This window comes from Saccoglossus kowalevskii, chromosome 6, assembly GCF_978046115.1.
Source record: "Saccoglossus kowalevskii chromosome 6, keSacKowa6.1, whole genome shotgun sequence".
Lineage (NCBI taxonomy): Eukaryota > Metazoa > Hemichordata > Enteropneusta > Harrimaniidae > Saccoglossus > Saccoglossus kowalevskii.
This window is the reverse complement of record NC_140646.1, coordinates 27,664,671-27,953,028: the sequence shown is the minus strand read 5'-3', so window position 1 is coordinate 27,953,028 and position 288,358 is coordinate 27,664,671. Positions and strand designations below refer to the sequence as shown.

At 34.9% G+C, this 288,358-nt stretch overlaps 10 protein-coding genes and 1 long non-coding RNA gene across 18 annotated transcripts in view; 5 read left to right on the top strand and 6 right to left on the bottom strand.

Annotated features, from left to right (window-relative positions):
- The window catches only part of LOC100375220 (palmitoyltransferase ZDHHC3-like), a 61,739-nt gene extending 17,243 nt beyond the window's left edge, over positions 1 to 44,496 (bottom strand). For 2 of the 3 annotated variants that reach the window (XM_085500301.1, XM_006817345.3), the window contains exons 1-3: positions 44,344 to 44,496; positions 34,340 to 34,502; positions 5,671 to 5,856 (exon numbers count right to left, since the gene is read on the bottom strand). In XM_085500301.1, coding sequence (XP_085356427.1) covers positions 5,671 to 5,856; positions 34,340 to 34,502; positions 44,344 to 44,456 — 462 coding nt within the window. In that variant the 5' untranslated portion in view covers positions 44,457 to 44,496. Of the gene's footprint in view, positions 1 to 5,670; positions 5,857 to 30,323; positions 30,936 to 34,339; positions 34,503 to 44,343 lie in introns of those variants that run through there. The other variant, XM_085500302.1, reaches the window with a different exon arrangement.
- Positions 44,497 to 44,744: 248 nt separating this feature from the next.
- On the top strand, positions 44,745 to 59,390 carry LOC102805387 (exosome complex exonuclease RRP42-like). The gene is made up of 5 exons (XM_085500300.1): positions 44,745 to 44,839; positions 53,546 to 53,979; positions 55,443 to 55,566; positions 55,890 to 56,045; positions 58,767 to 59,390. Exons 1-5 carry the CDS (start codon positions 44,783 to 44,785, stop codon positions 58,866 to 58,868), a joined length of 873 nt encoding a protein of 290 aa, XP_085356426.1. The 5' UTR covers positions 44,745 to 44,782; the 3' UTR covers positions 58,869 to 59,390.
- Positions 59,374 to 72,829, bottom strand: LOC144363107 (uncharacterized). Its single transcript, XM_085500299.1, has 7 exons — positions 72,720 to 72,829; positions 68,397 to 69,754; positions 62,952 to 63,095; positions 62,108 to 62,351; positions 61,510 to 61,694; positions 60,976 to 61,075; positions 59,374 to 60,479 (listed from the first exon to the last, which is right to left on the bottom strand). The coding sequence occupies exons 2-7, from the start codon at positions 69,708 to 69,710 to the stop codon at positions 60,205 to 60,207; spliced, it is 2,262 nt and encodes a 753-aa protein (XP_085356425.1). The 5' UTR covers positions 69,711 to 69,754; positions 72,720 to 72,829; the 3' UTR covers positions 59,374 to 60,204.
- Positions 72,830 to 73,152: 323 nt separating this feature from the next.
- On the top strand, positions 73,153 to 122,824 carry LOC100375372 (membrane-bound transcription factor site-1 protease). Its single transcript, XM_085500298.1, has 23 exons — positions 73,153 to 73,342; positions 74,640 to 75,051; positions 82,208 to 82,359; positions 82,522 to 82,624; positions 83,423 to 83,532; positions 84,056 to 84,173; positions 84,553 to 84,773; positions 85,471 to 85,587; positions 86,852 to 86,919; positions 87,195 to 87,297; positions 87,638 to 87,789; positions 88,053 to 88,217; positions 88,454 to 88,550; positions 89,420 to 89,512; positions 89,606 to 89,743; positions 90,404 to 90,576; positions 93,555 to 93,670; positions 98,550 to 98,706; positions 109,574 to 109,698; positions 110,170 to 110,385; positions 117,762 to 117,884; positions 118,411 to 118,540; positions 119,251 to 122,824. Exons 2-23 carry the CDS (start codon positions 74,874 to 74,876, stop codon positions 119,561 to 119,563), a joined length of 3,168 nt encoding a protein of 1,055 aa, XP_085356424.1. The 5' UTR covers positions 73,153 to 73,342; positions 74,640 to 74,873; the 3' UTR covers positions 119,564 to 122,824.
- Positions 77,368 to 79,228, top strand: LOC146742208 (uncharacterized). Its single transcript, XR_014929700.1, has 2 exons — positions 77,368 to 78,584; positions 79,055 to 79,228. It is a non-coding gene; the product is annotated as an uncharacterized LOC146742208 (long non-coding RNA).
- A 20,946-nt stretch (positions 122,825 to 143,770) lies between the features above and the next one.
- LOC102804517 (C-Maf-inducing protein-like) lies at positions 143,771 to 216,477 on the top strand. 3 transcript variants are annotated; one of them, XM_085500297.1, is made up of 17 exons: positions 143,771 to 144,382; positions 168,193 to 168,321; positions 176,572 to 176,694; positions 180,430 to 180,519; positions 181,591 to 181,779; positions 190,847 to 190,950; positions 193,382 to 193,483; positions 194,590 to 194,724; positions 197,545 to 197,610; positions 200,790 to 200,816; positions 202,177 to 202,225; positions 206,009 to 206,116; positions 208,177 to 208,293; positions 210,712 to 210,852; positions 211,047 to 211,241; positions 213,131 to 213,307; positions 213,896 to 216,477. In XM_085500297.1, exons 1-17 carry the CDS (start codon positions 144,098 to 144,100, stop codon positions 213,947 to 213,949), a joined length of 2,091 nt encoding a protein of 696 aa, XP_085356423.1. In that variant the 5' UTR covers positions 143,771 to 144,097; the 3' UTR covers positions 213,950 to 216,477. The 3 variants fall into 3 exon arrangements, with proteins under 3 accessions (XP_085356423.1, XP_085356422.1, XP_085356421.1); XM_085500296.1 differs by having other exon boundaries at positions 143,771 to 144,412; positions 211,050 to 211,241; XM_085500295.1 differs by having other exon boundaries at positions 143,771 to 144,412.
- Positions 216,478 to 219,197: 2,720 nt separating this feature from the next.
- LOC100374681 (centrosomal protein of 76 kDa) lies at positions 219,198 to 245,708 on the bottom strand. The gene is made up of 13 exons (XM_002735411.3): positions 245,352 to 245,708; positions 244,067 to 244,313; positions 243,210 to 243,434; positions 242,184 to 242,369; positions 239,490 to 239,587; positions 239,202 to 239,330; positions 238,205 to 238,399; positions 235,872 to 236,035; positions 231,291 to 231,411; positions 229,762 to 229,866; positions 221,622 to 221,729; positions 220,300 to 220,517; positions 219,198 to 219,896 (listed from the first exon to the last, which is right to left on the bottom strand). Exons 1-13 carry the CDS (start codon positions 245,412 to 245,414, stop codon positions 219,758 to 219,760), a joined length of 1,998 nt encoding a protein of 665 aa, XP_002735457.2. The 5' UTR covers positions 245,415 to 245,708; the 3' UTR covers positions 219,198 to 219,757.
- LOC100375526 (solute carrier family 35 member H1-like) lies at positions 245,607 to 255,064 on the top strand. Its single transcript, XM_002735417.4, has 8 exons — positions 245,607 to 246,207; positions 246,587 to 246,737; positions 249,066 to 249,202; positions 249,417 to 249,585; positions 250,110 to 250,193; positions 252,556 to 252,731; positions 253,049 to 253,178; positions 253,870 to 255,064. Exons 1-8 carry the CDS (start codon positions 246,025 to 246,027, stop codon positions 254,049 to 254,051), a joined length of 1,212 nt encoding a protein of 403 aa, XP_002735463.2. The 5' UTR covers positions 245,607 to 246,024; the 3' UTR covers positions 254,052 to 255,064.
- A 2,732-nt stretch (positions 255,065 to 257,796) lies between these two features.
- LOC100374925 (IST1 homolog) lies at positions 257,797 to 268,459 on the bottom strand. Of its 4 annotated transcripts, XM_085500288.1 has the most exons (11): positions 268,341 to 268,459; positions 267,928 to 268,030; positions 267,466 to 267,542; positions 266,755 to 266,946; positions 265,276 to 265,359; positions 263,762 to 263,875; positions 263,132 to 263,503; positions 260,951 to 261,097; positions 260,796 to 260,831; positions 259,611 to 259,647; positions 257,797 to 259,293 (listed from the first exon to the last, which is right to left on the bottom strand). In XM_085500288.1, the coding sequence occupies exons 2-11, from the start codon at positions 268,016 to 268,018 to the stop codon at positions 259,034 to 259,036; spliced, it is 1,410 nt and encodes a 469-aa protein (XP_085356414.1). In that variant the 5' UTR covers positions 268,019 to 268,030; positions 268,341 to 268,459; the 3' UTR covers positions 257,797 to 259,033. The 4 variants fall into 4 exon arrangements, with proteins under 4 accessions (XP_085356414.1, XP_085356415.1, XP_085356416.1 ...); XM_085500289.1 differs by lacking the exon at positions 260,796 to 260,831; XM_085500290.1 differs by lacking the exon at positions 260,951 to 261,097.
- A 1,872-nt stretch (positions 268,460 to 270,331) lies between these two features.
- LOC102805731 (NXPE family member 4-like) lies at positions 270,332 to 276,187 on the bottom strand. The gene is made up of 5 exons (XM_085500647.1): positions 276,140 to 276,187; positions 273,035 to 273,318; positions 272,044 to 272,604; positions 271,362 to 271,465; positions 270,332 to 271,107 (listed from the first exon to the last, which is right to left on the bottom strand). Exons 1-5 carry the CDS (start codon positions 276,185 to 276,187, stop codon positions 270,332 to 270,334), a joined length of 1,773 nt encoding a protein of 590 aa, XP_085356773.1.
- Positions 276,188 to 278,122: 1,935 nt separating this feature from the next.
- LOC100375675 (phosphatidylinositol transfer protein 3-like) lies at positions 278,123 to 282,944 on the bottom strand. Its single transcript, XM_006817349.3, has 5 exons — positions 282,904 to 282,944; positions 281,364 to 281,569; positions 279,778 to 279,922; positions 279,126 to 279,303; positions 278,123 to 278,834 (listed from the first exon to the last, which is right to left on the bottom strand). Exons 2-5 carry the CDS (start codon positions 281,471 to 281,473, stop codon positions 278,266 to 278,268), a joined length of 1,002 nt encoding a protein of 333 aa, XP_006817412.1. The 5' UTR covers positions 281,474 to 281,569; positions 282,904 to 282,944; the 3' UTR covers positions 278,123 to 278,265.
- Positions 282,945 to 288,358: the final 5,414 nt, after the last annotated feature.

Below are 288,358 nucleotides of genomic sequence, written 5' to 3'. Positions count from 1 at the left end.
TTTTGGAAAGTTCTCTTTGTGCTCGTCATATTAAAGCGGAGGGGTTGTCGCGAGCGTGTCCTTGAAACTTGAGTTCCAAGTGGAGTATACAACAGACTGTTTATTTACATCAAAACACGAGTTCATTGTAGTAGTAATATGGCCAAAAATAAAAACAGCCATTATTCGGTCATCTTTGATCTGATTATGAAACACACTGATATGTATGATGTATGTGTACATAAGTTGTGGAAATATAGCAGTAAGGCCAAAAAGTCAGATGGCTGTCAATCGGCCATCCTTGACCAGATTTTGAAACAAATTGTCATGGACATGTATCCTAACATGTATAATCTATGTACCAAGTTTGAATGACAACTGACAAAGCATGTCCAAAATACAACATTTTCAAAAAACAAGATGGCTGCCAGTCGCCATTTTGAATCGAATCTTTAAACCACTGCATGTGCATATGTCCCACATAAGGTACTAGGCACATGCAAAGAATGAACGGAATCGGTCCACAGGATTCTGAAATATGACTCTGAACAGACTGACGCACGGACGGATGATGGACAGACAGACTCAGGAACTCATGGATGGTCGGGGACATGTATCCTAACATGTATGATCTATGTACTAAATTTGAATGAAAACTGACAAACCATGTTTAAAATACAACATTTAAAAAAAACAAGATGGCTGCAAGTCAACAATCTTTGATCCAATTGTGAAATAAATCGTCATGGACATGTATCCTAACATGTATAATCTATGTACCAAGTTTGAATGAAAACTGACAAAGCATGTCCAAAATACAACATTTTCAAAAAACAAGATGGCTGCCAGTCGGCCATTTTGAATCGAATCGCTAAACCACTGCATGTGCATATGTCCCACATAAAGTACTAGGCACATGCAAAGAATGAACGGAATCGGTCCAAGGGATTCTGAGATATGACTCCGGACGGACGGACAGACGCACGAACGCACAGACGCACTGACGCACTGACGCAGACCGAATTATAAATAAACAAAAAATAATGAATGGATGCGTGAAGTGATTGTCACAAGCATTGCGTTAATCACGCAATGGGATAGTCAAAACAAGTTTTCTCATCATTCCTTAGATACTTAAGAACAGGAGAACCAGCAACAATTTATTGGTCCAATTGCTTGTTACTTGTTACTTCACCAAAACAAAACGTACGGTAAACACTGAAACAACATGGATGTCACGGTATCTGATTTGACCTTTGTCCTCAGTACCCACAATGCAATCAACATAATGATTAATTTATTTACAGTCATCTGATTCGATTTTTTCTTTTTCTTTTAAATGGTAATTTTGTTATGTGAAAATATTTTTCTTCTTATTACTTGGGGTTTTCAACTATTACAATATCTCAGTGCATTTATAAAACCTATAAAAATGGAAATATTTGAAAGAAATTTAAAAGAAATAAACGAAAGGCTAGAATTTCACAACTTGTTCCATTACACTTTTACAAAGAATAAAATTGATATTCTTCAAGTGGTTTAACTTATTCATCAAAATAATTCAAGAACATTAATATAGTACTTGTACACAGTATTTAATTGATGTAAATATAAAAGTGCTAAGAATTTCCTTTGAAATGTTTTATTAGTATGCTAATTATATGCAAATTAAATATGCTAATTATATGCAAATTAGCACCCCTCTTTAAATTTTATTTGTGGAGAACACTGATGATGTAAAACAAGCAGCCTGTCGGCTAAGATAGCTCCGCTGTTAGCAATGCACATTTCATTTAAAGAACTGAAGATATCATCATCAAATGAACAAATCTGAGAGAGGTCCACATGTAGTACCTATATGTATAATATATAAAAGCAATTGCACTTGCGGTTTTTAACAAGAAGTCGAAAATATCACTTTTTACCAAAAATTACAAAAATATTCATCACAATTAGAGAATTAAAGATATCATTACAAAATGAACAAATCTGAGAGAGGTCCACATGTAGTACCTACCGGTATATATGTAATATTAAAGCAATTGGACTTGCGGTTTTTAAAAAGAAGTCGAAAATATCACTTTTTACCAAAAATGACAAAAATATTCACCAAAATTAGAGAATTGAAGATATCATCATGAAATGAACAAATCTGAGAGAGGTCTACCCAAGGTACATATACACCAAGTATTAAAGCATTCAGGCTTGTAGTTTTCAAGAAGAAGTCGAAAAAGTAAAACATTGACACGGACGACGACGACGGACAATCACTCATATGATAAGCTCCGCTCGACAAAGTCGACAGCGGAGCTAAAAAAGGTTAATGCTGTTGTTAGATCAGCTTCCAATCTCCATTTCTCCATTTTCCACAGTGCACTTCCCTTTGTACTACATGTGTATGTTCACAAAGAAACCCAATTACTGAGTTACTGCAGGACACAGTAATTCAGATCAAGGGTGAATTTTAAATCCTCCCATGTGTCACATAATTGTCCCAAAACTCCAATAATTTCAGAGTAACGCAATTGAAGCTGACATACAACTCTTCTGACTGTACCATAACTAATTGCCCACAGAATGTACTGCACGTAGGGATGTAGTACAACCTGTATGGTGTGACAGCTGAGCTGACAAATATGTTTCGGAATGTTCAAACCTCAATGTGAAAACTAGAAAAACCCAAGCAAATGCTTCTACTGTTTTCGTTGTGATCGATTCGAAACAATGTGCAAGTCTGTACAAATTGAACGAAAATCGGATAATAAATTACTCAAATTATAGCAACATCGAGAAAACACTGATGACAGATTTTGTTGACATAATCTAATTTCAGCATGCATGTAAAAGCACACCAGATTTTTGCAACTCTCACAACTGATGAAAAAGTAAATATTTGTGTTTTAGCGGGCCTCCCTTTTACACACATGTGTTGCTAAGATGACTTTGAATAATATTACCGGTACATCAAGTCGGTACAAAAAACGTGGTTTATATGGGCTGTTGAGTAGTCAAACCTGGCACATTGCTAATTGGTAAAGTGAATTACATTGGCTCTATCCTAATAGGAAATAACATTACGAGGAAAACACATTAGCTGAGGAGCATGTACCAAACTCTGACTACGCTGTGATTAATGCACAATTCTAGCATATGCTGACAAATACAGGCCAATCACCTTAATAAATTTAGAAAGTTCTCCTTTGTGAAGTTAACTCAATGTTCTTTGATGTTTACTGTCGAACAACAAACATACAACTATTTCTGCCTCAGCATTGCTCATTCTGCTTCATAGAACAATTCAAAACTTGGTGATTCAATTCATTTGACCAAACTATTGTTTATCAGATACTCCTACACATAAACAGCAATATTTTACAATGTTTTAATGCATTTGGCCAAACATACCCAAAGTACATACTGAAAAATTATGCAAATCAACTAATTGAAATGCAGATTGATGCCCAACAATAATCATGCGGTTTTCAACAAGAAGTCAAACATATCACTTTTTACCACAAATGACAGAAATATTCATCAAAATTAGAGAATTAAAGATATCATCGCAGAATGAACAAATCTAAGAGATGTCAACCCAAGGTACATATACATCCAGTATCAAAGAAATAAGGCTTGTACTTTTCGAGAGGAAGTAGAAAAAGTAAAAAGTTGACATGGACAATCACTCATATGATAAGCTCGGTCAACTAAGTCAACAGTGGAGCTAAAAAGGCAGCATTAACTAAAAAGTTACATTTGTCAATTACTAAAGGTACATATACAGATCTTCTCATGTTAACCATTTCAATATAATATGAACCATAAATATTAAACAAGTATAATTTAATACTATTAAAAATATGGCTACATTAATATTTCATTTCTCAAGAGACCAAGATGCATCATATTACAAATTATATATATATTTCTGTCTGGAATATTAGATAATCGTTTTTGGTTTAATGCAGGGATTTAAAAACAAGTCAACTATTAACCCAGAGGCTGCCAGTTGTCGTGTCCTGATCATATGACATTTATACAAGAGTACATAGAAAGAGGCTTAACAAAGGCAGGTATATCCAAACTTACATGCATAATCTAGATTAATTAAACTGTCATTTCTTGGGAAAATCCAGATAACTGTCATTTTTATTTTACATTGGTGGAATCTTGCACAGATGTATTAAAGAATGAGTCTGTTTGTTTGGGTGATATTTACTCAGCAGCAAGTGAGTGGGAGATGTGATAGTTTCCAATTAGCCCCATTAGCATATTAATACATGTCCCTATCTCAGAAATGGCCTTGTGTGTAGATACAAACACAGAGGATGGATGAACAAAGTGACCCAAATCAATATTATAGTTCTCAATTTTTGGACAATCCAAGGCAGTGTTAAAAGACAAGTGAGGTACTTGTGAATGGTATTAATTTATAAGTACAGTGTACAGCCATATTTAAGCACCACAATGCAGAGCAAATTTTAATTTTACATAAAGTGTGTTTAACAGACATGGTATACAAAGACCATATTGAACAGATGCCACATGTTCCCTAATTATCAAAAAATAATACATACTTTATTGGTAACCATATTTGTAACTTAAAGCACTATAATAGTTGCAACATATGTTCTGTATAGGTCCCAAAATGACACATAAGTATTATATATATATATAATTAATGTATGTAAAATCAAAGAAAGTTTAGAAAAAACTTTTATGTGCTCAAAGTATTGGAGACATTGAAAATTAATTAGCCTTCCAAACAAGAAGCTTGGCAACTAATATTTGTCTGCTATTTGAGATGTGATCCACATTATTGAAGTTTATAACACTTTAAAAAACAGAAAATACATTTTATTTTACATCTATTATTTTCAGTCTAATTTATGCCAGAGCACCTCTACCACAAGTGCAATTTAAAACTTATTTTTTGAGATACAAAAAAATGGCTAATAATAATTAGATAATCAATATGCAAGTTTTTCATTATTAAATTAATCACATTTGTGAATTCGCCAAGACCATCTATGAACCGAATTTCAATGCAATGTGATGCTTATGTAATTAGTATGCTCACATTCCAATCCCAAACTAATGCATTGTTCAAACACTTATATACCATGTTTAAGAGATCTAATAAAACCATTATGGTGAAACAAAATGGCCAATGTTTGGAGAAACATTTCACTGCATTAAAGTACATGCATTGTTTGCGACAGAAAGCTTATCATCCATTATATCAGAATCGTCAACAACAGAGTATACAGATAAGATGTTATGTTAAACTGTCTCAAAGATAAACATTATGCACATATCCTTGATGAAAATGAAAATTTCCCTTGTCGCCAACTTAATTTATAAATTATGAAAATAGTAAGGGTAGACTCAATGTAGGTCCTGCATTCACAAGTAGGTGTAAAGTTAAATTGAAGTCGTCACAACGTTGGAACCACACACACACACACACACACACACACACACACACACACACACACACACACGTACACATACATACAGACATACACATACTTACAAAATATATTATTTAGTGTCAAATAAAATATACTATACTATACTATACTATACTACTAAGTGCAAAGACTCCCATTGTGAGCTTCCCATAGGAATAAAAAACAAACTATGAACATGTACTTTGTTCTAACTGATGCACTTTAACAGAAATGTACTTACCGGATCAGTAATCATGCACTTGATATGAGAGGCATATCCTAGAAATACCAGTGTATTAAATATCATCATATTTGTACAGGAATACAGAGTAGATACCATAGGTGTAAGAACCACATAGTTAATGACAAATATCCCATAGGCAAGCAGTAAATAAGTGACAACAGCGCAAATAATTCCACAGGGATCCTGAAACGGAGAAAAAGAAAAAAATTATGATGCTAAACATAACAAGAAACTGTTCTACACACGCATCATAATTTAGCAAATTTGAGGATCAAAATGGCTGCCAACCATATTTAATCAAATGGTAATGAAAATGTATGTGCATATGTAAATTATCATACATGGTCTTTGTATTAGGTTTTGAAGTGAAAGCATGGCTCTGCACGCTGCATCAAAATAATGATAAAGATAAATTACAATTCTTATTTACAGATGTGTGCAATGACTGGTTTTCATTATACAGGAAAAATGCTAAATATTAACTTGTATCCTAATAAAATTATAGGTAATAAATCTTTATCATTGGAACAAGTCATTTTTATAGATTGTATAAGAAATGCATGATTTGTACAAACACTAGATTGTATCCATTGTGATCACATGTGAAAATTTAAGACGACTTGCTCCATATTTCTCTACCTTAATGAAACATTAATGGAGTATTGGTATGAACGTAGTGTGAAATAACTACTGCAACATGTTAAGCCATCCATTAAGTTCAAATTCATGTACCAGTGCGTGATTTGTAATTTTATTTGTTTTGTAATATTGAAATTGGCATGTTTTGTTTATATTGAGAAGTCTGCTTATTTGATATCAACAAATGATTACCTAAACTGGCTCTATTCGGAATGATTAGTTTTTGTTTTTAGCAATAAATAAATAAATGGAAATGTGAGTATCTTGAAATTTGTGAAATTGCAATCAATTCATGTTATTTATTGTCCTATAGATCACCACAACTGAAGACAGTCTAATGATAAATGTTTAGAACACAACCATTGGTTTATTATCAGTTATTTGGCAAATGGTTTGGTCACCATACATAAAAATGCGAGTTACTGAATTGACAGGGAATGGAATCATAGTGCACCACTACAAACACAAGCATATATGTACCGGTACATACATGTACAGTGCATACGACTCCAAATGAAAATGTTCCCTGGTTTAATTGTCTTTACTCCATCGCATGAGCGATGTGTTATATTAAGTTCATTCAAACACAATAAACTTAATCACTGATCACTGCATGTATATCAGCTCTATATATTCTTCAGTTTACAGAAGCACAAAAAACCTACACTAGACCTGACCAACGTGCTCTATTAGAAGTACATTTTCAATAAATGCACATACACGTATAACCCCAAAATCACATTTGTTGTACACTATTATTTTGACCATAGAAACACCAAAAGCGCATACACCACACTAATAGAACAAATACAGTACACATGTAGTAACAATATACTGGTACTAATTTCAAAGGATATTGCACATCAATATTTATGCATGTCAGTTCGTCTGATTGATAACAAAATGGGGTTAAATAATGATGAAGGATGAGAAGAAGAAAATATTTTACGACTGCATATAACATGCAAACATCAAGTTTTGCTGGTCTCTTGAGAAAAACGTAATCTTGCATTTTCACAGGAAACAGACGAGATCACATCCCTGAAGAGTTTCATAACTGGATCTTGGTAAATAAGAATCCTTTTCAAATTACTGAGCACAATCCTGACTTGCATATTATCTTGAGTATATTACATAATGTTCCTCTCAACTGATAGGGTGGTAATGCTGATGTAAATTGTTAATAAAATTGAAAATTAATAAGTTTGGGATTACTATCTACAATATGGATGTAGGTAATAAATATTTAATTATCACTAATAAAGCACGGATACAAACTCCTGTACATCACTTTAATTTGTCCGAAATCACCCTGAGACTATTTTTCAATGTTATTATCAGACAAAGATTACAATGTGCAATAAGGCTTCATGATATGAGGTTATACAGCTTTAATACATACATTGTGCATGTACAATGATATGTGATTAAAGGCCCAATTCACTTGCCCTGGCAAGTGTGAATTGGAGGTGTGGCTATGCTAATGCGTGGTGTTAATCACTTGCATAGCCTGTTTCAGCGGTCCAACATCATGTGACTTTGATTGACAGTAGTAATTATTCAAGATTAGTCGCGCGTACCTTTATCCGGTTCATGTTTTTTTACTTTTATCCGTCAAAATCTCAGCTCGTAGACTATTTATTGTCATAAATACTACACACAGTCACTGCTGTGATATTCATAGTCACATGTGTCCACTTTAGCATGACATAATAGACCTGTAAGTTCGAGAAAACGCGTTTTTACCGGAGCTTGGCTGGAGCTGTTTACTACAGCGTGTCAAGCAAGAAAATAATTGTTTAGGAGTGTATTTATAATATACCTGGGCCTTTAAGAAGTAATAAAGTTTCATGCACGTACCAATCAAATGCATTTTAACAAATCAAACAACGCAGTGGACACTTGGAAAAATTTAGGTTAGAGTTAGGTTGTTACTGCATTCAAAAAGATAAACTGCACACACATTACCAATAAGCAAGGACATGAGAGAAAAACAGTCAAAGATGAACAATATTGCATACTTTCACAAACGTACTCGTTTAGAGTTTTTTTTAGAAAAGTATGTTTTGGCTATTTTGTGACCATCTCCCAAAAGTCACATCATTTGTATCAAGATTTACAAATCACATAACTTGTAAAATGAATCTTCGTGTGTATGTAATATATTGACAAACAGTAGTTACATTATATAACATTATTATACATCTGTCACCGTAACGCCACAAGTTACAGCGTGCCGTAATTTTGCGGTATTTTCATCCTACCATACAAGGAAATGACAGTACACCGTCGCATCGACCTCCGCTGCACGTCGGTGTCTTCTTGCATATTTTGAGGTATCCTTGTAATAACCACATAGTACTATATTTTGCCAAACATAACACAAGTCCCAAGCTGGCTATGCATTTTCATAAAAACTTGTTCATGAGATATATTAAGTCAGATGACTCATTTTACTGTACAATATAGTGATGTCAGTAAAAAGCTACTTAAATGTTAAGTTGTGCTTGGCACTGCCACTATGTATACTGTTTGTCAAATATTTGACTTTTCCTTTCAACATGATAATAGCCTATTCAACAATTAGGCAATAATGCACTTTTTGTTATGCCATTAGTAACAGATTACCAATATCCTTTAATATCAAACATTTAAATGAGCCTATATTTGTATTATGGTAGGAGAAATGAAGTTTACAGCTCTCTACAATGTACATCAGTCACCAAGGAGAAATGTCTATTCTCAACATCCCAAGAATTATTATTGAATCAAAATGAACCAAAGGACACAGGATATTAACTCAAAATGTGTTCACTGCAAAGCGCATTAGATTTCACTATAGTCAAGGACACATTTGTATAGTTTGTAAATTAGTCTTTGTATACAGTACAAAAGCTAGCTAATCAGAGGTGATTATATAAAGTGACTTCCAACTCACTAACGTGTGAAGATACAACACAGGAATCTAATGCAATGTTCATTTATTTTTATGAGATATGTCTATAAACACACATATTAAAAATAGTGATCACTGTGTTTATCGATGGACATCAATCTATCTCAAAACATCTGAAAACAGCTGCAAGGGAATCTATCATACGATAAAACAAAGTTATATTTGTGTCGCTAGAAATATTTACAATTTGATGATAAAAGGTCATTGAATACAGATTTCAAAAATTTTACATAAAGTCGATCAGAGTATATTCTTGTCTTGAAAACAAAACAAATGCGAGTTTTCAGGACGAACAACAATTTGTCTTTGTGAAAAATTAAAATTTATATACAATAAGATGTATATTATAAATCTAATCTTGTACATTAGCTTGTCGTAATAACTCTTTTATCATACATGGTTTCATTAAAGTAAATATGCTGCAGGATAAATAAAAATGATTTGTTGGAATATTTCACGTCAATAACTTTATAGTTTCAGTTTATTTCACATGAAAATTAGAAAAGGTTATGATATGAGCATTTTGCAATGCACAGTCAACATTGTGTACTTAATTTTGTTGTTTTTTTCTTAAGTTAATAAATAATAAGAGTAGTTTTGGTGTGAAACGTAGAATAAACAGTGAAAACCTGTATTTCATGGTATTTTTCACTATGGAGATACAGGTGTTATGATGAGACAATGATTGATATCACAGATACATGTATAGCAAGAAAAAAACAAATTCTATTCATAATCATTGTGACTCACAAAATGACCAAAGCAAGCACACACTTTATTTTTGCTTAATCTCAAAGCAATATTTAAAATTAATTTAGCTCTAAACATTTTCACATTGATATTTTATAACTTCATGAATTGCACATACCGGGTATGTAAAAAGTTTATGATATTGCAGTACTTGCGTGACCTGATAGATGGATCGAGTCAGCCATCTTGAATAGGAAAACCAAAGTGATATGCATCAATCCCCCAGTAATGGTAACTCCTTCCACCAAGTTCTAAGAAATTTAAACTCACATGCCTAAGATCTGGTTCTGGACATATCACCTGATTGTAGTGTGTGTTTTTGTATCATATAACTAAACTATTGTATGTAAGTATGCAATGATGTAAAATCTAAGAATATATGATTTGCTCAAAGCATGTTGAGATGTATACTGTAAAATACTTGTAAAACTTATTTTTGCTATTTTTAGAAAATAAAATCCAGCGAATATACTTTTTTTCCTATATTTCACATTTAACTGATCAAGAATCAGTGAAAATAAATTCCATACAAAACACCCTAAAAGCCTTTTCAGCAAAAATTAATTCAGTTAAAATAATGTATTTTACAGTATCTGAAATAGACTTTGTCAAAAACAAAATGGCCACCAGTCAGCCATCTTGAGTCAAATTTACAAATCAAAGTTATGTGGATCAACAACCCTTAATGGTCAATCCATCCACCTAGTTTGAAATAACCAACACATGCCCGGGATCTGGTTTCAGACATATCAAAATACATGTACCTGATTTTAGTGTATTGTTATAAAATCAAATGTATTGGATGTATGCATGAGACTAAAAATATGCTCTCACAACGTACAGTGTACTTTGCATATACATGTATGTGTATGGTACCAACCATGGGTCAATGAATTGGCTGAATTCAGGCAATTGACATAGCTTTGAAGCATTTGATTTAAGGACACGACAGATTCCCTTTTTAGTTAAATAGTAAAACAAAACTGAGATAAGCCATTTTAATTCAGAAAATGAAAAAATTTACATGATGTATCATGTCGTTGTACATTTTTGACCAGTCAATGAACTGTAAGACATGTTTAAAATAGCTACACGCCATTTTAGTGAATACGTCTCCATTCATGAACTAACTGAATCTTAATTTAACTAAAGTGCCAACAAAGTCATCTCATTGTGGGAATATACTTTATTTTAAATTAGTGACATCTTGAATAAGCGAAATTACAGATTACCTAAATTAGCTAAAATAACATGCTAGCTAAAAAGACATGTTTTACTGTATGTCAGGGATATGGCTCTAGAATAGCAATTGCATTAAGCAATTTTGAATGTAATCTGAAAAAAACATTATGGTCCCATGTTCATTGTTTGTACCAAGATGGACAATAGCTGGCCATGTATAACCAAGATCTGTATTTGAAATGGCAGAAGTGCTTTATTTTGTTGAATTTTTAACATTAAAATGGCCGCCATTTGGCAATAGTGAATTAGATTGTCAAATGAATAGATGTGCATGTGTGTGACATGATGTACCTATCAGGTTTGAACAAGATTGGTCAAGGCATGTTCTGGATATGGCACTGAACACCATTTGTTTAAAAATGGCTTAAATTTAAAAATGTGGTCATTTAGAATCCGATTTGATAAAAATTATGAAGTGTATTAAGGTTTCATTATTTTTATAATGTACATGCCAAGTTCAACCAAAATTCATCCAGGCATGACCAAGATCTGGAATGGCAAAAATGCTTAATTTTGAATAATTTTAGGCATAAACGGCCGACATTCGATCTTGAATCAGATCGTAAACCAAATGAACACGCATTCGTATGCCAAGATATATGAAGTATGGGTGAAGTTTGAATATGATCATTACAGGAATGTCTGAGATAGATGGGTATGCATGCATGCATGGAGGTCAATCCATAAGTCACTGTTTTGGAACTGCAAGTGTTTGGACAGGAACATTTTATTGGGACAGGAACATTTTATTGAGACAAAAATAAGTATCGGTAGTATATACATGAAACCTTTATATCTTGCCGAAGTACCAAATTGAAACAAGTTATTCAAAAAAATGGAAAAACAATTGAAAAATTAAACTGAATAGGGAATTAAAAAAAAAATATTAGTTGATTTTTTTATATTGCAATAAAAATTAAAATAAGTATGGATATATTAAGTAATAATAGCCTTCTTGATATGTACATGTATACCGGTACTGTCTGATTCAACAAGCACACACACTAAGTATATATGTTCATGGAAGGACATTTTTACATTTATGGACATGAAGGTCGTTTTTACCATTTTATAAAGTACATACCCTATTCATGGAAGTCATCACACACGTCCAAGCAATTGCAATTAAAATAATTTATTAATGGATGTTTTTTGTGGGTCTTTAAGTTTATTTACAAACACATTAAATTTTACATCTTCTGCATATGTGCCTGAGTGGCACACACATTTTATTTTGGTCTTTAAAAGACAACATACAAGATGAGATAATGTTCCTTATAAGGTATATCCATTACCATTTTGTCGTACTGAACTGCTGCTTTACTGTACTGCTAATTTTTCACACCTCTGCGATTCAATTTTCATCTGCATCAAAATTTTAATCAACACTATACAGAGAGTGACAATAATCCTGGAGATTATTTTTAATGCACAGTTATTTTAATTCGATGATCGAAATGAATTTTTCTTAGAGTGAACACTACAGTAAACTGTTTTCAAATTTATGATTACATGTTGGCTCATTCTATCATGCACATGCCAAAAACATTGCTTCAACGAGCAAAATCAAAGTCATTTTATAATAACACTAATGTTGGAGATTTTGAAAAAATATTAGTAAGTAAGTACCTTCCCTCATCAATTGTCTACCTCACAATCAGTTTTAGAGAATATAAGAGGTAGAGATGACATAAATATTTTATTGATATATAGATACATTTTATTATTACTTATTTTTAATGATAGAAGCAAACACACTGTGTACTACTACACATGGGACCATCCTGATTGATTGTACATACAGATACCTAGTGGCATTTACAGCGATCCCATCGCTGCCACCAATGGCAACTCTTCTCATCTGAATACAAGATTGAGAAAAACAAATCCTAAGGGAGCATCAGCATGAACTCTGAGATTTATTTTGCTATTTTTTGACTATACAAGATCTATTCGGTGTTGATTTTTATCACTTTCAGACTGCCGCTGGAAACGGTATCTGTCGAGCTTACCACAGAACAAAGCACATCAAATGTAAACAGACCGCCAGACATTTTATCATTCTCTTTCAGGACTAAACAAGTAATTAAAATGATACAAGTACAATTTAAGAAAGCACGTCAAGAGCCCTGGTGAGTTGAAAAAATATACTAGACAAGGATTGAAGAGCAGCACCAAGATATTAAAAGAAATAAATCAAGAATCAACATTACATTAAGTGTTGTTTTGCCCCATGAGGTTTAATCATGTTTGGCCAATAGTCCAGGAGAAACCAAATCAACCTTAAATTGATGTAACGTATATAGGCTCATTAAGTGAGATGAATATCTATTTTGTGAATAAACTCAATAAAATAAACTCAGTATTATAGCACATCACTTACCAAAAGAGTCAAGACAAGTTTTACAACAGAAATGGCTGTATATACAAGTAGCTCAGAAAATAAATTGAAAAACGAAATTGGTTAATAAAATTATGCAAATTACATAATTACCTCACAGTTGGGTCAACAGATCAGGCAAGTGAATTTCAATGAAATCTGACAGTATTTGTGATATCAGTGAAACTGACAGAAACACACAGGGGGGGGGGGACATTCAAGAAGTTCCTTTGTCTGCTCTGCACGCAACAGCCAAAAATACACAAACAGAATAATTTGCATAATACTTTTTGCACAAGTATGTATCAATTGCTTTTTAATAACTAACAGTTATTACATACTTGTTCAGTACAGTAGCAATAAAAGTATAACAAAGTATAATAATAATGAAATAATAAAGAAAGAGAAAATAGTATTATAATGTTAAGTATAAAAGTAAAAGTATTTGTAGTTCAACTACATGTATATTGAACCAAAACAACATGTAATAATGATCTATTTTGATGCAGTAGAATACCACGAGATTTCAGCTCAAATCCATACAATAAATGCACACAGGAAAGATAATGTACAAATGTATGTTTTCAAACATAGATATTATTGTCGGATCCAAGTTTGAAGACTGATTATGACTTAATTTGTTAATAATGCCTTGGTCTTACCACCGGGAGCCCCGGAACTATGATCAACTGTATGAAGTCTCTATAGGGGGAAGGGGGGTATCGGCTGATTACGAACCACACGGAGGTTACGACTGTTAGCCTCGCTCAACTGGCTTGTAACCAGTCTTGTGATTGGTTCTTGACAAATTCTTCACAGGACATGCCTCCAACTGTGCTGTGTGTTCAGGCCAATTTGTGTAGTTTTCTTAATTTATTCTGCAGATATCGGTAAAATATAGGTAAGGTTTTGGCGAAATTTGAAAGAGCAACTAATATTCTTCAACCTGATATTTTTAATAGATTTTATTTTTCATTCTGTTCGTCTATTTTTTCCAGTTTAAAAAATATGAGCTCGCTGGAGCCTTTATCCCTTGACTATTTCTTACACTAGATACCAGCCGATACCCCCCTCATAGAGACTGTATACAGTTGATCATAGTTCCTGGGCTCTCTGTGGTCATACATACATGCATTACATGCAAAAAGAAATCATCAATCAGAAATAAAAGATGGAAGACAAACCATGTTACTGATCAAAATTATTTTATTTTTCTTATAAGAAAGTATGGCCATATAAGCTACAGGAAAAATATATAGTTGATGAGTTAAAGCACTCATGAAAAAACAGACCGAGTCTCATAGTGTTAAAGGCAATTGTTTATATTGAATATCTTTCTGTTGGTTTGTAATAAATGTTACTGACACATAAATGTTAATTTAAAGAACACCCTAGTATTCTTCTCATTTTATACGATCGTGAAATTTGTTTTTCAAGGCGATATCACGGCAAAGATCAATAGCTTAATGGAGATAGATTTTTAGATAGCAACTCTAAATGTTTCAAAAGCAATAAAAAACAACTCGCCTGCATACGTTAAATTCTATTTTGGTTTTACGGATTAAGATCATCGAGCCAATTCCGGGTCTTAGCCCATACCGTAGATATATTTCAATAAATACAAGAATGTACACTGATAAACAATGTGTCATGTTATCTAAAATGGAATCTCATTCTCAGTTTCTCAATAATAGGTACTGAATATATGCAAGGTTAAAACTTGTATTCTGTTTCATACCATGTACACAAGGATGTGGAATACTAATGAAGACTACATGCATAACGGCAAACTCGTAAAAAAAAAATGTGGAAATTTTAAAAGCACTACAATTTTTTTTTAATTTAGCAGAGTGAAAAATTCCATCAAATATTAAAATTTTGAAAAGCAAATAGAAATCAGGGGTACCCAAACTTGTTGCTTGCAATTCCTACATTGCGTACATGTAAGACACTACATTCACAGCCATTTTGGACAATTTTGGCTGCCATAGGAATTTGATCATCAACCCATACATAGGTATTTGTTAGTCAACTTGTGTTGCTTATCACTGGCAGTGATATATCACAGCAAAGGAGCAAGTACCTGATGGCAAAATCCAATATTGCTACTCGGGAGAATGTAGTCAATACACAAACGTTTCATGAAAGCAGATACTGAAAGAAGATAATGATTTCCCTATCTTAGGAACACAAGCAGAAAGGTTTTGTATCATTGACAACCTATGCATGTCTGTAAAAGTATAAAGCCTGAGAAATGTTATTTACATCTCCCAAGTATTGTAGACTGAATCATTGAAAATTACAACTTCTTTTGACCATAGACACTTACCAGTCATTACATAAGCACATGTGCCACAGAACTTACAAGTGATCACTCACACTCACAGAAAAGCTAATTATAACTCTTCAAATCCATACTTTTTTAAAGAGATTTTAATAGCATAGCTCTCCTGATCACTTATCTTATTCAGGAGACCCATTTTTAGTTCCTTTATTGTTTTCAAAATAAATACTTTACTTAAATACGCAATATTAGAAGCAACAGTTTTGAATATTTAATTAGACCCACAAAACTAGGATAATCTGCAATTAAACATTTGAATGAATGAGTATGGGTGTTACGCCTACACAAAATAATATTCATTATTTAATAATCCTAATAATATCTTTACAGACAGATTCCAAGTCCATCCATTAAAACAGAATGGCCTAAAGAAACAGTATAGTGTAGATCGTACGAGGTTCTAATGCAAGGGAAAAAAATGACATGCAACATATTCAAAAAATTTGATTAAGTCACAAAATATAACAAAACCTAAAATATACAAGTACCGGGGTATAGTACTTACAGGCAAACTTACAACAATATCTGCTGATATATTAGTGAGGAATAGTCACATGTCTAAGATATAGGTCCAGATGCACACACGAACAGACACACAGAGGTCAAACCATAAGTTCCCATTTTTGGGTACTAAAATGCACAATTAGTCCAAACAGGGAATAATTATTACCAAAGTCACATGGTTTGAATGCCAAAAAAAATTTGTAAAAACCAAAATTTTTAGGCTCTTGAGTCCTTATTGAACTTGCATGAAATTTGGTGTGATAAAAAAAAATGCCTACAATTCATTTGCCTTGTAGCATTTGTATACCAAGTACATTAAAATTGCACAAAATAATTACAATTGGTCACATGGTTTTGTCAATATACTGGAATAATGGGAAAATGACAAAATGTTAAAAACTATTTCTTTACAAACTGCACAACCAATTGATACAACAGTTTGTAGAGGAGATGGGGCCATATATGTGACAAAGTCATCATGATTGGTCTCATGGAGACGTTTTTATTGAAATACAAACAATCTACTTTAAATGCACCAACTTTCCATTGCTTCACAGACCTGAAATATGTGTAAAAGTATAAATTTATTGTGATAAGGAATCCATCGTCCATAGCAACCAACACCATACACTCATCAGATCCAATTAAATGATACATGCTGCATGCAGTATGGCCTTTGCTTGGACTCCTGTGATGCTGCTTGCAGCTTTAATTATCATTCAGAAAGTATAAAAAGTAAATGAGCAGTGGTAACCATTTGTTGACCAATGTGGGATACATTTTCATTATGTGCCCACTAGAAGCAACTGCTCTAATCTCCCTTCCAGGTTTTTAGTTAGTTTCAAGAAATGTATTAAATTACGAAAAATTGCTGAACTTTGCATTTTAGAAATCACATGCATAGGAGTAGGAGAGTGCCTGGAACCAGGATCTATAATCTCAAAGAGGGCAGTATATTCCAACAAGGTCATAAAAAGTAGATATTAAATGGAAAAAAACAAACGAACATTGATTTGTTCAGCCTGTCTAATACAAGACTGCCTTGATCAAACAATGCCTGAAGCAATACCGTTTCTTCAGGCAAAACCTACACTAATAAGTATTTTGCGCTTTCAGTTCCGCCACAGACGCGACACCAAGATAAATGTAGACATGAACAGAAATACTAAACAGTAACACACTGCAAAAGCTATGCATTGTATGAACATGTATGTACTTCATAAACAATCATAATATTATATCAAGGTAAAAACTTCACATTAAATAATGATAGAAATATTACAATATGTCAAAAGTTTTTCTTTTTTAATTTGTATTAGTGACAGTAAAAGTTTACTCAATACACAATAAACTGAATCTACTGATATAGCTTCGTCATTTTGTCAAGGAAACTTTTAATACAAGAATTGTTTTTTCTCAGCATTTCTGTAAGTACCTGAAATTGAATTGAATATTCTAGGTTGTCATGGTATTTCTGTTTGCCATTATATACACACAATTGGCTTGGCTATCAGTGATCTATAATCCCAGTAAAGACCGTCTTTAATAACTATTTTTTTACGGCCATACTTGGGAATTTATTGAGGGGAAAAAGAACTGCTTCATTTTGTGAGAGATAACATTTTTTTTAGAATTTTGAGTCGGGAAAAATTTTACTAAAGTTTTTGAGACAGGTAGTCGCAGTGACATTTAATCTTTTTGAAGACAAATTAATAAATTACTAATACATGTATTTGTGACAGATTATTTAACTGTTTTATAGTAGTCTGTGAAGTACATGTGAATGTATGTGCAAGCTTTTTCAGGTGATTTGATTATTTAGAGTAAGTTAATCCATCCATAGACTTGTTTGCAGTCTGTTGCGATTCCGATGAAAAATAATATAAATTGCATAAACGCGCAAGTCATGTGACCGCGAAATCCCAACAGACTTGCAATCAGTTTAAGCGCCCTCACATTACCAGCCAGATTCGGGCTTGTAAAATAAATATATATTGCGTAAACGTAAAAGTCCTGGAATTGCGAAATCCCAACAGACTTGCAATCAGTGTAAGCGTCCTTACATTACCGGCCAGATTCGGCTTGTAAATTTGCATATACGTCGTACGAGCAGCCTAGCCATAACAATAAGTCTAATCCATCCACAGCATTAGCAATTACTTGTATAGACTGGTATAAATACATAGTGCAAAATATTGTTATAATACTTTTCATAATCAGGATTTTCAGACAACATGATCAACAAAGTAGGCAGCTAAATTGTATTCATCCACACACACTATTTAGAAGAGTAACAAATGTAGGTAGCTTATGACTCATTATGAACAAGAGTACAAGGCTAATTAACCTAAATTTGAGAGAGAAAAAAAGAGTGGTGGATATCCTGCAGCATGCCTGTGAAATTCCATGTAACCAATGTACTATATTTCACACAAGTTGTATGCATTGCATGAGATATGCATGGGACATGCATGTAAGTCGCATGACACCATACAACCCTCTAATTAATTAACACCCCAAGATCTGCATTCTCACAGATTAAATTATCAGAACTTAATTGTAGTACAATAGTATTGCCTTAGCTGTGTGATATTAGAACATTGTAAAATCAAGATTAGAAGCTACAGCTTCTATAAAAATGATACAATACAACAGCGGGAATGCAGCTTCTATTAGAGCATCTACACATACATACATGCATGAGAAATGGTGAATATTTGGTTTTCAATTGTTCAAAAAGTACGAGTACGGGTGCAGGTTCTATTAGGGATGTAGCTTCTAATACAGATTATACGTACTTACTGCTGAGGTCACACATGACCACAGCATGCTATAAATGACAGACATGAATTGGCAATCAAATTACACAAAAATCATCAGCAATCAAAATTGTCAGTATATGTATACACAAAGTAATGGAAAAAGTACTTCAAGTATTAAGTCTATTATGGCAAAACTATCTGTCATTCACGATAAATGCAGGGCAAATTAAATCGATTCACTTGTCAACTCTGTAATATTCATTTCATTATTATTAAAAGTTCAACTTGCCAGCACACTGTTGATTCAAATTAAATAAATCATTCAACACACGGACATCCATGTGTAGTATTCGTGATGTTTGCTCCCACGCTAAGAAAAGAAATAGTGAGTCAGCCAATACTACACGATGCATATCACATGGTTAGAAATACACCTTATACATACAGAATAATCCTCTGTCTTTAAATTCATATTAAACGAAGATCTCAGCTACTCACAAGGAGACGTTCAGATATTTTAATGACACTATTGAATCTCAATAAGCTTTGAATATGAGTAAGAGATTTCCAAATAAACAGCACACGTATATTTTTATGACTTTCAAAATCTTTGAGTCTAATGCAACATTTTACAATGTTCAGTTGGTGATACTGGATTTAAAAAATACACACTTAGCAAGTCATTGTTAATGATGCAGTTTTATTCCACATTTATCGATTCCAGGGCAGGAACTTTGAAGTTATTCAGTTTTAAAGTTGTACACAAACACTTTTTATGAGACACCTACTTGAATAAAATTAAATACTAAATGACTATTTAGTCATTGCAATGTAGTTGAAGCCAGTTACACAAAAAACATTGACGATACAACTCAGCAAATGTGATTTTGCTCACCAGACTTGCAAGTTCGGTTGGATCAAGAACGAAATATGAAACATTGACATTTAGGCATATACCGGTACAAAAAGCATACAATTAGGATGTAGGGCCCTATACACTGACAGTCTAACTCGAGGTAATTCAGATATATTTGGAATTTAGAATCCACTAAAAGTCAAACACTCACGTGTACGCCCGATTTAATTGAATGTATTTAACAATAATTATCCATTGGGAGGGGGTGGGGGTAATCCCAGTGTATCTGGCTATACTTTAACTAATTTTCACAAGGTTTAAATTTCACTAATTTAGCATTTCAGGCATATTCAGTGGGTTTTAAATTCACGGTTTTATCATTTAGATAATGTGTTCTATGCTCAATTTGACATATTCACTGGGTTTTAAATTAGCGCATTTTCCATAAAACCCAGTGAACAATTAACCTTTTTACAGTAGTAAATGAACTACTTAATATGCATAAATCTGTACACAACTGTTACATGTACTTGTTCTATTGGGTGATTGGCTGCTATTTGAGCCAGCAGGAATCAGTACAAAAGTAAACCAATATTATAATACTACATGTACCATTGGTACTTAATACTTTCCCATGTTAGTGTACCAAATCTAAATTGGTTATTGGGACTGGAGTCTCTGGAGAATTGATAACAAACACAAGGTACACAGACATGGCATATTAGTTCATGGCACATGCACCTGGGAGTTGAAACTAATTTGATTCCCATTCATTTCACAAATTATTTTGTTCAGTTTAGCTGCAATACAAGAAAGGTTCTGCAACTTTTCGCGAGAATTGGGAAAAAAAGAAATTAATTCCACATCTGCTTCCTGACAGCACGTTTTTTTTTAACTAACTGACTGACTGAATCAATTTTATTTAACCATTCAGTAGTCACAGTACATTTGAAATGATAGCAATTGGTTTACCATGCAAGTCAAATGATTGAAACACACCATCACACTGACAGCAGATCTCAGAAATTATAGACAATGGATAAAACAATTATATTTTAAAATTTGTCCTCAGCTAGTTTAATTCTTCTTCAAATTTTTGATATTTAAACAAGCAGCCTATCGGCTGTTAGCAATGCACATTTCAATTAAAGAACTGAAGACATCATTAGAAAATGAACAATATGTATAGTATCAAAGCAATCAGACTTGCAGTTTTTAACAAGAAGTCGAAAATATCACCTTTTACCAAAAATGACAAAAATATTCACCAAAATTAGAGAATTGAAGATATCAACATGAAATGAACAAACCTAAGAGAGGTCTACCCAAGGTACATATACACCAAGTATCAAAGCATTCAGGCTTGTAGTTTTCAAGAAGAAGTCGAAAAAGTAAAACATTGACACGGACGACGACGGACAATCACTCATATGATAAGCTCCGCTCGACAAAGGCGACAGCGGAGCTAAAAATGTTTGAAGACGCATGTTAATCACATATGCAAATTAGCTTGTAGAAGTTGTATATTTGTAGGTTTATTTGACATATCTGATTGTATGCATTTTTTTCTTAAACAAAACATTATCCATGTTCACAATGAAGGCAAAAAATTTACTGTTTACCAGTATAGAACAAATTTAATAAAATAGTGGCTTGGCAAGACTTGGCAAGTACTGCTTCACATACAATTTTTGGGATTGGTTATTAAATAGGGCGATTCATTGGAAATAAACAGAATATAATTATTTATTTTCAATACATGTATATCGATTATGAGTAATACAAAACCTCCCAGTGTGCATTACTAGTGCACAGTTAACAGTACGTATGGAAGTCACATGCACTGTATTTGACAGTTCAATTTCATTGGCATTTATATATAGATATTCGTTGAATAAAACTACCTATGTGCATTTGTGTGTCTTCTAGGATCAGCAGATTAATCTCATTTGTGTTACACCCAAGTCCTACAAAAATAATTCTTATTTGACAAACATCTGTACCATGTCACCATAAAACAGAGAAAACACACAATTGCACTGATTAACCAGATTGAATTTTGTGTGTGGCTAAAGTTGTGAACTTGCCTTTGGGGTAGGGGTGGGGAAGGTAGAAATGACGCTCTTGGCATGTATTAAATCAACTTGTATTAATGTTTACTGAATATGCGCTGCTCACACATTAAGTAGACAAGTATGATTATGTTGAACAAGTTGACTGATGAGCGAGCTGTCAAAGGGATAAGTAATGTTGGACTAATAGTCATATCTTGAAATCACTATAGATGAGGGCAAGTAAAAACATTGTGGATATGTGTAACAGTGAAAATCATTAAAGCTGAGAAAAAATTATGATATTGTGTAAATGATGTCCCTGGGAGCTCATACTTTGCTATATTAAATGTCAGATATTGCAAGTTATGTTATTAGTAGAGCAATAAATTGAATGAAATATATAATGCTTTAAACTGGCTGCTATAGGCATGGTCATGCCTGGCTGCTGGAGACACAGCCACCTTTGGGCATGGTTACTGTTGCCCCTCCAACACTCATCATCAATGTTGAAAATAGTGAGGTTGTGTCTCATTTACTACCTTAAGATGACACTGAAGCTATAAAGTCCAGAAAAAATCCGGTTGCCAATAGAGTGTGGTCATGGCTGCTAGAGACACCTTCCTTGCCCCTATCTTGTCAATATTCATTGGCTGTATAACAGTCTATGATAGCTTGGAATTACACTTATAAATATTAATGAGGTCACATGAAACTAAACCCCATGCAAGTTAAAACAACTGAGGAAAACAATGTATTTCTCAATTTGCAAAAAATAAACTATGACCTCACAAAATCTGTGATTCAAAGTGGCTGCTATCCATGAAACTAACACGGCTAACTTAAAGGCTCAATATCTGAAGAACCAGAAACAATACCAACAAGTTGTAAAACGTATTCTAATATCTCTGAGTTGTTACATGAAGGACAAGACAAAGGGAAAGTGATCGCGCATCACACGGGTGAGCTGATCGCGCATCACACGGGTGAGCTGATCGCGCATCACACGGGTGAGCTGATCGCGCATCACACGGGTGAGCTGATCGCGCATCACACGGGTGAGCTGATCGCGCATCACACGGGTGAGCTGATCGCGCATCACACGGGTGAGCTGATCGCGCATCACACGGGTGAGCTGATCGCGCATCACACGGGTGAGCTGATCGCGCATCACACGGGTGAGCTGATCGCGCATCACACGGGTGAGCTGATCGCGCATCACACGGGTGAGCTGATCGCGTATCACACGGGTGAGCTGATCGCGCATCACACAAGTGAGCTGATCGCGCATCACACAGGTGAGCTGATCACGCATCACACAGGTGAGCTGATCACGCATCACACAGGTGAGCTGATCACAAATCACACAGGTGAGCTGATCACAAATCACACAGGTGAGCTGATCACAAATCACACAGGTGAGCTGATCACAAATCACACAGGTGAGCTGATCACAAATCACACAGGTGAGCTGATCACGCATCACACAGGTGAGCTGATCACGCATCACACAGGTGAGCTGATCACAAATCACACAGGTGAGCTGATCACAAACCACAGGTGAGCTGATCCCAAATCACACAGGTGAGCTGATCCCAAATCACACAGGTGAGCTGATCACAAATCACACAGGTGAGCTGATCACAAACCACACAGGTGAGCTGATCACAAATCACACAGGTGAGCTGATCACAAATCACACAGGTGAGCTGATCACAAATCACACAGGTGAGCTGATCACAAATCACACAGGTGAGCTGATCACAAATCACACGGGTGAGCTGATCACGCATCACACGGGTGAGCTGATCGCGCATCACACAAGTGAGCTGATCGCGCATCACACAGGTGAGCTGATCACGCATCACACAGGTGAGCTGATCACGCATCACACAGGTGAGCTGATCACAAATCACACAGGTGAGCTGATCACAAATCACACAGGTGAGCTGATCACAAATCACACAGGTGAGCTGATCACAAATCACACAGGTGAGCTGATCACAAATCACACAGGTGAGCTGATCACAAATCACACAGGTGAGCTGATCACAAATCACACAGGTGAGCTGATCACGCATCACACAGGTGAGCTGATCACAAATCACACAGGTGAGCTGATCACAAACCACACAGGTGAGCTGATCCCAAATCACACAGGTGAGCTGATCCCAAATCACACAGGTGAGCTGATCCCAAATCACACAGGTGAGCTGATCCCAAATCACACAGGTGAGCTGATCACAAATCACACAGGTGAGCTGATCACAAATCACACAGGTGAGCTGATCACAAATCACACAGGTGAGCTGATCACAAATCACACAGGTGAGCTGATCACAAACCACACAGGTGAGCTGATCACAAATCACACAGGTGAGCTGATCACAAATCACACAGGTGAGCTGATCACAAATCACACAGGTGAGCTGATCACAAATCACACAGGTGAGCTGATCACAAATCACACAGGTGAGCTGATCACGCATCACACAGGTGAGCTGATCACAAATCACACAGGTGAGCTGATCACAAACCACACAGGTGAGCTGATCCCAAACCACACAGGTGAGCTGATCCCAAATCACACAGGTGAGCTGATCACAAATCACACAGGTGAGCTGATCACAAATCACACAGGTGAGCTGATCACAAATCACACAGGTGAGCTGATCACAAACCACACAGGTGAGCTGATCACAAATCACACAGGTGAGCTAATCACAAATCACACAGGTGAGCCTATCACAAATCAAACAGGTGAGCCAAAGAGTGTAACAGTTGAATATTGAAATGCTGAAAATTGAATTTGCAGCAATGCCTCAATAAGAGACTAGGTGTCACCTTCTATTAACCTACACTGAGTGTACAAGCCTAAAAACTTAGCCACCAGTCTCCTATGAATACGTCAGTAGGAGACGCAAGTGAGAGTACAACAGTTGTCATGGTAACAGATTATGTTGCATGACGCTATTCTATCATTATTTCCCAATTGTAAAGAAATTGTGAGAGAAAATTTAAATTTAAATCATGAGATTGGTTCCTTGTGTAGGTTTGATATTATAAAGATTATTAACCACTGTCTATTCAATAATGTGACTTCTACTGTATTTTGAAAGAAACAATTTTGCAAGTAAGAGGAAGTGAAATGTATCAATGACATTTTTAATGCAGCTTTTTCAGGCAATGAGACACAATGCTGCCCCTGCAGATCCTTTCATATAAACAAATAAAATTATTCACTGAGTAAAAATTCAAAAATATTTGTAAGCTACCATACATATGTACTGAAGTTTTGGATGCAGGGGTAATTGGTACCAAATTTCATATTTCTTCTCGCAAGACCAGTGGAGGTGCAATTCAAGTGACAATTTTCTAGATACAAGGACACTTTATGACCAATTCAGAAATTGGAATGAAACAAAAACCCATTGAAGGTACATGTATACTGTACAGAAGGAACATTAAAAATCAGTAGGTTTCCTTATTCTAGAGAAACACTAGAAAGATAACTGTCTTCTGGCTCTGTTTGAAAGTCTCTGTGCATTTAATTTGTTTGGTTTAGATGGAACTCCTAAAACAACAAGATTTTCCACTGCCAAAACACTTTCCCTTTGTCTTGTCCTTCTGTTTGACTGATGAATAGGTGTCAGTCTTTTAAAAAAGTATGCTTTTTTTTGTTATTCATGAACGTACTGAACTACGAAATATATACCCGTTTTCACCACAAAATTCAGATCACACATTCATACCCCTCAACCTGCTAAGACAAAAAACAATTTAAAATCACTAGACACTGATGGCATCCTCAAAGCAGTGAATAAGGCAATTATTTGATAACAATTTTTGTGAGCAATGATTGCCCACAGACTGGAGATTACAGAATTAGGTTTTCAGGTTTCTGCTACAGTGAAGATAAAATCTGAATTAGCTTGTTAACATGCATGGAATTCACTTTCACTTTATTTTATGAAGTATTTATTGCAACATCTACAATCTATATGTACATGTGTAACCATATTTAATTTCTGTCATTTGTTTTGAAGAGACATGTAGAACATTTAGCAATTAACTATAATAGGAATACTAATAGGATCAACTGAAACCACACAGCTATTTGGTACATTTCTATCCATTATTAGATGCAAATTAGGCTAATTAACATGCACAAATGTATCATAAAATTGAGGAAGATCTTCCAAGCGTTTTTGCATTGAAATTTTGTGATTGTACATTTTGAGATATCATTAGAAAAAGATTCTTGCAGTTTGACACGCGCGTACTGAAAGCCTCCAAGAATGACCAATTCGAATGGTATATAACGATGTCAGCAGACAATGTATTAATTCAAGGCTTTATTCGCAAACCCAATTAATTTAAAAAAAAAAAATTGTAGAATTAAACTGCTTGAATTTCACTACAAACTCATCAGATCGATGAAACTTTCAGTTGGTTGCATAACTTTGAATTTCTCATTGCATCTAGATTAATCTAACAATAAACTTGCAATATATATTTTTGAGAAAACAAAAACATTTTGTTTTGGCGTAATTTTGTGTCCATCCAAATGACACCATCATAATGTGTGCGAAATTCTTGTTAAAACATTCCTATTAAAGCTAGATCATATCGTGGCAAATCTATTTATTTGTATCCCCCCCCCCCCAATTAATCAGTATTTATTCAAGCGACCAAAAATTATTCTTAGACTATTAACTCATGTACAAGGAAAAAATAATTTCTATTTGTATCCCACTATTTTGCGCTCTTAAAAAAACAATTATTCTTTCTACCAATGAATTAATAGAATATTAACAGTAACAGGCAGAACCTATATTATGTTTCATGTAGTAATGTGGTGAATATTAAATACATAGATAACCGATCAACCATTCATGATTCGACTATAGAATGATTCCACAATTAAACATACTCTGTTGATACGGCATTCAGAATTCTAATGTACAAATATACATACGTGTTGAGAGGATGACTCACGTGATGCCATATAGGTGACAATGCATTCCAATCTGATCAGAGGCATTTGCAGCAAATATGGAAACTACTACACATGACAAGAATAATAAGAAATAGAAAATGGCTAACCTGATTACAGAAATAAAAACATGTATGGCAGTGAGAATGACTACAATAACATGAAAGTTTGTTGTACATCATTACATATAGGGTTACACATTTCAGATTTATCAACTTTGATATTTCCACTTCTTTGGCATTTGTAAAAATAAAATATAACTGAAAAATGTAGTCTACAACAAAATAAATTTGTATAATGTACACAGTCCCACAATAACTTTTAGAAAAGAATATTTAGGTACATACTGAGAAAATGAATGAATAATTTACATTTGTATTAAATTATGAAGATTGTTCTTCATTGCTACCTTAAAGCAGTTACCACACTATAATGTGGACTATTTTAATAGTCCTCCACATCTACACATAAAGGAACTTTAATTGAGTAATTAGACTGAAAAGCAATATTACAAAGGTAGGAAACACCAGTACTTTAATATGTGATGGTGACAATTAATGAACAATACCACACAGGAGTACATGTATCTAGGGAAAGTGTCATGATATAGAAGACAAATGGTGGAAACATTTAATGTCCCAATGGAATATGTACATGTATAGTGCTAGCTCATGTTATGTTTGACTAGTATTTGATTGGTTGTCATGGCAGCTTGTTTCAACTTCACACTTGGTTAACACTATAGCTAAGATCACATATCAAATCTCTGCAGGTGTTTTAATCCTTCAGGTTTGCAGAGGGATTACAACAGTTGCTTTGATGTTTGTCAGAACCCACTTGGGACGCATTCGGCTCGTGCCAAAATCTATCCCTCATTTTTTGATTTGATATTTGAAAATATGTCAGATGATATGCATATGATGCTATTTGATGTTATGGTATTTATTATTATAAGTCATCGTTCACAAGAACAGTATAAGGAAGATTTGGAGAACAGTTATTTTTTCATGTCAGTGTAGCTTTGCAAGAAGAAACTGGTTGCAGCAGCACAAAAATACGCGCATTCGACATTGATTCATTACTTCAGCATCTGACCATATCTTTCTTGACGGGCTAACTGAACTCTCCGTCTATCACCATGTCATGATACATGTATGATATGAATCTTTATATACGTGTTCTCCTCAATTTACCGTCAAGGACATAATTTTGGTTCAGCAAATCTCAGCATGTGCAAAGTTTTGACCTCAAATATTAAGACAAAGATTATTATTTTTTGGCATGTGCACTTACATCTAATAGCGCAGAATGAAGTGGCTGTAGCATTTTAATAATTGGATATACTATCATGCATAGCACACATGATTATTACTCAGTAATAATCAGTCACTTTAAATCTATCAATTATTTCAATTTTGGGGGCTGGTGCACTGTGCTTTGTGAAACCTGCGATATGATATATGAACATGGCTAATGAAAACCACTATTTAAGTTGAATTATATACAGAAACACATGGCTTACTACATGCATCACCAAATGGTCAGAGGCAAAAAATTTCAAATTTGTGTTCCCGATGTTTGTTTGGCTTCTAGCTTCATGATGGTGCTTTAATTACAAATCAGCATTTTTAATGCTGAGCTGATAAGTCAGCAAAAAAACACTTCTGGTAAATGTCACTGTCCAGACATTTCACTGTATGCTGAAATTCAGTCACATTTATGGATACAAATGTACATGTATGTGGAAAGTTGTTTGGGTGTTGAGATGATATCTTGAATACAACAAAACATGCAAATCAGAGTCAAGATGAGGTGACATACAAGATTGCGCCTGATTGGCTACCAAACTCTTAACACATAACTGTTGGACCAATCAGAGAGCAGCATGTACGTTGACAGGTGTTTTGAAACATAACAAATTCTGGCTTGTATATATGCTTTGATTCAACTGACAAATAAAGCAATGAAAAAGCCAGAACTTAAACAAATTGTAATTTTATCCATACATGTTGGAATATATATCCAAAAAATAAACTGCTTTCAGATACCCAAATTCAACAACAATAAGACCATAACTATGAATAAGGGAAATGCACCGTATATATGCACAATTCCTAGAACCATTACCATAAACATAAGCTATACAGGCAGTACATATAGCAGTAGAATAACTTGTGCTATGTTTGGATTTATAAATTCCTTCCATAGTAAATATTGTTTTTGCAGTAAAGTTATTGATGAACGTCATAAATGTCAATACAACATGATCACCCATTCTTGTCACATTGCAGAGTCAATCAATTACATTTATTGATTGGTACTGATGAAAAATTCTGCACCCTTCAAAGCTATAGCTCAAGGCAATCTCATAGATTGAAAAATAGAGAGAGCACATGTACTTGAAATTGTAAGAGCTGTTGATGGCCCTCAAAGTCAATGCTATGCGTAGTTGACCCAATAATTGCTGCTCTTCAAGCTTTAACCTTTACACACTTAAGGTTTCTAAGACTAAAGTTAAATATAATCCTGTTCATTGCATTTTATTAACATCTTTGGAAGATAAATGCCTCGCAGGGGAATAACAATCTAATTGGCAAATAACGTGCTCTGTGAATGAAACAGATCAATTATGGGTGCTGATATATCATACTATAGATCAAAGAAGCTTTGAAAAGAACTTGTGAGTGCAAAGAATATCAGAATCATGGAGTTCATGCACAAATAAAGAATATTTAAAATTGATTACAAATTTATTGATACATGTCGCTATAAAACCAGATGCATGTTGGGTACTATAGCTCTACTCTGCTCAGCTCTGCTTTTGAGATGCACCATTTGAAAGCCATCTTACTTACAGTATTAAAGTTTATAATACTAAAGGAATTAATTTGAATTATGTATCTGTGGTTTGCAGTCTGTGGCAACTATGTTTGAATCTTATATACTGGGGATAAATGGTATTTAAGATATCAGAATTGCCTAAATTGTTCAAATTACATAATTGATATGCATGGATTTCAGCCCTCAAATTATCAGGTACAATGTACATGTATGTACATAATTTAAAAGCACTTATCTACTAACAATTTTCATTTAAGTTTGATGAATGATACTGGAAACGCATAAATAGGCTAATTTACATGTATACAAATTAAGTAGTATGCACAAACCTGAAGAGCACCTATGCACCAAGTTTCATTTAAAACTGAGAAAACCTGTGAAATATATAAACAGACACACAGACAGGCACACAGACAGGCAGACAGACAGACAGACAGACACACAGACACACAGACACAGACAGACACAGACAGACACAGACAGGATTTAAAAAGCACTGGAAAGATTTGATTAATTTTTGGTAGTTTGTTTTGAATCAACAGTTGCACACATATCATGGTTTAATAGTTCATGAAATCACAGGTTAATTTAAATAACAACATTTATGTATGTATAACATCAATATTTATATTCTGGGATTGTCAATATTTCCAATAATTATTTTCACAGAATTAAAGCAATGTGTTTACTGATACAACCAGTAGTAGTATATAATAAAGTAACAGAAGGACAGTAGGAATTAATCAAGACATATCTGTCATAGACAATCAGGTCATATTGCTCATTAAGTCCTTGTTGTTACATCTATCACCAAGGGAACTGATCAGTAATTGACTATAAAACAGTAATCGTACCAGCTAGCTTACATGTACAGCAATCTATTACCAGCTAGGGATTTCAACAAAATCATACTTAGCGTAAAATTTTGCTAAAATTCCTATTAGATAATGGACATGGAGATGTAGATAACAAGTCTTTTGGGATCTTAAATATATAAGCTCTATTGTGAACACACTTTTTTACCACAGGGCTGTATGCTGTGCACAATGGGTATTAGTGTATAGAGTAAAATTAGCTTTACACAGAATGTTGCGTTGACTGGGTAAAGTACATTTCCAGTTTGATAACAATGAACCAGATATTGAAATATTGAATAAAAGTAACGGTTTGGGAGGGTGGACAAGGCTGAAAATTTTAAGGACCCCACAAAATGTTGAATGGAAATGCTTTCATAGAAAATCATGAAAAAAAAAATCATAAAAACAGGGCCTGTTTATTCACTCATCACACATATAGCATACATTCCCAATATAAGCCCCAGTCTAGGTCAAATGTGTCTAAAATGAAGTCGCATTGATTTCATTATTCAGGTACGAGACAATTTGGCGAGATTTTTTTCAATCAGGGCAGCATTCAGCATTTTGGAGGATTCCCTCCCATATTACTTTCTCCAATGTTCTCCGTATATTCAGAAACACGAAGCAAATCAATGACAATTTGTGTGTTATTCACTCAGTTTAATCTGATCAGACTTAAGCGATTGCAAACATATGGTTGCAGTATGTCAGTTCAGGTGAGTACCGGGTAAATTGTAGTCTGTGCACACACACTGCAATGCCTACTAACAGTCAATGCATGATCCAAACAATTCAGCAATCATTCAATCCAGGGAACTAAAAACTAAAAGTACCTGCATATTTATTAGAAGAAAACTATTAATATTCACTAGAACCAAATGAACAGCGTTATTACCCAACAAATATGCATTCAGAATTTTATCAATTTTACGCTGTCTGTTTTAAAGATGTTGTAAAAAATGGTCTTCATGATATTCTTAAAAAGTAGCATCAAAGTACTGGTATATGTTACCTGTACAAGGAGAGCACATGCATTCCTGCAATCATCTTTCTTATTCCAGAGTAATTGAATATTCTCTACATGCTTTAGACCGTTTATTCTTTTAAATTTAATCATAATTATTCAATTTACTCTTCATTATGAGACAAGCAGCAGTACGTAGCACATCTTTAGTATTATTCACAAAATGAAATACTCCAACAATACTTAAAACTATTCACTGGTACAATTGTGTTACCTCTAATTATACATGTAAGACATGCAGACAAAACAAATCCACGTAATCAGATTTAATGGGGAATTGAAAAAACCTTTTAACACACGTCTGTCTATTCCTTCAATCTTGTCAGTATTCAGCTCCATTCAGCCTCGCACACACGCATCAAACTCATCAGAAACTCACAAAAAACTGACTGGAGTTCAAGCTCCCAGACTAATAGATGTTTTGAGTTTTATATTAGCTACATTTCTGGGTACAGCATCAGTGTTGATTACTTTCATTACTCCAGATTTTCTTGGCTGTTGCCAATCACGTATTTGCTTGAACAAACAGATGCTTGACTACAAAGAAAACCCGAATTATGCTATTTGCCATGCTCCATTGGTGTGCATGAATAATAGATGACTTTTTTTCATAATTTAAAAATGTATTTTCTTTATCCTATATATCACAGCAGCTGTGTCTGATGAAGCAGCATGATTTTCTGAAACTCCTTGAAGATCAGTCTTGTTTTGTTATGAATGGACACTGGTTTTTTAATGTCTGTAGAGAATTGCAAAATATCAGATGATGACGCACATGGCTCTAGCATGGTTTATTCTGTATAACAATTACTGATATGAGTGGAACTTTCACCAGCAATCAGACTAAAGAGGAAACATGCAGTTACACCCCGCTAACTTAATTCTCAGTCATCGTAATAGATAAACATACACTGTAGTGTTATTTGCATTCATGGTAAGTGGTTATAAAATTGAGGTGTCACAGTACACCATCAAATTATTGTTTTCTCTTACCTGCATGTATATACTATCAATTTTATCACACTGAAAACTGGCAAATGTGATGTACATTTCCAAACCCACAATTACTGCTGCTTATGTGTATAATATAATAATTCAAAGACTCCAAAGTTATGAACAATATTTTCTTTCATTTTCATTCATATTTCAGAAAACATGAACATGTAAATCATTTTTAGAGCACTGACCCTCTCAGTGTATATTATATACATGTACTTGTTTGTGTGCATATATTGAGCGAACAAATCAGAAGATATTATCCTGTGTTTCTGCATTAGGTATGTCAAAATAGCATAGTGAGCAAAACATTTTGAATTTGAACTTGAAATGAATACATACTGTACATGTAGCCATTGATTGTAACCACAACCACTAAAAGCATACTGATTGATCTACTTTGCCATTAAACAATTAGCAAATTAATGAATCACATAAAATCCAGGTTTGAAATCAATTAAAAGCTGAAAACTAGTTTATAAAAATGAAAATGTCCCAAGGCAAAGACAGGCAGATAGTGCAATTAAACGATGGAACTACCGGAGGTAACCCTACGTGCATGCTCAAAAGATTAGACAATTGGAGAATAATTTGGCAAATATTTAATGTAACGTTAGTTGCTCTGAAGAGCGTGAAACTTCCAGAAAGACTACATCAAGGAAATAATGCAATTGGGGGTTTGGCTAATGTTCATATTATAGAAGGTATCACTTTCAACTGGTATAGTGTAATGGAAAATTCAAGGTAATCAACAGTGAAAGTGTCAGCAGTGATTCTGATGGGTAATTTGGTCACTTAGTCCGAGAAATTAATGTGCACTCACTGTGAAAATAACACAAGAGTAGACACTGAATCTTCCAATCATCAAAACTTGTTCAAGTGTGTTGAACATTTATTTCAACAGTGAAAATGATGACTGCAAGTTTTTTTCATTCCGGATACGCCATTACAAGGTAGAGGAGCTGAGACATTACATTTTGAGTATCGTCTTTAAAAGTAGCCATTAAAGCAAGGGAGTCATCACCTGTGTATGCAACAGGTGTCCAAGGCTTGTCGTTGTTTACAAACAAGTGCATTTTTGACATATGTTATCATCGCTCAGGACTCGCAAGTGCACAGGAGACGGCCCCTCTACTTTGAGGTTACAGATACGACATTCTACAATTCTGAAACTGTTTTAAAAAACAACGCATGGTGAAAGTTTCTAAAGGTAGAGTACATGTGCATGTAACAGACATGACATGTATATAACGACATCAGTAGGCAATGCGTTAATCATAATTGCACATGTTCCTCAAAATTTTATTTTCAATCTTATTCAGTTAAAAATCGAGTTGAATAGGGAATTATTTTTACTTGAGAAGTTCTTCAAGTAATGTTCTGAAAAAAATTAATTCACATCAAAGACATCCTTGTCTTCTACCCCACAAACATGCAGAGATAGTGGTGCTCATCAGAAATCACTTGCCTGTATAAACCATGATCTATGACATCCCAGCATTTGTGTAACACCACAGCATCTACAACATAAATTCTGCCGTGTGTAAAAGTCTTGTGGACGTTGTGTTTTAGCAAAAACTACTTTCTTCTCCACGTCAGGATGAAGAGGCACAAGCTGCATAGATGTAGGTCTATGATGGGAAATAAACAAAAGGATAAATATCAAACTTTTTGATGATAATGTATTCATATTTAAACACAAATTTACTAAGACGTATTGATGTATTTGGTTCCCACTGTATACCACTTCAATTTTTACGAGACTATTTTCAGGAATAAAAAATGAACTGCCATCTTTCAGTCTTGACAAAAGTTTGGAATGTTGCTTGAAAATATGATTCCCCTACTCATCGACAATAATTCAAATTTATAATTTAATAATAAAAAAAAATAATTTAGCCATGCACAGAATTGTTTCAAGCCATTTGAATTATTGTAACAGCAGTTAGTATTACAGTCTGTAAATGCAGTCGTGCATTTCAAATGGGAAAGAAGAAATTACAAATAAATATTCGACACGGCTACGAGAAGAAAAACGTGTGTTACTTTATAATGTAAATTTGGTATGTACAAGGCAAAAAAGAATGAGAGATAGAAGAACTTTTGTGTTGACTCCCTACAGAGGAGATACCGCTGGGATCACACTGCCCTGACATGAAGGTTTTATGTAACTGAATATCTGTCATGCAGCAAAGACATTTATTGTTATTCCTAATCATCAATTCCACAATTTTTATTATTTTAATCTACATCCCTTGAATTTCAATAAAGGTGAAGATTTACAACATGTAATTGCTAAGCTCTATGTCCAAATGTCGCTGCTGTAGTCAGAGACGAATATTGAATTTTCGTTCTAGTGATGGTCTCATGTGACCCCAAAGGAGATTTACTGGTGGGCCACAACAGGAATCTTCCAATTAAATCACTGCCCTTTTCACCCGAGCATGAAATGAATCAATGTCAGTTTTTGTCATTTATTCTCATGGGGATATTACAAATGCTGTACATGTATATATATACAATGTAGGAAACATTTTTATCACACATTTTAGCATGTTTTCTCTATGGAAGGTCAAGTGTTGGATCATTGACATTTGAACCTTATTAAAATTGAATTGGTTCACAGAGCCACAATATCTCTTTTATAGTAGACTGAACCAATGCAAAATCCAGTGTTCAACTGAAAATCTGTTCTGGTTTACCAGAGGAGAGGATTAAGGTGGATTTAATAACAAATTATGTGCTAAAAATAAATTATTTTTAAATATCAGAATGCATTCAATGAAACTGTTACTTGTCCCGAGTCACATACCCAACTTACTTATAAAATTAACCTAGATTTGAATATTTTTGTATATTCACAGCTCTTCCATTCTTCTGAATATCACTTTTAATGTTACAAAACATCGAGACAAACATGAAAAAGATTTGACAATAAATCCTTATTGGGACCATAAGAAAACAACATCACCTTCAAAACATGGCGACTACAATATATGTATAGACGTTGTGTTCAGGAATATCAAGACAATAACCAGAGAATTATGTGTAATATGTACAGGAATATGAATACAATAACTCTAGAATTATGGGCAGTGTGATAAGGAATATCAATACCCATGCTTAAAAATAGACCTATTATGGTGGGAATTTGTTTTTATGAAAACAACCAATTATAACATGAATAAATATTGACACATTGAACCAATGGAAAACATACAGTTTGTGTTAACAGTGTATAAAAATATGAATAATCCAAAATGTTTAATCCTAAAGAGTATTCAACTGAAACCAATCCAGAGTGTGACAACTGCAACACACAAGCTACAGGGAAGTTTGAGACAAACAAAAGTGAAAAATCGCAACCTTGGTTCCTGGGAAAGTGGGATTTTTCTTTCTCATATGTTGAACAAAATAAATTAAAACACAGAAAACATGCTTAAAGTTTAGATGCAAGAACGATTACATTAGTGGATGTATTATTCCACATCACTACGGTAATCCTAGTCCCTATAATCCATTGAATGTACAAGTACCAAGCAGATAGAAATGATACAAAGTATTTTTGAACATGGCTGCATACAAGAACTACACGACAAATACATATTTACAACGTTTCAACAAAATCCATTCATACACCAGATCTGACTTCTGAATGGCGGAAATGCTCGACTTTAATGAATTTTCAACATATGAAAATGGCAGCCATTCGGCCATCTCAAATCAGATCATGTACGAAAGGACATACATATTTATCGTGCATACATGCATGTATGTAGTGTGTGAGAAGTTTGAATGTGATTGGCCGGGGCATGTCTAAGATAACGACGCAGACAGATGGACGATTGAAGATCAATATCTTCCTCAGGCATGAAATCACTAAAAAACAAAACTGTTAATAAATTTTGATTCTGTATTCTATTCTATTTGCTTATCTACAAATAGCTTGTTATTGGAGACATTCAGCAGCAATACAGCATACAGCTATTTACCATTTCTAAAGCAATGTTGTTATTAAAGTTGAACATGGTGCCCTACCAATTTCATCTACTCAATTTGTAGTTCAGGCTCATGTGTCACACATTGCACAATTGATTAGTAGTTTGCAAATAACTCCCAATCTACTATTATCATCAAACCAGGACATTTTACACTGTATCACGTACATGAATGCATATATAGTGTTGGATCGTTTTGTTTTCACACTCCCAGTGGCCAAGAATGTGAAAACACATTTTTCTTGATCAATGTTGATTTATAGATGAAAGCTTGTTACAATTAATAAACAAGTTTGAACATCTCCAGGGATACACAACTCAGACTTCATTCACCTACACACTCACTGTGTCTGTATTAAAATGTCTTCTAACTAAATGACAGAAGAATAGATCTCAATTCATTACGAAATCACCTTAAGAGATGGCAACTGAAATGAATAGGTGGCCACGTTTGTTTTCCAGAAGAATAACGAATGTGAATGAGATACATGTACTAGTATGTCCACTGACACAAGCTTTGCAGTGCATCGTTCATTCGTAAGGTATCAGATACAAGTCCAGATGATGTCATGAACTTAGATATTTGCTTTCAGGTACATTGTATGAATGGCCAATTTTATGCGACTCATTTTATATAGATGTCCTGAAGCATCAACACAAGCACCACTTAAACAAGGGAACAATATCAGATAAACAAATTATTATTTTGAATGTTGCCAAGGCGACATAAATCAGGTAATTTATTGAACAGTAAATAAATGAAAAAAACAAGAAACTTGGACCATATTGACAGAAAAAAACATCACCCACCATCATTAGATTTATTTAATGATCATGTTACCATGGTAATTTACATGTAGATTATTCTCCATCAGTCTGTTAAATTATGTAGAAAATTTTGCCGATAGCTCATTGGATATTATTAGTTGAACCATGCCAAATTGATTGATTCATGCATGGTGTACATAGTTCATTGAATTACTGTAATAATAACAGGGATGGTTAAGTTTTTTTATTTGGGACACAAGTACATTTATGGTTCGAAAGTAACTTTACTTAAAAATTGTACTGTCCAAAATTTTGTTTGAAGTATTATGTGTACTGTAGTAAATACAGCAGCTTTAGTATTCACATTGACCTATCCAATAGCTGAACATCACAGAGTAGTTCTGTAGCTTTGATTGTGATTAAAGCTTCCAACATCTTAGTACAATGTATGCCATCAAGTCACCATATCACAAAATAAATTTTGGATGTGAAGCTTTTTCAATTACGATTACTCTGAGATGTACAAAAATGTACACCAGACTCTTGGGCATTTCCCTGGATAGTCATAATGCCCCTCACTTACAATTTTACATGACATTTTACTCTTGTTACTACTGTGTCGAAGTGAATTGCATAGTTCTAGGTTAGTTGTATTTATGCACCCAAAACATAATACATACAATGTACAGCAATGCAGGACTAGATTTATTGTAGTGAAGACAATAAATAACATTGCTATAACGTCAGCTTTCAATCAAAATAACTTTTAGATTTATGTTTTTGTGAAGTCACTCACAATTGCAAAGGCTTTAAACTATGTTTTGTCGGCATTACAACTTTAACATTTACAATATAGCTAGCTTCATGCTGGCTTAAAGTTACGTTAGCTTGCTTTTAAAACTGCCACAAAGCTACAAATGTAGATTGAGTAATCTGTCTCATTAATAACATTGGTAAATGATATAAATTGGTGAAATTTATAAATTGGTATGAATAAGTTTAAATTATTGATGACAATGATACTCACTTTTAAAAATTATAGTTTTTAATGAAAAGACAAAGCCAGCTGAAAGCCAGCTTGGAAGTTAAGTTCTGCCTGGACTGTATTGGAGTGTACTGCATGTGTGCCACTATAGCTGTCTGTACACTGTACTGTGATGTACACTAATGGGGGATTAACAGTCTAATTATAGCACATACATGAAAACACATCTACTGGTGAAAATATTTTGTCATCAAATCAATGACATGCAAGAGAAAGAGATACCAATCAATAATTTTTAAAAGCTAGGAAGTCCACAAATTAGCTGTGGCATTTAGCAGACATGAGTTTAGTTTTTGATGTAATCCATCACTTCACCTTCTGTGTAATTGTGAGTAACCTGCTGAGTTACAGTAAAAGTTGACTGATGTGAAGCACCCTTTTAGCTGAAGTCTCTCAGTCTCAGATGATTAGAAAGCACATTGAAATCAAGACTGTCAATAAGGAGCACAGCATCTTCCATGACTGACTGCCCTAAAATACACGTAAAATCTGGAACATGCAATTGATGTAAGTTATAAAGTAACTATTAATGTCACCGATTATAAACAAGCCATGCATGGCACAGTCCCCGTTAGTTATCAAATTTGAGATATATAGTTATGTTTATAGTAATATAGCTGGAATATAACCATGTCAGGAATATGATTTTTTAACATTAAAATGATTGACATTTGTATCTGATCGTCAAACAAGTACTTGTCCATATTGAGAGATATTGCTCAGCATTCAAAATCAGCCATTTTAAACACATGTATATATATATATATATAACATGATGTATAACGAATATATAAAATTTGAATATAATCAGTCAAAGTATTTAAAGAGATATGGTTCTAGAAGCCCAATCATTAAAACAAAACTGCCGCCAGTCAGCTATTTTGAATCCAATCTGAAAATAAAATGACATGCATCAGGAACCTGTAATGTCTAACGTGTGTTATAAGTTTGAACAAAATCCATCCATAAATGCAAGAAATATTTGATATTAGAGGATTTTTTTAGCACAAAAATAGCACACTTTGAAAAAGATCATCAAACCAATATATCCGTATATCTGTGACATGATGTATAATGAATATTAAAAATTTGAACATAATCAGACAAAACAAGTCAGACATATGGGTCTGGAAACCCATTCATTAAAACAAAATGGCCGCCAGACAGCCATTTTGAATCTGATCTGAAAAATAAAATGACGTGCATCAGGAACCCATAATGTCTAATGTATGTACCAAGTTTGAACGAAATCCATCCATAAATGCCAGAAATGCTTGATATTTGATGATTTTTTTAGTACAAAAATGACAACCATTCGGCCATTTTGAATAGGATCATCAAACTAATATATCTATGACATGATGTATAATGAATATTTAAAATTTGAACATAATCAGTCAAAACAATATATTGGAGATATGGCACGAGAACCACATTGATCAATACAAAATGGCCACCAGTCGGCCATTTTGAATGTTATCTGAAAAACAAAATTATTTGCATCAAGGTTCCATAATGTCTAATGTATATACCAAGTTTGAGCAAAATCAATCTGTAAACAGCCGAGAAATGGTTGCTTTTTATGATTTTTTAGCACAAAAATGGCCGCCATTCGGCCATCTTGAATCAGATCGTAAAACAAAATAATGTGCATCAAGGTCCTATAATGTCCAACGTATATACAAGGTTTGAACAAAATCCATCTGTAAACAACCGGGAAATGCTCGATTTTGATGATTTTTAGCACAAAAATGGCCGCCATTCAGCCATCTTGAATCAGATCATGAAACAAATTGACGCGCATATGTATGATATCATATATGTTTAAAGTTTGATTGAGATTGGTCCAGGCATTTCTAAGATACAGGTTCAAACGCACGCACAGACGCACACACACACGCATGGAGGTCAAAACATAAGTCCCCGTTTTCGGACTGCGTCAGAACGGGGACTAATTAAATATAGTCCCATACTGTGGAATACTTTATTTTCGCTGAAAAGACTTTTTGGGCGTTTTGCTTGGAATTTATTTTCACTGATTTTTGATGAGATTAATGTAAAATATAGGAAAAAATGTATATTCGCTGGATTTTATTTTCACGGAATCATCCCTTCAGCGAAAATAGCGAAAATAAATTCCAAGCGAAAATAAAGTATTCTACAGTATGTGAAAAAATTTGTTGGTTGAATTTATTATTTGGATTCTTTATAATTATTTCCCGAAATGAAACAAAGAGGTTACTATTTCTATCTGAGAATAATCCTTCAGAATAGGTACACGTATAATCCTCTGGAACTGAAATAATCCTGTGGAATGGAAATGGCATTGATGTATAGTTTGACAATGATTGAGAACTGGTTCATAATGTGATTTACATGTCAGTGTAATTGAAAGATTATATGCTTTGCATACAAATAATTAAATTACCTAGTTTTGTACTACGACTGAATTGCTGCATAAAGATCGAAAACATTCACAGGCAAAATATGATACATGTATACATGTGCGATATGTACTGTAAAATACTTTATTTTCGTTTGTAATAAATTTTCGCTATAGTTCGCTGAAGGAATGATTCAGTGAAAATAAAATCAAGCAAATATTCTTTTTTTTTCTATATTTTACATTAAACTAGTCAAAAATCAGTGAAAATAAAATCCATACAAAACACCCGAAAAGTCTTTTCAGCGAAAATTAATTCCAGCTAAAATAAAGTTTCACAGTAATCTAGCTTCAAAAGTAAAGCACAAATGTTCATTCATATTTTAGAACTTTGAACGTGCACAAGACTGCATAAAAAAATAAAATACTAAATATAGCAACAAAAACCAAAATGACCAAAGACCAAAATTGAGTACAAAGACATTAATGTTTTATGCATTTTTGTAGATCTAGTTCTCAGAGGGAATTTTACATAAGCATTTGGCTCTGCATGAAGAGAGTGTTTTTATACATATAATGATCTGAATTGTTTGTTATCTTTGGGGTGAAGCTCTGAAGAAGTTTGAATTTACATTTAGTGATTATTACATGTATTAGTGCATGCAAGCTAACAGAAATGACAAAGGTGTGTCTATGGTCATAATAGTCAAGCAATAAACACCTGTATTCTATGTCAACATGTTACTAGCATGAGCCACAAACTGAATGGCCCTGATGAACTGTACTCTGTCATCAGCCTAACTGATCAATTTGAATCAGAAAAATTGATGAGGATTTAATTATTCAATAACTGATAAGTCAAATTTGTCTGCAGTTTGGAACTTGTAATGAAACCAAGTTTGGTCATTTTATCAGGGAATACAGTTGTTAATTTCATAGCTTATTATATTTTATTATTATGGATTTAATGAGGGGTTCGAGTTGGTGGATAGGATAGTAACTCGTAGAAATGAATTCACCGTGACCTATTATATGCAAAATATTTTAATCATACATGTAACCAAAGACACTAGTGTCTTTGATGTAACCAAGGTATAAATTCAAATTTAAATATTTGATTTGATTTTGGTAAATAGAGCGAGGTTAATAAAAACAAAACACAAACAGTGTACTAGTATGCCACTGGTTATACTGACAGGAGAGAGAGAGTATTGCAAACCAAAGCCACTGTGACTGGGCAGTGTTCAGGACTATGATGTTAAATAGCAGCCGAGTCTATCCAGATAGATTATTCAATTGTATCAATGTTGTGTTTTCTATATACAGTACATATTACATGTCTATGCAAAGGCATGTATTTAAGGTAGTTTAAACCTGTCTATGCAAAGGCATGTATTTAAGGTAGTTTAAACCTGTCTATGCAAAGGCATGTATTTAAGGTAGTTTAAACCTGTCTATGCAAAGGCATGTATTTAAGGTAGTTTAAACCTGTCTATGCAAAGGCATGTATTTAAGGTAGTTTAAACCTGTCTATGCAAAGGCATGTATTTAAGGTAGTTTAAACCGAATTGAAATTGTCATCTGCTGATCAGTTTATTGCACATATATGTGCAATGCATTATGGGATAGAACCGCATTGTATATAATGGGAAACTATTACCCACCTGGAAACTCATTTAATAATTACTTTGCCAGTTTTGTTAAATGTATTCACAATATATAATTTATATCAATAATAATATACAAAATTTTGAGACCAGTGTAAAAATGATAATTTTTATCATTTCTCATAAAATCATCCAGTGACCAACATTTTTTTTTTTTTTTGGTATTCTGATCATCTGAACCCATAGAAATCAAATAATTAAAGTATGACAATGATGAATTTTATACTCTTCAATTCCTTGCTATCACATTCAGAGGGAGGGGTTTTGGTCGAATAAATGGTCTTTGGCTGGCAAAGATGGTAGTTGTTTTGCTGTTTTTAAAATCATGACAGTCCCATCCATTCGCATATTAAATACAACAAGTCATTGCCATTGACGGTCTGTGTCGTGTTTTCAGTGACTGTATCTATTATAAATAATGAAAGATGTAGACAGAGTACATGTATAATTAAATGTTGGGGTGGTACCGTATATTCGGTCAGCATGTTAACTACAAACAATGGCATTTCAAATGGCACTATATCCAGGTTTTGTTCAGTCAAAGTGGCATCTCCTACCAGCAAGATTATTTTAACATCTTGCACAGAGTTGCACATCCACGCATAAACTACATTCATTTGGACATTTTGAATCAAATCACCATGTGGGTTGTTTGAATAATAAAGATTCAGAGAATATGCATACCATTATGCCTTGTCTTTGTATCAAATTAAAACAAAATCAGTGAAAGTGCACCTGATAACAGGCAAGAAAATACGTCATACACTTGATCATGACAGGTACAAATGTTGATTTTTGATGTTTTTCAGGCCACCAGTTAGTCAACGAAATGAAAAATAAATCAACATGCAAATGTACCTCATTTTGATTTGTCTTTGGATCAAGTGTGAACAAAACCAGTCTAGGTACTTCTGTTCTAGAAATTATGTCAGACAAACACACAGACAGACAGGTGCACACTTAGACTCTTTGGGACTTAGATGGATCACAGTCCCTCTAAAATAGAGGGACTCTAATGGACAGAATCTAAAACACAAGTGATAGTCTGTTTCAGACTACGTCTGACAGGACTTATATTTACAATTTCACTGCTTCTTTTCATGTTAATTTTAACCTAATCAAGCTAAAACTAAAAACATACAGCTAAAAGGTCAGAGCATTTGACACAATGTCAAATCTTAAATTAACTTTGGTCGAAGCCTTCTGACCCATGTCTATATAAATAGACTACGAGTGAAAGTAAAATAATGATGGCAGCCAATGTAACAAAGCAATACAAAATATCATGGTATGTATACAGATTGTAGTAATAATTTCCGCGTTAAGAGCCGGTAGGTTGAAGGTCAGATCGAGCATAACGCTAGGAATGTACAGTAGTGGTCAATGGTAAACAGATATTTATCATATTCACAGAAGTACCAGCATCATCATCTAACGACAACTAGCACTACTGTAAACTGCCAATTTACATATACGTGAAACTAAACGTGCTCTTAGAACTGTAACATGTTGTCATATAGTGCCAATTTCGTAAGAAACATTAAACTGCCCAAACTAAACCTCATATACAAACAGAAGTACAGCAACCAACTTGGCGAGTTGTTCACTTACTCGTTGTGTTTCTGAGCCCTCATACTTTCAATGGTGAGACTTCCCATTGAAGGCATGTGGGTTCCCTCCCGGTCACCAGTTGCTCGGTGCATTTTTTCCACAGTTGTAGTCATATAGGACACTCCGTAACTCCACTACTCGGGTTTGTTGCTGGTTGATGAATAGCCTGTTTTATTGGCTTTTAGGACCCCCTAATTTTATGTCTAATAATGACATATCGTATATCTTTACAACAATGTGTACGTCGTCTAGTTATTACAGTCATTATTTTACACATGGTGCAAGTAATTTCTGACATTACATAAAGAATAAACATATATTTCAGCAGAGTGTATGTTTTAGAAACTAACAACCACATCAACGTTTGTAACAAAGATAGAGGGCTTTGTTTAGTCCAGGATACGACGTCATCGATTTATGTGCACACACGATATCAAGCATGGCTTCCGTGTTGTTGAGTGAAGCTGAAAGAACCTTTATTTTACACGGTGTACAGGTTTGTTAAGTATTTATTCATGTTTCTGATCACCTTACAGTTCAAAACTGTCCGTACTACCTAAGATACCGATCTATATTATTGAACTGTCTCTTGGGATAGACACGGTCGGGAGAGGGCGCCTCACAAAGTGCATCTTGCTTGGTATAACCTCAGACTAGTAATACAATTGTATTACTAGTCTGAGGTATAACGTAAAAATAAAATCACGTTGGATAAATTAAACTTAATGAATTAAATAAAATTGGCAGTCTAGTAAATGAGGGTTAAAAACCCCAAATAATTAGAAAAGTTCCATTTATTTATTACATATTTTTTTCTTTTACTTTTCACTACTACCTGTGCAACTACTACCAGTACTTATTTATATACCCTCCCTATATATAAAATATAAAAAGGAATCAAAGAAAGCTTAGAAAGAACTCCCATGTGCTGAGAGTATTGGAGACACATTAAATATAATTCGAAATTACTTAGCTGAAAACTAATTATGCAAATCAGAAAATTAATATGACCAGATTTGAGTGTAAAACTGATGAGGTCTGCGCAATGTAACAGAAAATCTATGTCTCCAAGTTTAATTGAAATGTGATTAGAACCAAAAAATTATGAATTATTATGCTTATTAGGGAATTAATATGAACAGATTTTTACCCCAAACTAATTAGGTTTGTACATTGTCCTAGAGCATCTTTATACTAAGTTTCATTGAAATGGAATAATTAGTACCGTGAAAACTCCAAAATTTCGACCCCTCTAAAAATTCGGTCGCCTATTTATTTACCGGGTTTCGGTGTTTTATTTACCTCCAAATTTTCGATTCCACTAAAAATTGCCGACTCATTCTTATTCGAAAATTGCGACCAGTTTTAGTTTTCCCACAAACGAAAAAAAAACGATGTGAGCGTTCAAACGGGACCTTCCTCGAAGGCATGAATCCGGGTTTCTGATTGACTGAGAGATTTTTATTTTATTGGTAACGAAAATATATTCTAAATAAACGAAGTTTGAAATAAAAACGAACACAAAAATCTCGGCATGCTGCGTTTCTGAATTGTTGATTATTACTGTACTCAGTAGTGATTATAATAATGTACACAAAATAAATTTGTTGAATGGTTATGAAATACAAATAAAAGTCAACTTAGTTTCATCGTAAGCGAATGATTCCGGTCTCGTATAAACGTTTGATGCTGTAGGATATCCGCCATGTTCTCTTAGGTCAAATAGGTCAAATCGCTAATTAACCAATCAAAAAGCTGGATGATGCCAACGTGTTCAAATTACCATAGCTTATTTAAATATGTTAATGTTATTGAACGCAATGCGGAAGAGATTGGTGTTGTAGTACGATGTTTTGGCTTGGATTTTGATGCGAAAACGGCATGATTTTTTTTAAATAAAAAAATTAGTTGTTTTTAAAAAATAAACTGGTCATCTGAAGAATAATTTAACATTGTTCACAGTGATAACAGCTCATTCTCGAAAGGAAGCTTACCCGCTCACGCTAGTCACGATAAAAATCATACACATGTACTCTTGAATAGACAAACGTCAATGACTACGGTAAAACTTAGACTCTATTTTAGCCGGCAGGATTGATTGAAATGTCCGAAAAATGACGCCAAAATACACCTTAAAAGTCCCATTTTATTTTCTTAAATCCCATTTTATTTTTTAATCCAAGGGCAAATTTACGGCAGAATTTGGTCCCTCAAATAAGGGACACGTGAGCTTTGATTCTAACCGGATACATTGCACTGGGTCGGGGAGATAGTTTGCTAAACTTCCATGCATCTTTTGTCCAATGGGTACCTGTACTTCGAACATTCGCAAGTTTTTCTAGGTAGTGCGAGACAGCTTTGTCTTTTGACCTATTAGTTTTGTGCTGACCTCTTCTCCGCGTCTTGATGTTTTGTTTTGCTTGTCATAATACTCACTGATTGATGACTTTGTTTAGATTTTGAGTTACAACTCGGCCACGACCTTTGCTTTTACCGTGAAACATGAGGAAGTTTACGTCAATTGACGGACATTGCATTTTTTAAAAACTAATGAAGCACACTGTCTATCATCCCCATTTTTTTCATTTGCTGATTTCTATTCTGAAAAATTCGACCGTCCGAAAATGCACCTTAATTTTGACTCTAAAAACACGTCACATATCTAACACCAATTATTTAAAACCGGTCGAAATTTTGGAGTTTTTACGGTACTTTAGATATCAGTGTGAAAGCTTAAAATTGGTTAATTATGCAAATTGGGTAATTAATATGTACAGATTTTAACCCACAATTATTCAGGTCTGTCTATTGTCCTACAGCATCCATGTACATTCATTGATATGTGATGTATAGTACCTGAGATATCAGTGTGAAAGTTGGTTAATTATGCAAATTAGGTGATTAATATGCACAAATATTTACCGGAAACTAATTGGGTCTGCATAATTCTAGATTCATTGAAATGTGATGATTAGTACTTTAGATATCAGTAGAAAAGCTGAAAATTAATTATGCAAATTAGGTAATTAATATGCACAATTATTTACCCTAAAACTAATCAGGTCTCTGCATAGTCCTAAAGGATCTATGTACCAAGTTTCATTGAAATGCGATGATTAGTACTTGAGATACCCGTGGAAAAGCTGAAAATTAACTAATTATGCAAATTAGGTGATTAATATGCACAAATATTTATCGAAAACAATCAATCTCTGCATAGTCCTTGAGTATGTAAGTACCAAGTTTCATTGAAATGTAATGCTAACTACTTATATCAAATGCTGAAAATTAATTAATTATGCAAATTAGGTAATTAATATGTACTGATATTACCATAAAAACTATCAGGTCTGTGCAGTGTCGTATGACATCTATGTACCAAGTTTCATTGAAATGTGATGATTAGTACTTGAGATATCAGTGGAAAAACCGAAAATTGACTAATCATTATGCAAATTAGGTAATTAGTATCCACGGATTATTACCAAAAACTAATCAAAACCTAGCATTAGTTCAGAGCATCTATGTACCAAGTTTCATCAAAATCCAATGAGTGGTTGTTTAGATATCAGTGGAACAGTCATGGAACCACTAAAAAATAGCTAATTATCATGCAAATTAGGTAATTAATATGCACGGATTTTTACCAAAAATTAATCAAATCTGCGCATATGTTCAGAGCATCTATGTACCAAGTTTCATCAAAATCCAATGAGTGGTTCTTTAGATATCAGTGGAACAGTCATAGAACAGCTAAAAATTAGCTAATTATCATGCAAATTAGGTAATTAACGAGCATGGATTTTTACCAAAACCTAATCAAATCTGCGCATTGGCCCAGAGCATCTATGCACCAAGTTTCATCAAAAACCGATGTATGGTTCTTGAGATAGCAGTGGAACAGTCGGACACACATACACACACACACACATACACACATACACACATACACACATACACACATACAGACACACTAACTGCAAAGACTCCCATTTTGTGCTTCGCACATGGGAGTCAATAAAAAAATTAAAAAAAATCCTGCAGCTGCCAGTATTGCAAAATTGAGTTGAGAACTTCTTATTGATTAGGATTCCTGCATGAAGTTACCGTGATAGAAAAAATGCATAATTATGGCAAGGGAAGGCAATGTTTTTTTCTGTTTAGGTTATGTAATAAATTCTCTTATTAATTGCTAAGCCAGTTAGTTGTAAACGGTCTAGAGAGTTGTGAACAAATATTTTTGTGAATATCACTGACCACGAAAGACGCCCATCACAAAGTGTCTCTTTCTTGATATTAACATATTAGTCAGTAAAGAAATGGTTAGTCTTTGTCTAGTTTCTATTGCCATATTTGTGTTCTTTGTACTAATGATTTTGCTCTTTTTTATTGAGCTGTCTCGCATGATTACTTTTGTTTTGTAATCAACCCTGTTTCTGATTTCTGACATGGGCATGTAGCATGGGTTGGAAAGTTTTGATGTATGTATTGCAAGGATATGATGTTACCACTAGATGGCGTCATATTCTAAAGCAACTACAGTAAATACAACAATCACCACTAGGGGGCGCTATAGCTAAAATAACCACCATTGATAGCATTTAACCAAATTCATTCACTGTTGATCAAATTAAAACAAAACCTAGAAACATTAATTTGTTTTGCTGTTGCTATGAGCAAATGATTTTCTGTTTCCATTAAAATTTATTATTTATGCAAATCTTGCAAATTAAGAAGCTCAAAAATATTGTTTTTGTGTAATGGGTTTATGGCTCTCTCCCACGTAAATGAAGAGATTACATTTATCATTTTAATGTTTTAATTATCCATACCCCCATATAATAACAAATCTTCTAGAATGCTCTGTTTCTAACTATTTTTTACACTCTTCTGTCATCAAAGGTGACAGAGTAGAGTTCAACTTCTTCTTGAAAACTACCATTTATTTGGGATGTAGCAATCTGATTAAAATCAGATGTAGTGTACGTACGGACTTTAATTATTTTGGCTATCAACTTATTTTAATTTTATTTGTATTACTTTTGTTATTAATGCCTTTTTATTTTATTGTTTTACTTTGATTTTGAAATTTTTCTTTTAATTCCGTCCTACTTTTGCAATTACCGAAATTTCAAAAAAATAAATACTAGATCAAAATAAAATAAATATACAAAAAAAAAGCCAAAACTAAAATCTTATTTTAATCAGATTGGGGATGTAGATACCTTGGGTGAACCTCTGTCAGATTTGTTCATTCCATGGCAATTGTTCAAATCTCTATTTTTAGCCCCCGCCGGATCTGCGATCCGGGCGGGGGGTATTAATTTGGGTTGTGTCTGTGCAATGTGTGTGCACATTTTCATGTTACCAGCTTTTTCTCACACATGTGTGATCCAATTCAGTTCAAAGTTGGTACAGAGACAGAAATTGATGGTGCTATTGTGCACATCAAGTTATTTTTTCGATTCTTCAAAGTTTTACTGTGTTTTTCCTTGATTTTTAACATTTTTCCTTCAAAATCCGACTTTTCCCGAAATTACCCGAGTTTAATCCGAGTTTTGATGACGCTTATGCAGTTCTCGTCTCGGTGGAAATCAGTCAATTTTGTGAGGATATTGTATCCCGGAATTGTATCTTTAATTGCGCAACGCTTCTATGGACAAAATTGTGTCTCGTCAATTTCAAAGGTAAGAAACTGTGCTTGTTATGGTATTTATACACTTTGTATTATCGTTTGTGTCTCGGGTTTGGTGATCGTGAGAAACTATTGCTAACCTGGCGAGAGTTTCGCCAGAAAAACTGCCTTTTTATTATGGTTGTAGGAACTGATTATGTATTGTGTAAATTGAAAGTTTACCTCGTGACTTAAGAGGTTTGCAGTGCTCTCACCGGGATTCAAACGTTGTGGTGGTGTCGGCGCAATGCTGCTCTGAGACGCTTGCCAGACTCTGTCTCGCTCAAAATCATTATCGCCATGCTTGATTTCCGCAATATTTACATTTGTTTATGATTTCCACAGCTGTTCATAAACAGCCATAAACAAGTTTAGTTGGGTCGGCATGTACTCATTGAAAGTGTTGGTTTATTTACGTAATCCACTGATCACGCAATAGGCGAAGTTAAAAATATGTCGCTACTCAGGAGAGCTTGCCCACAACGCTAAATGTCCCAATATAAACGTACCGGTACGTTTATTTTTTCCACAGAAAAATTCCACCCGGTACATTTTTATTTGGGACGGTACGTTTATTTATTTTTCTAAATCCGATTAAAAAAATCATGCCTTTTTCCCCATGAGAAACGAAGTCAAAAGATCGCACTAAAACATCGGTAAATCTGGTCTTTCGTGTTGCTTTCACCATGAGGTCGCTGAACTGTCATATTTAAATGCTTTATGGTAATTTGAGCACATGGGCACCATCCAGCATTTTGATTGGTTGATTAGTGACTTGACCTATCTGGTCAATAAACACGCGTCGTGGGCATGGATAATATGGCGGATATTGTCTCATCGAGCGTTAACATGTAACCGAAAACATTTGCTTACGATAAAACTAAGTTGAATTTTACTTGCATTTCATAACATTTCAACGAATTTATTTTTTGTACGTTAATATAATCACTACTGAGTACTAATCAACAATTACAACACTTCGAAAACAAGTAAGCTACCGTACCGTGATCATTTGCTACCAACAAAAAAATAATGCATAATAAATCTATAGTGAATATTTGTTGTTGTCATGTGAACAGTTTTTTTGATTGACTGTAATTTTCCAACATTTCATGACGTCTATTGTAGCACCAAATTATGGCCTTTCACTCCTCCTTGACGCCTATTTAAACGATTACCGATATACGGCATCTTGTGGCCAACCACGAATGTCACACTAGACGAACTTGATCGATACTGCCGACCATTCCATGCATTTTTTATCGACGCACGACGACACGCAAATCGAGAAAAGTATTGTCCTTGCAACAATTTCGCGCAATACATCACCACTATACAGTGACTGATTTAATTTTTATTCAACATTAAAACAAACTACAGTGAGTTGTTCTATGGTCGTATAAAAATAAAATAAACTACATTAAGATACAGTAAAGTTAACCAACTAAACAGAATGCTAAATAAAGCTAAATAATATTACAAACACATATAGAATCACAATAAACTTGTACGATACAGTACAATACAATACTCTAACTACTATTGCTAAGGAGTGGAAAATCATATTCACATTAGAGTCATAACTATGGAAAGAATATTTTTATATTTGGTGGAGCTGCTCATATATCATGAGCATACATTTTTGTATGTACTGTGCAGTTTCCCAGCCAGTCAGTCTCGAGTAGTGATTGGTTTGCTACTTCATTACATCTTGCAGCCTTTCAAACAGTATATTGCTAGACATGCATCAATTGTTGTCCATGTATATTCCTAATTGCTCAGTGAAAACTTGCAATTTCTTTCTGGCTGGTATAAATATATTAAGTAATATGTTTTCATACTGAAAAGACAGTACACAAATATCTTTTTTAATTAAATTTAACAGCTAATGGGAGCATATATGCTACAACCTCTGCTTACTTTTGACTAAATGTTTTTTTCAGGTGCAGAGCCAGAATTTTTTTCTCGGAAAGCAAAGCCACTGAAACTGCATTAAATTACAAAAGCATACTATTCGCTGCATGTCTGACAATTATATAAAGTTTTGCAGGTCGTCTTTTTTTTTTTGAGAAGTGCTGTCAACCAAAGCATAAATATGTGTTTCTCTGTACATAAAAGTTCAATTTCACATGATTTGTTAATATTAATGTATGATAATAAAAACTTGATAATATTTTTCTGGATTCTTGCACTTTATTTGTATCATTGTCATATGAGAAGTACTCTTGTCCTTATTTAGAGATAATGAAACTAATTCAGGGCCATAAACTACATGTAGATCTGTACATGAAGTACATGGGAAGTAAAGTTGTTGACACAGGTAATGTACACAAAGGATCATTGCAGTTACTCAGTTCTTCATCTGGTGCTAGTACTTGTATGACAAACAGTATCTTTGCCCTGTTACTGTTTGAAATATCAGAAGTTTTTCGCTGGAACAGTTCTGTGATTGACAGTGTTCTTGTATTAGGAATACAGTTGTACAAGGAAGTTTATCCAAACAGACACAACACTGACTCTTCAACATACCGGTATTTGCAGATCTGATTTGCATACTTGCATGTCATTTTACCTGTTGTACTTGTTTGTTGCTCTCTGGTGTTCTTGCTGAGAATGCCATAGAAATCATGTTTGCCAATTTACATCCATGCCAAAAACTGGACAAATTATATGTTGCAACTTTCAGTGTCATTCATGACCTGTTTGATTGGATAAAGTTTTACGACTTGGAGGCCATTTTTTCCCTCAAAAATCTAAAAAAAACAAGCTTTTTCTAGCTGTTAACAGCTTTTTCTCAGATATGTGTCATCCAGTTTTGTTCAAAGTTGGTACAGGGACAGGTAATAATTGTTTACAAGTGCACATCGCATTATATGTTTAACAAGTTATAAATTGTCTCGGAAAAGCCAAATGAATAAATTTTTACCCCACCCCCTAAAATTATAACACATCAATTCTGAACATTTAATAACAGAATTTTAATACAGCTCATAATGAATTAATTCACTCTGACACAAACCAAGTTCAATATAAGTTTTTAAATTTTTTTCTGAGCGGGGGCTATGACATGACATGTCATGTCATGTCTTGTTGACACATATTTTTGTAATTTTTGGTAAAAAATGTTATTTTTGATGTTTCCTTAAAAACTACGCTATGCTGTCATCAAAGGTGACAGAGTGGAGCTGTTCATTTAAATGATTGTTTGTTGTCGTTCGTCAACAATTCTGTTTTCAAATTCTTCTTCTTGAAAACTACCAGCTCAGTTGCTTTGATATTTGGGATGTAGTTACTTTGGATGGACCTCTGTCAGATTTTTCATTTCATATCAATTTCATAATCATGAAATCTCTATTTTTAGCAAATATTTTTGTCATTTTTGATTTCCTATTGAAAATCGCTACTACAGTTGCCTCGATACTTGATATATGTGTGCCTTGCATGGCCTCTATTAGATTAGTTCCTTTCGTGATAATAGAGGAACACTCAAGACTCTGCTGAAATTTGTTCTGTAATTTCAATCTTCAGGATGGTCTGCGAACTGATGGACGTACTTGTGAGGAGTATCGAATTATGGAGTTACAGTGTGACGTGGTGTCTAATACAAGCGGTTCAGCAAGGTTGAAAATGTCACACACAGATATCCTAGTTGGGATCAAAGCTGAAATGGGAACACCAAAGCCAGAAAGACCTGATGAAGGTTATTTAGAATTTTTTGTAGATTGCTCTGCCAATGCAGATCCTGAGTTTGAAGGTCGTGGGGGTGGAATTCTTGCAACGGAAATTTCTAATACAATACAGAGAATTTTTGATAGCAAGGACATAGTGGACTTGGAAAAGTTGTGCATAATGCCAAAAGAGACTTGTTGGGTTCTGTATGTTGATGTGGTGGTTTTGGAATGCGGAGGTAATTTGTTTGATGCAACATCAGTTGCGGTGAAAGCAGCTCTTCATAATGCAAGGTAGAGAATTTCTTATATTTGTTCTGTTCAGTAAGATCTGCTTGTACTGCTATGTTTAATTCTAGAGTAACAAGGCTGGTGCAGAATCTAACATGTCACTAAATACAAGCAAATTGCAATATTTTACTATGAATCATTAAAATATGAATTATTTGGACCATAGCCTGTATCTCTGTCATTGATGTTAGCACATACGCTAAAAATAAAAGTAAATGTATAATTGGCATCCCTGAAAACTGATTTGGAGGCTTTTATGAACATATTAATAGCTCAGTGAACTATTAAATGTTTTCCTTATCCACAACACTCTCACAGTGCCTTAGGGATGGACACTGCAATATAGCAAAAATGCATTAACAAATTCTTGATATTTTGCTATTAAGTGAAAGGTTTCATCAAATACCCGTAAAATGAAAAATAAAAATAAAAATTGTGGGGTCCTGAAATAGGTGATTTTCCGTACAATTGCGAGATCTCGCGAGATGCATGAAAGACGCGCATTGAACGTCTGCCGCAAAAATCAAACGATTTGATTTTGAACTAGAATTTCTTTATTTCGCAGCTTACATTGACCGGCCGATCTTCGACAGAGAATTAATGCTTCCGAATACTCTTACTTAATCGAAATTGCCTATCATCAAATGTGGACAGAACATTATTAAGCATGGAAATGTCCCCGAAATACTTTCGCGTTTGTCGAATCCCACGCGATGTTTGACACGACTACGCCGCTATGACCTTTGTTTGTCCTGTTTTTACGTTTGATTTCACGCATAACGCGTGATTCTCGCAGTGAACGGAAAATGGTCTATTGTTTCCTTGTAAGTGTCAAACCCTAATTGGATGGTCAATTTGGATTGGAAAATACCAAAATGCCTACAATTGAAGTTTATGATTCAAAAACTAGTTCAGGTACCATTCGTCTTTTTTCAATTTATAAGCACCAATTACAAAGACTAATTTAATATAGTTTGAGAAAATTTATGTGCCGCAATCATTTTGCACACACATGCACATTAAACTTCTAAAACTGTTAATGATTTGATGAATATATCTTGGGGACAAAATTCACTTTGACAGGGTCTTAAAATAAATACCCATGGTAAGTGAAATGGTCACTGTTACTAAATTTCTTGATTTTCAGTATAATGAAAAATTAAAAATTCTAATAATAAATAATGGGCTAAATGAAATTACTCAGCAAATTATTATATTAACATGTATGATATATTTTTAGCAGTTATAGTAGTAGTGTCACATGTCACATGAGAAACAAAATTACATGCATCGGGCATCTGTGAAGACAATATATGATTATATTGATGTTCTGTGTATTATTTATTTTCGAATCACGTCATGTTTGTATAAATTTATGCATACTGATAGTGTTTATATAGAGTTCTATAAATTTGGCATTTACTGTCAGAACCAGTGACACCATACTATGTTTATTTTCACCACAGGATACCAAATGTCACAATTAATGTTGATGATGAAGGACAGAGAGAAATAGAGTTGTCAGATGACCCACATGATTGTAGTAGAATAAACACTGAAAATATACCTTGTCTTGTTACAGTTAGTAAGGTGAGAGACACTCGGAATGGTATTTATAATATAACATTTCGCGATATACCGGTTGTGTCAGTGTTAACTACTCTAACTATTAAAAGTTTGAATGTTTATAGAGGGCGCTATACTATACACATCAATGAATGTCACAGGAAAGCTTGTTTTTTAAAAAAACGTGAAAACAAGATTAAAATCATTCCATTTTTTGTACTGTAATATTCATTTACCTTTGTGGCATCAATGGTATTTGCGAGGAAAATACTTTTCCGAAGTCACAATAACGTTAGTGAAAGTTCTCGAATTCATAGTAGTATTCACATTACATTGTATATTCATAGATTGGAAATCAACATATCGTGGATGCAACGATGGAGGAAGAAGCCTGTTGTTTAGCATGTCTGATGGTTGGTGTTACGGCAAAGGGTACAATCTGTGGTGTCAGAAAAGAAGGTTCGGGTAGTTTAGCCCCAGAAAGCGTCTTTGAGATGATGGAGGTAAGGCTGAACGGTAATTTCTTTTTTTCCCCATTCATTTCGACTATTCGTGGAGGCTTTTAGCTGACTAGGTGTCAACTAACGTTTTAAATGTTTGACAATGACTTGTACAAGTAGATGTATCTAATGGATTATAACTGATACTGGTGTCACAATACATAGAAAACCATAGAATTTGCTGTTTTGTAAAAACCTGTATCATCCCACATTCCAAAATGTATCATCACTCATTTGAACATTTAAATTTGTTCTTATATGGGGTAAACTACGTTCCCAACATTGACGTTTTCACATTCGAAAACTTTCATTGTTTACATTGGATGCAGAAGCACTACAGGGCATGATAGAAATAGAATCGAACGTTTGCACAGCGCTTTTCATTGTCATAAGCACTCAATAAATTATTACTATAAGCAGGAAAAAGATGTATAATAAGGTTATCACAAGAATACCGCGAAGTATGTACTCAGGCACAATGGATCGCATCGGCCTCCGCTACGCATTGGTTGATACATCACTGTACTGCATTTGTGTAATAATAATAATACTGTAAAGTTCTTTATTTTAGCTGAAGACTTTTTGGATGATTTGTATGGAATTTATTTCTAGTGATTCTTGATGAATTGAATGTAAAATATAGAAAAAAATGCATATTGGCTGGATTTTATTTTCACTGAATCATCCCTTCAGCAAAAATAAATTCCAAGCAAAAATTTTACAGTACTTGGCGGTATTTTCTTGTTAACTTCACATAACCAGTAAATTGTCCAAATAAATAAATATACATGTATAAACATGAATGTGTTTCACACAAAATTTATTTTAAGATAATAATTAAGATAATGTACATGGAAAGATCACATTTGTTGAAATACATTTTTTCAGAACTTTTGGATCATCAGCATTCCTGGTTATTTTAAACTGATGACATTGACATCTCCAGGATTCCTGTTTTCCTACGCATCTTTCTACAACAGAACATACACATTCTATATACCATATTTGCTATTATTTTATTACACGGTCTGATGCCATTTGTCAAAGCTCTCAGTAAGTGATGTATTAAAGCTAAAAATAGTCTGATAATGCTAGGTTTTGTGGAGAGCATTTATTCAAGTCCATGCAATTTCTAATAGAGCAAATACGGTATTATGTGCATTGAAAGGTTTAACAAAGACAAGGCAGTATCTTTTGCGTTTTGGTAAAAAATTACAAATTTATGATAGCCGTCCCAAAAACATAGTTGAACTATGGTGACCTTGCCCTTTGTTATATAATTCCCTTTATCATAGTTTGTTTCAATATAAATATGCATTGTCATTTTGAATACAAACAAGTTTTGGGGTTGAACCAACAGTGGGGAATCAGTCTACCGAATGTTCTTTAAAGATGTAAATATCTTACAAAAACATTGGTGCCTTATTTGTTTAATTATTTTAGTATAAAAACAAATGCCTCATCGCAAAAAAAAAAGTGCTGCATTCAGACGTGAATAGATTCATAAAACATGCAAGATAACAGAAAATCTTAGCTGGCTTTTGTCCAAGTATTTTGTACAGGTGTCTGTAAAAAATTAATGATTCACTGAGACAAATATGAACTGCCTCATTGTGTGACTACTGTATTATATGAAAAGTAAAAAAAAAACACCCTTTATGAATAGCTATCTTGTTGCAAGCTCTGCTTTGTATGCAAATCAACTTAAATAGTTAGTTGGTGTCCAGTGAAGGGAGAAGTCAACAGTACTGTTGCCTCCTGAGAATCTACATCTTCAAACACTGCAATCTTTGAAGTGCGTTTTTAAACTAGTATTATAAAAACCCTATCATTCTGTTCTAATAGCTGAAACATATTCCTGTGAGTTTTCATTTGTCGAATGAACTGTTTGTCAAATACAGAATACATATATTTTAAAACAATTTTCTTTTTAAAATGTGGATGAAATGTTTTGCTTTTTATGTATTGTTTTTGATTTGGTAACTTTGAACTAAACAGATTTTCTATTAGCTTCAGATCTTGATCAAAGTTTGGCACCCAGTTCATAGGAGTGCTTATATTGATTTTCTGACATCTTGTTTTCTGTACAGATTTTATTGATAGGTTTGCAAATGTGTATCAGACTGTGCATTCTCTCCATGAGTTAGTTTTGAAACCCAGTATGGGATTCTGAGATACATTACCAAGGATATTATTACAAGATAAATCATTAGCTTCATTGAACACATACAACAATGCATATTTCCACTGAGATCAGTGACCTTTGATGTGTATCACCAGTGATCAGTCAAGTAGAAACAGTCAAAATATTTTATCAAATTTTCTCAATTTTTGCATAATATTTTCTAACAGGACATCTGTTGTTCAAACTCAGGGAAGACTTTATACTGATGAATAAGGTGACCAAGTTTGGTGAAGTTTGGAATAGAATTAGTAAAGTTATTATGCACACAATACAAATTATTAACGACGACGACAACAACGAAAACGCCGGACAAAATTTTCCCCTTAATATATCTTTCCCTTCCATCTTTGATGGTACGGGCATTTTTATTGCTCAATGTGTGTGCATAAATAACACCCTCCCCCTTTCCTGGTGATAATAATTGAACGCACATGGCTCAAACTTCTTATGTTTGTATGTATTCATGTAGCCAACTTGAAAAAGTGATATATCGAAGTGTTGGTAGTTTTGTAACTTGTTTTTTTTTTTTTTTTTTGCAGACTGCCAAAAAAGTTGGAATTGAAGTGAACAAAAGCTTGTCAAGATTATTAAAGACAATAGAAAACGAGCCAAACAAGTCATACACATGTTTCTTAGACTGACCTGACTTGGCATCATTCATAACAATCCTAGTTGAATTGTGTCACTGCATCCACATACTCCCTTTGCAACATCACCAATGTGTCAGACTATGATTTGTTTTATTTTGCCCACATGAAAACAAACTTATCATATAACCATTCGCATCCTAATATCAGTCATCCTTGTTGTATTTATTTGGAATCCTTGCATCTGTAATTAAAGCTACAAGTTTCTGGTGGGAAATTAATTAGTGACCCATGCAAAAACAAAATGACTTTCATTTGGTTGCAAGTTTATCTTTATGTGTTCGAAAAATAGGTCTTCCACAGGCACCCTCTTTCAGGGCAAAAGCTGCTGGAGAAGAGTGGAGAACACACCTTTGAAGGGCAGTCAGAGCTATGGTAAAAGCTACATTTCCCATTTTACTTCCATATTTTGTACCTGTAATGCTGCACACAAAATTGACGAACTCAAATTATCTCAAATTTACTGTGGTCTGAAAAAAAAAACTGGACGATCAATAAATAACTTTTTCAACTTCATTTCACTTTGTTATTATTTACTTGTTACATGGGTCAACTGAATACCTGCATTCAAACAAAAGACGCCCCAACCCCTTCAGTCACTTTAATTTACTAATTCGTAAAAAAATTCTTATCAAGATGCTAGCAAAACAACTTCCCAGTTCAGCTTCACAAACAATGCGTAACAATGCATTGCATAAACTCCCTAACATGACAACTGAAACGCATTGACCAACTATTGTGAGAAAAATCCTACACAAAGATAACAGCACCATTAAAAAACGTATTCTTTTGTTTAAAATAAAATCTGCAATTTAAACATAAAACAATTGTGCTTTAAATGTCAATATAAATAATTTTTATACTATAAACACTGATTTTTACACTCTGAGATAAATAATTCACATCATATCATCACTCCTATTAGTTTTAGACTTCAGATGAAACAACTGACAAGTTTCTGAACTTCTAGACTTGACATCAAATGTATATACCAATCTACAAAGATACCTGAGCTATTGAAGTTAATACTCGACATTTAGATATAAATGCATGTTCCCCAGGACTAACGGCAATTAATTGATACTCTGTTGGGGGATGCACTACTTTACACTTGTGTTCAATGAGAAAGCAATAATTTCCTGGTATCAAGGGAGACTCAAATAATATACCGATACGAGGAATAGCATTTTCTAACTTTTTTGAAGATTCGTTCAAGTTCATCAGCGCAGATGGAAAGAATCTGTCACCACAACGTCGCACATGCTGCATCTTGTGTCATCACAAAAACAGTTGAATCAATTTTGATGAAAAACACTTCAAACTTCAAGAATTAGATCCTTCTATAGCTTAGGAGTTTGACAACGGGACGAGCGACAACACACATATTTCTCATTTCTTGCATTCTTTCAATGATTGGTAACTCTGGTGCCTGCTGCAGTTCTTCATAGACATCTGACTTAGATTTCTGTACAAACAGCGTAATTCCAGATTTATAAGCTGCTGGTATTTTTATGTGCGTTGTCATCAGTCGATAGGACTGCTGACCAAACACTGGGTAATCCATGGACTGAGGAGATCGCTCTCGTATCATGTTTACAACTTGACCTGGAGATGAAAACACATATAAGAATGATAGTGTTTGCATTCATTTGAAAGTGAACCATTTTTGACCAAAAATTGTTTTTTTAAATCTTAATTTGTGGTGACAAATTTAGGCCATCACGTCATTTGTTTTTTATTTTTACCAACCAGCATGCGAATGTCTGTTAACAAGTGTCACTCACTGATCAACAATAGCTTGTGATCTGCTTTGACAACATTTCCTGTAAGATGTTTTATTAACATGCATACATACATGTATATTTAATAACCATAACAACAAATATCGCCGTTATTTTATCTTTTGGTACGAACGACTTATTCTTGCCAACGAGTTACTGCATGTACATGCACAAAACACAAATAAACGCAACGGCCCATAGGATTGCCATTTTGTGCTTCGTTGGCAAATCTCAATATAATCTGTGAATAATCCCCTGATTTAAAGAATGAAACTGGGGATGGAACTACTATGCTTTGCATTTTTTACAAGTTTCCTCACCTAATACATTCATTTCTGACCATCGTTTATCAGCATGTGTCATTAGTGGTGTCAGGTCTGTTTCTTCATTCCATCTTCCCAATACATCATATTTCCTTATCTGAAATCATAGAATATGCAATATATACTTGTTTAATTAATTAGAATTATAATCTCCTTACTATTATGGGTATCAGGTATTGTATGGAAAGCAGGAGAACCACTAATATGAATAACGATATTTTGGATGTTATTTTTGAATTTTGGAATCCCGATACCAGGTTTTAATAAAGTAATGAGAAACATTTTTAGCGACCAAAGTCAGGAATTAAAACTGATACACAATGGGGACAGGATAATCAGGCACAATATTATTATTTTAATCAGATAACATGCTCTGCAGTCATGTTCAGTCAAATATTCATTTATAAATTCAATTATTCGAAGATGGTCTAGTCATCAAATCCCAATACTTATTGTGAAAACGACACTAGTATCTGATCATATAGAGCAGAGAATTCATCTACTTAAATTTATGATAAATTCAAGCCTTACCAATAATTCTGAGTCGCTTGAGAGCTGTTGACTAATCCTCTGTACACTCTCTGTAACTAAGGGATTAGTCATATATATGCCATCTGATCCTAATCCATGGATCATCTGATGATGCCAAGCATCGGGGATCTTCCATCCTGGTTCTTGACCCCTCTGTAAATTGAGAGTAGCTAGTGGAACAGCACCTAGAAGTACGAGGAAAAACATGATGAATACCAAGCTGTTCTCATCACAAAAATAAACGAATTTGCTATTTTGAAATAGAAATTACATTGAATTGTTTCTCTGTGCATCAGAAACTTCTTCAGAATATAACATTGTATGATGGCCATTGGAAAAATAATAGCGCCATCTACAGTTGATAATTGTACATTTAACAGATTTGTTTTTTTGTTCACATTACTAAGATGTGACATTTTGTTCAAAAACTAGCTAGCTCTTATGGAAATAAAAAAATTTTTCTTCAAAGAATCTTTTCAAATGGTCAACCCCCTTGCAGTTTTCTGAATAACATAATTAATGAAATAATTTAATTGACAAAAATGCTCAAGAAAACTTCAGTGTGAAAATTCGGGCAGTTAATGTAGCAATAACTTACCCTTTTTCATCCAGTATGCGAGCCACTCTTTCAAATCAACATCACGCTTTGGATAGAATGAGAAAAATCGGCCATATATTCTGCCCTCTGTTAATCCTTCCATACCAGTGATTAGGTCTTCATGTGTTGTGCCAGCTACGCTCCTTGAGAACAGATATTCAGGCAATGGTGCATGGTTAAGACGAAGACGTGTAGGTATGGCATTGATCACTGTCTTCACATCATACGTCATATAAAGGCAATTCTAAAATTAACAAAATAATTCATGTAATTAAACAGCTGCAGTTTCAGAACAGTGGAATACTGCAAACAAAGATCTCGGCTACAGTAGCTATAATGAAAATACATCTGAGACTGTGAGCAAAGCAGTTTGTTTGGTTGAATATCATTTGCATTATACATCTAACACGGTTATTTGTTATGTTTTTTTTGCTTTGACTTTAACTGGGTATTACATGTACAAATATGGATAATTCTAAATAAATTGTTAAAGGAAATATGCACATTTTTAACTACCGGTACTGTAAAATAATTTAGTTTAGCTGGAATTAATTTTTGCTGAACAGAGTTTTGGGTGTTTTGTATGGAATTTATTTTCACTGATTTTTGGCGAGTTGAACGTTAAATATAGGAAAAAAGGTATATTTGCTGGATTTTATTTTCACTGAATCATTCCTTCAGTGAAAATTAATTCCAAGCAAATATAAAGTATTTTATGGTATCAAAGTACTACAAATCAATTATAGATTCTGCATTAAAATATATAAAAAATATAGACAATCTTCATATACTGGTTCACTTAAATCATGGCTATGTGTATTTCTAAGAATAAATTTTTACATACTAAGACATTGATGACTGCAGTTGCTCCACACGCAGATGCTCCAACCTGCCGAACTTGTCTGGCTACAGCTTCTTCAAATGTCCATAGAAACACTGTTGCATCATCGGCTTTCATTGGTGTTATTGCTACAACTTCTGATTCATCCTAGAATGGAATAAAAATAATCCAGTTGAAGACAAGACAGGAATACAAAATGTGCAATCAACTGTTGATAATGTGTACTGACTAAATGTAAAAAGAAAGTAAAATGTAACCTGTAAAAATATACATAAATCTAATTTATATAATATAATAATTTATTCATAATACTGTAGGCCTCCGGCCTCAAGGTATACTCATTGTAATTACATAACATGTTACAGAGGACAATGTCATTTTACAGTGACTGAAAAAGAACAAGAAAATATGAAAAGAACATGAACTGTCAGACCAAAATAATTGTATTGCGTTTTTTTGTGGAGAGAAAAATAAATTTAGAAATGTTACGCAAGATTACTGCATTTTGCAATTGTAATAGTGATATAAATTTTTCGGGTGAGGGAAGTGTATAATAATAACTTGAGATGTATTTAGATCTCAACTCTTGGTAAAACGGACAGATAATGCAAAAATGGTACTCGTCCTCTACACAATTGGTATTACATAAAATACAAACTCTTTCTGTGCGTGTATTATGGAATTTTCTATCAGTTTCAATACGTAGACAATGAGCAGAAATTCTTAGGCGACACAACGCTTCCCTGTAACAGTATTTTTGGTCTGTTTTAAAATAATTCTCTTGACCAAATATATATTTAAATTTTCTATAAAAGCACAGCTTCGGAAATAGCTCGAGTCCACTTTGCCCATTTTGAATATCAATGTCCAAGCATCGCTGTTTGAAAAGCTTAACAAAGTATTCAGAGTTCCCCACCCCTTGGTTGTACCATGCCTCACCCAGACCATAAGAAAGAAGTAACATTTTTAAATTCAGGGCCCAACACTTTTTACCTCTTTCTGCTTCATGGTACTGAAACGTGTAACATAAATATACTAGTCTGTGTCGGGGTAATGATAAAATGCGAAGCCAGTACTTAATAATCCTAATAAGTCTAAACGTTTTAATAGTAAACCTACCTAACTCCCCCCTTATAGCCAAATTTGGTGCATTATGATAGACTTTCAATATAAATCGACAGAATTTGTTTTGTATAATTTCAACTTGATTGCCATTATGAAAGCCCTAGACTTCGCTAGCGTACATTCAAATTGGTAGGATTTTACCATCAAAGATTTTAAATGCAATATTTACATCAATACCGTCAAATTGCGAAATACTTTTCTTTAATAATCGCAAACAATGATCCTGACGCTTTTTTGGCCAAACTAGACTGGGCATAGTTCCAAAGCCCAGAACTCGACAATACTATACCCAAATAATTATAATAAGAAACAACTTCTAATTTATGTCCTGCAAGCCACCATTGCTCAGTTGATTTCAATCTGCCCTCACGCCTAAATACCATTACTTTAGATTTATCAATATTAACTTTTAGTCTCCATTTATTTGCATATAGATCCAAATTATTCAGAAGACGTTGTAAACCCATAACGAAAGAGCTAAAAACTGCCAAATCGTCTGCAAATAACAAATAAAATAATTTTATAGGCGTTACATAAACTCCGGCGTGGCTGTGTTGTATTGATTCGCCAAGACAATTTACAAAGAGAGAGAAAAGGAGTGGTGATAAAACACTGCCTTGTTGGACTCCTACTTCACATTTGAACAATTCAAACAACAGTTCAGAAATACCTACTGGGGAGCGAACACATGCCCTGATATCTTGGTACATGGACTTCAATACTTTAAATAGTTTGCCACCCATTCCCGATTTTGTTAGTTTATAAAAGAGTAAGGTGTGGTTGATCCTATCAAATGCCTTTTCAAAATCTATAAATGCGCAGTATAATTTACTTCCTAATGACAAATAACGATCAATAATGGTTGATAAAATGAATAGATTGTCAACTGATGAATAATTTTTACGGAAACCAGCCTGTTCTTCCACAATAGGATAGTGCAAGTTCACCCAATTAAGCAGACGATGATATACAAGTCATTGTCAATGACACGTCCCCGTTCCGTTCATATTTGAGTGACATATACATTCAAAGCAGATCATGACCAAAATGCACCTGCATATGTACAACACATTGTGCTAAATCTGAACAAAATCCATCCATGCATGACTGAGATCCGGTTCTGGAATTGTGAAAATACGTGATTTTGATGCATTTTCGGCCTTAAAATGGCCATCATTTCGCTATTGTTAAGCAGATCATGAAACAAAGGCACATATCTATTTGTGACATGATGTACCATGTGTGTGTGAAGTTTGAACTTGATCAATCCAGACATGTCTTGGATACGGATCCAGAACTGAATTCTTTAACAAAATGGCCGCCAGTCGGCCATTTCGAACTTGATCCGAAAAAAAAAAAAAGACGTGCATCAAGGTCCTATTATGTTTAATGTATGTACCAAATTTGAACAAAATCCATCCATGCATAACTGAGATACGGGTCCGGAATGGTGAAAATGTGCGATTTCAATGCATTTTCGGCCTTAAAGCGGCCGCCATTTGGCTATCGTTAATGAGATCATGATACAAATGCACATACATATTTGTGACATGATGTACCTTGTGTGTGTGAAGTTTGAACTCGATCAATCCAAGCATGTCTCGGATACGGATCCAGAACTGAATTCTTTAAAACAAAATGGCCGCCAGTCGGCTATTTCGAACTTGATCGAAAAAAAAATGATGTGCATCAAGGTCCTATTATGTTTAATGTATGTACCAAGTTTGAATGAAATCCGTCCATGCATAACTGAGATCCGGGTCCGGAATGGTGAAAATGTGCGATTTCAATGCAGTTTCGGCCTTAAAGCGGCCGCCATTTGGCTATCGTTAATGAGATCATGAAACAAATACACATACATATTTGTGACATGATGTACCTTGTGTGTGTGAAGTTTGAACTTGATCAATCCAGACATGTCTCGGATACGGATCCAGAACTGAATTCTTTAAAACAAAATGGCCGCCAGTCGGCTATTTCGAACTTGATCCGAAAAAAAAAATGACGTGCATCAAGGTCCTATTATGTTTAATGTATGTACCAAATTTGAATGAAATCCGTCCATGCATAACTGAGATCCGGGTCCGAAATGGTGAAAATGTGCGATTTCAATGCATTTTCGGCCTTAAAGCGGCCGCCATTTGGCTATCGTTAATGAGATCATGAAACAAATGCACATACATATTTGTGACATGATGTACCTTGTGTGTGTGAAGTTTGAACTCGATCAATCCAAGCATGTCTCAGATACGGATCCAGAACTGAATTCTTTAAAACAAAATGGCCGCCAGTCGGCCATTTCGAACCCGATCCAAAAAAAAAAATGACGTGCATCAAGGTCCTATTATGTTTAATGTATGTACCAAATTTGAACAAAATCCGTCCATGCATAACTGAGATTCGGGTCCGGAATGGTGAAAATGTGCGATTTTGATGCATTTTCGGCCTTAAAATGGCCGCTATTCGGCTATCGTTAATCGGATCATGAAAAAAATGCATGTGCATATGTCCCATATAATGTGTGATGTATGAGTGAAGTTTGAACTCAATCGGTCCATGCATGTTCGAGATACAGGTGATCACGGACGCACGGACGCACGGAAGCACGGACGCACGGACGGACGGACGCACACAGGGCAAAACATAAGTCCCCGTTTTCGGACTGCGTCCGAACGGGGACTAATAATATCACTGAAAACTTTTGTAATCAAAGGCAATAATGTAATACCTCAATAGTTATTAACTGAATCTCTTTCACCCTTCTTATAGACAGGAATAATTAAACCATGCACCCATTGTGGAGGGAATATACCAGTATTAATTATTGTATTGAAAAGTTTAACAAGTAATTGTTTAAAAATCATAGGAATATGCTTAAATATTTCCGGCGATAAACCATCAATACCAGCTGTCTTATTTGCATTTAACCGACTAAGGGCATGTTCCAATTCCACAATTGTAATGGCTTGATCTAAAATCTGCTGATAGTCAATAACTGCATTTGACTCTGACAAAATTAATAAATTATCAAGATAGTCTTGAACTTCTTCTAAAAACATGTTACTTTCATTCCCATAATTCAAATCTGTACTCGTAAAGAGTTGAGAAAAATAAACATGCCATGCGCTTGGTTGGATTTTTGTAGATGGGCCACTTTTCTTACTATTTAATAAATTCCAAAATTCCTTTGTATTTGGATTGATTGCAGAGATGTAAAGTTCACGTTTTTTGAGATTGTTAAATAGTTTCTTTTTGTCCCTTAGCAATATACGATAATTATTTCTGTGAGTAATATAGTTTTCAAGATTAACAACAGATCTACAATTTCGAAACTGATTTAGGGCTTTCCTGGTCTGTTGCTTCATATATTTGCAGTCATCGTCGAACCAATTACTTTTCTTATCAAACTTTCTTATAGTCTATGGCAATTTACATTTACGTTTCATGGCATCAGCCGCGTTAAATAACAAATCAGATAAAATATTAGCAGCTTCAATAGTATTTCCCATATTTGCTGAAGTGTGAAATCTTACTACCAAGAGCTTTGCAGTTTCACCTTTCCAAAATGAATGGAATTGATCCTTTTTTGATACATTCCAATTATATCTAGTAAAAATACTGCCCTCGATTGAGGATTCGTTCTCATTTTGGGTTAGAGTTTTCAGTGTAAATGTTATTGGTAAGTGGTCAGAATCTGGTCTATTAACTATGGAACAATCACTACACAGTTCAAATCTATTTTATAATATAAATGCACATCTATCATGACTCGTAAGAAAGTTGCGGTTTTGGAGAAGAAATTTACATTTATAAATTTTCAGTTGAGTGCAGGCGACTCAGGCATTTAAGTTCTGTTTAAACACTCTAAATCATTCCTTCAACGAAAATAGCGAAAATTAATTCCAAGCAAAAATAAAGTATTTGCCCAAAAATGACCTCAAAATACTATACAAGATTGTCAACGGTATTTATCCCAGGAATCTTCAACAAAATCAATATTCAAATTTACACATTTTTGCCCATTTTGTATTATATGGCCAAAATTTAGACAGATTACTGTACTAAAAGCCCACTCTGACAAACATCTGGTCAAAAGTAAAATGAGGTCCGAGGTCAATACACTTGCACTACATGGGATACACCAAACATATTTATCTCATTGGAATGCTAGCATGGAAAATGAAATGGAAAAATCCTGATTACTTTCTACATGTATTTATTTAATAATTTAGTTATTTATTTATTTGTTTAATAATTTTTCAATTGTCATTTGGATTCATAGAATTTAGAGGAAAGCATGCACACATGGGAGGAGATACTCACCTCATCACCACCTTCTGAATCAGAATCAAAGTTGAATGGGTCATCATATCGCGATATCATAGATAAATAATCAAAATTATTATGATCATCAGGTCTTTTATAATTCCGCCTCATTGCGGCATTGTTTGATTCATCTTGGCATCCAAACTCATCATCAACATCGTTGTTGCAGTCTTCTTCATCATCAATTTCCGATGAAGAATTTACTGCTTCACATTCTCCTATATCAGGCTTCTCCTTCTCTTCCACTTCTTCCTCCTCTTTCTCCTTCTCATCATCACCGTCATCAGTACTGTTTCCATTAGTAGTTCTCTCCCTGGCTCTCAATTCTCTTGCACGGTACCTCTGTTGATAAAGTTGTATATCCTCAATAAGTCTATTAAAATCTATCATATGTGCAAATCGTGAGCGTGCAACTTTCTTGAGCATGTCTTTGACTCTATGATCAGGTCCCCGAAAAAACATAAGCCCAAAATTTATGATCTCTGCAGCAAGTTTGTCCTCCTCTGATGGCTCTTCATGCTCCCTCTCATCATCAGCATCAACATCTCCATTACTGTTTTTATGGATACTGTCATCACCATGGTGATGATAACCAACAGCACCTTCTAAAACTTCTTCATTATCAGAATCTCTTTCCATACAGTTTGTTCCTTCTAAAGGATCATATTGCAGTCCACAATAACACCTTATAACTTCTTGATCAAAAACTTCATGACTGTTACTCAGGCAGTTACACCTACGTTCATTACTAATGTTGTTCTGTCCATCTTTATCTTCACGATGATTTAAATGATCTAGATCATCTTCATCATGCCTAGATGACCCAAGAAATATATTTTGTCCATTGATGGTAGCATTACCATTCACAACAATATCTGAACTAGGAGATTGTATATTATCATTTCCATCAAAGCTAGTATTGAAGTCACTGTTCATTTCTGTAATATCAAAATCAATATCGATAAAGTCATTCATAACATTTGAATTTTCCGCTGAAGCCAAGATGCCTTGCATTACTGATTCATCTTCATCTGATTGATCAATCCCATTAGTTAACAATGGGGCATTATTACCAGTATATCCATTACTTGTAGATGGGGCACAATTCAGATGACCATTCCTTGATTGGCAAAGTCTGTACTCATTTTGTTCCTCGGTGTCTTGTACGCCTCGTCGCATGCAAGCAGTGCATTGCGCTTGGGTTTCTGTGTCCTCTGTTTCTGATGAGTTCAAATCAATTCCACCATCCACCTGCTCGCTATCACTCACATTTTCCTGCGCTGAATCAGTGTGATTCAAACTTGTAGCCATTGTCACTGTTTCACCGCTAACCTGTACTTTGTGTGAAGTAGTGCCTGTAAAAAAATATATCCGGTTTTATAAATGAATTACACTTAAATGGTTCAAACATACACAAGTAAAATAGATACGTATTGCTAATGAGACCACCGAGTCAAAGTAGTCATTATGTTACTACCTATAAACCACCTTCCCAATATCTTGGGCTGTACTTTCATATGATGGATGGATGTCGGCAAATCCGAGAAATTGCACAAACAAATATTTCCTTTACGAAAATAGATTGTTGATGGATACAACTTAAAAAATGCAGGCCTAAACTAATCATTCATTTTTTTCATTGTGTCTTATTTCTGCATAAATTATGGGTCACTGTACAATTTGGTTTTTCGAGACAATAATATTTATAAAGGAATGGTTTTACAGACTGTGTTTGAACAGGAAATGCAAGATGTCTTAATATCATATGTCTGTGATCAAGCAAAAAGCAAAAAATGTGTAATTGAATATGAGTGACATACAATGAAGAGGAAAAATAAAACCCAAGTTGTATGTATTGGATTAACGTTTAATAAATCAATAGGTTAAATATCAGTGTTAAGGCTACACAGATTTAATTTTATGGATGACATCCGCGCACGCATTAGTTTTCGCCTGTTCTCAACAACAACAACAAAAAAATCTCCTACGACGAGTCTCTACAGATCGGTTTTCTGTCCGGAACTTGCCGACTCATATTGTCGCAAAGCGCCGACTTGTCGTAAAAGTCGTTTTGGACTACCTCAAAACTTCGCTGGTTCCCGGCGTCCTTTGCGAATGGTAGGTAGGACGCAGGTAACTAGTAATCGCCATATTGTTCCATTTGGGCCGGTTTTCCGGCCGGAAGGCACGTGACTGAGTGACGTAATTTGAAAACATTCCAAGTTCCGTTCTGCGTAAACATGTCTATAACACTACAATAAAGCCATGCTCAAACATACTGCCTGCTTAGATTTACACATTTGAGATGTTTCTGACATTCCTCGCTGTTTCTGTGAAAATTTATAACAAAAGAAACAGTTTTTTATTCACCCAACTTTCGAAAGTAAAAGGAAACCCCTGAACGGCCACGAGCGTAAGCACCGCCGTCAGGTAACCAAGGGAAATAGAACAAGCAACGAGAAAGTGACGGACCAATCAGAATGCCGGATTCATTACTAGTTACCGGCCTCTTGTGGCTTGGTACGCCATGACACTTGAGGCGGGAACCAGCTAACCTCAAAACCAAACTCCGCACAGTTAGATGCGCGTTACGTAAAGCGCAAAGACCTATGGGAAAGAGATTGCCTCAAAACATGCAAATTTTGCCATAAATGATCCAACATGGCGACCACACCACCAAAATACGTGAGCATAAAAGTTCAGAGGTGAAACGGAGGGATTGTTGTAGACTGGTACGCAATTGACATTGGCCAGGGAGACGTTTTTACAGCTATACGAGAGGTCAGTAGCGGCAAGCGAGTTTCGCCCAGACAACTTTGAGAACATATTGTCCAGAGTGGCTGTCCCGCGTTTCTTCTGCAATGATGAGAGAAATGGGAGAGGAGTGGAGGTGTATGGTGGCCTAAAAGTCGGTCAGGCGACAAATCAGTTCGGTTGCATTGTCCGCATTGAAGTCGACAAAACTGCAACGAAAGCAGCAGAAGCTCCTTGGCCGAAGTCCCCTTACGGGGTGAAGAAAATTTTCTTCTTATTTTTTTTTCATTTTCTGATTCGGATAATTTGCTTGCACACACATTCAGTAATATTTTGATCATATGACGCATTTTCATCAAGATACATGTACATAATTTTCTGCATCCAAATTTTTGTTGACTCTCTGTTGGTGTTTTTTTTTCAACATCGAGCCTCTTATAATTTGTTACAGAGTTGAAGTAGTTCTTGAGCATTTGTGTCTACACTTAGTCTATCTGAAGTGTCACTTTAAAAGCTGTAGTTTGAATGTCAAAGAAGTTAATTTCCAGGTTGCTGTTGACAAACTTATTGTTCATTTTTAATTATTTTTTTTTCAATACAACACAGTAAGTTTTTCTTTATTATTGAGTTGATGTATATGCCTTTGGCAAAGCTAACATCTGCCTTACCCTATTGCCTTTTCAAAATCAAAGATGATGATACCTGTGACAGTAATACAGTACGAAATGTGTACATCAGCATGTGCCTCCTACAAATAAAGACTTGTTGTTTTTTTGATACACTGTGGTTAAATTCGTAATAATAGCTCCATAGTCCTGTGGTTTTAGCAGCATTTTTTTTTCGCCCGAATTTTTTTTTTCACCCTTTCGCATTAGTTTTGGGGTCTTCAGAGGATGTCATCCATAAAATTAAATCAGTGTGGCCTAATGTTAACATAATAATGAATATACCCGGTATTATATTATAAATTAGAAGATGTTATATAATCAGCTACAGCTTAACCCTACATACGTGCACTGTGTGTTAGGCGATCCCCAAACCATGTGCGTAGTTCGCCCTGGTGAACACAGCTCTATACATAACTAGCTAACTGCAGCTATGCAATCCTACATTTCTGACATTCTGGAAGTTGACACACGCATTATTTATTGAACTGAATTATTCGTAATATTGTTGAGAAAAGGTCATGGTCATCAGAAGCTCACTTTTATTGAAATTCTGATATTTGATATAATTGTCTCGAGGCCAAGTAAAGGTACACTGCGTGTAAAGTACGCCAATAAAACAATCACACATCGACTCAGCTAGTCAAAGAGAGAGAGGTGCACTGTATTCTAGATATTTGGGATTCGCAGAAGTGCAATGTGAACAACACTGCGGGATACAGAACGATGTAACAATTTGTAATTAAAGTAACAAGCAAAAGAACAGAGGAATGCCTCAAGACTTAATAACTGATGGTCATTGCAAAAAAGTACGAATCATAATAATTGTAATGTCTGGCACATTCTTCAATAATATGAATTCTTATTCAATTCCAATCAGTGGGACGTCAAGCATACTTACATCACTGAATAACTACGTGTTTGAAGAAACGAAGCTCGCCGACGAACAAGGTCAATTATGATATATACAGCCCTATGCAGTTGAGCCTTATTTTCGAGTTCCTGTACAGCACAAAAAAAATACGGAAGTGGGAATATCTAACATGACCTCCTAACTTGTTACAATATTTGCTTATATTATTTATACATTTCATATATGGCACCAGTTTCGAACGATTATATATGCACTTTGCTATATTGACATATTTGTTGTTGTAGATTACGACAAATGTTGATATACGCTCAAGTTCAAGCTGCTTACTTTGACGTCCATTATTAAAACATTTCACAACGTTCTGCAGATTAGTCAAGCTAGAGGTCCTTATGTTCAAAATGGCGCTGGGGTATCGGCCAATCAGAGTTTAGTGTCTACTACCTTTTGTGGAACTGTTTTTTTTGTTGTTGTAATCTGTGATTGTTTGAAAGTGAACGTGAAATATCGTTCAGGAAAGGTTGTTTTAATTTTGAATGTGCGTGACTGTCTTTATTGCGAACAAAACGACGACAAAAACAATGTAATTGTGATTTTAAATGTCGATATTTCATTCGGAATTGTTCCGAACATCGACACATTTTGAAGAGTGGGTAAGTGCATTTTTATAGTCCACTCACGCAGTACTCGATGACCGGCACAATCGTAGTAGAAACGTTATAATACTGGATTTCTCGGTGTTGTCTGATGCATATCGTTGTGTTTAAACTGCCATCATATTTTTACCACGACAAAACACAATAATACGACGTAAACACGATAGTTTCGTTTGGGGTTAAATTTTACCAATATTCATTGTTTACCAATACCATCGAGAACGACAAGATCATGCTTGGTGATTTTGTGTGGGAGCCGAAAATGTCAGTCGCCTGTATACTAGTACTAGAAACACATGTTGCTGTCTGTGAGGTTACTATTCTTTCTGATCAACTAGATTGCATGAAAATATTTTTGTTTATTTTGAGTGTACATGTGTGTATACCTTTGTTTTCTTATATGCACATGGACTGTTGGAAAATACCTTTGACACACGGTTTCTGTACAGTTCATTTCCTGCAAGTAGAAATAGCAATAAATATTATTTTAACAAGGCATCCAGTAACGTAAATAAAGGTTTTGATTGCGATGTGGGCATTTTCACAATAAAAGCATCATTTTAAATCACCCAAGACAAGATTAATATTAGGATTAACTAGCCTGGTAGAATTTAGGGTTAGGGATTTTAAAGATATATTACTCTTAGTATTCTCGGCAGTTGATTGGATATAATATTCTTTTCGCAGAGACTGGGTTGTATAAAAGACTATCCTGCAAGCAAATTACAGGCTCTTGTTTTAATTTGAAATCTATCTCATTACTATTGACAGAACAAATCCATTTACTTTTTATAAATATTTATATAATTCAATGGTAGTTTATAGTTCAACCAGCCAATCAACAAGTACCGTGCACAATAGCATAATTTGAAAATATTTAAATGCTATTCCATCGGCCAATAGAAACCTTGTTTAAATTTGAATTATAAAATTTATAAATATGAAAGGAATAATTTTTGTTGCACTGAGTATACAAATTTATTGTAAACAATTTTTATGGGAAATTAGAAATGACAGTACAGTACAGTACAAACCATTGTTTATATTTCTGAGATGTACATTTACAAAACAATTCAATGTTTTCATTTCACATCATGATCTGTTCCTTCAAAACTAAAGATTTGGCCAACCACTCACACCTCCATGATCATATTGTACAAGTTTCATGTTTACAAATAAATTAAAACCTCCATGCCATAGTGCTATTTACTGGACTACGAAAATGACATAATTCATATGTCATGGTAGAAGTTCAGCTGTATGTCATTGACCATTTTTTTTTTTCTATTCTCAGAAAATTGTTTTGAACATTGTGATGTTCAATACATGTTGTGCTGGTCTATCATCTATGTGCATGAAAGATGCAGTAGTGAGTCCAGTTGAAGTACTGTAAAAATGATAGCTGTGGTAGACCATTTGAAACGGTACATAAATACAGTCATAATGGATATCTTGAAGAGGTAGCAGAGACTACCATTGATGACTGTCTCAACAAGGAATTTTCCTTGCATAGGGAGAGACAACCAACATGAGACTTTTTCATCTGAGAACATTCGTATATTTGATATTAAGTGTACAGTCTTTAGTGATTAGAACATCTAGTGCAAATCATGCAACTGTCTCAACAAGGAATTGCATTGGTTCTGCTGAAAATGCTACCAATGAGTTGTGGAAGGTAGAATTTTCATCAGATGTTGTGGAGAATGGTGAGTATTATTCGAGTCCCCATTTTGACAATGTTTTTTGTACCATACAGTATTGTCCTCTTAGCCATTATGATATACTATAGAGTCTCACTTGCACATCATTTACATAAACAGAAAGTCATACATTGGCATTAGTGATCTTGAATAACTATGTTACTATAGTTCTGAATTTGTAATTTAGTAAGACAAAATTAACATTTCATGGATTATGTAACTGTTAAAAATGAAAAAAAATCAGAGGCCACTCCATTTTTGACTCCCATGTGCGAAGCACAAAATGGGAGTCTTTGCAGTTTAGTGTGTCTGTATGTGTGTATGTGTGTATGACTGTTCCACTGCTATCTCAAGAACCATACATCGGTTTTTGATGAAACTTGGTGCATAGATGCTCTGGGCCAATGCGCAGATTTGATTAGGTTTTGGTAAAAATCCATGCTCGTTAATTACCTAATTTGCATGATAATTAGCTAATTTTTAGCTGTTCTATGACTGTTCCACTGATATCTAAAGAACCACTCATTGGATTTTGATGAAACTTGGTACATAGATGCTCTGAACATAAGCGCAGATTTAATTAGTTTTTGGTAAAAATCTGTGCATATTAATTACCTAATTTGCATGATAATTAGCTATTTTTTAGTGGTTCCATGACTGTTCCACTGATATCTAAACAACCACTCATTGGATTTTGATGAAACTTGGTACATAGATGCTCTGAACTAATGCTAGGTTTTGATTAGTTTTTGGTAATAATCTGTGGATACTAATTACCTAATTTGCATAATGATTTAGTCAATTTTCGGTTTTTCCACTGATATCTCAAGTACTAATCATCACATTTCAATGAAACTACTTGGTACATAGATGTCATATGACACTGCACAGACCTGATAGTTTTTATGGTAATATCAGTACATATAATTACCTAATTTGCATAATTAATTAATTTTCAGCTTTTGATATAAATAGTGAGCATTACATTTCAATGAAACTTGGTACTTACATACTCAAGGACTATGCAGAGATTGATTGTTTCGGAAAAATATTTGTGCATATTAATCACCTAGTTTGCATAATTAGTTAATTTTCAGCTTTTCCACGGGTATCTCAAGTACTAATCATCACATTTCAATGAAACTTGGTACATAGATCCTTTAGGACTATGCAGAGACCTGATTAGTTTCAGGGTAAATAATTGTGCATATTAATTACCTAATTTGCATAATTAATTTTCAGCTTTTCTACTGATATCTAAAGTACTAATCATCACATTTCAATGAATCTAGAATTATGCAGAGACCCAATTAGTTTTTGGTAAATATCTGTGCATATTAATCACCTAATTTGCATAATTAACCAATTTCCAACTTTCACACTGATATCTCAGGTACTAATCATCACATATCAATGAATGTTTATACATGGATGCTGTAGGACAATAGACAGACCTGGATAATTGTGGGTTAAAATCTGTACATATTAATGAAACTTAGTACAAAGATGCTCTAGGACAATGTACAAACCTAATTAGTTTGGGGTAAAACTCTGTTCATATTATTTCCCTAATTAGCATAATAATTCATAATTTTTTGGTTCTAATCACATTTCAATTAAACTTGGTACATAGAGTTTTTGTTACATTGCGCAGACCTCATTAGTTTTGCAATCAAATCTGTTCATGTTAATTTTCTGATTTGCATAATTAGTTTTCAGCTAAGTAATTTCAAATTATATTTAATGTGTCTCCAATACTCTCAGCACATGGGAGTTCTTTCTAAGCTTTCTTTGATTGTTTATGCCTCAAGTCTTTCCTCTTTCAAAATTTTTTTGAGGATTTTTTTTTTCTCCCTTGCTGTCAACAAATGTTGGTACTGTGCAATAATATATCTTCACACATATATGAGAAATAAAATGCCAGATGGGGCAATTTTATTTGCGTTGAAAATAGTCTCACAATTCCTTTTGTTCTCTTGGTGCATAGGTTTCATTGCTTTTCACATTGTGGCTGATAATAGAAAATATTTTTTTTTCTGCAAAACTGAATTAAACTATTTGTGATTGATCTAAATCTGTTGACTGCAAAAAGGGGTCATTCTATTTTCAAAAATCAAAATAAAGGTTTTTAAATATTTAACCTTATTGAAAATTTGTATCAATTTGCATCGTATTTTTTCATTTTTTATGGATTTTCTCATTTTTTTTGCAATGGTGATTTTGATATATTTTACCCTTAATTTCTTGCTGGAAAATCAAAATGGTTGGCATTGCAAGTGTGATGACAAAGTGTTAAATTCAAAATTATTATTATAGACCTTAGGTCTATGATATTATATAGAAACACATACTAACTAATACTGTTGGATATATTCATATATTTTACTAAAACCATAAGACTGTTTCATATGGATTTGAATCATCAATATTGACTATTTAAAGTCGTGTCAGGCTGACCGTGAATGGCTTTTAAAAATATGTAGATATATCCGATTAAAATCTGCAATGTTGGGTTGTCTATGTGCGTTTTAAAAGCCCAATTCACTTGCCCCGAGCTAGTGTGAATTGGAGGTGTGGCTATGCTAATGAGTGTTGTTAATCACTTGCATAGTCTATTTTTACAGAAACCTGAGGCTGTAGTTTATTTACAAGCTGATAACACTAATCTCTAAACATCAATGCATGTAACCGTCCAGTCAGGCTTGCCTCAATAGAGCATGGACCTGAGCGACATGGACATCCCGTAACGACAAAACTAATAATGCAGTTAATAAGGGACATGTTATGAGGTGATCTGGCATAGATTCATGCTTATATCAACAATAGCCTTCGTCTCAACTGCGGATTTACCGTATCATGTCATTTGCCATCCTCGATTTGTTGAAATACGATGCCACAGTGATGACCACGATGTATGTATGCTTAGAGTCATGTCACGCTGCCGTCAACGATAAAAAAATGTATTTGCTGCATGTCGCTCACACTTTCACTCTCATATATGCTGCTACTGATACGTTGTAATTGCAAAGATAATAAATTTGAGATGAGGTATCATTCAGTGAAATTCTATTGTAAAACATAGCGACACTTTGAAAAGTCAAGTTGAGTTCATCGTCTGCTATGTGAATTCACGTCTGCGATTGAACAATCACTGGAGGCCTTGGTGGGGTCCCAAGCCAAGTTGATACGCAATCTGATTAAAATCTGATGTAGTGTACGGGCTTTAATTATTTTGGCTATGAACTTATTTTAACTTTATTTTTTATTACTTTTGTTATTAATGCCCTTTTATTTTATTATTTTACTTTGATTTTGATTTTGTGATTTTTTTTTTAAATTCCACCCTACCTACATCTGACCCGATGCCTATGTAACGAGATTTCAACGAGACCCACTATCGACGATTTTAGTCAACGAATCACAGACCTCCTTCTATAGCGCACATGATGACTTCACCGGGCGGAGTCGGGTGGAAAACACACTCAAATAAAATGGCGGATTACACCAACGTTAGCGACCGCGAATAACACGGCTTTTCGGTAAGTTTATCATTGTCAAATGCAACGAAAGTCATTTTTATGTTAATATTGTGGCTCGAATGGTTCGACTTTAGATCGTTATTTTGCATAGTTATTCTGGGAGTGACGATTTTGTTTCCACCGTTTCGACCGAACACCAGTGTCTTTTTCCAGTCGCCTGCCCTGGAGACGGGTGATGTTTTGTTGACGATCGGGCCGTAGCTGTAAATATTCATCAAATTGTATCAACATTTTGTATATTATACAATAACTCTTTATTAAAGTAATTGAGCTGATTTGGACTGGAATAAAATATTTTTTATTGGAACACATCGCAATTGATCAGGAAATATGTTTTTGCTCCAATTTTCTACGTCGATGCCGTGGGCCGGTGACCGTTATACAATTTAAAATCAGTTTGCATTGTTTACTATAGCTGTTTACAGTGTTCTAATCATTACGATTTACTTATTTTTTTGCTTCCATTCTAGATAATTATGCTCAGTGATGTAAAATTGAAGCGATGACTGAATGAACGAACCTTGGCTGGCGAAGATGTATCTGGAAGTGTACACATTTGTTGGAAGTGAAAAAAATATTCAATGTAATGACAAAAATTGTAAAATGCTGTGGAATTTCTTTTGCAAATAAAAATATACGAGCAATTTTCTATTAATGGTTTATTCAAGTGGGCAAAATATAATGTACAGAAAGATTGCCCATAGAGTACCGCTACACTGAAAAGTAAGCAACCGACAGCCTGTATAAAAGGGGGGCTGTGATTGGCTGTTACTTACGCGAGATTTGAACGGGACTTACATAGGCGTCGGATCAGATGTAGGTAGGGCGGAATTTTAAAAAAATCACAAAATCAAAGTAAAATAATAAAATAAAAGGGCATTAATAACAAAAGTAATAAAAAATAAAATTAAAATAAGTTTATAGCCAAAATAATCATTAAAGCCTGTACACTACATAAGATTTTAATCAGATTGGTTGATACGTTGCATAGTTTTTTTTCCATGGATTATTTTTCACATATGTCATTTCCGATAAGATACATGTAGTTGTTTTAAAGATAATTTAAAGCTTGTTTCTCTGTCGCTAAAAGCACTGCATAAAAAGCCTGTTGACCAACTACAGAAACAGAACAGCTATATATTTTTAGCATGACTGTGAAGGCTAGCTTTTGTAGTCACGTTGAAAAAATTATTTTAGAGAAGATAAAGTGATAATAGTCAAGAGTGGACTGCCGTCTACAACCCTAGAGATCATTTGATTCAAGTCTCATTTACGATCCATTTACCGTCAGGATCTGCATTATTTTTGGAACATGCTGTATCACCACATACACACCCTCGGACAATAACAGTAAACAATACTAAATTCATCTCATTAAAACAACTATAGGTATTTCTGGCTTGTATTCTCTGTGGCGACTTTTTAAATTTGGAAATACGATCGTCTTTGTTGAATCCGCTATGTGATAATGAGAAACGCATTAGGAACTGTGTAAATGTTTGTGGAGATTAGATGACGCATCTTGTTTTAGCGGTCCAACGTCACGTGACTTTGATTGACAGCATTTATTCAAGTTTAGTAGCGCATCCCTTTCCCCGGTTCATGTTTTTGACTTTTATCCACCAAAATCTCAACTCGTACATTATTTATTGTCATAAATACTACACACAGTCACTGTTGTGATATTCATAGTCACATACATCCACTTTGGCACGACATAATTGACCTGTAAATTTTATCGGAGCTTGGCTGGAGCTGTTTACTACAGCGTGACATGCAAGGAAATAATCCTGGGCCTTTAAAAATATGTGGGTACAATGTATATCCGATTTCAATCCAGCTGTATTTAAATCCTCAATATTTACGATTAACTCCACGTCAAAATGTTAGTGTAAGTATTAAAAAACACATGATTATATCAAATTCAAGTTAATTTGTATTTAGATCGTCAATATTGTCAATTCAAATCCACGTCGGTTGTATATAGATGTTTTAAAAGATACATAGATATATCCGATTAAAATATTTCTGAATATTGATGATTTAAATTCATATTTGACTGACCAAGAAAGTTTTAAAAATACATGAATATATCCAATTTTTAAATCCAGTTTTTATTACCGTACTCATTTTATAACAAAGAACAGAATTTTATATATGCTTACTAGAGTATTGTCTTTACCATTAAATACACAACAGGGATTGTGCATTACAAAAAACTTGTTTACCATGAAATTACTATATACTAATATCTCTTTGTCTTCAGTTCGAATTTTAAATTGTCAATATTGCCGATATAAATGAGATATATATTTGGAAAAAAAATTCCTGGAAAGCCCAATGTGGATGTAAATCATCAATATTAATGATCTTTTAGAATTAACACTTTCAGCACCATAGTAACCAATTTATACTAACTGGATACTTTTACAGAAAAGTTGTGAATTGCATTTACCGAAGTAGTATTATGTGGTTAGCCCAGACTTGCCCTATAAGTTAATCGTAGTTTTAATTTGTCATGCATTGTACATGTCAATCTAATTAGTTCAGTGTTTTTCCCAATATAACTTGTACAACATCCAGTGTGTAGGTTGTCATACTTCATATCCTGCAGGCACAAAGCTTTTTACAAATGTAATGAATACGCAGACATGTATGTACATGTACAAAATTCTAAAGTGGACATAAATTAACCTGACACTAATGCACTGCTCTATCCATTCTGATGAATAGTGCGACAGAAATCCATATAACTGCTCACTTTCGTTGAGTAATTATTTGAAAATTATGACGTCTGTTGTCAACCACTGGCCAATCTCATACACGTATTTTTCTAGTTTGTCTACTTTGAAAATATATGATAAGATTTGTGTAAATTTTAATTTCAGATGATCCATCATTTATCTATCTTTGTCAGCACAGCTGGCTGTAATAATTTTACCGTTTACTTGTGTATTTGCCTTATTATGATAATTTTAATCCAAATCTGTGCACTGTGGAATATTAAAAAAAATAGTTGTTTTGCAACATACAGGTACAAGCATAGACCTTAGAAAATAGGGATGACATATAACTGTGGGTACTGGTTTTGCTTTTTACCTGCTATATTTAGTTATAATCCTCAATCTAATGAGTTTTAGATACAAGTTTTTTGCTTGTAACGCACAAGTTATAATAAATAACTGCTATAAAATAAATAAATACACTGTGCTTGTAACATTGTGGCAAAAAAACAACTACCTTTTGAAAAAAATGATGTATTGTACAACATGATGTGGTTCAAAGCATTCTACTGATAATATTTATGTACTAAAATGAAAACACAAAGTTGTATAACTTCCTCAATATCATAAATTATTTCAGATTTTATTGTTAAAAAACAAGAAAATAATAATATTTCATCAAGATCATGTCACATGTCATATTATATACCAATACTCCTAAGATCGTTAGAAAATATAAGTTCATATATCAGATTCAGTTTTCTGGAAACATTTCTATCATATATTATACAAATGTTTGATTCTGTACATGTTTACATACTTTATTTGCTCTACTAGTATTATTAGTGCATGCGCTTTAGATTACAGATTTATGTTCTTTTGATTTGTTTTTCATTTCAGAGTACATTGTGGCGTTTAATGATTACTACTCTTCTAAAGCACGGAATAGCTTTGTTGCATCAGCCTTAAAGAGCTCTGAAGTAGTTTCATGGAATATTTTACCAAGAAATAACCCTGCTAGTGATTATCCCAGTGATTTTGAAGTTATCCAGGTGGGTCTGATATATAATCTTTCCAATCTATTGTATCATTTCAATAATTACTGCGCAATGTTTTTCCTAGGTAAGCATGAGTTGAGTTACTATTGGAGATATGCTCCCATTTCATGGAACATTGCTATTCAGTTTAACAATAACATGAGAACTCTTTTACAGATTCTAGAAAAAACGCAGGCTAGTTTAGAGGCCCTACTTCAACACCCATTTGTCAAGAGGGTGACACCGCAGAGAAGAGTCATAAGAACACTAAAATCATCAGGTAAGTAATGCGCATTAACATTCATTACATGTTTATTAATTACAGGTGCACTTCAGTTAACTTTGTGATCCAACCCAAGATGACCAACTGGTGGTCAATTTTATTACTAAATCTGTATTAAAACTAAGCATTTTTGCCTTTTTAGAACTGGATTACGACATACATTGATAGATTTTGTTCTAACCTGTTGCATGTATACAACCTCATAGGACTTTATTTCTCATAATCCATAATCTAATCTGCAGTACCAACAAATTTGTCAGAAAGACTTGTGCCATTATATTTAAATCTTAATCTTCTTCTACCAAAAACTCGTCTACCTCAATAGAAGTTTTAGTTTTCTACTTCATACGCATTTATCTAGCAAAATATATTAGTGGAAGTAGGAGAAAAAACTGCACATTTATAGCATAGTTGTCAAAATACCCGGTAATGACATTCATATTTCTTATTTTATCTCCTGTCTTCACCCATTGCTAGATGTGCAAAGAGAATTGCAGCACGCTGTCAGTAATTCAGGAATCAAAAATCAGTTTATCAATGCTTACATTGCTCAATAAAACTCCTTGTAAAGAAGGTAAAATTTTAAATCGCTGCAATCAAGGTTCAAAAGGTTTGCAGTTATTATTAACAAGAACTATCAGTGTCTTGGTTACTAGTACGGTACTGTTGATACAATGTACATGTACCTGTAATGCCATGGTGTGATAATATTTCATGCAGGACACCTGTCTTTGTCTGTGTGTATGGTATAATAAAGCTAGGTTTTAATAATTTTCCTTTACTGTTGATGATTAGAAGATGTAGAAGATTCCCCAGTAGAGTACAAACCGTGCAATAAAAGTGAACCTTGCTGGCAACAAAAATGGCAGTCATCAAGACCACTGAGGAGATCCAGTCTAGCATTGGTGAGTTGTCTTTCCATATACTTTATATTTGTCATTGATTCAATCACGACAACTTGTTGCTGGTCACATATTACGAGAGGCTGATATTAAGCAACCTAAGAGCATATCAGAAGCATTTACTCTAAAATATAAAAAAAGAACTGCAGTCAAAAGTCAAGAATGCCAGCAAATAAAGGACTCTGTCCCACAATCCTTTGTGCGCGTTATTACGGACACGCGCAAAAAACTGTACCACGCTTGTCAAATCTGGGTCAAATATACTGCGGAAGTCAAGCAAGTGTTCAAAACGTAATACAAAAGACGCCGCCACCGGTGCGCGTGGCCCAATCAATTGACTAGCTGTCAGCTAACTTACCTGGGTAGTAGCATATGTGCATACATAAATGGCATGTATAGTAAAAGTGAGCCAAATTTTAATGAACCATTATACAATAGAGACAATTTTGGGTTTATGTCCAATTCTAATAAAAAAAATACAGTATTTTATGTTTTTAATGCATATCGCTTTGCTATGTCTTTATAGGGAGGTGCATTTTGGCATTCGACTGGGCGTTACACCAGCAGAAGGTTATTAAAAGCTATACCAAGACAGATCACCAATGCTTTACAAGCTGATATACTATGGGAAATGGGTTATACTGGTAAGTCACACAGTGATAATCTATCAGAAAGCTGATTTATTATTATTATTGAATTTATTATAGCAAAATTCTTGATAATCAAACCTAGAAATCGCACTGGAAACTTTCTTGTGTGTGGATTCAGTCATTCTGAATGTTCATTATACAACCCTTGTGATTGGTTAATCAGTGAATAGAAAGTAGTGATTGGTTTGTCAGTGACTTAATACTGGGTCAAAGGTTATGCATATTTATTTATTTGTATGGTAGATCAATCAATATATAAAGCAGCATCCATGTATGGTATTTTACCATGCATTACATTGTTTTATATTTACTTTATATTATACACATGTTATAAAAAAAAAACCTAAAGTATATTTCCTGTCTGTTCCCGTAGGTGCTGGTATAAAAGTAGCTGTATTTGACACAGGGTTAAATGAAAACCATCCGCATTTCAAGAAGATTAAAGAGAGGACTAATTGGACCAATGAAAAAACATTGGATGATGGTTTAGGGCATGGTACATTTGTTGCTGGTGTAATTGCGAGTCATAAAGAATGTCTCGGCTTTTCTCCTGATGCTGATCTTTTCATATTTAGAGTCTTCACTAACAATCAGGTATGCCGATTTTTATTGGTATGTCAGAGAAACAAGTTTCCCGGCTTAACAAGTAAATGTTAAATGAAGAATAGTGATTACCAGTTCAATTGTTAGATGGCTGGCTAAAATATACAAACTAGTAGGCACTGGAATTTTACATTGAATCTACTGTACACTGTAAAATAGTTTCATGTCGTTTTAGTTGGCTCAGTGCTTGAATTAACTGAACCTTAAAGGGCGGCAGTCGTCATGTCGCGTCCTGTTCGATATGGACTCATAGCGACGTATACAACGCGTGTAAAATACAATGTTTATTTACATGAAATTCAAAGACACACTGCACGGCGACCACTGCCCTTTAATTCAGCTAAAGCACCGAAAGTGTTATTTAATAAGGATAGATTTAGTTACATTTTGAATTATCAATTATTCTTTACACAAGGCTGCTAAATTAGCTATAATAACACAGTAGTCTAAAATATATTTTACAATATTCAGTAAAAATTTAATATGAGGGAAAAGTTTTTGGTCAGTATAAGAGAGATGCTCGTTAATTTTTGCATGCATAACTGTACAATGAGAGCAGTTGTGTTTCTCCTCAACAGTTTTCTAGTTGAAAAGCAATGATTAGTAGTGACAAAAGAAAAATCTTTCATGCAGTGAACTTCATACAAACAACTAAAAACTTTTTACGTGTGTGTTTTCCATTGTCAAGGTGTCATACACGTCATGGTTTCTAGATGCCTTTAATTATGCTATTCTGAAGAAAATTAACGTGTTGAATTTAAGCATAGGCGGGCCTGATTTTATGGATCATCCTTTTGTTGATAAGGTAAGTTTTATTGTGAAGTCATACAAAAATCAGAGTACTTTAAAAAATGTATTTTGAATGTTATAGTATTATTGATTAGAAATATAAATGACAAATGCTTACCGGGAACAGGTACCTTTTGTATCCCTACCCCTACTTCTACCCTACAGCACTCCCCATTTAATTGTACATGCCCCTCCTATGTACATCTATAGTTATCTAGAGGTGGTATATACAAATGAATTGGGTAACTGGGAGTGAGTGTTAGAGTTAAGGTTAGGGATGGGGGTACAAAAGGAACTCTTGTCGCTTTCCAAACTTGATGTCTGTAGTCTTTCTTCTCGATTTATTTTTCATGATTGATTGAATTTTTCATGTTTTGAATAATCACTATTACCGGTATACATCTGTCATCGTAACGTCATGAGTTACAGCGTGCCATAGTTTTGCAGTATTTTACGGGGTATTTTCATCCTACCATATTAAAAAATGCAAATTTGAAATATGGAATGTTTACGCATGTAACCGTCCTCTAATAATAAAACAAACATGGCTGCCACCAGAGTTTGTCGGATTCCACACAAAGAAGTTCTGATTCTGTTCTAAATTTTTTGGATTTCTATAGTTCCATTATATAAGTAATTATAACAGAACAACCCAAATTGTCAGATTTGAGAAAATGCTGGGGGACATTCTGTTGTGATTTTATGAATTTTATGAATCTCTGGTGCACATTATATTTGAATATGACATTAAGTTGATGGCTTATTCCTAGTTGTTTCATGATGCACACAAACCATGCCTGCATACACAAATTTCAACCAAGCAACTGTCGATTTTACAAGAATGTGCAGTATTTCAAATATAACATTTATTTGCCAACTGGTACTGGACATGTATTTTGAGGAATATTTTAATGATTACCTCAGGTATAACATGACTAGTTATGTACATTGATAAACAAAATGGTTGATTTGATGACATACTTAGACCAAAATTTCACCCAACACTGAAATCCACAAATGGTCTTTTCTGTTAAATATAAACATTTTCTGCTTTTATGCAAAAAGACAATACCCAGTATTCATGCTCTATTGTTTGCAAAGACTGAACTGAAATCTCAATTGCAAATTAACAACTACAACATCTTTAATATCAGACAACCCTACAGGTTCTTTTACTTGAAGGCTTTGTTGTCCCGCTTTTCAATATTTACTTGTGAAGTCTGTATTGCTATTGCTGTTAAAGTGAAATAACATAATATTCAATATTCATTTTGTTTTAGGTATGGGAACTTACAGCAAATAAAGTAATAATGGTGTCTGCTATAGGAAATGATGGGCCTCTGTATGGGTATGTCATGCTACTTTTACTCAGGATTTTATATATGTGCTTACATTGATTAACCAGTAAACCTATACTTAACCTTGTTTGGTATATATAGTATACATGTACTATGAAATATTGTACAGCAATGTGCACATGCATGATGTCCAATATTGAGTGACAGCTGCATAGAGGTTTTCTGAATGAGTTGCATTGCGAATCTGTTTTGACCAATCACAGTAGTGCATTTCAACATGTGATAGGATAATGTAAATCAAAGATGTATTGATTTTTCATTTCAGAACTCTTAATAATCCTGCTGATCAAATGGATGTGATAGGTGTCGGTGGCATTAATTTTGAAGACAATATTGCCAGATTTTCATCACGAGGCATGACCACATGGGTATGTAACACACAGATTTTAATATATTCTACAATGTAACCTACATGTAACAGGGTGTTCCTTTTGGCTACAATAATGCAAATACTTAAAGTAAACAAATACTTAGAGATTCCTACTTGTATACTGTGACGTATTGAAATAAAAATGATTCTTTGTAGTCGCTTATTAGGAACAGGAAAGTAGGAAAAAATATCATCTTTTGCCTCTTAAGAGTATGTGGTATGTTACTCAGTTTGAATTTAGCATCCTTCTGGGCCATGTACATGCCGCCAGTACATGTATGTATCTACTCGAAACCACTGTGACTATGATAGATGAATCTTTTATCTCACTGTTACAGGAGTTACCAGGCGGGTATGGTAGAGTAAAACCGGATATTGTTACCTATGGATCTGCTGTTAGAGGGTCTGGTATCAAGAGTGGATGTCGTACTTTGTCAGGTACTTCAGTGGCATCACCAGTAGTAGCCGGAGCTGTCTCATTGCTTGCAAGGTATTCTGTGTTTAATACTTCTTCTTGTATTTAAATATAAGTGTTTACTTGCCATGCTGCAACCATGTTGATTAAAGCGATATTGTTCTAATACTTTCTCAAGTTTTACCAACAATTAAACATAGCATCAACCTACTACCTACACCTAGCTGTGTTTGCACTGTCTTTGCCATTTGTCTTTTGCTGGTTTGAGGGCAGTATATTTTCTCTACTACAGTATCATGTGAGGGCAGTATTACATTCTTATTTCTTTCCACCACCAGTGCTGTGTTACAGCGCCTCCATGTGGTGAACCCAGCCAGTATGAAGCAAGCTTTGATGGCTTCAGCGAGAAGACTGCCAGCAGTGAATATGTTTGAGCAGGGTCATGGCAAGTTAGATCTTGTCAGGGCTTACCAGATCCTAAGTAGCTACAAACCACAAGCAAGGTAAGTATTATCAAGTAAAAAGAAATCACTTATGAATCAGTAATTCTCACTATCAAGAATACATTTCTCAAATAAAACGTTAAAATTGATGTAAATTTGATGTGTTCCAAATTGTAGATACACTGGTCGTATATGTGGTCAGATAATGCTGTTAACTGCTAGAATCATGATTTCTCCTCATTTCTGTTATTTTACTAGTCTTTCTGTAATGTATGTTTTTGTTTTTTGTTCAATAGTTTAAGCCCTAGCTACGTTGACCTCACTGAATGTCCATACATGTGGCCATATTGTACTCAACCGATATACCATGGTGGAATGCCCACTGTAGTCAATGTAAGTCTTCATTGCTTTCTGGATTTCATTAGAATAGCAGTTTACAGCAGATTACAGCAGTTGCATTAGTATGGACCAACTTTGGACCCACTTGGCTCATGTCGAAACCCTCATGGAAAACAATACACATATGATGATAATAATATTTGCATTTGGTGTTATGGCATTTATTACGAGTCATCATGCACATGAACGGCAAAGAAGATTTGATGTAGCAATTCAAGAAAAAACGGTTGCAGCAGCACATAAATATGAGTTGCTGATGACGGTTTGAATTGATTTCATTCATTACTACAGCATCAGACCATATCTAGATGCCTTCATCGTCATGTCATACTAGTATGAATCAGTGTATGTTCTCTTAAATTCACCACTGAGGGTATGATTTTGGTTTGTGCCAAGCTTTCAGGCAGCGAAATCGCTGGCACTCAAATCAGGCTGTGCAAAACCCTTTAATGTATACACTACACTGCCAATTCCTTCAATGTTACCAATGTGTCATGCAACTATTAATGCCAGCTAACAACTCTCAACTGGACTGTTGGTAGCTTCTTTGTTTGCACTGTGATGTCAGTTTTATCCACCTACATGCGAATGTTGGTGAAAAATTATGCTCATTGATCAACGCTAGCTTGCGATCTGCTTTAAAAACGTTTTCCATAAGTTGTTTTATTAACATGGTCATACATGTACCGGTATATTTAATAGCGACAGCAGCAGTCTTACCAACCAGTCACTGCACATGTGCACAAAACATAAACAAGTGTGACTTCCTGATTAATTTTGCCAGCTCAGTAAAAAATCTGTCGCTAGCTATTAATATTAATGCTCATATTAATGAATGTTCACTTGCATTTTCACCCATGTAGGTGACCATATTGAATGGCATGGGTGTTACTGGTAGAATTGTTGAAAAACCAGCATGGCAGCCATATACACCACAGAATGGCAACTACATTGAGGTGAGCATCCAGTCATCAGTGTGTATCAAACAATGAATTTCTTGTTTTTTCAGTGATTTTTATGACTCACTGGATTGGTTTATTTTACTGTAGGTGGCACTGTCCTACTCGCCAACATTATGGCCCTGGTCAGGTTATCTAGCTGTGTCTATTACTGCTTCCAAAGCTGCTGCTTCTTGGGAGGGTGTGGCTCAAGGTCAAGTTACACTCACAGTAGAGTCTCCACCAGAGGTGAGTTAATACAAATAGTTCAGCAAATAGAAGTAACTTCAACATAAATGTCAAATCCAGTGGAATGGAAGTTCAATAAAAGTGGCATCTCAGCCAGTGTTAACCCAACTTATTATTTAAACTCCAGACCAGTGTAAACCCCACTTATGATTTAAACTCCAGACCAGTGTAAACCCCACTTATGATTTAAACTCCAGACCAGTGTAAACCCCACTTATGATTTAAACTCCAGACCAGTGTAAACCCCACTTATGATTTAAACTCCAGACCAGTGTAAACCCCACTTATTATTTAAACTCCAGACCAGTGTAAACCCCACTTATGATTTAAACTCCAGACCAGTGTAAACCCCACTTATTATTTAAACTCCAGACCAGTGTAAACCCCACTTATGATTTAAATTTAGACCTTCTGATCAAACGTGTAAATCCTGCGTATGATATGAACTCTTGACCTACCGATTATATGAATAGATTAGTAGTTATGTAAATTCAAATTGTAAATTCAAAAATATTGTCATGAAATACCACTTGTGTTCCTTGGGCAGAATGTCACACTTAACTGCAATATTAAATCATGAACATTTATAGGTCACCTTTATAACACCATGTCTACGTGGGATAGATAAAATAACACTGTGATATTAAATCCACATTTCAGGAAGGCGAGGAAGAACCACGTAGATCTCTATTAAAGTTGTCAATTAAAGTAAAAGTTATTCCAACACCAGCACGTAGTAGACGTATTCTATGGGACCAATATCATAATCTTAGGTATCCACCAGGTTACTTTCCACGTGATAACTTGAGAATGAAAAATGACCCTTTAGACTGGTAAGTTTGCACTTTTTGTAATTGCTACTATACCATGCTATTGTCTATATTTGGACACTGTGTTACATCATATACTGTACACCATCTGACAAGTGAGTATAGCATTTTTATGTTCAATTCGATAACAACAAAATTAATGCAGACATTCCCTGTGTTGCTGGGTGTGTGAAGTAAAATAAAAGCATGTAAACAAACTATAATAATTCACTGTAAATATTTGTTTACATTTGATTTGATTGCTCTTCTTGTCTAAGAGTAGAGCAATCCACGGGTATAATTAGGGGTCACCAAGAGGGTGGCCACTAATTGCCAGTTGAAATCACGATCGTCGGCAAGGTGTAAAATACGTACTCAACGATTTCTTTGTGATTCATTGTTTTAATTAGCTGTTTTTATAAAATTCACCAGATCAGCGCTGGTATGGAAATAGAAAATAAGAAAAGTTATTATGTACATTTTCTTGGTATTTATTTTTATTTTTGTGTAACTTTGGTTATGTTTATACTCAAAATAAAGTATATTATTATTATTATTATCCGTCCCAAGTATTTTAACTAAATAAAGGTTCCACAAATCCGATGCTGTAAATGAGTTGTTCTTGCATGAAAACGTTTATTACACTTGAATAAAGTCAGCACTTGAAAAGAAAACGCTATTTAATGAAGTTTAAAATAGCCAAGTCTTCCTGGTTTGAGTCTCTTGATTTACTCTTGTATCGCACTCCAGACAAAAAGTTCAGGGTCGTTAAACGAGAAATGGATGAACTAAAATATCTTCTCTTTCATGTGCGACATGATTATATAAAAACACCAAGTTAAGCAGTCATTTACGTTCTTAAAATCTAATCTTGCAAACATAATCTTGTATTGGTGTAGTTTTTTTTCATCGTGTTCATGATATTTGTGATATTTTTTGAACGAATAATAGGTAACTATATCGATTTGTGTCAAGCTCGGTGGCCTGAATTTAAATGTCAGAACATCAATGAATCATTAGTATTACAGCAAGTCTCAGAAGTATTGGGGCAGCCAATTTGCAAACTCGCTGGCGAATTGACTAATTGCTTTGGTTTTGACTAAACGGTTGGCTTTCGAATCTCGCTGGCGCCAGCTTGTGATCGCGTCCACTCTTGGCGAGTCTATATTACGTTAGGGGACATAGAATGTTTTTACGCAGCCTGGTACATGTCTGGATTACCCTGAATAATTTGAGTCCGAAACTGGTCACAGTCAGCTAGCGTACAAGTGATGATATGATAAATACGATTAATCCACCGTAACCGATATTTATTATATGAGGGTAACCATCTTGAACACTGCTTGAAACTAAATAGATAAGTTGAGAAACAGTTTCCTACAAATCAGGGAGGAAATAACAAATTTTCACACTCAAATGATCCGTTGGGGCAACATTAAGCCAACCGCTGAAAAAATCGTCCTCATTCGTCGTTTTTGTTTGAACACGAAGAGCATAGAACACTTTCCCTGGTATATTTGAAAGCAAAATGGCCATCCAACTGTAAGACCGCCGCTGATTAGCTCCTAAATTATGAAGATTGCCCCCTACTGTTAATTAGATTCGTCTTAAGTAGTTGTGACCGCAAGACGGCGCCAGCCAGATTTGAAAGCCAACCGTTTAGTCGAAACCAAAGCAGTTAGCCAATTCGCTAGCGAGTTTGCAAATTGGCTGCCCCAATACTTCTGAGACTTGCTGTAAAAATATTTTCTAGACTTTCAGTAGACACCTGACTACTATCTTTTTCAATGATCTAAATACACCTATGTTTAAGTTTTAATTATTACGAATGCAACGCATTATCAACAATAACAATATTAAATAACTTGAGTTTGTGTAATTATTATGAAAGCAATACATTACAATGTTAAAAAATTTAGAGCCAGTATAATATTGTAAACAAATTTGTTTACTTAGTAAACAATCGTGAAATATTCAAAGCCAGTACAGAGTTGCATACAAGTTTGTGTAAATACAGCACCGAGGATATACATTTTGTACTATTTACTGTACTATTTCTACATCTATATCCATATTAAGATCTTGAAAATAATACAATAAAGAATGTTATTTAAACAAACAACAGCTAGCTAAAATGCTAATGTAACGCACCAGTTTAGTAGGTGACTTGGGTCACACTTCGGTCAACACACACTGAATGTCAGCATTGTTGCGCTGTAAGTTTTACAATGAAGTTCTTAAAGTTCAATTGCACACCAAAATGATCACTCAGTTGTTGCAGCGTATGTTGTACCAAGTCTATGATACACCCTGTATCGACTTTGGCTTGCTTTTCCTTTTTAGTGCATGTTCTTGTCCACGTAAAATGCGACCTCTCAACAATATATTAAAATTCTTTTAATTTATACTTTGCATGATTATATTTGGTCTACGCGAAATATTAATTTTTCTAAACATTTTCTGAGACCATGCATGATGTATATTCGCAAAATAATGTGATAATATTTTATATTATGTTGATCTCTACATCTTGCTGGGTCGCTTTGTGATTTCATTCCAAGGCTCAGGCAAATATAATAGTGTTCTTCTGCTAACTACTATAGACTAGTTTCCAAGCTTTTGGTGCAGCCAAATTTATTTAAATTTTCAGTGGAAATTTGTGGCGATGTAATCCTTTTAATTTTCAAGTTTTTTTGTATTTATTCATGGTCTTGACGATAAGTGTGAATTGCTGTGCAAGCCTACCTTACACGACTGCGGTCAGTCCGCGTCATGACAGCTATGCATAAATTTGATAAAAGGTGGTCGACCGCAGACCTCTGCCGCGGCTATGACTGTGGTGCACCGCCCATTTGATTTCCAACTCTCCCCTAATGTGTAATACTGGAATTATGTTGCCAGTTACTGCAATGTTTAATCTGTTCAAAGTGTGAATAGGAGTAAATAAATCCCAAATGATCTAGATGCATGGCGGTTACAAACTAAATCATTTTACATTTCAGGAATGGTGACCACATTCACACTAATTTCAAAGATATGTATCAGCATTTGAGAACAGCTGGTTTCTATATTGAAGTCCTTGGTGCCCCACTTACATGCTTTGATGCTAAACAATACGGTAAGTTGAGTTCATTTTTATCTCAATGCACCGTAGGTCTGCTGAGCTATACAGGCGACGCTGTGTACAATGTCCAATGTGTGAGGTCTGAATGTTTGAATGATGTCTGGATGGAGGTGGGCGACTTTTTCGCAAAAAACACTGAACCACTTGACTTGGTTTTTTGTGTGTACTTGCCTTGATGGGTGTAGATGTTTTATTTTGCTGATATATTTTACTGTTTTTTTAGTGGAGAACTTTTATACAATTCATGTTAAGGTTGATACAGTACATACATATACATGTATATTACTATAATCTTTGAGGAATATCAATATTGGTCCATTCTTTTCATATATTCTTGATGACTTCATTGTTCTTCGCCCATTTTTTGCCAGAATTGTTCACAATGAATTTCTGAACATCTTTAAATTGAGTATAGCGCCCTCTGGTGGATGTATTTTGATTTCCATAATGATTAGTATGTAGCGCCATCTAGTGGTGATATTTGTGTGAAAAAGCCTGTGATATTTTAATGATCTTGCTGCATCTAGAACTTGTCTATTGAAGCATTTATAAGGCTGATGCGAGTTTTCCGTTCTCTTCGTGCAATTGTGAACTGTTAAATATAGAGTTACAAGTCAATGTTCCTGGTTCACATTTGGATAAATTACTGTCAAATCGCAACCTGTGATAGCAAGGTTTTTGAGCATATTTTAATCATAATTCTGTTGGTTGAATTTTGTTGAGATCACAAATGTGTTATATCTATGAGTGTGGCATCAGTTCAGAGTTAAAAATGAATATCATGCTTTCTGATTCTTCAATACTTACATATTTATAAGTGGACATGAACATTTGCTTTTATTAAGGTAGAAGCCTAGTTTGTTATATATAAATCACATGACAATGTTCATTGGTTTATTATGTACATTCATGTAGCTATTTTTCCATGGTAATGTGAAACAGCATTTTCTTTGCTATAATGCCATATTTTGTGAAAATTTGTCAAATATTTTTCCAAAAATGTTATTAGTCCCCGTTCGGACGTAGTCCGAAAACGGAGACTTATGTTTTGCCCTGTGTGCGTCTGTGCATCCGTGATCACCTGTATCTCGAACATGCATGGGCCGATTAAGTTCAAACTTCACTCATACATCACACATTATATGGGACATTTGCACATGCATTTTTTTCATGATCCGATTAACGATAGCCAAATAGCGGCCATTTTAAGGCCGAAAATGCAACAAAATCACACATTTTCACCATTCTGGACCCGGATCTCAGTTTTGCATGGACGGATTTTGTTCAAATTTGGTACATACATTAAACATAATAGGACCTTGATGCACGTCATTTTTTTTTTTGGATCAAGTTCAAAATGGCCGACTGGCGGCCATTTTGTTTTAAAGAATTCAGTTCTGGATCCGTATCTGAGACATGCCTTGATTGATTGAGTTCAAACTTCACACACACAAGGTACATCATGTCACAAATATGTATGTGCATTTGTTTCATGATCTCATTAACGATAGCCAAATGGCGGCCGCTTTAAGGCCGAAAATGCATTGAAATCGCACATTTTCACCATTCCGGACCCGGATCTCAGTTATGCATGGATGGATTTTGTTCAAATTTGGTACATACATTAAACATAATAGGACCTTGATGCACGTCATTTTTTTTTTTTCGGATCAAGTTCAAAATGGCCGACTGGCGTTCATTTTGTTTTAAAGAATTCAGTTCTGGCTCTGTATCCGAGACATGTCTGGATTGATCAAGTTCAAACTTCACACACACATGGTACATCATGTCGCAAATAGATATGTGCATTTGTTTCATGATCCGCTTAACAATAGCTGAACGATGGCCATTTTAAGGCCGAAAATGCATCAAAATCATGTATTTTCACAATTCCGGAACCGGATCTCAGTCATGCATGGATGGATTATGTTCAGATTTAGTGCATATATTAAACATAATATAAGCTTGATGCATACCAATTTTCTTCGGATCAAGTTCAAAATGGCCAACTGGCGGCCATTTTGTTTTAAAGAATTTAGTTTTCAATCCATATCTCGGACATGCCTGGACAGATCAAGTTCAAACTTCACATACACATCATACATTATATCGTACATATGCCTGTGCATTTGGGCCAGTCCTTTTAAGGTCAAAAATTTACAAAAATTGCACATTTTCACCATACCGGAACTGAATCTTAGTCATGCGTGGGCAAATTTAGTTTAAATTTTTTTTGGATTGTGTTGAAAATGGCTGACTGGTGGCTATTTTGTTTTACTGAATGCAGTTCAACATCCATATTGTTGCTGCTTTGAATGTATATGTCACTCAAATATGAACGGAACGGGGACGTGTCATTGACAATGACTTGTTTTGAATACTGTTCCACAGAACCCAGATTAAAACCCAGATTGTTAGAATAAATCAAGATGACAAAAAATACCCCAATTTTCTCATTTCCTTCACTGTATCTGAATCATTAAACATGTGTAGTATTTTCTAACTGTGCCATTATTAAAACCTATGTTCGTGTTTTTTGAAACCAAGTCTTATTTAATCTGACCAATTTGTGTAAAATACACTGAACACCCTTTGTAAACCAGACAATTTTCCCAGACATTTCAGACTGCTTGGTTTAGACACTGTAAAAGTATGTGCAGATCATTTATTTTATTAACCTGGTGTAATTTGGTCGATTTTTAGGCAAGTGCAAACATGAAAAGTCAACACAGTAAGGGGAATAACTGTTGCTAAAGCATTCTACAAAAACACTTCCTTTACTAAATGGATAATACAGAAAAATGTCATTGAATCAAATAACTATGAAAAAAAACATTCCATATATACTGTTTTAGCACATCTCAAGTCCAATAGCACATATAATCTAGAATCCCATTTGTTGTATACTGAATCATTAAAATACAACTAATTTTGAACATAGAAATACCTCTGTAATTCATGTAAGTGTACATTTTTGTATGCACTACTAATAGAGCAAATACAGTATCTATACATTACTCGGTAATCAGGTTTTTTTTGTAGATGCATCACTCAAAGTTCCCATGGTAAACTTTTTTTATGAGGATTCTGCACCATATTAAAATGTATTCTCCGAATAGATGAAAACGCTTTCACATCCCGTTTCCAAGAATTGTTGCTGTTTTGTTCAGGGCAGATTCTGGATTGTGAGTTATGATATCTGAATATTAGTTGCATTACTGGTTTTATATTGCCTGGACTCCAAGCACTTTGATTTCATTCAAAGAGTGTGTTTGGGCAGAAACTATAATGTGTTTTACAATCACCTCGTAAAATTACATACAAATAGTGAAATATGTAAAAATGTATTTAGGTTAGTTTCTTTCTTTAATATTATGTATAAATTTCACTATACATGATCTGAGAGATAATTATACTTCACACTGGCAATGTCAATTGATATTCAATAATAATAAATTTATTCATAATACTGTAGGCCTCCGGCCTCAAGGTATACTCATTGTAATTACATAACATGTTACAGAGGACAATATCATTTTACAGTGACTGAAAAAGAACAAGAAAATATGAAAAGAACATGAACTGTCAGACCAAAATAATTGTATTACGTTTTTTTGTGGCGAGAAAAATAAATTTAGAAATATTACGCAAGATTACTGCATTTTGTAATTATAATAGTGATATAAATTTTTTGGGTGAGGGAAGTGTATAATAATAACTTGGGATGTATTTAGATTTCAACTCTTGGTAAAACGGACAGATAATGCTAAAATGGTACTCGTTCTCTACACAATTGGTATTACTTAAAATACAAACTTTTTCTGTGCGTGTAATTTTCTATCAGTTTCAGTACGTAGACAATGGGCAGAAATTCTTAGGCGACACAATGCTTCCCTGTAACAGTGTTTTTGGACTATTTTAAAATAATTCTCTTGACCAAATATATATTTAAATTTTCTATAAAAGAACAGCTTCGGAAATAGCTCGAGTCCACTTTGACAATTTTGAATATCAATGTCCAAGCATCGCTGTTTGAAAAGCTTAACAAAGTATTCAGAGTTCCCCACCCCTTGGTTGTACCATGCCTCACCCAGACCATAAGAAAGAAATTAACATTTTTAAATTCAGGGCCCAACACTTTTTACCCTTTTCTGCTTCATGGTCCTGAAACAATTGATATTCAAATATATAATAATTCATATTTCTTAGGCATGGACATATCATACTTGAATCTATTTAATTAAATACATCATATCAATCTTCTGAAAATCATTCATGTTTAGGGTGTTATTGTGGGTTTCACTCTTTGCTATATGCCGTCTAGTGTTATTTTGTTATTACATTACACAAACACATGATCTTTGTTTGACTGTGTGAAAATGATTGATGACAGAATACATGTATGTCATTTCTAATTTGGTTTGAGTTTTATGAGGCATAGATGAGATGATTTCATTGTACCTGGCAGCAATTTGAAACCCTGTAATTTCTATATAATGGAAATGTGTATGACTATGGGAATTGGGAAACTCAGAGGGATCAGTTATGGTGTGACTGTCTTAGAACCTCCCATTTAATGTGCAGTCACTAGTTTTCACATTACAAATGTATAACCATACTATGTGCCTGAACAAATATTCTGATCATCACAAAACATCAGTTAAAAATGTGCCACAAGACATATTTTAATTGATTTTTACTCTAACAACATTTTTATATAAACCAACATTTTTCAATCTGATTCATGATTCACTTTAAAATCAAAACGAAACAAACAGTTTCTGACTCTAATTATCTGGCAGTCTAGGGTTTCAAAACAATTCTGAAATTAATAACAAACTTTTACTAATGTTCTCACTATTTTTTTTTTCAGGTACCTTATTGCTTGTGGATGCCGAAGAGGAGTATTTCCCAGAAGAAATTACCAAACTGAAACGTGACATAGATAATGGTTTGTCTGTAATGATATTCAGTGACTGGTACAATGTGCAGGTGATGCGTAAAGTCAAATTCTATGACGAAAATACAAGGTAATTGAAATTTGTACATTGATACTGAGTTAATAATAATACCGGTAATAGAGCAAATACTGGTATTTACTCTGTGTTCATTTCTCATTAATATACTAACATTAATGCTAACGTTTTAGAAGTCAGTATTTACTGTTTTTTGAGCTTTTCAGATTTGCTGTACTTTACTATATCTTTTCTACGGTAGTAGTTGGACACTGATAACCGTCTCACTGGGGGGGCTCGCTGTGGGACTAGTCTAGGCTAGTTAGATAGCACTTATTGTTAGGCAGATTTCAGCTATGCATTTCAGACTGTTTGTATGGTCCCAGCAGCGTGCCCCCCCCCTGTTTTGCCAAATAAACGTGTGGTTATTTCTCTTTATCTGTTGTGTCATAAATATAATATAGAATCTGCTGGCAAACTGAGACTCGTGATCTGACAGGATTACCGGTATATGAAAATGTGAATTTGATAAAGCTGTAAACTTAATATATACTCTTGTTATTTTATTACAAATTCTTGGAAAAATAGATTATACAGCTCATATGTTAGGAGTTATATCAGTATTATAACTTTCTTGTGCAATATAAAACCAGCTGGCAAGTTCAGAATCGTGATCAGATGTGGTTATCAATTGTAAATTTAACACATTGCTATCTGTCAAACACGTCAACATCTGGTCAAACGATGTGTGGGTGTGTGCGTCTGCGTGCGTGCGTGCGTGCGTGCGTGTGTGCGTGCGTGCGTGCGTGTGTGTGTGTGTGTGTAGTAACAACGTTGTGACGACTTCAATTTAACTTTACACTGACTTGTAACTACAGGACCTACATTTTGACTACCCTCACAATTTTCATAATTTACATGTATATTATTATTTAATCAAATTTAAGTCAAGTTTGCGAAGCTTAGTTTCAGTAAAGGGAAATAGTATGGTTCAATTTATATTAATGTTAATATATTAATATAAATAATATAGTTTATTTCTTTGCTATGAAATACATGTAAAGGTTTGTGTTTGTATAAATGAATATTTTAGATCACTTACCGTTCAATTCCATATCCACAATGTTTTCTTGCTCACAAGTTGACCTTCTATTGTTTCCTGATAACCTGATAGGTCAAGAAGGCCATTAACCAATCAGAATACTGCTACCAACAATTTTCAAATATTAGCAATTGCATAATTAGGGTTTCGAGCCCTATGCTTTGCTTATTATTATTATTTTTCCACTGTTTTTTGTAACCACTGTAACTTGAAAAATAATGCTGCGATTGATTTGCTATTTTACATGCTGATAAAGGGCCATGAGTTGTGGTTCATACCCCAAAACCAGCTATGTAGGTCACATGACCGGGCCACCATCTTAGGTAGAACACAAACCGGAAGTGCTCAATTCCTCCACTTTCTGATGGTCTAGGAACTTCCTTTTTTTTTGTGCGGCATCATTGGCTCATGTCTAGAAAGTATCAGCAATAACATCTTTAGCAATCATGTGATCTTGGCCGCCATATTGGATTTTCTGAAAATTGACAAAAAACTTTAAAAATCTTTTTCTTAAAAATGGCTCATTCATGTGATTAGAAATTTGCTATGGCCATAGCTCTACAAAGTTACTGAAGCAGATTTTTGAAAAATGGCTTCTTTTGGTAGCCATCTTGGATTTAGTAAAAAGTGAAAGTAAGCTATAACTCAGCTATAACTCATGAACAATTTGCCAGATTGACACCAAAGTTGGCATACAACATCCCTTCAATAAGATGATTATGGGTTTATAAAAATATTTCCCATGATTCAAGTGGTTTTGGCAGCCATGTTGAATTTATCCCAAAAATGCAAAAAACCTCAAAAAATTATCTTCTTAAAAACTGCTTGCTTGTTTGACAATCAATTTAAGCATATAGTATTTCTGTTGATAGCTCTACAAAGTTACTGAAGTAGATTTTTAAAAAATGGCTTCCTTTGGCAGCCATCTTGTATTTAGTAAAAAGTGAAATTACGCCATAATTCATGAAGTTTGCCAGATTGAAACCAAAGTTGGCATACAACATCTATTCAATAAGGTAATTATGTATTCATGAAAATATTTACCATGATTCAAGTGGTTTTGGCGGCCATCTTGAATTTCTCAACAACGAAAAACGCAAAAAACCTCATGAACTATTTGCCTGATACAAAATTCGGTATGTGGAATTCTTTCATTACGTTTATTATATTCCTGTGAAATCAAATCCATATATTGTGTAGTTTGTCTGCCATCTTGCATTCTAGACATGAAACGTTCGTCAAATAATCACATCGAGCAAGTGCAATTTGCCATGAGGCCACGCAGGCTCGAAACTTGTCATCGCTGCTATGCAGCTATATTTATTTTTGAAATTGCAGTATAATCTGTGGCATTGAATTCGCTGTACAACTCAGTACTGAAATTGTTTAACGGATTTCATAATGATATTAAAGAGATGAAATTAAAGAGTTTTAAAATTTTATTTAATACATTGTGAAATTAGTTTTAATAATTAGTTTTAAATATGAATAAGGAATTAATACAGACTGAATTATTAGAGATTTTTAGTCCTCGTTCAGGCGCAGCCTGAAAAGAGGACTACCAATTCAGGTTATGTCCATAATTCCGTCTCCAACATTTTCTCAGAAATTCTACAGCAGATATCAGTGAAACTTGGCAGGTTGATGAACATGTCCCCTCCGAGTATGCACGTAATTTTTTTTCCAGATCTGAAAATCCCAAGTGGGTCTTTTTCACGATTTTATCAAAAATTGCCTCTCCCGGCAACATTGACAAAACGTCTGCGCATGCTCAGAATAAATTAATTACTGTAAAATACTTTATTTTTGCTTGCAACATTTTTTTGCTATTTTCGCTGAAGGAATGTTTCAGTTAAAATAAAATCCAGCGAATATACCCTTTTCTTATATTTTACAGTCAACTTGTCAAAAATCAATGAAAATAAATTCAATACAAAACACCCAGAAAAAGTCTTTTCAGCGAATGATAATTCCAGCTGAAATAAAATATTTTACAGTAGATTAGATTTGTGAGTAAGGCTGCTGTTATTACGGCACGTGATTTCTCCATTGCGTGCAATTTATTATAGTACTGTTTATACATGTATTCTGTTTGGCTCAGTGGTCTCATTCACTCGTTACTAGAAGAACTAGTAACTTTATTTGATTTCAAGAACTTCAAGAAGGCGGCATAAGAGACGTGTTTGCAAAGGTAAGTTTTCCAGTTTATTGGGGTACGATTGGTGTACATTTCGTGACGTACGGACGTGAATATTATGATTGCCAGCTTTATATTCTTGTGAAAAACCAAAAAAAGCAAACAATTGTCTCTAATCTACGAAACTAGTTTGTGAATTGTATACCCTGTCAAATTATTGTACACGAACGATTAATTCACGAGGACATAGTTTTCAAGTACCGGTAAATCGTTTTCCGGTCTTTTGCTTGTGTAGCGATTTCCAAAATATTCACAACTCGGGGGGGGGGGGATTTCCCTGTGTCGATCAATTTATTCATTATATAATAGCAGGTTGCCTATGATTATATTCGTATTTTTTATGTTGTGAGCATTGAACTGTTAGTTGCAATGAAGATTTTGGCGATCTTGTGCGATTCAACATGGCGGATGTACAGTGACAACACGTGTATGGACGGTCGGTCGAGCAGTCTGCAACGGACCACAGTCTGTGAACGGACCGTGAAATCGCCCGTTTTTTCGGCAGTTTTTTTTTTTAATGTTTTGGATATTTCATTCACTCCTGATGCCTAAAAGAGTCTAATTTATATTTTACCGTAGTCATTGACACCTATTCAAGAGTATCATGTTTATTGTGAATAGCGTGAATGGGTAAGCTTCGTTTCGACAATGGGCTGTTATTTCTGTGAACAATGTTAAATTATTCTTTGAATGCTCAGTTTATTTTTTTGAAAACAACTAATTTTTCGATTTAAAAAAAATCATGCCGTTTTCCCCGTCAAAATCAAAGCATAAAGATCTTGCTAAACATCATCGTCCGCCTGCACGGTGTTGTTCCGTTCGGACATTCCTCCCTCTACAACACCGTGCGGTAATTCTATTCATAACCGTGTATGTCACGTGGTTGCGCGATAGAAAGTTTACCGACCAATAGAAAGCTTTGTTACAATGACTGCCAGAAAGCGCCTCGACATCTAAGCCAACACAGCTACCACTGTGTGTAGCCCTGAGTACAGTCCTGTAGGTTGGCCTCCTTCCGTTGATCATTCGGCCCCCAAATTATCAACGGAAGGAGGCCAACCTACAGGACTGTACTCAGGGCTACCACTGTGTGCAGCGACATTTATTCTCGGGTCGGGCATTTTCACCGCCTGGCAACCATCATGGTGAAAACAAAGGGTGTGCTTAAACCGAAGAACGAGGAATATATATGTTATGATTAAACAGTATGGACGATGAGTGCATGTAAATGTATTAAACTGTTATGATTAAACAGTATGAATATTCTGTCTTCGTTCTTTGTTTTTCGTTCTTCGGTTTAAACACACCCGACAACAAATTTTCAGAAAACGGTATTTTGGGATGGTTGTTGACACCCCCCTGAACAGTGTAACAAGATTACCCCTACATATGCAACATATTTAAATTTGGTTGTTTAGGATGTCTTCAAAGTTTGTGCTGTTTTCTCGATTTTAGCTATTTTCACCGGCTTTTCGACCGGTGTTTCACAGCAGCTCACCCGGCAGCTCGCGCAGAGCCCATATAAATACAAGGTAGAGTGGTGCGCGTCTTAAATAGCAACGTTGAACGTCTCGTGAATTAGTTCCGCCCCGAAGATTATGATAGCTTGGCCAAGCGCGTTGAAGAAAGAAGCAATATGATTGGCTGTTGGTAAACTGATTCTAAACTGTGAGGGCATTGTCACATACACGTAGTCCTAATGAAATACTTCAAGGTGATAGTGGAGTGCTTCGCCGGAACATTCACCTTGAAAATTCAAGATGGCTAAACATCGGTGAATCCCCTGTTGCGTTCACTACGAGGTCACTGAGCCGTCATTAACATATTTAAATGACCACGTGTACTGAAATAACATGGCGGATATCGCATCGCATCGCATTTACATTCGACCGAAATCATTTGTTTACGATGAAACTAAGTTGAATATTACTTCCAATTCATAAAAATTCAACGAATTATTTTTTTGTGCGTATTATAATCATTACTGAATAATAATAAACAATTGCAATACTTCGAAAACAAGTAAGTTATTCACTTGCGAAACACAGAATGACCAGATTGTGCTACCGTGATCATTTGCTACCGGTACTAACAACTAAGCAATGTATTCGTGTTTGTATTTATTCGAAACTTCTTTTAGAAAATACTTTACTTTTCGTAAACTTTACTGAATTTTTGGGGGGATTCAATTCCAACATTTCGCGATGCCAAACCAAAGGCCTTTCACTCTTTGAGTGTGACACCTAAACCAGAAGTTTTATGGTGTATAAACTGGCACTAAATGAAAAAGCCGTTGAACCTTATTCAAATTTATAAGTACATGTTATTATGTATTTAATTATGAAAACTGACTAAATTAAATGTGATCTTATTTTTAATTTGAACAGAATTATGATTTATATTGGTAATGACGTTTTCATCCAATATTAATAGTGCAATTGTTAAAATGCCTACCTACACATTTATTGTTTTTGTTTCTGTTGCCCTGAAATAGACATTTGTAAAAAAAAAAATTTAAAAATCATGCTTGATTCAAATTCAAAAAAAAAAGATGTAGCCATGTAGCCCCTTCCTGTTATCTGTTTCCAACTTCTTCCAGAGTAAAACTGGTGAAGCCATGTAATTGCCATACAATCATAAACTGTGGGAAAACTTGTATGTTATTGAAAATCTTTATTTTGTTGTCTGTGAATTAATATAATATTTGAAATGGTGTAATGGTGCAAAATATTCTCAAGCAATTGGTTTTCTGGTGGCACTACACTGTGCATTTATGCATGATCTCAGCTTACTAAGTGATGATGGTGGTTGAAATGGAAAACTGAATACAAAAATCCAGTAACATCTCAAACGAATTTCCGTCTGCTGTGAATGCATGTTTCGTTACATCAAATAAATAACCCAATTTTATTGAATGTATCCAAAAACATGGTACCAATGATCTGAAATTTCAGGAGTGCTCGCTGAAGGTTTATCAATCTTGCTTATTGTCTTGTTCTTTACCAATCCTGCATTTCAGTTACTAGAATTTATACTAAAAAAAAATAGTTTCTGTTTTTCTTCTAATAATTCGGCCACTCTCAAAAACAAATATTTTTCCATGGTCGAAATGCAAGAAGAATACAAAACTACTGTGATTGCTTAGCGATACCTGTAGGGCCATTGTCAATTAGTTCGCCTGATCAACACAGCGTTATACATAGGGCTGATATTGAATCACGGAGAGTAAAATCTTGTGATACTAATCTCTAGAACCGCTCAGATTGGTACATACCGGTATGTCTTATGAACCCACATGTGTATATCTTTAACAATACTCATTTTAAACTTTTTTTTTTTTACAGTGGTGCTGTGAACTGCTTCAATTTTGCAAGGCAATTTTTTCTGGGTTCCTACAACATGGAGTGTCAGGGACTTTATTGAAATTTCATAGAATCTTGAATATATCTAGAAGTGAAAATTAAATGGTTTACAGTATTTTATACCCATTAATAATGATGAAATGCAATAATATCACTGCACTAAAAAGACTTCAAACAATTATTGTTACTTCTCCATTGAAGGTTATGAGCAGACCAACCTTTACTGGCTTCCTTAATTATTACATGTACTTGCTCTGAAAACATAGCTTTTACAATTGTTTAAATTAACAGATGTTGTTCTATGTACAATGAATACATTTTAAATAATAAACCTTACTGTATTAATAAAAAATTGTATTTGACAACATGAGAATGATTCTGATGCCCAGTGGTGATGTTGAAACAAACCCAGGTCCTGGTAATATACTAAGACCTGATTAACAAAGAAGTCATGTACATCAAGGTTCACTCAGATTTATGAATGCAGTTTCTTGAGCAAGTATACATGTATGACAAATAGTTTTGTTGCACTTGTGTACTCTGAGATTCTGAACATGGGTCAGTGGAAGTTTTTAGTTGTCAGTACAAAACTAGATTATGGGAAATCACTTTATGATGAGTTGTACCCACATAGAGTACATATTCATTCACCTGTTTGCAGATGTTCCTTGTACTACTTTATAATCAAATAACGAGGACTGTGACATTTCATGTCTTGTTTACAATATATCTTACTTTTGTCTGTTTTAAAACCCTCAAGTCTTCTTCCCATTATTCTGAGAAATGGTATTGGCCTTTAATACTGTGTCATAAAGATTTTTTCATATACTGTAAAATACTTTATTTTAGCTGAAGTTAATTTTCGCTGAAAGGACTTAGGTGTTCTGTTTATTTACACTGTTTTTTGACAAGTTTAATGTGAAATATAGGTAAAAAGATATATTCGCAGGATTTTATTTTCACAGAATTATTCTTTCTCTTGACATTTACAGCACACACGCACATATATATGTATATATATTATATTTTCAGCCCTGAGCATATAATGTATATCATATATTATTCATATCTCGTGAGTTATATTTTCTGAGAAATATGAATGGATCGTAAAAACACATCTTGGCTGCCTTTCTTGTACTGGCAACTGATAGTATTGAAATCCTTGACCTGCATATTCTAGATGGTGTACTTCATATTTCTGATCTGCTTCACTAAATTATTAGTGATCGTTCGGACGAAGTACGAAAACAGGGACTTATATTTCATAATCCTTTGGACTGATTCTGTTCATTCTTTGCATGTGCCTAGTACTTTGGACATATGCACATGCAGTGGTTTAATGATTCGATTCAAAATGGCCGACTGGCAGCCATCTTGTTTTTTGAAAATGTTGTATTTCGGACATGCTTTGTCAGTTTTCATTCAAACTTGGTACATAGATTATACATGTTAGGATACATGTACATGTCTTCCAACTGTTCGTCCGTCAGTTCAGAGTCATATTTCAGAATCCTTTGGACCGATTCCGTTCAGTTTTGCATGTGCCTAGTACTTTATTTGGGACATATGCACATGCAGTGGTTTAGCGATACAATTCAAAATGGCCAACTGGCACCATCTTGTTTTTTGAAAATGTTGTATTTCGGACATGCTTTGTCAGTTTTCATTCAAACTTGGTACATAGATTATACATGTTAGGATACATGTACATGTCCTCCAACCGTCTGTCCAGAGTCATATTTCAGAATCCTTTAGACCGATTCCGTTCAGTTTTTGCATTTGCCTAGTACTTTATGTGGGACATATGCACATGCAGTGGTTTAGCGATACAATTAAAAATGGCCGACTGGCAGCCATCTTGTTTTTTGAAAATGTTGTATTTCGGACATGCTTTGTCAGTTTTCATTCAAACTTGGTACATAGATTATACATGTTAGGATACATGTACATGTCCTCCAACCGTCCGTCAGTCCATCCAGAATCATATTTCAGAATCCTTTGGATCGATTCCGTTCAGTTTTTGCGTGTGCCTAGTACTTATGTGGGACATATGCACATGCAGTCGTTTAGCGATACAATTCAAAATGGCCGACTGGCAGCCATATTGTTTTTTGAAAATGTAATATTTTGGACATTGTCAGTTTTCATTCAAACTCGGTACATAGATTATACATGTTAGGATACATGTCTATGACAATTTCTTTCGCAATTGGATCAAAGATGGCCGACTGGCAGGCATCTTGTTTGTTTTTTTATAAGTGGTACCTTGGACATGCTTTGTCAGTTTTCATTCAAATTTGGCACATACTTTATACATGTTAGGATACATGTCCATGACAGTTTGTTTCAAAATCAGATCAAAGATGGCTGAATAATGGCTATTTTTGGCCATATTACTATATCTCTGTCACCCATGTATCATTTTTATTCCTCGTTCGGATGAAGTCCGAAAACAGGAACTATTAATTTGGGTTCGTTCCATCCATCCTTCAATCCATACGTACGTACGTACGTCCGTGGCTATGTCTCGGACACCCCTTGACAGATTACATTCAAACTTTACATGAAGACAATACATATGTCTTACATATGCACGTCAAGGTGCCCATTCTCTTGAATGCAATGAACATTTTTCTTTAAATTTTGTACAAAGATAGTATACCAACATTATTTTTGTGATTCCATTCAATATGGCTGACCGACACCAAAATTTCCTGTAAAAGCATTAAATCGTCATTTTTTACATGTCCGGAACTGTTTTTCAGAGATGACTAGGCCAATTTAGATCAAAGTTGATATGTTGATCATATTGTGTTCTAGGTGCACGTCATACTTTTTCCATGATGCAAACAAATATGGCCGCCATTTTGTTTTTCATAATACCCATGCTACTTTCTCTTACATGCAATAAACATTTCTGTTTAAATTTTGTACGAAAGTAGTATGCCAAGAGATACATCTGCACCAACATTATTTTTGTGATTCAATTCAATATAGCTGGCTGACAGCCAATTTTTATGTAAAAGCACTATAAATGTCATTTTTACATGTCCAGAGCTGTTTCTCAGAGATGACTAGGCCAATTTGGATCAAAGTTGGTATGATGATCATACATATTGGGTTATAGTTGCATGTCATATTTTTTCTGTGATTCAAACTAGTATGGCTGACTGGTGGCCATTTTGTTTTTCTTGATACCCATGCCTACTTTCCCATGAATGCAATGAACATTTCTGTTTAAATTTTGTACAAAGACAGTATACCAATAGATACATCAACTTGTACATTATGTTTGTAATTTGATTCAATATGACTGCCAAATGTGTACTATTACGAATCTCCCACTTCATCTTTATTTAATATACAGCTACAAAACTCCCCAGTGGTTAATATTTTATATTTTACGAATGCATAAACTGTAAGAGCCAAAACACAACTTTTTACTTCGCCTGTATACATAGATGCAAAATAGAGGGAGAAATTGTCATCTTTGCTGTCAATATTGTACGTCTCTGCTCAACTTGATTTGTGCAAGTCTCATATGCATAATTTATAGATGTTGTTTGCAAAATGTTATTAAAATTATTAACCAGCTAAATTTGAATGGATACCATAAATAGGTTTTGTAAACTTTAAGATGATTTATTAGATTTTTTGCTGAAATGCTTTATTGCTTTATTACCATGCATGAGTTGATTGATCCACACAATCTGTTCTTGATATGTATTAAGTTGAATTATTTTATTAATAGCAAACATTCATTATTTGTCATGGGATGTATTCAATAATATTTTCCATATGCTGTTCAGGAAGTTCATTGTTACGCATCAAATGCATATCAAGTTGTATAAATTGTTTTTTTGTACAGAGTGTAATTATTACCTGGGTTTTAGTGATATCAGTGATATCTAAATGTGTTAAAATAAATATTTAGATATATTCTTCAGTTGTAAGATAACCTACTAGTAATTCATGCTATTTTCTAAAAAAAAGGCAAAGCAAACATTTAGTATTAAATATAGAAGAAAACGCTCATAAATTCAGTATTTTAATACAATGCATTTTTATTGCACGATGGCCATTGCTGACTATTTGTGTTGAAGCCTTGCTTTCGCATTGATGGAATGTTACATCAGCAAATTTTATGGATCGTATTGTTGCAAGGGACCCAAAATCGAGGCTTGGAGCTCCGATTAATTAGAAATGGTCTTCGCCTGATAAAATCAGATTGGGAGTTTGGTTACGGCGAAGGTACAAATTTTGTCTTTGTTTGATTTGTAGGCAATGGTGGATGCCTGATACTGGTGGTGCTAATGTTCCAGCTTTGAATGACTTGCTGTCTCCATTTAGTATGGCATTTAGTAATCAGGTCTATGAAGGCGATTTCACTTTAGGCGGTCATGAAAGTAAGTTCACGCCCAGCTTATCTTATCTTGATTTTAATCTATATCCCTGAATGAATTATCACAACGTTTGAATCAGAACTGTCACCTGACATTACTCAATTCCATGTTACTTCTGGTCATTTGAGTTGATGCTTTCTCGCATTCTTTTTGAAGAATGTCTATGTCCTCTCGAACATTGAACTCAAACATCTTGTTACAGTTGTATTCACTGTTATAGAAGTCTGTTCTGATAATCACATACTATTATGTGTCAAGTATTACTCATGGTTTGTGGCTATTTAGGCACTCTTATATTATACTGTAATTTTCCAATAATGAAAAATGGATTTCAACCACATAATTTGGCTGCGAAATATTGTTTTTCATCTCCTAGTGAATGATTCCATAAATTATATTACACTCTACTGCTGTTCCCTTATATTTGTCGTGATGACTATTTAGCATGTGATTTCTATTAATATTTTTTATTAGTGTATTATGCCTCTGGGGGCAGTATAGCCAAATTCCCAGCAGAAGGAGTTCTTGTGAGGCAAACATTGAAAGATCAAGGGCATGAAGTACTGAAAGGTGAAACTGTGACTGCAGAAGATGTTCCTATTTTAGGACTACATCAAGTGGCCGATACCAGTGGTAGAATGGTTCTCTACGGGGATTCCAACTGCCTTGATAGTAGTCATTTGCAAAAAGGTAAGTTTCAGTGGCGACTTAGTTCATCATGAAGCAATGTAGAAATGCTGGTAGTCTATTCCTGTAAACTAAAATGTATTTTCTCTATGTATGTATATATATATATTATGTTTAATATGCTTTCAATAAATTCATGTTGCTATTTACGAAAATACACATTCATGTTCCAAAAATATATAGGTTATATATAGGTATTAGCCCCCAGATTTATTTATAGGTTTGATGTATGTTAGACAAACACAGCTATGTTTATTTGTTAATAAAATGTCCTTAAATTTCTGCTAACAAGCCTGAAGTTTCCAATTAAATAACTGCTAAATGCGAAATTTGTTGCGTATTCATTACTCATTGCCAGTGAAAAACAGAATTGGATTTATATTCCCAAGGTAGAATGTACCAGAAACTTCCATTTTGGTTTTGGTTCAATCACTATGAGTAGTTGTTGCATGTCACTATGATTTGTAAACTTGACTCAGGATGGTCAACTGGTGGCCGTTACCAATGCTGTGTGAACTGATTCATTAAAATGGCTTTTAATAATTAGGTCATAGTACACCAGTGAGCATGTATTAGAGGACACCCTCATTCAGATAGAGTGTGTCCTGTATTTCACCTCAGACAACTAATTAACAGACTGGCAACGCCTATTGTTTAAGGTGTTAATCGGCTTAATTCTAAATGCTATGTGTGCCACACTCACTTGTATTGACATAGACACGTCAAAGTTTACCGAACATTGAATATTCGGCACATTTCAGAAATTGTGTATTTCTTCATAAAACAGATCCGGCCATTTTTAAAACGTTCAGGATATTTTGACCTTTGCAGCTGTGTAAGATTTTAAAGAATCAACTTAAATTTAGGAGACTTACAAGTAACTGAATGTCTTAATATATATTTGAAATATATAATGAGCAACTTTAAAACAATATTTTTTGCTGTTGCGGATTTTGCGTAAGGTTCCCACCATTTTTTCGGGAAGGGCATATCGCAGGGTTTCGAGCGATCATCCCACTTTGAGTGTTAAAAGTTTTGTTTTTGTCTTCAAGGTTGCTGATACATGGGATAGCTGGTGTCATATACATGATATCTCTCAGCGTATCAGCGTAATCCGTTTAATTTGTGATAGAAATTTTTAGACGTTTTGGATGAAGTCTAAAATCAGGCAGTACCGTATTAAATTGTTTTTTGTCTGGAGTCATTTTTCGAGCATGCTTTGACTGATCACATTCAAATTTAACACAATGACCATATATGATAACTTACATATTGTACCTAGGTTTTTGTTACGATTTGATGATAAATGGCTGACTGGTGGCCATTTTGGCCCACAAATTTGCTAAATGTAATTACTTACACATTTTACGGCCGTTTTGTCTAAACAGTTTATAAAAGTGTTGGCAACTGTTTCTTGAAGAATCATGATCATGCATATTTGGTTACTGGTGAGATTCAAACAAAAATGGCCAACTGTTTTTGTTCATACCAAGTCATCACTAATATATCACCTGATTCATTTCAAAGTTTGTTTACAAGTACTATACTCATAATAGTGATATCATAGGTTGACTTGTAGCACATGTAATGAACACTAATAAAACTACCGATAAAACATATGGACTGTGCATTGTCAATACTTGTTGTTTCACTTCCTCTGAAACTCCTTCTACTGTTTGCACATCATTTAATCTGTCCAGACTTTTTATTCTATTAGTGCAAACAATACTCTGTGACTAGAAGCTTTAGTGTTGCTTATCTACAGTTCTGTTTATGTGGCATTTTGTATTGAAACTGACTGCAAATCTGCCAATTCTGTAACTTGCAGGAAATAACAGCAAATACCATTTTTCTGTTTTGCTTGAAAGTCTGGTTCCCATTTATAATTATGAAAACAAAAGCCAGTACTTACTACTATTTAATCTTATCTATTGCTTTGTTTATATATATAAATATCATATTTTGGGTCACTGTCCATAAAGTGCAAATAAAAATCATAAAGTTAAAAAAAAGTACAATCAAAGTTTCAAATTTGAAATATTTATAGAATAACAAGTTGTAGGTCTAATGAAACACAAAGATAAATCTGTTTAACCTACCAGTAAACTAACTGTAAACTGTTGTCTTGATGATCTCACAGCATATTTTGGTGGGTTTTGAATCAGATCTATTAATATAAAGCTTTATCAGTGTTTCAATTAAGTTAGGATCTAAATAAATTATAACTGAAACATGCTAATGAAATGCATCTTCAGTAAAAAAAAAGATGGCTGAAGAATAATAAGAATATACTGGTGATGATATCAGACTTGATAGTTTGTTCTGCTTCCCAGGGTTCTCTGAATACTCTTAAGGTAGCGAGAAGGGAAATTTTCACTTTTTTCTTGATTTTTCAAAAATTGATAAAACGGTTACTTTAGACCTTGATACATCACCCCAGGTTTACAAAAGATCGAAATTACGAAATAACGTTGCTCAAATTAGTGTTTTAAAACACTAGCAGAAAAGACTACAACTGCCGTTTCGTGGATATTTGCATAGTGTTTATCTTTGGAAGGAATTAAATGATAACATCTTATCTGTATACTCTGTTGTTGACGATTCTGATATAACGGGTGATAAGCTTCCAGTTGCAAACAATGCGTGTTTATCTAACGTCCATTGTCACCATTATTGTCAGTCGAGACTTCGTCGGAGAAACATGGTCATACAGTACTCATTTCGCCCAACCTTCCGCTTTTACATCGACCGCTTATCGCTTAATTTCCGACCACGCGGTCTTGTCCGACCGGAAACCGACCGCATTTTAATCGCGTTTTTTTTTTCGCTCGCTCGCTCATTGAAAACATTGACCGCTCGCCCAAACACTGAAAACTGGCACATGGGTGGTCGAAATGGTGGTTTTGATAGTAAAGTGTGAACATACAACTAGTATTAACTATTATTACATTCTGAACGACACTTCAAATCTAATAGCTGTATTACACTTGTATCGTGAAAGCAACTGAACTGGGACTTCTTGTTACGTGTTTTGGGTGCTTGTTCTAGATGTAATATTTTTATTTTTATTTTAATGAGACAGTTACGTAAAAAAAGCCTAGGTAACTCCTTTTGACAGAGCAGAGAAACGAGGAAATGTTAGTGATTAATTCCAAAAATAACGATATCGAATCCACATCGGTCCACGTCTGGTAAAATTTGACATTCAATTTTTAAAATTAAGTCACGATCATTGAATGAGCTCGGTCTATACCGTATACGTACCGCAAAAGTGTTCCCACACAAAATATTTTCGACTAAAAACGGCCACATGCCCTGAAAAAATCGAACAGAGCTTGACATGTATGAATAATTTATTGGGCTTAAATGAAAAACGTGTCAAATTTAGTTATAGCCATAACTATTTGGTGGCCAGTCGATGAACAATTCAAAGTCCTTCAGGGCTGAAAATCATCGATGCTACTCTGGTTTACTTTATTTCACAACTTGCAGAGAAAACTGATTCGCGTGAGCTCTAATGTATCTTAGCCTAGTATTTTCTTTTTGAACTAAGGTCAAATTCCATCAGTTTGTCAAAATATATGTTTTTCAGCGAATAATTTTGAAGCCTGTCACAGCACAAACAACTATGTGAATCGACGCCGGTGATTGGATTGTACGACGACCCTTCAATTAGCGTCAAATATGTTTTGTTACAACATCATTGATTGGCTGAGAGTCACCTGATCGGAGCACGAACTGGGTCACAGAACCATATTTGTCCGTATTATCAACAGGACTTTGCAAAATAACCACACCCACATTTTCAATCATTTTTAGCGCAGAAGTTGCCAACAAATGTAAAAAAAATTGTGAATTTCATGGATTCGAATAAAATAAAGCAAGCGATTGATAAGGATGATTATTAATATTTTCCCCGATGCTCTTCGAATTTTTATTTTTTTTATTTCAAGGTAAGAAATGGCTAGCTGAAGTTGCATCGTCTTCAATGCGGTTGTTTCACCGCGAACAACTCTAGCTCTGTTTTGGGCATGGTTTAGTTTTGCGATGTAAAATAAAATATATATTAAAATAATAATACTTGATTAATTATTTGGGGTTTCAGCCCACAAATTACGGACTTGCTGCAGTTTATGCAGCTCTCTTGGTCGTGGTAAACGTTGCGGGGCGACCAGAGAGCTGCAGTTCCCTTCCCTAAAGAAATGCACAGATTTTTAAATATGCCAGTTATGTATCATTAAAATTGTGATTGTAATAAAATTACCTCGACTTGCAGGAAAAAATAGACAAATATGTTCTCACAAATATATCTGTTACTGATTACAGCAAGCTTTAAGCAAATTTGCCCGTGTAAATGAGACTATTTTACGTTAAAACTGTGCCGAAGTGAAACCTCCGACTGAACGCCGCCATTTTGAAGCCGACCTCTATCACGTGACTTGGCTCTTTTAGTGACGAGTGTAATCACGTGACTACAGCAGACGGCCATCGGCGCCTGTCTGGGACAGCGCTTCATGTGACGAAACATCGGCAGACGGCTTTTTATAATTTTAATTTCATTTCACCATTAAGTGACTCATCTTTTTTTGAAAAAATCAAATAAAGTACATGTATTATTAAAAATATTTTTTTCAAGCAGTTTTATTTATATATTGTGAAAAATCTAAAAATAATCTTGTAACTTGCCAAAGAGTGTTACAAGTGACTGGAGCAGACAGCAGACAGCATGGAATTCACATAGGACAAAATTGTTGAGTCTTTTGACCAGAATCTGAAAGATATTTTTAAATTTGACCTAAAAGCTCAACAAGTAGAAGGTACTACTTGTATTTTAAATAATATACACACATTGGCCATATTACCAACAGGGTATGGCAAAAGTATGATGTATATTTTACCACCAATGCTCCTCAATATTATGCGGAAAGAGACAACAAGCCAACGGGGTAATGGGTTTCAGCTTTAGAACATTCACTAATGCATTGTCAACAGTTTCCGAGGTTTTAAGTCTAGATGCAATGGATTGCCTGCGATACCCTTTAACTTTCTTCTGGAACTCATCTCCACAATGAATGCAAGAACCTGCCATTCTCAATTTTCAGTTAAAATGTCAACTGCGCATGTTTCGTCATTGTCATGTGATCAGGTCACATGACAGAGGTTATCTTGAAATCCGTCGTTCAATCGATTAAATTACGTTCGGTCTAATTATACACAGAAATATATACTTTTCAAGAAGAAATATTCCTTCATTTTCGGTCAGTAGATACCTAAGATGTTTGTGTTTGCAAGGATAACTTTTATTCGTTTTAAATTTCATTGAAATCGTTCGATAACATCAAAAATAGCGTGCGCCCCGGGATCCCGGGGCGGCGAACTGTGCGGTTCTCAATGGACGCGATCTGCAGCTCTATGGCCGCAACGTAATATCAAAATAGCTTAAGCGGCCAATAAGAGCTGCTAAACTGCAGCAAATTACGGACATGGTCTCCATGAATTACGGTCAATGTTTGTCTTCTCTCGGCTGATTGTCACGGTGTTGATCGACGCCCTTCCTAAACTCAGTATGGAGAAACCAACGGGGATCGACATTCCAAACAAACAATCGAAATTATCAACGAAAGACGAGATTTTTCTAGATATTTACAAACATACTGTCATGACAAACATATGTAAAATTAACAAATACACAAAGAGGTGTAATATTAGGTTTTATTTTAGGCTTAGAAATATTTTCTTTCACTCAGCCCATGCATGTAACTGCCATTTAGCTTTACGGTCCTTCAGCATCGGGGGAAAACAACAATAATTATACAAAACACATTGCGAAGACTCAACAATCAGGAAAGAAACCCCAGACAACCCTGTCGTACTTGTGTTGAAATACATTTTGTATTTCACGTCAGAATATTGTTTAAAATAAAATATTCAGTCCAAGCCAAATCGAGGTCAAAGGGTCAGGTTGCGTGCATATAATTATATATAGTTAAAACAAAAAGTATTTGAACTTTTGTCAGCTGTTCAACATCTATAAAAACCAGAAAGACAATTATAAGACAATGTGAACCTCGGAAATTATTCTGTTAGTCCGAATTTTAAATGCGCGCGAGCGAGCAGGTGGGCGGTGATATTTCGGGGTTTGCGCGGTCGAAAATAAAGCGGAAATTGTCCGGTCGAATTCAACAAGCGGTTGCAAAAGCGAGAGAAAAAGGTGATTGGAAAGCGAAAGCGGGCGGGAGGTTGTGCGAAAGGAGTACTGTAACTTTGCACAACTTTCTTTTAAATCGTTTTATTTGCCAAGTCAATATTCTATTTTACTAATACATTTTTTTTCTAACGCAATGGCGAAGAAAAGAAAGAAAGTGCTGACAGACGTGGCAAAGAAAAATCTGCCACTCAGTGTCGCACTCTGACACAGCAATTTTTTTTCAAACATCGGCCATTTTGTTTCACCATGAAAACCGTTTTATTAGATGTCTTATCTGAGACACTTGAAGGATTAGCTTGTTTGTAAACTGTCAGCGTGTACAGTGGGACAGTAATGTTTGTCAGAGGATTATCCCTCGTTGTTCGTTTGCATAACAATGGAAAACCCGAATGTTCCTGGAGTACGGACTCAAATGCCAGCAGTTTTCTTCATTTTTCACGCTCGAGCTTGAAATTATTCATTATCTGACACTCTTTATGAGTTCTATGATATCAGTGGTTAATATGTTTGGCCATTTTTAGTGTATATTTATAATAATGCAGCAAATCTACAGTGTTTTATTAACCAAAACTGTTTTTCGCGTTTTTCTCGAGTTGAAGTTTTGATCGAGAACGACTCATTGGGACCGCCGCCAAATCAAGTGCGTTCGGACTAGGACATTCATACTCGCAGTTATCGTTCAAAAGATAATGCTGGTGCGAAATATGTCTGGGTTTTTAAAGAAAATGCTTTGTCACAGAATAATAGTCTGTTAAAGGTGCCAAGTATGAAATAATTTGGGGACAAAAAAACAAACCTGCATAGAAATCGGAATAATAGGTCTTTTGATTATCGGAGACGCATTTCAATGGACTTGATTACGGACAATGCATAACTTAAATTTCACCAGGAAATTCCGCAGTGTGCTCTCGCAATCGCGTACTTAGTCATTTTTACAAGGTTCGCCATTTTTGATGTCACGTGATAATTATGTAAACAATGTCTGTCCAGTTTGTGCGAACTTGCACCTCTATACTTAGTCTTTTGATATATATAACCTAAATTACTGTTCTGAACGAGACAACAGACAGAGAATGTTTTATTTAAAAACGTCACAAAACCTTCTCGCTACCTTAAAGACCAAGAAGTCTCTAACAATTTGCTATTACTATGTTTAAATTGTTCTTTTTAGACTGTTTCTGGTTCCTGGAGGCATTGCTACAGTACACTGCCTATGGCAACATGGCCCCCATGTTCACAGAACAATTCAGTATACCATTACCTACAGATGTTGAACTACCGGAGAGGATGGAAGGTAAAATAAAATAATATCTCTGAATTCATAAGAGTCCATATTGCATAAAACATTCAGACCTTTTCAATAAAAATCAGTTCATGGTCAGCAACTATCAGTGAAATTGTTGTTGACTAATTCAATTATTGTATACAGATGTTGAACTACCGGAGAGGATGGAAGGTAAAACAAAATAATATCTCTGAATTCATAAGAGTCCATATTACATAAAACATTCAGACCTTTTCAATAAAAATCAGTTTGTGATCAGCAACTATCAGTGAAATTGTTGTTGACTAATTCAATTATTGTATACAGATGTTGAACTACCGGAGAGGATGGAAGGTAAAACAAAATAATATCTCTGAATTCATAAGAGTCCATATTACATAAAACATTCAGACCTTTTCAATAAAAATCAGTTTGTGGTCAGCAACTATCAGTGAAATTGTTGTTGACTAATTGTATACAAATTTTAAATTCATAATCAGATTTTTATGTGCTCAAACGTGACCTAACATTTATTATTGTTGTCTTTGTATTTTAGGCAACCATTTGTACCGCTACTCCAAAATACTGGAAACTCATGGTCTTGGTACACCACAAGCAAGACCACTTCCAGCATGTCCACATTTAGCTTGGGCTAAAGGAGAACCCCTCAATATTTCAGCTCCAACGTAAGTGATTTAATAAATATTCACACAGTGGTTTGATCATATTAGATGCATCTATGTTGTTTGTTTTCAGCATGGCTGTAATCAGGGAATTCAATGTATAACCAATGTTAACTACTATAGAATACTTTATTTTAGCTGGAATTAATTTTCGCGGAAAGGGCTTTTTTGTGTTTTGTATGGAATTTATTTTCACTGATTTTTGACTTAAGTTGAATGTAAAATATAGGAAAAAGGGTATATTCGCTGGATTTTATTTTCACTGAATCATTCCTGCAGCGAAAATATTGAAAATTTATTCCAAGCGAAAATAAAGTATTTTACAGTAGTATGTAAACTAAATCACTGCTTTACATTGTAGTTGCTGTCCTGCTTCATAAGCGTTTAGGATTTTGTACAGTTCATGAGAAATCTTATCATACAAAATGCTGAAATGAAATGTATCCTAAAATACAGTACTTTTACTCCTAAGCTACATAGGCCTTCAGTAACAACAACAATAATAAAAATTGTTTTATTTGGTGATTAGACACCCCAACCTTGTTGCATAGCTGAGTTATATTTCAGGTTTTGTTGCCAAATCAACTGATTTATAAATTTTAATGGAGTTCACAATAATTGTTTTCTGCATATACAAAGTGGAAGGCTGTTAGTATTACCTTTCATTCTTTAGGTCATCCTCACTCACATTCAGCCTCTTCTCTCTTTACCAGCAACCTTTACAAACATCAGAAGTTGTTGTCAATAGCAGAACCCGTTATGCCTGTAGTCGGTCGAAGAGAACCACAAGTCATTCCCCATGCTATCCAGGAAAAACCAGGCTGGGAGGTTGGACCTGGTGGAATAATAACACAACAGCAAGACAATACACACACTTTGCCAGTTATTGCATTCCTTGGAATGGCTGTAGTTCTTATATTTTTTGCACTACAGGTGCATAAAACTAAAACGAAACCAAGGAGGAGGTATCGACCACCTAGGTTGAAAAGAATCCAGCAGTTGGTCGGAAGAATGCCTAATGTGTGATTGAGAACACTGTGAATATTTGTTGTGTTCAAAGATTTGACTTCTGAAGGATAAAGCAAGATGATTTGACTATATGAGTGAACTGGATTAATAATTACTATTTATTTGGGAAAGTGATGCAATTTGGACTTTTCAGTGCTTTATTATGTTTGGATTTGTGACATGTTTTCGCACATGTAATGCTCCTGAACCTGCCCTACGTAAAGAACCTATTAAGGAACAATGTCTTTTCCTGTGGAATATTGTTGTATTGACATGACCATGGTTGCCAGGTTACAGCAGCCATGTTGGAAGTCCACTCTGAAGTTTCAGGAGATGGGCATGCTTACATCACATAACAAAGCTCTATAAAGTTGTGTGAACAGGATGATGTACACTCGATTGTACGACGAACATTGAAAATGTTAAGAATTTAAGAAACATTTTCTTCTTTAGTTTATTATCACAGAGTATGTGAAGATACAAATAGATGTTATATTTTTAGTTCTTTTATACTGTGCTGGCTGTTTTATATCGTTTTGTATTTTTAGGTCTTGTGTTGTTTTAACTCCACACTAAGTACTGGTTTATAACTTTGCTTCAATCAAATTACTTTATCAAGATTGGTCTCACAGAGTACTGGTTGATATGCTAAGGGTGATAAGTATTTTACATAGTCACTTGGTGAAAGTAATATTGACTTCAAATTTAGTTACAGCTTTTAGAGTTTCCTTCTTCCTTTAATTTGAAAACAGACGAAAAAAACTTGTATGTCAGCTGCACAAATCTTCCTAGACTGTCGACAAGTCCTTTTGTTTAACACTGCATAGTTACATAATCCAAATGCTGATGGTGTTTGCAAAATACCACAGTGTTTGGATGTCACAGTTTTACTTATAGGAAAATCTCAGACATAGTGACTCCGGAAATTTATTATTTTGAGACAATAAATGCGCACAGTCAAACCTATGGTTCATTCCTACTAGATACTACCATAAATTTGTACAATTAAATATGTCTTGTAGACAAATTGGGTTTATTTGCCAGGAATGTATCCTGTCTAGACATTATATATGACAGGAAAAGACAAGGTGGCTACATGGACTTAGACCGTAATGCCGTATAAATCTTGTTTATCTTTATATGGTTTGTTATTCAAGTGGGACCCCCTGTTGAATCTGATGTGTTGAATTTATTTTTTCACCAATGTAAATCACAATGGTTAGAATCCTTTAGAAAGACATTCATTTGCAGAGTGGATGATGCCTGCACCCTCTTGTTAATACTACCTCTTGAGTTTGATTACTAAATTGGAATATTCTAGACTATTATACAATTGTTATCCCATCAAGTACTGGTTCTGACATGAAGAAAATTAATAAATTAGAAGTCTTGCAACAAAACTTCAACAACATGCAACCTGTTAACCATTTTACGCCAGTTTTCCCTACAATCTTGTGTTGGAATTGTTAAGGCCTCATTGGTGATGCACATCTCTACCTAAAGGTAATATATCGGCAGGGTTCCTTTCAGAGTGTGATGATGACATTTCTACTTCAGTCTCTTCCGGCTCAATTCCATTGCCAAAGAATTCGGACAAAACAGGACACTGGATCCAATTCTAGTTTTTATGCTGTCTTTTTCCTTGTTGAATTTGTCTACTATGACCCATTATATTCAGCTAGACTCAAGCTCAAGACTGTATCAAAACATTTTCTTGGTGGTGCTGAATCTAAAGGATTATATATTGCCTTCTAGGTAACTAATTGGCATGCCATGAAGGATCTGCCATTGATCACATGTTGGCAGCAGGCTATTGGAAATAACAAAGCATGTTCATTTATTGTTATTCACAGGTTGGGCTTTATCATGGTTGGACAGAGAATTACAAATTTCCCTGACACACCTTGATTCAATTGATGTATAGTACTTACCTGTCATGTTGTGTTTGATTTACCACTGATAGACTCTCCCTACTGATGGAGGTTTATTCAGATATCATCTTACAAAACACTCTTAGACCTGAACAAGATTTTTGTTTGACATATTAAACCCAATTTGTCTATTAGACATGTATTGTACAAATCTACATGTGTATTTATTGGAAGTTATTATTAACAATAAGACAAACAGACATTTATATAAATAAACACATGACTGTATTTGTTATTCCCATAAAAATGTTATTAAATAAAATCTCTGAAACTTGACTAGATCCCCATCATGGTCTTAAAGACACAAAACAGACTTGAGGAAAAATGGGCATTTTGTATGTAGCCTGCCAAGAAGCAGATTTTAACTAAAATATTCTTAAATTATTCTATATTTAAAGTGTGAAGATCAATGCAAAACAGTCGATCATCTTCCATCATTTCAACCTTTGGGCCATTTGACCAAACCAGTGATAAAAAATATGGTCATTACATAGGTGAACTTTATGTAAAAGTCATTTCACATGTTAGATATCCTGGGACAGCCAAAGTTGGTTACTTGGAAGAAGTGGTCTATACATAAGTGATTTTGAAGTTTGACTTAGTGTATTGGTAAAATATGACAACTACCAAAGTATATGAATATGAACACGAACACAGAAGGGACCTGTTCAAGTTGGAATATCTTTGCAAGTGACTGCAGTGTTAATTATTGTAAATTGTGGTCTTTGACCTGCGAATATTGTGACTGCATGCACGCGTCTCCCTTTTGTTTTGTGTGCTACTGTTCTCACCTCACCATTTTGTATTCATACATAGGGGAATATATGTCCAGAATTCATTTCCAATTATTGTCATTGATTGTGAAACTTTTGTTGAATAATATGTAGAAAGATGCCATGTGGCTTTTCCAGTGGAAATGTATTGAACGTAAATAATTCACATTGAATATTCTGAATTTTTACATTTCAGTGATCACATTTTTGAATATAAACCCAGGAGTATTATTTTAATATGTGTAGGTGTCTCATTTTTAATCTTGAGTTTTACGTTACATGCTAGTATTATCTCATCACGGTCAGCTTATTGACTTTAAATTTGATTGGTTGATTGAAAATGACATCAACTATGCCTAGATATGATGCTAGTATTATCTCAGCATAGTTTCTTATTGACTATAGATTTTCTTGGTGGTAGTGTGATAATGGGGAACTGCACTACAAATTCCTTCATAGTTTCAAATCAAATAAACATCCACTTCCATCCTAACCTGGCCAGTGACATCCCACGATGTACGCGATGTTTGCATGAATGCAAATGGTAATGAGAGATAGATTGTCATTTCCACCAACTACTACTGTGATTTGTTTACTACATCACCTACCAGAAAGTCCTTGCAAATAATAAATTCCATTTATTACTTGTTAGGCTTAACTACAGATTACAGCCCCGATCGGAAACTATTAGGGAATATACCCTGTTCACAAAGAACACCTTAGGGTAGCATTCCCTATAGAACAAGCCATGCATGACACAGTCCCTGTTAGTTATCAAATTTAAGATATATAGTTTTGTTTATAGTAATATAGCTGGAATATAACCATGTCAGGAATATGATTTTTTAACATTAAAATGATTGACATTTGTATCTGATCGTCAAACAAGTACTTGTCCATATTGAGAGATATTGCTCTGGAACAGCATTCAAAATCAGTCATTTTGAATACTTGTATATATATATAACATGATGTATAATGAATATATAAAATTTGAATATAATCAGTCAAAGCATTTAAGAGATATGGCTCTAGAAGCCCAATCATTAAAACAAAATGGCTGCCAGTCAGCCATTTTGAATCCAATCTGAAAAATAAAATGATGAGCATCAGGAACCCATAATGTCTAATGTATATACCAAGTTTGATTTTTTAGCACAAAAATGGCCGCTATTCGGCCATCTTGAATCAGAGCGTAAAACAAAATGATGTGCATCCAAGGTCCTATAATGTCTAATGTATATACCAAGTTTGAACAAAATCCATCAGTAAACAGCCGAGAAATGCTTGATTTTGATGATTTTTAGCACAAAAATGGCCGCCATTCGGCCATCTTGAATCAGATTGTGAAACAAATTGACGTGCATGTGTATAATATCATGTATGATGTATGTGTGAAGTTTGATTGTGATTGGTCCAGGTATTTCTAAAATACAGGTCCGCACGCACGCACAGACACAGAGGTCAAAACATAAGTCCCCGTTTTCGGACTGCGTCCGAACGGGGACTAAAAACGGCCTCTTCTAAGGGGTCACCCTCTGGAAGCTCACGCTTGTGAGGCCTGATCCGATCATTTTCTCTTGTTTCCACGACCAACGAGTACAGATATTTTTCAGCTCCGTTGCGACGCATGGACAAGAGTGAAGGTTACAGTTTTATGACTGAGATTATCTAGAAATCTAGTGTTGATGATCGACTCTATACAGTGGTAAAAGCTTACCATTATTAGAGGCCCCCTTTTTTTTACCTGTGTTAGTTGAATCGCCAGCTCAGTTTTTATTCACCCGGATTCAAAATTCTGGCACGGTGAATTTTCTCGTTTTTCGTATTTTTTTCAGACTGCAATATGCCTAAGTCGTAAAAAAGAGGAAGTATGTCCTGACGAAACAGTCGGGACGTAAAACATGCTCATCCTGCCTTAAACAAATGCATGTTTGGGTCCTGCTTATTGCCTTTCATGCTCGGTTGTGTTGCCTCGAGGATCTCGGCGATCGATGGGATCCTAAAACGAAGTTGCATGGGAGGAGGTGGTAAGCTGAAAGCGAGCGATTAAAAGCTGGTAGTCGCGATAAAAGGAAAAATCCCTAGCCTCAAGCTAGCTATGTAATGTCTGATTCAATGAGTGAAAAAAGTTTCTCCCTCTTATTTAATTTTATTTAACACTTTATTTAAAGAGGGTAGGCTAATATACAATAAAGTAATTTTCATTGGGCCCTCTGTAGGGACAAAAAACACAATATACACACTATAGGCTTGAGCCATTTACAACAATTTTTTCACTCAGATAAATTTTGTAAGTTTTCTTTAAAATGCCTAAAGAGGCTGAATTTCTGATATGGAATGGCAAGTTATTCCATAGGGTTACCCCTCTATACTGAAACGACCTCTGACCCATGGATGTTTTCCATTTAGTAATGTGTAAATTATTTTTAAGAGAGGAACGTGTACTATACTTGTGGGTTTGGGAGATAGAACTGAACATTTCACTTATATATAAAGGCGCCAAGCCATTGGTTGCCATATACATTACGATACCTAGAAAATATGAAATTCTGTAATCGATAGGCAAGATACTATGTTTTTTGAACAGTTCAAACAACGATTGGCTAAAGTTGTCAGAGGAAATCACACGAACTGCCTTTTTCTGAAGCTTATACACCCGACATAAATTTGATTGACTAGTATTGCCCCATACTATACAGCAATACTCCAATAACGACTGAATAAATGAAAAATACAATGTTCTTCTGACGGAAATAGGTAAGAAGCTGCGAACTCTCATAAGAACACCAATTCTTTGGCTAAGCTTTTTACAAAGCATATCAGCATGATGATCCCATGATAGAGTTTTATCTAAAACCACCCCGAGCGACTTTTCGAAACTGACTGTTTTAATTATTTCACCATTGAAGTTAACCAGAAAATCTTCACCAATATTAATTAGCCTTTGACGGGATCCAACAAGCATAGATTTTGATTTAGATGTGTTGATTGACATGTAATTGCAATTAACCCAACGCAAAATTGGCCAAACATCATCATTAATGCACTATGTGACTACATTGATACTTGGTCCGGATGATAACAGAGTTTGATCGTCCGCATACATATCAAAGGAACTGTTTTCAAGAAATAATGGTAGGTCATTAATAAATAGAAGAAATAATAACGGTCCTAAAATCGAACCCTGTGGTACGCCATGTCGAATATTGACAGCATCCGACTGTTTACCCATCAAATACACAACTTGCTTTCTGTCAGTTAAATAAGAATTAAACCAAACAAGGGAGATTGGTGAAATACCATAAATTGAGAGCTTATTTAATAATACATGTTTATCTACCATATCAAACGCCTTGCTTAAATCAAGGAAAAGTAAACCACACAATAAGCCATCATCCATATTGCTAAGTAATGCATCGCATAGCTTAATCATAGCTGTATGGCAAGAATGTGATTTCCGAAAACCTGACTGCGATTTAGAAATTAAATCATTACTGTTCAAATAATGGTATAAGTGATCGTGCACGTGTTTTTCAAAGATTTTTGAGATTATTGGGAGAAGCGAAATTGGACGAAAATTACACAAGTCCTGGGATCCGCCCTTATGTAATGGAATAACTTTGGCATGCTTAAACATGTCTGGAAAAATACCTGATGAAATGCTGAGGTTGAATAAATAAACAATACTTTCACAAATGAATGGAGCAGAAATACGCAAAAGTTTAGATGATGTATTGTCAAGGCCAGCTGACTTAGAATTAGATAGTGAAAACAGTTGGTTCTTCACGAACTGGCATGTGACCGGCGGAATAACAAATTGTCGAGTATTGGTCAATTTGGGTTCAATAAATTTCCGTAAATTTGTAAAATATGAATCACCCACTGAAACATTGGGTCGTAACTTGTCGGCAACAGAAGCGAAATACGTATTGAAATTATTAACATTTTTTTCGAAGTTATTGCCAACTGAAATATGAACGTTGCGAGAGTTAGATTTACCACCACTGATCAAATCGTTAAGGGTTTTCCACAAGGCGGCACTGTTGGAGCTATTGATTTTGATAAGTTGAATATAATGGTTTTTCTTAGCGGCCTTGATTAGATTAACTACCAGATTACGTTTGGCTCTATATTGGTTTAGGACAGTAACATCACCCAAAGTACGTGAACGCCTCTGAAGTTTGTCTCTTTCTCTAATTTTAAGTAGAATGTCCGTATTCAGCCATCCTGGCTGTCTTAATTTTTTCACACGTCTTCGAACAAATGGGGCATGCGAATCACAAATATTATTAAAAATAGAATGCCAAGTCTCAAAAGCTAAATTAGTATCAGTAATGTTGTGTACGGAAATTAGAGGCGTGTTCCGAAAGTCAGCCAAAAATAGAGACTCAACGAACACTTTGAAATTTCTATAATGAATAGAAACATAATTGTTTGATTGAGGGAAGGAACGGAGTTTGCGAACCACGAATATAGGGTTATGGTCCGAAATACCCAAGTTGTGAATGAGAGCCAAATTAACATTTTCATTATGATTTACATAAACATGGTCCAGACATTTACCGGACGCAGGCCTCGTAACACCATTAATAATTTGAGAAAAGCCTAAGTCAGCTAAGCAAATAAACAAGTAGTGAGTACAATTAGATAGAACATCATAATTAAAGTCACCAAAAATATACATTTCTTTGCTTTGTAGGTAAGCTTTTTCAATGTTATGAGCTAACAGCACATCAATGTTATAAACAGTACTTGGAGGTCTATAAACGCAACCAAGTAAAATAGACCTACAACTGGGTGGAGTTAATTCAATCCACATAATTTCAAGAAAATTGTTCTCAAGGTCAAGTCTACGTCTGAAAACAAAGTCGGAGTTGATGAAAGCCACAAGACCACCCCCTCTCCCGTTTGGACGGTCCCGCCTAATTAAATTGAAACCATTAATATGAAACTCATTGTCATGGTAAGAAGAATTGAGAAAAGTTTCACATACAAAAAATAAGTCGACTTGTTTTTTACAATCAGCAGTAAGTATCAAATTAAGCTTGTCAATTTTGTTAGATAAATGGTTAATATTAATAAACCCAAGCCTCAGACCATTCTGGAGGTTTAAATTATTCACGAGATTACAATTGTCCTAAACACTACAACTGGAGTGGCTAGAAACGGCCGTCTCATCTTGGCCAGATATGTAAAAGTTACAGTGTTTCTGCTTGTATGGCCTGCCTCGCCGCAATTGTAACACTTTACATCGCTAATGTTGTGCTGTTGCCTATTTAAATTACACACGTGGAAAGTATGACCAACACTACCACAGCTGTAGCACGTGACACGTCGTCTGCTATTAGAGTGGATATGAGGATTCAAATTATCCCCATGGATACTTCTACGATGAGCACTATTACGTCTGTTTGAAAACTGGATGGATCGAGTGATAGGACACATGGTATTAAAATTTTCCACCAACCTGCCTGTACCCCGGGCATTCAAATGAACCTTGTCACTGTATAAGTTAGTGTTAATGGTACCAACATTGTTAATGAAAGAAGCACCATTGTTTTCCGCCACGAGTCGAAGTGATTGATTTAATGAATTCACAGCTGCATGCAAATAGTCGTCTCTTGGACACACACTTGAAATAAAAACTTGGTTGCTGGATTAATAGCTTTAACTTTGTTAACAGATGATGTGTATTCGTTAACGATGTCATATTCAAAAATAAAATTCTGAACATCATTGGTTCCACAAGGAATTATAACCGAGTCGCTCTTTGCAATCAATTCTGACATATTGTCAATACACCTTGAAACATCCGGGAAAAGCGCCCCTGACATTGCAATCACTTCGGTTTAATCTAATATAATCTGATTCAGATTCATATGGCGGAGCTTGCGATGGAGAATGAGTGACTTCACAGTGCTCTTCGGAAATACCAGGTGGTACATTTTCCATATAGCCATCGTTTGAACTAATCCTGGATTCAAGACTACGTATTCTGCTTTCCAAATCTAGTATATATTTGTTCTGTTGCACAAATATGTTTCTAAAAGCTTCCAGATCCTTTAATAGAGCATTAATTATAACTGGGGGTACTGGTGGTGTATCGTCTGCGTGGCCATCTTCAGTGGTAGTACTGATGCTATTGGTAATAATGGCGGACGCCATGGGTGTGGTACTTTCCGAAGGGGCACCGAATCTATGCTGATTACAAGATACACATAGTGGATAATCAGCTTTGCTCAGGTTAACCTTGGATCATCATTACTTGGTAATCGCTGAGATTGTTGGAGAGTTGTCACGATCTGACTCCCTGCTCGAGGTAGCGGGGTCGATGATTGAGACAAGACCTTCAGTACCATTGAGGTAACGGAGATGTCGGTCGATAGCACAGGAACACCGGTGGTGAATCTAAATTCTCCCAATGTGGAGTTAGTTTCTCCACTTGATATTACCGAGGCTAACAAACGCTGTCAACCGCTTTTTCTGGGAGATAGGCGTTTCCAGTCACCACAGTGACTGATTTTGATAAACAGAGTGTTCCCACTGGGGCACTGACATCAACACCGAGTTCCAAGGTGGAATCAGCATGGCCTTTAGAGACTGAACCGGTTCAATTCACCGAGACTTTATCGGTACCGACGCAGCCTGAGTGGATTGCACAATCTTTCGTATTCCCCACCACCCCCTCAGACTCGGGCTGACCAGGCATTGTCTCCTGCATACTTCCAAGCCGTACAGAGTGCCCCCATTTATGACTCAGTGAGGGGAGGGGACTCCGATGTTGGTACTCCTGGAGGAGTGGTTTCGACTGAGCGTGGGGCAGTTCTAGATCTGTGCGCCTATCCTACTCCAGCGGGAGACAAGTTTGATCACCTGCAGAGAAGGTCTTGGGACATGCCCGGCTATTTAGTGGCTGGTTAGTGGATGCAGGAATGGTTTGGCAGTTGCTAAGGATCAGCGTATCCAATTGAAGCAATCCTCCCTGTTGGCCAAGGTAGCTAGTCCTGGTCAACCATTCAAACCAAAACCGCAAGGCAGCCCAGGCAGTAAGTCCTCTGCTCATTAAAGTGCACGAAGGGGCAGAAGAAGACTAGTAGTGGGAAACGTCAGAGAAAGCCCAAGAAACATGGCGTTGGTGGTGGGCGTTCTGACACTTTTGGGGACCAGGGGTCACAAAGTCTCTTTGAAGGTTTCACCAGCTGCCTGGACATGGATGGTGGTACGTTTCCAGGTCTCCCTCCCTGGAGTCATCGGGCTCAGTCTCCCTGTCTTTGTCCTCCCATACTGGAGGTTGGAGTTCAGGAACCACTAGTTCCGAACCCCCGTCCACTCCTTCCCGTGGGATCGCATTATGCAGCACATACCAGCTTGGTGCAGGAGAGTTTCTAATCCCTGGATACTGGAAGTGGTCTCCTCCTACTCTGACTCCTCACTCTCCCTCAGGTCTTTTGCCGAGGGATGAGGTCAAGGCGAAGACGATCCGACAGAAAGTAGGAAGCCTTCTGGAGAAAAGAGCGATACGCCTAGTGGGGAACCCCCATTTATTGTCAGGGTTCTTTCCCACATCTTTCTCGTTCCCAAGGGTTTGGAGGTGGCATCCAGTCATAGACCTCAGTCGACTGAACTGGTTTGTGGTACTCAAGCTTCAGTACTTCTGTCAGTGCACTTGGGCGATTGGCTTGCATCGCTGGATTTGAGCGATGCTTACCTCCACATTCCCATTCACCACTCATGTAGCCGGTATCTCAGATTCCCATTAGAGGGCAAGTTTACGAGTTTACTGCCCTCCTTTTCGGTCTGTGAAAGGCACTGTACGTCTTCACCAGTTTGCTAAGACAGGTCACTCAACTGCTACACCAGTCGTCGGTTCATCTGAACCCATATCTCGACAACTGGTTATTACACAACCGAGACAGGGAGGTTTTAGTGGAGCATGTGCAGTTGGTGCAGATTCTCCTCCACGAGTTGGGATTTTTAATAAATAGTGCTAAGTCCAACCCAATACCGTCCCACAGCCTGGTTTTTCTGGGTATGCAGTTTGACACGGAACAAGGGCTCGTTCGCCCTTTCAGAAGCAATGTGACTCTCTTGTAGAGTTCGCCAGCCAACTCCGGTCAACAGAATCGGTGTCGATGCGTGAACTGATGTGATCAGTTCGTCATCTGGTTTCGTTAGCACATCTCCAGTCTCATTCGATTCAGAGGTGCTTACTGAACTACAAGATCCACATGCGAAACCTGACGTTCGGGGTTCAATTGTCGGACCAAGCGATGACGGCCCTCCTATGGCAGAAGGACGTATGGTACTTGGAAACAGGAACACCCCTAGATCCAACGACTTCCTCGCTGACTCTCAATACAGATGCGTCGCCCTAGGTATGGGGCGGTTATCTGAGGGACCTTCATGTCCAAGGGGACGTGGCCGTCCACATATTTGGACTGCCACATCTATTGGTTGGCAGACCATCTTACTGTCTTTTCACAGGAAGTTGCACACCACCACAGACTCCTGCTTCGGATAGACAACACCTCAGTAGTGTCATACATCAACAAGGAGGGGAGGGGCGCGTTCCCCCACATTGTTGAAGCTAGCGGAGGAGATTATCTTTTGGTGCCTGGATAACCAGGTTGAGCTATCGGCTTACCACCTCTCAAGGATAATTATGCAACAGTGCTGCGGGCGCCCTCTCAAGATGTATTCAGTTCCAGAACACCGAGTGGCAGACCCCAATGGGTGGCGCACCGGCCGTTTTGTCTCTGGGACGGGCCCCAGATAGTTTGCCAATCACTGGTATGCCAATCTCTCGACGTACGTGTCACTATTTCCAGAGATGAGCGTTTCGCCACAAATGCTCTATCGATCTCTTGGAGTCTCACGGATGCTTACGCTTTTCTACTCTTCCAACTGGGCACCAAGTGTTGGAGAAGTTATGACTCGAGCCCACCTGTCTTCTCATCCCAGGGCATAATCCTGAGCTGACCGTCATCCCACGCCTCACTTACATAAGTAAACAACAGGATTTTGAACCTACTATGCCTGATTGCCAGCCAATGTAACCAATCACAAAGGTTGGCATCAATATCTTGAGTTGATTTCGTATGTGTTAACAGCCATGCTGCAGAATTCAGCATCTGTTGAAGTTTGGCTAGGTCAGTGTTCAAAAGGCCATGCTTGATTTCATCATTGAAGAACCTACTAAACTATGCCATATGTTTGTCCTTGTACTTCAGATATCATTCTCAGTAAATTTCCTTATGAATTTGAAGGCCAGACTTGGCCAGTTTACAGTCGCATCTTCTCCTCGTAACCTTTGCTGTACATATTTCATCAGCTAATGGCGAATTTGTCAATGACATGACCTAAAAAGAGCGCACAACACTCTACTTAAATTTTGAGCATATGCATAATGGCCATCAATTCAAGGCTTACCTTACTTTGTATACAAACATAATGGCAAACTTCTGGGGCTGACAGTAATAGCCTCTCAACCTTGTTGAGGTAAGGTAATCCAAGAAGAGTTAAAGATTGGGCTTGTATAAAAAAAACAGCAACTGTCATCTGTAGCTGCCCTCCTGAAGAGCAATAGATATCTGGGGAACGTTGAGGCTCCGCTGACATCAGAGTTGCAAGACCTTGATGCTGTCACAAAAGGTGCACAGATGCCAGAATATTGGTGGAGGACGGCCTCACAGACTTCAGTCTTGATGAGATTCAAACTCAATGTTCCAAGTCATGCAGACCATCTGTGGCAACAATCTAGCATTCTAGATTACATATTGCATAGGGCATGTATTGGCTTGGCAGCCATGGTCCTAAATGGGATCCAGGGTCCTAGTATCTCTTGGATTTTGAAGCTGCTTTCCAAAACACCAAACTGGCTTGTTGGTAGCTATGTGACTTTTACTGTTATAGGCTTGTTTCCATGACCCACAATAAAGTTTATATTCTTGTTTGTCACATAGATCCTGATGTTCTCATTGGCATGCCAATAACACAATGTATACGTCAGCTTCTACATGGTGCTCAAGTAATCTTTGTGTTCTACATCACAAGGTTGTCTATGTCAAATAAACACATGGCAATAGATAATTAATTTACTAACCTGCAAAATTAACATGGTAACTTGTACGGAACCAGTCTGTCAATTCAGAATGAATTTCAATTACATTTCACCTACTTGTCAGTGACTTCGGCCCAGGGTTTCAGATGTGAATCAACTCACACTACACATGAACATGATCTGTCCAAGCAGACAGCCACCAATACACAGCAACGATGTGTGCTCTTTAAAAACCTCTAGCAAAATTACTGAATAAACACATGTGTACAATTTAATTAATTCTATAGATCGAAATGTCTCTAAAAAGACCAATCATTGCCCGTATTGGTGACACGCTTTTCTATGCTACAATACATATCAACCAATCATGTATCACTATAGTAATGTGTATACAATAAGGTTAAAAATAAACAACAAAAGGTGACAGTGAAACTTGAATTTTTTTTAAAGCAACTTTTAGTAAAATTTTACGAGTTGATTGATCTTTATGAAAAGTGACTGTTTTTAAGGCTTTCGGCAGCAGTTAAATGGTTGATATTGCAGTTTCCATATGCCAATTCGTGCAATCATAATAGTGGAAATTATTGTTGGCTTCAGTAACATTGTACCGTGAGTTGTACAATGTAGAATGAACTAAGTGAATACTTGTATATGGGAATATATCAACACTGTGTTGAAATTAACCGACAAGTATTTATGGGCTTGAAACATTGTTTCTTGGCTGTGAGTTGAACAAACATATGAGACTTGTAAAAAAAAATAAAGAAGACGTTCATGCTTAAAGATGGTCGAAACATTCCCAGTAAGCCAACTTTTACTGAAAGACGTGTCCCTCGGACAGAGAATGTCCAGAAACCATTTATGTTAAACTATGAGCATAGTTGAACTGAACTGAAACTCATAATGAGTGCAGTCATTGCCATCTTAATTTGTATTGCCCAAGTGGCTCAACAGAAGGATGCAACCCCATTGGGATCAATTGGGCCAACAAAAAGTTAGAAGCCTATAAACCTATTATTAAGTCTCTCTTGTGTAGCGCTACCCAGAAACAGCACCTACACCTAGGACTTGAGACTAGACGTGATCAGCATTCCTCTCAATATACATATCTCAAGAATATTCTCAACTCGAGAAGGTGTTTTCATTACTACACCACTGGTGACATTATTAGGTTTTGTGATATGGAGGAAAAGCAGTAAGCTGTTACAACATCGGTGAATTGGGTAGCTACGTTGTGTTAAGAGACAGCAACTCGGGCAATGACTTAATGACCTCCAAATCGTGAGCGAGGAAACTATTGTCATTGACTACATGAGAATGTCCATTGATGAAGAGTATAACATACTACTACCAGACATACAAATACATAGCATTATAATACCAGGGATTATATCCAAATTAGCTTGGAGCTCATCTTGTTTTAAAGGCAGTAATGCATCTAAATACGATGCTAAATATAACACGAACGTTAAAACCATTATTAATGTCAGTACCATTGCTCTCGCATGTCTCAACAGGATTGGTATAAAATGCAGGCCTTAAAGCTTAGCTTGTCTGAAATTAAAGACATTGGGAAGTCAGTTAGTCAGTCTAGTGATAATTTAGAAGTTTCATTGAAACTGGTTGATCATGCCAAGTCAATCGATTGGGCTAACTATAGTCTGAACTCGTATATATATGTGGTGAGTACAAAAGGTGGAACAATTATGTGACTAATACAAATGCAAAATAGTATAAATACTATCATCACTGACATATTATCTAACGTCTTTATTTGTAAAAGATGAACAAATCTTTAAAACTGTGTAGCTCCCCAACCCTGTTGAACTCTCCACCCTGACATGCTCTCGTTCCATCACAGCACAGTCGATACCATAGCCCACATAATGCATGACGCATACTTAAAAGTCAATGACATTAAAGACCTGCTCTACATTGTAAGTCTTTCTGCCTACCTGCACAATTGGCATAACTATTTATATACAGTAAATAAAATATATAGTTAATGCCAAATACTGACCGAATTCTGATTGTGTTGGTCGGGACCGCTTTTCACTCGTTCTCTCTGACTTACACTTAGGTACACTCGTCATAAGTGTATTGTCGCTGGTGTCCACAAGTGTTCAAAAACTAGAGCCTCTAACTGCGTCAGACTAAATCGATTTTATATTTTATACTCTGCGCTGTAATAAAAAAGGCTGTTTCTCCAGTTTTTAAGATCGCCATTTCGTTGAATGGTATTTAGATACTTAAATAGCGATATATTCAACTATTCGATGAAATTGTTTTTCTTCGAAATGCCGTGCACTGCTGTGTAACAGATAGCCAATTCTGTGAAAAATGTATAGAGCTCAAGCCACCCTGCCAAGAAATTATGTCAGGGGTTCTGAAAAGAGTAAAAACATTCTTCTCCATATATGGCGGCAACGACCATATATCATTATCGATCTAATCGTTTCTGTTAGAACACATGATATACTTCTTACAACATCGATATTCTTGTCGTATACTTGTTCCCAATATCGTCATGTCTGCCAGAAATGTTTTGAACGTCAAGGTCTGTGTTTGTAAGCCTTTTTTCTTTCGACATTTCGACAAAAAAAATCTTTTGATATATGAACCAGATATCTTCAGAATTTTGTATTTTTTTTTTCGCGGACAAAATGTCGTACCTCACGAATCTACCTGGGTGAGCATTCGATTCAATACGTTGTAAGTTGTGTATGTATATAATAAAGTAGACTTGTATATATATATATATATATATATATATATATATATATATATATATATATATATATATATATATATATATATATATATATATATATATATATATATATATATATATATATATATATATATATATATATATATGCATATCTTTCGAATTGTTATGAACATGCACACCCAGGGTTGTTGAAGCATGTAGTGACATTACCATTGTTATTTCATTCAAAACCATCATTTACGATACGTCGATAATCCCGATCTCAGACACATAGTCGCACCTTGTCAAAATGAATAAACCCGCGATTTCCATCTGGAATTGAATAGAAACTATGTTTTACTAAGTCCGCGTAAATATATTCTTTTTTTTTATTTACAGAGCAGTCCGTTTCGTCATAGTAATTAAATGCCAGTTAATATTTTAGATGAACTGCTCTACTCGGCGTCTGAAATAAAAACGTAATCCAAAACATTTCATAAAAGTAGAATAACAAAGTATTAATAAAACATGGTTCAATCAAGAATGTTTCAAAGCAAAAAGCTGCAAGACATTTCCAAATAATCCTAATATTATAAAAACGGTTCAAAATGTTATTTCCAGAGGAGTAGATGAACTACTTCAAGAATTAATTGAATGAAAAACCTCGGTTAACACAGTAACAATACAGCTATGATTATTTCATAATGCGAAATGCAATAATGACCACCCATACAAATAATTAGATTTTGCAAATTATTAAAAGTCATTTTATAATATACATCCTAAACTTGTTAGTGAGGGATATATGCATATAATGCATGTAATATAATACATAATGCATATATTTCATTTAAATAGATATAGTCTTCTGGTATTCTCTGTACAAAAAAAGTTCTCCGGAATTAGGAAATTATATCTATTTCACCTAATTTTAGCAAAATATTTGAACAATTCAGTAACAGAAAAAAGCTCAATAGTTCAAGTGGTAATCAGTTCTGTTTTAGGAGAAAACACAAGAGATATTACAATTGTTTGGACAGGGGGTATTTTGGTTTTGGTATTTTTAATGATTTGAAAGGTTTTTGACACAATCAATCACGATATTTTAATGGAATGGGTTTAGAGAAGTAGTTTCCAATTGGTCTACCAGTTACTTGGCTGAAAGAAAATAATTTGTGAAGCTAGACATAGTAATAATAAAAGGTAATGTTATATATGGAGGTTTTGCCACACTGTTATTCGAACAGCCATCAAATCGCCGAGGTGCATGCCCGAGCGTGGCTTCTAATCGGCCACCGGGCATTCGCCAAAATGAATGTTCATGACACTCTGAGAATGATGGTGATCAGAATACCCACTCACCCGTAACCCGGTACTGGTACAATGAGAGATGAAGCAGGGAGAAGTGAGCATTCAATATCTTAAAAACGATATATATGAATAGATAAAACTCAATTGGCTACATGATAATTCACTTGATGCTATTATATATGAATGTACCACACGTGGTACAGGCGACCACGGTACCAAATCGACAAGTTCTTATTTATATCGGGGTGTTTTTTGACATAAATTTGTCGTGGAAAAGCAGGCGCATATTCACGGATATAAAATGCCATTAGTCTCTTAGTTGACATTATTTTAAAATTGTATTCTGAGATTTTGGGTTATACACCTGATATGTAAAACAACATTGCTCATCTTGCAAAAAACGTTCTGTTTAGAAAATTTGATATTTTTTTTTTATTTATGTAAGTTACACACATCAGCATACGGCTATGTTTGATTTTGTGATTTTATTCTTTTAATATTTGCAGTTTTCGAGAACAAATCGAAAATACAGTTGTTTCCCCAACAAGACAAAGTATTCAACAAAATTAGAGTATTCAGTCTAATTCGGGTATCTACGTAAACAAAATAAATTAAGTGGATAAGCAGTTTTCAAACGTGGTTTTATCATATCGCCTGAGTGAACAAAAGTCACCTAATAACATAAGAACCCTCAATTTTATACCCCTGGCTCCTATGGTATAGCGGTAGGTTGTCAATCCTTGCTGAGAAGTGAAGCACCCCTTTCCCTATTCATAATGTAATTACCAGTAAAACACAACTATACTTGTGGTAAAAATCCCTGAGAATATTTAATCCAAGGAGAGTAATCCACATATCCCCCCAAACCCACTAATCACTGAATGTAAGGAATCGAGTGTTTTGTGTACGGTGTTTTAACGGTATAAGTAGAAAGTTGATGCAAGGGTATGGATATTTTACCATCATACACATGGATGGATTTTGAGGTGATTTATTTTCAAACCCACATTTTACAATCAAGATGGTATTTTAATCTGATATATGTTTTTGTTTGCACTGAATACATGATGAGTTCGTGTGGAACTGGTCTTTTTCAATATCTAAAAGATATTCTTGTTTTGCATTTTTTATTAAAAAACAAACTCAAACAGAAGAGGCAGAATTTATATCAACAACCTTTAACCGGTTTCTTGCAATTTAATTTTGGAACATAGGTGGGACAATTTCCAAATCTCATGCATTTGGAAAATAGGTAGGCATACAAATGACTTCAGTCAATTCCAGTTTAGCCATATACATGAAAGAATCACCCTTCCCCGTGATTGTTACAGTCGTTAAAACACTAACATTAACAACAGATGGAAAGTTTTTTAGGAAAATAAAATCATTCTGAAACTTGCCGGGCTGAATCTGTTTGAATTGACACATGCATTGCGACACACTTGTTATCATTATCGAGTATCTTGTAGTAATGGTACTCAGTTGGTCAGTCATTTGACAATAATAATAATAATAATAATAATAATAATAATAATAATAATAATAATAATAATAATAATAATAATAATAATAATAATAATAATAATAATAATAATAATAATACCTACTTCGTGAAAATGACTGTTTGATCAACCAATAGATGATTAGCCATGCACACTATGAAAATTATTGTATTTTGGCATAACCTTTATAAAGTGTTACATAAATTTGAAAAAAAATAATGTAAAAACAGTCGTGGGTAATATATATTTTCTAGTTGTTGGGTTATATAATTTACTATCGTCCGTAGAGTTCTCCGTGATGCAGACAAGCACTGGTCCCCGCAGTCAAAATGGCAACCAACGTTGAATATAGGTGTTTCTAATCTTATCTAAGGTCACGGGAAAATGTCATTCCAAACAAATTTATTTAACTTACTTCCAACACACCTTCCGGATTCCACCGTGACGTCATTATTTGATACTACAGACTGTGTAATCATAGACCTTATCAGTTATCATAACAAATAAACATGTCAAATATAATGTATATTTTTTGTATATGGTTGCCATATCAAGAGGGGTTGGATGATTTCAATAATTCTCATTAAGTATTCCATGAACTGTGAATTTTTATTCTATATTAGGGAAAAATGTTATGCCACGTGAATGCACAAAGACGTGCCAAACGCCCTCTCCGACGTTTTTTTTTTATATTTCGCGGTAAAAATGGTATTATAAAAAGATATTGCCAGCATGAAAAAATTACATCTACAAAACAATAGAGATTAATAGAACAAATGAATCATACTTGTAAATATGTTTAGCCTGTTTCAAAATGAGCTAAAGAAGAGATTCGGCAGACTTCATAAATTCACCCAAAATGATATATTAGTAATCCATAAGATTTATTAAATCATAATTTATTATTTCATATCGACAGATATCTTTTGTGCAGATGAACAATGGGATTAGATCAGAAAAAACGACTTGGATGTTTACGGCGCACCTGATGCAATGCATTTGTAATCACGGGCCACTTTCCTTTGTCGATCACCTGCTTAGTTTAGTTGGTAGAATGGCAACTCCACAACTTGGCTCGGATACAAACAAATCTAATTAAAATACAGATGTATTTAAAACGCAAGATATTTAAGTTATAAACATTCATAACTATTATGTAGAAAACAAAAACGATTTAAAAAAAAAAAGATAGTGCATCAGTCTTGACCTGCAAATATACCAGTTAGACTCTCTGCATTAAACGTACAGTGCGATATTACTTATTCTATTTTTAATACTATTCATACTTGTTGTATTAAAAACATTATTGTACTGCGTTGATGCGATAATTAATAAACTATGACTGTTGAGAGAGAAAAAACGAAGAAACCCGTCGCGGAAACGAGTGCACCCTGGGTCCAGAGATGGTACACGAACTTACGAGTCAACCCATTTGTCCACGCGTCGTGACGTGGTGTGCGAGGCGTGAATAAAATATGGTGACCACGTACCGCATGACCATGGTGTGTTAAGCGTGTGTTAAACTACACGTAAATACCCGGAAACAACTGGGCAGATCTTTGAACAGGGTGTAATAAATATAATAAATGCAATGCAATAAATCAAATATTGAATTGATAGTAGTGACATACAAATCAAATATTTTATCCCAATTAATTTTCGAAGCCCTGCCCCTCACACACATGGTTTCACAAGGTTCACCTCTTTCATTAATCTATCATCGTACCCCCATCCCTCCGAGGCAGTTAGTTTGCAGCTTAATGAAACTGGTTAGTGTCGTTTTAACCTGAAATTTCCAACATATTATTGTATAGTTGATCGTGACAAAATATTATTGTAATCATGAATTTTAGAATAAACAGCGGGAAAATATGATTTGGGAACCCTGGTATAAATTAATACCAAAACTGTCGTCTGTATATGCAAATATACAGTAACTAGTGTTGCGAGAGCGTAGACGATGAACCGTAGTGTTAGCTACTAATACACTGCATGGTTGCTGTAATTTAAAGTATTGTCAATCCCCCCCCCCAATGAACAATGTATTGTCCACCATCTGTTACAAGTACCACTCAGAAGCCATGACAACACCTACTTCACGACTCCACTGTCTAAAATAACTTCACGCTCTGAACATCACACTGACACTTTCAGGCCAGCTGCTTTAAAATTCATGGTCGGGAGTTATTACCAGTAACACTATGATTGTTTGTCTCTCCTTAATGCACGACATCAGCACCTGCAACGTCGTCGTCGATTGGGTGCTCGCGTTGTCAATCACTTGGCGGTGTATTACGCTATTAATATACCGCCAACTATTGTAATATGGTGAATTTGAGATTAGAGCTAATCAAATTGATATCTTACAATGTTGTAATTTGAGTGCCAAGCAGTTTATGGGGGCAATGATAATTTCAGAGTTTAGTATATCAGTTACATTTGTAATCAATGGAATTTGCATAGATACTGACAATTTCGATTAATAGGGCCATTTACGTATTTACTTATTTGTGTAATAAATAAACATAATAAATAAATAAAATAAATGTAATAACCCTCATCCTTGATCATTCAAGTTATATTCAGAAAATTGCATCAGTACATTACGTAATTTGAGGAAGGAATATTATTATCGCATGGGAATTTGATAGCGCCTTGGAACGCAGACAATCGATGCCTTTAAGGCTGGGTTGGCTTTCCTCTGTGAACTGGTGTTTTGTTACTGTCTGTAGTTTTCTAAAGTGTGTGATTGTGCTATTTTTAAAATCGAATTTTTTTTTGTGAGACATTCATAATTTCTGATTATTGTCGGTTTATACTCAGTGTTCTGAGCGCTATTAGAGGCGCATATTAGTGCTGTGATGGCATGCTTAACGATTTGTATCATTGTGCCATGAGTGATCAATGGAAAATGGTTGCTACCTCGGGTGCTATCAATAATAGAAACATTCGAGCGTTACGTAGAGTTAGATAAAGCGGCAACGCTATGAGTAAACTGTACCGGGAAGGAGATTGTGCCGGCGTGACAAAAATGCGGAAAGGTTCGGACACGTTTCGTGGCGTTTTGTGACACCGAACTCACCCCCAGGCAATTGAGTGATTGTAAAACCTTGACACATTCTCTACATAGTACGGGATACCATCTGGTACACTCTGCATGACAATAAGTTTCAATGCAGGTGTTGCAAATATAGCACATAATATCACCCGATTCAACAGGCGTTGCCCCGTACCGAGCCAGACAATATCATATACGTATGTATTTACCAGTGACCAATATGACGATATCTGTATCTGAACTAATATGCTATGCAGTTCTTATGTATAATCATATGCATAGGAAAAGTTCGCACTGACACGCATTCAAGTAGCAATTATCCCAGTAATATCCCCGGGGAATATCTCAGTTTTGTGTTACTCCCAACACGATTCTTTCTTTTTTACTGCTTCTGAAAACATCTGAAGAGCCCTTGGGAAAGCCGTTATAACTTCATGACAACTGGGAAGCAACGAAAAATACAATGACACAACCCTGAGACCAACCTCGAGCTGAATATGACTCTATGTTCAGTGTTCGTTGTATTTTGTATTCGCCGAATCGACCAATGGAATATATATAGTGCATTAACACATAATAACCAGGGAGGGACCGGCGCGAGACACACCGAAGGGTGTGGTGAACAGTGTCGCGATAACGTAATTCTTGACTATTAATAGCACACGGTTCGTGACACAGCAGCCATGCTTACGATTATCAGGGACAATTCATTCAACGTTCACTTTCAGGGTACATCATATATAGCCGGTTATTTCCATCACTCGTTAGAGGCTGTATTTAAAAACGATTGACCCATTATTAATAAGAAGGAACATTTTTAAGGAGTGTCCATTGTAACAGTAGAGTTACAGCGTGAAATCCATACGTTGGAATTGAGATGGGGTTATAGCTTAATTGAATATATTCTTATTACTTGCCTTTCGACAGGTCTAAAGGCATTGGGAAAACATATAATGACACGTGCCAGTTTTACAGACACTGGCATTTGCGGTTTGTGATTAAACGAACGGATCACGATAGAAGACAGTCAAGAAGATGTGATTGCACTCCAAAATTCCACGACACGAATAACATTTGCATACATTTAGCGTTGCATGGAGTCTGCATGTTTTATTATTTGCATTTACCAACTCGTGACATTACGTTCTATATTTAGGTAATATTTCAGACAATTTATGTATTAAATTCTGGCAACACGTTCAGGGATTATTTGGACATTTGCTTGTGGGGATCAATCAAATTAGAATTGCAATTCAAAGGCAAATGTGTTTGTAAAAAAGTGATATATGTAGATTGCGTGTATTTCATATTTCATTTCTACATATATCACTTTCTGCGAACATTTATTTGGGAATGCGTGGTTGGTACATAAATATATACGACTAACTAAAATAGTATCATGTTCACAACTATGTTCACGGTGGCGGTGGCGTAAAAGTAAGACAAGTTACACCGACTCAGAGGGATTATAATGGCGGAGTTAAACCTGCTTGGAAAAGGGGGTATCAGTACAAGTGTAAGTATTACGCAAGTATACAGCGGCGTAAAACGGGACTTAAACGCCCTCATTCGGCGCCATTTGTAACGAGTTTATAAGTGAATTCAGGTCCTCAAACTGAAATTGAGTACCGTGGTGAACTGTATTTCAAAATAGAATCACACAATATATGTCGAATCTTCAGACAGTTGTTGTTAATTATAGACATGGCTTAGACGTTTTTAATAATATAATATGACCAAACGTTGTCGACTTCAGTGATGCTCGATTACGTTGAAGGCATGAATAAAAAAGTCACTACACGAAAGATAGAAATATATGGTCAACCAAAACATTTCCTATCTACGAGTAAGCCCAATTGGACTGATTTATCCAGTAGCCGTCAAATTTACGTATCTTGTGAACACGTTGGTGTGAACTCGGAACAAAATTACCGGACGTAACTTACGACGGCACGAATTTTCATTAGATGGCTGGAATCTCTGATTCTTGTGATGCGGGAAAGTCGTACAAAGCCTGTCACTACATCTCCAACCGTCCAGTCCCTGGTCAAAAACAGACGGCAATATTTAGTGTGTTCTGACCTATATGTTTGTTTGTTTTTTTAGTTAAAGGGTCGTGGTTGTCGCGCCACGTCCTGTTCAATATGGGCTCATAGCGACGTACACAACGCGTGTAAATGTGTTTGTTCACATAGCCGACTCACTCGGCTTCCGGTATTTTGCTGCTTTTAGTGCACTTTGGTACTTTCAGAATACCCATTCCCATAGAAACTAATTTGATTTGATTGTCACACTAACGTCGGAAAGATTTTTCAAAGTTAGTAACAAGAAAGATGCTCTTAGGAAATTCCGTGGTTGGTGGTTAATTATTTTCAATATACACACATGTTTGGGAGAAATTCACTCAATGGGGTTTTTCGTGGCGGAGAATTTCCCAGACTAACGTCTTGTATACAAAAACAGATCATAATACTGTTATAATATGTTGCATTTTATGTCCTTTCCGAGAAAACTGTAAACGTGTGATTTACAGCGGGGGAGAAGTAGGGAGTACAATTATCTATTTCTGTCTGGTTCAAAGTCACTGAGGTAAATTAGGAAACGTTTCTATATTTTATGAATGATAATAATTATTGAGAAAAAACGCAAACTAATCACTCAACAGATTCAAAATATTGAGTCAACCTATTAAGTTAGATGTATTTGTTGTGGATGCGAGAATACATAGGCAATAACAATGTGACTATTATACGTTAATGGTGCGTACATTGACAGTTCTGGAAATTAAGAGTTGTATTCAGATGCAGATGTAAATAAACATTTCTCCAGAAACCGCAATACCCCGCCCACCCCTGTTCTGAAAAGTATGGTAGTCTTCGCCGGCCGTTTGACGTCATATAGTGTCACGTGACTTTAGGGAGTGCGGCGAGAGTACACAGCAACACTGTTCTCAGGTCACGGCTAACATTAATAACGTGAAAATACTCGCAGAAATTATTATACAAAGACGACAGAAAAGAGGCTAAACAAACAGAAGAGACACCAGGAAAACCTTTCACGCGGTTGCTTTGCCCTGGAACGTTGAATCTGTAGCGAGCAGTGCGTGGATTTTTTTTTGACAGCGACTTCGGCGTTGACGGATTTGCTAATTGAATGCTGTAGTGTATGTATGTACAGTAGTAGGACTAGTACTGCTGGAAAGCAATGGCGGATTGCTCTGGATTAGTAGGAAACGGCAACGGTCAGAGTAATGGACTCGGACAGGAAAATGCCTGTGCTACTCCCCCGACTACACCGTCGTCACCGACACCAATATCACGACCGATAGGCGGAACGTTAAAATACAAACTGCTTCATGAAGGGGATATACAAGTGTGTTGTCTAAATCATGCCCGGACTGTCATAAGCAAAATTCTTAGTTCGAAGTTCTTACGCCGATGGGAACCACACCATATAGTTTTGGCAGACAGTACGATATATTCCACCACGGTAAGGAATTACCAACAAGCAGGAATAAATGTATGAGTCTTCCATATTTTCTTATATTTCTAGTGATTTTTAATAATGTGTGTAATACATGCGCCTGCACTCGATCTTCTTCGTCGGTACGATAACTTAAATGCCCGAGTGTTGGCTCGAAATTTTCTCCGGTTCTATATTGATGTAGTGTCTTCAACTTCCGTCGTTTGAATAATTGTTATTCTTAGCTGAAATTACATATAATATGTGCACATATAGTCGAAGGAAGAAGCATGCGACGTTCCCCTCTACTTTGTCTTGTAGTTCGTGATGTTCATATCGATTGAACGGTTCGTATAATGGCCGGCTGTAGTGGCGTATATATGGAGCTGTCATTATGGAACCCACATTTTCCACGTATTTTCTCTATTTTTCCTCCACAGATTTTCGCATTTTTACCTCGAAAAAAACGTTATCCAATTAGGATATTTGCTGAAAATAACGAGAAAAAACATGTTGATTTTTTTTATATTAATTTCGAGAAATTTCGACTTCTTAAAACAAGGGAAAACATTTTTTTTTCCACAATTTTTTTCCTTCACTGTCAGCGCGATTAGCATTGTGAATATAGGACGACGTGGGAGGGAGGCTGTTGAATTATTCTCAAATCACTGCTTTGTCCGAGAAAAAAACATTTCTGCTCTTCTCACACGATTCAGTGTTTTTTTTTTGTTTGCTATTCTGTGAAAATATGCTGATTGGGATTTGTGTTCTTATTGAACGGTGTTAAATAAATATGTTAAATATCTGTGTTATTAAATCTTGCATTTCTAGAAAGCGAGTCTCCCTAGTAGAACGATGGCAGATAAAGAGTTGTTGTCGTGACAGCTTGCTCATATTACATATTTTCCATGGACATGAAAACTGCTTTCTTTTCTATAATTCATTCAGATACTGTGGTCCTTCTCTCAAATATGTTGTTTTGTGCTGTTTTACATAATAATAAATAATTTGAGTTTCATTTTTTTTTCATGAATTCTGAAACTCTTGTTGACATTATTAATAATATACTAGAATTCTTGTTTTTGCTCAATGCTTGGCATTATTCCATCTTTGTGTGAGTTTATTCTTCTCTCACTTATTGAATGCATGACATACTCTTCTTACTTAACAGTACTGGTGATATATATTCATTTAAATTAATTGTGTTTTTTTTCTCTGTTACTCTTATAATAACCATTACACTACAGGTAAAACATAAGAAGAACTTGTGCCTTAAGCCAAGTCTTTTTCCCAGATACATACAGGCTGTAATTTCTTTTTTGGTAAAATACTTAAAAAAACATTATGTTAATGCTGTATAATATAATTGAGCCCCTATTATATGTCATTGTTCAGTTGGTTATATAATATGACAAGAAAACCTTTTATTTGCCTCATTAATTTATTTATCAATGCAATTATTTACCTTTTGCTATTATTTAGGATTTTAGTTTATAATTATTGTATTAAAAAAAAATACTAGTTTAAGATGATAGCTACCTTATATGTAAAATAGATATTAGATATTGTTCTGATTATAACACTGTACAATCCAAAAAATTATACCTAAATTCTAATTCAAGTGTATTATACTGTGTATGCAACAAATAATGACAAAAACAGATCACTTTAACTTGTATTTAAACTAAATATAATTAGATTATGATGTTGATAGATACTGGTCAATGTGGAAAACATCCATAGCTGCAGTGTGGTCAAGATAAAAAATACCTTTCTCTATATATAGCATATTAAAGTTGGTACATTTTCATGGAATATCTTGTTAACCCCTTCAAACAAATTCCAGTGTTTATAATTTGGATACAGTGATTTTCATGAAGGCATGAATTGTTTTTACTAAAATTTATAAAATATTTAACTCACCCCATGTTCAAAGCCATTTAGTAAAGCCCATTCATTAGCTATGCAGATTTGAAGGCTTTCTTCAATCATTGGTTAAAAATCCTCTGTTAATGCACATTGTTTTTACTGCATCTGTGCATTCACTAATACTGTTAAAAGTGAGATGTGTTATTTAAGGTTTGCCTCTGGGAGAAGTGTATGTGCTGCAGTTGTGCATTATCTAGTTAACCTTTTCACCACCAGATTTTCTCGCTTTTTCTGTATTTTCTTTCTGAAATTCTTCAATATTTCTGGAAATGAACCCTAATTTTGGAGCCAACAGACAAAATTTGAGTAAATTTTCAGTTTTTACTCAAAAAATTTGACTATTGTTGTCCCAATCTTCTGAAGGAAAGTGCAGACTTTAAATGGGACTATTTTGTGAATTTGTGATGAAAAGAGAGAACTGCTGTTGAAAAGGTTCGCCTGAGAGAAGTGTATGTGCTGCAGTTGTGCATCATCTACATGTATTTAAGGTATGCCTCTGAGAGAAGTGTATGTGCTGCAGTTGTACAATTTAAAGTCTGTCTGAGAGAGAATGTATCCTCTGCATGCTGCAGTTGTGCATCATCTATTTGATGTGAGAAGTATATGTGCTGCAGTTTTCATTCTTTATTTCAAGTGTCTTTCTGAGAAGTTTATGTGCTGCGGTTGTACATCATATACCAGTATTTAAAGTCTGCTTGAGAGAGAAGTTTATTATGCTGCTGTGCTTCATCTATTTAAAGTCACTTCTAAGAGATATATGTGCTGCAGTTGTGCATTATCTAATTAAAGTCACCTCTAAGAGATGTATATGTGCTGCAGTTGTGCTTCATCTATTTAAAGTCACCTCTAAGAGATGTATGTGCTGCAGTTGTGCTTCATCTATTTAAAGTCACCTCTAAGAGATGTATGTGCTGTAGTTGTGCTTCATCTATTTAAAGTCACTTCTAAGAGATGTATGTGCTGCAGTTGTGCATTATCTAATTAAAGTCACCTCTAAGAGATGTATGTGCTGTAGTTGTGCTTCATCTATTTAAAGTCACCTCTAAGAGATGTATGTGCTGCAGTTGTGCTTCATCTATTTAAAGTCACCTCTAAGAGATGTATTTGCTGCAGTTGTGCTTCATCTATTTAAAGTCACCTCTAAGAGATGTATGTGCTGTAGTTGTGCTTCATCTATTTAAAGTCACTTCTAAGAGATGTATGTGCTGCAGTTGTGCATTATCTAATTAAAGTCGCCTCTAAGAGATGTATGTGCTGCAGTTGTGCATTATCTATTTAAAGTCACCTCTAAGAGATGTATGTGCTGTAGTTGTGCTTCATCTATTTAAAGTCACCTCTAAGAGATGTATTTGCTGCAGTTGTGCTTCATCTATTTAAAGTCACCTCTAAGAGATGTATGTGCTGTAGTTGTGCTTCATCTATTTAAAGTCACTTCTAAGAGATGTATGTGCTGCAGTTGTGCATCATCTAATTAAAGTCGCCTCTAAGAGATGTATGTGCTGCAGTTGTGCATTATCTATTTAAAGTCACCTCTAAGAGATGTATGTGCTGCAGTTATCTATTTGAAGCGCACTTCTGAAGGAAATGTACTAACTGCATGTTTTCCCTCTATTTTGAATGCAGTTCTTGGAGAATAACGTGTACTGCAGTTGTACGTCAAGTGCACTTCTAATAGAACTGTATGTACTGCAGCCTCTGTTAAAAACATACGAGTTACAGTAGAAGTGTATGTACGTCTACATTTCATTTATCACTTTAATTGTATACTGGATTATTCAAATATGACTTACAACTATAACTTTGACAAGGGCACCTTCAATAACTGATAGTCATGGCTTTAAAAAGTAATTCATGCTGAAAAGTTAAAAGCACTACACATTCTTGATATTTTGCTAAACAAAAGGTTTTATAGAATAAATGAAAAAAACAAATGAAAAATTTGTTTTGACGAAAACAATGATTTATGCAAAGCATTGGGTCTTACTCTGTCTTGAAAATAGTAAATAATCTAGCGATGTTTCAAGAGATTACAGTGTCAAAATTGCAATAGCCAGGGTCATTTTTTCTTGCAACAAATTTTAGTGGATTCCTCTTTGCAAAGATTGGCTAAGCAACCCACTCAAGATTTGCTGAGGGATGAAATATGCCATTTCTGAAATGAGCATTTCTGCCACGAACGTAAACTACAACCTGAGATTTGGCTCCAGAATTGGTGTTAGCCTTAACTTAAAATACACTAATAAAAGCAAATGATCATCCTTTGTGTAACATGATAAAAAGATGTTTAAGCCACAGGATGGTCTCTCTGGTTATAGTCACACAACATGTGTAATAAAAGTAAAAGGAACTTAGACTTTAGATTGATTTTGATATTTTGCATGTCATAAATCAAAATATGTCTTTTATATTGGATATATATTCATCTTTTTGAGTGATTGATTGGAACAGTATATAGTTTAAAGAGCTAAAGGTAGTTAGGATTATTTGAGAACTCTTCTTGTTTACATGGTTGTAATTCCAATACCTTTTTGCATGATTGTTCGTTTGTTGGCATACATGTTTAAACTCTTTCCTGCTCAACTAAATAGATACTGCCTCTTAAGGAGGTTCAAGCTGAATGGAAGAGTATATGTCATTTCCTTTTTTAAGATACATGAAAAATTCCATGCAAAATAGTCAAAATTGGTATTACACTGGTTTCTATGGTGAATTTATTTATTCATATTGCTTGGTGACTTTGGGATGGGGTGAGATAGTAACATATTATTATTGATATGAATTCCAAATTTGGTGAAACTTTTCAAAAAATCAACATAAGTTGAGCAGTTTTCAGTATAAAAAATTGTTCTTCCAAAATGCATTGCATATATATGCAGTTACATGCTCAGTAGTGCAAAATATAAATTCAGCTTAAACTGTCTTAGGTGGTCACAAAAACACAATTGATAAACATGAATGTGATTGATGCAATTGAAATTTAGTGAAAACAGAGCTGTTCTGCATATTAATGAGGCGTCCAGGGATCCCATGTAGAAGATTGTGCAGTGTGGCTTCAGTTCATGTTCTCATTTGAGACACACAATCAAAATGAGAATTATTCATTTTAATTTTAGTTTCAGATTTTTAAAATTGCTTTCATCTTTTTTTCAACCTCTTGGTTATCTATTATTTTGTATCAAACTAAGGACATTTTTATATAATTTCCTTGAAAAAACTTGAAAAAAAATGTACTCACTTGATTAGCACAAACTATATTACCGTACATGCAATGACATTAATTATTAATGTAGTTTAGATTTAACACTTTTTCTAACAGAAATATGCAACTGCCTAACTGTAAAAAAAATCTGTATGCATTTTCTTTTCTCTTGTCAATGTAAGAACATTATGTTGTATTGTATTACAAAAAAGAAGATTCCTGGATAACACAAAAAAAAGAAAAGAAACCGTTTGATTTCTACTGCTAGGAATTTTTACATTTTGATGATGGTTATGGCATTTGTGAGGATGAAATTTCACAAGACGCTGTGACTTTGTGTCTATTAAGGACTTCAGTCATATTTTTGCTACAAAAGTCTTTTGCAATTTGATGACATAATGGCTTTCCTGAAAACATTTTTTCATGAAAGTCGATATGACTCTGTCTTTAGAATCTGCTAAACATTTTGTGAATTTTGCTGACTTGTGAAATTCACTTAATTTTGTAAACACATGCCAAAATGTACAATTACCCTCTACTATGTGTCACTTTTGTGTAATGTCAGATGGAAAGCCATGTTGAGTTTGTTGCAAGGTCAGATGGAAAGCCATGTTGAGTTTGTTGCAATGCCATATGGAAAGCCATGTTGAGTTTGTTGCAATGCCATATGGAAAGCCATGTTGAGTTTGTTGCAATGTCATATGGAAAGCCATGTTGAGTTTGTTGCAAGGTCAGGTGGAAAGCCATGTTGAGTTTGTTGTTAGGTCAGGTGGAAAGCCATGTTGAGTTTGTTGCAATGTCACATGGAAAGTCATGTTGAGTTTGCTGCAAGGTCAAGTGGTAAGCCATGTTGAGTTTGTTGCAAGGTCAGGTGGAAAGCCATGTTGAGTTTGTTATAAGGTCAGGTGGAAAGCCATGTTGAGTTTGTTGCAATGTCACATGGAAAATCATGTTGAGTTTGTTGTAAGGTCAGATGAAAAGCCATGTTAAATTTGTTGCAAGGTCAGGTGGAAAGCAGTGTTGAGTTTGTTGTAAGGTCAGGTGGAAAGCCATGTTGAGTTTGTTACAAGGTCAGATGGAAAGCCATGTTTAGTTTGTTGTAAGGTCAGGTGTAAAGCCATGTTGAGTTAGTTGCAATGTCATATGGAAAGCCATGTTGAGTTTGTTGCAATGTCACATGAAAAGCCATGTTGAGTTTGATGCAAGGTCAGCTGGAAAGCCATGTTGAGTTTGTTGCAAGGTCATGTGGAAAGCCATGTTGAGTTTGTTGCAAGATCAGATGGAAAGCCATGTTGAGTTTGTTGCAAGATCAGATGGAAAGCCATGTTGAGTTTGTTGCAATGTTACATGGAAAGTCATGTTGAGTTTGTTGCAATGTCACATGGAAAGCCATGTTGAGTTTGTTGCAATGTCACATGGAAAGCCATGTTGAGTTTGTTGCAATGTCACATGGAAAGCCATGTTGAGTTTGTTGCAATGTCACATGGAAAGCCATGTTGAGTTTGTTGCAATGTCAGGTGGAAAGCCATGTTGAGTTTGTTGCAATGTCACATGGAAAGCCATGTTGAGTTTGTTGTTAGGTCAGGTGGAAAGCCATGTTGAGTTTGTTGCAATGTCACATGGAAAGTCATGTTGAGTTTGTTGCAAGGTCAAGTGGTAAGCCATGTTGAGTTTGTTGTAAGGTCAGGTGGAAAGCCATGTTGAGTTTGTTGCAATGTCACATGGAAAGCCATGTTGAGTTTGTTGTTAGGTCAGGTGGAAAGCCATGTTGAGTTTGTTGCAATGTCACATGGAAAGTCATGTTGAGTTTGTTGCAAGGTCAAGTGGTAAGCCATGTTGAGTTTGTTGTAAGGTCAGGTGGAAAGCCATGTTGAGTTTGTTGCAATGTCACATGGAAAGCCATGTTGAGTTAGTTGCAAGGTCAGGTGGAAAGCCATGTTGAGTTTGTTGCAATGTCACATGGAAAGCCATGTTGAGTTAGTTGCAAGGTCAGGTGGAAAGCCATGTTGAGTTTGTTGCAAAGTCGGGTGAAAAACCATGTTGAGTTTGATGCAAGGTCAGCTGGAAAGCCATGTTGAGTGTGTTGCAATGTCACATGGAAAATCATGTTGAGATTGTTGCAAGGTCAGGTGGAAAGCCATGTTGAGTTTGTTGTAAGGTCAGGTGGAAAGCCATGTTGAGTTTGTTGCAAGGTCAGGTGGAAAGCCATGTTGAGTTTGTTATAAGGTCAGGTGGAAAGCCATGTTGAGTTTGTTGCAATGTCACATGGAAAATCATGTTGAGTTTGTTGCAAGGTCAGGTGGAAAGCCATATTGAGTTTGTTGCAAAGTCGGGTGAAAAACCATGTTGAGTTTGATGCAAGGTCAGCTGGAAAGCCATGTTGAGTGTGTTGCAATGTCACATGGAAAATCATGTTGAGATTGTTGCAAGGTCAGGTGGAAAGCCATGTTGAGTTTGTTGTAAGGTCAGGTGGAAAGCCATGTTGAGTTTGTTGCAAGGTCAGGTGGAAAGCCATGTTGAGTTTGTTATAAGGTCAGGTGGAAAGCCATGTTGAGTTTGTTGCAATGTCACATGGAAAATCATGTTGAGTTTGTTGCAAGGTCAGGTGGAAAGCCATATTGAGTTTGTTGCAAAGTCAGGTGCAAAGCCATGTTGAGTTAGTTGCAAGGTCAGGTGGAAAGCCATGTTGCGTTTGTTGCAATGCCACATGGAAAGCCTTGTTGAGTTTGTAGCAATGTCACATGGAAAGCCTTTTTGAGTTTGTTGCAATGTCACATGGAAAGCCATGTTGAGTTTGTTGCAAAGTCACGTGAAAAACCATGTTGAGTTTGATGCAAGGTCAGCTGGAAAGCCATGTTGAGTTTGTTGCAATGTCACATGGAAAGTCATGTTGAGATTGTTGCCAGGTCAGGTGGAAAGCCATGTTGAGTTTGTTGTAAGGTCTGGTGGAAAGCCATGTTGAGTTTGTTGCAATGGCACATGGAAAGCCATGTTGAGTTTTTTTCAAGGTCAGATGGAAAGCCTTGTTGAGTTTGTTGCAATGCCACATGGAAAGCCTTGTTGAGTTTGTTGCAATGCCACATGGAAAGCCTTGTTGAGTTTGTTGCAATGTCACATGAAAAGCCATGTTGAGCTTGTTGCAAAGTCAGGTGGAAAGCCATGTTGAGTTTGTTGTAAGGTCAGGTGGAAAGCCTTGGTGAGTTTGTTGCAATGTCACATGGAAAGCCATGTTGAGTTTTTTTCAAGGTCAGATGGAAAGCCTTGTTGAGATTGTTGCAAGGTCAGGTGGAAAGCAGTGTTGAGTTTGTTGTAAGGTCAGGTGGAAAGCCATGTTGAGTTTGTTACAAGGTCAGATGGAAAGCCATGTTTAGTTTGTTGTAAGGTCAGGTGTAAAGCCATGTTGAGTTAGTTGCAATGTCATATGGAAAGCCATGTTGAGTTTGTTGCAATGTCACATGAAAAGCCATGTTGAGTTTGATGCAAGGTCAGCTGGAAAGCCATGTTGAGTTTGTTGCAAGGTCATGTGGAAAGCCATGTTGAGTTTGTTGCAAGATCAGATGGAAAGCCATGTTGAGTTTGTTGCAAGATCAGATGGAAAGCCATGTTGAGTTTGTTGCAATGTTACATGGAAAGTCATGTTGACTTTGTTGCAATGTCACATGGAAAGCCATGTTGAGTTTGTTGCAATGTCACATGGAAAGCCATGTTGAGTTTGTTGCAATGTCACATGGAAAGCCATGTTGAGTTTGTTGCAATGTCACATGGAAAGCCATGTTGAGTTTGTTGCAATGTCAGGTGGAAAGCCATGTTGAGTTTGTTGCAATGTCACATGGAAAGCCATGTTGAGTTTGTTGTTAGGTCAGGTGGAAAGCCATGTTGAGTTTGTTGCAATGTCACATGGAAAGTCATGTTGAGTTTGTTGCAAGGTCAAGTGGTAAGCCATGTTGAGTTTGTTGTAAGGACAGGTGGAAAGCCATGTTGAGTTTGTTGTAAGGTCAGGTGGAAAGCCATGTTGAGTTTGTTGCAATGTCACATGGAAAATCATGTTGAGTTTGTTGCAAGGTCAGGTGGAAAGCCATATTGAGTTTGTTGCAAAGTCAGGTGCAAAGCCATGTTGAGTTAGTTGCAAGGTCAGGTGGAAAGCCATGTTGAGTTTGTTGCAATGTCACATGGAAAGCCATGTTGAGGTAGTTGCAAGGTCAGGTGGAAAGCCATGTTGCGTTTGTTGCAATGCCACATGGAAAGCCTTGTTGAGTTTGTAGCAATGTCACATGGAAAGCCTTTTTGAGTTTGTTGCAATGTCACATGGAAAGCCATGTTGAGTTTGTTGCAAAGTCACGTGAAAAACCATGTTGAGTTTGATGCAAGGTCAGCTGGAAAGCCATGTTGAGTTTGTTGCAATGTCACATGGAAAGTCATGTTGAGATTGTTGCCAGGTCAGGTGGAAAGCCATGTTGAGTTTGTTGTAAGGTCTGGTGGAAAGCCATGTTGAGTTTGTTGCAACGGCACATGGAAAGCCATGTTGAGTTTTTTTCAAGGTCAGGTGGAAAGCCTTGTTGAGTTTGTTGCAATGCCACATGGAAAGCCTTGTTGAGTTTGTTGCAATGCCACATGGAAAGCCTTGTTGAGTTTGTTGCAATGTCACATGAAAAGCCATGTTGAGCTTGTTGCAAAGTCAGGTGGAAAGCCATGTTGAGTTTGTTGTAAGGTCAGGTGGAAAGCCTTGGTGAGTTTGTTGCAATGTCACATGGAAAGCCATGTTGAGTTTTTTTCAAGGTCAGATGGAAAGCCTTGTTGAGATTGTTGCAAGGTCAGGTGGAAAGCAGTGTTGAGTTTGTTGTAAGGTCAGGTGGAAAGCCATGTTGAGTTTGTTACAAGGTCAGATGGAAAGCCATGTTTAGTTTGTTGTAAGGTCAGGTGTAAAGCCATGTTGAGTTAGTTGCAATGTCATATGGAAAGCCATGTTGAGTTTGTTGCAATGTCACATGAAAAGCCATGTTGAGTTTGATGCAAGGTCAGCTGGAAAGCCATGTTGAGTTTGTTGCAAGGTCATGTGGAAAGCCATGTTGAGTTTGTTGCAAGATCAGATGGAAAGCCATGTTGAGTTTGTTGCAAGATCAGATGGAAAGCCATGTTGAGTTTGTTGCAATGTTACATGGAAAGTCATGTTGACTTTGTTGCAATGTCACATGGAAAGCCATGTTGAGTTTGTTGCAATGTCACATGGAAAGCCATGTTGAGTTTGTTGCAATGTCACATGGAAAGCCATGTTGAGTTTGTTGCAATGTCACATGGAAAGCCATGTTGAGTTTGTTGCAATGTCAGGTGGAAAGCCATGTTGAGTTTGTTGCAATGTCACATGGAAAGCCATGTTGAGTTTGTTGTTAGGTCAGGTGGAAAGCCATGTTGAGTTTGTTGCAATGTCACATGGAAAGTCATGTTGAGTTTGTTGCAAGGTCAAGTGGTAAGCCATGTTGAGTTTGTTGTAAGGACAGGTGGAAAGCCATGTTGAGTTTGTTGTAAGGTCAGGTGGAAAGCCATGTTGAGTTTGTTGCAATGTCACATGGAAAGCCATGTTGAGTTTGATGCAAGGTCAGCTGGAAAGCCATGTTGAGTTTGTTGCAATGTCACATGGAAAATCATGTTGAGATTGTTGCAAGGTCAGGTGGAAAGCCATGTTGAGTTTGTTGTAAGGTCAGGTGGAAAGCCATGTTGAGTTTGTTGCAATGTCACATGGAAAGCCATGTTGAGTTTGTTGCAATGTCACATGGAAAATCATGTTGAGATTGTTGCAAGGTCAGGTGGAAAGCCATGTTGAGTTTGTTGTAAGGTCAGGTGGAAAGCCATGTTGAGTTTGTTGCAAGGTCAGGTGGAAAGCCATGTTGAGTTTGTTATAAGGTCAGGTGGAAAGCCATGCTGAGTTAGTTGCAAGGTCAGGTGGAAAGCCATGTTGAGTTTGTTGCAATGTCAGGTGGAAAGCCATATTGAGTTTGTTGCAAAGTCAGGTGGAAAGCCATGTTGAGTTTGTTGCAATGTCACATGGAAAGCCATGTTGAGTTTGTTGCAAGGTCAGGTGGAAAGCCATGTTGCGTTTGTTGCAATGCCACATGGAAAGCCTTGTTGAGTTTGTAGCAATGTCACATGGAAAGCCTTTTTGAGTTTGTTGCAATGTCACATGGAAAGCCATGTTGAGTTTGTTGCAAAGTCACGTGAAAAACCATGTTGAGTTTGATGCAAGGTCAGCTGGAAAGCCATGTTGAGTTTGTTGCAATGTCACATGGAAAGTCATGTTGAGATTGTTGCCAGGTCAGGTGGAAAGCCATGTTGAGTTTGTTGTAAGGTCAGGTGGAAAGCCATGTTGAGTTTGTTATAAGGTCAGATGGAAAGCCTTGTTGAGATTGTTGCAAGGTCAGGTGGAAAGCCATGTTGAGTTTGTTGTAAGGTCACATATAAAGCAATGTTGAGTTTGTTGCAATGTCACATGGAAAACCATGTTGAGTTAGTTGCAAGGTCAGGTGGAAAGCCATGTTGAGTTTGTTGCAATGTCACATGGAAAGCCATGTTGAGTTTTTTTCAAGGTCAGGTGGAAAGCCTTGTTGAGTTTGTTGCAATGCCACATGGAAAGCCTTGTTGAGTTTGTTGCAATGTCACATGGAAAGCCTTGTTGAGTTTGTTGCAATGTCACATGGAAAGCCATGTTGAGTTTGTTGTAAGGTCAGGTGGAAAGCCATGTTGAGTTTGTTGCAATGTCATATGGAAAGCCATGTTGAGTTTGTTGCAATGTGGTATGGAAAGCCGTATTGAGTTTGTTGCAAGGTCAGTTGGAAAGCCATGTTGAGTTTGTGGTGACAACTAGCTCTAGCAACTAGTTGAAAAGTCAACTAGCTCTCAAGTAGTGAAGCTCTTTGCACCATTATGTAAGTAGCAAACAATCCATGTAGGTGGCAACTGTACAGTATAGGTAACACAGTAATACACATAATATTGCAGGTATGAAAATTGAAACCAGTGATTCAGCACAGATGTATATAAATAATGCCAGAGATACAATTAATTTAGCATGGCATTTTATTTTGAGCAAGTAATTTGTGCTGTCACTTTTCTGTGGAATACCTTATAATTCTAGGGACTGCATTGAGACGACTACAATGTATCTCAATGCAGAAATTCATCAACTGTGAAAATTGAGAAAAATAATATTACTCAAAAGCACATACATGTATCTAGACAAATTTCAGTCTCAGTCCTCAGAGTGCACATATATAAATATTCTCAAATGGAATTTGAGAGTTCGAAAATTGAGCAATAATTAGATTGGAGGTGGGAGTGGTTATTATTATTACTAGATAGAAACTTCAAACCTGGAGTTTGTTTTTTAACTGTCAAAATATCATTCTACCAACTGGATATGATGATTATTTATGATGACATCCCATGTCAGTTTATGTCTGATGTATGGAGATGTTTTTGAACAAATGATTTGACAGATAAGAACTTGTTTTTCAGCACTATTAATATATATCTACACTAAAATCTATTATAAAATAAAATAGAATTTGTCAATGGGGACAAAGTGGAGAACTGTAGTATTTTTATAACACTTTACCAGTATTTACTAAAAAAACTATAAAATTGAAAATATTTTTTTTTTGAGTGCAAATTTACTGAAAGTACCGAAAAATATGTTTAAAACACAACACTTGTGAATACATTATGGTGAATTAAGAGTCGAATGCTCATGAATTGTGACAGATAAATTCCTCAGATTTGAAATCATTGAACTCCTCATTGGGGTTTATAGACAGGAACTTACATTGACTGCCAAGATTTTTAGTAATCAGAATAGCTTTAAAATTATTAAATCTTGAATATTTCTGGTGATAAATAATTTGCAAGGTTTTTCATATATTACTTATTTGCTTGACATTTTTACCTAGCCTGAATTTTGCTTGCCAAAAGTTTGTGTAAATATATTGCTGTGCTATTTCGGAACTTTTACGCAATTTATGCAATACTGCAAAGTATGAATGAAGACAGTACAGCAGGAGTATCGACTGTGACCGCCTACTGTCTGAGTGCATATTTTGCAGTATCTTTGTAATAACCTTATTATTATACATCTTTTCATCCCAGGGATACATCATGGGAATGCCGAATTCCAAAATGGTAAAACCCTGAGGACAGCCATGTTCGTTATTATTGTTAGAGGATGCTCACACGTAATCGGTCCATATTTGGAATTTGCGTTTCCTAATATGGTAGGATGAAAATACCCAGTGCAATACCAAAAAATTACGACACACTGTAACTTATGGCGTAACGGTGACAGATGTATAATAATAATTATAAAAGTATTACCTAATACCGTACATACCCCATACATTTTCTAAAATAATCCTCAGGTCTAACCAGTTTTTGGTTGAAATCTATGCATATGAATTATTTAATTTGCATAAATATTTTTTTTTAATAATTTTTAATTGTTATTATAATTTTGCTGTATCATCAGATTTTGACGAGATTAGAACATAAGTGCTCTCAAGATAATTCAAGAACCTGATTACTGTAGGGATGACATTCATGCATATTAATTTCCTGATTTGTATAAGTTATAGGCAGTATCTCAATTACCACGCATGAGATTTAAATCTTCCAATGTGTGTTGTTTAGTTTAGTTTAAACTGTGCATATTAATTACCTAGTTTGCATAATAATTGGTAAATTTTGAGCTTTTTCACTATCATCTCAAGAACCATAATAGATAATTATCTAATTTACATATATTAACAAATAGTTTTTCCATATATATTTTAATTTTCGCTCATCAGATATTAAAGTGTGCTACAACAAACATGATCATTTTGATTAAAATTTGAATAAATTATTCATCTTATGATATCTCAATAACCATTGATCAGATTTAAATTAAACTCGATAGCATAGTTGCTCTGGGATAAATCACATACTACAAAACACTGACGTACACTCAAATTTATGTTTTATGTTAGTATTATAAACTTCAACACTGTGGTTTCATGTGTCTTGTTATAACGTCTGTTAGTTGACAAGTTTCTTGTTTAAAAGTTTGATCTTTAATAAATTTGTAATTATTTTTAAACATTCTCTATTTCTGCTGTATATAACTCCAACACCCTTTATATACATGTAGGCAGATATTACAGAATATGCGAGTTCTTTCTGAGCTTTCTTTCAAATTGATTTTATCTGGGATTTGTGTACAACGTACAGCTTAAAATAAAACCGCATGGTAAAAGTCAGATAAATCTGATTTTTTTTTTTTAATGGTACCTTCTAGGCACTTTATTAGTTGTAACGTCTATATAATGGAATACTCGTATAGTGTACTGCAACTCTTTTGTTTTGATTGTCTGAACATGTATTTCAAGGAGTTCTGGATTCGTTGATTAATCGTGTTTCTGCATGCCAGTTTCTGGTATGTTTGATATTTTATGTGATTACCTCTGGCTGGTTCATGATACAATTAAGCTAAATGAACACAACTGTCAAATCAAACAATTATTTGCCATACAATGGTGTAATAGGTAGATATTGGGAGGACAATTTCAGAGACCGGCTACAGATGTACAGATGAAGACAGCAAATTTGACGTACTCAAACTAAAAAAATACCACATGATACAGAATCTCGCAATTCGTGCATGTATATTGAATATGACTAAGGTGAACATTTTCAAAAGTGGGTTTGTGACAAGTTTTGTGTAGTCATTAGGATTAATTGTGATCATGTTAATATGAAAGGGGAATGTTAATTGAAAATTTTATTCAGTAGTAACATGAGGTGAATAGGTGAAAATGATGCATATAATGGAATTTTTTCCAATTTAATTTATCGGTAACATTTATTGTTAATGATATTTAAATGAGTTTTTGTTCTCATCTTGATGACATGGTTATTTTTAGTTCTTTAGGAATAATTGAATTGTGCTTTCCAATGCTTTTCACACTGATGCAGATAGATCGTGACCCTATGAACTTAATCTCGAATTATCTGGCAGTTTTGAGTGAAATGGATCCTTCCTTCTGATGTATAGAGTGCTGGAATGGTTGACTAGTCATGACGTCACTAAGCGTCACCTTCTGTTGATTTGAAGTGCTATAAATAGAAATCACTGTTGGATATCAATCCAAGTTCATGTACATGGCATATTGATATTTTTAATGTGCCAATACTGGTGCTGATTACTTTTGACCACTGTACTGTATAAAATGTGTCTTAGTAGTTAGCATACTGTTTTAGCTAATTTAATAGCCAGCCTGTTTTTTGCAATAATTGAAGGTGTCACTAATTTAAAGGTAAAGCTGGGTACTACTGTAAAATCTGTATTAGAAACCGCGGCTTCTATTAAAATGGTACAATCCAATAGAGGGGGTGCGGCTTCTATTAGAGCATCTACACATATGAGAAATGATGATTTGTTGGTTCCCAATTGTTTAAAAAGAATGGGTGCGACTTCTATTAGGGATGCGGCTTCTAATACAGATTTTACGGTAACAGAGGTATTTTTTTCTGCAGTTGAACATTTTTTAAAAGACCAAATTGCAAAACCCTACTATACCCATCTTCAGATGACATACTGTAAAATACTTTATTTGCGCTTGGAATTAATTTTTGCTTAAGTAATGATTCAGTGAAAATAAAATCGTGTTTTAAAAAAAATGAAAATAATGATGACAAAAGTTATTGCACCCAAATATCAAACAATCGGACTAGTGATATTTAAGAAGAAGATTTTAGCAAAACATTGATAGGTGTGGGTCAATGGACAATTATGTTTTTATGTTAATGCTTTTTTAACTTGTGTATTCTACACAAAACTCAGTTTTGACTAAGGTACATAACACCAGATGGTGCAGCATAAAAATAAGTGGGTGTGGTAGTAAAACAAATTGTACCATATTTTCCTGTGTTTGTTCATGTTTTGCTTGGTACATTTCATATATTATACTATATTGGTATTCCTGAACACAGAATATTTATCTATTGAATACATTTCATTCATTTTATTCACTGTTTATACCGCATACAGCTAAAATAATATACTTCATATCGAAATTGAATCATAATTATATCCACAGTCCAGGTTCATAAATGAAAATTTATTTTTAGCAAATTAATTATTTTTTTAAGCTTAAGGTTTTATATGCACATCCTATTAGTTATTATTTATAAAAAAAAATCAGGAACAGCTGCGCAACTTTAGTGACATTTTTAGAAAGTAGAGGCAGAGTATTTAGTATCATTCAAAATCAATGGATAGCTTAGGACAGACACTCAACACACCATTTGACTGAGCCAGGTCACCTTTTTTGCCCTGTTATTGTCCGATTCATAGGTTCTAATTTGAAATGTTACTTGTTAAAATGCAGAGATGTTAAAGTCATGGATGTTCTTTGGAGAATATGTAAGTGTGATGACCATCCATCCATTCATTCATTGTTTGTTCGTAATGGAGCTGGAATCTCACCCCATGGAAAAAACGTGGATCGCACAAATCCCAGCATGTTATTATACTTTTAAATTAGTCAATTGATAACAATCCTGTGAAACTCTCCTATGTACAAATTTTGATTTCGTGCCAATTAACCACCTACTATAGATAATACAAACTGGTTAATTTTGTGTATGAAAAACCAACAGCAAGTAAATCACCATGCTTGTTTTCCTACTTCAAAACATGTGATACACAGGTTCCAGAAATGATTTATTATGAGGATACATTTAAAATGGAGCAAGGGTTGAAAGAATACAAGCTTTTGCTGACCGTTATACTTTCCATCGTGGTATCATATTTGAAAGGAGGGGGAGGGCCTTTGCATGTCATTGTTTACAAATACTGTAAGCATTTACCTACATGTGTATGACCGTTTGCTTTTGCAGCTTGTGTTATTCACACAAGACTCAAATGCCATGCGTGTTCTGGTTTTGAGGAAAAAGTATACTAGTATCCAAGGATGGAGAAACGATTTATTAAATTGTTTATTTACATCTGCTAAGCGAAAGCACCGTCTGTTCCCTGCTGCAATGTAGATGTGGAATGGGCATAACTACCGGGTAGTAGTCAGCAGCAGCAAGGCTGGAAAGGCAATAGTTTTGTCAAGACACAAGCTACAAGACAAATAATTTGCCAACTTACTGCCCTAAGGCTTTTAAGACTAAGTTTTCATGCTGTTAAATTATTAAAAGGAAACTAGATCTGTAAGTTATAAATCGAATAACACTCACTTGTTTTTTGCTGGAACATAATGCAATAAAGAAAAAATATACATTAAATCCATGTTTACATAACATACACTCAACCAGAATTAACCTATAGATATAGTGTTTCTTCATCCAGGCTCCGTATTACGTGATGTTTTTTATTATGTTAACATATATTCTACATATATTTGTTTGAATGCAGTTACTCGTTCATTTTTTATATTTTTATTCTTGAATTATTTAAGATGTAGCATATTTTGTATATCCCAATTTACATGAATAGATCATTTAATTTCCTTGTATAGAGAACTTATGGTCATAAACAAGAAACAGTAACCTATACTCTATGGGAGGGGAGGGGGGGAGAGACTGGCATAGCAATGGGATAAAATCATAATCCTGACAAGGTACATGTATGCAATTCATTCTAACTGGTGTCTAATCACAGTACATGTCTCCTTCACAAAGTTCAAATATGGTGAAAGATCAGTTCTGCTTACAATATCAATAATTTTTGCAAAGCGTTGAACTAATCCATGAGGAAAAAAAAAATGAATTTGTCCAATTCTTGAATTATTATTTTTTAGAACAACAGCATTTTGTTTAATCTCGATTTTTCTATAGTGTAAATGCTGCTATTAATCATGTAGTTTGGCAGAAATGACGTAATTTGTTTCGTTCTTGAAATTAACTACTTACAGCTTTGTATGGATTGTCTATGTGTATGTGTGTGTGTGTGTGTGTGTGTGTGTGTGTGTGTGTGTGTGTGTGTGTGTGTGTGTGTGTTGGGGTGGGGGGCAGAGGCCATGTGAACTTATTAAAGGGTGCAAGCTGGAACAAATTTGATGAGCAGCAGTTAACCAATGGAAAAGCATGTGCTTTACCACTTTAATGGGAATATCTATGAGACTCGTCTTGTGATTGGTCACTTTTTATTCATGTCATTGTCAGTTGAATATAATTTGCATATTGCCTCCAGATATGGTGATTAACTGAATTTAGTATTACTCTTAAATTTTGACTGATGGTTTATGAGGTATGTATGTGACAATTTCAAGGCAGGGTGATTGACGACTGATACTTGATATCAAGAGCTGCAAAACGTGTGTGAAATTGAGAGAACCAAATACTGTTTTTTAATCTCTAATCTTTTCAGAATACAAATGAATTCCTATAGCATCCATATGTATCCATGTTCTGTCTTTGCATCCACTGATAGTAAACCTTGTGTATTCTATTGTTTACAAAATATAAAACTATCTTCAAAACATCTCTAAGCTGCTACGTACTAAATGCGTTCTGACATTAAACAACATACTGGGCATTGACTCGTACTACGTCACCAACAAGTAAACTGTTAATAGGTTGGCATTTTATTTATGTATCATTTTCTGATAACAACCGATTTATCATTTGGAAACCCTGGTGATATTTAGCTACTTATCAGTGCTATTGAAATATTAAACAGGCTCCAAACACGAGTCGTTCTTTTCAAGTATTTCAGAATAGCAAAGATGTGGGAGATCAAACTATATATTTGGATGAAATTATTTCAGAAATAAATATTTCTTGAAAAAATACTTTTTCGTTAAAAAAAAACTTTTAAAAACACATGTAACAGTTGAAGTTCATTTACCGGTTTGATTGGCCTATTATGAAAACCAAAAACATTTACATGTGGACACTAAAAAAAAAGAATATTGCTTTCTTTGTTTGATTATGTGTTTAATATTTTCCTTGTTTCACTGTGTACCCAAGACTGAACGGCATCATTGATGTGTGTATTAACCAATTATCATACTTTTAAGATCATAAACCAGTTGGCACATTTCATTTTTGATTGACAGCTGCTCTATCAGAATGATTAACATTTTTGCCATTTGCTGGTAACACTATTAACCTCTCAGAACCTTACACTGAGTATGTGTGTATTAAACTAACTGGCAGTTGGCAAGTTTTGTACCATTTTCCTTTTATGTTATTTTCTTGTTAACATTATTAACCTCTCTGAACCTTATACTGAGTATGCAGTGGGTGGAATTTGGGATGTAGAAAGTATCTTTGAGGTTTTTGGCATCAAGGATTATTTTAACCAAACGTCTGATTTAATTACTAATATTTGTGTTCATAACTTAGTATATTCTGAAAGTGTAATGATGTAATCGGCAAAGAATGTAAATATTTGCTATATGCATACAATAAATGCTATTTTTGGTTTACATGCGCTTCTAACAGAGCAAATACAGTATACATTTAGTATCTTCATAATTTTGTTGAATTAAAACCAACATCAAAATGATTTGTAGCATTGTAATTACTCACACATGTGCCATGTAAATTGCTATAAATTTATATATAGTTCTGACATAACTTTTTATTATTCATTAGAATACTTAACATATGTTTAGGTGAAATTATCAGAAAAATATTCTAAACACAGTTTATTATTTTTCAGAGCAACATTGCACATATTTACACTGAACCATCCTGAATTTAATGGGGGGAAAAGTGATTCAATTAATTTTTCGCATTTATGCAAATTAGATGATGTGTTCTTTTTTGGAATTGTATGGTTCTGATTTTATCAGTTTCATTTCCTTGTATCAGATTACTCAAACAAAACATTCATGAAGTCATTTCAATTCCTCTTAGTAAATAATGCATCGTGTCAGTGCGTTTTATGAGATAAATTTGGAACTCACTAGAGCAAAGCTCAAGGACATCCACATATAGTTTTTCTCTTTTGGCCTTATTTAGGGATTTTATCTTCAGTTTAATACTGTATGTTATTAGAACTTGAAGTATTATTATTCTTGGATTTTGAATATTACTTTGTTTCCTCCAAAAGTAGTGCTTGAAAAAGTAAAAAAAGAATAGCATTGAATTAGGGTATGTGATGGACAGTTCTCGTTTTAAAGTTTTTACCAGGGTTTATACAAACTCTCCCACATAGAAGATATCACATGCTAGATTGGTATATTTTTATCCCATTTAACATTTGCTTCTAATAATAAATTAACATGTTATTAATATTTTTTTCACAACTGTGCACATATGACGTGCATTCGATCATCCGGTGCTAATTCCAAATACTAGCCAAAGCAGTTGTGTATCGCCCACTCATTTTCAAGTGTCTATAATTAATTTAATACTGAAAGTAATTTCACTTAAAGCCTTGACCTAGAAAAGACGAGAATTCCAATCTGAGTAATAAATTCCAGTTTATTTTCTCTACAATGCAGTAATAAATTGCAATCAAATAACAAAAAATATCTTTCACCTTACTGGTACTGCATTAAATAAAACAGACCCATAAATGTAACTGTTACTAGGATACAGAGTTGTAGTGAACTCATCCTTACCATCCCTAAATCACCACTTAACCTTACGGTTTCTTAAGTCTCAAAAATAAAGCCCTCATTGTGCCTTGTATATTGTCCAAGCTAATAGGTTTTATGCTTTTAACTGATCTCAAATTATTATTAATATGTAATACTATTAACTGTGAGGTCTGTTTGAATGGCTGGAGGTTATTAATATTAGTGTTGGTTAATTAATTTAGTAAATTGTTAATTAGGTTGATATTCTATGAAGGTTCTTTTACTAAAAATACAATTTGACATGTGTTGTTGCTAATCACTCGAGTCTGGGTGATTTGAGGATCCTAATCATATTATTGCACTAGAATAAACAGAAAAAAACAAAATAGAAAATATGCAAAATCACAGCAGAATTTAATCCTCGTATGTCTTACTGTTCAGAATGGGTAGTTGATATAAAAACACTTTTATAGATCAGTAGTCTGAAGATCTGATATCTTTCAATTCTTAGCGTATTTCTTGCATTCATTGTGCAGTATCCAGTGCTTGTCATTCATCCATTCTGTCAGTGAATGACTACCGGTACTCAGCTGTTTGACTCAATGGGTTTCAGAGGTAGAGTTGAAGATTTTTTAATAAAATTGATCAGTCCTAAATCAGTTGAAAATAAGTCAACCTACCAGTCATTAAATGAGGGGGAAAATAAAACATACGGTACCTCGGTAAATAAAAAGTTAATTCTAAATCATTAAATAACAACATGTGATTCAGTATTACACATGTACTTGTGGGTATAGGCATTTTTATATCCAATATCTGGCAATTAATTTGTTGAATAATTTTGTTTTTAAACTTTCCTTTGTACGTGTATTAGAATCAGGAAATGATGACAAATATGTTATGCTTGCATTGAACAGTTTTACAATATTTGTCATCTTTTATGTATATCAAAGCGTCACAAAATGGTACCTGTCAGGGTATTGTTGGTTTAGGATTATTTGTTAGTGTTTAACATATACTAGCTGGCACGTGCCACCAATTAGCATGCTTTACACAGCTTGATAAAATCAACATGGTTAGCAACAAAAACTGAAGCATGAATATGCATTGTACAATGTACTTTTACATTTCAAAATAATCTAAATGTGTTATCCAACTGTTTTGTATATTACTTTAAAAAAAACAAAAAAAATGTACTCGGAAATCACTTTTTCATCAAAACTGATTATTATCACTTGGTTACACCATTCACCCAGTGTAAAAATGACAATTTTGACTTTTTTCTATGATATTTTGGTGTCTCGTATCTCAAAAAATCATCTAATGACCCCAATTTTTTTATTTTTTTTTATTCTGATATGAACTCATAATTCTGAACTCATAATAATGACTGAGTCTCATAGTCTTACTTTTGCCTGTAGGTTCAGCAATAATTTATTTATTTGTGAGGTTGAGAAGTTGTGAATAGGATATGCTGAATCTATGTATATCGGATTACTAATTAATGTATATTTTTAGTTTCCATGGTATTTTGGGTGTATTTTAAATAACCATTACGTATCAACAAAGAAATTCACTGTTTGATATTGTTGGAAGTAATAATTCAGCTTTAATATTTTTAGGGTTCATTTATAAAGATGAGGAAACTTTAAACCAACTATATTTTGAATAAAGTGCAGACTAATGTGTGAAACACCACCCCCCCCCTCCATCCAAACACTCTAATCTAAATCAAGTTGCCATGTTGTAAATACAGAGCTCACAGCTATAAAAGTTACTGTTGTCCTGTGTATACTATAAATTACTCATGGGGAAAGTAAGCTTAAGCTTATTGATGACAGTAAGCTTATTGGAAATACTATAAAGCTAAAGTTATAGTCATATAAAATTACTACTGAATATCAAACTATTAAAGTGACAGTGACGTCAAAACTGCATATAAGCATATTCCTGTGTTGTTTTTCTGTTCATTGATTGGTTAGATTTCCTTCATCACATGGGGTATGGAGTTCTATCTACATGGCAGCAAGTAACACTGGTCATGGTTCACAGTGGTTCTTATCATTACAACAAGCTTTCAACTATGATTGACCCCAGGACGCACTATGATTTTGTGTAATTTTAACCTTTTGCATACGGAAGTCAAACCATATTCACATATCAAATGATTTTTTTTTTAATTTCTGTTAATAGAACCTATAGTCAATAAGACATGATGTCTACAAAATAACAAAGGAATTGTATAAAATAATTAGTGAAAATGTTCAAAATGATGCACCAACAAGTTGAACAGGATAAAGGATGGCATTCAAAAGTTTGACAGATAGAAAATGTTATTTGGTTTCACACCCTTTTTTCTGTAAACATGTTTAGCTCTGCGGTTGACTTTGTCGAGCGGAGCTTATTATATGGCTGATTGTCCATCAGCGTCTGTCATCCATGTCAATGTTTTACTTTTTCGACTTCTTCGTGAAAACTACAAGCTTGAATGCTTTGATACTTGGTGTATATGTACCTTGGGTAGACCTCTCTCAGATTTTGTTCATTTCATGATGAGTCCAATTGCTTTGATTGCTTTGATATTACATATATAGGTACTACATGTGGACCTCTCTCAGATTTGTTCATTTTGTGATGATATTTTTAATTATCTAATTTTGATGAATATTTTTGTAATTTTTGGTAAAAAGTGATATTTTCGACTTCTTGTTAAAAACCAATAGTTCAATTGCTTTGATATTACATATATAGATACTACATGTAGACCTCTCTCAGATTTGTTCATTTCGTGATGATATCTTCAATTATCTAATTTTGATGAATATTTTTGTCATTTTTGGTGAAAAGTGATATTTTTGAATTCTTGTTAAAAACCACAAGTCTGATTGCTTTAATACTATACATATTGTTCATTTTCTAATGATATCTTCTGTTCTTTAATTGGAATGTGCATTGCTAATAGCGGAGCTATCTCAGCCGACAGGCTGCTTGTTTAAGACAACTGCTAAATAATTCTACATAATTGTACTTACTTTTTAATTTTTAACTCTCAGGGCTGTGTATTAAAAGACCTGACAGAAGATATATAGTGTTAAAGATATTTAATAAAAGGAATATATCTAACCAGTTCTATTCACTTTTCATTTCAGCCATTAGGCTTCATGGAATGTCCTATACCATACAACAGCATAGAAGATGTGTATATTGTGTCCAGATGGGATGCTGGACAAAAATTTTGTATCCGTATCTTGCTACCCACAGGATCAGTCCTGCTTCAGGTGAGTCTGTTCATGATAACGCTTTATTTACTATGATTAGAGATAACCATGAAAGTATTAAAAGTATTTCTCAAGTCTTTATGCGATATTTTGACCACAATACATTGCTATATGTCTTTATGATCATTAATTATGGTTTTCATGTTTCAAATTGAACGTCGTTAAAGAGAGCCAGATTTATGAAAACGGCCACCATTCTGGGGGGAGGGGGGGCGTCCATGGAAACACTACAAGAACCAATTTGTTGCAATTTTGAAGATGTGAAAATAAAAAAAATTAAATTAGACAAATAATTACAATGTGAAATTGTTCAATAATATCAGTTTCTCTCTCAGCAAATTTTGCTATGAGTAGTATTGTGATTTCACAAAAAAAAACAAAAAAAAAACACATTCATTCAGGTGTATGTGGGCACAGAATGCATTAAATATTACAAGGAATATTTCTCAAATTGAGTGAGGAAATTTAGCTTTTCAAGATTTTGCAAAAATGAGCCTTTGTGGGGATAAAATTCATGGTATTAAATCTGTTTGTCAAATTGAAACCATAAGCTTTGTGGGGATAAAATTCATGGTCGCTATCTGCATTAAATCTGTTTGTCAAATTGAAACCTACTTAAGATGAGAGCAGAATTCACCCAAGAGTTACTGCAGTCGCGTTTACGAATGAAACAATTAACAAAATTCACCCAAGAGTTACTGCAGTCGTGTTTACGAATGAAACAGTTAACAGAATTCACCCAAGAGTTACTGCAGTCATGTTTACAAATGAAACAATTAACAGAATTCACCCAAGAGTTACTGCAGTCGTGTTTACGAAAAAGACAATTTACATAATTCACCCAAGAGTTACTGCAGTCGTGTTTACGAATGAAACAATTAACTGAATTCACCCAAGAGTTACTGCAGTCGTGTTTACAAATGAAACAGTTAACAGAATTCACCCAAGAGTTACTGCAGTCATGTTTACAAATGAAACAATTAACAGAATTCACCCAAGAGTTACTGCAGTCTTGTTTACGAATGAAACAATTAACAGAATTCACCCAAGAGTTACTGCAGTCTTGTTTATGAATGAAACAATTAACTGAATTCACCCAAGAGTTACTGCAGTTGTGTTTACAGAGTTACTGCAGTTGTGTTTACGGAGTTACTGCAGTTGTATTTACGGAGTTACTGCAGTTGTGTTTACGGAGTTACTGCAGTTGTGTTTACGGAGTTACTGCAGTTGTGTTTACGGAGTTACTGCAGTTGTGTTTACGGAGATACTGCAGTTGTGTTTACGGAGTTACTGCAGTTGTGTTTACGGAGATACTGCAGTTGTGTTTATGGAGTTACTGCAGTTGTGTTTACGGAGTTACTGCAGTTGTGTTTACGGAGTTACTGCAGTTGTGTTTACGGAGTTACTGCAGTTGTGTTTACGGAGTTACTGCAGTTGTGTTTACGGAGTTACTGCAGTTGTGTTTACGGAGTTACTGCAGTTGTGTTTACGGAGTTACTGCAGTTGTGTTTACGGAGTTACTGCAGTTGTGTTTACAAATGAAACAGAATTCACTGCAATCCTGTACCTTTGAAACAATTGAGCTTGATTTCTAATGTTTATAAAATAATAATAATGCTGTGAAATACTTTTTTTTGCTGAGGGGATAATTCCATTAAAAAATAAAATCCAGCAAATATTTTCTTATATTTTTATTTCTCAAATATTTTACATTCGTTGCAAAGCAGTGAAAATAAATTCCACACAAATCATTCAAAAAGTCTTTGCAGTGAAAAGTAAATCCAGCTAAAATAAAATATTGTGCAGTAATCAAAAGCAATAGCTCTGTTGATGGTTTGCACTCGTCAGGTGGTTAGTTGCAAATCATACTTAACACTATAATCTGTCTTAATTTGTTTGAAATTCAAGAATGGTACGATAAGTCAAAGTTTAAAAAATGCAAGTATACATGCCCAGAATGTAGTGTGAACCATGTAAATATATTTCTGAGTCAGTTGAATTCTTTTAATAAATAGAAATTTGTAGTACCGGTACCGGTAGTCTGAATATAGGCTTGGATTCCTGTTTTCTAAAGTGCAGTAAGCATCACAATATTTATTTATTTATTTATTTGTTTCTTTCTTTCGAATTTGGAGTTGTAAGAATTGTATCCAACTATTAGACTTAAATTACATCCAACATTGCCCCCAACATTGCTTTGTAATTAATACAATACTAGTTCATACAATTTCAGAAGGGCAATTCTTTATTTTTTACGGCTCACTGATTCTTATGATTCACAAACTGTGTGTAATAGGATTTTTTCTTTTGTCCATAAAACTGGCATTCGGCTTGAATTCTGGAAATGTGTCGCCCGGTTATTTTTGGTTTCATTCTTGCAGTCACTCTTCATGACTTGTGTACCGTGTTTCTATGGTGAGTGTAAAAGGTGTGAAAAGTAATTCATTTATTATTGGAGCGGAAATAGTTGCTATAGAAACCAACAAATGGATCTAGTGTGAATGTATTTATCGAGAGGCTTTCCTGATGCCAGGCATCTGTTGGTAGTGTTTGCATGTAATGTATCCACTTGACATAGCTGATCTACATGCATACATTTTTGATAATGTTATTGGTTTTACCACCCCTTTGCATTTTACGGCAGTCCATATATTTGGAGGAAATATTTTGTAAATTAGTTTGGAAGTGTGTACTTGAGTTTAAGTTCAATTTATATACAATTTATCATGTTGGATTTTCTTGTTGCTAGGTAACCAAGATATTCCTTGTTTTACTGGTGTTTACGATATGGTTAATTTTGAAACTGCAATGAGTGTGTGTAAACACGCATGATCACCCAGGGTGTAAAAGTTAAAACTGTGTCACTATGTAACATGTTGTTCAATGAATTACACGTACAAAAATTGTGTGAGAATTTACCTTGTTCTAAGGGAGGGTCAGTCATCTATTGCTGTTGTCATGGTTATCATGGTTGTTACCTTATGATAACAATTATTAACTTGCTGGTAATGGTAAGTGGTGATGTACTTTTGTATAGGAGTTACGATGTTAGTTATTATTAATTGTTTGTTTTTGTCAATGGTGTCATCGTCAACACTATGTGGCATGATAACTCAACAACATTGTGTTTAATCCCTCTCAAACTTGTAATCAATCAATATTAGTATAATCTCAAATTTGGTATGACTGGGATATATATTTTTGGAGATATTGGTGAAAATGTAGCTCATTTACAATGGAGAAGATTTTTGTACTTGAAGAATGTAATATTGAATATTTCTAGAATTATGTCTGCAATTGTAGTGATGAAACCAATGCTAGTGTGCTGGATACTGATAAGAACAATTTGGCATATATCTATTTAGCTTGAAAGTTCATTCCAAGATCTGTTATTTAGTGTAGTGAAGTAGCTTGATTAGATTTGATTTTCCCACCAAAATTTGAATAGTATTTTATCTACCTATTTTGGCTTAGGTGCATTATTGCACTGTTTGGGAACTTTTATACAATTCATGTTATATTGATTCTATGCAGTACATTAATATTTACGAAGAAGAACAAGATTACGTAATTTTATAAATAATTACTGATGAGCTCATTGCTCAGGTATAGTGTCTTTGAAACCTGTCCAGTTACTGTTCATAAAAGGTGTTATCAACGCTATTGTTAAAAAATGCATCAAAACCAAGCATTTTTGCCATTTCTGAACTGGATCTCAGCCATGTATGGACAGATTTTGTTCAAACTTGGCACATACATTAAACATACTGAGATCTTGATTCACAGCATTTTGTTTTTCAGATTAAATTCAAAATAGCTGATTTTGTGGCCAATGTGTTGAACAACAGGGACTATGTCATCTTATGTCATGACATGACATGGTCTGGCATGGCTTGTTTCAATATAATTGTAGAAATCCTGGTACAGGTTTACAAAGCTAGCTTACATGCTATTAATATGTAATACAGGTATTAGCACTTACTCCAGCATTTGTACCATACATCATGATAAATAGTCACCAGTACAAAACAAAATATCAGTCATCATGTCTATATTGTGTAATTTGAATTTCTTGGACAGATATTTGGAAGATCACACTGTGTTATCAATGCAGTTTGGCTGCAAAAATACATACAAAATAATTTGATCCATTCCCTGAAAATTATGATTTTGTGATTTTAGTCAAAACTAATGTATATATATTTTGGCAGGTTCGATATTTTGTATATATACGAAAAAGTATATTTCATTTTCTACAATGTGTACAAATTCTATTTTGGTCGAGTGTGCTCTTAATTAATGGTTCTGAATCTATTTACAGAAATTCTTTGTTTTGTATTCAACACATTCAAGTATTAAATCTTCAAAATTGTGATTTATGTTCTTTTTTCATTTGTAGTAGTTCCTCTCAAGAACAAATGTAGGTTATATATTGTTGTTTATTTATGTCACTTTCATCAACAATGGACTTAAGAAATTGATGATAAGGAAATTGTTGTCATCATTTAAAAATATGTCATACAAAAAGGTGTAAAAATAAATATCAGAAAAACATATTGCTTCGTTTATCACTTTAATAATGTGACACTGTTACTAGGACATATGGGGGATATTTTAGGAGTCTTTGGCAAGAAACAAATGATATTTACTACCTGAGTTTACTTAATCTGATACTGTAAAGGGGTTAATTATCCACTGGGTTTTAATTTTGCTTTATTATGCTGACTGGAAAATGTGCTAAATTAAAACCCAGTGAACACGTTCTCTAAATGATAAAACTGTGAATTTAAAACCCACTGATTATGCCTGAAATGGTAAATCAGCGAAATTTAAACCCAGTGAAAATTAGTCATTATTATAGTATTGTAGAGTGATGAATTTTATATTCTGTTCATCCTATGTATCCATTTTGTAGAATCTAAAGGCTGAAAACCAATGCAGTGGTTATTCAATATATCGTAGAGCATTCTAGCTCATTTGCATAAACATCGTTAATTTACCTTATCGAAATTAAGAAATATAGTTATTTTTGGAGCCATCACTATATTTACACTATCAAGGATGTATGGATGACGTAATCAATTCAAACCATGGTCATTTCACCACTCAACACAAATTTCTGGACACAGGATTTGAGATTGGGAGAATTTGGCTTAATAACAAACATGGCTTTAGCTGACATTTGAAACTACAACTGGCGTGAAACTCACCAATGATGTAATAAGTTCAATGTGCTTCCATTGACCAATCAGATTGCCAGGATTTTTGACTCCCGTGTGCGAAGCACAAAAGGGAGTCTTTGCAGTTACCCTGTCTGTATGTCTGTATGTCTGTCACTTTTTTTGTTCCACCGTTATCTCAAGAACCACTAATCAAATTTTTGTGAAACTTGGTACATAGATGCTCTGGGATAATGCGCAGAGCTGATTAGGTTTTGGTAAAAATCTATGAATATTAATTACCTAATTTGCATGATAATTAGCTGATTTTTAGCTCTTCCAAGACTGTTCCACTGATATCTGAAGAACCACTCATTGGATTTTGATGAAACTTGGCACATGGATGCTCTGAACTAGTGCGCAGATTTGATTAATTTTGGGTAAAAATCTATGAATATTAATTATCTAATTTGAATGATAATTAACTGATTTCAAGCTGTTCCATGACTGTTCCACTGATATTTGAAGAACCACTCATTGGATTTCAATGAAACTTGGCACATGGATGCTCTCAACTAATGCGCAGATTTGATTAGTTTTGGGTAAAAATCTATGAATATTAATTACCTAATTTGAATGATAATTAACTGATTTCAAGCTGTTCCATGACTGTTCCACTGATATCTAAAGAACCACTCATTGGATTTCAATGAAACTTGGCACATGGATGCTCTGAACTAATGCGCAGATTTGATTAGTTTTGGGTAAAAATCTGTTAATATTATTAATTACCTAATTTACATAATGATTAATCAATTTTTCGGCTTTTCCACTGATATCTCAAATACTAATCATAACATTTCAATAAAACTTGGTACATAGATGTCATATGACACTGCACAGACCTGGTAGTGTTTAGGGTAATATCAGTACATATTAATTACCTAATTTGCATAATTAATTAATTTTCAGCTTTTGATACTGTAAAGGGGGTAATTATTCACTGGGTTTTAATTTAGCTTATTTCGCTGACTGGAAAAATGCGCTAAATTAAAACACAGTGAATATGTAAAATTTAGCATAGAACACATTATCTAAATGATGAAACCGTGAATTTAAAACCCACTGAATATGCCTGAAATGGTAAATCAGTGAAATTTAAACCCAGGGAAAATTAGTCATTTTACAATATTTCGAGTAGTAATGATCACATTTCAATGAAACTTGGTACATAGTTACTTGAGGACTGTGCAGAGACCTAATTAGTTTTTGGGTAAATATTTGTGCATATTAATCACCTTATTAGCATAATTAGTTAATTTTCAGCTTTTCACCTGATATCTCAAGTACTAATCATCACATTTCAACGAGACTTGCGACATTTTCTAGGACTATGGAGAGACCTGATTAATTTTGGAATAAATAATTGTGCCTATTAATTACCTAATTTGCATAATTAGTTAATTTTTTGCTGTTCTATAGCTGTTGCACTGATGTCTACAAACCACTCATTGAATTTCAATGAAACTTTTCAAGAGTACCCATCACATTTCAATGAACCTAGGACTATACACCATATTAGGTTTTGGTAAATATGTATGCTTCTTAATCACTTAATTAACATAATTAATTAATACTGATATCTCAAGTATTGATCATCACATTTGAATAAAACTTGGTACATAAATGCTCTAGGACAATAGACAGCCTGATTAATTTTGGGTTAAAATCTGTTCATATTAACTCTCTAATTAGCATAATAATTAATATTTTTTGGGTTCTAATCACATTTCAATGAAACTAGGTACATTGTGCAGACCTTATTAGTTTTACACTTAAATCTGTTCATATCAGTTACCTGATTTACATAATTAGTTTTCAGCTATTCCATCAATATCTCAAGTACAAGTAATTTTGAATTAATTTTTACTGTGTCTTCAATACTCTCAGCACACGGGAGTTCTAAGCTTTCTTTGATATTATATATTATGGAGATACAGATCATTATAAAACTGCTTTATTATACTTTATTATGTTGAAAAATTCCTGATTTCTCTTAGTTCTTACCTTTAATTGGGAAGTGGCTGAAAAATGTGTGTAATTGGCAAAAAGTAAAAAATGTAGTATTCGTCGTTACAGCTTTAGCCAGAAGCTCAGTTTATAGAATTTGTATTTTGTATGAGGTTTTTGACCATCTGGAAGTGTAAGCATATATTGTGGCCTTCAGTTCAAATCATCACATATACAAAATGCATACCCAACTAACTGGTATTATTAAATCTGCTGTGCTTTTTACAAAGTCGAACAGAGCTATCCATATTGTCTGCTTGTTTGCCTGTTAATGTCAATTTTACACCTTACTAAGCCATATGGCAATGAGGAAAGTGAATTGTAGTAAATATTTTTGTCATTTTTGGTAGAAAACACCGTTTTTGACTCCTTGAAAATTGCTAGCTAATTTGATTTGATATTTTATATGTAGGTGCTGTGGCAGATTCTCCATCAAATAACTTGTCTAATTTTAATGAATATTTTGGTCATTTTAAGGTAATAAAATACTACCGCTATTTTCAATTGGAAATGATTCCTGTCTCAATACTTTGCTGTATAATGAATAATTAAAAGGCTAAAGATAAAATATTTCTTAATCTGACTTTATAAATATTTAGATTGTAGTGCGCAACAAATTTTTTTATAAACAATTTTAAAAGTTAAAGACTGAACATTCACAGTAAATAACATCTTGTTTATAATCTGAACCCGCAGAGATCAGAAAAGAATAAGCACCTTTCAAGGATAAATTTTCAGTGATCAAAACAATCGTATCCTTTGATTTGAAATTCAAAGAAACGGGAAGAATATAGGAACAACATTTGTTCCTAAATTTAGTGGTGGTTTTATTTTATATTAAATGAAGTGTAAAATGTTTTTTACTTTTCTTTTTCTGTAATTGTGTATATAAGGCAATTTAATTTCCGATTTGACCTTGAAAGCTTATTTTTTAGGTCATTGAAGTGATCTGAATCACATATTCAATGCGCCATTCAATTTCTTGACGTCTCAATGTGGTTTGCTCTTTCATTCATTGCAGGCAAGCAACATTTATTTACGTGACCAATGGCTGCATTCGATACAGTGGAAAAGAACAGTCAACAAATACAAGAAATTGCTTAGAAATACAAAAAAAACAGAGGTACTTATTCAGGAGATAAAGGTAGGTAACTGAAGGCGTTGTCATGGTTTCATCATGGTGTACATTGGGAGAATTGCATGGTTCTCATTTGCATAATGTATTTACCTCTATCGATCATGACTGCTGGTCGAGATGCTGTATTATACTGAGCATATCTTGTGCACAGTGACGCTGGTGCTGACTACTCAGAATCTGTAATGAATCATTTGCAATTAAAATGTATTAATGTTAGACTTGATAAAAACTGTACATAATCAGAATTCTGTATTTATACTGCTGTCTATAATGACATGCATATTTTAACGTTGCATGTTTGATGTAGCTAATAATGACGTTGTAAACCAAGTCTGACACTGAGCAAATAGACACTTAAATACAAACCATTTTCTGTGACAAATATTTTTTTTTGGTAACAGAATAATACATGTATCCAGCTGATAAAAATTTAATGAGTTAAATTCTAAAAGTTGAGATTAATTGGCAGTCATTGGACTAGTTATACATCACAAGAAGTTAATTTTAATATTTTTTCATGTTTGTATAATTGAAGTCATAATTTATTGATACTAAATTTATGTTATTTATTTCTGCTCCCCAAGTAATTTATTATCATGCTTAAGGTGGGATTTACACATATTTTAGCGCATATATAACAGACAGGATTTGTGTTAAATCTGTTTATAATTATTCATCTTAGTATTTAATAGTCAATATTATGTGGATTTTTTTTAATTCACTGTAGAGACGAATTTCCATTTCCTCATTAAAAAAACAATTTATAATACTTCAAGATGAATACAACCACTTTGTGAAAATCTTTTTACAATATGTCAAAACAAAAATTTTGAGATATTGAGATATATACATGCACTTGGAAACAATGGTAAAATGCCCTAACACAGACGAAACATTTTTTCTCACTTTCACTCCATTTTGTATGCCAATTTTGTATGAATCAAGTACAATGACCTCATATTTTTATTATGTTTTTTTTTCATCTTTTTAACATGAAATGTCACGTATATAAAAATAAAGAAAATTATAGCTGTAAACAGAATCACAGGGGTCCAAGTCTTATAATGGGATCAATCAGTAAATTAGTACATACTCGTACATGCTACAAGCTTAATTTCAGATTAGTTTGGTTCGTGAATTAGTTTTAGAGCGATTTATTTAATTTTTCGGTTAATTAATTATTAAAAGTCACTACATGTTCATATGTTACAGCCGTTCTGAGAATTATTCGGACAGTCAGTTAGCAATATATGTTGGAACTTTGCAAAACACTTGGGTCTTTTCCAATCTAGACTTGATGGCGCCGTTGTATTGCCACGCCTATACTTGGGATCATTTCATTATCTTGCAAGATGCGGGTAAAACGCTGTTTTCAAAACGTCGCGCGCTGGTTACCATATATTAACAGGTTATATGTTGTATATGCATTCAAAGTGTTATTTTAAATTTTTATAACCATCTGAGTCCACCTGACATAGCGTAATTTACAAAACAACTCCTGAGTGTTGAGTAACCCCAGGTATTAATGAACTCGTCGTTGGCGGGAAGGCTCAAAGTAAAGTTTCGCGCCAAACTAAAAGTTGTTTTTACATTACTGGTGCTGTGAGTACGTCAGGAATACACAGACGGAAAACTCGATTTTAATGATTTGATGGATTTTGTCAAATCAAAAGTGCCTTCCTTGATCAAATCACTTTTTCAACTGCAGTTTGAAAATGACGGGGTATAACGACCGTTATTATGTCTAGTCAATTTTTGTAACAGGTACAACTGACTAAAATGAGCAAGGGGTTGACATTTTTCAACGGATTTAAGCAACATCCAACTTGTGATTTTCAAAATTACTAAAAATAATTACAATATAATCATCAAAAATAAAGAATGGTTGCTGTGAACGCACGCTAGATAATACTTCCAATTCAGCAAGCTGACAACCCCTATGAAATAGTAATCCCAAACCACGCGCCCGTCACTCAAGTGGTGCTGACAAGTCTAGATTGGGCAAAGACGAAAGTGTTTTGCAAAGTTGCAAGTCATTTTCCTAACTGACTGTCCGAATAATTCTCAGAACGGCTGTAATGCTGCTAAATGTACAACTGCAATTCTATCAGATCACTATGAATCTCAGAAGTGTGTGAAAAAGAGTTTTTCCAAGTTTTCTTAAATCCAAGATGAAGGCCAAACCATGTGACTAATTGTGAAATGATTAATATGCTACACAGAAAGTCAGATCAATGTGGTTTGTGTTTTTTCAGTGTATTATCTATGGTGTGAATAATCATGTGACATGTTATAGTTGCATGATCTACTAGAATATTTAGTCCCTGTTTTAGGCGCAGCCTGAAAAGGGGAGTATAGTTTTTTATTTCCGGTTTCTGTTCGTTACGTTTCCTTTACATTTCAAACATTTCCTCAGAAACTCTGCAACAGATAAATGTACTGTATCTATAAAACTTGGCAGGTTGATGAACAAGTTTCTGTTGAATATGCACGTTATTTTTTTTCCAGATCTGAAAATCCTGAGTGGGTCTTTTTCATGATTTTCATCCAAAATTACCTCTCCCAACAACACTGAGAGAACAACTGAGCATGCTCATAATAAATAATTAGGTTAGATTGTAATGTTAGGGTTTTCAGTGACGTTATGACCTTGATCTGAATCAGTGACAGAAATGGACCATAGTTTGGCTTTTGTTTGGTTTTATGAAAAATTAATGCTGAAATCTTGAAAAAGGTGGTCAGAAATGTTGTTGTATATTATATCTTTGAACTGTAAAAATTGCATTCCATTATAAAGAGCCATCACTGAAATACCAGGTCACAAAGTTGAAGATCAGTGAAAGCACTTTGCAGTTACTGTTTATAAATCTTGGCTAGGCACATTGACACATGTGGTCTAAATATAGCTTCAGTTGTCAGGGCTAGTGGATAAATGGGCCATACCATTACAAATCTCAGTGGAAACTCAGAATTATAGTGGTAATACTGAAACAATCCCAGGTCCTTGTAATATACAAAAACCTAAACTAACAAAGAAGTCAAGTTTATGAAAGCAGTGTCTTGAGCATGTATTCATATATGAGACATAGTTTGGTTGTACTTATGTACTCTGAGATGTTGGACATGGGTCAATGGAAGTTATCAGTACAATACTAGATTGAGGGAAATCATTTATGATGAGTTGTACCCACATAGAGTACATATTAATTCAACTGTTTGCAGATGTTCCATGTATTATTTTAACATGAGTATTTTATAATTAAATGACGGGGACTGTGACATTCATGTCTTGTTGTTATTATTATTAATATTTGTGATATTGGTTGAGCAGTTTCAGATTTCTGAGATCCACATAAGTGCGCGACACTTGCTTTATATTCTCTGGGTTTTATTAAATTCAAAATGGCAACCAAGCCGAAATTTCAAAAGTCAAGTGCAACAGTTCATATTAGCCCCTATTAACTTTGTCAGCATTTCATTTGGAAGAAGCTGAACAATAACAAAAGGGCTCCAAGTCTCTATAGGCTTGGACCCCTAATGACATTATTTTTACTATTAAGTAGCATTCTACCTCAAATATTATACAGATGTTACTTATATGTATTATATAGTAATTACTGTATCTGAAGGTTATTATAGAAAATGAATTAGTCCATCACACTAATCTTATCCAATGCCATTTGTTTCACATGTGTAAGTGTGGTAAGGGGTGAATTATAAACTTATTTTCTTGTATCACAGAATCTAATAGAAATGACTATTAATACACATGTACAAGATGAAGATGTCTCTCAAGTGCCTTTGGAAATTGTTTCTGACATACTTTCACAGGTAAGTACTGTATGAAATTACAGCAAAACAGTCACCAAACCAGTCCTGTTTAAACCATTATAGTTCCTTCTGCATAGACTTCCTCATAGAGCAGACACCAATATATTATATGCTTATTTTCCTTCAGTGTATGTTTGGTTTCAATATACCGTAATATATATATTGCCAATTAAAACAATTAAACGATTTTTGTATCCTGCGACTGTGTTGTTGTCATAAATGGTACTCTAAACTTTATGTAAGTGTGGGAAATGTTTTTTTCATATTGCAATATACTGGTATTTTGTTAATCAGACATGTTGCATTGTCCGAAGACTGGCAGCAGTTTTGTAATAACTATACCCATGCAGCCACACCCTACTATATAAAATAGCTGTAATTTTAATGTAATGGCTACAGTGTAGCACACATAATATGTCACAGTATGGTGGGTAGTTAAGGATTCAAAAAAGCTGAACTCTTAAGCCTTAAAGGACAAAGCATATAAAACTGAAGGAGGATTTATATAGGAAAGAAATTAAGACCAGCTACAAATGTATTTACAAAGTGTATTAAGCTTTTCAAAATGTTTTGTTTGGGCTATCAAAAAATATGTTGTAGTCCTAAAGTAAAAAAAAAAATGAAAAAACATAAAACTACTTGTATGCAACAATTCATTGTTGTTGAGTATTTTGTTTAGCATAGCCCTGAAGGTTTCCATCTGTCATTTTAAGTGAAAATCTTGTCGTGTATCAAAACGATGGCGAGTTAAAATAATATTTTTTTTTGCTAGGAGGAACCAAATATCAGACTAATTATTAATTTTCTGCATTTTATGTTATTTATTGAAGGACCATTAAATATGTCTGAGGTGTCAGAATATTTATATTTTACATGGTTGAATTTTTCATATGACTAAAATCAAGCATTCTGGGTCTTCAACTAAATAATTCATTGACTTGCAAGCACTCAGGAAGTTGAAGAATAACGACAGCACCTGAACGTCTTCTAGTATTCTGTATTATATATTTATCTCCCATTCTAGCATATTATGGTTTGAAATGTCAACTCTTGTTTTTGTTTTCATTTCAGAATACAGATGTTTTAAACAGTGTTGCACATGAAAATGTTATAGTGGCGTTGGCACCGTTACTTGAAAACAATCAACCATCACCTGAAATTTGTGCATTTTTTAGTAAACATTGTAAAAACTCGCCAAGATCCAATGTTGTTATCGAAATGTTTACACCAGTGGTCCAACGAATCCTGAAACACAATATGGTAGGTATACATTCTAAGCATATTGATGACCGAGTTTTCTGTTAGAAAACCTACATAACAACAGGAAGATTAATGCTTTGACATAAAAAGCTATTTATTTTCATGACCTGAAATATCAACATCTCTTGGGCCATATTTGTCATGCTTATTTTAATGAAGATATATCTGGGAGGTAATGTCATACTGATGACTGTCCAGCCATCTGTCATTGACTAAACATACCAAATCAGTCTTTGTCACAGGTGATTATAATGTTTGAACATTCTTGTTCGTTTAACATACACGAATGGTGAACGTTTGAACATATCTAATGATTCTTCACCTGTATCTCGAACATGCCTAGAGCAATTACCATTCAAACTTCACACACACATCTTGGGACACATATGCATCTCCATTGGTTTCATGATCCAATTCAAGATGACCATTATTGTCCCTAAAGAATTGATTCAAGCATTTCTGCAATTTCAGAACCAGATCTCAGTCATGAACAAATTTTGTTCAAACTTGATACAAACATCGGACATTATGGGACCATGTTGTACAAGGTTTTCAGATCAGATTCAAAATGGCTGCCTAGCAGCTATTTTGTTTCAACAAACTTTGTTCCAGAGCTATGTCCCTGATCATGTTCAAACTTTAGATATATATCATGCATATGTCCAAGACATGTGTTTACATGATTGTATAGTTGTTGCTTAGCCTGTAAAACCGGAATCGCGTTTCATAGAATATATATACTGTATTTGTTCTATTGAGTATTACAGAGGCATTTTTGTGGTCAGAATAAGTAACAATTGGGAAAATTCTAAAATACTGTATTTGCAATCCAGTATACATTAAATGAAGTTTTTTTGGTTTATGTGTATTTCTAATAAAGACACACTTCTAATGGAGCAAATACTGCATTGTTATCTGGCATATTGGTGGTTTAATGTGGTGAGAAGAAACCCTTTATATCAACGCAAGTCTGAGATCTTCGATTTGAACACTTGCCAATGATAAGAATGTTACAAATTCGACTGATTTATTGTATCTTAATGAAGTATAGTAGTAGTATTGTATTTACCTTTGTTGGTACGTCATATTTGACATGAGTACCTTTTGAGTAGCCCTAGAATAAAATTGCATATGACATGTACTCAATTGCCATTTAAATATCAGACAACAATAATATTATAGACTGGTGAGAATATTGGGTCAAGGTCTTCAAACTATAATAACAATATTTGGCATATCTTCTTTCAACATGGCTGTTTAAAAGCAGTATGCGTGATAAGTATAATAATCATTTCCTGCCAAATTGAAGTCATTAAACCCTATGTTAAATGTAAGTGTTCTATTTCTTTGTTCATATTTGAAGGTCATCTTTTGTAATTTGGTCACGTCTCTAAAATATAAGACATTACAAAGGAATCTGTGTATGTGTGATTAATATTTCAGATTACGTTTATGGTTTGATTCAAAATCTGTCAATTATAATACCTCTTTGTATGTAATGTATACTTCCTGTTTCTTTTTCTGAATTATTTACTGGTACCATATGGTGTGAGTGGTTTTTGTGTTTTTGGAATGTGACAATGATAGTTATTTCCTTTACATATATTGTCAGGTGTTTGTTTTATAATTTACAGTGCTAATATATGCACCATCAGCAATACATGTCAAGTACATATACACAACAATCAACTTTTACTCCATGTGACCATCATGTCTAAAATTTTAAGTAATTAGTTGTATGGTGACTGTAAACTTTGCTGAACCTTCAGAATAATAATTATACCTACCATATAATTATGGGAACATAATTTATAAAGTTACCCAAGTATCTTTTTAATTTAAAAGTAATTGGCTAAAATTATATTGAATGCAAATACATCTAATGTAAACACAATTATAGTAAATTACATATCCTCTCTTCAGTTTTGTTAGTGTTATTGAGAAAGTAGTTTAATAATTTGGAAAGAATATTTAAATCTTTCATTTCCATTCCAAGGCTATCGGAAGTGCCTTAGAGAGATTTGATTCACTGCTGCTATGCTGAGTAATCCACCTTTTTTTTTCATTAATTTGGAAAAGCATGTCATATTTATGCGTCATTAACAGCAGCTATTTTGATGCTTTCTAAGAGTATTTCGAGACACTTGCACAGATGACAAATCTTATTTGAAAACTGATACATACACGCAATGGAGATCGTTATAATAATATTAAAGTCAAAATTGTTCATAATGCACGATTCATTTCTATTTCTGGATTCTTATGTAAACAACTCCCACACGTTTTGATCACATGCCCGCTGCGGTACGTCAAAAAGATGTTTATGAAGAAACCTTTGTCACCTCAAGTGTGACAGTTATAAAGATTATAGTTGTACTATATAAGATGCAGAAAACAAACACAACACATACCTAATAATTTATTTTCATTGCTTGTTGGGGCCCCTCAATTTCGTCTTAAAGGGGAACCGCTCAATCTCATGGATTGCACCAAAGAGTCATGGGACACTATTGTTTATGTTGTTTACCATGTTAATCTATCTTTTGTTATCCATTGTTATTTTAATCCAGAAAGTAAATTTGTTGTGAGATTAGGCTTAACTGGAAGGTGCCCCTTTATGGTAGAAGCCTAGTCATAAATTAAAAAACCCATTATTTATTAATTTTGCAACAAACTGTACTCCAAGGCAATATAAGGATATTGACTTAAAAAAAGTTGGGGGTCACAAGCCTTATTTTCGAGAAATTGATGGTTTTATTTTCGGGGAAAGTCGCCATTTTGGCACTATTATAATACTTTTACCATAGGTTCCTATGGCAGAGATATTATGCAATATCTAAAAATCTAGCCTTGTGACATAGGCTGAACAAAATCATATATTGTTAATGAAGGAGTACTTTTTGTTGTTCTGAATTATTTAAAAAATCTGGGTTTTAAAAAGTGTCAAAAAATGCAATTTTTCTTTAACATTGTATTCTATGGAATTGTTCTAAAAATAACGTTTTTCAAGAAATATTAGAACATGTTTCTCAAAAAATTTAACTGTAACAGACAAAATTGGTCATAAATTACATGACAATGTTCATTACTAATGAATAGCTTATTATGTACAATCATGAAGCTAATGTCCTATGGCGAATTGTAGTAATAGCTTTTTTGTGAACTGAATACACCTATTTTAGGTAATAAATAATCATGTATTTTTAGTCCCTGTTCGGGCGCAGTCCGAAAAAGGGGACTTATGTTTTGACCTTCGTGTGTCCGTGCGTGCGTGCGTGCGTGCGTGCATGCGTGTATGCGTCTGTGCGTGCATCCGGACCTGTATCTTAGAAATGCCTGGACCAATCACAATCAAACTTCACACATACATCATACATGATATTATTATACATATGCACGTCAATTTGTTTCATGATCTCATTTAAGATGGCCGAATGGCGGCCATTTTTGTGCTAAAAATCATCAAAATCAAGCATTTCTCGGCTGTTTACAGATGGATTTTGTTCAAACCTTGTATATACGTTGGACATTATAGGACCTTGATGCACACCATTTTGTTTTACGATCTGATGATTTTTGTGCTAAAAAATCATAAAAATCAAGCATTTCTCGGCTGTTTACAGATGGATTTTGTTCAAACTTGGTTTATACATTGGACATTATGGAACCTTGATGCAAATAATTTTGTTTTCAGATTAGATTCAAAATGGCCAACTGGCGGCCATTTTGTTTTAATGAATGTGGTTCTCGTGCCATATGTCTGACTTGTTTTGACTGATTATGTTCAAATTTTTAATATTCATTATACATCACGTCATAGATATACGGATATATTGGTTTGACGATCCTTTTCAAAGTGGCCAAATGGTGACTATTTTTGTGCTAAAAAAATCATCAAATATCAAGCATTTCTGGCATTTATGGATGGACTTTGTTCAAACTTATAACATACAATAGACATTACAGGTTCCTGATGCATGTCATTTTATTTGTCAGATTGGATTCAAAATGGCTGACTGGTGGCCATTTTGTTTTAATGATTGGGCTTCTAGAGCCATATCACTTAAATGCTTTGACTGATTATATTCAAATTTTATATATTCGTTATACATCATGTTATATATATATACATGTATTCAAAATGACTGATTTTGAATGCTATTCCAGAGCAATATCTCTCAATATGGACAAGTACTTGTTTGCCGATCAGATACAAATGTCAATCATTTTAATGTTAAAAAATCATATTCCTCCAGCTATATTACTATAAACAAAACTATATATCTTAAATTTGATAACTAACTGGGACTGTGCCATGCATGGCTTATTCTTTGTTTTTATGGAGGTGATAACTGCGCATTTGTTTTGGCACGTGACAGAAATGTATTGTGAAAACAGGAAATTAACAATGACGAGAGATTCGCTAAATCAACATTTCGCTATTACCGGTACGTCATTTTACCACAATTCGCTAAAATTGCATGTCGCTTTTTCAACATGTTTTACAATATATAAACCCATGATATTTTCTTTTAGGTTGACATAAACAGACATTTGGGATTATCGCCAGCATCAATCATTGTCTTCTGCTCAGAATAATACAATAATCTGGCGATAATCACTTGTGTCTGCTGGCATCAAACTAAGAGAAAATATTGTGGGATTATATAAAGTATCAACAGGATATATGGAAAATAAAAACACAGATACAGAACACTCAGGGTTTGCGCTAGTGTCTCAGAAAAACAAGTCCCACTTACAAAATTTTAAGAAATAGAAATTTTATTTATTAGAGTCCCTCTTCAATAATTGGAGTCAGGGAAGCAAAATATGGGGTTAACTCAATCCCTGAGAACACCCTTACACCTGTTTGATGCAAACTTTCAATCCCAGCCAATTTGGCCCCAAAACTCAAACTTTTATTTTGTCTGAATTAATGTCCTCTATTTTTTTTGGAAAATGAATTAGTTCATTTAGCTCTTTTGATATTTCAGGATGACCAGAACTTGACTTTGACTCTCATTAGGAAATCCACTGTAATGTCTGATTGTCATCATAGGGGAATCAGAGAATTTTTTTCCACTGCTATATCATTTTAACTATCTTGTCAAGCACTACATGTATGTCCTATTTCTCAACAATTCATCCCCAAATTAATTCACATGCTTTCTGTTATTTTTTTAAAATGTAAACTAAACAGGCGCTAATTTGTGGTGATGTTTTTTGTGGAAATGAACTTTCGAATGCATGGAAGACCTGCGACAGAAAATGATTGACGTTTTTCGTAGCTTAATCAATAGCGTGTTAGTCCCCGTTCATCATGTTATATATATATATGTATATATATATATATGTATTCAAAATGGTTGATTTGAATGCTGTTCCAGTGCGATATCTCTCAATATGGGCAAGTACTTGTTATATTGTGTCTTTCACTAAACTGTGTCGCTGAAAAAACATATTGCAAAACATGTATTTGAAAAACCCATCCCACAAATTACTCTGAAATTTAACGAGACCCAGATGTATACTAAATATAAATAAAACACAATCTCTGTAATGTGATAGTGATGTGCGCTATCTTTGATTGAGATAGAAACTTTTCACATTTTATCTAGTGATGTAATTCAAAATGGATACTATATGATCTACAAATTTGAGTTTAGACACTTTGGGACATTATCCATTGAATGTCTTCAAAACTTTCACCAACAAAAATAATTAATTTAGTGCCAGTGAATATTTCCTCAAATTGCAAAACTCTAGAGACAAACAATTACAAGTTTACATCTGGTACATGCAAATCTAGAGATCTGGACAGAATAATTAATACATTTATCAATTAATAGTATTCATCTGGTACATGTTCATTCAGGAATCTGGGCAGGATCATTACATTTATCAATTAATTGTATTCATCTGGTACATGCATATTTAGAATCTAGACAGGATCATTACATTTATCAATTAATAGTATTCATCTGTTACATGCACATCTAGAGATCTGTCAAGGATCATTACATTTATCAATTCATAAAATTCATCTGGTACATGCACATTCAGGATCTAAACAGGATCATTAATACATTTATCAATTCATAGAATTCATCTGTTACATGCACATCTAGAGATCTGGACAGGATCATTACATTTATCAATTCATAGTATTCATCTGGTACATGCACATTCAGGATATAGGCAGGATCATTAATACATTTATCAATTTATGGTATTCATCTGGTACATGCACATTCAGGATCTAAACAGGATCATTAATACATTTATCAATTTATGGTATTCATCTGGTACATGCACATTCAGGATCTAAACAGGATCATTAATACATTTATCAATTTATGGTATTCATCTGGTACATGCACATTCAGGATCTAAACAGGATCATTAATACATTTATCAATTTATGGTATTCATCTGGTACATGCACATTCAGGATCTAAACAGGATCATTAATACATTTATCAATTTATGGTATTCATCTGGTACATGCACATCTAGAGATCTGGACAGGATCATTAATACATTTATCAATTTATGGTATTCATCTGGTACATGCACATTCAGGATATAGGCAGGATCATTACATTTATCAATTTATAGTATTCATCTGTTGCATGCACATCTAGAGATCTGGACAGGATCATTAATACATTTATCAATTTACAGTATTCATCTGGTACATGCACATCTAGAGATCTAGACAGGATCATTACAATTACCAGTTTACAGTATTCATTCAGTACATGCACATCTAGAAATCTAGTCATTACAATACTTACCTGTTCGTTTGATTATTTCACTATTACCTTATTTTTATTAGGAGTTTTATGAACAACAGCATATTAGATAGAGAAAAAAAACACTGCAAAATTCAAGGAAATCTGATTGTCAGTTTCAATATGGTATCCAGCTAACTTTAATAATCATTGTACATATACAGTTGTAGATATCTACTTCATAGGATCTTGGAAATGTATTGAATTCATAAATACAATATTTGTAATTTTTGTGTAAACTAGAATGTTTATATAGTTTGTGAATCATAGGAAAATGACACATACATTAGTAAAGTGACAATAACACCATTATTTAATACATACATTGGTTGAAGGCCAGATGCAATAAAAGCATTAGTGAATCACACCGCCAAACCAAACATATTAAGAGGCTCAATGTAATGTATAAATCTTTATTTGCAATTTCCATCAGGTTTTTTTTTTAGTTTTTTTTGCTCTTATATAAATTACTCTTTACAGAGTGGAATTGTTCATATACCATAAGTGATTGTTTGTTGTTTATTCGCTAGTCTATCAATTCTATTTTTTACCTCTTCTTGAAAACTACCAGCTCAATTGCTTTGACAGTTGGTACAATGTATATGACAGTTGGTACAATGTATATAGGTACCTTGGGTGGGCCTCTGTCAGATTTGTTCATTTTGTGAAAATCTTTAATTCCCAAATTTTAACGAATATTGTCATTTTTGGTAAAAAAAAAAGAAGCTAATTTCAACTTCTCCCTGAAAACTACTAGCTCAATTGCTTTTGATACTTGGTATTGGTATTAATTTGTTTATTCAATATTTTTGTCATGTTGGTTAAAAAATGCTATTATTGACTTCTTCTTAAAAACTGCCAGCTCAATTGGTTTGATGCTTGGTATGTAGGGTCTATTGGTTAACACATAGTTAATATCTCATCGTACAGAACATAGTTAGTCTCTGTTCGGACACAATCCGAAAACGGGGACTTATGGATTGACCTCTGTGCATGTATGTGTGCGTCCAGACCTGTATCTTAGACATGCCTGGACTGATTACATTCAAACTTCACACATACATCATACATAATATTATACATATGCACATCAATTTGTTTCTCAATCTTATTCGCGATGATCAAATGGCAGCCTTTTTCTTACTGAAAACCCATCAAAATCAAGCATTTCTTGGCTGTTTACATATGGATTTTGTTTAAATTTGTTACATACATTGGACATTGATGCACGTCACTTTGTTTTTAAATTAGATTCAAAAGGGCCAACTTGCGGTCATTTTTTTTAATGAATGTGGTTCTAGTGCCATATCTCTGACATGCTTTGAATGATTACGTTCAACTTTCAAATATTCATTATACATCATCTCATAGATGTACAGATGTACTGGTCAGGCATTCCGATTCATAATGGCCGAATGAGGGCCTTTTTTGTGCTAAAGAATCATTAAAAATCAAGCGTTTCTGGCATTTTGGAACTGGATCTCTGTCGTTTATGGATAGATTTCATTCAAACTTGGTACTAGTATATACATTAGACATTATGGGTCCCTGATGCACCACATTTTATTTTTCAGATCGGATTCAAAATGGCCGACTAGTGGCCATTTTGTTTAAATAAATGTGGTTCTAGTGCTATATCTCTGACATGCTTTGACTAATTATTTTCAAATTTTAAATATTCATTATACATCATGTCATAGATATACAGATTATTATTAGTTTGACGATCCGATTCAAAATGGCTGACCAACATTTTGTTTTAATGTTGTTCCTGGGTAATACCTCTCAGTATAAACAAGTACTTGTACTATACCGGGTATATATTACTATACGCAAAACTATATAATTTAGATTTGATAACTGACAGGGACTGTGCTGTGCATGGCTTGTCAACTTGTTTTGAGGAAGACATTCTTCAAAGACGGTGAAGCTATTTTGACTGTTGCTTGTGGATAGAATGTTTTGTTAGTAATTTGAAATTATTACTGCGGCTCAAAAGAAAGGTGTTAAATTTGGAAATAATATTAATAATAATAATAATACATGTACTAATGAATATTTCTGAAAGTAATCCCTGGGTTTTTCAATATTAGTTACAAGTATGATTATTTGTCATCCATGTGGCATTTAACTCAAAAGCTGCCGTACAAACATCCTGGTTGTATTATGTAATAATGGATAATGTTACCCAATGAATTTTCAATCTGTTTCTTCTTATAATATCCAATATCATGTCTATATAATTTCTAATCATGTTATTTTTCTCTCTGAAGGATTTTGGAAAATTTCCTCGTATGAGAATGTTTGTGCAAGACTATATTTTAGCATTGAATTCTAAATTGGAAGGCATTATTGTGGTGCAGGATTTTGTTCAAAGGTCAGTATTATAAAGATACGTTTATTACTGTATCATTGTATTATTAAATTTATCATCGATATCATAAATGTAGCTACAGATGAACATTGTATTATAATGCTATCTCAGTGATATCATTTTGAATTCAACGTTCAGGCATTACATAACTTTAGTTAGTTTATTGTGTAAGTAATTTGTTATCTTGTCAAAAACTATATAGCCCATGCTTAGATATATATTGTTTTTTTCTACGTATGAAAATTATGTATTTTTTAACCCTGCATACAAATGATATGCAGCAAGGTCAGGTGGTAAATCAATATGCTACTTTTTAGTTATGTCTCACTCACTTGTATTGTACATGTCTGTGGTTTTGTTCTCTCATTGTAATTTCACTATTCGTATTAGGAATGGATGGAATTATGACTGCGTATACGATTGGTTATTTCAGATTTCTATTCTACATTATCCATATTAAGAAATCTTTTTTTGCTCATTATAGATTATATGTTTAACCTGCATGATGTATGTGGAAGAAAGTGTTTTTGTTTTGCATTTAATGATAATGAAGATGTGGTACCATACTTCCTCGATCATAAGCCCAGGGGCCTGAACATGTAAAATAAGGAAAATTAGGGGGTGGGCTTATATTCAGGACCACCTCAGAAAAGATCATTTGGGGGGGGGGTGGTTAAAATTGTAACCATCTTCCCACCAATGAAAAATTATCCAAATTACATCTTTCGTTCACAACGCCAGTCTCTGGAAAAATAGTACGTCTTTTTGAGGAAAAAAAATGAACTGGTTATAGAGTGGCAAAAATGCATAATTTTGAGAATTGTTTTGCTTTAAAATAGGTACTTTTTGGCCAATTTTAATTTAATCATGAAACAATGCATGTGCATATGTGTGACATAATTATAAAATCCAGCAAATATACCTTTATCCTATATTTTACATTCATCTTGTCAACAATCAGTGAAAATAAATTCCGAACAAAACGCCCAAAAAATCTTTTCAGCGAAAATGAATTCCAGCTAAAATAAAGTATTTTACTGTACTTACTTTCCATATATATATATATATATATATATATATAACATACACATAGTTCTATATATAATATACACAGATTAGCTATTGTATGATGTAATACATCCCTCTGTAATAATTAGTCCTGGGATTATGCTTGTATTGGCATATGTGGACGAGCCAATCACGGACGGCTATTCTGAATTCTGGGTGAATAAACTCTGCCTGTTTCAAATCCCTAGGCACAAGGATAGATGATTGAAACGTCACAAAATATTGCTTTCATTTCTGCTTCATTATCTTTTGCTTCTGTTTGATACGGTAAAATGTTATTATCAATTCCCTTGTGATGTTCTTATTTGCTTTTGATATTTACATGTTAATTAATTGCCACAAATTGACATCCTTGATGTTTTCAAAAACTGGCAGTGTAATGTTTGCTACTTACATTATTTGACCACAATAAAAGAAGTAGATAAGTGTAAATATTATTGATCTGTTATTTTTATGTTACAATGAAAAACAATTCACAATATTTACCTGTAGTAATCATATGTGAATATTTTATCATATGATCTAGACTTTGAAGGTCAATTATCATTCCTGACATGTTTGTGACCATTCTTATTATATGATTATGTGACATTTGTGTAAATTATTACGATATCCTCATTATAACAAAGTCCAGTTAAACTCTTCAAAGCTAATGAAGGTCCCCCCCAATCACATATGCTTGTGACTCATAGCTAGTGGCTTAGAAAATGACTTTATTGTACTAAAAAATTAAAATTATGAAATTTTCATTTGTTAGCATGATTGAGCTTGTGATGGTGGAAAATGTTTTACGATGACTTAAAGTAGCATTTATTAACATACATAAAAAACAATAATGTACTGCATGAAAGCATTAAGTTCAAGATGTTTGAATTTGTAGATGTTAACGTTTAATACTGGGAGTGCTTAGAGAAAGGTTCACAGTGAAAATACCATGTGTGAAAACTGCTAATTAATTACTATATATAGATTTATGTATGATAAAATAGCACTTATTTTAATATGTGAAACATAGACATTTGAGCCTACTGACATCATTACATTTATGGAAATATACATTGTTCATTTACATTTAAAACAGAAATTTATATATGTGATTATCTCCAAGTTAACTGTTGATGCAGTTGTATTCTCTCCATGAATTCATGATGTTGTAAATTCACTTTAAGAGATGATAAATGTGTTACAGCCACATGACCATGTCTGTCAACTGTCTGTGCTTGCATCAGTGTCCACAAGAACAGCATAAATTGGCCTTGAACTGAAAAATAAATTCAGTGCACATATACTGGAAGGACTGAATTTATGCACATCTTTGTATATTAATTAGGTGATTTTAATACATATAAATTCTTTTTCTTCACAGGATGCATGGACCAGCTAGTACATGTCCACATCCCAGAGTACTGCCAAACCTTGTGTCTGTGTGTTTGGCTTCTATATATTCTTACTTTGAAGACAGGGATAGGTGAGTTTAGCTTGAACACTCTTGTCTTTTAACTCTAAGCATTAAGCTGTCACATTTCAGTGAAAAACAAAGCGTAAGTGTTGGAATCTTGCAACCAAGGTTCAGGAAATTAAGATTGAAGAAGCTAGTTCTCTTATTAGTAATACAAAATTGCATATTCTGTTAATATTGACACTAATCATCAGTATTCATAATTCTGTATTGTATTGTATTGTATTGTATTGTATTGTATTGTATTGTATTGTATTGTATTAAAATTCACTATAGTTTCTTTATTAGTACTGTATTCAGAATTCCGTATTGTATTAAAATTCACTATAGTTTCTTTATTAGCACAGTATTCATAATTCTGTATTGTATTAAAATTCACTATAGTTTCTTTATTTATTAGTACAGTATTCAGAATTCCGTATTGTATTAAAATTCACTATAATAGTTCCTTTATTATTAGTACAGTATTCTTAATTCTGTATTGTGTTATGGTTGATGCAAGTCCCCCTGTCTTTTAGTACAGTGTTTATAATGTTGTATTGTTTATTCTGTGTACATGGAATAAACTGTAAATTATCCTGTCTTTACTATTAAAGTGAGATCAATTATTGGCACCTGTGCTGTTATCAAACAATTATTTTACTGTGACACATATTAAATATGGAAGTGATAAAACACTTGTTGGTCAGTCTACAGAAATATAAGGGTTGATATATCATGTATATAGTGTTTCCTGGTTCCAAAATTATCATTTGTTCCTTTATGATAAACTAATGTAGTGTATATTCACAAATGATGATTTTTGAAATGTTAACATGTATTTTATAAATTATAGTTCACCCCGACTTCTGCAATGCAGATATGGAATAGGACTTAAGATTGGTGTTTTTTTCTTCACCTATATTGTGACAGATTATCAGCAACTATTAGGATACATGTATGATCTGTATTGTTACTGCAACAATTTTGTGATTTTCACTGACTTGCGAAATTCACAAAAAATCAAGTGGTTAACAGTAAATAACATTTGCTGAATTTTATTTACTGTTTTCAAAGCAATATTAAATGAATTATTTTTATGTGATTATTTTCTCATTGTATTATCTTTGTTTTAGGTGCAATAGTAAAGGTAGATCCCCCGGAGTAGGAATGTTACGAGGTATTCGTATGGAAGGCTTATTAGTAGAAGAGGAGACTGAAATCAGAGATGAAGAGCTGATGATGTGTTTTGTTACTATTTTAAAGTTTATGTAAGTCTGCTAGGATAAATCATTTCATGACTTTCAGACACATAAGTAATTCAGCGGTATTTAAATTTAAAATGCATTTTATTGATTTGTGAAATAAATATGGATAATTATATAATACCAGAGGTACATTACTTGGGGTTTGCAACGTGCATAGTACTTATGGTGACATCATGTCAAGATCCCATTCAAGTTTCTTCTCGTAGATAGCGAGACTGAGGCTACGATCTTCTGACATGACATATGTCAATGTTCAAGGTTTGTAATAAAAAATAAAACATGTCTTGCCACTATCATAGTGGAAAAATTAAATACATCGAAAAATGTACAGAAAATATAGTTCTCGTAATCCATCATATCGTGGGCAGCTATTTTGATCCACCTGGACCACACAGTAACCTAGTTACCTTGGGCATGCGCATTCGCATTGTTCTTAGCAGCGAACGCTTATGCGAGAGCAAGATTGATCAGGATCTTGGTATCATGTCACCATAGTTGCAAACCCCAAGTAATGTACCTCTGATAATACTTTGAAAAACATTTAATTCAGGAATATGGATATAATTCTCTGTGTTTCTTTTATTATCATTTATTATTTACTTATTTATTAACACAATACTGACTTCGGAAAGTACAACAGTAAAATCACTAAAAACTACAAGATTAAAATAATTACAAAAATGATTAATAATGCAAGAAAAAGTAGCCACAAATTACAAAGTTACCTTTACAAAAACAGAAATACATTACAATATATATACAATTATACTCCTACTATGAGGTGCTGCTGTCTTATTTTAAGGCATTGTTTAATAAATTGTACCTTGCTGTAGTATACTTTATGACCTTAATCACATAAAATTAACATTGAGTGCCTTCTCTCCAACATATCATATTTCTGTACAGTATATGTTCTATGGTAAACATTGGGTGCCTTCTCTCCAACATATCATATTTCTGTACAGTATATGTTCTATGGTAAACATTGGGTGCCTTCTCTCCAACATATCATATTTCTGTACAGTATATGTTCTATGGTAAACATTGGGTGCCTTCTCTCCAACATATCATATTTCTGTACAGTATATGTTCTATGGTAAACATTGGGTGCCTTCTCTCCAACATATCATATTTCTGTACAGTCTATGTTCTATGGTAAACATTGGGTGCCTTCTCTCCAACATATCATATTTCTGTACAGTATATGTTCTATGGTAAACATTGGGTGCCTTCTCTCCAACATATCATATTTCTGTACAGTCTATGTTCTATGGTAAACATTGGGTGCCTTCTCTCTAACATATCATATTTCTGTACAGTATATGTTCTATGGTAAACATTGGGTGCCTTCTCTCCAACATATCATATTTCTGTACAGTATATGTTCTATGGTAAACATTGGGTGCCTTCTCTCCAACATATCATATTTCTGTACAGTATATGTTCTATGGTAAACATTGGGTGCCTTCTCTCCAACATATCATATTTCTGTACAGTATATGTTCTATGGTAAACATTGGGTGCCTTCTCTCCAACATATCATATTTCTGTACAGTCTATGTTCTATGGTAAACATTGGGTGCCTTCTCTCCAACATATCATATTTCTGTACAGTATATATTCTATGGTAAACATTGGGTGCCTTCTCTCCAACATATCATATTTCTGTTCAGTATATGTTCTATGGTAAACATTGGATGCCTTTTCTCCAACATATCATATTTCTGTACAGTATATGTTCTATGGTAAACATTGGGTGCCTTCTCTCCAACATATCATATTTCTGTACAGTATATGTTCTATGGTAAACATTGGGTGCCTTCTCTCCAACATATCATATTTCTGTTCAGTATATGTTCTATGGTAAACATTGGATGCCTTTTCTCCAACATATCATATTTCTGTACAGTATATGTTCTATGGTAAACATTGGGTGCCTTCTATCCAACATATCATATTTCTGTACAGTATATGTTCTATGGTAAACATTGGATGCCTTCTCTCTAACATATCATATTTCTGTACAGTATATGTTCTATGGTAAACATCGGGTGCCTTCTCTCCAACATATCATATTTCTGTACAGTCTATGTTCTATGGTAAACATTGGGTGCCTTCTCTCCAACATATCATATTTCTGTACAGTATATGTTCTATGGTAAACATTGGGTGCCTTCTCTCCAACATATCATATTTCTGTACAGTCTATGTTCTATGGTAAACATTGGGTGCCTTCTCTCCAACATATCATATTTCTGTACAGTATATGTTCTATGGTAAACATTGGGTGCCTTCTCTCCAACATATCATATTTCTGTACAGTCTATGTTCTATGGTAAACATTGGGTGCCTTCTCTCCAACATATCATATTTCTGTACAGTATATGTTCTATGGTAAACATTGGGTGCCTTCTCTCCAACATATCATATTTCTGTACAGTCTATGTTCTATGGTAAACATTGGGTGCCTTCTCTCCAACATATCATATTTCTGTACAGTATATGTTCCATGGTAAACATTGGGTGCCTTCTCTCCAACATATCATATTTCTGTACAGTATATGTTCTATGGTAAACATTGGGTGCCTTCTCTCCAACATATCATATTTCTGTACAGTATATGTTCTATGGTAAACATTGGGTGCCTTCTCTCCAACATATCATGTTTCTGTACAGTATATGTTCTATGGTAAACATTGAGTGCCTTCTCTCCAACATATAATATTTCTGTATAGTATATCTTCTGTGGTAAACATTAGATAGGTGGTTATACATACCAATGCAAAAATTATGACATCTTTATTTTTTGTTTCATGATTGCAGGGCAGAGTATGATGATTGGCTACCAAATCTGGCCAGCCTATTGCAACCAATACCATTTCCAAAAGAGTGAGTATGGATTTATTCACTATATTCCTTTTATCAATTATTATTCATGACGTCAAATATTCTAGGTCAAGGATATGCTATGTCCTTCAATAAATGTATGTAAAAAACCTTTCTTCTCTGATTCATAGTTAATATGCTAGTGATATTGGTTTGATATTTCTTTTGAAAATTGGATCTTGCTTTTCTGTGAGTTAATAAATTTTGGTTGAACAACATATTTTCCTGTTTATCATTAGTACAATATTGAATACTATTTGAATTTATTTATAAGTTAATTAAATAGATTGTGAGAGAAAAAAAACCCAGGGTTTTAGTATCTTGAATTGTTTGGCCTCTGCTCGCGGTGACACTCGATATGAATGCACTGTCAGTAAACATTCATATCATTTGGGTATTTGTGAGGTATATGAATGCTGCATTGATGCAAACTGTATTGCAGAGTGATTGGGATGCGTACATTGTATGCGGTAATGCAAATCATTACAGTAAGTGACAGTAAAAACAAGATTGATGCAATTCTAACATAGTATTGTATCCATTATAGTGGAATTAATTCGCCCAGGGCTTTTTAAGGAAAATTTAATACAATTGTACTGTCATACCACATCATGCATGTAATTTCTTATATACAAAGTATGCAAGATGGTGGAAAAAAAATGTCATTAAACTTTTCACCCACTTTTACTCATCCTAAATATCAGTATACTAATTATGTATCATTCAGGAGTATTGGGGGGGGGGTGTACTTATTGTGAAAGCAGCAAATTCTTCTGACTATTTTTTTTTATATCTGCTATATGAAGGTAGGGGACTTTTTTTATTTCAGATAGTCGCTTGATAACAGCTTGAATTTTGAATCACTATCATTAGATTTGATGTGATTCACATGCTGTGCAATGCTCTGTAATTGCATTGACTATTTAGTGTGAAAGATTAAATTGTAACCTACACTACAGATAGGATTCTATCTTTCATGAGTATTTGTGTGTAAAGTACTTGCACGTTTCCTTCTGACATGATGATAACCAGCTGACATATGTTAGGCATCATATAGATTAACTACCTTGCATTCACCTTTCCCTGGAGTTGATTTGGGTCATTGTAATAGCCAGCAGTCTGTGCTTGCACAATGTATTTATTATGTAAATGGTTTATTTAACAACATACGAGCATTGTTATTTACAGTTTATTACGCCTTTGTCAGATTTGTTCACCCATTGGTACTTGAAGATAACAAATTTCAAATTAACAACAACAAAAAACGGACAAAGGATAAATATTACGAAAAGACTTTTAAAATTACACATCTAGTATAATTTTTTTAGCATATCAATGAAGCCCCTATGTGTCACTTGTACATGCTAGTAATCGAGGGACTGTAAACATTTACTCCATATGGCCGCTTTCATAACATTTAAAATACGATATTCCAGGGACCTAAAAATAAATGAATAGGATGTTTGTTTTTATGTGTTCATTAATATAAGCTCCAAACTGCATCAGCATTCAGTCGTGATGGCTTTATGTCTGCATGATTATACCTTTGTAATCATAATCCCTAATTTGAATAGCCATTTCTCCCTCCCCCAGAATGAGTACAAATGAAACTAATGTTTAATCATGTATATAATAACCATTATTCCATATTTACAATGCTAGGACTTTGGTTAGCATTCAGTAATACATAGACTGATGATATGACTATTTAACTCTCACTTCACAAGAGTTGGGTTGGTTGGTCATTTTTTTAGCTCTACTGTTATTGACAGAGTGGAACGCCCATCTGCCAACAATTACATTTTCAACTTCATCTTGGAAACTACTAGCTCAATAGCTTTGATAATTGGTATGTGGGTACCTTGGGTTGACCTCTGTTAGATTTGTTCGTTTCGTGATGATATCTTCAATTCTCTATTTTTAGTGAATATTTTTGTCATTTTTAGTAAAAAGTGCTATTTTCAACTTCTTTTAAAAACTTCCTGCTAAATCGCTTTCATACTTGGCATGTTGGTACCCTGAGTAGACCTTTATCAGTTTTGTTCATTTTAAATTTTCAGTGATTAGTTTTGTCATTTTTGGTGAAAAATACTATTTAAGACTTCTTCTTGAAACTACAAGCTCAGTTTCTTTGATACTTAATAAGTAGGGTTCATGGGTTGACTTCTATGAGATTTTTAACACGATAAGAATTGTAATTGCCATGGCAACAACAAAATAAACTATCATGGTAGTAATATAGCAAGAACATTATGGCAAGACTAATAACCATGGCAAGTAGTTAATATCTCATCATACAGAATGTTATCAACTTTGTTTTGAGAAAGACTTTCTGCATAGACATCAGAGCTATTTCCACTTGTATGTCGCTTGTTTTTGTTAGCTGAGACCAAATATAAGTTGCACGGTCACGATTTGGGAATCCTCTTTTTACATGTATACCCGCTTTACACACATTAAAGTATAAATACAGCCTACTAGTAATTTGTGCAGGTATGGTTTTTTTAGTGTGTTTATTAGACAATGCTTTGTACAAAGGGAAAGATAATGTCAGACGTGTGTATGACATTATAAGCCATTTATGAAAGTACTGGTTGTGGTAAATAATTGTAAACAGTACAGGATTCTTGCTGCGGCAGCAGATGTTGGACTTTTATTCTCTTCTGTGCTTTGATGGAAATCTCTCTTTGATGTATATTGATACCGTTTAGTTTAGCGGATAATGCAGTACTGTCATATGGCTTCATGGCATGTTTATATCAAAAGTGCAGACTTTGCAGTGTGTAATTGTTTACTATTATACACTATTGTATGCTCTCCATATAATAAGAACATCTCTTTTGTTTACCATTATGAACTTTTAGTCGCATTTCACAAAGTACCTGTATTCTATTTGTATTACCAGTATATTGTTGCCTTGACCTAAATCTTTGAAACTGTTCAAATAAACACATATGCATTATGAAAAACGATGTTTGATACTGAAATGAAATTTGAAATTGGTGAAATTTGCAGAAAATCAGAATATTTTAAATCAATTTTTGCTGGGAAAGAAGTGATTGTGAAAGTTAAGCCTGTGTTCTAACTATTCACTACTATAATTGTAGTATATTAACAAGGTGTGCTTTACTGTATATATTTATAGAAGTTCTAATCAAATGGTGTATATGTTTATTTTATAGGGCTTTAACACATGAAAGGTTCACTATGTAAGTACATGTTATATATAAGTATGTATGTATTCATCCATTCTATAAGGTGTCAGTTTTGGTTCTCTACTTTCAATAAATAAAAGTCCTTGTCATTCTGTGGGCATTTTTCTCACAACAAATTCAAACTGCATTTAAATCTCATTCAAGGATAGCCCTCTTACGGTAAACAATCAGCAAAGGCGCCATTCTCTTTGTATAAATAGATGTCATTCATTTCAACATTATAGTGCTTGTTATATAAACACAGTTGCATTGAATTGGATTTTGACATGTACTGCCACTATATGGTTAACTTTTAGTCGGGTCTTATTTGACTGCTCAGTTTTTTGAATGGCCAGGTATTTGTTGCTGTTCTCATCCTCGGTTGCTGTGTGAATCGGTTCGGAAAGCATCCATGAATTGCATTGATCTATGTTGATAGTGAACTAAGTTGCTTGGTCTTTTGAATTTCTGTACTTTGCATAGACTAGCTATGACAGATGGAGTACATAGCATTCTGCTTTCATTACAGTATGCTTTAAAATTGGCTTGGTAAATTGTGATTCTAGTTTGAAAAATAACAACTGATCAATATGCTATGTCAATTGTATACACTTAGTATTCGATTTGAGAGCAATTCCTTATGACATTTACCATGTTTTAGAGCTCTTGAAATTGCTAAATATCTAAAAATAAATGAAGCCATGTATCAGCAGTACCCTGGACAACTCTAGGGCGTAGTCACATTCGATATGTAATAATTCAGTTGTCGTGACTGGAGATTTTATATTGACTTTAATAATTAATGCCGTAGTCTATATGAGAGCTTTAGATGACAGTTTTTGTGTATAAAAACATATTACTGAAGCCAACATTAATGACATACTGTATTACGGTAGTCAATACTCTTCATTAGCTGAATCACCTGCTTTTATTTAAAATATAAATTTAAAATTTTTTTTTATTTTCCCTCTTGCAATTCAACCACCTGTTAGAAAAATGCCACATTCAGACGTTATCAATCCACCATGATATTTCTTATTCTTGTTTGTTTGTTTGTTTGTTGTTGTTTATTTATTTATTCTTATGAAATCAAATTGTCCTTCTGTGATTATTTCCATGTTTTACAATTTTTCTGTTTAAAATCACATTCATTTACATTTTTACTTCTACAACTATGTTAACCACCACTCATGACAATCACATTATACAACTTCAAACACTCAGGAAATATTTATAGTATATATGTATATTATGAACATCACAAGACTGGGAGTCACAGACAAATTTCTAGTAATCCCAAGAATTGCTAGTTGTGCAAATTTCGAGGTTTCAATTTTTTCTCACCACTTCTATTTTGTTTTTTTCTTTCAAACAGTCATTTGAAGTATGTCATTAGGCGGTTTGCAGAGGACAACAGGTGTGATGTAAGTATTAATGTAACTTATATTATGTAAATGCTTGAAATATTTCACATATACTTATACCTGAGTAATATTTTAATATTACAAAGTGATAGAATAATTCTACAGTCTTGATGATAACCACCATAATATTCAGTGATGAAAAATGGTTACAAGTATGTGAAATCTTGTTATTAAATATGCAAATACAGGAAACATGCAACCACTTATTCATATGAAGTAGGGATTACAACACACAAAAATAACACTCGCATATCCCACTATTTCTGAAAAAAAAAAGGAATGGTGAAAAGAAATGACCTTCCTTCAGAAGATTCATTGAGTGAGCCTGAATCTTTCACTTCAACACCTTCTCCAAGCTAGGATCAGTGAAAATATTGTTTTTCAGGTTTATACAACATCCTGACATGATTCATATAGGAGTTTTTTTTTTTAAATATTAAGTTTAGCACTAAGGACCATCGCTGTTTCCTTGGACAGTGAAATTAGTCTGATCCTGTGCTAGATCTGTTACCATAGAAATTTTGATAACTGAGTTAATGGGCGTGGTTACTTTTTTAAACGTTGCAAGATGATTTAATATATACATAGGGAATGGAATATTAACTCTGGACCATTGCAGCTATGCGGAGCTTACCCATAGCACTAGATTGTGATGCCTTGGAGCCCTGGGTACACAAGTCTGACTTACCAAATTTGTTATCATTGTAATGGCCACACTACTGTTTTAGTTCCTGTTTGGACACAGTCCGAATATGTTCAGATTTAAAATGACCGATTGGCGGCTATTTTGTTTTAATGAATGCAGTTCTAGAGCCAGATCTCTGACATGCTTTGATGGATGTTCAAATTTGATATATTCATTATACATGTGAGCACGTTGTATGATTTATTTTTCACCAATAATAATAACAATTCTAGTAATCTTATAATAATAATAATAATAATAGATATACAGATGTATTAGTTTGATGATCCAATTCAAAATGGCCGACCAGTGGTCATTTCACTCTAATTAATGCTGTTCCAGAGCAATTGCTCTCAATATGGACAAGTAGGGTCGTCACCTACACATGCACAGGAATTGAATCCCAAGCGACGATAACAACACATGCTAAGAATGCAAAGGCTCATGAGTAGACGCTTGTTGGTTAACAATGACACGCTATGGTCATCTGACGCATACGTAGGTGACGACTCCCTGAACCTGACTTTCTATTGCTGCTATTCTGTTAATGTATATTCTGTATATGATAATTAGCCCCCATTCGAACGAGGTTCGAAAGAGTACATATAGTTGGGCTCCTTCCATCCGAATTCATATTTCAGAACTCCGTGGACCAAATCTGTTCATTCTTTGCATGTGCCTAGTACTTTATCTGGGGCATTTGCGCATTTTTAAACACATTTTCCCACCAGTGACCACATACTGCAAATGGCAACAACTAATTAACCTTGGTCTACTTCGTTCAATAACAGGCTTTCAAAGTAAACTCCATAGTAGTCTCTATTTGTGTGTGTGTGTGTGGGGGGGGGGGGTTTGAAAAGTGGATTACTGCTTTGACCCCAGCATAGATCTTACTAATGCAATTACATATTTCAGCCATTTCAGTTGAAAGCAGAATTAAGCTGGTTTAGGGGACATTATGGTCTAGCTGGTTTAGGGGACATTATGGTCTAGCTGGTTCAGGGGACATTATGTTCTAGCTGGTTTAGGGGTCATTATGATCTAGCTGGTTTAGGGGACATTATGGTCTAGCTGATTTAGGGGACATTATGGTCAAGCTGATTTAGGGGACATTATGGTCTAGCTGGTTTAGGGGACATTATGGTCTAGCTGGTTTAGGGGACATTATGGTCTAGCTGGTTTAGGGGACATTATGGTCTAGCTGGTTTAGGGGGCATTATGGTCTAGCTGGTTTAGGGGGCATTATGGTCTAGCTGATTCAGGTGATATCATGGTCTAGCTGATTTAGGGGACATTATGGTCTCGCTGCTTTAGGGGACATTATGGTCTCGCTGCTTTAGGGGACATTATGGTCTAGCTGGTTTAGGGGACATTATGGTCTAGCTGGTTTAGGGGACATTATGGTCTAGCTGGTTTAGGGGACATTATGGTCTAGCTGGTTTAGGGGACATTATGGTCTAGCTGGTTTAGGGGACATTATGGTCTAGCTGGTTTAGGGGACATTATGGTCTAGCTGGTTTAGGGGGCATTATGGTCTAGCTGATTCAGGTGATATGGTCTAACTGGTTTAGGGGACATTATGGTCTAGCTGGTTATGGGGACATTATGGTCTAACTGATTTAGGGGACATTATGGTCTAGCTGATTTAGGGGACATTATGGTCTAGCTGGTTTAGGGGACATTATGGTCTAGCTGGTTTAGGGGACATGGTCTAGCTGGTTTAGGGGACATTATGGTCTAGCTGGTTTGGGGGACATTATGGTCTAGCTGGTTTGGGGGACATTATGGTCTAGCTGGTTTGGGGGACATTATGGTCTAGCTGGTTTAGGGGACATTATGGTCTAGCTGGTTTAGGGGACATTATGGTCTAGCTGGTTTAGGGGACATTATGTTCTAGCTGGTTTAGGGGACCTCATGGTCTAGCTGGTCTAACTGGTTTGGGGACATTATGGTCTAGCTGGTTATGGGGACATTATGGTCTAACTGGTTATGGGGACATTATGGTCTAACTGATTATGGGGACATTATGGTCTAACTGATTTAGGGGACTTTATGGTCTAGCTGGTTTAGGGGACATTATGGTCTAGCTGGTTTAGGGGACATTATGGTCTAGCTGATTTAGGGGACATTATGGTCTAGCTGATTTAGGGGACATTATGGTCTAGCTGATTTAGGGGACATTATGGTCTAGCTGATTTAGGGGACATTATGGTCTAGCTGGTTTAGGGGACATTATGGTCTAGCTGGTTTAGGGGACATTATGGTCTAACTGATTTAGGGGACATTATGGTCTAGCTGGTTAAGGTGACATGGTCTAGCTGGTTAAGGGGACATTATGGTCTAGCTGGTTAAGGGGACATTATGGTCTAGCTGGTTAAGGGGACATTATGGTCTAGCTGGTTAAGGGGACATTATGGTCTAGCTGATTTAGGGGACATTATGGTCTAGCTGATTTAGGGGACATTATGGTCTAGCTGATTTAGGGGACATTATGGTCTACCTGGTTTAGGGGACATTATGGTCTAGCTGGTTTAGGGGACATTATGGTCTTGCTGGTTTAGAGGACATTATGGTCTTGCTGGTTTAGAGGACATTATGGTCTAACTGATTTAGGGGACATTATGGTCTAGCTGGTTTAGGGGACATTATGGTCTAGCTGATTTAGAGGACATTATGGTCTTGCTGGTTTAGAGGACATTATGGTCTTGCTCTGCAAAATTCAGCATGGCTGATACTGCTGCTGGGCGAATCAAGTGACAAATAAAGCTTCAAGTGACGCTCTATGTGTGAGATTGGTTGAAGAAAAAAAAGGAAATTACAGTCAAAAAAAATATTTATGAAAAAAAATCCCACACATAATTGTGAAAACCAAATCAAAACAGTAGGTTAAAGAAAACAAAATTTGAACAGTAGTTCTACCCCTCCAGAGTTTATAATGGCCAATTCCTTATCCAGATGCCATTTTATTTACACACTTGTGAATAGCGTTTAATTAGTTATTTTATTCATGCTTTGATGCAACCATAAATATACCGAGTCGTTCATTTGTTGTTTTAGTGCAATGATGTTACTGACAAGACTCTTAATGTATTCTGTAGGTTCATACATCTGTATGTGGTGTTCGTGATGGTAAAGATGGATGGTTTAACATTTACTGTCCTGGTGGTTTAGCTTGTGATGATGATGGGGAACTCTTTTCAGTTATGGTAAGTAACACTTTTTCAGAGTTAAATTGTGCTGTTATGTGGCCCACCAAAAAACAGAGTGCGTTGACTGATCTGTTTTATCTATATATATATATATATTGTTGTGGCTTACTGATTTGTATCATCTGTTTAATAGATTTTATCAGCATATGTACTTTAAAAGGGTATGAAATGGTGAATGCACTAATATTAATAGTAGTGTTTCATGGAAGTTAGCGGTTACACCAATAGTTAAAGGGTTTGCTAAAATCTTTAGGGTAGTGGTTGTTAGAGCCATTTTTTTATTGGTATGTACCAAGTTAAGAGTTAAACACTATATCCTGGGTGAGTGTTCAATGGGGAGGCCACTGTACCTAGGCTGAGTGTGCCACAGTGAGGAGGCCACTGTACCTAGGCTGAGTGTGCCACAGTGAGGAGGTCACTGCATCCTGGCTGAGTGTGCAACAGTGAGCAGGCCACTGTACCCAGGAGGAGTGTACCACAGTGAGGAGGCCACTGTACCCTGGGTGAGTGTACCAGTGAGCAGGCCACTGTACCCTGGGTGAGTGTAACACAGTGAGCAGGCCACTGTACCCTGGGTGAGTGTGCCAGTGAGCAGGCCACTGTACCCTGGGTGAGTGTGCCACAGTGAGCAGGCCACTGTACCCAGGAGGAGTGTACCACAGTGAGGACACCACTGTACCCTGGGTGAGTGTGCCACTGTGAGGATACCACTGTACCCTGGGTGAGTGTGCCACAGTGGGGAGGAGGCCACTGTGCCCTTGGTCAGTGTGCCATGGTGAGGAGGCCACTGTGCCCTTGGTGAGTATGCTGCAGTGAGGAGGCCACTGTACCCTGGGCGAGTGTGCCACAGTGAGGAAGCCACTGTACCCTGGGTGAGTGTGCCAGTGAGCAGGCCACTGTAACCTGGGTGAGTGCAACACAGTGAGCAGGCCACTGTACCCTGGGTGAGTGTAACACAGTGAGCAGGCCACTGTACCCTGGGTGAGTGTGCCAGTGAGCAGGCCACTGTACCCTGGGTGAGTGTGCCAGTGAGCAGGCCACTGTACCCTGGGTGAGTGTGCCATGGTGAGGAGGCCAGTGTGCCCTTGGTGAGTATGCCACAGTGAGGACGCCACTGTACCCTGGGCGAGTGTGCTACAGTGAGGAGGCCACTGTACCCTTGGTGAGTGTGTCACAGTGGGGAGGAGGCCACTGTGCCCTGGGTCAGTGTGCCCTGGGTCAGTGTGCCATAGTGAGGAGGCCTCTGTGCCCTTGGTGAGTATGCCACAGTGAGAAGACCACTGTACCCTGGGCGAGTGTGCCACTGTAAGACCACTATACCCTGGGTGAGGAGGCCACGTTATCCTTGGTGAGCGTGTCACAGTGAGGAAGAGGCCACTGTACTCTGGGTAAGTGTGCCACAGTGAGGAAGAGGCCACTGTACCCTGGGTGAGTGTGCCACAGTGAGGAGATCAATGTACCCTCAAGGTGAATGTGCCACAGTGAAAAGACCACTGGACCCTGGGTGAGTGTGCCACAGTGAGGCGACCACTATACCCTGGGTGAGTGTGCCACAGTGAGTAGACCACTGTATTCTTAGTGAGTGTGTCACAGTGACGAGGAGGCCACTGTACCCTGGGTGAGTGTGCCACAGTGAGGAGGCCACTGTACCCTGGGTGAGTGTGCCACAGTGAGGAGACCACTGTACCCTGGGTGAGTGTGCCACAGTGAGGAGACCACTGTACCCTGGGTGAGTGTGCCACAGTGAGGAGACCACTGTACCCTGGGTGAGTGTGCCACAGTGAGGAGACCACTGTACCCTGGGTGAGTGTGCCACAGTGAGGAGACCACTGTACCCTGGGTGAGTGTGCCACAGTGAGGAGGCCACTGTACCCTGGCTGAGTGTGCCACAGTGAGGAGGCCCAAACAAGGAATAATTTTGTGCTTATGGAAGAATACACTGTATGTACATGTAGTGTCAATATTGACGTATTGTGCTGATCAGTGTTTCATACTATAGCATTATGACTCCACTATTATGCTTCTAAACAATAAACAAATTTATACTTCTCAACTAGATGAGAAGACTTGTTGGGTGTTGTTGCAGAAGAAAAAAGTTTTTGCAAATGGTTTGTCGAAAGTTGTTGGGTCCAGTTATGCTGATGGCACTGAGGAGAGATAGCGTCATGATGGAGGTAAGCTTGTTTTTTTTTTGACATTTATTGTACGAACTAGACTTTAGTTGAATCAAATTATATTGTTCTTTCAGTCATCTAGCAATAATATAATAACCACCATCATAGGATACTTCAAATCATGTTAATTGGAGCAGTTAGAATTTCTAATCTCAATTTTGTTAAAAACACATTCATACCCACAGTAAATACTGCTAGCAATGGGCATTTGTCCAGCACATTATTGTACTCACCCTGTGAAAAATACAGATTAAATTACAATGCAAATACATGTATGTTATAAATATAGATTGAAATGAATAATATAAAATTCCAACTCCTGAAAGGAAGACAGCATTTGTCATCACCAATATAATATGCACATATGTTTCCATGGTTACAAGGCAGTGTAATATAATTAATACTAACTGTAATTATAGTAACTTCGGAAGCAGTCTGGCTGTTTCAAAGAGGTTAATTAAAAATATAACTTTTAGCACATTGACAAGCGTTATGTATGAGGCTTCCAATTTATTTACCATAAAATACAATAAGTCAGTGTGTGAATATGAACAGACATCACCCGTGTACATCAGATCTATGGTAAATCTGAAAATAGTTTGTGTCAGGTATCTGGAGATATAATTATACATCTCATTTACAATATGTGTATAAAATAAACACAGTTTAAGAGTGGGAAAGTGAGTGGAAAACTTTGACATATGTCACATTTCTATCTGGTAATTTTAAAGAAGTAAAAACATGACCAATGACAATTACTTTTTTTATCATGGCCAAATCTGACGAATAATAATAGACAGAGTTATAATTAAAGTGTGCTTCATAAATGGCTACCAGACATTAGTCATTCAGGAGACGGAAGAGGTGAAGGTTGGAAATTATAATTCTATTGAACGTTCCGCTGTACTTAATAACTACCGTACTACTCATATCAAGGAAGTGGGAGACAAAGAAAAGAGCTGCAAAAAAATATAATATGGATATGCAGTGTTACTGTCTTTGGGGAGAATAACTGCCAATGGAATAGATTGACAAGGAGTGTTTACATTAATTGTGAATCTAATGTAGGACAATTCTTTTGTTAGAAGTAAATTGTTTTGTGGTTTGTGCTGGACACAGTGTATTTAATGTATAATGTAATAATCTTAGCTTGTAAATATCAAACATAAATATCTCTATATATATATATATATAACCAAATAATTTTGCTATATTTCTGTTTAGTAGGCAGATGGGATTGGCACTGTTCTACTGTATATTTCTGTTTAGTAGGCAGACTGGATTGGCACTGTTCTACTGTATATTTCTGTTTAGTAGGCAGACTGGATTGGCACTGTTCTACTGTATATTTCCGTTTAGTAGGCAGACGGGATTGGCACTGTTCTACTGTATATTTCCGTTTAATAGGCAGACGGGATTGGCACTGTTCTACTGTATATTGCTGTTTAGTAGGCAGACAGGATTGGCACTGTTCTACTGTATATTGCTGTTTAGTAGGCAGACAGGATTGGCACCGTTCTACTGTATATTGCTGTTTAGTAGGCAGAAGGGATTGGCACTGTTCTACTGTATATTGCTGTTCAGTAGGCAGACTGGATTGGCACTGTTCTACTGTATATTGCTGTTTAGTAGGCAGACGGGATTGGCACCGTTCTACTGTATATTGCTGTTTAGTAGGCAGAAGGGATTGGCACTGTTCTACTGTATATTGCTGTTTAGTAGGCAGACACGATTGGCACTGTTCTAACTGTATATTGCTGTTTAGTAGGCAGACGGGATTGGCACCGTTCTACTGTATATTTCTGTTTAGTAGGCAGACGCGATTGGCACTGTTCTACTGTATATTGCTGTTTAGTAGGCAGAAGGGATTGGCACTGTTCTACTGTATATTGCTGTTTAGTAGGCAGACAGGATTGGCACCGTTCTACTGTATATTGCTGTTTAGTAGGCAGACGAGATTGGCACCGTTCTACTGTATATTGCTGTTTAGTAGGCAGAAGGGATTGGCACTGTTCTACTGTATATTGCTGTTTAGTAGGCAGACTAGATTGGCACCGTTCTACTGTATATTTCTGTTTAGTAGGCAGACGCGATTGGCACTGTTCTACTGTATATTGCTGTTTAGTAGGCAGAAGGGATTGGCACTGTTCTACTGTATATTGCTGTTTAGTAGGCAGACAGGATTGGCACCGTTCTACTGTATATTGCTGTTTAGTAGGCAGACGGGATTGGCACCGTTCTACTGTATATTGCTGTTTAGTAGGCAGACAGGATTGGCACCGTTCTACTGTATATTGCTGTTTAGTAGGCAGACGGGATTGGCACCGTTCTACTGTATATTGCTGTTTGGTAGGCAGACTAGATTGGCACCATTCTACTGCTGTGGTTTTAACCATGAACAACTTTTTATTCATTCAGGTGCTATGTTTACTGATGGAAATGGAATTGTTAGATAACCATGATGACAGGCTTCAGGTTATAACCACCCTGGAGAGTACACCAGAAGGCCGGAAAATGTATGCAGATTTGTGTGAAAGACAGATTGCCCTCAAGGAGTTGGTATGTATCCATTCGTATGGATTCTTATCCAGTTTCATAATACACAGCCAGAATATCAGTCAATACTGAGTTTATTGTATTTTCGTCTGTGTCTGGTGCCCTCAACAGTATTTACAAGAACATGGACATAATTAACCTGTACTATTTATTCCCAGCGGGAAAATTTCAGTCATTTTCTCTGATTTTTCACACAGCAGTCAAAGGGAGGTCCCAAGACGTTATCACTCCCGCCCAAATCCACAGATGCAGACTTGCGCCAACTTCTAAATTCAGGGTCTTTTGGCAACCTGGAATGTCTGAATCTTGCCTTCACGCATGTTACGAGTGCCTGTGCGGAAACCATCATTCGACTGCCAAATTTGAAGTATCTGAATTTATGGTCCACCAATGTAAGTATACGTTATTCAGTCTAATTGCGAGTTATTCTAGCAACTTAGTAGACGTATTTTCTGAATATGTGATATATGTGATAATTAAGGATTGAGGCACATTAAAAATTTAAAATCATTTCAAAAATTTTATATTTTTATAAATGAAAGATTACATCAAAATGAATGAAAAAGAATGCACTATGTGTCGTCACTAGCACTTGCAATTTGCGCATACAAAAAAAAAAAGTCAGGAGAGACAACAGTGATACCCAATGTCCGGAACTGTCGCCTGGCACAAAAAATATTTAAAAAAAAAAAAAAGAATGAAAAAGAGGGTAACCGAACTTTTTCCCATGTGGTCAATGAATTTTCCATAGTGTTAAGGCCTACTTCTGTGGCCATTCTGATTGGGTCATAATATATGCAACTGTGGTTTATAATTCAAAAACTAGTTAAGTTATACCCCAATTTTTTGAATTGTGAAATTTCAATTAACCAAGTCGCCCTTTGCTTCAGCAAATGCCTTTTGATATTTTGTGACATGGAGAGAATAAGTTCACTCATTTTTTTTAAAGCATTCATTTTGATAATTGTTTTTGCTATGGTTTACCTCATATTGATGAAATTATAGTGAATTTCCTGTTTATATAGGTAACTATCACATGTTCAACCTTAAGGAATATATAGTATTATTATACATCTGTCACCGTAACGCCATAAGTTGCATCGTGTTGTAATTTTGCAGTATTTTATGGGGTATTTTCATCCTACTATACAAGGAAATGCAAATTCCAAATATGGAATGATTACGTGCCTAAGTGACCTCTAATAATAACAAACATGGCTGCCACCAGGGTTTGACTGGATTCCACGCACCATTTGCTTGAATCTGTTCTAAAATTTTTGGATTTCGGCATTCCCATGATGTATCATTGGGAGCAAAAGATGTATAATAATAAGGTTATTACGAAGATACCGCAAAGTATGAACTCAGACAGTACATCATCACATCGACTGTCTTCATGCATACTTTTCGGTATCCTTGTAATAACATCATAGTATTAAAATCTGCATCATCATTGTAAAAATGTGCGTGAGAATGATTGAACTCTCAAAATGTGATTGAATTCAAAAATTCAAATTTAAGTTCTCTCAAGAAAACACTATTTTAGTCATGAAGCCCCACTATTTCATTTTATTCTTTTTGTGAGCTGTGTGGGGAATAACAACACAAAAAATCAGCAATATGTCATGGTTGCTGATTATAAAGTCTCTAAAGAGAGGTTTTAGATACATTGCACTGTATATGATGCACTATGGGAGTAAAATAATAGTCACCTTGTACAATAGGTGTGCCTATAAACCATCAACTGCATTAAAGGGCAGTAGTCATCGCGCCACGCATGCACAAGATGTATGGGTCTCATATAAACAAAGGTGGCGACTTTGACTGTTGCGCAGATCAGCGAGTAAAAACTGAGACGTTATGAAATAATAATTAGGTAATTTAGGTGATTGGAAGGTGTCAATGGAGTTACCGGTGGTAATCAGTGCAATTCTACTTGTGATTTCCATTAAAAGAGCGCATTGGATTGTGGGAAAATGAATGTTTATCAACACAAATGTTGCACATGCGCAGCGCGAGGACTGCTGTGCTTTAACTGTATACTGGATCATTCAAATACATGTATTACTTCTTTTGGCAATATCCACACCTCTGACATAAGTGCATGCAGTATTCATAGAGCAAATACGATTCATGTGAATTGATAATGAAATTAAATTTTCTGTTATTACATGTAGATTACAGGGGTAGATCAGGGATTTTATTTCACAAGACAAAACAATTTTTAACATGTCTGTATTAGTAATTTTTTTTTACTATTTTCCTTTTCTTTTATTTGCAGTTTGGAGACACTGGCCTGCAGTTAATATCAGAGCATCTGCTGAAGCTACAAGTCCTGAATTTGTGTGAGACTACAGTAACTGATGAAGGCCTTAACTGTTTAACACAGATTAAAAGTTTACGGCGACTGAATCTGAACAGTACTCAGTTATCAGCTCTCACATTTGTGAAGCTCAAGGTGAGATATTCTTTATAGTACCTAATCTCGTAGCACTTTTTCCAAACATGCCACTTTTGTTTGTTTTCATTTCAAACTGACCATTACCAATGGTGACTGTGGTGTTCAGAAACTTCTATCGATATACCGATAGCTGCATTGAACAAACAAAAAATGTGTGCAGATGTTCTGGATTGATCTGGTTATTATTGTATCGGACTAGAGTCAAGCTATAGAGTATTCTGGACGTAGAATTATATAAACGAAATATGCCGATGATAATTTATTTGATAATATAATCAAAATTTGCTGATTTTAATTCCATATTCAGTGACATAGTATTGTCTTGTGTCATGATTGTAAGAGAGAAATTAGTCTGCAAGTAATCTGTATGGACAGCATGCAGCTAAGGTGCATAGTAGAAGTGCCCAATTTTACACGGGGTGTGTTTCATGTATAGCCAAACAATTTGTTTAAAGTTTGTTCCCTCATCAGGACCGTAGTATGAGGCAGGGTAATGCAAGGTATATGATCTATGTGAATACACTTTGTAATTTCTCCATTGTAGCTAGTGTTAAATGTATATTTGTATTGATTTCTTCTGTCTAGGCTCATTTACCTTCTCTGGAAGAGTGTGATGTGCGGTACACAGATGCTTGGTGAAGTATACTAGATTTGAATGTCTTGAAGCATTACCAGTATTACAGATGATAGACAATGCATCTTTGCCATAGACCTAGCTCTAAATCTTGAGAGGCTTGGTTCAGGCACATGTCCATGCATTGAAATATGCTATATAGAGAATTGGCCAACACCGTATGAAGGTGCTAGCTTAATAAACCAACACTAGTATATCAGTGGCCATTACAATGCTGTCCTCATCCAGTAGCCTGAAACAAATGATATTTTTGATAATCCATATTTATTTGCATGTATCACTGATAGCTTAAAACTGAAGCACTGCACAAATTTGTGGGGAGGGGGGAGGGGGTACACAATTATTGTTGATGTCCATTTTTTTTTAATGAATGTATTCTTGTCGTTAATCATATTGCTGGTCAATATGTGAATATTTATTATTATATTTAGTCCATTGTTGAGACATCGCTGAGTTTTATTGTCAGTTTGTTGAGAGCTTTTGGTTGTGTGCAATGAATTCATGACCTTATCTCGTGCAACTCTAGCATTCAACACAATTGTGCAAAAACATTTTATTTACAAAATAATGTTCAGAGTGTATTATATCAGCAGGTTTCTTGTTTCCCTGCTCCCAAGCTAATGCGCATGTTTGATCTGTATTACAATTTGCCAGTGTTTTTTTTCTTCTTTGATTTAAACAAATCTTAAGTGACGTACGAGTTCATCAACAGGATGATTTTGTGTCCACTATTGTTAAATATCTCTGAAAGTTGCCAAATGCATGGTTGATCCCAATGTTACTTGAGTTTGAAAAAAAGAGGTATTTTTATGAACACATGAAATAGCTTTTTATATAAAGAAAAAAACAGAAAGATATAAAATGTTTTTATTCCATTGATTGTGACTAATCAATATTCCTTATTCAAGATAAATTTAAGTCGTATAAAATAAAATTAACATGTGGAGTGGTCTTAGGCTATAACTTGTATATTGGAGAGTTACTGACAATTTGCATACGTGTAATGTGAACATGTGTCAAAAGTAACACAGCTAGTCTTATTCCCATCATATGGAATATTTTAAGTCGTATCTCCCCCAATGTAATTGTTTCACATTTGTAATGAGGAAATGTGTGACCTTGCAGTTTAGGGCAATCAAGTTTTTCTGTTGCACTAGTGTGAATAAAAAAAAAGCAAAAGAAAAACCCAAGAATATCCCTCCTTCTTGCATATTTTTTGAGTATTAAAAAGAAATGTATGAAAGATTATGAGGAGCAAACACAATGTCATTTACCCTAGCCTGAAATTTATACTAATATTTTGTTTTTAAGTTCAGTTTTTAATTGGAAGACAGTCAGCTAAAAGCTGTTGAGCCTACACTCACAGTAATATCATACATTACATGACCAATTCACAATGTAATCTGTTTATTAATTTGTACTGTATGCAGACAGGATGTTCAGATTTACTCTTAATTTATGATTTTAAAGATGTTTGGAACTATTTTTGTGAAGAAAAGAAAGAAAGAAAAAATGAGGAAAAAACCAAAATTTTTGATACAGTATATTTTCATGTGTAGCCCTGTCTATTAAAAGTATGGGCAGGATATGTCCAATACATTAGTGTGAATGGTGACTATTACCTTGTTATGTGCTGGACATATAACCAATGAGGCTTCTCCCCTAACTGAAACAGCAGCTGTAGTTAACTCACAGATATTGTTCTTTTTCTATAGACAGTTATGTTTCAAGTCTATATGTATATAAATATATCATAAAACCCCAAGATATGCGTGGCTACCATGTGTAAACTACAATGCACTTACTGTAACACAAGGCAAATGTCATTCTTAAAACTCTCTGTATCTTGTGCTCACTTGTGCCAATGGTGGACAGACTATCTTGTTTAAAAAAAAAAAAAAAACTTATATCTTCTGAAGTCTTTCACCAGGAAAGAATAGGTATATCTTTGGAGGAAAAAAAAGTGAAATTAAAAAAAAAAATCTTAAGTTTGATATTATAACAGATATATAAATTGCTGTTACAGTATCATCTACAAAGACAACAACTACATATTTCTAGAAGAGTATAGATTTTTGTAAGACAGTATACGATACTAGCTCTGAATAGACTTACTGCATTGTCATGTGCAGATCATGTTCTTAAGAGTGAAAAAAAAAAACTACTTAGTTTGTGTCCATTTAAATTTGTTTTGTTAATTTCTGTGATACCTGTGTTGTAATAAATTGATAATCCCGTGTTAGAGAGTGTATATTGTTAACTTATTTATCCCAGCATTAAGCATTGTGTTTATTGATAATCAGAATACCAACAAGCTATGTACTGTGTCCAGATTAGATACCAACCTTTCCCTCCCATCCCACCAGAATTTAGTGATTAGCTTCAACTTTGTATCATATTTCCCCCCACTATTGAGTGTTCAATGCAATAAACCATGTGTACGCTGTTTGTATTTGGTATATTATCCCAACATCTTTATATTTTAACCTTCTATATAAAAAAAATTACAAATAAATGTAAATATATCTTGGAAGGGTTTTGTCTCTTGTGTTATTATTACTTTTGTAAAATTGAACGCTGCTTGTGTATTTTATTGCTTTGGCTGGCTGTTGTTACTTTGATAATTTAACCTCAAAGTACACCTCATGTGAATAATTGGAAAAGTAAAGTATGGCTACTTTATCTTATAGACTGCATACTGACACTTGCTTTGGTTGATATGTTCACATATCTTACAAATTGGTCAATAACCAAAATACTACCCTAGTTCCGGTCATTACAATTATAATAATCTAACCGGAAGAGGGGTAAACGTGTCATGATGAAGTACTCCAGATCTGTTTTGCATCATGTGAAGATGCTGGTATAGCTTACCTGGGGAAGTAAACTTCTATGCAGAATGGAATGTTGTAACTTAAAGTGCTATATACCACATTTTTAGCTCCACTGTCGACTTTGTCGAGTGGAGCTTATCATATGAGTGATTGTTCGTGTCAGTGTTTTACTTTTTCGACTTCTTCCTGAAAACTACAAGCCTGAATGCTTTGATACTTGGTGTATATGTACCTTGGGTAGACCTCTCTTAGATTTGTTCATTTCATGATATCTTCAATTCTCTAATTTTGGTGAATATTTTTGTCATTTTTGGTAAAAAGTGATATTTTCAACTTCTTGTTAAAATCCACAGATCCAATTGCTTTGATATTTCATGTGTAGGTACTACATGTGGTTCTAACTCAGATTTGTTCATTTTGTAATGACATCATTAATTCTCTAATTTTGGTGAATATTTTTGTCATTTTTGGTAAAAAGTGATATTTTCGACTTCTTGATGAAAACCGCAAGTCCAATTGCTTTGATATTACATATATAGGTACTACATGTGGTTCTAACTCAGATTTGTTCATTTCATGAATATTTTTGTAATTTTTGGTAAAAAGTGATATTTTCCACTTCTTGTTGAAAACCGCAAGTCTGATTGTTTTGACACTATACATATTGTTCATTTTCTAATGATATCTTCTGTACTTTAATTGAAATGTTCATTGCTAACAGCGGAGCTATCTCAGCCGAGAGGCTGCTTGTTTTAAAGTAAACAAGACCATGAAAAAGAGCAAAGGAATGATTCCTTGTGCATTAAAGCATGGTATGAAAAAAAAGATGTGGCTATCGCTTGTGTAGATTACGCAAGTCACAACATGGTCCATTTTTTCTTTAGCCTGCACTGTACAGGCACTGTCTGGAACAAAGTACTAGAGGTAGTAGGAAGTAAATGTTTGATTTCCAATAAACCTTGCACCCCTCTATAGATGCCATCTCTAATATCCCCATGCCAGGGGTGTAGATGGGTGTGACCACATGCCCTTTGATTCTTAGTTCTGAAGGGGTGATTGATTCATAATGTGACAAGTCTGTGAAAGTAGTGGAATCCTGTGGCTCGTCTGGTTCATGATTGAGTGTCTCTAAGAAAGAAAGGGCCATAAGTCTAACTGAACTGCATCGTCTTCGTCCAAGTAACTCTTAGAATGTTGATAGCTATATTGTACATTACTACTGTTGATGGGGGTGCTCAGAACAGAAGTCTTACTGCAATAAGGCATCTGGAAGGGATGGATACCACCTGTGTGATTTGAACTGGACTAAAGTGGCTGACATTGAGTTTCTTTAGATCTATCTTCACTAGCAGGGCAAAAACAGATGGCTCAGTGTCAAATGGGCCTACTTGAAGACTGAGAGCATGTCGGCTGCAGCACAACTGAAATTAATCCATGCTTGGTATGGGACTATTCCACTGATATACAGTGTCCCAGTGTTACTTATGCAACCATGCTGTCATGACTGAATATATTATTATTTGAGATTTGAGGCGAGGCTGTGGTAGCTACATGTATTTCTGAAAAAAACTTGCATTAACGGTCTTCCAAGTGGGTGTGGGATGAGCTGCAGAAATAACACATCTGACATGCAAAGCAGACCCATAAGACGGAGAAATACAAAACACATTTAATACCATTGTTTGTCCCGCTGATGCAGATAATTATGACGAACAAGAAGGCAGGGACTGAACACTAATGGATAACTACTAGTACTAGTCAGTTCATCAGCCATCTTGAAATTGACAATGTTTCACCTTTAGAAGGCAACAAAGAAACAAGCACAGAAATAATTGCGAGAGCATTGTTTGAATCAACATGTAACATTTTAAAAGTACACAACTGGGTGAAGCTGAGTAAAAACCATATAGAATATTTTAACTATGGCACAGCCTACATCTGTCTCTGGCTGTAGAGGGTGGACTGGTTATTACACTTAACAATCAGGCAAGTGTAATATTTTGGTAATTAACTCAATTGTTGGACATATAAATCAATTGATTGTAATGCAGATTACTGTAAACTGTGTTAATTTTATGAAAGACAAATTTTCAGATCCAAGAAAATCCTGAAAACTGTCTATTAAATTGTTGGTAACCATGGGTCCCATGCTGAATGTACATTTGTAAAAACATTACCAGACAAATTCAAATGTACGAGAAGTGAGATCCATCATGGGTGAATTGCCATATCATTTTTATTTTTATTAGGTAGTGATAGCACAAGATCTACCATTATATTTTTCAATTTATCTACACAGGATCAAATTACTCAAGTCTGGAAAAATCATGAACGTCACAGGGACCACATCATACCAACAGTATCAATCATTATCACAGACTATTTGACAGAAGCCCAGAGTTATACATCACACAAATAATTATTTGAATTCATGTTTAATCCCATATTGAATCAAGTACAGTTATAAAATATTGATTTCAAATTAAAAATTAAAGAAAAGAAAACCTGATCATATTAGATGCTATAAAAATACATTTTTTTACAATTATACTGTACAGAAGAAGTTTATCATCCACTTTTATCAACAATTTTGCTTCCACAGATAGTGTAAAGACCCATTAAATCTAGCAGGCTTGCAATGTACAGAGGTTTGCATGTATATATGCATGTATAAGCCATGATATATTCCGATATGTCAATATGTGGAACTACAACTTTACAAAATGAGCTCTCTTTAATTATTCCCCTGGACATTATGTACAAATCAATAGCTATCATTCTACAACGAAGTAGACATTATTGGTGATTTTCACAAGAACTGTACATTGAGTACCGGGGGTACTGTTTAAAAGACATCCTAGGGGTACTGGTAAGTATGTACATAAAATATGAACATCATCCCTTTGATATAGTTTATATAGAAATTGTTTGGCAATTGTTAAAAACAATGTGTAGGCAAGTTTCAATGCAATCATTATTTTATAATATTGACTTGTATTTACAAGCGAACATTACCCATACTGCACATGCTGATTCTGGATATGTGAATACACGTACACGAACAGCCAATCGAATATGATCACCTCGACAGGTAAGGATTTCTTCGCAAACTGGAGATCTGTAAAAGAGAACCAATATTATCGATAGTGTCAATCAAGATCTTTAAGCCATGTGAATAATGAATCAGTTGTTGATAAACCTGTACTTACAAAGTCCTATAATTAGGACCCTATGAAACAAATGGTTCAGTCTTACTATGTATTAAAACAAATGTGAGCCAGATTAGACTAGATTAAGTCTATTTTCATGGTGGTGAATGTCAATGGTCCAATCTCAGTTCACCCTCATTGATGTCTGCATTCTGCTAAGAACGATACATTACATATTTCCAAAATTTGGCATACATGCACAAATCATGTACCATTAAAATCAATAATCTCTACTTTGGGGGTTTTGAAATGTCCCAACAACATGGCTATGTTTCTGTGTGTACATAAAAATGTGAAAAAATTGCTCAGTACCTAAGACAAGTCGCAAATGCTCTTCTTGCATTTCGATGTACAAACTGAATAGGAAATCCTTTAAAGGTGTGTCCATCTGGGACAGCCCTGCGTATAGCTTGTTGGAACTCTTCATTACCAGCTGTAAGACCAGTGGTTCGTTCCAATTCATATGCAGCTAAAGCTGGAGATAACAGATAACACAACTCGTCATCCCACACACATGTTAAACCCATATCCTATAAATTAAAAAAATAAATCAAATGTGAATCTTTTTATTTTAACAAAAAAAATGTGTCAGCAGGTTAGACTATATACCACTAATCCATGTGACGCAGGTAAATAACAGTGAAGTAATAATGAGACATCACTGAATTACCATCTCAGTCTGATTTTTATGATATGGTTATCAGTTGTCTGTACTCCGGGTCCTCATATTTCACATTTGAATTCATATAAGTAATTAACTTATAAATAGTTACATGACATGAATACTAGAAAGAAAACTGAGAACGGGATTGCAACAAGACACACTAGCTGCAATTATGGTATGGCAGCCAACATGCAGATAAAGTTGCATGAAGTGAAAAAGGTTCATAATATTTTGAATAAAAGGTGATCAGGCAATTCATTAAAGTTCTTAGAAATTGCAGATACTTTGTCTATTACTATACAAGGTCATATGTGAAACAAAAAATTTGGCTCAAAGAACCACATTTTTTAGATAAATATTACTTTATGCTAATTACGAAGTTAACACATTGAACTCTACGGAGACAAATTGAAACATGATTGGTTCAATTATTTTTTAAAAACTCAAGTATCAAGCTTGAATTTGGTAATTTAGCATCATATCAATTACTGTCTTGATATAGATTGTATATAATGCAAACAAATTCCTGGAAATATTGATGTTTAAGATACATGGTTCTGGGCAGTCACAATCTATCAAAGGATAATGCAGTGATGCACACATCTGTCATAGTACAAACACCGTATTTACACGATTAGTAGCATAATTCGCTTACATAAATGGAAGAGTTGTGTCTATGGTCAAAATAAGTCATATTTTAATGATCAAGTATACAATATATTCAATTTTTAGTTAATGTGCTCATCTTATAGAGATGTACCGGGTATTACAAAGTATGCTATAGTTTCATCATCTAACAATCCAGATGGTTGACAAGATTTGATTACAATAAAGGAATATTTGTATGATTAAAATTGGACATTGAAAGTCCGGAAAACACTAACACACAGATTAGTAGTCAGACATAACATTGCTACATAATAATCTAAATCCTGTATGTAACAGTATGGCAGAGCTGCATGTTACTTACCCTTCTCTGGTCAGCAGTAAGTGCCCTTAGTTGTAGTTCAAGTTCATTGCTGACCAGTGCAGCATCTAATGATGATGGTACAAGAGGGATCACATTAGGCCAACTGGGCTGTGAAAACAACAACACTTCAATATTTAGTAGATATAAATTTGCTGTGAAGACAAAAACATACGATACAAGGATTATAGTTCAGGTAATTCAAACACAAACATTCAAAGGCAGTCAAACCACACCCAAAAATGTCCTACACTTAATATGTTTACTTGAGTTATCAACATGTTTCTTACCCCCTATACACATTCAACAATATGACTACCGGTACTGAATGCTCTAATAGAAGGAATTTCAATGAAGTAAATGACAGGTCATATATAGTGTTAGAAGCATATCTTCAATATACTGTATGTTAGATCATCAAAACATCATAGACATGCCTCTATCATTTACTTAAGTGCATATACTACTACAGTAATACAACAAGCATTGACAATGCTAAGTCCTCATTCTGTATTTAATGCCAAATTACAATACTAGCTGCTAATGAGAAGTGTGGGTGCACATTTAGCTAAAAGTAGTGCTGTGATGTGATCAGTCATTGCTGGCAATGTACTGTAATTCAATGAATAACTAAATATAATTAAATATAATATGCAACCAAAATTAGAAATGATTACGGAAACATTTACAGTGTGTTATTTTAGGATTTTAGACAAAATGAATGGTGGGCTACCAAACCAAAATCAGTCTGATGGTAACAACCAAACCAAAATCAGTCTGATGGTAACTACCAAACCAAAATCAGTCTGATGGTAACTACCAAACCAAAATCAGTCTGATGGTAACTACCAAACCAAACCAAAATCAGTCTGATGGTAGCTACCAAACCAAAATCAGTCTGATGGTAACGACCAAACCAAAATCAATCTGATGGTAACTACCAAACCAAAATCAGTCTGATGGTAACTACCAAACCAAACCAAAATCAGTCTGATGGTAGCTACCAAACCAAAATCAGTCTGATGGTAACTACCAAACCAAAATCAGTCTGATGGTAACTACCAAACCAAACCAAAATCAGTCTGATGGTAGCTACGAAACCAAAATCAGTCTGATGGTAGCTACCAAACCAAAATCAGTCTGATAGTAGCTACCAAACCAAAATCAGTCTGATGGTAACTACCAAACCCAAATCAGTCTGATGGTAACTACCAAACCAAAATCAGTCTGATGGTAGCTACCAAACCAAAATCAGTCTGATGGTTGCTACCAAACCAAAATCAGTCTGATGGTAACTACCAAACCAAAATCAGTCTGATGGTAACTACCAAACCAAAATCAGTCTGATGATAGATACCAAACCAAAATCAGTCTGATGATAGATACCAAACCAAAATCAGTCTGATGGTAACTACCAAACCAAAATCAGTCTGATGGTAGCTACCAAACCAAAATCAGTCTGATGGTTGCTACCAAACCAAAATCAGTCTGATGGTAGCTACCAAACCAAAATCAGTCTGATGGTAACTACCAAACCAAAATCAGTCTGATGGTAGCTACCAAACCAAAATCAGTCTGACGGTAGCTACCAAACCAAAATCAGTCTGATGGTAACTACCAAACCAAAATCAGTTTGATGGTAACTACCAAACCAAAATCAGTTTGATGGTTGCTACCAAACCAAAATCAGTCTGACGGTAACTACCAAACCAAAATCAGTCTGATGGTAACTACCAAACCAAAATCAGTCTGATGGTAGCTACCAAACCAAAATCAGTCTGATGGTAAATACCAAACCAAAATCAGTCTGATGGTAACTACCAAACCAAACCAAAATCAGTCTGATGGTAGCTACCAAACCAAAATCAGTCTGATGGTAACGACCAAACCAAAATCAATCTGATGGTAACTACCAAACCAAAATCAGTCTGATGGTAACTACCAAACCAAACCAAAATCAGTCTGATGGTAGCTACCAAACCAAAATCAGTCTGATGGTAACTACCAAACCAAAATCAGTCTGATGGTAACTACCAAACCAAACCAAAATCAGTCTGATGGTAGCTACGAAACCAAAATCAGTCTGATGGTAGCTACCAAACCAAAATCAGTCTGATAGTAGCTACCAAACCAAAATCAGTCTGATGGTAACTACCAAACCCAAATCAGTCTGATGGTAACTACCAAACCAAAATCAGTCTGATGGTAGCTACCAAACCAAAATCAGTCTGATGGTTGCTACCAAACCAAAATCAGTCTGATGGTAACTACCAAACCAAAATCAGTCTGATGGTAACTACCAAACCAAAATCAGTCTGATGATAGATACCAAACCAAAATCAGTCTGATGATAGATACCAAACCAAAATCAGTCTGATGGTAACTACCAAACCAAAATCAGTCTGATGGTAGCTACCAAACCAAAATCAGTCTGATGGTTGCTACCAAACCAAAATCAGTCTGATGGTAGCTACCAAACCAAAATCAGTCTGATGGTAACTACCAAACCAAAATCAGTCTGATGGTAGCTACCAAACCAAAATCAGTCTGACGGTAGCTACCAAACCAAAATCAGTCTGATGGTAACTACCAAACCAAAATCAGTGTGATGGTAACTACCAAACCAAAATCAGTTTGATGGTTGCTACCAAACCAAAATCAGTCTGACGGTAACTACCAAACCAAAATCAGTCTGATGGTAACTACCAAACCAAAATCAGTCTGATGGTAGCTACCAAACCAAAATCAGTCTGATGGTAAATACCAAACCAAAATCAGTCTGATGGAACTACCAAACCAAAATCAGTCTGATGGAACTACCAAACCAAAATCAGTCTGATGATAGATACCAAACCAAAATCAGTCTGATGATAGATACCAAACCAAAATCAGTCTGATGGTAGCTACCAAACCAAAATCAGTCTGATGGTAACTACCAAACCAAAATCAGTTTGATGGTTGCTACCAAACCAAAATCAGTCTGATGGTAACTACCAAACCAAAATCAGTCTGATGATAGATACCAAACCAAAATCAGTCTGACGGTAGCTACCAAACCAAAATCAGTCTGATGGTAACTACCAAACCAAAATCAGTCTGATGATAGATACCAAACCAAAATCAGTCTGATGATAGATACCAAACCAAAATCAGTCTGATGGTAGCTACCAAACCAAAATCAGTCTGATGGTAACTACCAAACCAAAATCAGTTTGATGGTTGCTACCAAACCAAAATCAGTCTGATGGTAACTACCAAACCAAAATCAGTCTGATGGTAACTACCAAACCAAAATCAGTCTGATGGTAGCTACCAAACCAAAATCAGTCTGATGGTAACTACCAAACCAAAATCAGTTTGATGGTTACTACCAAACCAAAATCAGTCTGATGGTAACTACCAAACCAAAATCAGTCTGATGGTAACTACCAAACCAAAATCAGTCTGATGATAGATACCAAACCAAAATCAGTCTGATGATAGATACCAAACCAAAATCAGTCTGATGGTAGCTACCAAACCAAAATCAGTCTGATGGTAACTACCAAACCAAAATCAGTTTGATGGTTGCTACCAAACCAAAATCAGTCTGATGGTAACTACCAAACCAAAATCAGTCTGATGGTAACTACCAAACCAAAATCAGTCTGATGATAGATACCAAACCAAAATCAGTCTGATGATAGATACCAAACCAAAATCAGTTTGATGGTTGCTACCAAACCAAAATCAGTCTGATGGTAACTACCAAACCAAAATCAGTCTGATGGTAACTACCAAACCAAAATCAGTCTGATGATAGATACCAAACCAAAATCAGTCTGATGATAGATACCAAACCAAAATCAGTCTGATGGTAGTTACCAAACCAAAATCAGTCTGATGGTAGCTACCAAACCAAAATCAGTCTGATGGTTGCTACCAAACCAAAATCAGTCTGCTGGTAACTACCAAACCAAAATCAGTCTGATGGTAACTACCAAACCAAAATCAGTCTGATGGTAACTACCAAACCAAACCAAAATCAGTCTGATGGTAACTACCAAACCAAAATCAGTCTGATGGTAGCTACCAAACCAAAATCAGTCTGATGGTTGCTACCAAACCAAAATCAGTCTGATGGTTGCTACCAAACCAAAATCAGTCTGATGGTAACTACCAAACCAAAATCAGTCTGATGGTAGTTACCAAACCAAAATCAGTCTGATGGTAGCTACCAAACCAAAATCAGTCTGATGGTTGCTACCAAACCAAAATCAGTCTGCTGGTAACTACCAAACCAAAATCAGTCTGATGGTAACTACCAAACCAAAATCAGTCTGATGGTAACTACCAAACCAAACCAAAATCAGTCTGATGGTAACTACCAAACCAAAATCAGTCTGATGGTAGCTACCAAACCAAAATCAGTCTGATGGTTGCTACCAAACCAAAATCAGTCTGATGGTTGCTACCAAACCAAAATCAGTCTGATGGTAACTACCAAACCAAAATCAGTCTGATGGTAGCTACCAAACCAAAATCAGTCTGATGGTAACTACCAAACCAAAATCAGTCTGATGGTAACTACCAAACCAAACCAAAATCAGTCTGATGGTAGCTACCAAACCAAAATCAGTCTGATGGTAGCTACCAAACCAAAATCAGTCTGATGATAACTACCAAACCAAACCAAAATCAGTCTGATGGTAGCTACCAAACCAAAATCAGTCTGATGGTAGCTACCAAACCAAAATCAGTCTGATGGTAGCTACCAAACCAAAATCAGTCTGATGGTAGCTACCAAACCAAAATCAGTCTGATGGTAGCTACCAAACCAAAATCAGTCTGACGGTAGCTACCAAACCAAAATCAGTCTGATGGAAGCTACCAAACCAAAATCAGTCTGATGGTAGCTACCAAACCAAAATCAGTCTGACGGTAGCTACCAAAACAAAATCAGTCTGATGGTAGCTACCAAACCAAAATCAGTCTGATGGTAGCTACCAAACCAAAATCAGTCTGATGGTAACTACCAAACCAAAATCAGTCTGATGATAGATACCAAACCAAAATCAGTCTGATGATAGATACCAAACCAAAATCAGTCTGATGGTAGATACCAAACCAAAATCAGTCTGATGGTAACTACCAAACCAAAATCAGTTTGATGGTTGCTACCAAACCAAAATCAGTCTGATGGTAACTACCAAACCAAAATCAGTCTGATGGTAACTACCAAACCAAAATCAGTCTGATGGTAGCTACCAAACCAAAATCAGTCTGATGGTAACTACCAAACCAAAATCAGTCTGATGGTAACTACCAAACCAAACCAAAATCAGTCTGATGGTAGCTACCAAACCAAAATCAGTCTGATGGTAGCTACCAAACCAAAATCAGTCTGATGATAACTACCAAACCAAACCAAAATCAGTCTGATGGTAGCTACCAAACAAAAATCAGTCTGATGGTAGCTACCAAACCAAAATCAGTCTGATGGTAGCTACCAAACCAAAATCAGTCTGATGGTAGCTACCAAACCAAAATCAGTCTGACGGTAGCTACCAAACCAAAATCAGTCTGATGGAAGCTACCAAACCAAAATCAGTCTGATGGTAGCTACCAAACCAAAATCAGTCTGACGGTAGCTACCAAACCAAAATCAGTCTGATGGTAGCTACCAAACCAAAATCAGTCTGATGGTAGCTACCAAACCAAAATCAGTCTGATGGTAACTACCAAACCAAAATCAGTCTGATGATAGATACCAAACCAAAATCAGTCTGATGATAGATACCAAACCAAAATCAGTCTGATGGTAGCTACCAAACCAAAATCAGTCTGATGGTAACTACCAAACCAAAATCAGTTTGATGGTTGCTACCAAACCAAAATCAGTCTGATGGTAACTACCAAACCAAAATCAGTCTGATGGTAACTACCAAACCAAAATCAGTCTGATGGTAGCTACCAAACCAAAATCAGTCTGATGGTAACTACCAAACCAAAATCAGTTTGATGGTTGCTACCAAACCAAAATCAGTCTGATGGTAACTACCAAACCAAAATCAGTCTGATGGTAACTACCAAACCAAAATCAGTCTGATGATAGATACCAAACCAAAATCAGTCTGATGATAGATACCAAACCAAAATCAGTCTGATGGTAGCTACCAAACCAAAATCAGTCTGATGGTAACTACCAAACCAAAATCAGTTTGATGGTTGCTACCAAACCAAAATCAGTCTGATGGTAACTACCAAACCAAAATCAGTCTGATGGTAACTACCAAACCAAAATCAGTCTGATGATAGATACCAAACCAAAATCAGTCTGATGATAGATACCAAACCAAAATCAGTTTGATGGTTGCTACCAAACCAAAATCAGTCTGATGGTAACTACCAAACCAAAATCAGTCTGATGGTAACTACCAAACCAAAATCAGTCTGATGATAGATACCAAACCAAAATCAGTCTGATGATAGATACCAAACCAAAATCAGTCTGATGGTTGCTACCAAACCAAAATCTGTCTGATGGTAGCTACCAAACCAAAATCAGTCTGATGGTAGTTACCAAACCAAAATCAGTCTGATGGTAGCTACCAAACCAAAATCAGTCTGATGGTTGCTACCAAACCAAAATCAGTCTGCTGGTAACTACCAAACCAAAATCAGTCTGATGGTAACTACCAAACCAAAATCAGTCTGATGGTAACTACCAAACCAAACCAAAATCAGTCTGATGGTAACTACCAAACCAAAATCAGTCTGATGGTAGCTACCAAACCAAAATCAGTCTGATGGTTGCTACCAAACCAAAATCAGTCTGATGGTTGCTACCAAACCAAAATCAGTCTGATGGTAACTACCAAACCAAAATCAGTCTGATGGTAGTTACCAAACCAAAATCAGTCTGATGGTAGCTACCAAACCAAAATCAGTCTGATGGTTGCTACCAAACCAAAATCAGTCTGCTGGTAACTACCAAACCAAAATCAGTCTGATGGTAACTACCAAACCAAAATCAGTCTGATGGTAACTACCAAACCAAACCAAAATCAGTCTGATGGTAACTACCAAACCAAAATCAGTCTGATGGTAGCTACCAAACCAAAATCAGTCTGATGGTTGCTACCAAACCAAAATCAGTCTGATGGTTGCTACCAAACCAAAATCAGTCTGATGGTAACTACCAAACCAAAATCAGTCTGATGGTAGCTACCAAACCAAAATCAGTCTGATGGTAACTACCAAACCAAAATCAGTCTGATGGTAACTACCAAACCAAACCAAAATCAGTCTGATGGTAGCTACCAAACCAAAATCAGTCTGATGGTAGCTACCAAACCAAAATCAGTCTGATGATAACTACCAAACCAAACCAAAATCAGTCTGATGGTAGCTACCAAACCAAAATCAGTCTGATGGTAGCTACCAAACCAAAATCAGTCTGATGGTAGCTACCAAACCAAAATCAGTCTGATGGTAGCTACCAAACCAAAATCAGTCTGATGGTAGCTACCAAACCAAAATCAGTCTGACGGTAGCTACCAAACCAAAATCAGTCTGATGGTAGCTACCAAACCAAAATCAGTCTGATGGTAGCTACCAAACCAAAATCAGTCTGACGGTAGCTACCAAACCAAAATCAGTCTGATGGTAGCTACCAAACCAAAATCAGTCTGATGGTAGCTACCAAACCAAAATCAGTCTGATGGTAACTACCAAACCAAAATCAGTCTGATGGTAACTACCAAACCAAAATCAGTCTGATGGTAACTACCAAACCAAAATCAGTCTGATGGTAACTACCAAACCAAAATCAGTCTGATGGTAACTACCAAACCAAAATCAGTCTGATGGTAGCTTCCAAATCAGATATAAAAATTTGCATATTTTCTACAATGACTAGTAGCACATACGTAAATGACAGAGGTATGTAGTATGTAGTCAAAATAAGTCATATTTTATAGATCCAGTATACAACAAATGTATTTTTTTGTTGATATACACCTCCATTAGAGATGCGCTTCTATCAAAGCCAGAATGCAACTTTAATTAATTATCTACCATACAATAAATGCAATGTTTGGTATAAGTGCACATCTATTAGAGCATAAACAGTTATTATGATAACAAAATGATAAATACTAACATGAGTTCCTGGTGCACATACAGAATGGAGAGCATCTTCACTCATAGCTTTCCAAAGAGATTCATTGTGGAAATCAAACCTACACAGTTCAGCACTGTCTGAAGGCTGTAAAACAAATCAGGATAGAAAAATTACAGTAATAGGATTCATATCAAGCACAATATACAGCTTATTTCAAACAGTGAAAGATAAACATTCCCTTGTCCTGGTGGTACTCTTGTCAACATGTGCAGGACCCTATATTGGCGAAAGGTTACCAGACACTAAACACAGCAATTTTCAAAGTCTCTCCTATAATATTCTAATTTAAAATGCATTCCAAAATTGCAGAAAATCCTTCTAAGGGTCTCATATTTTTAATTTCTAAGATGTAACGCCAGAGTACCTCGAGAAGTTAAGTGTGACTAACAGGATATTTTGACAGCCTTCTTTGCCAAAAAGGGGCTAAAAAAAAATGCAGTTAAGGATCCAGCATGAATCCTGTGCACTCCTGCCTCCTTGTAAAAGAGATCTGCACGAGAACCAGGTCCCAATTGGCTCCTGAAATACCAAACATCAGAATCTGAGAATTCCTGGCAGGGACAGTTGGAAAGAACTTTGAAATTAAGATAAAAAGCTTAGTTGGTAGTATATGACATTATTATACATCTGTCACGGTAATGCCATAATTTACAGCGTGCCCTAATTTTGCAGCATTTTACAGGCCGGAGGGTATTTTCATCCTACCATAATAGGAAATGCGAATTTCAAATATGGAAAGATTATGCGCTTAAGCGTCCTCTAATAATAGAAAACAAACAAGGCAGCCCCCAGGGGTTTGACCAGACGCCACACAAAGAAGTTCGCTGATTCTGATCTAAACTTTTTGCATTTCGGCATTCCCATGATGTATTATAGGGAGGAAAAGATGTATAGACAGACAGTCAGATCATCCGGGGTCTCATTGACCACTGCTGCGAGTCAATCTATACTCCCACTATAACTACCATATCTCATCAACCACTCAAGTAAGTCATGACCAGTATAACTGTACATTCATGGTGCCAGAAAGTGTCTATTTGGTATAATAATTTCAATAATACCGTAATTACACATGCATATTGATCCATTTTACTTGGCCAAGTAAAACATAATTGTTAATAGATGGCTAAAACCAAATTATAACCGCAAGGAAATGTCATCCATTCATATTAAAAATATTCATGGAGTTTTCACAAAGAAATACCATACTGTACATGTCATTTTAGTGAATTTAATTCAATGCATATTTAAGTAAAAATGTTAACAATATCTAAAGTGCCTTATTGTAAGAATGTTCTTCTCTTTAATTAGCACCATCTAAAATTAGCAAAATTACAGGGTAGTTAAATTAGCTAGAATAACAAACTAGTTAAAAGGACATAATTCAATCAATTTAAAAAAAAAAAAGATGATAAACTGAATTCAGCTTGCAAAACCAGCATGCATCAAGAAAACAGCAGGGTTTTTTTTTTTCTGACTAGCAGGCAAATGATTTGTTAGACAATTACCTGGCTGTTGGCATAGAATACTTGATGATTGAATACACAGCCAACTGTCCGGTATGGATACTGTGGTTGAGGTTGAGCTATTGCAGGTGGATCGTTAGGATTAATTGCCTGATGAATATATCTGCAATAAAATAGGGCAAGTAGTGAAATAACATACTAAAAAGAATAGGTTATGGGCCTCCCACCTTTGTGTACAGTGATCTAATAGCATAGTTAAATCATGGAAGATAAAAAAAGATCAGCCATAGTTTAATCAGGCAGTTACAACTGTCTATTGTCACAGCAAAACTTCTATTATTTTTTTTATACCTTGATAAGGAGATAAACATGTCCCTAGTGTAGATTGTTCCGCGAATTCTAATTACATTTCTATCAGGGATCAATAGACAATAACATGATGAAAAGTGATAAATGGGGGGTACATGATATAAAGGAGTCGATGGGGATTAGCATCAGATAAGGATTTGATGATGAAAACGGAATAAAAGATTCTAGACAAGGTTTGTCAATGTGCACATAATACAACATCCAATTATTATTACGAATACAATTAAGACACTCTTTATTACATGTAGTTCGATGTTTGAATAAAAAAATTTATTGAATAATTGCGAGTGACATAACGTAAGTAAATTATTTACTCTATTAAGTTTTTACAAGAGGTGACCTTTAAAGGGAGGTAATTATAAACACATGAAAAAAAAAATAATTGAAAAATTCTTTATGCAAATTTTCATTTTTACAAGAGAGTTACAGAATGCAAATTACAGAGTAACTGAAGCGATATTTAATTATAATGTGATACCACTGTAAGAGATTTTATTTCATTCAAATAATTTACTAATTTATTAATATATAATGTATTACACATCTTTCACTGTATTGCCATAAGTTGCAGTGTGTTGTAATTTTGTAGTACTATACAGAGTATTTGCATCCTACCTGAAATCAGATTTCCATGAATGAAACAATTACGCGATATTTCCAAGATGGCTGACATTTTTGAAAATTGAGGTCATAGTGAGAAACTGTATCCATCTTTCTCAGTTCTGGACTTCAGACATTGTGTGGTTAGATCAGGGAGATGTAAATTACCCAGGTTATTACGAGGATACTGCAAAGTATGCACTCAAGACAGTATTCTGTCACAGCAACCTCTGCTATGCGTTGGTCAACACTTCCACTGTACTGACTTCATGCATAAAAATAACCTCATAACCTTCTTTTATTATTATCACAATTATATTAAAAATAAAACAATAACATTCAAATTTCAGGATGTTATCGTAACACAAAAATATATCTTATATTGTTTGTTTTTTTAACTAATTAAAACAAATATAGTTTGGAGTTTTATTTCTCATCAATTTTCCCTCTAAGATTGATTAATATTAAATTGTTTAATATATTTTACTCCTGCACTTGCTGGACAAGGGTCATATTAGTAGTCCCTGTTTTCAGAGGTTATTAACAGGATTTCAATAGTATACTCAATCAGCAGACCAGCCCCCCGGAAAAAATGGGATAGCATAACATTTTAACTTATTTACATAACAACAAATGTTAATTACCTTCATTGTATCGAATGTTCTGATAATTTATCTTTATTATTTATCCTAATTTACCAAACCCTATTGTTATGTGTATAGTGTGAGACTCAAGAAGTAGGTTACTGTGAAATATTAGAGTAAGCTATGATAACAGTGAGAAAGAAACATGTACCGAAGAAAACCTGCTAACAGGACTGAAAAAAACAACTCCCAGTGTTCTATGCATTTTATGCATTATAAACAGATAGAGGGTGCAATTTTACATTGACACTGTTCAAGCACTCTTGATGGCATTACCTGTATATAAACAAATAAATGGGCCTGGGCATGTTAGAGGTATGTAAGGGGGTCTAAAAACTAACTCTGCGACGCTATTGTGTGACTCGCAGAATGTTGATTATTGCACTCTGTGAAAGGTTCAGTGTCACTCTGCGAAGAGTACACATCTAATTGGTTGTGAATCCCAAAGGTCGATCGATGCCCACATAACTTCTTTATTTACAGTGTAAGGTACGGTAAACAAGTGTGTAAAATCTATGTATCGGCGACATGCCACGCTGTACGGTGAACGGCAAGCACATGGAAGAAAAATTGTGGGACCAAACAAATGTCACATGGTTTACGGTGATTAGACATATCACGCCACTGGCTAGAAAAGTGAAATAGTGTAATATGCATGTTGACTTGATGTTTACTGTCTATTTAGTGCGGCATGTTGTCGGTACAAACTTGTTTACCGTAGTTCATGAGCAGTCAGCAAAATAACCATTTAAAACTTAATATTTCTAATAGGCATGTGGTGAACCCTTACACTGTATATAAGAAGCAATATGGGCATCGATCGACCATTGGGATTCACGCTTTTCGACCAACCAACCAACCAACCAACCAACCAACCAATGGGAATTGTGCTCTTCGCAGAGTGCCACTGAGACCCTTTTGCAGAGTGCAATAATCAACATTTAGCGAGTCGTAAAATCACACCGCAGAGTTAGTTTTTAGACCCCCTAACATACATGAGTAATATTGATGCTGAAGTCCAACATTCCCAAATCGACAGTTCATAGCATCATTACCCATTACTGAAATATGGGTTACTGTAGAATACTTTATTTTCGATTGGAATTTATTTTCGCTATTTTCTGGAAAAATAAAATCCAGTGAATATACTTATTTTCATATATTTCACATGCAACTCATCAAAAATCAGCAAAAATAAATTCCGTACAAAAAAAATAATTCCAGCTAAAATAAAAAGTATTTTACAGTATACAATGTATAATTCTGTGAAATCCTCGGGGGCGGAGCTACGTCACAGACGTTCCACGTTGGTAAGACGCGCACCACTGTACCATGTATTTCTATAGGCTTTGTGCGCGCTGCTGTGGAACGTCGGTCGAGCCGGTGAAAATTCGAGAAAACAACACAAACTCAACTTTGAAGTAATCCCGAACAACCAAATTTATATATGTTACACACATAGGGCTAATCTTGTTGCACTGGTCAGAGGAGTCTCAACAATCATCCCAAAGTACCGTTTTCTGCGAGTTTTGGGCCTTTGTTTTCACCGCCGCGGGTTGCCAGGCGGTGAAAATGCCCGGATGTCCGCCCCCCGAGGATACGTTATTTTCGCTGGAATTCTGCGTTTAAAGAATACCGGTAAAAGGCCACATCATTTAATTTTATTTTTTGTGTAAAACAGTGTCACAATTTTCTTGGTTATCTTAATCTTTCTTGGATATAGATTTGGAGTTGGATGGTTATAGCAATACATACACAAAATATTTGGCTTATGTATTTTAACAAGTGCATATAATTTTAAACAAGCAGCCTGTCGGCTGAGATAGCTCCGCTGTTAGCAATGCACATGGCAATTAAAAAACAGAAGATATCATAAGAAAATGAACAAATCTGAGAGAGGTCCACATGTAGTACCTATATGTATAATATCAAAGCAATTGGACTTGCAGTTTTCAACAAGAAGTCGAAAATATCACTTTTTACCAAAAATTACAAAAATATTCACCAAAATTAGAAAATTAAAAATATCATTACAAAATGAACAAATCTGAGAGAGGTCCACATGTAGTACCTATATATGTAATATCAAAGCAATTGGACTTGCGGTTTTCAACAAGAAGTTGAAAATATCACTTTTTACCAAAAATTACAAAAATATTCACTAAAATTAGAGAATTAAAGATATCATTACAAAATGAACAAATCTGAGAGAGGTCCACATGTAGTACCCTATATAGGTAATATCAAAGCAATTGGACTTGCGGTTTTTAACAAGAAGTTGAAAATATCACTTTTTACCAAAAATGACAAAAATATTCACCAAAATTAGAGAATTGAATATATCATTATGAAATGAACAAATCTGAGAGAGGTCCACATGTAGTACCTATATATGTAATATCAAAGCAATTGGACTTGCGGTTTTCAACAAGAAGTCGAAAATATCACTTTTTACCAAAAATGATAAAAATATTCACCAAAATTAGAGAATTGAATATATCATTATGAAATGAACAAATCTGAGAGAGGTCCACATGTAGTACCTATATATGTAATATCAAAGCAATTGGACTTGCGGTTTTTAACAAGAAGTCGAAAATATCACTTTTTACCAAAAATGACAAAAATATTCACCAAAATTAGAGAATTGAAGATATCATCATGAAATGAACAAATCTGAGAGAGGTCTACCCAAGGTACATATACACCAAGTATCAAAGCATTCAGGCTTGTAGTTTTCAAGAAGAAGTCGAAAAAGTAAAACATTGACACGGACGACGACGACGGACAATCACTCATATGATAAGCTCCGCTCGACAAAGTCGACAGCGGAGCTAAAAACTGCACTTTACCATAATGGGAGAATGATCCAAATTTTGGGCGAGTCAATGAACGTCAAATCTAGATTGGACAATAAAACAAGTGTCTTGCAAAGTTGCAATCCAACTTGCTAACTGACTAACTGAATAATACATAGAACTGATGTAAGTAATGTGAAGTACGATAATACCTTTGACCAGTGAGACTCTCCCAAAACGTTACAAGTCCATCTGTTGATATAGTCATGACCCAGGCATGGGCTGTACCTTTCGTCTTGGTACCAACGCATACATAAGCATTTAAACCAAAACCAATAAGTAAACTACATAGTAACACAGCATGGTCTTCACAGTCCTACAGACAATAGAAAGTAAGCATAATAGTCAGCCATCCACACAAACCTGACTTCATATGATGAGGCCGTTTTATTTATAGTAAACAGCTCCCCACTCTTACAGTAATATGTATGTTTACTACTTGACAACACTGAGAGCCGAGGCATTTTAAATGCTCAACCTATTGTTAAATGTTAAACTTGTGCATTTGATTTGTTTTGCATGTCTTTGCTACCCTTCAGCTTATTTCATTGTCCAAGACTATAAAACAATTACTTATGTAAGAACACCCTCTAAATTGCAGTTAATTATACATTGCTATAGAGATGGTTTCAATTTTCATTTGATATATTTATTTTTATTACCTCAACCTTTTATATTTAATAGTAGGTGAGTACTTTTGAGCCAGTGTTTTATAGTGCAGAATAAATATTTTATTGAATAATGTATAAAACAAAATTCGAATTACTTAAACTAAGTACATATACTGTATTTAACTGTCAAGCCATGTCATCATTGTTTTCTATGATAACACATGTTTTCAAAATGTCACTTCATCATAACTAGCTCATTAATCATAGTGGATTATTTTAAATAATACTATTACTAATATTTTTAGAAAAAAAATTACTTTGCCATTATAATACACTATTTCTATAGAATGATCAATGGCTGGCAAACAGTTCTAAATTCTGTATTAAATTACAAACTCTAAATTATACATTAAATATCCTACATACAATCTTATACTGCACATATTGTGAGGTTATTCCCTTATATCACTTGTTCATAGAGCTAAAGGTAAGTGAATAATACGGGCCATGATGTCATTTGTACCAGCCAGCTCTGCGAATAAGTTATATCAGGTCATATAATCTTGTTATCACATGACATACTCCGAGTGTCAAAACAATAGAGAAATTGTTATTTTAAGGAATTATGCTTATGAATCATATGCTAATTTATGCAAATAGTGTGATGCCAAAGCGCGTCGGTGGAAGTGCATTTGAAATTGGCAGATTATTACCCTTCTTTATATTTAGGTAGAGATGCAGTTTACCTGACAGGTATTTTAATTAGTTAATTAGGAAACCAAGATGACCTCCCTTGTCCACAAAACTATATATTTTCGGAAAGCTTATTGTATGAATTTTAAAATTTTGTTTTTTGACCAAAAGTGATTTAAAAAAAATTAGCTTCTAAACCATACTTCTTTTTCCTGTTAAAATTGGTTTATAGGTACATCTGTTTACTATGAAGAAAGCGTCGTCTTGAAAACTGTCCACCAGTTGTCAATTTTGCAGGGCAGCAGCCCAAATTTCACTACTTCAAGTTTATGCATAAATTAACACCCAGGCTAGTTGTCTATACGATTGTAACACTGTTCAACCAAAAAAAATGCCCCGACGACGTTTTGAAGATAAACACATTGTCAATCATTTGTGAAAATTTACAAACAAAAGGTCAAAGCGTCTAGGACCTATTTTTTTTAAAGTTCTGGAATGTGCACTAAAAAGAAGCTGAGATAATTGCTAATTTGCATAACAAATCACTCAGTAAGAAGTTTGCTAATGCTCATAATTAAAATGGCTGTAACAGTTTCAAATTTAAATGTATTATCGTTTTGTTAAAAGTTAAATATAGTGCATAATTAGGAGTTCTCGTCATTTCTTTTTTTCACCATGTTTGTTTTTTATTATTTATCTACAGCCTTGCTAAATCTTGCTAAGCATTCAAAAGTAAGAATGTTTGCACCTGTTATCTATATTTTAAAATCGTTTTTTGAGTATGTTCCACTATTCACAATTCTACAAAATTTTAACAGTCTATAGCCAAGACTGTTTGGATAAGAAAAAGCAAAAAAAAAAACATTTCACTCCTAAGTGCCCACGAACCTGCATCTCTACCTTAATAGCAATATTTTTTTTCCAAATAAACATTCAGTTTATGAGTTAATGTCATTGCATTTGAGTAATTGTTATCCAGTCTGAAATTCTTATATCGTAGCAATTAAATCTGGGAGGTTGCACGATTTGGTTTACACAGCGTACTGTTTGAGCACGCATAAACTGATGATATTCAACATGCATATCACTACATTCAGTATGAAATATCAGTTATCGATATGATAAGCACCCAATAATATCATATCATACAATACATAGTCATATGATACCCCAAAACTTACCCCTTTATTTTTACACAGGAATGCATGCATTGATGTCCATATTTCAGCCTTTGCACCACCACTACCTACAGTGGATGTTCTCTCATATCCAATAGCACTTATAAACCTTGCTGCTTGTCTGGGTGTGTCTAATAGTCTACCAGCTCTTAGTGGTCTAACATAACTACACACAGGACGATTTGTACCACTTTCATCCTACCAAATAAATACACAGGTATACATCAAGTTTATTATTTACATTTTTCACAACTAAAAATATCAAAAATTAGAGTAGCTATGCAGCAAATGGTATATGACATAGTTTATTATAATCAAAACAAGACAAGATTTTTTTTTTAATTTTCCTATGTTATTGTCGCAATGTATGCTTTTCTATCTTTTTCAAATAAATGTACAAAGTTTTTGAATTGTCTTGTGAATAAACTTAGTCTCTTTTCTGAAAATATTCGCTGTTCCCCACATGTACACATAATGACCCACTTTGCGACAAACTTCATTTCACTCAATATTATAATCTTGCAAAAAAATTGCTTGCTATGCCGTTTATCACAGGTTTTGACATTAATCAGTTTACATGTCTGTGACCAGATGATGCCTGCTATTCAAACCACACAGAATTATATTTAATAATTGCAACAACAGAATTGTAACATGTATATGTAAACATGTATACATACACAAATATAGGACAATAACAACTACGCATAAATACATTATGATATTGCATGGGATTTTTTTAAATATTAAAAACATTTACACCATATTTCTTAGATGATGAAAAACAAATTTTATAGTGAGGAAGTTTCAATAATTTCAACCATTTTACTCAGGTCTGAGCATCTTACACCAAGTGATTTGATCTGGAAGATGTACATTAATAAAGTTACGCTGTACTTTGTGCATACATTGCGAAATCCTCACAATAACTTCATATACATACACCAGATAGAATATATTGCTTATCTTGTAGTGGATAGATTTCATGTACAAAACTCACCTGTGCAAATATTTTCACCAGTCTGTTGTTATGGGATGGTCTGATTTGCAAATATTCTCTCCACCATTGTTTGGCATATACCAGGAATAACCTCTCACGCTCTGCTGTCCTGTTTCTTTCTAGCGCAACCTGAAAAATACACAAAGAATTGAAATACATGTATACTCTGGGATCATGCCATGGTGTCACTGTTTTTGACTAAAAATAAGATTGCTAATGTTGATACATTTACCGATAATAGGTATTCACTAAACTTGCATGAACACAAATAGTATACAGTAGTCTAACCTGAGCTGTGATTATATCTTCTTTTAACATCTGTGTTGGTATTGGTATCAATTCTAATCTTAACTCCAGTACTCCAATGGGAACTTTAGCTTCAGTACCTTAAAATAGCAAATATTGTACAAGACTCGTAATGGGAATATGATGAAACATTTATAGTGGAAGGTACTTATTCTCATGACATCTAAAGTCAAAAGATGAATAGCTGAAACAGATTTCAAATAAGAAAGTTATATTCTTCTTGACATGGTTTTACAAGAAATGGATAAAGTTTACTGCTTTAATTGAAAGACTATTGTGTACCAGCTACTGTAGCTGGATATAGCTAACACTAGTATACATCTCAGTTAGGCAGTATGTAGAGTTAGGGGTAGAAATTCAGCATGCAATTTACTCATCTTGTCTTCACTATCTTGTCTTGACAGTATGACAAGCAAGCATACCAAGTTTTAAGATGAAGAGTGTTGTATTTAAAATTTGGAGAGAGACAGAATACAAATGTACGTGTTTTCACCACTCTGGGATATGCAAATCAGCATGCAATAAACAACTCGTTTTCACCAGAACTGTATGACCATCACACAATAGGTTCTAAATGCAGAGTGTTGACTTTACGAATTTGTACGAACAGACAGACAGACGGACACCAATACATGTACCAGTAATCAGTGATTACCTATACATGTATCATGATTCACCTTATCGACATACCAGGGAATAATAAATAATTGTGCATGCTAATTAACAATTATTCTTAGAATATAGCTGTTCAACTGAAAATAACATGTTTAAGAGTTCATGGGCTGTCAACATGTAATCAGACAACTACGTGGAATTCTTGTCTCAAATAAGTCATAGAAGCAAGGTACTAGTAGTCTTGATGCGTCACAAAATTGACTACAGTACACACGCGATGTGTTGAAACAAAGTGGCAACAACAGAAAAATCAAAGAAAGCTTAGAAAGAACTCCCGTGTGCTGAGAGTATTGAAGACACATTAAAAATTAATTCAAAATTACTTGTACTTGAGATATTGATGGAATAGCTGAAAACTAATTATGTAAATCAGGTAACTGATATGAACAGATTTAAGTGTAAAACTAATAAGGTCTGCACAATGTACCAAGTTTCATTGAAATGTGATTAGAACCCAAAAAATATTAATTATTATGCTAATTAGAGAGTTAATATGAACAGATTTTAACTCAAAATTAATCAGGCTGTCTATTGTCCTAGAGCATTAACGTACCAAGTTTTATTCAAATGTGATGATCAATACTTGAGATATCAGTATTAATGAATTATGTTAATTAAGTGATTAAGAAGCATACATATTTACCAAAAACTAATATGGTGTATAGTCCTAGGTTCATTGAAATGTGATGGGTACTGTTTAAAAGTTTCATTGAAATCCAATGAGTGGTTTGTAGACATCAGTGCAACCGCCATAGAACAGCAAAAAATTATGCAAATTAGGTAATTAATAGGCACAATTATTTATCCCAAAATTAATCAGGTCTCTGCATAGTCCTAGAAAATGTTGCAAGTCTCATTGAAATGTGATGATTAGCACTTGAGATATCAGGTGAAAAGCTGAAAATTAACTAATTATAAGGTCATTAATATGCACAAATATTTACCCAAAAACTAATTAGGTCTCTGCACAGTCCTCAAGTAACTATGTACCAAGTTTCATTGAAATGTGATCATTACTACTCGAAATATCAAAATCTGAAAATTAATTAATTATGCAAATTAGGTAATTAATATGTACTGATATTACCCTAAACACTACCAGGTCTGTGCAGTGTCATATGACATCTATGTACCAAGTTTTATTGAAATGTTATGATTAGTACTTGAGATATCAGTGGAAAAGCCGAAAATTGATTAATCATTATGTAAATTAGGTAATTAATAATATTAACAGATTTTTACCCAAAACTAATCAAATCTGCGCATTAGTTCAGAGCATCCATGTGCCAAGTTTCATTGAAATCCAATGAGTGGTTCCTCAAATATCAGTGGAACAGTCATGGAACAGCTTGAAATCAGTTAATTATCATTCAAATTAGATAATTTAATATTCATAGATTTTCACCCAAAACTAATCAAATCTGCACACTAGTTCAGAGCATCCATGTGCCAAGTTTCATCAAAATCCAATGAGTGGTTCTTCAGATATCAGTGGAACAGTCTTGGAACAGCTAAAAATCAGCTAATTATCATGCAAATTAGGTAATTAATATTCATAGATTTTTTACCAAAACCTAATCAACTCTGCGCATTATCCCAGAGCATCTATGTACCAAGTTTCACCAAAATTTGATTAGTGGTTCTTGAGATAACGGTGGAACAAAAAAAGTGACATACATACATACATACATACATACATACATACATATATACATACAGACAGGGTAACTGCAAAGACTCCCTTTTGTGCTTCGCACACGGGAGTCAATCAGGCAATTATCAAACAAAGAATACTAGTACATGAAAATGTTTGCCACCAGAGGGCGCTGTACACAGTGCCACTGTACCAGATATTTGGTTTTTTAGAAGCACATCTCTAATAATGGAAGTGATACATACATACATATATAAATATATACATGTGAAATGTCATTGTTTAAATGAGAACATATATATAACCTGTAGTCATAAATTACCAACATTGCTCAAATTCAAACTTACCAACACCCAGCAATTCTACAGGAATATTCATACGCCCACTAGCGGCTGTTAATACCGATCTCCATTCTAAATAATGTGACGAGACTAATGTTGTATCACCAGATTGGTCAGTTTTAATAAGTACTATATGCACTGGATCACATATAGATAACATAGTTGTACTGTCTGCCATTGTAGCAGCATCACCTAATGGGTACAAATTACAGTCAAACATTAATAATTAACAAATTATACATATTTTGAAAGCGTGAAGCTTGATGATTCTAAGTTCTAACATATACATATACTCTGCTAGCTCTTTTAGTATACTTTTAGTCACAAACGGGGAATGAAAATAATTATGCAAATAATATCCTACTAATTTACATGTACTGGTAAGTGGTTACTGGAGACCTTACATACATTGTATTGTGAATATATATACCATAATTAGTTCAATTTGAATTTGTCTTGAATTGTGTTACAAGAATAATAAGTGAAAATAATGTTCTTATTTAATTCATATGTATGAGCAGACTGAGCTATGTTTGAGACTACAGAACGCATTTTGTATAACATATTCATCATTCTATTTCAGTTACAATGTATACTGTATGCATAGAATGTTTCTAATGGTGAAAGACAATAGCAACTGCATCAAAACAGCTTCAGATTCTGAAACTTGCACTGACATAAAGAACGTGCTAGTTGTGTCCCAATTTGGGAACACAGTGGAATGATTCACATGATTCATTTTCTTTTACTGTAAAGCATAGTATTTTCATCTAGAATCATGAACACAATAAGAGGGCCACAGTTATACTGATAAGAAGGTTCAAATTTTCCTTAAATAACCTTTGTTTTTACACGCACTGCCTATATCGCATGGGAAACATTATGCACAGCAACAATTGTTGAATTTTAAACACAGTGGGAGGAGGGAAAAGTTATATTTTTAATAAGTCTGTGAATGACTAGCTCTTACATTTATAGAAAATTTCTTCCTTTATACAATGAATACAGATTATTATGGTACTATTATCCTACCTGCTCTGTCTTTATGCAATTCCAAGAGGAAGCCTTCTTGAATATCAGGTTCACAGGCACAAGCCACTGATCGAGATTTGAATCTCTGTCCTCGGAAGTTTATGTGTATTGTAAACATTGAGGTGCTTTGACCTGGCAAGGGTTCTGGTTCTTGAAGATGTTCTAAAAATGCCTTACCACCCAAAATTTGTAAATACAGATATCTCCTGGTGGGGTCAATATTAGCTGAAAACAAGCAAATTGAGTGTCATTATTATCAAATTTAATTTAGTCTTTTACGAATTAACTGCAAACTTTTGTTACTTATTTTATATTTTTTATTCAATTGAAGGACAACAGGATTAAACTATCAATACTGGTAAGCCACTTTCATGACATATTCATACTAGTATTTTTGTTGGTACATGTATGACAACACACACAATTGGGGCATTTTAATGCGTCTTTTTGTTCCTAACAGATACATTTTACTCAAGTAGCTAAAACTAATGACCAAGTAAGGAAAATTGTGCTGAAATATAAATAAAATAAATTCATTTTTGATTTTCATACACATGAAAGTACCAGGATGTGTGACCCTTAGAGGTCATGAAAGTGACCTATTACAGCTCCACAGCAAACAATCATATGATAATGACAAAAGCAATTTTACTCTCCTGAATTCATGTAAGAAAATCAAAATATTCGCCATCAAAGGACAGAATGCGCAAAATTACTTAATAATATTATGCTTATATATGATTACATCTATTCCTAAAGGTACTGCATAAACAAAACAAGAGAATGAGCAACTTGCTATTGTTTTGAATGCAAGATTTCTACACATACAATGTAATTGCAGGTTAAATTTGGAATACCTTTTTGCAATGGAACACTTTTAACTTTAGCATCTTTGTCTAAATAATGAGTTGATGGTTTTCCTCTTTCTGATTTCTCATGTACATTTTCAAACTGCAACTGTCTCATGACATCATCTACAAGACCTCTCTGCCTTAATGCTTCCATCAACTCTACCTCTGTTAAGGGTTGTGTTGATCTATGCAAGTGTTCTTCACCGCGGATGGTCTCCGTTAACACATCTCTTATTCGGGACTGAATATCCATCTGCAAAAATATAAACACAAACAATAATATCAAAAAGTCCTAAACTCAAATACTTGTATTCATAATAAGTGGTTTCACATCGTCACTATCGTTGACTAAATGTGCAAATCCGGTTTGTGAACTTTGTTGCACAGTCTCAAAACAACGATGGATGTGAGTGTGAGAAGAGTCAATTTGACGACTGAGGGAATAAAATCATTGATTGTTACATAGACGACAGACCAAATTCAACATGAAAGACAAAAAAATTAGCACAGCCTGGTTAGGATATACTGATATACAGAGAACAACAGCACAAGTAAAAAGAAGGTTGAGACTTCTGTAGGCGGATTTCAAAGAGATAGTTGGCAACAATAACAACAGCAGCAGCAGTAGCCGAATGAGAAAGTCGCCCCCCCCCCACCCATGTCCTTAAAACTAATTGAGTCTTGTTCTAGTGTCAAGCCTTGCCACTGTCGCTGAGTTTCCGTTCAACAGTTCAATATATTCAAATCAAATTGAGCATTTGTGCTCACTCTCCTCGTCATTCAAGGCGAGAATTATTTAGGAAAACTTTAGGAAAATTAAGATACCATTTTGATGATGCAACTATAAAACAGCAGCCATCAAAGTACATTTTTAGATATTCAGTCAGTTTGAAGCAATTTTCAATTAATAATGTGGCTGCATGTAGGATTATGTGTCACAGTTAGAAAGTATGAAGCGTGAAATTAGAAATTTAATGTAACGAAAGTACACTGGAACAAAATGCTGGCACGAACTTGTTTTACGTTGTCCGATGTTCACAATGACTTCCGGGTTTAGCACGCATTTGCAAATCACACAAATTCACGAAGGGAAACTTTTTTTCCGGTGCAAGAAACACACATGATCTGTAATTCAATACACAGTTAACGTATAAACAGAGAACTGAACTGAACTACAAAATAATTATAAAAATGCAGAACTACACTTCTTGCTGAAAGGCAAGTCCGTACTCGTCAATCGCCATCAGAATGAACTCTTTTTTTTTTTTTTTTTTTTTGGAAAAGAAATTACCTGTGACAGTTGAGAATGAATGATCTGTTTCAACTCTGTTATCTTCTCTGGTGGTAGTGTCATCTTGGAGGATATCTATATTCTTCTAGCAAAGGAACTGATAATATATTATGGTCTAACTTCTCAAAACCAAGAGCTGTCGCCCGATACACTGCGTGTTTATTCAAAAAATGGCGGAAAGTGTTGTTTGTTAACTGGAGGTAAGTGACAACAAGCTAACATCTACTTCCGGTATCCATATATGTGTTAGATCGCTTCCGGATTAGCATGTGTCGTGGCATATGGCCGTCGCCGGTATCTGTGTATCGTTCGATTAATCGCCTTACTGGCACTGGTAATGATCGTTGGTGCAACTTCTCAAATGGGTTTTAGCAATGTTAATAGTTTTGTTTTAGTTCACTGAGTTAAAACTGCAAACAGTACTCCAACAATAATAACATCTATGCTCACCAACTTACTCAAGTTCTGAGGATGTGGAAAATTTGCCGGCGAATGGGATTGTTAGTTACTGAACTAATTGTATTGTTTGTGTGACTACTATACAATATCATCAGCATAGTAACTACAACAGTAATATATAAACAGATTGGAGCTGGGATAAGACATTGACGTTGTCTATCATCATGAACAATCCTTTTATTTATACTAATATCACAGCGAATTTGGATTTACCATGAATGTCCCGGGAAGAAGCCAGAGAATATTTGAGGCACACATCAGGGAAGTTGCCCCCCAAACAATAAAAAGATCTCCTTATTTTGATTTTTTTGTCCTCGCCGTGAAGACATTAGCATTGGTGCTGTTTTACTACTGTTTCTCAATTAGTCTGACGTTTTACAACAAATGGCTGTTAGGGGTGAGTCTTCTTCATCTGTTGTCATAGAGACAGAGGATTGTTGTTAAATACGAATCGTGTATGTGTAGATAAACAGAAATAAATAGTCAAACATACAATATCCATTCTTAGTAAGCGATACATTCCCTCAGCGAGTATCTTTGGGAATAGGATCTAACGAAGTACTGTTTTTACTATGTACATCTAGGATGAACAGTAACTGCCTCAAGTAAATTTGGTTGACAGACGACTTCATATAAGAAGTGAAATTATTATTATAGTAGAATGTAGAATCATGTCGAGACTCGTGTGTTATAATATTAGCTGCTCTGAACAATTTTATCTTTTTTTATTATAAAGCCAAATTATATATAATATGATATATATCTATTTTTTTCAGACTTTTCACTATCCACTTACTGTAACTATTTACCACTTGGTGTTGAAATTTATAATAGCTGTCATTGTTAGACAAATAACACAACTAGTCACAAAGAAGAAACCATTGACACTTGGATGGGGACTTTATTTAAAGAAAGTTGCTCCTACTGGTAAGGACACTACATTATATAATGTTCCTAAGGAATGTATTCATAAGAATTGAAATTTGAAGTCTAATATTAAGCCAAATAAATAATATTGGCTATTTATACTTGGTATTCTTTTGACTGTCGGCCATTTTGTGATTTAAAAATACCCTAGAATTGAGTTAATGCATTTAGCTACTGGTACTCGACCAATCAGAGAGCAGCTTGTTAGGTGACAAGCTATTTTGACTTAACAATTTCTGCCTTTTTACAAACATGCTTATGCTGACTTGGTACAGTGATGGTTTTGCATAATGGGTGTCTGATGTATAATCCTATTTTTTGGCATTTGATTCAAAATGGATGACTGTTGGTCATTTTGTTTCATGGTTTAGTTATCAAAAATATTGAAAAATCACAATTTCATTGCTTCAAAAGTTTTTACGGATATGCATTGTCCAATTCTCTTTTTAGCTCCACTGTAGACTTGGCGAGCAGAGCTTATCATATGAGTGATTGTCCATCGTTGTCGTCTTTTTACTTTTTTGACTTCTTAAAAACTACAAGCCTTTCTTTGCTACTTGGTGTATATGTATATTAGGTGAACCTCATTTGATGATGAAATCTTTAATTTAATTCTCTAGTTTTGGTGACTATTTTTGTAATTTTTGTTTATATTATACATATAGGTACTACATGTGGACCTCTTTCAAAATTGTTCATTTTATGATGATATCTTCCAATCTCTAGTTTAGATGATTGTTTTTTGTCATTTTTGGTAAAAAGTGATAATCCCGACTTCTTGTTGGAAACTGCAAGGCAGATTGCTTTGATAATTATACATATAGGCACTACAGGTGGACCTTTCGCAGATTTGTTCATTTTGTGATGAATATATTCAATTCTCTAATTTTGATGAATATTTTTGGTAAAATATGATATTTTTGACTTCTTGTTAAAAACTGATTGTTTTGATACTATACATATAGGTACCGCAGGTAGACCTTTCTGAGATTCGCTTATTTTCTAATGATATCTTCAATTCTCTAATTGAAATGTGCCTTGCTAACAGCAGAGCTATCTCAGCTGAGAGGCTGCTTGTTCAAATTTGGTACGCTGGTCGAACATACTGGGGTAAGTTCTGTTGTTTTTGGTTAAAAGTTTGTAGAGTGACAGTTTAGATTTGGTGTGATGGTTATTTTTTTCATGTTTCAATCCAAAATGGCAAATCGGTGGTGTATTTCCTTTTTATGTTTTTGAAAAATTCGGTTTTGTACATTTGTCAGACGTGCCTGGCAGAATGCTTCATCATTTCCAATAGTATGTCATGGCATACATATCCACATGTAGTCAGTTTGTCATCCAATCAAAGATCCCTGCTGGCACTATTATTGTTCACTTGTGCCTGCACAAGTGTGAGTTTGTAAAAACATGGAACCCTTGAGCTTGGTACAATTTTAGGATTCTGGTTGCTCCGCTCTCAGCCAATCACAGCCTGTTTATTTCGACCAATCAGCTCACATCTTTGTCAACCAATCAGCTTCTTTTCACCAGCCAATCATAGCCAGCTTGTGTACATGGACTGTAGCGTTCCTACCTCTTTTGTTTTCTTTTGTTCAGCAGTTTTCATTCATTGTTTTTTACGCGTCACTGCTCAAGCATTGTATTCTCTTCGCTCGTTATCCCACCACCATCCCCTTCATCCCCCTCTTTTTTGGCTAGCTTCTTCCCACCAGCCCGGGCATTGGATTTCATCCTGACCCCCATTTCAAGGTCGGGCGGCCTCATACAGGTTTTCCCCTCCTTCTTTTGGATCCCGAAATCCTTTGCTCAGGGGGGCACGTGCTGCCTTGGTGGGTAGAAGTGGGCCCCCTGCCCAATTTTGTAGTTTTTTATGAACTGTATATTTTTAAACTGTAATTTTATTAGTTTTGTAGTTTGTGTATGTAAGTCCTTTTTTGCTCAATAAACTTGTCTTTGCCTTTTACTTGCTTACCGTGTGGAGTGTCTTTACAAATGCTTTAAAAAATGCAGTACAATAGAACAGTTTGATATGTCTGGAACCATATCTTGCATGTGTGTCTAATCTCATTTGCAAACTCACTGAAGGTCTGAAATATCGTCCATGAGGACTGTACCATGCATGGAATGCTTGAGTATAATCACACTTGAATCTCATTTATTAAATGTTAATTTTTTGCAGATATAATATTAATATAATCAACAATGTACAACTTCAGTTGTCACCAAGCAAAATTCCCATTCCCCTTAGAAACCAATGAAATCTAAGTGTTCCATTCTCTTCCAGAATAAACTTGACCTAACTATTGCTACACATTCGCTTGTTTACAGGCTTGGCCAGCTCACTTGACATTGGATTATCCAACTGGAGTTTTCTCTTTATAACAGTCTCTCTGTATACAATGTCAAAATCATCAGCAATTATTTTTATTCTTGTATTTGCAATAATATTTAAACTGGAAGAGTTTGTAAGTATATTTTGTATATATCGCTATATCGCTATGTTAATATGTTGTTATTTTGTACATACATCACCATGTATGTGTTGTTCTGGCATTACCATCATTGGTAGTGTTCTATTCGCCATTGTTATTATCATCATCGTGAATTTTTCACTTTCTTGAAATCACAATGAAAGGTGACTCATTTGTCTATCTTTTTTTTTTTTGTTTTTTTACGTAGAGGGTGTCTCTCATAGCCGTTATATTGCTGATAGCTATGGGACTGTTTTTATTCACTTATAAATCAACACAATTCAATCTAGAGGGTTTTATACTAGTCATGACTGCATCAAGTCTTAGCGGTATTAGGTGGTCAATGGCTCAGCTGTTAACACAAAAAGAAGAAATAGGTAGGAATTACTCTTCTACATTTTACTAATATTATGTGGAGATGGTTTCTATAGGTTTTAATGTCAAATAATGGCATTTCAAGTTCAAAGTTCAAAAAATATTAGTCACACAAAATATTCAAAGGACATGCATTTTAATTTTCATCTTTATTGTTTTTCTATGTCAATGAGCAACTTGAAATAGAATGACGCAAATAAATTCTGGTTATACATATTTCCTTTTTGTTATAGGACATGAATTACATAGCTTTATATTGATAATTTAATCAAATGCTGAAATTATAAGACAGAACACTTTTTCTTATAAAAGGCCACATGGTGGACATTCTATCAATGATTGAAGTAGAAGAATTTTTTAAAAAATTGTTTATTTTTTATTCATTTTGCATCCAAAATATTCAAACAAGTTTTAAAAGATATTTATCTTTGTTGTCTCTTGCTGCCTTGATAATTGGACGCCATTTCTTTATTGTTTTCGTATCTTTTATGGAATTATAATTAATGATGTTATATTTATTTTCTAGGTTTGTCCAATCCTGTTGATCTAGTATATCATTTACAACCTATTATGATTGTAGGACTGATTCCATTGGCAATTGCATTTGAAGGTATTTATACAAAACCAGGCTTGTTTTGATTGTTAGTAAAATTGATGATGTCATTACAGCAGGCGCAAACAAGATTCATATGGGTAACGTGTAACTTCCATGGAAAGATCCCTATCAATGTTCCAATAACCACATAAGAAACCACATTTGTACAGAAACCTTCCTTGTACAGTCACAACAGTCAACTTAGTCATAGTATGTACCTGGTCAAAAATTAATTAGTTCAAATTCATTGTCACAAAATGCAGCAAATCATTTTTATAACATTAGGTTATTTGATATGAACATAACAATATAGCAAAGGACTTTCCTAGGAAGTTTGCTAACTCCCTGTATGAATCTTTTTTGCGTGTGTTGTAACAGGAATAAGAATCCAGTAATAACAATCGTGCATTTTATAGAAAGTTTTAAAATTTCATTTAGTTAATTTATATTTAGATATTCAAATACAACTGCAAATCTTATGTGGGTTTTTTTGTAGAAGATTTGTTTCATTGATATCAATTATTGTAAGACAGTGATTTAGGTAATTATATGATATGTTAATGTTATTAAAGACTTCACATCGTTTTTTTTTTTCGATTTTACAGTTCTATTCCTATGCTAAAACAGTTTTATCAATTTTTGCCTTGAAAATAGATGTTTTATCAACTTTGATGTTATATTCACTCTAAAAATCATTCCTGAATTTTCACTGGGGTCATAGGATTATTACTATTATTATAAGAGTGGGGGATGAGTGCTTAGTCGAGCATGGCACTAAGTAAAACAAGTACGGTATGTGAAATTTTTTAATTCATGTGAATTGCGGAAAACACAAACTATTCGCTTCTACTAGAAGCACATAACCAAATATTGCATTTATCGTATGCTGTGAAAGTCTATGCAAAATTCACACACCAAGGAAAGTGTGGTGAGACACGATGGTGAAATACTTTACATTGTTTATTAAAATTTTAAAACATGAAAATAGGTGTTTGTTTACACTGCTTGGAATTTTGTGGTCTGAAATAAATATAATTTTGTTGTTATCTCTGCCAGCACTAACGTCCATACTAAAGTGCTGGTGGGAGGATATATACCAGTAGCATAGTTACTAGTGGCCATCATATCTGTTGCAGATAGAGACATTACATGCTAGATCGGATCAACTTGTTTAATGACCATATATGGTCTTGTGACCTCAGTAAAAATGCATGAATATCATATGTGGAGCACTATTCAACCTTAACATTCAACTTAGTAGTGCTCTATTGAATTCATTGCTCGCTAGATCTGATCAACATATTTAATGACCACATATGGTCTTGTGACCTCATTAAAAATTCATAAATATCATATGTGGAGCACTATTCAACCTTAACATTCAACTTAGTAGTGCTCTATTGAATCCATTGCACGCTAGATCTGATCAACATATTTAATGACCATATATGGTCTTGTGACCTCATTAAAAATGCATAAATATCATATGTGGAGCACTATTCAACTTTAACATTTAACTAGTGCTCTATTGAATCCATTGCACGCTAGATCTGATCAACATTATTTAATGACCATATATGGTCTTGTGACCTCATTAAAAATGCATAAATATCATATGTGGAGCACTATTCAACCTTAATATTCAACTAGTGCTTTATTGAATCCATTTTCACTAGATCTAATCAGCATATTTAATGACCATATATGGTCTTGTGACCTCATTAAAAATGCATAAATTACATATCTGAAGCACCATTGCTGATATAGACATTCAATGAGTGCATTATTGATGACATTGAAAACATATTTTTATAAACATATATGGTTTGTCATCTCTTGATTGTTTAAATTTGAATATTTGTATTCCCAATGGTTCATTTGCATTACTGTGGCTTGTAGTAATACTGACCATTGAATATTTAATGTCTCATTAACACAGTTTTATGATTTATCCCAGAATGCAACTTTTAAAGATAGACACAGCTAGCTGTTAAAAATATAAAAAAATAAAGTGCAATACAAATTGATGATAAATTCAGGTAAATTTTCATGACATTTCCATGGAAACAATAAATCTGTGATTTCCCCATAGCGTTAGCGCTGAATGTACAATTAAGTTTCATAATTCAGAAACTAAGTTGGGTACTCCAATTTTTTTCCTGGGGCTTTCAAATGCTATTTACAGGGAATAATTTAGCCAAAGTTTAGAAATTCTGTGTTAAAAGTTTGTTTAAGAGCCGCATTCGTTTGTTTCAAATGTACTTTTTTTCCTCTCTTCATCCAATGACAGTTGATAAATTTGTAAATTTTTCTTGTAAGTTATCTATTGGGGATGTGGAATTTAAAAAGTAACACATTGACTGTATGTTGATTTCAGGTCTTCCTGTGGTGTCAACAGAACAGTTTTTAGGCTACACAGACCAGAATGCATTTATATACTCTATATCAATATTATCCCTTGGTGCTTGCTTAGCATTCATGCTGGGAGTGTCTGAGTATTTACTTTTAGGACAGACATCCAGTCTAACTTTATCTATAGCAGGAATATTTAAGGTACCAGTAAATGCTGTATATTGTTCATTTTTACAAAACAAATGCATTTGCATATGTGTAACTTGATGTGTGACGTACTTGTGAAGTGTTAACATGATTGGCGGAGGGAAGTCTAATATGTCCCCGGAACAGCTTTCTCTAAAACAGCCAGTTGGCCATTTTGAATCTGATCTGTCCAATGTATGTATTAAATTTGATCGAAACCTGTTTATGCTGATTATCCATCACTGTTGCTGGCCACTTCTTCTTAAAAAAAAACTGTCAGCTGTAATTGGTTACATACTCACCACGAAAACATTATTGTTGTTTGTATACAGGAGATTTGCACTCTGTACATAGCAACCCAGTACGTTGGTGATATACTCACACCTATCAATGCAGTCGGTATGGTTATCTGTCTAAGTGGAATCACACTCCATGTCATCCTCAAGGCAGCCCGCTCCAAAAGTAAGTGTATTTTTCTTGATATGTATTTTTAGGCAGACTGTAAAAAGAATGCCTCCTTCTGGGTGTTTTGTCTGGTTGTGTCAAATCCAACAGAATCTGTAAGACCTCAAAAGTAAATCTAATAGTGACCTAAAAGAGAAGGTCACATGCCCCTGAAAAAAGATGGGTCCTACCATACAGTCACATGTCACTAAAAGGAATTGATCTATATACCGGTAATATCATACCTACCATATGTCCACCCAACCATCCATCACAGCACTCCTCGTCTTCACAGAACTTAGTAAAGCATGCCTTTTAACTTCAATGTGCCAACATCATTCTTTGATTATTAAACCACCATCTTAAAAAGTGGTAATGTCATTGACCTATTCAAGTACATATACCTGAGGTATACATGAGTGACAAGGATATCTGTAGTATTTTCATATTAAAGTTATTTATTCGGTTGATTTGTAATTATCATCTAATTTCAAGATAATGTTATTAAAGATAAACTGAATATTCGTCTAATTGTTTCTTGCATGTTTACAGTTCGATTTACATCACGTGACACATTATTTGCATACAACACCCATAATTCAACATTATCAATATGTATCTAGGCAATTCTTTGTAAATTGTTACCAAGTGACCATCGATGTGATGCTCGGTAGTTATCTATAAATTATGTTTGTTTTCACCAAAACAGAACAAGGAAAGAGCCACTCAGGAAAAGATTACCTGAAAGAAGATTCAGAGAATGGTGAGGCAATCCAGATGTTGGTTGCCAATGGTGAAGCAAATGATGATGATGACGATGAAGACGATGAGGAAATATTTGATGCAAGGATGCACAAAGGAAGGAGAAATTATGCCAAGACTGAACTCTGATGCTGAGAATAAGCGTGAATTTGAAAAGACACTCACAATTATAAACTAAATGATACGGCTAAAAAAATATATTCTATTTTTCAGATATTTACTGATTCAGTGCAATGAATTAAAGTTTAAAAAATATTTTATGTACATTATATATATATATTGACTTTATAAGGGAAATGAATGGATCACTAATTTTCGTGAGTTTGAAAACAGATGTTGATTTTCATTTCATAACATGTACTGTAAAATACTTTATTTTAGCTGGAATTTTCAATGAAGTGTGCTTTTGGAGTTTACCGTATTTGCACAGATTTTTGATGACTTGAATGTAAAAACAGGATTTCATTCGCTGGATTTTATTTTGACTGAATAATCCCTTAAAATGAAGTATTTTACAGTAGACATTTTTAAATGAGAGATTTAATCTGAAAACAAATCAAATTATTTTAAACATAAAATTCTTTCGGGAATGATACTAAACTCTGCCATACTTAAAGCTTAATTCAACCCCTATAAATGTATATATAACAGGAATGCTATGGATGCTGACAATTAGTAATAGCGGAAAATACAAATAATGCTGCATAACAGTTATCTAATTTTCAATACTTTGTTAAGTAAACTGATTATTTCTTGCCAATATATCATTTCCAGCACTTTAAAAGATCTTGCATGATTTAGCAAATGATTGCATCACATTTTACATTCTAAAGAAGGTACATGTATTGCAGAGTTATCATCTGTTTCGCAAAAATAATAATATTTTAAATAGTAACTCAGAACTGCAAAGTTATGTTTACAAAAATGGTGTATTGTTTGTTAAGCTGTCAATAACAAAAATCTTAAAATCCAACAGCATTTCCTTGTTATTTGTATACAATTTATTTAAACTATTAAGTAAATTCTTTAATTGCTGGTTCTTTCTGTTATATTTACTTGAGCGTTTCTGCTCAATATCCATGGTTGAGAAGTCAGAAATATATAAATAAAATAAATATTCTCCGTGACCAGTGATAGAAAAATGTTCTTTGTCCTATATGGTAATTACAAACATTTTAACATGCTGGACATTCCTTTTTATGGTATATTTTAATTTATATGATTCAATTAATACTTATGATACTGTAGAATTGTAATCAAATGAAGACAGAATTCTATATTCCATTCTATATAACCAACTTTTCATAGGATCAGGATAAAATATCTTACAGAATACTTTTACAGCAAGTCTCAGAAGTATTGGGGCAGCAAATTTGCAAACTCGCTAGCGAATTGGTTAACTGCTTGGGTTTTGACTAAACAGTTGGCTTTCGAATCTCACTGGCGCCGTCTTGTGATCACGCCCATCTACGTCATATCTATATAACAGTAGGGAACGATCTTCATACTTGAGGAGCTAATCAGCGACGGTAATACAGTTGGATGGCGATTTCACTTTCAAATATACCAGGGAAAGTGTTCTATTTTCTTTGTATACACGTAAAAAAGACAAATGAGTTTTTTAGTGGTCGGCTTAATTTTACCCCAACGGATCTTTTGTATGTGAAAGTTTGTTATTTTCTCCCTGATTTGTAGGAAAATGTTTTTCAACTTGACTATCGCATTTATCATATTATCACTTGTACGCCAGCTGACTGTGGTTATTTCCAAGCTCAAACCTCAAATCACTCTGGGGAATCCAGACATGTACTAGGCTGCGTAAAAAGCATTGTATGTCCCCTAATGCAATATAGACTCGCCCAGAGTGGACGCAATCACAAGTCGGTGCCAGCGAGATGCGAAAGCCAATCGTTTAGTCAAAACCCAAGCAGTTAGCCAATTCGCTAGCGAGTTTGCAAATTGGCTGCCCCAATACTTCCGAGACTTGCTGTAATGCTCTTGTACAGTATGAGCCATGATTTGATTGGTGTACAAAAGTCTTTACAAGCAGTGATACTTCAGTCAATTTCAGTGGTTGAAAAACTATTCACTAGTACTACTGCCAAATTGTTTGCTGCAGAATAATCTGGAAAAAAATACTGCTAAGCTTGCTTCATGAGAAATAATACCGGTAGGTGTTTTTCTCATTTACTGCCAAGATGTTACGTTGTGTATGAAAAATATAAATCAAATGTTTGTCGCAAAAATCAAATTATTTAATTTTCTCTTTTTTTTTTATTGTTTAATGTAGAAATGAAATCTTTCAGATAGGAACATTGCAGATGAAATTACTTTATTACTGAGCGTGAAAATAAGCCCTGAAAAATGTTGTGTTAAATCCCATGACGTTTGTATTTCCTGATTTTATGTTTGATTTCACACATACATGTAAGGCAGAATCTCACAGTGACCAGGAAATCGATTATTGGCCTATTATCTGATGCAATGAATTGTTGTGTACATTGACTCTACCAGTGTATACAACATTAAATTCATTTATTATTAGAGCTGCAATTATTTGTGGAAGATTACAATAAAATACATGTACCTACATCTGTGCTGAATGATATCCAGGTTTAACATGTTCTTTTCGTGGTTAACCATTCTTCATCTGTAAATGGCGACATGATGGAAGGGGGATCATGTTTCAATTGTGACATTGGAAATAAAATCATTTTTTTTTCTCATTGTGTTAGTTTGCTTAGTTACTACTATTTATTAAATTTATTTATTAAAATCTGAATAGTGTCTGTCTACACAGTCACTTGAAAGTTAAGTCGGATTGGCACTACCGGTATTTGTTTAGTACTGTAGGTTTCTGATTTTTAATTGCTGCACTAGTGCATGGCAGAAACCTGTAGTTTTTAAACAAGCATATTTGTAAATACCAACACCAGCCTCAATTCATATAATGTAATTGTCTACACCCATACTGCATGCACATGCTTTCAATCATATGTGAATGTGCCTTAGTGTATGTGACCAACTACTTGTTAAAATTAAGAGAGCTGATTTAATGTCTTTGAACGACTTAATTTTTCTCGTTATAACACCATTGTTGGATTTTTCATTAGCTCAACGAGCCGTTGGTTCACTTGTGACGAAACACAAAATGAAACTGGTCTGATTTATTGTCTGCTGTTTTTGTTGAATAAAATACGATCTTTATCTGAAAATGTTCAAATTTCTTCATATGTATTGCATGGAATCAAAATCCACTTTGATGATTTGTCTATTGTCAAAACTAGGAAACATGGGTGGTGATATTCATTGACATACCAGCAAGTATAAAAACAAAAGTAATTACAAATACTGTACAGTCGTGAATGGCATGCTGCTTGTCATTGAGAGATAAAAACGAAAGCAAATTTATAACTGTAGGTGGCGCTATAACTAACTTTTCCAGCATTTATGTTCACACACTTCTGCCATAGTATTTTAGTCAACTTCCAGAAATGCATAAATTACCTACGCATTGGTACCACTATAGCAATGCGACCAAATAAAGAAGTGATATTATTTTAAAAAAATACTAGTTTATAAATATGATTAACTGTAGGTGGAACTATAACCACAAATTTTCACACAAGTACTATACCGGTACTCGCAGGTGTTGCTGGAGGTTGCGTCTTGATCAACTTTTACATACAACATTACTGAACAACGAGATAATCAGTAATACCAAATTTAATTAAACAAATTAATTTATTTTTGCACACTTTGATTTAGTTTAAGTTTGAATTGGATAATGTTTTTTGTGCATTTATTCGAAACATCTGAGAGTAACGATTGTGCTAAAAAACATTGGAGTGGATAAAAATGAACATGACATCCATAAAATAGAAAACATATTTATTACACCATACTTCATATTGCTAGACAGAATTCTCTAAGATATAAATAACTAAACCTATCACAACCCTAAAATGACTAACATCATTTAAATAAAAAATATTTACATAATATTAAGATATTAATTTGTATATTGGCATTAATGATAGAATCAAATGATTCAGTAGTGTTGAAATGTGAACAAATTATCCTTTTTTTTTTACAAATATCAGCCAAAATTATGTTGAAACCCTAAATACTAAGCTCGCTGTGAAGTTTGGTTATAATTAGTCAACATTAATGTAAAACGAGAATAAAAAAAAATATCTATCACATTTGGTACTTGGATCAGTCTTATTATTTCATATTTTAGATTTATGTGTAACCCTATTCACACTCATTAAAGGTATTTATGGATATATATCTCAACTGTAATTTACCATATACACCTGTACCCATTCAAAGCGGTATAGTCAACTGATGTCATGATCAGACAGATTTTATTTGTGGCACATGAACTAGACTTGAAATTCACTAATTTGATAGTGAAACAAAAGTTGTTAATTATTCAAGAACTTAAACAATATGAATAATTAATTAATTTACAGTATAGATGATAATTGTTTTGTGAGTGCCATCACATTATACATATTATTTCTTGAGTTGTCACTATTTATTAATTTTGAAGTATTAATGCTATTAAGTGAATAATAATTTGTTAGTCAACAAAATGAATTAACAAGAAAGGTCAGAGTTCAAAATGCAAATTACTTGTTTTTGATTGGCTGACACTCTCACTTAGGGGGAATGCATACCATGACAAGAAAAGATTGTTTTTCCAGCCACAAAGTTGCACCAAATCAACAGAATTTGATATTGCTCAATATGGATTTTGGTCAGTTTCAATTATTCACCAACTTTAAAATGTTTTGATGAACCCAAGTAATAAAGATTAATAGTGAAGATGACAGTGCATGTGATTTTATATCCTATGCTCCATGTATGTTTGCATTATGTTTTTGTAATGCATATTTGTGTCTAGTAACAAGACAATGACAACTAAAGAATAACTAATACATGTGCTATCTTTGTCTAATATTGTTGTACCTCATATAGTTATTCGTGTCACTGAATACTGCAATTGTTTACACATCAAGAATTCTTGGATAATCGTGCAAGTCATCACAAAATTCAAGTTCTTTTGAAACTATAAAAAAAATATTCCACTTGTCATGTAAATATTACTTCTTTTTCTTGAGTTCTTCAAATCTTCTCGTCAGGTCGTCAAAGTCTACGTCTTCCCCTCCAGCTGAACTTGAACCAATGGTGTTATCAAGAGATGGTAAACTGTTTGCTGGAACTGAAGGAAGATCTGGTATACCAGAATCTTTTGGTGGCAAAGGACCAGCATCTGGTGGTGGTGGTTGTGGTGTACTAGGGACTGGCGCTGATGGATGAACTGGTACAGTTGGTTGGTACGATGTTGTCGTCGGGGGAGGGTCTGAAACAGAGCAATAACAACATTGACTATAAACTGTCACAAGAACCTCTAAAATGTCAAATAAAATATTCAACTCTAAAGAGCTGACCACGTTTTATCAATTATGATCTTGGCTTTTGAATGCAAATTTTCCTCTCCAAATCAAATTTATTATTGTGGAAATCAAGTCATACAAAAGATTGCCAACATTGCTCATTAAAATATCAATCTTTTTGACATAAGCATTAGCATTCAGACTTTAAATAAACTGCAACCCTTGACATAACAACCCATTCCTAATTTCATCCATTCATACTAGATTTAAATATGATACTTACATACAGAATCTCTCATAGCTGTTTCATAAGACGGTGCCTGGAATCACAATAATAAAAACATGAATTCAAATGATTGTAAATAGAGGTGTACGAGAATGGAAGACTGGCTTTGTCCACAACATATATGGTGAATAATGGTAACTAATGAGATCACATTGACCCAGACACATTGGAGAATCAAACTTGCACAATGCTAAACTGTATTTTCAATTTGGTCTTCATATAATCTTGCTGAGTGAAAAGGATTCATACATGTAATAAACTGTACCAATGTACACCACACAATGACACAGTATACTATTATTTTAAGTTTACTAATATTTCAAGATCTACACTCATTCAGTTAAACTGTACACAAAATGTGTTGTTGTGATGTCATCACATCGATGCTAAAGTTGAAATTGAGAATGAAATCATTATTTCACCTAACTATACATCATAGAATGACATACTAGCAGCATTAACATCGCATAGCAAGACGGTATAGGATCACAATTTGGTGTTTACATGCAGTTAATGAATACATAAGGCCATAAAGAAATATATTATTACATTTTAAAGTTTAAGGGGCGGCAGTCGTCGCGCCGCGTCCTGTTCGATATGGGACTCATAGCGACGTATACAGCGCGTGTAAAATACATTGTTTATTTACATGAAATTCGAACACGTGCTGCGCGACGACCACCGCGCTGTAAATTTTTTAATTCAGTATTAGTTGTATCCTGTTCAGTTTAAGACAATCATATATAAATATTACACTTGTCAATGATTAATTTTATGTCAGCGGAGGTTTTTCCCCTGGTTACAAAAAGGAATCATGCGTGCAGCTGTAAGCATGGTGACCAATGTGAAATGTGCAACAGGGAGATAGTTAACTTATGCCAGGACCTGTAATTGAAATACCATGATTATTGTTGTGATAAGATGAGACAAACACACTGAACACCAGCACTCAACAACTGTTGGGGGAGTGTACACTTAAGTACATGATGATACATAACCCAGAACAGAGCATGAAAGATACAAGGGGAAGATGACCAGTGAGGTTTTAAGTAAAAAGATTAAACTAGTCCCAAGGTGGGGATGTTTAATATGCCATTCTCACCATACATTCTATGGTTAGATAGGTACTGACACAGAAATGAAGCAAAGATGAGTGACGCGGAGCAGTTTGACAACACTCACCGGACTAACAGGTCTGGTTGGGTCCACAAAATCAGACTGTGAATGTAAGTATTAAAGACAAGTGTTTACTGCAAAGCAATGTGGTGGTGGTGATTGATGTGAACAGTTAGGAAAGGTTTAGCAATGACCCACATCGAGCAACTGTGAAAACTCACCGAACTCGACTGACCATTGTACGCAGGGGGAACATTTGTCGACCCTGCCGGAGGTCTACTAGGCAGTGGAGGAGGACCTCCTTTTTTTGATGTTTGTTGAGGAGGAGGTACATAATTTGCAGGCGGAGGAGGCACAGCAGGCGCATTCTGAAAACAAGAAATCAAAACTAAAACATACAGCCACAAACAGAAGAAAGAAGCTTTGACATAAATAAATTTGTGTCTGACCAGTGTTATGCATGATAGAGAGGACCAAGCCGCCATTATTCCTTGAGTATATCAAGTTAAAATTTATGGCAATCAATAAGAAGATTTAATTTGAGGTATAGTAGAGGGTTAGTAAAAAAAAAGCAGTAACTAGAAGTGTATATGGTAATAAATATTGAAATGTGTTTTATTAAAAGTGTACATATAGGCCACAGCTGCTAGGAAGCATTATACCATTGAGTATATATGGTAATACAGGTTATGGTGAGTCTTGCACACGGCAATCAGTACACCTATGTTTGAATGATGGGTTAGTGGTTAGAAGTACAAATACTGAACATGACTTCAATGTTACTGTTACTGTAAAATCTGTATTAGAAATTGCCGCTTCTATTAAAATGGTACAATGCAACAGAGGGAATACTGCTTATATTAGAATGGTGAATTTTTGGTTCTCAATTATTCAAAAAGAATGGATGTGACTTCTATTAGGGATGCGGCTTCTAATACAGATTTTACGGTATACAAAATGTATAAATCACTTTAGTCTCGTAAAACTGGCATTCAAATCTCAGATAAAATCTTCTTATCACAGAAATTTTCCACCACAGGTTAAATTTTTTTTAAATTTGAAAACCTCATACCTTACTGTCAGTTGCCAAAAATATTTTTCATTGTTTTAAACGGAGAGAATTATTTTTAAGTATTTTACCTTGATATGGCATAATGTATTTATGGCTGATGGCCTACATATATATATATATACATATTATATAAATGTAATACTGTGCTTATTATCTGTATAAAATCAAACCTACCTAGCCTGAACTGAACACTGCATACAATCAAACACCTAAAAACTGTTATCACTTCATATGCCAAAGGTTTCAAACAAAATAGTTTATTGGTGACAATATGACTTAATACAGCAAATATGTATATAATAATTGGAATATAGTACAGGGTTCTGCCCAGCTTGATTTGAGTGCCGGTCGCTAATTAATATTCATGAGCTCATTAATATTCATGAGCTAATTAATATTCATTTTCCATTCTACTAGCTACGAATTAACTACTTTAATTATTTTAACTTTTATTTATTTCAAATATTTCAATGTAAAATTAATCTGCTTTAATAAAAGTGAAAAAATATATATACTTTATTTTTGAAATCACGTCTAAAATACGTATTTTTAGACATTGACCTCTGACCTGGCAGCCATTTTTTTTTCAAAGCGTGTCATCCGTTTGTTACAGCCAAAGTGGCAACAAGAATTTAATTGTTTTCTTTCCCGATGGAACGCTGGTAAATTACATTAATAGTGAGAAATTAGTATTCCTTGTATCGCTGACTGAATATAGCTTATGAATTTATTTTTATGAACGAGTCATGAAGCCAAAAACATCAATCACGGTTACTACACTCGAGTGCAAGTGCAGATTAAACGAACGACAGCTTGATGCATCGCTGCCGGTGAAGTGAGCAAGTTATTGTTAAACTCGGCACGCAACTAAACTTGCAATGGTAATCCTTCCTTCTGTTTATTTATCATTGTCTCCCCTTCCATTATCTTGATGTACGACTTATTTCGATCTGGTTCGTTTGTTAAAACTAACAGAATGTCAATCGGAGGTTAAAACAAAAACACATTAGGCTGATGTCACACGTGTACGTTGATTTTGAACAGCGGTATCTTCTTTCAAGTTTTGTTGTGTGTTAATTTTTTGCATTGTGTTGTGTGTTAAAACCAACAAGGACAATAGAATGATGGTCCAGTGGCCGACATCCTGTGTGTATCATAAACAAATAGAATAGTGCTGGTCGCCAACTTTTTGTCCTGGTCGGAAATTCTGAGTGCCGGTCGCTAGCGACCGGCACCGACCAGCGTGGGCAGATCCCTGATAGTATTATCATATAATATGTGTGCTGAATATAAATGTTCAATATACCGATACATCATATCCGATACTTACTTGTGGTTGTGAAGAAGGATATGCAAATGGCATCTTAGAATTGGTTGGTCCAACACTAGGTACAGCATTTGCTGGCAACACAGGCTGTGACATACCACCACCACCGCCACCATATCCGCCAAATCCACCTCCTGGATTACCACCATAGCCGCCACATGGGTTGCCACCATAGCCGCCGCCTGGGTTACCACCAAAACCACCTCCGGAATTGCCTCCATAACCGCCTCCTGGGTTTCCACCGTAGCCACCTCCAGGGTTTCCACCGTAGCCACCACCCCCTGAGGCACTACCACCTGGTGGAGGATTACTAGGACTGCTAACATCTAAAAGTAGCAAATCATCCGCTGTCATGTCGTTGAACTCAGATGATTCCTAAATAGATAACAAAACATTTAGATTAGCACAGGTTGGAAATCTAGCTTTACAACAAAAAATTCATTCAACAACAGATAAGACTATTTTCCAATACATGAATATTGTTAAAATGATACAGATTAACAAAATTTGGTTCGAAAAAAAGGTGTAATGCTAGTCATATTCTCATATACATTATTTATATAATGTTGTAACTTATCAATGACATAATGACCATCTACTTAACACTGATGGGGGACAGGAAAACATGCTTACCATTAAAACAGAAGGATCTGGTTCATATGGTACATTGTGACTCTTTGCTATTTCTTGTAAGTACCTTTCAACCAATATCTTTGGAGGTGGTTGGGGACTTAACTTGTGCATGAACTACAAATAAATGAAAACAAAGATTAGAATTTTACACATGAAGACATGATATCAATTGTCTAAATCATGTATTTAATTGTATTCATCCTAAAATATGTACATTGTCAATGGGTGTTCAATTGTGCTTAATGGGTGTTCAATTGCGCTTAATGGGTGTTCAGTGTGCTTAATGGGTGTTCAGTGTGCTTAATGGGTGTTCAGTGTGCTTAATGGGTGTTCACAGTGTACTCAATGGGTGTTCACAGTGTGTTTAATGGGTGTTCAGTGTGCTTAATGGGTGTTCAGTGTGCTTATGGGTGTTCAGTGTGCTTATGGGTGTTCAGTGTGCTTATGGGTGTTCAGTGTGCTTATGGGTGTTCAGTGTGCTCAATGGGTGTTCACAGTGTGCTTAATGGTGTGTTCAGTGTGCTTAATGGTGTGTTCAGTGTGCTTAATGGGTGTTCAGTGTGCTTAATGGGTGTTCTCAGTGTACTCAATTGGTGTTCACAGTGTGTTTAATGGGTGTTCAGTGTGCTTAATGGGTGTTCACAGTGTGCTTAAGGGGTGTTCACAGTGTGCTCAATGGGTGTTCACAGTGTGCTCAATGGTGTGTTCAGTGTGCTTAATGGGTGTTCAGTGTGCTTAATGGGTGTTCAGTGTGCTTAATGGGTGTTCAGTGTGCTTAATGGGTGTTCTCAGTGTACTCAATTGGTGTTCACAGTGTGTTTAATGGGTGTTCCGTGTGCTTAATGGGTGTTCACAGTGTGCTTAAGGGGTGTTCACAGTGTGCTTAAGGGGTGTTCACAGTGTGCTTAAGGGGTGTTCAGCGTGCTTAATGGGTGTTCACAGTGTACTCAATTTCAGCACAGAATCAAAATAGAACAATATGCGCTCACTATTGCATCTTCTGACTTTTGTTGCCTTAGCTCGTACATGTGTACAAACCAGTTGCTCACATATATAATACCGCATGTTTGGAAAGTAGAACAGACTGTACTCTGATTCATACTACTGAGAGTGAACAGTCTGCTCTGGGAATCAAACCAAGAACCTCCCTAATGCAAGCCGAACACGCTAACCACTATACCGTCACCCGAGTTGTTGTAAAATGTTCAGAAATTTTAGTTTAACATGTAAACAAGAAGATACATACAGTACATACAATTATTTTGAGAAAGTATTGAATAATGTCTACCATATGGTAATATGGAAGGTACATTGCATATCAAATTCAAAAAGGACACTCCTTTTTCTGGTGCCTTTAAAGAAAACTTTTCAGTATGAAAAGAGGTGAGATGACATGGTTATGTTATGGTTGGGACTCTTACTTTGATACAAGAAGCAATCCCTTTTGTGACAAATACGTACATAAAATATTGTCATACCTCTAACTTTCCTCATATGGGAAGAGGGAAACCTACCCTTTCATTAACAGTGCCAGTTTCATTGGATCGTGCCATCTTACCATATTCCTTGCCATACTTACAACAAAGTTGTTCAGCAACCTGGGGGAAAAAAATCACAACATCTATCAGTTATGTGAAAATGATATGAAATAGAGTTAACCAGTGCAGATAGGAATTTTGGCATGCATTTCTAAATAGTGAGTACCAATTACAGCATTGACAGACTGACAAAGTCACACATACCTAGTCCCTTGGGTCATGAGATCAAATTGTTCCCGTACTATATGTACATACCCACATGTACAAATGTGTATGCATAAAACAGTGCTGTCTGATTTTATAATATTACCGATAATCACAGTCATCCACAAAATACTATCAAATGGTGTGACGCATATTGATACAAGCCAGAACTACAAAGAAGGCAGATTTCTTTCGAAGGTGTCAATGTTGTTAGGGGAACATTAATGAAAACATGGTTTAAGAAATGGTAAATGCCACACACCAGGAGTGATGGCCAGACTCAAGAGTGCCATCAAAGAAACACAGACAACCTTTTTCAGACTCAGTTGTTAGAACTATCGTCATATTTATTAATGTAATATTGTCATTGTCCATTTTCATAATGTGGAGTTTACCACATTGCCTATTTGGTGTTGCTATTGTATTCTCTGATGATACATGTATATAGTTGTGTAAAAATAAAGTTTTCATCAGTTTGTTGTTTAGGCCAGACTTTTATTATTCCTTGTTTCGCGAACCCACCGAATGAACAGGAGCCGAAAATGAAATAAAAATAAAATTTGATTTCAGCGTAATTTCTCGCACCCGTCGACTTGTAAGCGCAAAAAATTGCTAAAAAAAATATTATTTCTATCTTCATTTTGTTACCGCCCACCTCATACCAAATCCAAGTTACATTTTCGTGGGAGTATCATGATCAAAGTACCGAAGTCTCGCGCAGATGAGAAACAAGGTTATACATGGAATAAAATTTTATTTCATTTCTTCTCTCTGATCAATGATCTCACTTACAAGTCTTTGAAAATCACACAAATCTAATGGAAAAAAAGAATTAATTTTATTTTTTTTTCGCCCTCCTCAAAAAAATTTCCTTATACAAACTCGAGAAAAATGGAATAAAAAAAGTCTGGCCTTAATGGATTTAATGAATTTGCAGTGATGAATGGTCACCACATTTATAAAATGGTAATATTATTAAATGATGTTTGAATTCAAGGAAAAAAAATATATATCTAAGAAAACATAGTTTAAGCATTTCTGTTCTTTCAGTGTCTAGGAAGTAAACAAGTGCTGCGCAAAGACACCTCCGACGATATTATATATATAAATATCCACAGACATTTATAGTGACAATAAACTACTCTGCTTAGTAGTAAATGAAATCAATAATATAACATTTAATTCTTTATTCACCTCTGCAACCAGTCTAAGCATTGTTTTAAAAATTTTAATAAAACACAAATTCCTTACCACTCGGATTTCTGGTACCTCTGTCTGCATTCTGGGAGCAGCCCAGATTACAGTGGATATCGATTCCGCTAATCCGTCATCTAAAGTTTTCATGCTTTCAATTAACCCAAACCTTGCTAATAACAGATCACAGTACATTTCTAACAATTCCATAGCTTCCACAAGATAGTCTTCTCTTATTATATGTTCCACCTAATATACAAATGAATACACGCTGCTTATCTCCAGTATTTTGAGTACCCAGAGTGTCATTACAGCTTTGATCATAAAGTTTACTTATGTACAAGAAGCTAATCTAAAACACATAGAGAAAAGTTACTTGCCATAATTTTAACAGTATTGGGACATAGAATACATCAAAACAAGAATGTATTAAACTATGTATTAAAGTGACATTAATTTAGCCATCTTTTCCAATTTTGGTCTACAAATGTGTCATGGTATTGTATTGAATATCCTGCAGTAGGACCTTTGTCTATATTGTCATGAGAAGAAAATGGCAATATCTAGGGCCCATCTGTCATAAGTACAATGACCGTGTACGAGAAAGATATTGTGTTAACAATAGTGCTTAGCCAAACAACCATAGTCCTAGGGTGGTTGAAATATAACCCAGAGGTTGGTACATGTATATGGCCAACTATGCATATATATTGCAGTATTAATTCTCATAATAACTCAAAGTTGTATAGCTGTGGCTGTCACACTCACCCTGATTCTGGCTCTCTCATCTTTTCCCTGTGATATATAATCTGCAATATCTTTCCTTGCTTTCTGAGCGAGTTCAGCTATGAAGACAATATTACTAGTGTATCAGTAATTAATGTATGGCAATATTGTTTATTCCATTATCCAGAAACATTAAATCAATTAAACAATATTTACAAATGACAGTGATCACTGGATCATGCAGTTCTTTTATTATACAGACCAGTTGACAGAGCGATGATCATAGTGCATTGTGGGAAAGTTTAGTTCAATGTGTATGATTAAGGTTTTTAGTTTGATTTGACTGTACCACAATTCTTCAAAGAAAAATGACAAGTCAAGTGTGATGTCTGTAAGTTTTATTGTGATTACCTCACCAACAGACATTTATGTACATTTTAGTCAAAATCCTTAATTATTATCATTATGTACTCAATGATAATTTATGAAAACAAAAATACTTACTTTTTTTCTTCTCCATCAGTTTAAGTCTATTGATGGCCAATCTTAGATTGGTTTTAAGTTTTGTCCCTTTATAACCACTGCCGAACGACATGTCTGTATTTACCTAAAACACAACACACATAATAAGGTGGCGGATATATTATTATTTAATACATTTCCGTGCATTACGTAATTTACCACGAACTGTGAAAATGCAAGTCATAGACAATCCACAAACCCAACACGAACATAAAATAAACTCTGCTTATATTTCACTGTCAATAATAAACGACAAGATCACGGACAGAAAAGCGGAAGTAGGAATCGTGGTGGAGGTTTGGTTCCGCTGAAACTTATCATGTTCAGCGCTGGTAGTTTAAACTGAATTTGTGAACAAAGGGTAAGTTTACAATGACGACAGACGTTACACTTACCTTGTTTACACCTCAAATTCAGACTAGTAATGAGAACAAGTTGAGAATTTAACAAGATTTGCGGTTCAAGACTCTGACTCAATATCATACGACCACCACAACGACATGACAAATAACAAATATGGTGATATACGCATGCGTGAAACATTTAAAGTAAAGCGCATAGAGGGCGTAGTTAAAACACACCGTCAACCGCATATTTGTCCTTTAACTGCATTATATTTCTAATGAATTAAATTAATTTCATTCATTCATTCATTCATTCATTCATTCATTCATTCATTCATTCATTCATATTCATTCATTCATTCATTCATTCATTCATTCATTCATTCATTCATTCTCTGTTATTCTGGCACCGTCCCTCAACGTTAGATGCTACATTCTCTTGCGCATACTAGTATATTCACATTTGAAGAGCTACTGGATTCGCCTTTGATCCGAATGTGAAACACGTTAATTCTGAAACTAGGAATCTATGCGAATCCACCCGCGTCGCAACTAGTTTTATCAAAGATCATCTAGGGAGACATACAGACTACTATAATCACTGGGAATACAGAGGGCCGACAGGACTCAATAAAGAAGAAACCCTACTAAATAATCATTCGACTCGGAGTCAAAGCGATCGTTAATGTCGCAATTTATTATAGCACTTAAGTCACTAATAAACAACAAAAAATATCCCATAGTGCCGGGCAGCTTTATAATCAATTAGTTTTAGTTTAGTGCAGTGTGCCACGTTATCTTTGCCATTTTCATTAACCACTGTTTCAACGTAATTCCGGTTAATAATCTTATTGAGTTGGCCATAGTTCATAATACTATTGTTCATCATTTATTCAGTTTATACCTTAGTGCCTTTCACATTGAATGACAAAGTGAATTTGCACCAACTTTCATTCCTTTGAATTTGTTTATGTTCCCGAACTTCAAGTAAACTATGCTCTGAAACACAGAATTGTCACAGAATTTATGTTTCTCTCTTATATGTACTGATAAAGATTTTAAAATTCCATCATTATTCGTTTCACCATTTCTCCCTTGTCGTTAAACATCTATTCTTGCTATTTCTTACTTAATAATTACTTACGTTTGATTATTAACTTTAATAATGTCGTTAACCTTTCAACCCAAGTTGATTTTATCTGATTTCTATTCCGCTGTTCGCCAGCATTTTACCAATCATGGTGCTCTGATTAAAATTTAGAAATACTATATATATGTAGCCAACAGAATGAATGATAATTTACAATTTATATGATATCATTATATCACCAAGATGAATGGAATTAATGCTGTGCTGATATTTAGTGCTGATGATTGCTTTCTTTGATATTTCTTTCATAAAAGGTTGAATTTCCCATTCCCAACTAATAATGTAGTCCAGTCAATATGCATGCATTTAGACCTGCCACTAATTGCCACTAATGTTAACATTTCACAGATTTTGCCTTAAACAACATGTCAAATATAAACTATAATGTATGTAATAGTAAGGTGTTAAATAAAATCATATTATTTATCTTCTAAAATCATAAATTTATTTAAAATTAGAGCTTCAAAATTGGTTAGAAAATTGCACTTAATCATAACATAATCAGTGTTTTTGAATGACGAAACAAAAACTTACTTTAAACAAATAATAATAACCAAATATAAGCTGAATTCTTATACTATTGTTTTGAACGTGTAGGTATAAAGTACATAATTAAAATAGCATTAAATGTGCAATATAATAGATGTGCTGTTATATATTCCAATGTGTCAATGTCATACTTGCAATACGTTATCACTATGTTACCGGCACAGATGGGCATTTTCCAAAACTAGGTCAAGCGTTTCACACAAACATTTATCAATTGTATTTCGTTAAATATATAATGACATAGAATTTAGATTCGCTATAAATTGGTTAACTCTGCACACGCAAAAGTAAAGATATATATTTTATAGAAATCATGTCATTTTCAACAATACTTTGAGATATGTTAATGACTTTTGGAACAAATAAATGACAAGAATATGTCAATTTGTTGTCGTATTACTGATTCGATTGGCATGTGAACATTGTTCTGTGCAACGTGGGACTGAGACATGTCCCACACATCGATAAAACCCACACCTATCCTTTCAAATATTTCCCTACTTATCCTGTTCATGTTAAACAACGTCCAGTCACTGCTGTGTATGTGTGACTGCACTGTATTGTGATCGCGAGGGTGGGAACTTTTCACAATGACATCCACGCCTGGACATCGTAATTGAAGACGTTGTATTGCACGTTGAACGCATAGTAGTCGTTCTAAATATGATTCTTTACTCCAAGTAGCAAAATGGTAACTCAGACTCAAAACTATGACAACGTTACACTGCTGTATGCTGTCGATGACGTCAGTCTCAAAATGTTGGTCCCGGAAGTTGACTACATGGCTACCAATCATAATGGCATGGAATATAAATTCCAGTGTAATGTTATACCGCGTGTCAGAGAAGAAACGATTGGTTGAGTTATTAGTAACGTTTTGTTGCATCATTACTGTCAAACATTCGTGCCACTGTCTGAGTGTTGAATCTCCGAGTAGGTAAACAGTTTTGTTTGTTAGGCATTCTGGTATTGTGTCATTCGTCCAGTGACTGGTTCTACATACAAGTGATGTCCAGGAAGTGTGGTCATCCCACCAACCGCTGGACTCCACGTATACAGGAAGGCGTGGCTGGCACGGTGGACGACTATTTAAAACATCTTTATTTCCTTTCGAATTGCCTGTATAAGAAAAAAACGCAGTTAAATTAAGGACTGAACTTACAAATGTGATGTAAACGTCTCTGTTCGTCCATTTACAAGGTAATTGTGAGCCATTGAAACTTCGGTTAGTTCTGAAATGTGAGCTGTATGTAACGTGGAAGAACCTGATTTGTATGCAGGTTATTGAAAAATCTAATGTTCACCAAACTCTCTGATTACCCTGTAATGTAAACGTATAATTTTATTTGTTCAAAAATAATATTCTCGTTAACATGTATAAGCAACGTCAAGCATTAATCTATTATTAAAAATCACGCAATTACCTTCGATATGAACTCCCATCGGACTTCCAAAAACATCTGTTGCCAAGTATGGTCTGGATGAAATGAAACGCATATCAGTCATTCTTTTGAAGATTAATAATGTCATTATATTAATAATAATATAGCAGTTAATTGAAACAAAATAAATATATATTAAGTATTTAAATATTGGTTGAACTATCGCGTTTTAAATAAATTATACGTATTTCCGTCACTCTATTTATTCACATAAATTATGTCACATGACGGCCAAGTGTAATCTTACAAATAAACATATTTGTTCGACCTAATCATTTTCTGGATTTGTCATGTCACTTTCAGCACTCGAAAGCTTATATTAATATTCACATATCTAAAGATCAAAATAATTTAATCTGATCTGTATTCTAGTTACCCAAAAATAATAGGAGACTTTAAAACAAAACACAATATTGTTGACGATAGCGAACTTCGAAAACCAGACAAATTATTAGTGGTCTCACTACATACATCTATCCATGGTTGCATATGCGAATAAAAATATCAATTTACTATTTTTCTAAGAAATTGTGTACTATATAATGCACGGATTACCTTGCAATACGGGAGTGTCACAATTCATCAAACAAACACATTACATATGCAATCATACCTTTCGAACATAAATTTCTGTTCTGGTTGGAGCACGTCATCAACATGTTCACCCAGGCTCTGTCTAACGGAATAAACTACATGTAGAGAGTCACATGGCAAGGTTGCCGGCCTATCACATATAAATACTGTATTCCCCAAGGCATGTTCGTTCCGATATTCGCATTTGTTTTTCCATACTCCATCCCGGATGACGTGACATAAAGATTTTTCTAATCTATCTCCCATCTTGAAGTGCCCAAGCCAATCAACATGGTGTTCGTTTGGTCTATACACTGTGTCTATCCAACGCTTAGCTTCCCTTGTATGCCACAGTGTGATTGTTATATTGGCGTATCCATGCCAACCAGCGTAAAAATATGCACTATATGTCCCATTCCTGAAATCGACTACCTTCCCACTAGTTCTCTTATTCAACTTCGTATTGTACATTACACCACAGAAAAAATCTCCTCCGATATGTCTCTTTTCACCATACATGTCATAAGCGTCAATGACAACATGAATGATTTCACCTTGTTTTATTTTAGTTGGTATTCGATCATCGGGTTGCAACGTAAACCTGGGTTAAGAAATAAGAAATACATTAGTTGTAGAACTCGGTGTGGAATTATGAATTAATTTCATGAAAGAATATATAATCCAACAATGTTGTGGAAAACGGCTTTCCGGATATTTGTTTGTAATTGATTGGAGTGTAACAGTGTGTCAATATTGACTCAGTGTTATAAGCAGGTGTGATTGGTTAATGCGAACATTTGTGGGCGGGTTTATGTTAGCGACTTTTGAAATGTATCGAATTATATTGTATTCTTATTCAGAAAGAAAGATCGGCAGGTCGTCGGACCTATATTACGCTAGTGTCAGTGCCATCTTTCAATCACGAATTTACTAAATACTAAATTTTAAAATTATCGGGGTTTGTACATTTAAAAAATATTTGAATGAGAATCAGTGGGTTACAAAAAAACATATACATGATTTTGATTTACCTGGATTTCAAAGCTGAGGTCATTTCAACAGATGAAACCCTGGTTAGAAAAGGTTGTCGTGTTTTCGGAGTTGAAAATGATTTCACTTCATTCCGGGCGAGTACTTTGGATCCGACACAGTCGTGCAGCCACCACTGATATGTCGAGTAGGGACAATAATCATAATCCGTCGATGTAATGTTGTTAGTATGTAAAGCATATGGGTTACTTGATAGATCGGTACGTGTCAGCATTGGGCCATGAAGGTAGCTGGTATAAAATGACGTCACATTGTCATGTATTTCCTGTAAGGTGAAAATACAGGATGATTTCTGAACATACTATCCGTACAGAAGTGTATATACATTTCGAATATGCCAATTTCTTGAATTGAACTACCTGCAACTGTTGCAACAGTGTTTTTATATATACATGGAGATGCATGTAACAATTAACAAAACATTTATTGCCCAGTCCAACACTGACAAGATTACATATAACACTGAACACAAAAGGCCTTAGTAAAACACGTGTACACGTCGACATAGTAACACGGTGATAGTACAGTCTCGCTAAAACATAACATTAGACCAAATCATTGGAGTTGCAACACAATTAATCAATGCAGGTCAGTGCATTCTAGCGTTGAACAGGTTGACTACGAGCAGATATACGCTTAATTCACTTACAACATTTGTCAAAAATAATCCCACCACGAGTCCTACTAGGAATGCTTTAAATACCGGCCAATGCATAAGTTCTTCAATCCAGGTAAGCATATTAGTCACTAATGCCTTATACAAATTTGCGATAAATAATAATACTTATATCATTTTTACACCAATACACATACTGGCTGCCTTGTAGCATATTGAAGAAACTCGTCATATAATTGCCATTTATATATATTCCAGAGTTTGACAGCTGCTTGTCGAATGTTTTTTTCCCACTGTATTGCACATCCCTCTGTTGATCCATAATGTCAATATTCCAGATATGCGATTCGGTGGTAAATATCCATTGTCATACTCTTTGTTATTTGCAGGACATTCCGAGACAGAATAGAACACGCACTGCCTAGTTGCCTTTCCCTTCCACTACCAGTGGCACATCTCTCCATCGCGCTGAGACCGTGTTTAAAGAAATGTTTCAGTAGTCGCCCTCAGTGTTGAAACTGGGAAAACGAGTCAGATACTGTATGTTGAAAGTATGGAAAGAAGAGGAAAATTATAAAGTTTAAACACGAAAACAACATGTACCCTTAATTTTGAATTATATACATGCCCTCAAAATGGCGGAAAATTCATATTTTATATCTTTAAAGACAGGTACTTATTCATTATTTTTTTTAGAAAGTTGATAAAAAGGATTGGCATTATTTAATATTTAAATTAGTACATAACTTTTCATTGAAGAATTAGTCTCCAGTGGAAACATTATGTTGTGTGGTTCAAACATATATTTTGAAACAACTGTACTGTATTTGTTTAATATTCTTGTATAGATAGAACTTAAACTGCCAACGTACGTCGTCGTGTACAATTAAATGGCCAAGTATATTGTGGCACAACACCTCAATGTCCCGTTGTGCTACTAATACTAAAGTGTTCTAGTGTCTCCCGTGTTTTCTTTTAACTCTCGATAATTTTAAGCTCAAAAATATATTTAATTGACCACCCGTACCTTGACGCTGTTCCATTTAAAATTACATCAGTAAACGTGTATGTCTGAGAAATGTACCATATAGTAACACAGGGCTGCGTGATGCAAATGTTGTTAAATATCCCTCAACTGTTATTTGTGAAGACCCCTGTGTTACATTTAGCTAGCGATGTCACATACAAATACGTGAAAATATTAGGAAAAGCATTGTAAATTGTGTTGAATCTGTATCCCAGGAAACGCTACGCGATATTAGGTGAGTGTGATTATTGTGGACACTGTAAATGGGCTGTCCGTGACGTATTCACGGCGTTCGTCACTATTTTTGATCGTTTATAATAAACACAAATTCAGTACTCACACAGTTTGTCTAAATAATCTAACAAGGAATTCATAAATGTTATTCCCGTGTATTCTGTGTCAAAATGAAGCAATTCACCCCAATGTAAAAGCTGATTGCTAGGTATTACTTTCCCAGGGTATTATGTATCACATATGGATCTGCAATTCAAATACCTGATTCAAAACTGACACATAATGTGTAATTTCAAAGTAAATTCAATAATTGACTAAATACAATCGATAAAGAGGGCGAGGGTGTAGTAGGGTGTCATTTGTGTATTAACTTAACTTCTAATTGATTTGTGTATAATAAACTAACTAAAAAAAACATAAAAATAGTATGCGCAACCAATTATTAATAAAATTGTTCTCCAGTCAAAAAATACTTCAATCACGCATAACGTTGGCAATTTTTTTGTTTTAAGTTTTTCAAGCAAAGAAATGGCATTGTAACCATAAATTGCATTTGTCATATTAACAATTCGTCCTGCCTTCACTGAAAGGTCCCTCAATAAAATGTGTTTTTTTTTAGTAATATAAGAATCGTAATTTGTGAGCGAATATTCAAGATATTGTAAAGTGTAAAGTCATTTGCACAAATGCATCACACCTGTCAGTTTATCCTTCTGCGATGAAGGAATATGTTGATATTTTAAACTTTCTATTGGATGCATTGGTATAACACGATTACTATTCTGTGGTCTGCACACAATCTGTGGGATATACCCAGTATGTTTGGATGAAACAAACTTAAGGTACGAGGGTTGGGATAATTAGAAATGGCGTCTCACGTATATAACATCTGCAACTATCATTGTGAATGTAAGGAATGTAATTAATAAAAATACAAACAATGTAAAAACTGATATGATATTGGCTAAAGTTCATTGATGCCAAATGTTCAATCTGCGTGCATGGTTCAATTGAATTTTTGGGATTTTTATTGCAATGTATGGGTATCTGTTTTATTTCCATGGAAAGAGTGTCATGAATTTGTTTTTGCGTATCTGTTAACCGACTTAATTAGCTGATTATTAGCGAATTTCTGTGTTATGTCTGTCATCGTTTAGGCCTATTTGACGTTTTGGACGGAACTTGGCTCAGTGATTTGGAACTAATTACCAGATAACCGCCGCCATTCTGACTAAGATTCTGACAGTTGGTATCCATAGTTATTAATGTAGTGAACGATTAATCAAAAGATATGACGTATTCAGTACTTGGCTTTATTGGCTTTATGATTGAAGGTTACGCCCTAGAGTCTTTTTACTGTTTTGTAATTGGTTAGAGTTTTGAAAATGAATAAAGAGAGTTTTGAGTTGGTCTTGACGAGTACACCACGAGAGACGCAGTCTAGAGCAGTCCTGGAGAGCCTTGGGGCGAGTGTTGACGCAGTCTAAAAGAGTCTTGGGCCAGCCTTGCGATAGTCTTGGGGATTTTTTTCCCAGGGCTCTGTGTCTTATAGAGTGCTCGATTGACCGACTAGGAGGAGAGCTGAAACGTATTTCGTTGTGTGTGTCTTATTTGACTGTAAAGTATAAGTGACTTTCCCGATCCCGTACCTCAAGGGGACGCGATAGAGAGACGAGACGAGATTCCCCCCTGACAAGTGTGGAGAACCCCGGAGAGAAGAATTTTCCCCGTGATACGAGCATGTGTGTCGCCCTCTACAGTGAACATTGGTTTAATTAGTGTAATAGTGTTCGTTATTTAAAATTACAACGCCAGGAGAAATGCACGTCAACAGGCTTCAATTTCATTTATGAATAAGTGTAAATAAAATTAGTTGGCTCGAATAAGCGTTCAGTAATTAGGCCAAAAAAACAAACTAATGTTGCCCTCAAGTCGGAAAATTGAAAAATTGGGTTGGTCGGTCGGATTTTTTTATTTTTAAACTCGTGGAAACTAAGGGTATCGTAAATAGCCGAGGTATATGGGAATCAATGCAAGAGACGTGTTTGCTCTTCAGACTTCACAGTATTCGGAACATGTCAGAGAAATACAGATCAACACGAGGTTCAAAGTCGCCACTTATCCTCCGGGGGACCTTGGAGATCAAATAACGGTCCGGGATCGTTTATTTTTAGAGGAAACTTCTTTACAGCTTAAAAGTTTTTAATATTTGGGCTTATTAAAAAAAAATTATCATATTTTTATGTCATATTTTTCGGTCGGTCGCAACAAAACATTTTTTTTGGCCTTACGGTATGCGAGCTGATTTTAGCTAGCTAATTCATTGATTATTCAACTTGTGAATGACCATTTAGTTGGTTGATTACAGGTATGTTAGTATCTATGTGTATAAGTTTACCCTTTTATCGATTTTATGGTTGGTTTATAAATGATTTTAATAAATTTGATGGCACTGCTAACATGTATGCTTATAATTTTCAGATGACAGCATCTTTTATGTAGCAGTTATTATGTATATCTCAGTGAGTTAAAAATGCCAATATACTTTTTTTTAAAGTACAGATATATATGGACAGTTATTACACGGACATGTGTATGACGTCATTATGATATTTATTATATCAACGTAAATGATTCACGATTGGTTAAATGTTATTGTCAGAATAAGTACAATATACTTGGCCAATGTCTTTTTATATGGCGATGTATGTTTCAGTGGTTTTTCGAATATATCATATCACAATACAGGGCAATTCATCGGTGCATTGCTGACATAACATATTTGGTTAACGTGAGAGAACAAATTGAACCAACCCCTGTGTGCAGTAGCAGACACACTCCGGAAACGAACTTTTAATCATACATAGGTTCAAACTGTGAGATTTGGGTTGTCTTGGTAAATTTAGAGATAGATATATATTGTTTGTAACATCTACATTGAAACTGGATGTATTCTGGATGTGATGTAAATCCAATGGGTTTTGAGTGACATTGTTCTGAAAGTAATGTTAAACCCAAAGCCAACATCAGATATGTCGGATTTATTCATTAGTGTTTTCATTAATAAATTTGTTAGATCAATGTGTTGCAAAACTTAAATTAAAGCAAGTAAACAATGCCTATACGTTGAAAATCTAATACTAGTATGTCATAAATTCAAATAGATAAACTCAAACAATTAATATGCTGATATTTTGCAGTGAATTTAACGTAATGTTTTATCATACAGTGAAAGTACAATTCACTATCGGAGATAGTTCTGCATTACTAGTCTATACACTAGTTGGAGTATCTCTTGATAGAAGGTGGTCATCCCACAGTCAATGTACACACATTCATAAGATGGTACAGTCTTTTTCCTCCTCCAAATTTTGTCTCGCTTCTCGTTCTGCTTTCTCAATTGCTGCTTCATCTGCTCGATCTCGCAAGTCATCTAAGATATTCGGATGTGGTCTATGCTTCTTAATCTTGGGAGCCATCGTCATGACAAGACTTTCGACAGGCGTTGCCTCTTTAAAGTGTGTGTTGAGATATTTATTGACATAAGTCAGGCATCCACGCGGGTCGTGGTCTGCGGGGTTACTAGGCATATTCCAGAAGTTTGTCTGCGTGTCTCTTAAAGGAACTTCTTTGTTTAGAGTGATTTCTTCGTTCACCCACTGAACTAGTTCATCGTCAAATAATTCGCGGAATAGAGTCTCAATCTTGTTCATATTGCGATGGAGGTGAACTTTACCTACGGTGTTGGAGTGGAGAAAGAAGCGTAACGTTTTGAATATTCCTTCGAAGATTGTGTCATAGTTGAAGATGATCATCATTCCTAACCTCTCTGGGTAGTGGTTAGAGAGTATCTGGAACGCCGTGTATCCAACTTTAGGATTGGTGTAAGCAGAAGTAGGCATGCCTGTCGGGTGAAAATAAAACACGAGTAAATATTACGTAATTTTAATTAAATCGTATCAGTTTTTTCAGTTACAGTACACTTACACATACATCTCTCTTTATTTAAATTAGTAGTATGAACTTGGATGATCAACTTTAAAAATCAAGTAATAGTCCGTTACAGAATGGAAGGATGAACAGTGCTAACCCAATAACGAATCATTATTTTTGAATATCTAATACTGTTTTACAACACGGAGTCGTACTAGTATTTCGGTACTCATCGTGTAAAGTATTATAAATGTTAACTCACCAGTGCAATCTAGGAGCCATATCCACTGGTATTCAGTGGGTGGCAGGGTGCGTTGTGCGTTTTCCATTAAGTACATCAGATGTTTCAAGCTATCATCAACTGTATATGTTCTTACTGGTGACTGGGAGAAACAGGAATAGATCACTGGTCGCCCACGTTTGTCCATGCCCACCTGCCGCTGTGGAAGGTAATCAAATTATGTCACTAGTATGTTAGCACATACCATCATATAATATCTTTCAAATTTGGCGATTCATCTTGATTGTTTTGAAATATATGACGAGTGTGAGATTGACACAATACTCATAAGTACTTAGGATTAACGCGGGAGGGTCGTCACCTGCGCATGCGCGGGAATTGAGTCCCAAGCTACGATAACAACACACGCTAAAAACGCAAAGGCTAATCGGTAGACGCTTGTTTGTAAATGCTCACAGCACGACAACTAGCACTACCGACTTGCGGGACAATTTGAAATGAATGAATATAGCTGTTGGCTTGCCGATGGGATATGTATTTTGGGGCTTAAACTACTTGTTGTGTTCACAGGGCGATTTAATGATGACCTGGCTTTGAACTATAAAAACATTTCGAAAAGTTTAATTAGGAACAAGGCAGTGAATTATGTATGCAAGCGATGAGTATAACTTACCCAGGAATGGTAACCCGGTTGCTCGTAACACTGAAGACATTCCTGTCTCCATGGTTGATTCTCTTTCCGCCAATCTACGGTAGCTCTCAACATGGATTCCGCATCCTTTATGTTCCAGTTCCTGGCGATGAGATAACGTCTAAGGCTACGAGGAAAATAATTGTACTGTCAATGTTTCTAGGAAGAGGCTGTTCTATCAAGGGGAAATTCTTTCTCTCGGGGTCTCCACACTTGTCAGGGGGGGAACTCGTCTCGTCTCTATATCTCGTCCCCTTGAGGTACGGGATCGGGAAGTCACTTTAACTTTACAGTCAAATAAGACACACACAACGAAATACGTTTCAGCTCTCGTCTTAGTCGGTCAATCGAGCACTCTATAAGACACAGCGCCCTGGGGAAAAGTCCCCAAGACTCTCGCAAGGCTGAACCAAGACTCGCCCAAGACTGGACTGCGTCAAGGCTCGCCCCAAGACTCTCTCGGACTCTCAGACTGGACTCGACTGCCCAAGGCTGCGTCTGTCGTGGAGTATTCGCCAAGACCAACTCAAACTCTCTTTATTCATTTTCAAAACTCTAACCAATTACAAAACAGTAAAAAGACTCTAGGGCGTAACCTTCAATCATAAAGCCAATCACACTAAGTACTGAATACGTCATATCTTTTGATTAAACGTTCACTACATTAATAACTACGGATGTCAGAATAGCGACGGTATCTTGTAATTAGTTCCAAACCACTGAGCCAAGTTCCGTCCAAAACTTCAAATAGGCCTACACGATGACAGACATAACACAGCAATTCGCTAATAATCAGTTAATTAAGTCGGTCAACAGATACGCAAAAACAAATTCATGACAGTTCACTTAATATGAGGCACGGCACATTGCTAATGATATAAAATATCTGTGAATACAAGTTTCTTGAATGCAATCAACAGATTCCAAACACGGCGTGCAACTAGACAATTACATATAGTATATAGTGTTTTATGAAGGGTGCACGGAACTGTTGGATGTTTTGGTCATCATTTCCGGCCCTGGATTTTGTGCAGAAAGCGGACTTTTCGGCCATGTGTGTGTTTTATAATTAATAGAGTCAGCACTGTTAAAGACTTAGGTGTCATACTAACTCAGAATTTCAGTTGGAACATTGGTCTTATTGTTACCAACGCTTTAAAATTGCTATTTATTTTTTTTGATGATGTTAGATATTCAAAGTCACTGTGCTATTCATAGTATAGTACCCTGGAGTACTGCTCTCATGTCTGGTCACCGTCGCAGAAATAGTTAATGGCCAAACTCGAACGGGTATAAATTTATGAAATATTTATGCAAGAAAGTTCCACATACTCTTCCTAATATGTACACTGAATTACGCAAACATTTGTGCATTCCTACACTTTAATCTCGTAGCTGTAAAACTGATCTTTGTATTCGTCGTATATCTTGGAAGGAATTCCTTTTCATGTTTATGAGTGAATTGTCAAGAAAGAACTCTTATTTTAAATCGTGCAATTCCCGTATTAATATAGGAACATAGGGCGACACTTATTAGAAAGGTGTATTAAAATAAAAATTATTCATACGTAGTAGAATCTTTCGTGAAGTCGTCTTTCATATCCTGCAACTTCTGTTTGAGCGCGCCAATCAGCTGTTCTTCTGCGATTGCAGCAGTGTCTTCAGTGGATGACGCCATGTGTGTACATATGTGTGCACTCCAAGCTACGTGGCAGGAAAGGTGATGTAGGGTTCCCAAACAGTTGTTCCTGGCTGTAATAAACCTAAGTTCTAACTTCAAAACAGAGAAAAAGAACATTAGATAAAGGGGTTATTAGTAAGGCGAAAAAATCCAGGAAATTTAGATTCTCAATTTTACACACACACATTTTTTAATGGACTATAAACAACAGCAAACTAATTATAAATTCACAAATGCAATGTTACGTTATTGCCAGTATGTTGTGGTATTTAAATATTACCCTGTAAATTGAATATAAAACGAGGGTATACGTTATTGTAATACCAATGTACACTTGTAACACGTGTATTCATTGTTTTGTGCTGGGAATTACCCACACATGTGCAACATAATAATGTATTAAAGGAATTTGAGTGGAAAAAGCTGCACAATGGAAGCTTCCAAGGTTGGTGAACATGATCTCATTACACCAAGATAATATTTTTATTTTTGGTGTACGGTTTGTTATATTGATCAGGTGAATGTCCTATTGCTTGACCTATTACAATGTAATTATATTCGGTTTTAAGGCTTGTTATTTTGAACGCGTTTCAGGACAATTACTATCATCACAATGGTAATACTCGGCTTATCAGACATATATTATTACCACAGTTATTGATTTACGTTAAATACAAATATAAAATTGGGTCGAGCTATATTACAGACGAGAATAGCATGATAAATAGCTGTCGATAAACACACCAGTGACACATCTGCGCACAGAGTTCAACTCACAACCATTCCGACAACCACTATCATGTACATTTCATCCGTGTTTACCTTATCACGAATCACGCTCGTCCACATCAAGCGTTATTTACACGAACATTTTGTACATTTCCAGTGTGTTTACCCAACGTATCATGCTAATCACGGCGACATTCGCGATGGAGTGTGTGTGACTACATTATTGTCCCAGTAACATATGGAATATATTACGTATATAATAATGTCGTCTCTTATGAGTCATTACTCCACATATCGGGGATTTTTTTACAACATTGTATTATCCGTATCCTTGGTATTGTAATAATAACAAAATATAATAAGAGCATAATCTATTTAAATATACGTTATAAGCCGATTTAACAATTTAACTTTTTATAAATTGTGATTTCTTTTTGTTATTATCGAATTTAATTGAGATAACGTAATATCGGACAAATATAATTAATTAATTTCAGTGATACTACGTATTTAGTTACGTTACACGGATTTGCATGTAATTGGGAGCAATTTCTGGTCAAATAAAGCACGATCTATGGAAGATTGAAATGACAATACGGCTAACGTTAACGACCCTCCGCCATATGGAGCGTATAACGCATATATAACGTACATTACGTTGCTAATGCCGTGAAATTCGACTAAAAAAATCTACTTACTGGTGGGTGCGGGTGCAGTAGTTGTATCCAAAATGGCGTGGTTTTTTCTATATTATATCGCACGCAGAGCAGAACACAATAAAATGGTATAGTGACACCTGTTGCAATATTTAAGGTCAAAGGTCGACTGATTGAGAGAAAAACTGAAAGTATTATATGATGCCACTTAATATTTGATTTACTTGGATGTTATTTCTATCATTATAATTATATTATATTATATTATATTATTATTTTATACCGTTATTTATGTAATTATTATGCCAATAGCACTTGCCTATTAGAGCTAGACGATTGGTACGGGGTATGATGCGCTCATACAGACTTGTGTCTATCACTGATTTTCATTCGTGGACATGTAACTGTCGGTTTTTGAACATATACTCTCAAACTGCTCTGATTTTGATGTTCATATATAAGGGGAAGTGTTTAGATAAAATACAACTAATCGTACATATCGATAATTTATTTTAAAAAATCCCTATTTCTGACTCACATTGAGTTTGACGGAAACACTAATGATTGATAACATCTCAAATGAACTTTCAACATTAAATACACCACACATGTGAAGTTCGGGTTTAAAATATCAAGGCTTATCTCATATTTAGATAATAGTAATATCATCATCATTTGTTTTAGTTGTCACGCTACTCTCCTTCCAAACCTTGCTGCTTGACCATGTTGTTCAGGAGGACGTGGCCAATCGCATTCTCCGCCTACCATGGCGGTATGAGTGGCGCAGACGGAGGAGGGCGCCACCTATGTACATGTGACATAAATCGCCTAACATGTACAGTTAAACGTGCCCGACCAAAAAAACATTTGTAAAGTAACACGACCCGTGTCGGGGTAGTGGTTTGCTTGGCCATTCCATGATTGAGAAATAACCGTGGAAAACATCCGAACAATACAACTATTCATGATATACAATAAACGAGGCGTTTGTTTTTCTGGTAATGGTGAAACAAGTTTTAGCTCTAACTTAGAACGAGGTGCAAGTAAAGATGATCCACCCACACTCTACTGGCTTCAATATTCTGAACTCGCCTAGAGGAAACTGTACCTACTGACTGTCGCATATATTTTATTGTGAGCCTTTGACATATGGAGCATAATGATATACCAGCATTTAAATTCCGATTCATTGTGATTGGTCGAGAGCGTTATTTCATTATATAAGTTGTGGTTAAATAGACGATATAATTTTTCATGTTTAGAAGTAGACCTGCTGAAAACGACGCAAAAAAACAAAAAAAAGTAAGTCTGTCTATCTTCAAAACGTGCTAATATGACGCACGATGCTGGTCGGAGTTTTTATTTTATTTTGGAACGGTGTTGATTTAGACATATTTTTACGTTGCCGTTAATAAGAAACTACACGAATAAACCTCTTAATGCCAATATACACGTGCGAATTTGCGCCACCGCGCCACCATGTACCTAAAATCGCTGTATGCTGGTTCCTGAGGGCCAATTTAATTTAACCACGTTTGGAAGTAAAACATTTCGGACACTGTGTCACATTTGAACGCGAATTTTAGTGCTTTAATGTGTATTGTCATGTCTCAGAATCAAGATTAAAAAGAAGTCAGTATAAATATAAAGGAATAAAATATCGCTGCAGTGGGGTGCGTATGTGGTGAATATGTGAAATATTGAGTGGCATACCCCGGTGGTACACCATTTACGACATTTGCAAGATATACGCGGGCAAGAAGCTTCGTGTCATAATACACAGATAAGCGAAAACACGTGTATTCTATGTTTTCACATTTAGATACATTTAATTTCATATCTGATATAAAGTGTAAGGGTATACTTCAAATGAGTACAAACTAATACACATAATATGAATAATTAATTAATTACATTCATACCGACTTTGATAAGCAGTTTTATTTCGGAGTAATTCAGTTAGTCTCTTTTCTAATTCTGAAATCAGTGGTGCTGTATTTGATTAAATCAGACACTTTTCTGAAATATTCTGTTTTATGAATTTTTAACACTATTTTCATGTATATAACCATAAACGAAATGTCTTTACTGTGATGAAAGTATTTTAATATTATGCTGATGTACGCCCCCTAGCATCACCGAAAGACCAGTATCCATCGAAGGTATTGTACGCTGTCGTTAATATACAACTGTGGGACCTGCTGACCGTTCCGCCTCGGTACCTGTTTTGTTTCGCCGGGAGTAGCCGACCGTCGATGCTGTTAGACGAGTAATTAGCTGTAATCACTACACATATATGAAGCTTCCTCTTTTTACAACCAACTATGCGCAACTAATTCCATGAATACAACTACGAGATTCCACGCAAATGATTGCACAAATATTGACGGTATGTTAGGACACCTAGTTGATAAAATACTCGGTAACTGCTCCATGACTGCCGCATTCCTCGCTCTATCGATTGTTTGTTTTCTGCTGATGGTCACACGGGATGTGGAAGTGCGCCTCGGCGTCAACCCCCAACTTTTACAGGTTCCGGATAAAGAAAGATGATTTAATACATTGGATTGGGTCAACATCCGTCGTATATTATCTACTCCACTCTGAACACGTGGGTAAACTATGCCGTGGAAAGCAGGTAGTTTAATACATATGATTGGGTCAGCATCCCATATCGTTCACAGTAACTGCGTTCTGTCCCGTGGTAAACGGTGATTTCAATTATGTATGCATTTGGGGCAAATTGTGCATCGTTTCCATATCCTGACCTCCTGCAGTTTTAAAGTTGCATGGGATGTTCTTAGACGTAAACCAGTTTGTATAAAATGAAACCAATGATTCGGCGTTCAGTTGACCTCCACCTAACAGTGGTTGTACATTAACTATTAAGACACCAATGAATTCCAACATTCACGCGGGTTTTGTTTACATCGACGGATCAATGCATTTTTAAAGTATTCTCCGCAACGATTGTTTCTATATTGTCTAACCAAAGCTGGGTATGTATGGCCTTTTGAACATTGTCCGGCAATACATGGTGTACAGAGTGGATATTTGACAACGTGGTTTCATGTAAACAGTTATTTTTAAACTGTTATATACATGTATAAATAACAATTTAATTCGCAGTAATAAGAGCTGGTACGTTGGTTTTCCTGTACAAACGTGGATTGTGAATATATGTGCAAAATACAACGACAAGACACTTTGAACATAATTTTAAACAAGTGACGTCTTTGGGCCGAATCGTGAGATCTCAGGCTGTCGTTTCAACATTGTTTATATTTCTGTCGTTATATTGTTGCTTAGAAACTCTACTTGTGTAGGTGTCGTATGAATGACCCCTGGTGTAACTTGAATACAGGTTATATCGGCCAAATGACTTTCTATGCACTTATCATGATCACGAACTACATTGTGTAATTGTACTATTGACCTCTGTAGAAGATAGTACGCATGTTCGTACCTGGCTTTTTTTATCTCCATCAACGCTCCGCGCACTTCATAGTGGTACAATGTAATGTTTGTACACGTATGTGCATGTTTCAGAATACTTCTGTTCTCGTGACCTTGGAGGTCGTCGCCGACCAGGGTGTGTACCGATATATTATACCAGGACTTTAAGCGGGTAACCCATACTCAATTTGATGCAAATGAATGCCAATGAACTCAAGTGTACATAGAGGATTGAAGTTCTGATTCACGTATTTACACTTAACTGCAACGACCCCTAGCAGGTCAATGTCCAGGGTGTCAAAAATAAATACAAGATATGCCACTCATTCACTCATGCCCATATGATGGCCTAGCATGTCGTGCAGAATAGGCAGATACAGTGTATAGATATCTAATCCAGATTTTTTCTGATCTGCATTCGCTGTGTGCTCAGGGGCGTTTTTCTAAATGTAACAACAGTCTGTGGCAATTTATTTTCAAAATATATACTTTCTATCATGATGATCAATTGATTTTAAAAATAAATATCGATTTATATAATTAATATATTCTGTTTATGTTTGTGTTTGTTGTGTGTTTGTAGTCTGATAAGACTGGCAATTTATTTTCAAATTATATACTTTCCATGATCAATTGATTTTAAAAATAAATATCGATTTATATAATTAATATATTCTGTTTGTGTTTGTTGAGTGTTTGTAGTCCGATAGGACTGGCAATTTATTTTCAAATTATATACTTTCCATGATCAATTGATTTTAAAAATAAATATCGATTTATATAATTAATATATTCTGTTTATGTTTGTTGTGTGTTTGGAGTCTGATAAGATTCGACGACACAATGTTAAACACATTTTCTTTTCTACTTTTAATTAGTTATTCACTCTCAGTTCCGAACATGGGCCCGAATTCCAGTGAGCAGCGTTTATATCGTGACGTTCAAACGCTGCTTGCCTTCAAATCATTCAGCCACCACACATACAAAGCACCATATACGGAAGCATTTGATAAGGTGTCTCATAGAAGGCCGATGAATAGGTTAGATTGTTATGGAATATCTGATCCCATACTTTCCTGGATTCGGTCTTTTTTTACAAGTCGTAGACAACTAGTGAAAATTAACGATATGTAGTCACAATGGAGAGATGTTTTCAGTGGTATTCCGCAGGGTTCAGTTTTGGATCCCATATTGTTTGTAATTTACATTAATGATTTGTCAGGGGCAGTGAGCACATATTCTGATCTGGTTTTCCTTTTCACTGATGATACAAAAACATTTAGTACAATTAACTGAGTGGAAGACTGATATTGATGCTATGTATAATTAGACCATGGAAGGTACCTTCCATGCTTAGACTGAGACTTCTCTGTTAAAATTTCACCCAGATATAAATGTAAATGTATGTCAATGGGGCGTAAATCCAGTGCTATAGACTAAGTACACAATGGGACCAGATACATATATTCTTAAACATAGCCATAAGAAGGATATAGTAGTAATTGTGGACTAGAGATTGTCTTTTGAGATGCATATGCATGAGAAAATCAACAAAGCTAATTAAATACTAGGTATTATTAGAAGAAATTATGAGTATTTGAATATTGATCTTCTTGTATGCTTTACAAAGCTTTAGTTAAACCCCTCATTGAATATGCTAATCTGGTTTGGTGCCCACACCTTGAGACACATGTTAATGATTTAGAAAGTGTTCAACAAAAGGCTACAAAGCTTTTATCAGGTTTTTTAAACTTAAATTATCCAGATAGGCTTCAGAAATTAAATTTAACAACAACTGGCCTTCAGATTGCGACGGGGCGATATGTACATGAAATGTACAAGATCGTGACAAATAAGTATAATCCCGAAGTAGTTAATTTTGGGGTTATCAAGCTTGGACTAATTTTAGAAGGTATTTGTTTGTCCTTAGATCAACTGAAACATGTTGTGAGTGCCAAAAATGTAAATACATTTAAAAATAGACTTGGTAGACATTGGCAAGATCTACCACTAAAATTTGACTATGAAGCAAATTTAATAC

Coding starts and splice junctions, on each gene's coding strand:
- LOC100375526 (XM_002735417.4), top strand. CDS start 246,025: ATGAATGTCCCGGGAAGAAGCCAGAGAATATTTGAGGCACACATCAGG. Junction 246,738..249,065: donor AAAGAAAGTTGCTCCTACTG/GTAAGGACACTA, acceptor GCTTGTTTACAG/GCTTGGCCAGCTCACTTGAC. Junction 249,203..249,416: donor TATTTAAACTGGAAGAGTTT/GTAAGTATATTT, acceptor TTTTTTACGTAG/AGGGTGTCTCTCATAGCCGT.
- LOC100374925 (XM_085500288.1), bottom strand. CDS start 268,018: ATGTCGTTCGGCAGTGGTTATAAAGGGACAAAACTTAAAACCAATCTA. Junction 267,543..267,927: donor ACTGATGGAGAAGAAAAAAA/GTAAGTATTTTT, acceptor TTGTCTTCATAG/CTGAACTCGCTCAGAAAGCA. Junction 260,832..260,950: donor ACAATGGTCAGTCGAGTTCG/GTGAGTTTTCAC, acceptor TTACATTCACAG/TCTGATTTTGTGGACCCAAC.
- LOC102805387 (XM_085500300.1), top strand. CDS start 44,783: ATGGCTTCCGTGTTGTTGAGTGAAGCTGAAAGAACCTTTATTTTACAC. Junction 53,980..55,442: donor GCAGCTCTTCATAATGCAAG/GTAGAGAATTTC, acceptor TTTTCACCACAG/GATACCAAATGTCACAATTA. Junction 56,046..58,766: donor GCGTCTTTGAGATGATGGAG/GTAAGGCTGAAC, acceptor TTTTTTTTGCAG/ACTGCCAAAAAAGTTGGAAT.
- LOC100375372 (XM_085500298.1), top strand. CDS start 74,874: ATGAGACTTTTTCATCTGAGAACATTCGTATATTTGATATTAAGTGTA. Junction 82,360..82,521: donor GTGATTTTGAAGTTATCCAG/GTGGGTCTGATA, acceptor ACTCTTTTACAG/ATTCTAGAAAAAACGCAGGC. Junction 84,774..85,470: donor GAGTCTTCACTAACAATCAG/GTATGCCGATTT, acceptor TCCATTGTCAAG/GTGTCATACACGTCATGGTT.
- LOC102804517 (XM_085500295.1), top strand. CDS start 144,098: ATGGCGGATTGCTCTGGATTAGTAGGAAACGGCAACGGTCAGAGTAAT. Junction 190,951..193,381: donor GTGCAGGATTTTGTTCAAAG/GTCAGTATTATA, acceptor TTTTCTTCACAG/GATGCATGGACCAGCTAGTA. Junction 210,853..211,046: donor AGATTGCCCTCAAGGAGTTG/GTATGTATCCAT, acceptor TTTTTCACACAG/CAGTCAAAGGGAGGTCCCAA.
- LOC100375675 (XM_006817349.3), bottom strand. CDS start 281,473: ATGGCGTCATCCACTGAAGACACTGCTGCAATCGCAGAAGAACAGCTG. Junction 279,923..281,363: donor TTCACGAAAGATTCTACTAC/GTATGAATAATT, acceptor TTTTCCTCGTAG/CCTTAGACGTTATCTCATCG. Junction 278,835..279,125: donor ATGGCTCCTAGATTGCACTG/GTGAGTTAACAT, acceptor TTCACCCGACAG/GCATGCCTACTTCTGCTTAC.
- LOC144363107 (XM_085500299.1), bottom strand. CDS start 69,710: ATGGCTACAAGTTTGAATCACACTGATTCAGCGCAGGAAAATGTGAGT. Junction 63,096..68,396: donor ATTCAGAAGGTGGTGATGAG/GTGAGTATCTCC, acceptor ATTCCATTCTAG/GATGAATCAGAAGTTGTAGC. Junction 61,076..61,509: donor CAAGCGACTCAGAATTATTG/GTAAGGCTTGAA, acceptor CTATGATTTCAG/ATAAGGAAATATGATGTATT.
- LOC102805731 (XM_085500647.1), bottom strand. CDS start 276,187: ATGGATACCAACTGTCAGAATCTTAGTCAGAATGGCGGCGGTTATCTG. Junction 273,319..276,139: donor AGAATGGCGGCGGTTATCTG/GTAATTAGTTCC, acceptor TTCACCTTACAG/GAAATACATGACAATGTGAC. Junction 271,108..271,361: donor GCTTGACGTTGCTTATACAT/GTTAACGAGAAT, acceptor TTTCTTATACAG/GCAATTCGAAAGGAAATAAA.
- LOC100374681 (XM_002735411.3), bottom strand. CDS start 245,414: ATGACACTACCACCAGAGAAGATAACAGAGTTGAAACAGATCATTCAT. Junction 220,518..221,621: donor TTACTGCTGACCAGAGAAGG/GTAAGTAACATG, acceptor TTTAATTTATAG/GATATGGGTTTAACATGTGT. Junction 219,897..220,299: donor GCATTTGCGACTTGTCTTAG/GTACTGAGCAAT, acceptor TCTCTTTTACAG/ATCTCCAGTTTGCGAAGAAA.